The 288,358-nt window shown below is 41.7% G+C and overlaps 2 protein-coding genes across 3 annotated transcripts; one reads left to right on the top strand and one right to left on the bottom strand.

Moving 5' to 3' along the window:
* The first annotated feature begins 78,137 nt into the window (after positions 1–78,137).
* Positions 78,138–232,070, top strand: tnksa (tankyrase, TRF1-interacting ankyrin-related ADP-ribose polymerase a). 2 transcript variants are annotated; one of them, XM_072589213.1, is made up of 28 exons: positions 78,138–78,534; positions 105,468–105,692; positions 128,110–128,205; positions 136,868–136,904; positions 143,067–143,142; positions 146,424–146,471; positions 164,681–164,775; positions 170,246–170,312; positions 171,089–171,275; positions 171,794–171,915; positions 175,271–175,362; positions 176,758–176,836; positions 179,957–180,128; positions 182,446–182,525; positions 185,485–185,630; positions 187,698–187,863; positions 189,841–190,060; positions 194,638–194,747; positions 207,716–207,904; positions 208,076–208,313; positions 209,980–210,062; positions 211,090–211,210; positions 215,067–215,164; positions 217,381–217,455; positions 220,993–221,098; positions 222,153–222,339; positions 226,055–226,211; positions 227,381–232,070. In XM_072589213.1, the coding sequence occupies exons 1-28, from the start codon at positions 78,165–78,167 to the stop codon at positions 227,465–227,467; spliced, it is 3,729 nt and encodes a 1,242-aa protein (XP_072445314.1). In that variant the 5' UTR covers positions 78,138–78,164; the 3' UTR covers positions 227,468–232,070. The 2 variants fall into 2 exon arrangements, with proteins under 2 accessions (XP_072445314.1, XP_072445321.1); XM_072589220.1 differs by lacking the exon at positions 146,424–146,471.
* Positions 232,071–247,788: 15,718 nt separating this feature from the next.
* dusp4 (dual specificity phosphatase 4) lies at positions 247,789–274,766 on the bottom strand. The gene is made up of 4 exons (XM_072589209.1): positions 274,230–274,766; positions 260,821–260,957; positions 256,707–256,926; positions 247,789–251,175 (listed from the first exon to the last, which is right to left on the bottom strand). The coding sequence occupies exons 1-4, from the start codon at positions 274,588–274,590 to the stop codon at positions 250,790–250,792; spliced, it is 1,104 nt and encodes a 367-aa protein (XP_072445310.1). The 5' UTR covers positions 274,591–274,766; the 3' UTR covers positions 247,789–250,789.
* Positions 274,767–288,358: the final 13,592 nt, after the last annotated feature.

Genomic DNA, 288,358 nt, shown 5'->3' with positions numbered 1-288,358 from the left:
GCAACTTGGGTTTCAAATCAGCATCCTCAACTTAAACAAGAGCAATTACAGAGGGTCTGAAGAAAGAGTTGTCCAAAGCAGGCTGGGAAAACACACTGAGCGGAAAGTCAGTGGATGGACAATGGCAGACGATTGAGCAGATAGTTCATAACTTCCAACAAAATTATATTCCTGTCAGGTAGAAAGACTCAGTGAGAAGGTTGAGGCATCTGTGCTTCACAAAGACAGTCAAGGACAGTATCCAAACAAACACTGAGGCTTACTAAATGTGAAAACAGGTGGTAGGCCAGAGTATTGGGAGCAGATGACTAAAGGAGAAAATTGATTATGGAAGTAAATTGGTAAGAAATCTAAAATCAAACAGCAGCAGCTTCTAAAGAGATTAGCTTACGTAAGCATGGGACCCTTGGAGAATGAGACTTGGGAACTGATAACATGGAAATGGCAGATAATTAGAACATCCTTCACAGTGACGTACACTGTAAACATCTCAAAGATAACAGATAAGGAAGGAGTTAATGGGAGGAAGGATCTTTTTTATCATCTCTTTCATGCGAGACAAAGTATTTGACAAACCAATGGGATTGAGAGCTGATGCTCTATAAAGAATGTGGCTGCAGAAGTAATGGAAGAAAGTGAGGACTGCAGATGCTGGAGATCAGAGGCGAGAGTGTGATGCTGGAAAAGCACAGCAGGTCAGGCAGCATGTGAGGAGCAGAAGAATCAATGTTTTGGGCATAAACCCTTCATCAGGAATCAATGCTGCCTGACCTGCTGTGCCTTTCCAGCATCACACGCTCGACTGCAGAAATAATGGCGGCATTGGTCAAAATATTCCAAAATTCACTGGATTTTGGGAGGATTCCAGCTGATTGGAAAACTGCTAATATGAACCCCCTGTTCAAGAAGGGAGAGGGACAGAAAGCAGGAAACTAAATGCCAGTTAGGGTAACATATATTGTTGGGAAAATGCCAGTGTCCATTATTAAGGAAGAAATGGCAGGGCACATAAAAAGCATACACAATTGAACTGAATCAGCATGCTTTTGTGAAAGGAAAACCATGTTGTACAAATTCACTAGAATTTTTTATTAGAATATGACAAATTGGTGATAAAGGGGAACAGATAAAACTTGGATTTCCAGAAGGCATTCAATAAAGTGCCACATAAAAGGTTAGTGCACAATTGCGTCCATTTCCAAAGTGAGGCTCCTCGATTTATATACAATTCACAGCAGAGATCTGCAAAGGTTTAGCATGACATCCCCTTTTTTATAGCCTTTTCTGAAATTAATAAAATCTCATATACGTTCTTAATTGCTTCTACAACTTCCCCTGTTACTTTTGAAGATTATTGAAAATGGAGACGTGTCTCTCTGCAACCCTATTTCAAAGCATCATTGAAATTACATTCCATCATCTGTACGTTATTGCAGCAAACACTTGTACACATTAAATTGCATTTGCCCCGTGTCTGCTTGTTTCACTGACTATCTTGCTCACTATTTACTACAAGGGTAATTTACATAATCTCTGCCACCTCACAGTAACAGAGTCATTACTCACTCCAACTCTGCATTAGGATTAGGGTTAGGGTTAAGGTTAGGGTTAGGGTTAGGTATAAGGTTAGGGTTAAGGTTTGGGTTAGAATTAGGGATAAGGTTAGGGTTAGGGTTAAGATTAAGGTTGGTGTTAGGGTTAAGGTTAGGCTTAGTGTGAGGGTTAAGTAAATGTGCACCTCACCAAGTGGGCTGGACTAAAGCTCTCAGGTTTGTAAGCATCATGTCCATTCAAAGGGCTCAACACCTGTGATAGGGTTAGGGTGAGGGTTAGGACTACAGTTAGGGTTAGGATTAGAGTTAAGGTAGGGCTTGATGTCAAGGTTAAGTAAATGTGCACATCACCAAGAGGGCTTGATTAGAACTCTCAGCTTTATAAACATCATGTCCACTCAAAGGGCTCAACGCCTACCTCATTCTCTTCAACTGCTAATCCTTTCTGCTCTCTGCACTTCCTACCTACATATGGGAACACCTCGCCATCTCAATAGATTTTGAGCTTGGCATGATTCTGGATTCTTCTTTTGACATCTCTGCCTCTGTGCCCTCTTCTTTGACCAAGACTCTATGCTGACACCATGTAAAAAAACTGTTAATGTTTTGACTCTTCTTCAGAACTGAAAGATGATGGAAATTAGGTTTTTTTTATCCTTTTGACAGAGGTAGATGAGAAGCGAGTAGGCAGATGGTATAGACACCCAATGCAAAAGGTAAAAGGATTGTGAACAGTGGAGGAAGAGGAAAAGAGATGTGACAAGGGACTAAATTAAGGTGTGAAAAGAAGAAAATTAGTCCTTGCAATGGAGGAGTGTAACTAAGACACAAACCCAACAAAGTTGTGGGGGAAGGGAGGGGAGAGACTGTGAAAATAAATGGAGAACAGAAATAAAGTGGTCAGTTTCTGGATTTTATGTTGAGACCTCAAGTTTGGAAAGTGCCTAAGTGGAAAATGAGGTGTTGTTCCTCGAGCCGGCAGTGTGCTTCATTGGACAGAAATGTCAGTGTCAGAACAAGGTGGTTTCTTAAAACTGGGAGGTCAGGCTCATTCCTAGACTGCTGTTGGTCTCGGAAATTGAAAGCAGATTACAATGTCATAGTGAAGTCAGTCGATTAGACTGAAAGATGCCCAAGTAAAACACTGTTTTACCTTGACTGACTGTACAACAACCCCCCTGTTTGACTGAGGCAGGCTCTCCTTGACCTGACTGAGGACTGCTCCCCTTTGATGTTGAGACATGGCCATTTGATTGATACAAACGCAGTGAATTCCTTAAGTAGGCTGCTGCCTCATGCTATGTAGCAATTTGTCCACCTCTTGACTGATGACTGCTCACAAAATGCCTGACCTTTTTAATTCAATCATGGGAAGTTGGCATTGCTGGCATTTCTTGCCCATTCTTCCTTGCTCTTGTGAAGGTGGTGACGAACTGCCTTCTAGAGCTGTTGCTCTCCATTCGTTGTAGATAGACCCTCATATCCCCGCCCAACATCTTGAATTACGACTCCCACTCTCATTCTTACAGCCCCAAGCCCTATCATAACAGTTTAGTCAACTACATTACTATGGGTCTAGAGTCCCCTTTGTAGGCCAGACCAATGCCATCTATGATTTCTTGATTCCTAATGTGGCCTAAGAATGGGAATTACATCAGTAAACTGAAAATGTTTGGGATAATTGTTTCATGGTCATCATTTGAATTTCAATTTAATATTTTTACTGAATTCAAATTATACTGTGTGCTGTGGTTGGTTTCGAACCTGGATCCTCAGATCATTACCTGGGTATTTAGAGCAACAGTCCAGTGACAATACTATCACCAGCACCTCCCTTTTGTGGCTGTGCTAAACAGCAAGTTACAAAAGATGCATTGTAGTCCTTTAAAGAGGCACTGAGAGGACAAAACATAAAAAGGCAAGGCAAGGCAAGAGAATGTGGGTAGGTGCAAAGTGAGTGTGTGCTCAGCAGTTCCATGATAAAGCCTGGTTCAGTCTATGGGCTGGTGCTTGTACAAGCACACACAGTGCCCTCCCAGCAGTATTGCAAGGAGAGGTCGCAGTGCACTCCAAAGCGCAGCATTGAAGTGCAGAGGCGTACTGTAAGTGGATCAGAGATGTACCATAATGAAATGGTGAGTGAGGCTGTTATGTGTTGGATGCCAAAGGTACGGAGATAGGCAGTGCGCTATGGCTGTCAATGGAGTGTGTCCTAAGATGCTGGTGGCCAAGTGTCAAAGGCAGAGTTGCAGAGAAGCAAAGGGCAAAACAGAGCATCCAGGTCCCCACTTGGTCTTTCTTGTCAGGAATTCTCAGCATCTCCCACCTGGGAAATGTTCACCTACAGCCTCTTCTACCAGGCAGAAGATACAGAAGCTTGAACACATTCACCAGTAGGCTCAAGAACAGCTTCTTCCCTGCTGTTACTCAACGGATGAATGGACTGTCTAACTTCAAATAATGTTGATCTTGCATAGTGCACCTACTGTGCAGTGTAACTTGTATGCCTCACTCTGTCTAAGCACCCTTTGATCCATATATCCTTGCTTGCTATGATCTCCCTATATTGCTCGCAAAACAAAGCTTTTCACTGTACTTAGGTACACCTGTCTACAAAAAAATCAAATCAAGTCTAGCTTCTTACCGTTGGGTGGGAGAAAAAGCAGATGCATATTAATGACTTGAGTTTAAGGAACAATGAACAATAATCTCTGTTACAAGTTCTCTCACCACCCACTAGTGAGAATCCAGTCTTCACATTTTAGTCTTAGTTGGAAAGCATGACATCTTAGTCTTGATGTTGAGAAAGGCCTCTCTCCATATCTCATCCAATTTTCTCAAATTTTGTGTCATAGCTTATATTATTCAGGACGTAGGAAGATTCTGCCCAATTTTTCGAGAGCAGTATAATTCTTCATCAGAACTTCTTTGTGCCAAATTCACTGAAGTTTTCAAGTATTTTCTTATTTTGTTTCCAATCCTAAGCATTCCCAATACTTTGCTTGAATTGTTCCAAAGTTCCTTGAACTTTTAATTTGGAGGCTTAGAGCAAAATAGAGTTCTCACTTACAAAATGGAACCCTCGATTAAACTATCAGGGAGGAGGTGGTGTAGTAGGAATGTTGATTGTTGGAAAAAGCCATCTGATTCACCAATGTTCTTAAAGGAAGCAAACCTGTCATCCTTACCTAGTCCGGCCTATTTGTGACTCCAGATCCACAGCAATGTGGCTGACTTTTAACTGCCAAATGCACAATTAGGGAAGGGCCTAGCCAGTGACTCTGACATCGAATGAACAACTGGAACAAAATATATGAACAGAGTTTTGCTTTGGTTGGAAATATCCCAGCTAGTTTTACAAGTAAGAAAATCAATTCCTTTTCATTCATTCGTGGGATGTGGGTGTCGTTGGCTGGGCCAGCACATATTGCCTGTCCCTAGTTGCCCTCAAGAAGGTGGTGGTGAGCTGCCTCCTTGAACTGCTGCATCCCACCTGCTGTGGGTTGACCCACAATGCTGTTAGGAAGGGAATTCCAGGATTTTGACTCAGCGACAATATGTTTCCAAGTCAGGATAGTGAGTGGCTTAGAGAGGAACTTGCAGGTGTTGGCATTCCCACATGTCTGCTCACCTTGCCCTTCTAGGTGGAAATGGTCGTGGGTTTGGAAGGAGCTGTTTAAGGATCTTTGGTGAATTTCTGCAGTGCATCTTGTAGTTAGTACACACTGCAGCGATTGAGTGCTGGTGGTTCCTGACCAGCTGCCTCCATCTCCCTCAACTTCAATGTGAACTGAGATGAAAGGTGGCTGGTTGACTAGTCCAATCCACAGAACTAGGATGTAACTTTAAACACGAAACACTCGGCAAGCTGTATTGTTATTCTGATTCTTAATATTTCAGGCCGGCTGGGGTCCCTGAGTGTTAAACAATCCAGTAACTTCACCAAGTTTTGAGCTTGGTAGATCCAGGAGGTGAAAGTCTTTACTGCAGATCTAGATATCTTCCTGAAGTGACTCCATGATGAATCACAGAATCATTGAATCCCTACAGTGTGGAAACAGGCCTTTTGGCCCAACAAGTCCACATGGACCCTCAGAAGAATAATCCACCCAGACCCATTCCCCTTACGCGATATTTACCCTTGACAAATGCATCTAGCCTACATATCCCTGAACACTATGGGCATTTAGCACAGCCAATTTACCTAGCCTGCACAGCTTTGGATTGTGGGGGGAAACCGGTGCACCCGGAGGTAACCCATGCAGACACATGGAGAATGTGTAAATTCCATGCAGACTGAGGCTGGAATCGAACCTGGGTCCCTGGCACTGTGAGCCACCATGCTGAGAGGTCATGGCCTTTCACCTAGGGCCACTGATCTCTCTACCAAGCCTTTGACCCTCCCCACCACTAGTATTTGAAGATTTTCACGTCCATCAAGTATCCACTGCCCCTTCCCCAGTGATCAATAGTGTACCCAATTAATCCTCCCCAATTCAGCCCCAACACCATCCTGCTAACCCCTGCAGATGACTCCCTTTCCAGCATGGGAAACTCCCCTTGCTCCCTCAGCCCATCACCCCTCTCCTCTTGCCTACTGTGGGACAAAAAAAATAATTTTCTGATGTCTCGATCTGTGGATTTGGTTGAACTTAGTTTTACCTCCACTGCTTGTTTAAATTATAGTCAAACTGAAGGGGACAGAAAAGGGATTCACAGAGTTCATTATTGTCTAAAAATTGGAATAGAGCTCCTTTCCCAGTTTATGTGGCTCAGCTATTAATGGGAATGTCTCACTGGGTGGCCAGGGAAGTAGAGGAAAATATTTTCCTATGGTTTAGGGCTTGACACAATTTAAACCATCTCCTCCTATCTGAGGGAGTAGTTTGCTTCTACTGCCCTTCCATCACCAGTGTTTTAAAAATACTTTATTTGAAGAGTTTTTAAATGGCACCACGCACTTTCAATTTTAGGTTACAACAGAATCAATTATGTAAAACATGGAACTGCACAATTACGTTGCATGCTCCAATGTTTGGGAAAGCCCAAGAAATGAGATTAAATGGCATGGTGGAGTGAAACAGTGAGGATTAAACCCGCTCCATGCAATTTGTGGCTTCTGATCTGCTGCAAAAAGATTCAAGAGTTGAAATTCTCCCTTGCTACTCAATTGCAAGGATCAGTTTAATCCCCATCATCGATATTTTCAAATTGAATGCAATTCAATTCACAGGAAATGAAAAGAATACAGAGGAACCTGGCATTCGTTATCCGAACATTGGATTTTCCAGCAAGATCGCAAGGTCCTAATGCTAGGCTAAACTATGTTATCCAGCATTTGATTATCGAATTAATCGATTATTCGATTAATACTCCCCACCCGTGTCCCTCAAATAATCAAGGTTCCTCTGTACATTTTTTCCCAAAAATCCCTGTTGTATTTGATTCCCTAGAGTGTGGAAACAGGCCCTTCGGCCCAACAAGCCCACACCGACCCTCTGAAGAGTAACCCACCCAGACCCATTTCCCTCTGACATGCACCTAACACTATGGGCAATTTATCATGGCCAATTCACTGCACATCTTTGGACTGAGGAAAGAAACCAGAGCACCTGGAGAAAAACCCGCACAGACACGGGGAGAATGTGCAAACTCCACACAGTCAGTCACCCAAGGTTAGAATCAAACCTGGGCCCTGATGCTATGAGGCAGCAGTGCTAACCACTGAGCCACTATGCCACCCCCATGTTGCCCAGCTGCAGAGCGCAAAAGATTAACAATTAATTCCTGGAGATTTCCAGGCAATTCAGGAAGTCTGTCTTGATGCAATAATCCGGTTGAGGCAATCATAATATGGAGTAAGCCGACATTCTCTTCATATTAAAAACTGTAATATGACGAAAGCATAAAGTAAGACAAGGTACGTGCAATTTATTTTGTCCTTGGCTTTGCTGATGTAAAACTGCTGTGGAACTGGTTATTATTAGTCACAGAGTTCATTCAGGTTGCTGGCTGGGGGATGATCAGCTCGTCATGGAATGTTTTGGAAAGTTTCCACTCAGTTTGGATCATGTGATGAGAACACGGGAAGCCTGTTAAGGTCACAGTCACTTTGGCTGTAAACAGGATTTGGTGATGTGGGACAAGGAGAGGTTTAGAAGGGGAGCAGTAATTTTTATCAGTCGACAAGGCTGACAGGGACAAAGCAATATATTTTATTTCCAAAAGGATTAACACAGGCTGACTGAGGGTAACGAAGTTTGATTTTTCACTCCAATATATCAATTGTTACTATCTGACATTACAACGAGCAGGAAAAACGATCGTTTCTAAATTTTGTACAAGTTTCTGGAGTGATGCAACAATGGCCCTGATGTTTATAGGGAGGAGACAGAAAAAGCCAAGTAAGGCTGGGTTAATGAAGAGTTATAGAGAAATTACAGCACAGAAGGAGGCCATTTTAATCCATTCCAGTTTACTGCAGAACAATCCGTATTGCTTCCCATTTTTTTCCCTGCAGTCCAGCAAGGTTTCCCTCCAGTCCCTCAAACTTGTCAAATGTTCATAGAACTTTATCAAAAGTGTCCGTGTCTCTGTCATAACTTGATGAATTACAACATCATCGGCCCAATTGAACATATTGTGTATACACGTGTGCATATTTATTCAGATTCAATTTATTGTGCAATTTGGAGCGATTCTATATCTTAAGAACCCTTTTCTTCAAGTTGCCCAATCCTACATTCTATTTAACCTATCTCCGCTATTGATTCTTCCTGGCAGTATTATTTCTTCTGCTATTGTTTCCGAATGTGATTATTCATTCTATTTCAAAGCTTTTAAAAATATACCTCATTGCTGCCTTGCTTTGTTTCCCAAGTAGGTTTTTATTTCTTTTTAAATACAGCAATTAAAATAGCAATTAAAATTTCTTTGTCTCAAAAGCTCATGAACTCTGATCTAGCAACGCTGTATCCCTATTAAATTAATATTTTTCCGTAGCTTTACTGTCGAAACGGGGGTTTCCTGACTTCTATGGGCATAATGATGATGGCTTGCCTTTCACAGTCGAATAGCTAATGCCCATCCTTTTCCAAAAATTTGCCAAATAAACTTTGACATCTAAATAAATTCTTTCTTCCTGCACTACTATTGAAGCTCCAAAACTTGTTTGATTCCTGGCTGAGTCTCTAATCAGCACTGTTCCTGCAAATTTACATTTCCTGATGGAATCTACCTTCCAGCCGTGACTAGTTTCTAGCTCACAGTTGCTTCTACAATTCTCTTACCAGGTCTGAATTAAAACATTTTACTATTAACTATTATTTCTATTAATCTTTCCACTTGTTGCCCTGCAAGCTGTCTGTGAGTAGTTCTTAATGCTATAAAGTCTTTTAGCCATGAATTTCCAACATGACTCCTGGGCCAGAATTCTCACCATTGTTACCACAAGGCATAGAACATAAAGGCAGAAGAAGGTCATTCAGCCCAATGAGTTTGCTCTGCCATTCAATAAGACCATGGTTAGAGATTTAAAAAGTCTGCAGATGCTGGAATCCAAGGTAGACAAGCAGGAGGATGGAAGAACACAGCAAACCAGGCAGCATCCGGAGATGGAGAAGTCGACATTTCGGGTGTAACTCTTCTTCAGGACGGGGGTGGGTGTGGTGGGGGGGCGCTGCAGAAAAGGGGGGGGGGGTAGCGAGGTAGGGATAGGTGAAGACAGGTAGAGGGTATGCACAGGTTGGTCATTGGGAGGGATGGATCCAGTAGGTGGCTGGAAGTAAGGGTCGATGAGAGGAATACAGAGGAACCTCGATTATCTGAATACCAATTATCTGAAAATTCGATTATCCAAAGGAGATCTCGAGGTCCCTACAGAAATATTACATCAAAGACATGTGTCCAACACTGGTTGCATCTTTTGTTTACGATGATTAAAAGTGCTTCAGAGAACAGTCCTGGACTGATGGGAGAGCAGGCACCATCTCCAAATGACTGACCTCCACCCGCGCTCTCTCTTTCCACACTTTCCCTGGAGTTCTACAATGGTGAGTACCCGAAACCCCCCTTCCCCAGATAATCTCTCTGACATTGTCCTGTACCTGTCAAAAAGTTGCAGTAAAAAGTTGTGGGTGTGTGTGTATTTTGGAGACTCACCCTACAAAAGGCAGTAGCAGCAGCTGTCTTGTTGGTGCCCAGTTCTGCTGACCCGGAGGGGGGTGGGGTGGAAGGAGGTGGGGGTAGCACGGGTGGTGGGGGTGGGGGCGGGAGTGGGTGGTGTTGGGGCGGGCAGGGGCAGTGTTAGGGGTGGGCGTTGGGGGTGAGCAGGGGGCGGTATTGGGGCAGACAGGCAGGGGGTGGTGTTGGGGATGGTGTTGAGGGCGGGCGGGTGGGCGGGGGTATGTGTTGGATGGGGGCAGGGGGGCAGTATTGGGGTGGGCAGGTAGGGGTGATGTTGGGGGCAGGGGAAATATTGGAGGTAGGCGGGGGTGATGTTGGGGGCAGGTGGGGAGCAGGGGAAGTATTGGAGGTAGGCGGGGGCAGTGTTGGGGGTGAGCGGGGGTATGTGTTGGACGGGGTTGGGGTGGACAGGGTTGAGGGTGGGCGGGGGCAGGGCCTCACATGCGGTGTGCTGCAATCTCCTGAAATGGGGAGCAGACTTAATAGGAAACTCCAAGTCCCAGAGAAGAGGAGTTGAATTGATTAACCGAATAATCAATTATCCGAACAAAATAGTGCTGCCCATCTCAGTTGGGTAATCAGTAATTGGGGCTGTGAGGGGACTCAGTAATGGGAAGGAAGATTATTTGAAATTGGAGAACTCAATGTTGGATCCTCCAGGCTGTAGGCTGCCCAGGCAGAAGATGAGGTGTTGTGCCTCCAGTTTGCAGTTTGGTTCATTGTGGCAATGAAGGCGGCCGAGGATGGTCATGTCGGAAAGGGAGTGGGAAGGGGAATTATATGGGCGGTGACTGGGAGGTCAAGTCGGCCACTGTGGTCTGCAATGCTTGGTGAAATGTTCTGGGTGGGAGGAGGTATGGTCCAGTTAGTTATGGGAGTCTATGAGTTTGTAATAAACATCCGCCTGAAGATTGTCACCCGAAATGGAAATTGATAAGTCAAGAACGGGGAGCGAGGTGTCTGAGATGGAACAAGTGAATTTGAGGGTGGGGTAGAAGTTGTGGGCAGTTGATGAACTGCTCCAGTTCGGCCTGGGTGCTGGATGTTGCGACGATGTAGTCATCGATGTAACGGCAGAAGAGTTAGGGCACAGTGCCTGTGTAGGTACTGAAGAGGGACTGTTCGATATAGCCAACAAAGAGGCAGGCGTAGCTGGGGCCCATCTGGGTGCTCATGGCCACCCTCAGGATTTGTCCTCAAGAGTCCCCCCGGTCTTCACCTACCACTCCACCAGTCTCCACATCCAACGCATCATCCTTAAACACTTCCGCCAACTCCAACTAGACCCCACCATCAAGAACATCTTCCTTTCTACACCCCTCCCAGCCTACCGCAAGGACCATTCCCTTTGCCAATCCTTCGCTCGCACCACTCTCCCCTCCAATCCCTCCGAACCCCCAGGTACCTTCCCCTGCAACTGGAAAAGATGCAAACCTTGCTGGTACACCCCCCCAACCTCCCCCTCACCTCCATCCAGGGCCCCAATCAGTCTTTCCAGATGAGACAGAGGTTCACCTGCCTCTTCTCCAACCTAGTTTACTGCATCAGGTGCTCTCGATGTAGTCTTCTCTACATCGGGAATACCAAACGTAAACTTAGGGAATGGTTCACCAAGCATCTCAGCCAGACCTGCAGGGGCCGACCTGACCTCCCAGTCACCGCCCATTTTTAATCACCCTTTCCACTCCCTTTCCGATGACCATCCTTGGCCTCCTCCATTGCCACAGTGAATCAAACCGCAAATTGGAGGAACAACACCTCATCTTCTGCCTGGGCAGCCTACAGCCCGGAGGACTCTACATTGGGTTCTCCAATTTCAAATACCATCCTTCCCAGCTCCTCTCCTCCCTTCCATTCCTCCCCATCGACCCTTCCTTCCAGCCCCCTACTGGATTCATCCCTCCTATCGACCAGTCAGGTCGTACCCTCTACCTGTCTTCACCTATCCCCACTTCACCACCCTTCCCCAGCTCCCCCTTTATCCGCCGCTCCCCCTACACCCACTCCCCAGTCCTGAAGAAGTGTTACACCTGAAATGTTGACTTCTCCACCTCCTGATGCTGCCTGGCTTGCTGTGTTCTTCCAGCCTCCTGCCAGTCTACATTCACTAAGACCATGGCTGATCTGATAATCCTGAATTCCTCTTTCTTGCCTTTCCCTCATAATGGGCGGCACGGTGGCACAGTGGTTAGCACTGCTGCCTCACAGCGCCAGAGACCCGGGTTCAATTCCCGCCTCAGGCGACTGACTGTGTGGAGTTTGCACATTCTCCCCGTGTCTGCGTGGGTTTCCTCCGGGTGCTCCGGTTTCCTCCCACACTCCAAAAGATGTGCAGGTCAGGTGAATTGGCCATGCTAAATTGCCCGTAGTGTAGGTAAGGGGTAGATGTAGGGGTATGGGTGGGTTGCGCTTCGGCGGGGCGGTGTGGACTTGTTGGGCCGAAGGGCCTGTTTCCACACTGTAAGTAATCTAATCTAATCTAATCTAATCTAATCCTTGATTCCCTTACTGCTTAAATATCTATCTCAGCCCTGAACATACTTGATGAGCCCACCTCTACAGCCCTCCGTGCTAAAGAATTCCATAGATTCACTACCACTAAGAGAAGAAATTCTTCGTTATCACTGCCTTAAGTGTGCAATCCCTAATGTTGAGGTGATATCCTTGGCTCTTCCACAAGAAGAAACAACCTTTCTTGCCTCCCCACACATTTTTGTCTCATCTGCAAAATTGGTTAAAGTATATTCACTTTCTTCATCCAAATTATTCATATGCTTTGGAAATAATTGTGTCCCCAGCACTGATCTCTGTGTCATTTCACTAAATGACATCCTAAAAATCTACCTCCTTATCCCAACTCTCTTTTATTAGTTAGCCAATCCTCTATCCCAGCTAATGTATTACCTCCGGCACCATAAATGCTTATTAAGTAGCCTACTGTGCGGTACTTTATCAAAGATCTTTTGAAAATTCAAATATATTAGATCCACTGCTTCCCCATTATCTATCCTATGTGTTACCTCCTCAAGGAATTCTAGTAAATTTGTCCGGCATGATTTCCACTTCATGAAGCCATGCTGACTCTGGTCGATTTACATAAAGTAATTCTAAATGCCTGCTATTAATAATGGACTCTAATGTTTTCCAAATAACAAATGTTAAAAAAACCTGGCCCAACAGAAATCCATTTTTATCTCCTTCCATTTGTAAATAAAGGTGTCACATTGACAGTTTTCCAATCCTTTCCAACTTTTTCAGAATCAAAGGATTCTTGGCGTGAAGTAATGATTGCCACATTTCTGTACGTCCTGCAGTGCCAACCAGTACAGTTTGTGTTTGGGATAGTTTCTGTATGCCCTGCAGTGCCAACCAGTACAGTTTGTGTTTGGGATAGTTTCTGTACGTCCTGCAGTGCCAACCAGTACAGTTTGTATTTGGGATAGTTTCTGTACGCCCTGCAGTGCCAACCAGTACAGTTTGTGTTTGGGATAGTTTCTGTACGCCCTGCAGTGCCAACCAGTACAGTTTGTGTTTGGGATAGTTTCTGTACGTCCTGCAGTGCCAACCAGTACAGTTTGTGTTTGGGATAGTTTCTGTACGTCCTGCAGTGCCAACCAGTACAGTTTGTGTTTGGGATAGTTTCTGTACGTCCTGCAGTGCCAACCAGTACAGTTTGTGTTTGGGATAGTTTCTGTACGTCCTGCAGTGCCAACCAGTACAGTTTGTGTTTGGGATAGTTTCTGTACGTCCTGCAGTGCCAACCAGTACAGTTTGTGTTTGGGATAGTTTCTGTACGTCCTGCAGTGCCAACCAGTACAGTTTGTGTTTGGGATAGTTTCTGTACGCCCTGCAGTGCCAACCAGTACAGTTTGTGTTTGGGATAGTTTCTGTACGTCCTGCAGTGCCAACCAGTACAGTTTGTGTTTGGGATAGTTTCTGTACGTCCTGCAGTGCCAACCAGTACTATGTGGTTGGGATAGTTTCCTGTCATCTGTTTCCTGAGTATGGTCTAAGGGCCTGCTTGGTTTATAGTGATAGAGGAAAACCACTCAGGATATGTCAGGAGAAGAGGCTCCAGTCTTAATCAAAACATAATCTATTACATGATTACAATCAGGTACAAGGTACATCAATGTGTCTGACATTGTTAAGACTACTCGGAGCCCCAGGATATAGATTCACTCTAAACAGTCTTGAACCGTTCTGTCTGATGTGTGGTTTGTCATTGGCAGGGTATTCGTAATGTCTATCTGATTCTTGTAACTTAAGAACTAGATGTGGGTAACATGGTATTGAAAGATCCAAGAGAATCGACATTTCGGGCATAAGATTAGATTCCCTACAGTATGGAAACAGGCCCTTCGGCCCAACAAGTCCACACTGACCCTCCGAAGAGGAACTCACGCAGACCCATTCCCCTTCCCTATGTTTACCCCTGATTAATGTTCCTAACACAATGGGCAATTTAGCATGGCCAGTTCACCTGACCTGCACAACTTTTGGATTGTGGGAGGAAACCAGAGCACCCAGAGGAAACCCATGCAGACACTGGGAGAATGTAACAGTGCTAACCATTGAGCCACTATGCTGCCTCTTTGGCTTACGCCCGAAATGTCGACTCTCCTGCTTCTCGATGCTGCCTGACCTGCAGTGTCACACTCTAAGACTCTGATCTCCAGCATCTGCAGTCCTCACTTTCTCCTGTTGAAAGATCCAACAAACATTCATTCCACCACACTAATAAATACAAATATTATACTCACAATCACTGCATATTTGGGCTAACATTCATTGGCAGTCCCTCACAGACAAGGATGACTCTCTCCCACTCTCAGAGTGAGTCTGTAGGAGGCTGGACAGACCGATGTGGCTACCACAGGCTCTGTTACATTTGGTGGGTGGGGCTCCTTTCCCTGTTTTTGCCTGGCTTCTACTTTTTGGCATGACATTAAGCTATTCATAGAGCAGCATGCTAACGTCAGCCTGCCACGCTTTGGGTGACCCAAGTTAAGATTGTTTGAGACTTTTATACTCTCAAGTGATGATATCATGAATTCATAAGCACATCTCTTAAAGATATATTGACAAATTGTGTCTTTTGAAGGTATATTGATATATTTACCTATTTTGACTTGCCCACTACTTGATAAAGCTATCCAATTAGTTCCACTTGCCTGCTCTTCCCCCATACTATTTTACTTTTTGAGGGCACTGTTTAAGAAGGGTGGTAAAACAAGCCAGGGAACTATAGACCAGTGAGCCTGACGTCGGTGGTGGGCAAGTTGTTGGAGGGAATCCTGAGGGACAGCATGTACATGTATTTGGAAAGGCAAGGACTGATTAGGGATAGTCAGCATGGCTTTGTGCATGGGAAATCATGTCTCACAAACAATTGAGTTTTTTGAAGAAGTGACAAAGAGGATTGATGAGGGCAGAGTGGTAGATGTGATCCAGATAGACTTCAGTAACGCGTGCAATAAGGTTCCCCATAGGAGACTGGTTAGCAAGGTTAGATCTCACGGAATACAGGGAGAACTAGCCATTTGGATACAGAACTGGCTCAAAGGTAGAGGACAGAGGGTGGTGGTGGAGGGTTGTTTTTCAGACTGGAGGCCTGTGACCAGTGGAGTGCCAAAAGGATCAGTGCTGGGTCCACTACTTTTCCTCATTCATATAAATGATTTGGATGGGAGCATAAGAGGTACAGTTAGTAAGTTTGCAGATGACACCAAAATTGGAGGTGTAGTGGACAGCGAAGGGCTAATGGGCTGAGAAGTGGCAGATGGAGTTTAATTCAGATAAATGCGAAGTGCTGCATTTTGGGAAATCAAATCTTAGCAGGACTTATACATTTAATGATAAGGTCCTAGGGAGTGTTGCTGAACAAAGAGAGCTTGGAGTGCAGGTTCATAGCTCCTTGAAAGTGGAGTCACAGGTAGTTAGGATATTGAAGAAGGCGTTTGGTAGGCTTTCCTTTATTGGTCAGAGTATTGAGTACAGGAGTTGGGAGGTCATGTTGCGGCTGTACAGGACATTGGTTAGGCCACTGTTGGAATATTGTGTGCAGTTCTGGTCTCCTTCCTATTGGAAAGATGTTGTGAAACTTGAAAGGGTTCAGAAATGATTTACAAGGATGTTGCCAGAGTTGGAGGACTTGAGCTATAGGGAGAGGTTGAACAGGCTGGGGCTGTTTTCCCTGAGCATTGGATGCTGAGGGGTGACCTTATAAAGGTTTATAAAATCATGAGGGGCATGAATAGGATAAATAGACAAAGTCTTTTCCCTGGGGTCGGGGGATCCAGTACTGGAGGGCATAGATTTAGGATGAGAGGGGAAAGATATAAAAGAGACCTAAGGGGCAACTTTTTCATGCAGAGGGTGGTACGTGTATGGAATAAGCTGCCAGAGGAAGTGGTGGAGGCTAGTATAATTACAACATTTAAGAGGCATTTGGATGGGTATGTGAATAGGAAAGGTTTGGAGGGATATGGGCCGGGTGCTGGCAGGTGGGACTAGATGGGTTGGGATATCTGGTCGGCATGGGCGGGTTGGACCGAAGGGTCTGTTTTCATGCTGTACGTCTCTATGAATCTATGATATAGGTTATTAGTTTTGAATGCATCTTGCACTTTTTTTTGTTGTATAATTGAAATGCCAGATTTCTTTCTGTGGAACTGGTGGTTATTTAAAACAGTCGCTCAGTGCCTGGAGTCATGTCCAACTACTCAAATGGGCCAGATGTTTTTACTGTCGACAATTAAGCAATTCAGATCAATACTTAACTGGTCAACCCTCACTTATTTTTAGTACAAATTTGCAATTTCCCCAGGCCTGAGAGATTGGACGCAGCCAAAAAAGATATTGACAGATACGTTTCAACATGGTTTATTAAATGTGCAAACATAAGAGAGATCAGAACAAATAAAAACAAAGCTAACTGTTCGAATAGCTTGAGTCAAGGTTATATACTTTTGCAACAAGAGTTATATGTCACGTTTGGAATTTTATGTCTCAGTTGTCATATAACTAGAGGCTGGCTTAAAATCAGGACTACTGTCAAAAATAAAACCCATCACTCCTTGCATCATGGCCAACAATTTGACCATAAGTAATTCTATGGTTTATTCATCTTCATTTCTCAATCGGAAATTCATCCCATTTATTCAATTCAGTTGGAGGAAGAGTTTCACCTCCAGGCAGCTGCTTGAGAAAGTGCACTAGTTGGTCACACATTCCTGCAGCAATGTGCCCCCCTCCTATCGCTGTCCGATTGATTGGTTTGGAGGCAATTGCCTAATCTATAATCACCAGGCAAGTTGTGGTGTGCCAAACACTGGCATCAGTGCAGTTCCACAGATTCACCACTAGGACAGCAGGCCAGAAGCTCAAGAAGACAAATTTTGAAGACAGAAGTCACAGATTAGATTAGGTTCCCTACAATGTGGAAACAGGACCTTCGGTCCAACCAGTCCACACCAACCCTCTGAAGAGTAACCCACCCGTACCCATTTCCGTCTGATTAATGCACCTAATACTATGAGCAATTTAGCCTGGCCAATCCACCCTAACCTGCACATCTTTAGACTGTGGGAGGAAACCAAAGCACCCAGAGAAAACCCACGCATACATAGGGAGAATGTGCAAATTCCACGTGGACAGTTGCCCAAGGCTGGAATCGAACCTGGCACCGTAGTTCTGTGAGGCAGCAGTGCTAACCACCATGCCGCCCACACAAGTGCCTTTTCAAAGAACAATACAGCATGGGAACAGGCCCTTCGATCCCCAAGACTATATTTTTATAGTCTCCCAAGGGGTGTGTTTGTGCTTCTCCAGGATCCACTAAATTACCTCAAGACTTATCTTTACTGGGCCTTTTCTATATCATCATCCATGGCACTGTTTGATTATATTTAATCTCTAAAATGTACATCAGAAGGCCTCAAATTCCATGTAAGAAAACCATTGGCATAACTGCCAAGTAATGTGGAAACCTGGTGCTGTACACATGGCATTTGTCACTGGCCATATCACTGGGGCTAATAGGGTACTGAGGAGGAGAGTGTGAGGACTGAGATGCTGGAGATCAGTCAAAACGTGTCCTGATGAAGAGCTTATGCTCAAAACGTCAACTCTCCAATTTCTCAGATGCCGCTTGACTGGCTGTGCTTTTCTAGAACCACATGTTTTGACAGGGTATTGAGGGAAGCAATCTCATTTTGTTGCCATTACCACCTCAGTGAGGCCAGATGAATGCGTCCAAAATGAACTTCATTTCAGTGTGCGGAAGCATTTGCTGATTTGACTATGTTTTTCTTTTATGCCAGTCTGAACATGTAACCAGTTACACAGCTGTCAGTGTACAGAATTTACAGAAGAATCACAGCAGTGTAATGGCACAGAAGGGAGGACAATCAGCCATCTCTGAGTTCCTCTCTCTCCATCTCCTTAAGTTTGAATAGTCCAAATATCTCTCTGTATCATTTCTCCAGTGGCAGAGATCAGTATCATTACAATTTTCTAAACCACCTCCTGTATTTTAAATGTTGCTCTTCTTCATCAAGGGCAGCACGGTGGCTCAGTGGTTAGCACTGATGCCTCACAGCACCAGGGTCACAGGTTCGATTCCAGCCTCTGGTGACTGTCTGTGTGGAGTTTGCACATTCTCCCCGTGTCTGCGAGGGTTTCCTCCGGGTGCTCCTGTTTCCTCCCACAGTCCAAAGATGTGCAGGTTAGGTGAATCGGCCATGCTAAATAGCCCGTAGTGTTAGGTGAAGGGGTAAATGTAGGGGAATGGATCTGGGTGAGTTATTCTTCGGAGGATTGGTGTGGACTTGTTGGGCCGAAGGGCCTGTTTCACCACTAAAGGGAGTCTATTCAAAAGATCTGAATGACAGATACATTGAAACCAGAGTGGAGACTAATCGCAGAATGACATAATTCTGGTGCTCAACCAGTTAGAATGTATTCTTTTTTCTATGGTGACTAATGCATCTGAATCTTTTCCAATTTCATGTTTAGATATTTCAATATAATTCATGGCATACGAGTGTTCCTTTTCTTTCTGAGGGATGGAATGATGACTGTACTTGTGGGTTCATTTCCCACCACTCCACTTCTTTACATTTTCAATCAAATTCACTTATTAGGGAATGAACAATCAGACAGGATTGTGGAAATCATTGTTGCTATTCCCAAATTGCTAAGTAAATTGGATGAGAAAGATCAATTTTTAAGGGGTTCTTTCCAATCAATGTTCAAGGATTTGTGTTTATACCATCTATGCCACTCATAGATAGACATGTTAGTGGAGATCTGCCTTTGTGGTCTACATAAACCTTCAACTCTATGAAGCTTCCTGCAACAGGAGCCTACTAGATCTCCAAATCTGCCAGTTGCTGAGATGGGATGACATGGTGGCTCAGTGGTTAGCACTGCTGCCTCACAGTGCCAGGGACCCGGTTCAATTCCAACCTTGAGTGATGTCTGTGTGGAGTTTTGCTGTGTGGCTGTGTGAGTTTCCACTCACAGTCTAAAACGTATGCAGCGTAGGTGGTTTGACCATGTTAAAATGCCCACAGTACTCAGTGATGTGCAGGCTAGGTGATTTAGCCATGCGAAATGCTAATTGGGATACCTCTTCAGAGGATCAGTTTGAACTTGATGGGCTGAATGGCCTAAATCCACACTGTAGGGATTCTATGAAATGTTGCTGGCAAAGTTAGCATTTATTGACCATCACAAACTGAGGAGCTTACTAGGTAGGTTCATTGGGTGGGTAAAAGTCAGCTATCTCAGTGCAGAACTAGACTTTCATATGGTTACATCGGAGTAAGGATGGCAGTGGTCCTTCCTGAAAAGTTGGACTTTATGTTGGTCACATGGTCACGGTCTTCTATTTCCAGATTTTAATAAATTGACTTCAAATCTGTGATGTGCTAAATTGGTATTTGAACCCACCTACAGTAAAGGCTGTTTAAGGCTACAACACTTTAATTTCTGTCATCACCAGAATAAACCACGGAAGACCGTCTCCACCGACAGCCCAATAGGCACACAATAAATTGGCTTGCTGCGCTGAGAAGTTGAGTGAAGTTTATTAATATTAGAAAGTATCAGAGAAAGTGTCATAACATCTCAAGGCTCACTTGACTCATTCTATCTGACTTTATGCGTTGGGAAGTGATTCTATCCATTAGCAGGTCAATCTGCTCTCAGGCTGTCGCAAATAGGAAAGGCCTCTGCCCACATGCTTTATTTTGGGCTGGGTTTTGCTCTGTACAGCAAACATATTTCCTTTTTGCTTACTGGGATGACCTGCAAGTGTTGTGCAATGTATTTAAGCAATTAAACAAACACGTTCTCAATATGTGGAAACAATTTGTGATCATTGATTTTCTCTGGCCTGCATGTGGAAGTATGGCACATTTCTCGTATGACCCTCTTGTCAATTCAGAAGAATTGTATCCAATTGGAAGAAACTGCCATGTAAACAGGTGATACGTCAGGCCCAATGAACACAGTTGTTCATTTGTGTGCACATTTTTGGGGCAAATTGTGCTGGATGTTGGCATTGCATTAGTGCATGTGCAATGAGTGACCAGGGGATACTGCATGTACAAAGCAGGCAGATCATGATGTCAGTCAAGACATAATGTTCATTGAATCATAGAATCCCTACAGTGCAGAAGCAGGCCATTTAGCCCATCAAATCCTTACCGACCCATTGAAGAGCATCCCACCCAGACTCAACGCCTACCCTATCCCTGTAACCCTGCATTCCCCATGGCCAATCTACCTAACCTGCACATCTTTGGACTGTGTGAGGAAAGCGGAGTTCCTGGTGGAAACCCACACAGACACGGGGAGAATGTGCAAACTCAAAATAATTCCCCAAGGGCTGGAAGTGAACCCGGATCCCTGGCGCTGTGTTTTAATCCCACAAATTTGGAGCACAACTCTCCCCTCTCTCAATCCTACATCATTAAAACAGAGAGAGAAAGTGAGGATTTCAGATGCTGAATATCAGAGTCAAAAAATGTGGTGCTAGAAAAGCACAACTGGTCAGGCAGCATCCGAAGAGCAGGAGAGTTGACGTTTTGAGCATAAGCCCTTTATCAGGAATGTGGCTTGTGGGACAAGGGGGCTAATGGATAAATGGGAAGGGGGAAGGGACTGGGGGAAGGTAGCTGGGAACGTGATAGGTAGATGAAGGTGGGGGATGATGGTGATAGGTTGGAGCGGATAGGTGGGAAGGAAGATGGACAGGTAGGACAGTTCAAGAGGGTGGTGCCGAGTTGGAGGGTTGGATCTGGGATGAGGGAGGATTAGGGGAGATGAGGAAACTGGTGAAATCAACATTGATCCCGAGTGGTTGGTGGGTCCCAAGGCGGAAGACGAGGTGTTCATCCTCCAGGAGTCGGATGGCTAGGATTTGGCGGTGGAGGAGGCACAGGACTTGCATGTCCTTGGTGGAGTGGGAGCGGGAGATGAAGTATTTGGCCTCAGGATGGTGGGGTTATTTAGTGTGTGAGTCCTGGAGATGTTCCTGGAAACATTCTGCAAGTTGGCTCCCCGATGTAGAGGTGCAACGGACACAGTAGATGACGGGTATGGAGTGCAGGAACTTCAAATCCCCCTCTCACTCTGCCAAGGACATGCAAGTTCTAGGCCTCCTCCATTGCCCAATTCTAGCCACCCAATGCCTGGAGGAAGAATGCCTCATCTTCTGCCTTGGGACCCTCCAACCACACAGCATCAATGTAGATTTCACCAGTTTCCTCATCTCCCCTCCCCCCACCTCATCCCAGATCCAACCCTCCAACTTGGCACTGCCCTCTTGAACTGTCCTGTCTGTCCATCTCCCTTCCCACCTATCCACCCCACCCTCCGCTCTGACCAATCACCATCATTCCCCACCTTCATCTACCTATCACATTCCCAACTACCATTCCCCCCCAATTCCAATTCCTTCCAATTTTCTCTCAGTCCCCTTTGGCCTGTCCCACATTCCTGACGAAGAGCTTATGCTTGAAATGTTGACTCTCCTGCTCCTCGGATGCTGCCTGACTGGCTGCGCTTTTCCAGCACCAAACATGGGAGCTGTAGCAAGCCTTCCCTTGAATTTGGATGAAGGAATAAACCCCTCGCAGAGCAGAACAAGCTGCTGGAAGAGGGAAGAGGAGGAGAAAGGCTCCTCATTGGTGGCCATATCTCCTGGGAGTGTTCATGGAACAATTCCTCTCCATGAGCCACGGCCAGAAACAGCACTGCATGGAACACCTGTGTCTCTGTAAGGATTTCCTCGCCTGCCCAGCTGCAGCCCCAACCCCAGAGGAGTGCATAGAAAAACACATGGCCAGAGGCTGTGAGGATGAGCATGTCCTGCAGGCTGGAGTTGGAAATATTTGCTGCCCTTTGTTGTCTAAGGGAGGTAACAGCATTCTCTTTGGCCAGAGAGAAGTCAGTGGAGTAAGCACATAAAGAATAGAATAGAATCCCTACAGTGTGGAAACAGGCCCTTCGACCCAACAACGACTCTCTGAAGAATAACCCACCCATACCCTATTGCTCTATATTTACCCCTGACTAATGGACCTACCATACACATCCCTGAAGACTATGGGCAATTTAGCATGACCAATTCTTTGGATTGTGGGAGGAAACCCACGCAGACAAAGGGAGAATGTGCAAACTCCACACAGTCACCAGAGGCTGGAACCGAATCCAGGTCCCTGGCGCTGTGAGGCAGCAGTGCTAACCACTGAGCCACCGTGCCACCCTTTTGTTAAATCGTGGCCCCAGAAACCCCATGTTTGGGGCTGGAGCCCTACACTGACCAACTATGAATAGATGGTTTGTCACCCTTTAACAAATGAAATTTAAGATTAGATTAGATTACTTACAGTGTGGAAACTGGTTCTTCGTCCCAACAAGTTCACATCGACTCTCCAAAGAGCAACCCACCCAGACCCATTCCCCTACATTTACCCCTTCACCTAACACTATGGGCAATTTTTCATCTGTCATAAATGGAAGATACCTTATTTTTCAAACTGTGCACCCCTCATTCCATCTTCCCCCATCCCTGACAAGTAGTATCTTTTCAGCAGCTCCTTTTTGGGCAAGTATTCTTTTAGAAAGTAACTTCGCCTTGTTTAGGAAGTGAACCTGGCTTACTTATTCTGTTACTGGAAAATTTATATGTTCTTTACTGTTCACAATTGTCTCATGTTGACACAAAAAAAATATGTGAAACTAATCACACAATTTGCAAGCTTCTTCTTGTTGCAGTGTTTCACTAATTGGATGCACATTGCTTTGTCACCAAATCTAAGCGACCAAGGCAAACAGATATGTGAGGACTGGGTGATAGGAGCTATCTGCTGTCAGGGATATCAGAAGAGGGAAGATAAGAAGGGGGTGCAGCATGGGGATGAAGAGACAAGGATGCAGACACATAGACAGCTTTTTTCCAGCTTGCTCAACTATGAAGAACCAAATTACCCATTTGGGAGATTCAAAACAATGAAGGAGATTGTAGATGGCCTTAGAGGATGAACTCAAGCAATTCTGAACCTAATGCAGATTCCAGCTGAGCTCACTCTCTCAGCCTGCATGGGAGTTATTTGGGATGGCTGGGTTGCTGAGGAGGAATATGGTTAATCGGTAGAACTCATTGCTGCAGAAGGCAAGTCACTGAGTGTCTTTAACAAAGTGACAGATAGTTCAAGGGGATCAAGAGTTACAGGGAGAAGGGAGGAGAATGAGGCTAAGAAACAGATCAAATGGCAGAGCAGACTGGAAGTGCTGAACGGCGTAATTCCACTCCTATATCTGATGGTTTTATGGCTCACTAATAGGCAGCAGCAAGCACAGGATTGGGAAGAGTAGGAGAACAAATGCTGTCTCCCTGACAGAGGTCAGCAGGCTCCTGTTCCTTGGAGTTCACTGCCACTCTCTCAGTTCTAGCAATTGTTTTGAAGACAGATTTGCCAAGAGTATTACACTTTACCTTGCCTCTGTTAATCATTTGCACACTCAGAGCTCAGGAATAACAAATACTAGACCATCAGTGTTGTGGTATGGGAGGAGTGATATTGATTGCTTTTCAATCAAAGAAGATAGTTCCAAGATTGAGGGTTATTCATGACTACTGCATGAACAATCGAATAATTTATATCCTTAATACCCAACATGCAAATTATTACTTTCTGGAGATTTGTCTGTCTTTTATTTCATTAGTCTCTCCATAACCATGTTTTTCATTTGTAATAAATCTAATTAGCCTGTCACTGTGTGCATTTACCCTTGGGCTTTTACCTCTGGTACCTTATCCTCATCTTCCTTTTGTGAAGATTGATACAAAGTAGACATTTAATGTCTGTCATTTCCAATAATTCTTATAGCTTGTTGGAGAGACCCCTACATTACACTTAGTGAAAGGGGTTGGTGAAGAGTATTTATAAAAGGTTTGATATCTCTTGTATAAATTTCTGTTCTTTCTATCTGTTTCCGTGTTTGGGTCTTTAGATTTTTTCGATATCGCACATTGTTCACTGAATTACTGTTTAAATTATATATAGTTTTGTTTTACAAAATACTTCTTTAAACAATTATTATTCTTCTGTAGTTTGGCTGTTAATAGTTTTGCCCACTCTATTGCAGCCAATTAGTATCTCATCCCTTATTGTCAGATTTGCCTGAGTTTAACACCTTGTTTCCTGATTGTCCATCTCAAAACATGCATTGAATTATATAATATTGTTAATTAGAGTTTCCATTTCTAGCAGATTTAAACTATGCAATTAAATATAAGATGGTCTGATATAAGATGGATTCTAAACCAGTTAACCATTTATATTCCACATCAGGATGAAAATCCACCATGTTTATCAATTTGCTACAGTTTTTAATGATTCTAGAAATTATTGTAAGGTCTTTATCGTCCCAGTTCTACAGTTTTGACAGATAGGTGTTGATTGAGCTTATGCGGGTTGAATTATTATCCATGATGTTCTACAACCTTTCTCCACTGTAACGTAATATGTCAAGCAACTGGATTATCATTGTTTGAACCCTATTCCATCGTAAACCTCAGCCACAATGCCTTTGTCATTATTATTATCTGCTGTATTCCCCAACATTTTTTCACAGACAAGAAATACTTCGGTAACCACACTCCCTGAACATCTCACCTCTCAGTAGATTTCACAGGCATCACTTGTGCCTCTGCCCTCTAAGCACTTGTTGTGCCCCCAGATTGACACTGTCCTGCATAGTTCTTCAGATTTCCTCTGGATATGGCACACAGAGGTGGGCTTGGCACCCCGCTTTCTGCTCTGGGACCTGGAGGTCCTGCCGAACGGGCTGTTGCACAAGCCAGCCTGGCATTAGAGGCTACAGTACTGGACCATGCCAGTCTGGTCTGAGGTTACCAAGCAGGTTAAATCAGACTCAGCCATCTGGAAAAATGCCCAGCACTATAGGATGAAAGCCAATTGTCCTTCTCCAATCCGTGATCGTAAGTGTCACCATCTTCTCTCTAATACCTCCCATGTATTCCATCCCTACTTTAGTACTTCCACCCACCAAGATTAATGCTCAGTCACTCTCACTATTACCTGCATTCACTCGCTGTCAACCACTCCAACCCTCAACGCTGCCCACTCACTCGCTCGGGACACCTCCCCACCTGCACCAACACTAACCCACTTTCCTCTCCCTGAGTACCAACCATGCTGTCATCCCAGGAGGAAAACAGCCCACATTAACGGAGGAAGAGTCAAAACCAGGGTGGTGAGCTGCCCAACATTTGGCTCCTCACCCCTCATCTGTGGAAAGCATCCTGAATCTGACCACTCCGAGTGTCTGATTGACTATGTCCAAGCCCCTGGATTGGTATCAGAGGCTGCCCTTGCCATGCTGTGCCAGGGCCTCCTGAGTGAAGTCTATCCCCTTGACTAGACTCAGACATGCTGACAACATGACCAGCTGCCTGCCTTTGTGCCTCAACTAAATGGTACAGTAAGACAGAGTTTATAAGAGCCTGGTATCTCTAACTGAGGGGACAATGTGCAAAAAGGCAAGGAAGGCAACTCAGGGGATGGTACATGAATCCAAGTAGGTTCAGAGTGAATGAACGCTATGACAATAAGCTAAGAACCTAAAATACAGCCTGGTCCAGTCCAGGAGTGTCCCTGATTATACAGCATCTTTGTGGCAGTGTCACAATGAGATTTACCAGGGCAGCCTGAATGGAACACTGAAATGTAGAAGTGACCTGTAAGTGGATCAATATATTGCCATGAGGGTCCTTAAAGGCTGCCATGTATCAGTGGACATGGGGCCTGTGTGGGCTGATGCCCAGGAATCATGCCCTGAGATGTTGGTGCCAATGCAGTGTCCAACATGGAGGTTGTTCAGAGCAAGCAGCAAATTGAACTAGTCAGGTACATGCTTTGGTTTCCATGTTGGATTTTCTCAGCATCTAGCACATTCGGCACATTTGCTCAGACAGGAAGCTACATAGTAATGCAGCGAACTAGGCCATCAACAACATATTTAACAAGGAACAATCCCCGTTCAATTGCCATCGCTGCTCGTCAAAAGAATTAAAGATGATGCAAGTTGCTCCTGACATTGAGATGGGGCTCACTGAACCTCCCATCTGATACTGCCACACCTCTGTCATAGCCCACATTGCTCAGACCCTGTAAACTTCTGCCTGATATGTTTGACCCCCCACTCCAAAAACTGAACCTGAGACTTCCATTCAGAAGTGTGGCACTATTAAAAGTACCTTTTCTTGTATCAGATATTAAACTGAGTTCTGCTTGTTCTGGCAAGTGTATCTAATGAATTTCATTGCATTAATTGAAGATGACCAGGGGTGTTCTTATGGTATTCTGGCTAATATTAATATATCAATCAATACCTAAAGCAGATTATTTGGCCATTTATTTCATATATCGAACTAAGTGGTTACTGTTTCCTACATTACAATCAGTGACTTCACATCAAAAGATATTCCGAATTTTATAATGGTGCTAGAGAAATGTAAATCTTTCACCATTCCTTCCTTATGGATTTTGAGTCCAGCTTCAGGGGCTCAGTCCTTAGATTCTCCCCTCTGCAGCACTTACTATTCAAAGATTTTTGTGCAGATTGAACAATGTGAAAATGTTGAGCAATTCCTTCATATTGACTCAGTCGAGTTTGAACACACCTTTTAAATTGCAAACTGAAAAGATAGTGTAAAATTGGCAGGAGTTCAATTAGTTGTGTGATCGAACCCAGAAAAGCAGGTTTGTCCACCACAGAATTGACATTTACTTTCAGATCAATTTTTAATTGATATTTTGACGAGACCAAGCTGTCTGAGGATAGTGAGAGGATTGGACACCATAGGTTAGTGAGACAATGGAGCTGATGGTATAACTGATGGCTTTTACAGAATTGGTACGATTGTTATAGCACAGAAGGAGGCCATTCAGCCATTGTGCCTCCACCAGTTCTTCGAATGAGCATCATTATCTCGTCTCAATCTTCTGCTTTATCAGCATACACTTGCACACTAGTTCTATGCCCCTTGACATTCAGTGGTGTTACGATCACTGAATTCCCCACTTTCAACATCCCTGGAGGGTTACCACTGACCAAAAACTCAACTGGCCTCACTGTACAAATACAGCGGCTACAACAGCAGGTCAGAGGCCTAGAATACTGTGGGGAGTAATTCACCTCTTGACTTCCCAAAGCCTGTCCACCATCTATCTACAAGGCACAAGTCAGGAGTGTGAAGGAGTAGGCTTCACTTGCCTGGATGGGTGCAGCTCCAACAACACTCAAGAAGCTTGACACCATCCAGGACAATGTAGCCCACTTGATTGGCATCACATCCATTCACCCAACCACCAATGTTCAGTGCCGCTGTTCTCATTATCTACAAGATGTACTGCAGAAATTTACCAAAGATCCTCAGATAGCACCTTCCAAACCCATGACGACTTCCATCTAGAAGGACAAGGGCAGCAGATACATGGGAATTCCACCAACTGAAAGTTTAACTTCAAGCCACCCACCATCCTGATTTGGAACTTTATCACTGTTCCTTCACTGTTGCTGAGTCAAAATCCTGGAATTCCCTCCCTAATGCCCTTGTGGGTCAACCCCAGCAGTTCAAGGAGGCAGTTCACTACCACCTACTCAAGAAGCATCAATGAATTGAATTGAATTAGTTTTATTGTCACAAGAGGCAGACAATAAATGCTGGCCCATCCAGCAATGCACAAATGTCATGAATGAATGAAAAGAAATTCTTGTAAGTTGATGCACATTAAAGGAACAATGTGGTGCCCATTACTGTACACAATATACCATGATGTGGAGGTGCTGGTGTTGGACTGGGGTGGACTAGGTCTATCCCTACTTTAGAAATAGAACCAGTCTGACTCAAGATTACTGGTAGACTCTAACCTCACACTTTTAATGCATTGTCTGAGCTGACATGTCACTTTTTTAAAAATATAAAACCTTAAGTTATTTCAAGAATGTGATTTGAAAGAGGTCCTGGGATTTATATATAAATGAATTAAAACCTGCAACCCATTCTATAAGATGAAAGACTGAACAGCAATCTAGGTTTGTTCAGTGTATCGTATCAGTTGCATGCATGACCCTGATCTTTCGCTATAAATTCTGTGTCTTATGGTCCTGCTCTACAACCACCTGATAAAGAAAGCTAGTGCTTTCAAATAAACCCATTGGACTATAACCTGATGCTGTGTGATTTTTAATAATATTCCAACTGAGATTTAACAAATGTCTTGTACAAGTTAAGCATCACCTCCTTGCTCTCCCATACTCTACACCCCTATTAATAAAGCCAAGGACACTGTATTACCCTGTATATCTGTTTTACTCAATTAATCAGGGCTAATTCAAGAGGAATGTACTCTTGACATTATGAGCTTCAGCAATGTCACATGTAGCATGAAGCAGTTCAAAAAGAATCAGCAGCGTTGACATCAGGCAGTCTCTATAAATGTCAGTACAGACAGGATTAGTGCAGCTAGGTGATCGCAACTAAAAGCTCTGAGGCAAGATATTCCCCACCACCCAAAAAGTCATATCACAGACAGCATCCCCAGAGCCAGTTAATACTGCTTTGAGCATGAATTAGCCAGAGATAGAATTTCTGACACTCTGACTGGTCTGTAATCCCAGCAGCATCCATGGGAGCAGGGGTCCGGATTGGTCCTACATGCAGTCCCTAGATTCTAAGTTCAGGAACAGCTAAGTACAGGAGGTCTCAGGGAGGGGAGGAGAGGCCTGGAAAGGAGGTGGGTGATGGTCTTGATGGAAGGGTTATCAGGGGGATGTGGGAGCACTGCAGGCATGTATGTTATATGGAGGGGCAATAGAAAGTGCCTCTGTTGGGCCCCGCACTTCCTGTCTGAGTCTTGAATACCTCCTGCCAGGCTCAGAAATAAGATAAGGAGGGAAGCAGCCTTTAAGAAGCCACCACAGAGGCACTGCTGGGTCCCTAGCCCTCGCTTGTTCTGTGTTAATTTACAGATAAGTAGACAGAAAATGCTTGGGATGGCCGCCCTGGGCAATTTTATGGGCTTCCCTCCACACCTGTAAAGCTGCCAGCAGGGAACTGTAACATTCTGTCCCATCCTGAAAGAGGCTCGCTGTTTCCCTGTCACCGATGGTGCCGCGGCTAGAACTCTCAGCTGTGCCAGACCCAGTTAATACTCTTGATGGCCAGTGCAGGCACCCAATGCTCTGGGATATCTGCCCTCATTGAGTTCTGGCCTTTAGAGTATTCCTGGTTTTAATCTTTTCACCACTGATGTGTTAGCTGTCTTGACCCCTTTCTGGAATTCCCTCCCTAAACAGCTCCATTCCTGTAACCACCTTTCCTCCTTTTAGATATTTCTTAAAACCTACTCCTTAATCCAAGCATGTGTCATCTGACCGAAAATCTCCTTATATAGCTCAGTGTCATATTTTGTTAAGAAAGTATTCTGAGTGGTATAGTGTTGAAGGTGGTACATCAATACAAGTGAAGCGGTTGTTGTTGGATGGAGACTTCAGCTGTAATAATGACCCAAGGTGATAGGGTAGCTGACACCAACAACAGCTGCCCATTGGGTCTGGCTTCAACTCCTCCCAATTTTCAACTGATCATTTGATTTGCTGAAGGACATCCAATCAGAACAGAAGATCAACCATAGTCATCACTATTTAACTGGCCAGTTCTGGTAAAGGAATAAAGTCCTTGCATTAATATAGCACTTTCCAAGACCCTAAGCTGACCCTAGTGCCTCACAGTCAGTCAATTACATACTTTTCAAAAAGTGATTATTCTTCTAACATCAGAAAGGCAGCAGCCAATTTGCTCACAGAAATACCCGTTCGTTAGGTGACAAACATTAGTTAGAATACTGGGGAGAGTTCCCTGCTCTTTTTGAAAGGAATGCCAAGATTTGTTTACACCCAATTGAGAGTACATGCAGCCTTAGTTTTATACCTCATCTAAAAGATGCCTTCTCCTCCGGTGCTGTACAAGCTTAAAGATTGTTCATAGCTGATGCAAGAATGTTAACAGGATGACTCAGCTTGCTACTTTGTAACTATCTCAGTCTAAATTACATCAGCACATACTGTAGTAATGGCAGAAATGTTGACTTCATCAGTAGTACATCAAAGAAGGCTTGCAGTTTGAGCTGCCACTGCAGCGTTTCTGCTTTGTGATGCTTTGATTAACGTGCTTTCATACAGGACAGCTTGCAGAATAATTGCAGCACAAAAACATTGAGTAGTGGTGAAGGCCGTGGTATATCAAACCATGAAGGGATTTCTCGTTTCCTCAGCCATGCCAGTCTAAATTTGCTGCTTGGATGCTTTCTCCTCTCATTGAGCATTTTTCGTTCAGGTAGGCTAGCAATTTGCTTGTGTGTTGCCTGTGTAAGAGGCTACTTTTCTCAGTACTGGGGATTGTCTGCAGACCAATGGAGAGATTTCAGATGATGTTATGCACCCAGTTGGAAATCCGTCCGCGTGCAGATTAGTATTTATATATGAGAGTTCCTTTTCTGGCTCTAGGACCTCAGAGTCGCACACCAAGTCTACAGTATATATGTTCCATCACTCAGCCCTTATGTGTCCACACTGAGGGAATACCTACACCACTACAACAATTTAAGGCAAAGACTCAGACCACATTCTCTCGGGGGCCAGGGATGGACATCATCTTAGTATGGTCAGTGACACCCTGCAGCTTGACAATTGCATTAATCTTCTGTGAGAGATTGGGAAGATCACTATGTATCCTTTATCCGGATGTTGATCACAGACTAATTCTTGGATTAAGGAACAGAATACATGGATTTTGATACAAGATTCTGAATTCAATGAACAATTGAAAGGTTGGAATTTAATTACTTTTCCAGTGGGACATGGAGTCTTGCACAACTTCAGGTTATAGTGATCATTCTCTCTCTGCAAATTTGAATTAACAACAGCCTCCAATATTGATGTAAAATCATCATAGTTTTGTAATAAAACAAATTGCATAAAGAAATTCACAAGGTTGGATCAATGTCTGGTGTGATTAACAAATGCTATTTTCTGTTATCAGCATAGACTCTTAAAACATTATGCAACTCAAAGATTTTCCCAATCAGCCTACACACATGGCCTTTGCACCATATTTTAAGCCAAAATGTGAAATAATTAACTACGGACATTTATGTGTTTTGTATTCCATTGAGCTACTTTTCAGAATCTGCGCGTGAAACTTCTTGTACATTAAACATGCCCCAATATGCAAAATTAAACACATTGGACGTTTAATCTGGAAAAAGGAACAGAAAAGAATGCTGAAATGGGTAAAGAGGGGAGGAAGTAGTAATTACTGGTGTAGATCATTTGGGATGAGTGGCCTGTTTCTGAACCATACATTCTATGTAATTCTATTTTATTTAAAGAAGCCACCAGAAGGGACATCCACCCTTTTTTGTCTCAGCTAATAAGAAACCTCTCTTAGGGTCTACCAACTGCTGAAATTCCATTTTTCTATTGCTTTCAATGCCAGCCTGTATTTGCCACGTTCAGCATCCAGGGAGCTTATGCTTCTGATATAATAATCAATGTAGTAAACTATTTATGCACCCCAAAAAAAAATCACCTAGGGTGCAAGGACAAATCTACAAAAGAACCTATTGTCTCATCTTTAAACAAACTATCGCAAAGGAGAATTATGTATCTTATCTGTTCACTGTTTCACTGGAGATTAAGCACTACCTGAAATCTTACATGTGATACATTTCATCATCAGCTGGAAAGCTACCTGAGGATTTCCCATGAACTATTTTTATGTCCAGTGGAGATGAGGTTAATGTATGTCCTCTTATTAAAGAAATTAGTTATTCTTGGCTTTTTTTCCCCCAAGCCGTATAGCCCTTATGTTTGGGATTGTCCATGTTGTATGAGGTCCTGAGGGTTGGTGGTCCAGCTCTTTAGTCTCAGACAACTCAGTTCTTGTATTTTATTATTATTGGGTTTTGGTTCTCGATCAGCTTATGACAACTTTAATTCTATAGGTGTTTGATTAACCCATCTATGTCGACACAGAATACACATTACCTGTCTTGTGTGCCAAATCCATGTCAAAGTACAGATCAGGTAATCTTTGTCTCAATGAGCTGTGATAAGGCCCACAGTTCACCCATTTCAAAACCATTAAATGTCAATACTGAGGCTGCAAGAAAGAGTCTGACTGTTTTTCCCATCAGTAGGAGTCCTGCTTACTAGATGCTAACTTTATTCTGAAAGTGAATGAGGGACCGGAGACAGTCTCTGTGATATGTCTGATAATGAGTTACCATGACAACTTTATTTAATTGTGAAAACTACCCCTTTGATCTTGCTTTGTTGCAACTCAGACTTCAAAGCAGCAAAGGTGTTCGGTTGCCTTTGTCAATATCTGCTTTGCTGGACGTCTAGGATTTGGGCTTGTTGCAACACTTATGAATATCTAATCTGAGTAAAATACTGTGCCTGGTGGATCTTTAGCCAAACAATGAATCCAAGATCAATGAATTTCAAAACAATATTTTGAAATCTATTTCTTTTGTGTGATATGTCCCTGCTTGTACAGGCTGAATCATAGAAATTTACAACATGGAAGTCCATCCATCCAATGTCAGTTCTTTACTTGAAAAACGCAAAACAAATCCAACTGATTTCCACCAACTTCCTTCACTAGAAATATTTATCCAATGCCTCTTTAAAAGTTCTAAAATCATCTTTATCTCAATTGCTCATAAGTGGCAAATGATTTTTTGCTTCAACAATGTTACAAAAAACTTCCCCGAACGTCTCTCCTCACTAACTTGGTGGTAATTTTGACTCTCATTACTCTCTCTCACTTAAAGAAAATAACCAGTCCCTATTCAGTAATAAACTTAAATAGTCACAATATCTGAAGTTAGCATGGTTCCTCATCTTTGAGAATCTATGCAATGCATTCTCTAAGGCTTGAACATCCATTCTGTTATTATTCCTTTGAATTCCTGTGGTTCTGCACAACAGTGATGATGGAACCAAATGACTGTAAACCAAATGACTGTAATTCACTCCATTGTTGTTTGAGGGGCATCGGTGATCACAGCACAGTCGGGGAAACCTGGAGGTGGAGTGTTGAATTACAAGAGTTGCCTTGTCAATTCTGGTAGCAATTCTGTTCCTCCTCTTGACCTACAGCAGTGCTATGAAAACAGTCGCCTTAAGGAGGCAGCCTTTGTATCCTCCTCTGATTTGTGCAGCCATTTCCAAAAAGAGAGTGTCTAACCACCAAACCTTTTGATTTCTGCCATTGAGTAGCCATATAAATACTGTGACTACAAGAGCAGGTTATAGAATGGGAGTTCTGCAGCAGTAAATTTGCTCCCTGTCTTCTCTTCACCAATAAGGCAGAAGTTGGGTGTGTGATGAAATGCTCTCCGCTTGCCTGGAAGAGTGCAGCTCCAAAAACACTCAAGATGCTCATCACCAATCAGAATAATGCAGCCTGTCTGTTTGACAGGCCACCCCCCACCTTAAACACACACTCCCTCTACCCATTGTGCACGGTGACAGCCATGTGTAGTATTTAGAAGACCTACAGCTGTAATTCACCATGTCTCCATCCACTCGAAGGCAGCCTTCCTGCTTTGTAATACGATGGCTTGTGCCATTGGGGTCAACTCAGTGTTAAAAATTCTTTGATGTACCTCAGAAGTCTCACTCTGTCTCATTTGCTGCAAAGTAAGTCATGGACTGAGAAGATGCACAATTTATTTGCCTCTGGGTCTTCTTCTTGGTCAATGAGCCTTCTGTTTTTGCTCATCTCTTCCAATGTCCTTCCAAACATTCAGTCCCAGCCATCAGTGTCTCACTTCCAGTTGCCTGTATCAATGTCATAATCTTCACATCAGTTGCAACTGTAGATAGGAGGTCACTTTGCAGCCAGTTCAGCAGATAAGGTTATTGGGCATATGGCCATCATCCATCTGATGAACATGGCCAAGTCAGTCGAGACATTGTTGACTTAGCAATGAGTGGATGGTAATGGGATTAACACAATCCAGGATCGCTGAGTTAGGGACTTTATCTTGTGGAAAGGTGCCGAGAATATGTTTGATACAGTGAAAGGACAACTGTTCAGCCTTTTCCCCTGCTTGCCATATGTTGCCCAATGGACTAATTCATACGTGATGCTACAGGCCCCATGATCCTGATAAAAGGTCAGAGAGAATCTGTCCAGGTGATGAATGGCTGGATTTCTGCCCCTCAGGAACACAAGGGTCTGGGCTGACTCTTACATTTCTTGGCCAAGCCCAAGTTGTGCTGAGTTTTTTTTGGTGGATTTATCACCATAGGGCCTAGCAAGTCCTCTCATTATCTCTTACCAAACTTGCTTCATTAATTCCTGATAAGGGCTTATGCCCGAAACATTGATTCTCCTGCTCCTTGGATGCTGCTGCCTGACCTGCTGTGCTTTTCCAGCACCACACTCTTGACTCCTGCCTCATTAATTGCCTACCACGCACCTATGATATCTCTCATGCCCAATTTCCAAGCCATTTTACCACACACTACTCCCAAAATAGTTTGCTACTCAGTGAAAATGCAGGAATTCACCAGCACTCCTTGCGTCCATGCCAAATGGAAAAACCTTCTGTTCACCCAGACAAATACTGTCAATCTTGAGCCCTACCTGCATGGTTCCTGGCATTTGCCCCAGACATGGCAGATGGAGGAAGTCGACTTGGCACTTTGCAGGCAGGGTCTTGGAGATCCTGCTGGATGTGATGCCAATGCAGGGCCTCCTCTTCCCCAGGACAAAGAGTGAAAGCCACAACACCAGACCGTGCCAGCCTAATCAGAGGTTGATACCTAGGATAAAGGGAATCATATTTGGTGATAAGACATTGTCTTCCCTGATCCAAGTCATTAATGTATATTGTAAACAATTCTGGTCCCAGCACTAATCCCTGTGGCATTCCATTAGTTACAGGTTGCTATCCTGAAAATGCCTCATTTATCCCAACCCTTACCAGAAATTGAACTGCACTAGCCATTAAATACAGCAGCTACAAGAGCAGGACAGAGGGTGGAAATCCTGTCGCAAGTAACTTACCTCCTGACTCTCTAAAGTTTGGTCACAAGTCAGGAGTGTGATGGAATACTCCCCAGTTGCCTGATTTAGTGCAGCTCCAACAACATTTAAGTAGTTGACACCATCCAGGACAAAGCAGCTCATGTTTGGCACCACATCCAAAAACATCCACTCCCTCTACTGTGGATGCTCAGTAGCAGGGGTGTGCACTCTTTACAAGATGCCCTGCAGAAATTCACCAATGATCCTTAGATAGCACCTTCCAAACCCACAACCACCTCCGTGGAGAAGGACAAGGGCAGCAGATACATGGGAACAGCCACAAACTGCAAGTTCCACTCTAAGCCACTCACCCAGCCTGACTTAGAAATTTATCAACATTCCTTCAGTGTCGTTGAGAAAAAAATCTTGGAACTCCCTGCCTCACAAAATTGTGACTCTACCTACAGTAAAAGGCCGGTAGTGGTTCAAGAATTTCCAAGCCATTGGAAACCAGCTCACCACTAACTTCTGAAGGGAAACTAGGAACAATGAGAAATAAATGCTGCCCCAGCCAGCAATGCCCACGTCCCACAAATTAAAATAAAAACCTCAGCCTCTATCACTTTGGTCTCTCTCTTTTATCTCGCCCCTACTTTCCATTTTTATATGACATACCAGTTTGTCTTTATTTTCTCCCTCTATTATCTTTTGGTCATACTTAATTTACTTTCAAAACTTTCCCAGTCCTCTTTGCTACATTGTATGTTTTTTTCTTTCAATTGGGTGCTAACTTTAACCACTATCAGTTCATCTCCCTCCTAAGATCCTTCCTTTTTACTGGGGTAGACCTTTACTGTGAGGCAGGAATTATTTTCTTAAAAGTTTGCCATTGTTTCTCAGCTGTTTCTTTTTGATTAAATATATTTCTCAATTCACTCCAGCCAACTCTGCATCCCTATAATTCCTGTGCAAATACCCTTACTTAAATTTTGTACAGTTGTTTCCAACCCAAGTTTCTCCCTCCCAGACTGAATGCCATTTTCTACCATGTTATGGTCACTGTTCACAAGGGGATTTTTAAACGGAGATCATTTATTAAACCAGTTTTTTTTAATTACCATTTGCCTGATACCTGGGAGCATCTAAAACATATTATTCAAGGAAACTGTCCTGTTTATGCTCTATCAATTTTCATCGTCGCTATCGTTTCCAATTTTCCCAATCTAAGTGAAGGTTAAACTCACCCATGATAACATGCTGTCTTTTTTTACATGCCCTCATTATCTCCTAATTTATTCCCTGGCTTACTGAACAGTTTCTGTTAGGAAGGATATAGAACACTCCCTCTAGTGGCCTCCTCCCTTTCTTATTTCTTACCTCCACCCATATAGATTCTATAGAATCCAATCTTTGATCATTTCTTGTTATTGTTCTGATGCCATCTTGTACTGCCAAAGTTATCCCATCAAACATTTCTTCTATTTCTGCACAGCTTGTGATGCTCACTATTCAAAAGAAGTACCGTCAAGAAAGGAGGGAGACAGAAGGCAGGAAATTCTGGACCATCTTGCGAAGGAAATGTCAAAATCCATTATTAAAGAAACAATATCAGGATTTTAAAAAATAATCAAAATACAATCATTCAGAGGCTGTGCGAATGGGAAAGTGTGTTTAACCAATTTACTAAAGGTCTTTGAGGATGTAAAGAATAAGGTGAGTAAAGGAGATTCACTTGATCTGGTGTATCTGGTTATCCAAAACACTTTTCATACAGTACCTCTTAAAAGGTTACCCAACAAGTGAAGAGATTATGGTGCTGGGGATTGTTAGAGGATTGACTAACTGTCATTAAATAGCATTAGATTTAATGGACAAACTGTAACAATGCAGTCATGACAGGGATCAGCCTTAAGTATTTGGGATACTATTTCTCACTGAACACAAAAGAGAAAACTAAGGGGTATGAGCGGCACAGTGGCTAGCACTGCTGCCTCACAGCACCAGGGAACCAGGTTCGATTCCAGCCTTGGCAACTGTGTGGAGTTTGCACATTCTCCCTGTGTCTGCATGGGTTTCCTCTGGGTGCTCTGGTTTCTTCCCACAGTCCAAAGATGTGCAGTTCAGGTGAATTGGCCATGCTAAATTGCCCACAGTATAGGTGCATTAGTCAGAGGGAAATGGGTTTGGGTGGGTTACTCTTCAGAGGGTGGGTGTGGACTGGTTGGGCCTAAGGGCCTGTTTCCACACCGTAGGCTGCTTGAAACAGTTTAAACGTCCTTCCACCTCTGATTGCCTGGACACTGGCATCAACTCAACTTCCCTTCTCCTGGTGAGGATTTTTTTTCCGAACTCAACCTGCTTTCCCTTTCTTTGGTTGTAAAAGATCAAGTCAATAATAAGCAGGAATGATCTCAACAGGTAGCTGGAGAAGTCAGTTAGCCAAAATCATTCCATTTCTTGGAACAGCTGTCTTTAGCCCACTGCTCCATTTCTTTAAAAAAAACACTTCTTCACAGTCCTGAAAACCAGAAACCCATTTAGAATCGAAGTGCGCCAAAATATAAAGCTTTCATCACAAAGAGAAAAGCAGAATATTACTTAAATGGAGAGAGAGCACAGAATATTACGGCACTGAAGGATTTTACTGTCCTTGTAAGTTAATCACAAAAATTTAGCATGTAATTTGGAAGAGAAATGGAATGTTGGCTTTTATTTGTATAAATGCACAGAATTCTGAGAGGCACACCCAGATTGTTGCGTATAGTTTTGGTCTCTTTACTTAGGGAGGGATATACTTATATTGCAAGCTGTTCAGAGAAGGATCACCACACTGATTCCTAGGACAAAGATGTTACCTGAGGATGAAATATTGACCAGGTTCAGTCTGTATGTTGTGGAGTTTAAAAGAATGAAACGTGACTTTATTGAAACATATATACAATTCTGAAGGGGGTATAAATGCTGAGAGGATGGCTCACTCCCCACAACCCAAGGGAGAAGCTAAATAGGCTTGGGCTATTTTCCCTGGATTGGCGGAGGCTGTGGTGTGTCCATATAGGGCTTTATAAAATCATGAGGAGTAAGGATAGGGTGAATAAAAAAGGTCTTTTTCTCAGTTTTGGGGAGCCAAAACTAAAGGACATAGGTTTAGAGTGAGAGGGGAAAGATTTGAAAGGGACCTGAGGGGCAGCTTTTTCAGGCAGAGGGTGGTGCATGTATGGAGTGAGCTGCTAGAGGAAGTGATGGAGGCTGGTACAATTACAACATTTGAAACGCATCTGGATGGGTACATGAACAGGAAGGGATATGGGCCAAATGCTGGAAAATGGGACACGATTAATTTAGGATATCTGGTTGGCATGGACGAGTTGGACTGAAGGGTTCTGCTTCCATGACTGTGACTATAACCTTTAATGTTTCATCCAGGCTAACGTGCATCTCCTTTTCACTCCCCAATCCCATAATACCCCTCCAATCTAACCCATTCTCCTGTTAAGTTTCCACATCCTTTAATATCCCAGCAAATTCCATTCTCTTCTTCACTCTCCACGCCCTTTGATACCAACTCAGCCAGAAGAACATAGGAGAATCAAAGAACAGCAGTGGGGTGAGGGTGTGGAATCCTGAAAGCCTACTCCTCCATTCCCTACATTAGTCATTGATTTTATAATTGAACGCTACCTTCTTGCCCCGTCCCATCATCCTTCACTCTCTTTGTGGCCAAAGACTTATCAATCTAAATATCCTCAATGATACAGCCCTCGGGTTTGGAACTGTACTAAATGGCTGACACTGTTTTTACATTTGTTCATGGGATGGGGGTATTACTGTCCAGGCTAGTATTTATTATCCATCCCTAGTTGTCCAGAGGGCAGTTAAACATCAACCATGTTGCTGTAGGCCTGGAATCACATGTAGATCAGACTAGGTAAGGATGGCAGTTTCCTTTGCTAAAAGACATTAGTGAACTAATGGGATTTTTTCCAAGCAAGTGACAATGGCTTCATGGTCATCATTAATTCCAGGTGGTTATTGAATTCAAATTCAACTATCTGCCACGGTGGGATTCAAACCATGGTCCCCAAGACATTACCAGGGTCTCTAGATTAATATTGGATTAGTGGTGCTGGAAGAGCACAGCAGTTCAGGCAGCATCCAACGAGCATCTCTAGATTAATAGTCCAGTAATAAAACCGCTAGGCAGTTGTCTCCAGGAACTATAGTATCAAATTTTAAACTTGTCAATCATGGGAAACAATGGAGTGAATTCTACCCACTGGGGGAGTTGGGCTTCAATGTCAGGGTCAAAAGCAAGTCCTGAGCCTCTGCCAACGGCAGCAGGACCTGGCTGTTCATCGATTTTGGAATTGGCATATTCTGGTTGACTGCTGGTGGACCCAGTGCCCACCTGAAGAAGTCAAATGAGAGGAACAATAGTTCACTGGACCCAACAGCCCATCAGGAGGGGGGAGGGACACTGCTACGGAGTGGGGAAGACCTCAAACCTACGAGAGGTAGGTTGAATGGTAAGTATTTTAAGTCATAGAGCCAGCCCTCTGCAGCTGGAGCTGCCCTTGGCCCCATCTTTGAGCTGCAGAACCTTATTAAACTAATTATTTACTTATCTGTGCTATTTAACTCTGTGATCTGCCTGTATTGCTCGCAAGACAAAGCTTTTCACTGTGCCTCGGCACACGTGACAATAAATTCAATTCAATTCAATTCAGAAACTGAACCCTAGCCTACTGCTGGGAAGATCTAAAATGGGGGGGGGGGGGTGGAAGGGAGACAGCATTCCTCCTGTTTCTCTTTGTCTTTCCACTTCCTCTTTTTTCTCTTTCGCTTTCTATCACCCTTTCCCCTTTTTCTCTTCATTTATTCTCTGCATCCATTTCTTGCCTTGGTCTTTCTGTCTCCCCTCAGCTCTTCCATCACCTCCTCTCAGTCTCACTGGCTCTCTGTCTCAGTACCACTTCCTCTGAGTTAATGTCAATGATACTGGTAGAACAAGCAGTTCACTGCAGTATCACAATCTTTTCACAAAGTCCAAGTTGCAGTGATTTTCAATCAATTAAAGGAGAGAGCAGTAATTGAGTGTTAGATAGTAATCTACCACCAGAGGGAGCAAACAACTGCCTTCCCAGTCAAATCCCACCCTCCCTCCACAAAATGTGGTAGCTTAAGATGGGATGCAAGGGTGATCACATGTTTGATCATTTACAGCACAATTACAAAAGAACATTTATAACTGACCACATTATACAACTGATCACATTGATTATTTTCCTTTTTTTGTTGCCAATAACCACAACTTGTATTGACAGAGACACTACTCGGTCATGTGTTCATAATCCCACCCTAATGTTTTAAATTGGAGGTGTAGGGGACAGCGAAGAGGGTTACCTCAGATTACAACAGGATCTGCACCAGATGGGCCAATGGGCTGAGAAGTGGCAGATGGAGTTTAATTCAGATAAATGCGAGGTGCTGCATTTTGGGAAAGCAAATCTTAGCAGGATTTATACACTTAATGGTAAGGTCCTAGGGAGTGTTACTGAACAAAGACACCTTGGAGTGCAGGTTCCTAGCTCCTTGAAAGTGGAGTCGCAGGTAGATAGGATAGTGAAGAAGGTGTTTGGTATGCTTTCCTTTATTGGTCAGCGTATTGAGTACAGGATTGGGAGGCCATGTTGCAGCTGTACAGGACATCGGTTACGCCAGTGTTGGAATATTGTGTGCAATTCTGGCCTCCTTCCTATTGGAAAGAGGTTGTGAAAGTTGAAAGGGTTCAGAAAAGATTTACAAGGATGTTGCCAGGGTTGGAGGATCTGAGCGACAGGGAGAGGCTGAACAGGCTGGGGCTGTTTTCCCTGGAGCGTTGGAGGCTGAGGGGTGACCTTATAGAGGTTTACAAAATTATGAGGGGCATGGATAGGATAAATAGGCAAAGTCTTTTCCCTGGGGTTGGGGAGTCCAGAACTAGAGGGCATAGGTTTAGGGTGAGAGGGGAAAGATATAAAAGAGACCTAAGGGGCAATGTTTTCACGCAGAGGATAGTATGTGTATGGAATGAGCTGCCAGAGGATGTGGTGGAGGCCGGTACAATTGCAACATTTAAAAGGCATCTGGATGGGTATGTGAATAGGAAGGGTTTGCAGGGATATAGGCCGGGTGCTGGCAGGTGGGACTAGATTGGATTGGGATATCTGGTCAGCGTGGACAGGTTGGACCGAAGGGTCTGTTTCCATGCTGTACATCTCTATGACTCTAAGTCCATTATTCTTAGTGATACTGGAGGAAGAGTAAGACTTGTTCAGATCAATGTTACAGCTGATCCACTATTGCAAAAAAGCAATTGTGTACTGGCCAACATTTAAAGTAATATCATCATAATTCCAGAGGACTGCTTTCCTGCTAGAGGGAGGCAACTAGTAGTGAGTTTAACCTGAGGGTCACCACATCTCAGGCAAGGGGAAATATATGTCCTTTATAGTGAGTTCAGCTGGTGTGGGAATTGAACCTGTGATTATTGGCGTTATTGAGCCATAGAATCGGACAGCAAGGGAACAGACCCTTCAGTCCAACTAATCCATGCCCAACCATGTTCCCAAACTAAACTCGTCCCACTTGCCTGTGTTTGGCCCATATTTCTCCAAACCATTCCTTTTCATGAAGTTAACCAAATGTCTTTTGAATGTTGTAACTGTACCCACATCCAGCACTCTGTCTGGCAGTTCACTCCACACACAAACCACTGTCTGTGTGAAAATGTTTCACCTCATGTCCTTTTTAAATCTTTCTCCTCTCACTTTAAAGTATGCCCCCAATTTTTGAACCACTACAACCTTAGGGAAAAGACCTTTGCTATGCCCATGATGATTTTATAAACCTCTTTAAGGTCACCCCTCAACCTCCTACGCTCAATTGAAAGAAGTCCCAGAGTCAAGATTAGAGTGGTGCTGGAAAAGCACAGCAGGTCAGGCAGCATCCGAGGAGCAGGAAAATTGACATTTTGGGCAAAAGCTCTTCAGCATTTGTCGGCATGGACGGATTGGACCGAAGGGTCCCAGCATTTGCTTAGTGTGGAAACAGGACACAGTGTGAAGCATCTCCAGCATTTGCAGTACCCACTTCTGCTCTGAAAAAAGTCCCAGCCTAACCAACCTATTTTTGTAACTCCGATCCCCCGTTCCTGGCAACATCCTGGTGAACTTCTTCAGAACCCTCTCCGGTTTAATTACTTTACATCGCATGCCAGGCAGCCAGCTAACTGAGCGAACCCACCTCCCAAGCAATGACCTCTGAACAAACTTTACTAGTTATTTTTCTTCTTTCTGATACACAAACTGGCTGACTGTTTCCCCCCCACATCACAGCAGGAACTACAATTCATAAGTACTTAATTGTTTGGGAAATGCTTTGGTACCTCTTGGGGCTATATGAAAGGTGCAATATGAATGCAGATTCTTATTTTTCTCTGAGAATGAGAAACAAAACAGATGTTGGAAAGTACAACAAGCCAGTTAACCTCTTAAAGAAATCAAATCCAAGTTAGTGTTGGGTGGATGCTGCATCACTCATGAGAAGGTGAAACCATTGTAGTCTACCAGCTGAGACAGTAACCACTCTGTTCCTTCTCGAAACGCTAAATGTCTTGCTCTGCATTGATATAGCGACCTGAAACTGCCCTAGGGCGTTACAAAAGAAAAAGACCAAATTATTTGGAGAATACGCTGAACCTATGGAAAGAGGATGTAAAAAGACCGGGGCAAAGAGCAGGGCCAAAGGGGAAGTCTGGGGAGGGAAGCAGACAAATCAGAGGGATTTATGTGGACAATTCTGTTGAGTAACAGCTTCAACACGAACAGTGGAGTGACCTGATTTGAGATGAGTGTAGGAGGCTAGAGTGAAAATCCCCACTATTGGCTAATTGGAAGGATTCTGCTATCAAAACATTTTGAAACATATCGATTGTGCCCTAGTGGGACTCATAGGATCTGCCCCAGTTCAGTGTGGTATTTTGCTGAGTGACCATGGTTCCTTGTGGTATTTGCCACTTTTACTAATGTGTGGCATTTGGTAAGAGTTGTTCGAGGTAAAACGGTGCTATCAATTCTCCTTTGTCTTTGCTTTGCCTTGGGTCTATCTAGTGATTAGTTGTAGAAGATACACCACTGCGTATCTATGAATCAGTCACTGTTCTTAGATAACAGGAAGGTTTATTGCATGATAGCAATAAGTATAGCTACATTTGATTTTTTTTAGACATGAACACTAGGACCCTTAGGGAGCAGGTACATTGACATCTGCTCTCTCTGAAAGACTATATAGAACCCCTCGTCTCCAACTGTGTGTGACATCAATAGAATGGCTGGACCAATGTAACATGATCATTAACCCCAAAAGAATCATTATCTTTGATGATATCTCCCTCCTCCTCCTCCCCCCCCCCCCTCCGCCCCTCCCATGATTTTCTCACCATGGTCAATCCATTTATAGAAGGGTTGTATCACGTATATAACCATATTTATCTCAACCCCATCTTGTCCTGAGTCTCTGACCTTTCAAATTCAGATGATCTGAAGATTGCACACTTTTTGCAGGTTCACTGTCTTCCATTTTGGATGAATGTTAGCTCTTTGAATGAGGACTGTTGACCTGGTTCTGATCCTTGTCGTATCTTGGATTTCTAGAAAATCTTATTGAGGAAAATTACCTCCAATGTCCACAATGACATTTCAACTTCTCTCTTAAAGAAACCACTCATTTCCACAATGCTTAAAAGAAATTCATTTCTCAATAATCATTTAAAACTTAAGAAACATTAAATATAAATTGTCTTCAAAACAATCATCTGCATTTTCATAAAGTGGTAATGCTCCCAAAGTGGTCACTGTACTTGCTTGAAAAGTTTTCCTGTTTCCTGGGTGACTTTCCTCTGGGTGCTCTAGTTTCCTCCCACAGTCCAAAGATATGCAGGTTTGGCAGATTGGCTATGTTAAATTCCTCTGTAGTGTCCAGGGATATGCAGGCTAGGTGGATTAGTGTTGGGAAGTACTGGGTTATAGGGAAGGGGAGTGGGTCTGGATGGAATGTTTTTCAGAGGATCAGTGTGGACTCGATGGGCCAAATGGCCTGTTTCCATACTGTAGGTCCAAAGTGACCACTCCTGGTACTTCATGATTATCTGGCCACCATTATCAATATATGGTTGTACTGTTTTATGTGGATCATTGTCACCAATCCCCTTTTCTTTTTTGTTACGACTAGATCCAGGCAAAGTTCCCCAATTCACTCCGATTCCAAACAGGATACCCCAAACTGTTAAAGGTCCTGCTAGACGAGGGATGAACCAGTTCCCCTTTATTCACCCACTCTCTGCATTGGTCACAACAAGGTTAATGTCAAAAGGATCCCTTCCCTTATTATCATTTTTCCAGACCCAAACAAGTGTATGCTTTAAAAGGTTAACCAGGTTTTCTTCAGTTAACAAAAATACTGATTTTTAAAAATTCCCACATGACCATAAGACATTAAGAAATCAGAACAGGCAGGCTATTCAACCCCTTGAGTTCCCTCTGCCATTCCGTAGGATCGTGGCTATACAACGATCGTGGCTAACACCTTTCCTGCCCTTTCACCATAACTCTTGGTTCCCTAACTGATCAAAAATTTATTTCAGATAGACAAATGCACACAAGGATTCTACCCTGCCCCCACAGCTCTCTTTGGAGTTCCTAAGACTCATAACATCCTGAGAAATGAAATTCCTTCTCATCTCAGTGTTAAATTGATGCCCCTTTATTCTGAGAACTTGTCCTCTGATCCTGGATTCTCCCATGAGGGGAAACATCCTCTCAGCATTTACCCTGTCAAGCCCCTTAAGAATTCTGTACCTTTCAATGAAAACACCTTTAATTCTTTTAAATTCCAGTGTGTAGAGTTCCAACTTTTTTAACCTTTGCTCCTAAATCAATCCCTCCATACCAAAATTCTATTGGTGCATCTTCTCTGAACTGCCTCCAACGAAATGATATTTCCTGAAATAAGAGAACCAAATCTGCTCACAGTACTCCAGATAGGATCTCACCAGCATCTTGTTAGAAGAATTAGTAACACAAAACACCTCCACACAGATTAGAAATAAGAGGTGGTTCAAAAAGATAAACTTTTAATGAGAGGTATATGGATTACTCTCGGAACTGTTCGTGAAGTGCACATATTTGAATGTTGTGGCCATTGCAGTGGATATTACCAGTAACATTAATGTTGGGAAGCTTGGTTTTGTAGGCGGATTGACAATCCTTTGTCCTGATTTCTTTATTTAAAATGATTTGGAGTGCTCAGTGTGAGAGGCGGTCTCTCTTTTGTTGTCCTGCTACACAGGGGTAACTAGAGGATAGTTCTTCAACTGTGATCTGCACAGAACACAATGCTCAAACAAGAAGGCTCAGTCCCACTAGTCCACTCCAGTAGAGTGGAGACTTTTTAACCACTGCTGATGTGTATTTCTCAAAGGGGAAAACATAAAATGTGTCTGAATTTTGGGGAATAATCTACAGGAGGTGTCTTGTTGTTGAGTAAGGAGCTGTCAGACTCTTGTTGTCCTTGTAGTCATGACAGATCTCAGTCCAGTCTGTTTGAAGTCTCTCTTGCACCTTTTGGTGTTAGATGTGCTACATGTGATTCACACAAAACTTTACCAGACATTTTTTCCATAGCTTTTAAAAACAACAAATTTCAGAGTTAAAAGTAAAAGTCTCTTTAACCACATTGGGATCTGATCCATTATCATAACACTTTGCTCAGTATTGGGGATATCTAGTAATTAGTGGATACTCTATCATAGTGTATCTACAGAAGAGGCACTGTTTTTAGACAACAAGGAGTTGCATTGCACAATAGAAATAAGTACAAGGACATATGGTCAGGGATAGAAACTAGCCAATGAAAGCTAGAGTGGAAATCATGCACGAGTACTCCTTGTCTCCATTCACAGAGTGTATGTGATGTAGCAAAATGGCTGGAGCTAATGTACCACAAACATTAACCCCTTCAGGTCTGTTACTTTATGCAATATTCAGTGCCCTTATTTTAACAATGAAAACAATAGCAGTTTCATCGTACCAAATAATGAATTGTTCAAAAGAATAGTGTGTCGTTGTAGTGACTTTCCAACAGCAGTGACGTTAATAAAGTCTAAATTCGGAGGATGTGCAGCAGTGGATTGGTTATAGATCTGCTGCTCAGATCAAAAATGAGACACTATTTAAACATTTCCATAGTGTCAAATAAAATGAGAAAAGACACTACAATAGCTAGAAATAAAGGTCAAACATATACCATGACTAGGAGGAAGTGACAGCTTTGTGATATTTTCTCTGGACCTAGCAAGCCAAAGAGACAGGGGTCATAAGATTTGCTCACTGCCACGGCAGGTGAACAAACTTAATTTTAAAAAAAATTCTGGAATTAGAATTGTGAATGGCAACAATGTTAATTGTAGTAAAAATCCATCTGGCTTGCTAATGTCCTTTAGGGAAGGAAATTTGCTGGTCTGGCTAGCATATGATTCCAGAGCCACAGTAATGTGATTGAGTTCTCTATGCTCTCTGAAATGGTCTAACGAGCCACTCGCTTGAATCAAAAATGCTCAAAAAAATCACAAAGGAATGAAACCAAATGGAACACGTATTGACATGGCATCAGTCTAGGAACCAGGAACACCAATGGCAAACTCAGTCCTGGAGACCCTGCCACATCCTCCTTACTAACATGTGGGAGCTAGTGCCTAAGTTGGGGGAGTTGTCTCAAAAACTACTCAAGCAACAGCCTGACATAGTTATACTTATAAACTCATACCTTACACGCAGTACCCCAAACAACGCCATTACCATCCCTGGGTATATCCCGTATTCAGCAAAGGTAATGGACATGGATTGACAGTCAGGAGGGAATTGCCTTGGGAATCCTCAATATTGAATCCAGACAGTGAAGTTTTACAGCAAACGACTAAACACAAGCGAGGAAACATCTTGCTGGTTACTGTCCTCCCTCAGCTGATGAATCAGTGCTCCTCCACCTTGAACACTTCTTGGAGGAAGCACTGAGTAAGGGTGTGAACATACCCTGGGTGGGGGACTTCAGTGTCCACCACCAAGAGGGGCTTGGCAGCAGCACTACTGAACTAGTCCTAAAGGACATTGCTGTTAGACTGGGTCTGTGGCAGGAGGTGAGAAAACCAACAAGCCCAACCTCACTAATCTGTCGGCTGCAGATGTGTCTGTCCATGATGGTATCGGTAAGAGAGATTACCGCACAGCTCCTGGTGGAGACAAAGTCTCGTCTTCACATGAGCCTACTCTCTATTGTTTTACAATATTAAATAGGTTTCAAATAATCTAACCACTCACGTCTGGGCATCCATGAAGCGCAATGTGCCATCAGCAGCAGAATTGTACTCCAGCATAATCTGCAGACTCAGAGCCTGGCATACTTCCCACTCAACCATTATCATCAAGCCAGGGGATCAACCCTGGCTCAACGGAGAGTGCAGGAGGGCATGCCAGGAGCAGCACCAGGTATACCTAAAAATGAGGTGTCAATCTGGTGAAGTCATAACACTTGTGTGGCAAAAAAACCCCACATCAGATGCAAGTGATAGAGTTAAACAATTCCACAAACTGGAGAGAAGGTCTAAGGTAGAATGAGAGCAAATGGTGCTTTAAATACTTTAAAGAATGGAATTTGGCAGAAAACAGTTTATCCAGAACATAGCCAGTTGTTTACATTCTTTACACAGCTCAGTTTACCACTAGGCTTCAGTCAATGACGACGCCTGTCTGATTCTAAATTGTGGGTTGTGGTACTTATACAGTTGGTGAACTAATTCTAATTAGTGTTTAACTAATGTCAGCGATAACAAACTTTCTGCAGAGTGAAATAATTTCCAAATGGCTGAAGATTGTTGTTTTCCTCATTGGGTTGGAGATATTCTGACACTTGTCTGGTTACTGGAGCCAGTTATTGTTGGGAGTTGGGATGGATTAATCATGAAAGTGAATAGGATTTGAATTGGAATCAAAGGGTGGATGGTGAGTGTGGAGTGTGGTTAAAGCATCATTCTCTGCTGTAGGCCATGCTCTGAATTCTAACCGGTCTAGTTCCAGGTTTTACTGTCTGAGGAGCAAGTATTCCTCAAGCCAAATACAGGTTGTATAAATCCCAAATTTCCCATGTGCATGTTAATCGTCCCCTTGGAGTGCTGCCATGTGAATTTCAAAGTTTCTTTCATTATGAATACAACGAGTGGTCAGGTTCAGTTAATTAAAGAGAAGTCTTTCAGTTTTATTGTACTTTTTATGTCTCCTGAGTATCCTAAAGCACTTCATAGTTTATAAGGTACTTCTGTTAGTCAGCTTGACTGCAGTTTCCGGTTTGACATCAAATGCATGAGCAGATAACCAGGCTGACCTTACAGTGTTGTACAGGGAATGTTGGTGTCAGAGGTGACATCCTTCAGATTATATAGCATAGTGTCATACAGTCATAGAGTCACAGAGATGTACAGCACAGAAACAAACCCTTCAGTCCACTTGTCCATGCTAACCAGATACCCTGACATAACCTAGTCCCATTTGCCAGCATTTGACCAATATCCCTCTAAACTCTTCCTATTCATATACCCATGCAGATGCCTTTTGAATGTTGTAATTGTACCAACCTCCACTACTTCCTCTGGCAGTTCATTCCATACATGCACCACCTTTGCATGAAACAATTGCCCCTTAGATCCCTTTTAAATCTTTCCCCTCTCACCCTAAACCTATGCCCTCTAGTTCTGGACTCCCCCATCCCAGGGAAAAGACCTTGTCTATTTATCCTATCCATGCCCCTCATGATTTTATAAATCTCTCTAAGGCCCTCCCCCCTCAGCCTCCGACGTACCAGGGAAATCAGCCCCAGCCTATTCAGCCTCTCCATACAGCTCAAACTCTCCAACCCTGGCAATATCCTTGTAAATTTTTTCTGAACCCTTTCAAGTTTCACAACCATAGAGTTGTACAATATGAAAACAGGCCCTTCAGTTCAACTCATCCATGCTGACCAGATATCCAAAATTAATCTAGTCCCATTTGCCAGCATTTGGCCCACATCCCTCTAAACCCTCCAGATTTGCGTAAAGATTTGTTGGTTGTTGTAGTTGTGGATATGTTCACTGAACTGAGAAGTTGATTTACACCCCACTGCAGCACTCCCAACTTGTGAATAAAAGAAGAACACCTTTACAGAGTCTTCACCAAGGACGATATCCCTGCAACTTCATCTGTAGATGCCTAGCAGACAAACAATGCGACAAGGATACTATGACCAACATAGTAGCCACCCATCTTATCTTAGAACCGACAGCCAGACTTCTCCGCCCATTGGGATTCACAACAGCCCATAAACCGACAGGCATGCTCTGACAACAACTCACTAGGACAAAAGACCCTATACCCATCACGTGCAAGACAAATGTAATTTAAAGATTCCATGTAAAGACTGCACAAAACACTATAGGGCAAACAGGCAGACAATTAGCAATCCACACCCATGAACACCTACTAGCCACTAAACCCCATGACCCAGCTGTCCCTAGTAGCCATATACTCAGATGACAAGGACCACAAATTCACCTGGGACAACAATACAATCACAGGGAAAGCTAAACAGAGGACAGCCAGAGAATTTCCATGGACTCCATCAACAAACACACAGACTGAGACCCAATACGCTGGCCACTACAACAAACAACCGGAACCAGCAACCGGAAGCAGTAAATATGGAACCAAATAAATTCCAGAAGAAACAGTACAGCAGCACTTCACAGGAGACTCCAACAGTGAGGGTGTCACCTAGACAGGGGATGAAAAGTCTTCAAATCAACTTCCCAGCTCGGTGAACATACCCACAATTATGGCCTCTAAAACCTTCCTATTCATGTACCCTTCCAGATGCTTTTTAAATGCTGTTATTGTACCAGCCTCCACCACCACCTCTGGCACCTCATTTCATATAGGCACCACCCTCTGCATGGAAAAGTTGCCCCTTAGGTCCCTTTTAAATCTTTCTACTCTCACCCTAAATCTATGCCCTCTAGTTTTGGATAAACCAAGGCCCTATTTGCCCTCGCAGATGAACCTAAAAGATCCCATGATACAATTTCAAAAAACACACGGGACTCTGTCTGGCTTACTGGCCAATATTTATCTGTCGACTATTATCACGAATGCAAATGATGTGGTCTTTGTCACATAGCTCCTTTTGGGAAGTGACTGTGCACCAGTTGGGTATTCTGTTTCCAATAAAACAACAAGGTCTACTCTTTAAAAATAGGGAATTTAGCTGAAGTGGTTTCAGATGCATGGCTCCATCCCAACAACAGTCTTTGCTGATCCTAATCTCAGTCTTTGCAAGTGTACAAATTGATGAAGCATTTGGAAGTCTCACCATTGGGCCAAAGGACTGTTACCTGCTTAAATGTTGTGTTAATCTTTGTGGGGAAACTAACAATACTGTCCCATTCTAATATTATACATTCTCACAAAAAAAAAATTCCAAAATCAAAACGTTTCGCCATAGAGTATGCGCTAATGAGTACACAGATAATATTTTCAAGGAATTGAAATCAACTTGGTCCCATTAACTTGCTGCCCTGTTTCTGGTGATACATCAGCTGATCACAAAGTTGTCAGCTCAGACTTTTTCTGCTAATGCTGCCCAAAACAAGCGCAAAAGGAGCCAAAAGTTATTTTTATCATTCCAGACAGACACAAGAATTTGAAGCAGCTGCCTTCCAGTGAGTAGGTTTTCATCAGAACAAGCCTGACTTCAGCAACTTGGGCAAATAGTTAAAAGAAGTTGGATACTTTGTATAAAAGCCAAGGGTCAGATTATACACCATTAACTGGTACTCAAGAAAATATGGTAACTCTCTTCTGCACACTCTCTGAGGTCTTAACATTCTTTCTAGAAAGTGATGCCTTGAACTGGCCAAAATAATCTAGCTGCAGCCTCACCAGCATTTTAAACTTTAATGCTTCTTTTGATCATTTTCTTAACTCACTTAACTTTAAGTGATTTATTTATTCATATTCCAAATCACATTGTTTATGTACTCAACTTAAGTTGGCATTATCTAAGTAATATGTAATCCCCTTATGTTTTTTTTCTTGCCAGAATGTAAGACCTGACATTTACCTATGTTCAAATTATTTGGCCAATTATATACCCATTTGCAAATTTATTAATATCCTTGCATAACTTATTGTAATCCCACTCAGAATCGACTATCACTCCTCCCACTCTTTGGTATCATCTGCAAATGTAGAAAGTGGGTTTTTGATTGAAAAATCCAAATGATTAATATAAGTAATGAGTAGTGGTTTCAACACTGATTTATGTGGAACATCACTTCCCACTTTCTGCCTCGTTGAACAGTTAACTCACTCTCTGGTTTGTGTAGTGAAGCCAGGTTACAATCTATTCTGCCATTTGCCCCCAGACTCTGTATTCTCTGACCTTATTCGTTAGTCTATTCTATATTATTTTATCAAAGGCTTTTTGAAAATCTAGATAAATTACATCTACCTCTATTACATTACCCAATTCTGCTCTCTCAATTACCTCGTCAAATAGTTCAAAGAAGTTGGTCAGTATAGATTTCTCCTATTGAAATTCATGTTGTTTATTGATTGCAATATTTATGTTCTTTATATGGTCTTCTGCTAGGATTTAGAAGGAATTCAGATTTTACCAACCCCTGATTTTAAGCCGATTAGTTCATTGTGTCCTGAAGCTGTTGATTCTCTGCTTTAATAATCACAGAATAGTTACAGGACAGATGAAGTCCATTTGGCTTATTGTGTGTACACTAGCTCTCTGAATGAGCATTTCACTCAGTGCCATGCTCCCATCTTATCCATATAACTCTGCCTTTCTTCTTAATTAACTCATGGTGTTATTATAATGCTAGCTGTCTGCCAGGCTTATAGCAATAAAGCTTTTATCCCCAATGTAAGATTGAAATACCTCTGCCACTTCTCCCCTAGATTCTTTTTAAATGTTCAGATATAATCTGTTGCAACCATGGATGTTTTAATTTTAGGTTTGATCAGTACATTTAATAGCTCATCCCTTTTAACTTGTAATCTTATTTTGAAGCTCACTTTCTGATGCCACGTTCCCACTCCTGTTTCCCTGTTAAATACTGGAGCAAGGTCATCATTTGATTTTTCTGGCTGTTCTCTCTTATCAATCGTGTTATTAAGTGGCCATATTCCCATTGTGACTAACTTTTTAAAAAAAACTTATGGGACTGCAAAATGCTGTTGCATATCAATACTTATCAATATTGGAGCCCACTTCAGCATTCAGCATACTGTCACACTGGGAAGAGTGCACTCTATCCTCTTCACATATTGAATTCAATACCTTCTCATTACCTTCTCCGACAGGATAGTCCCATCTCTTCATCACCCACCTCTTCAAGAGTCAAATGTTGAGTCCTCTATTGCAAGAAAGATGGTAAACCGAGGCACTTTTCTTGACTAATTCTCTCCTTCACATTGTGGGCCATCTTCATGCAAGGACAGTGAGTAGGCTAAGGTAACACTGCCCTCCAGAAGGTGATTTTAAAAAGATGCTTCGTTCATCAATGTTGCCAAATAGTGAATACCACAAAAACATTGAGAGCCTTGCTGACAAGTCAGTGATTCCTCAGGGTATATAGCTCTCCCATGTTCAGGAGCACCAGGCACTTTTGGGATGCTTAATGCTTTGTCTGCTGTTGGCTATCGAACTGTGCCCTGGGTGTTGAGATAGTCTCACCTTGTCAGAAGATAATTAAACCTCATCCAGCATTGGTCCCCTTCCAGATCCTTCCTGACAGAACTGCAGGCTGTGTACACTATCAGGTCTATTAATTGAACAATGTGCTTTACCTTTTGTGAACAGTCTCCATTATCTGCCTCAGGTGTCTGGCCTTTGTCTCTTCCCCTATTGACTGCTGCCTTCTATTACGTTACTAGGCAGCTGTCACAGTAAGGTTGCTATCAGGCCTTTAAATTGGTCCTACACGCGCCTCCTTCCTGTACCTTCTATCACCAATTGGCCATCAAACTTACCCTCCAATTAAATCAGGGCAAAATCAGAACCTGTGACTGCTCCCCTCAGAATGAAAAAAAAACAGCCTGACATTGAGGCCCTGGCCTTAAATGGAACATCCTGCTATTTGGGTCCTTGCAAACTGCTCGTCAATTATTAACAGCACAGGAACAAGTGAACTCAAATCCCCTGACGGAGGAGAACGTACAGCTATATTTACAAATTAAAATGCTCAACAAGGAACCCTAACAAACCCCAGAGTTCAGCAAAGATTATACTGAACTAGGAAACAAAAATCAGTAGAATGGGAAAGCCTTTTGATGGTAAATGCAGATATTTACTCAATAGCTTCCCCTCTGTGAGCTGGCTCTCAGTCACCTTGTTTTTAATATAGTTCGGCTTTCAAGATGCAATCAGAGGTGCACAAAAATCTGGGACATGTTAATTTAATGGCGGTGTGCACCAAATCATCTTGGCACAATTATCTTTGACATCAGCGGTTTCCTTTGTCACAGAGCAAGGGGAGCAGAAGTATTGAGGGAGGGCCAGGGTTAACCAAGAGTGAGTGAGTGGGATGAGGAGTTTGAGGGTATGGAGGAGTTGAAAAGATTCACGGAAAGGACAGATGGGAGGGTTAGGACACAAAGGAATGAAATAGGAATAGGAAGGGCTTAGTCATTGGGGTGAGGTGAAGGATGTTGGCAACAAATTAAGAAAATGAGGGGCCTATAGGACATTGTTAAAAATCACATGACACCAGGTTATAGTCCAACAGGTTTATTTGGAAGCACTAGCTTTCGGAGCACTGCTCCTTCATCAGGTGGTTGTCAGCGCTCCGAAAGCTAGTGCTTCCAAATAAATCTGTTGGACTATAACCTGGTGTTGTGTGATTTTTAAACTTTGTACATCCCAGTCCAACACCGGCATCTCCACATCGTAACTATAAGACATTGGCAGTGCTGTCTTAAATGTGTTAAGTGGCTTTACAGGGCTTTGAATTCACCCTACTCCCTCTCTGCTGAGGGTGATCTTTGATAACCTCCACTACAATGCACAGAAGGAAAGAACAGTTCATTCAGTCTGGACCCACACAGAGGCAAAAATGGCAAGTGTGAACATTCAAAACAGGATGCACAAAAACAATTATTTTTCCACAATAGAGAAATATCCAGAACTCTCCAGTAACCATCAAAAAATGCCAGCCATGAGGTGTGTGACTGCATTTTGATCTCTGACTAAGCTAGTCCCAACAAATCATGACACACCTTTGAAGAAAGTGAAACTAACGGAAGGTAATTTATTAAGCGAAATGTAAATTTGAAAGAAACATCTTTGGGTTCACGATCATTTTTCTGCTAGTGGCTATGGAGTTGGGCAGGACAGTTTGGATGGTGATGCAGAGTCTCCCTGTTTGACCACATGAGCTCTGGCATAACCACCCCTGTGGCTGCAGCATTGTCAGCTGATGGTGAGTGTGACGACAGGAAACCTATGCCTGCAGCCGATTTAGGCCTGTTTCATGAGTATGCCAACTGTATTTTAAGTTTTAATTGTAATTGTGTGAGAAACAAGGAAAATCGATAGAGTGGAAGAGGTGCACACTTCTGGTCCTGCCCTTAAGAACAATATGCCAGCAACAAAACACCACCCACAGGTTTTAATGTGTTCATTCATGTGGGCTGCTTTACTACTGTAGCGGTTCTCATACTATTTTGACTGAAGGACATTTTTCAAGTGAATTAGGAACGATCAACACCCATTTAAATTATAGCACTATACAATACCCATAATAGGGAAGTGCTGTGTATAAACAGTGTTTTAAAAGTGCTTTTAAGGAAACAGGTATTTACTTAAAGTAGCAATTTGTGGGTTATTCACCAATGTAGACAATGATGAGACAGACCAGATACATCAGAGATAAATAATCACTGACACTCTGCTTTCATTACGGTTAGAATTTTGCTGTTATTTCACCTACTCTCTCTCTCTGTCTTTCTCTCTCTCTCTCTCTCTCTCACACACTCTCTCTCACACACACACACACACAAACACTCAATAAAAACAGCTTATTTCCAAGTTAATGTTAACCACAGTCTCATTCCATCTGGGTGCTTAATGGTCTCAAAGCTGGCTATTATTTTATCGAGATGTAACTCCCCATAAACACACAAGTTTCCTTTCCACCTATTCAATTACAGGGTCTTTATTTGAACATGGCATTCTCAGAATATTTTACAGACCTGTGCAAACACATTCAGTTTCTTTTCATTACTTAATTAACAATTTTCACAACTTGTATTTATGTAGCACCTTTAATGTAATAAAACACTTCAAGGTTCTTCAAAGGTGCTTTATGAAGGAAAACTGAACAGCAAGTCACATAAAGTGATATTTGGTAGATGGTGGAAAGGTTTGGTCAAAGAAATAAGTGTTTTAAAAAGGGAAAGAAAGGTAGATGCTATTCCAGAGTACAGGATCTTGGCAACTAAATCACAACAGTGAAACAATTACAATCAGAGCTGCTCAAAAAATCAGAATTAGAGGAGCATAGCTATCTCATAGGGTTATGGGATGAGATTATAGAATGAGGGTAGATTGAGGCCATGTAGGAATTTGAAAACAAGGACAGAAGTTTTTAAATCAAAGCACTGCTTTCCGGTTGCTAATGTCAACCAGTGAGCACAAGGAGTGATGTGTCATTGGGACTGGCTGCAAAGATGACCAGAGGCAGCAGAGTTTTAGATAAGCTTGGGCTTACAGATAGTAGAATGTGCAAGGTCAGTCAGGAGTGCAGTGGAAATACAGGTGACAAATACATAGATGACAATTTCAGAAATAGCTAAAACAGAATCAAGGATGGGCAATGAAACAGAACTGGACATCAGTTGATGGTCTTCTTACTGATGGTGCGAATGTGCCATTGTACACATTTCTTGGGATCAATTCTGACACCAACCATTCAAGGAATTTACATTATTTCAGTATAGTGGAGGATTTGAGCGAGTCAAAGTGACAGTTTTTCCACAATCACAACAATGAAACCAACAATAGAGAAGAACAGGGAAATGGAACCTGGAAGAACACAGCAAGTCAGGCAGCATCAGGAGATGGAGTTTCAGGTGTAACCCTTCTTTAGGACTGGGGTGGGTGTAGGGACAGCTGCAGATAAAGAGGGTGGTGGGGGCAGGATGGTGAAGTGGGGATAGCTGAAGACAAGTAGAGGGTTTGACCTGGTTGGTCAATGGGAGAAGGTTATTTGAAATTGGAGAACTCAATGTTGGATCCTCCAGGCTGTAGGCTGCCCAGGTGGAAGATGAGGTGTCGTTCCTCCAATTTGCAGTTTGGTTCACTGTGGCAATGGAGGAGGCCAAGGATGGTCATGTCGGAAAGGGGGTGGAAAGGGGAACTGAAATGGGCGGTGACAGGGAGTTCGGTTGGCCCCTGCGGGCCCAGCTGAGATGCTCGGTGAACCATGCCCTACATTTACATTTGGTCGCCCCGATGTAGAGAAGACCACATCAGGAGCATCTGATACAATAAACTAGGTTGGAGGAGAGGCAGGTGAACCTCTTTCTCATCTGGATGGAGGTGAGGGGGTGGTGTACCAGCAGATTTTGCACTTTTTCTGGTTGCAGGGGAAGGTACCTGGGGACTCATTGCCTCCAATGATTCCCTCTCCACTGCCTCCAATCTCATCATCCCCCAGCCCAGTTCCACCTGCTCCCCAAGATCCACAAGCCCAACTACCCTACCCTGGCCGACCCATCATCTCTGCATGTTCCTGCTCCCCGCGCCCCCACCACCGAGTACGAGATGAGCTATCTCGACTCTATCCTCACCCTCTTGGTTCAGACAGTCCCCACCTACATCCGTGACACCAAATATGCCCTCCATCTCTTCAGTAATTTGCAGTTGCCCAGCCCCCAGTGCTTTATCTTCACTATGGATGTGCAGTCCTTATACACGTCCATACCCCACAAGGATGGCCTGCAGGCCCTCTGCTGCTTCCTCTCCAACAGACCCATCCAGTCCCCGTCCTCCTATACCCTCCTACGCCTCGCTGAACAAGTCCTCACCCTTAATAACTTTTCTTTTAACTCCTCCCATTTCCTCCAAATCCAGAGAGTGGCCATGGACACCTGTTGGGCCCCAGCTACACCTGCTTCTTTATCGGCTATGTCGAACAGTTCCTCTTCAGTCCCTACACAGGCGCTGCACCCCAACACTTCCATCGTTACATTGATGACTGCACCCAGGCTGAACTGGAGCAGTTCATCGACCACCCACAACTTCTACCCCACCCTCAATTCACTTGGTCCACATTGGACACCTCTGCCCCTTTCTTGACTTCTCCATTTCCATCTTCAGTGACAGTCTCCAGACGGATGTTTACTACAAACCCACAGACTCCCATAGCTACTTGGACTACATCTCCTCCCACCCAGTATCCTGCAAGAACTCCCAGTTCCCATTCTCCCAGTTCCTCTGCCTCTGCCGCATCTGCTCGGACGAGGAGACATTCCACTCCCAAGCATCCCAGATGTCCACCTATTTCGAACAATGTGCGTATCCTCCCTCTATCATCCATACAGGCCTCCATTGCACTCCCTCCATTCCCAGTTCCACTGCTCTAAAGACGCCCCCTCCAAACGAAATAAAGACAGAGTACTCCTTCTCCTCACCTACCACCCCGCCAGTCTCCACATACAATGAATCATCCTTAAGCACTTCCGCCGACTCCAACTAGACCCCACCACCAAGAACATGTTCCCCTCCAAACCCCTCTTTGCCTTCCACAAGGACCGTTCCCTTCGCCAATCCTTGGTTCACGCCACTCTCCCCACCAACCCCCCTGAACCCCCAGTTACCTTCCCCTGCAACTGGAAAAGATGCAAAACCTGCCAGTACCTCAGCCCCCCAAACAGTCCTTCCAGGTGAGAGAGAGGTTCACCTGCCTCTCTTTCAACCTAGTTTACTGTATCAGGTGCTCCCAATGTGGTCCTCTCTACAGCAGGGAGACCAAATGTAAACATAGGGAATGTTTCGCTGAGCATGTCAGCCAGGCCCATAGGGGCTGACTTGACCTCCCCGTCACCGCTCATTTTAATTCCCTTTGCAACATGGCCTTCTCCAGTGCCAGAACAAACCAAACCGCAAATTGGAGGAACACCTCGTCTTCCACCTCATCTTCTGCCTACAGCCCAGAGGACTCAACATAAGCTTTCCAATTTCAAATAACCTCCCTTCTCATCGCCTCCCCAGCCTGATTCCTTTCGCTGCCCCTCCTCCACCCTTACACTCCTCCCTGCCACCAACCGGATCTATTCTGCTCACTGACCAACCAGGTCATACCCTCTAGGTGTTTTCACCTATACCCACTTCATCTCCTTGTCCCCATGTCCCCCTTTACCTGCAGCTCCCCTTATATTCACCCCTAGTCCTGAAGAAGGGTTACACCCAAAAACGTCGACTTCTCCACCTCCTGGTGCTGCCTAGCTTGCTGTGCTCTTCCAGCCTCCTGCCAGTCTACTTTGGATTCCAGCATCTGCAGGATTTTTTTGTCTCTTAGGGAAATGGAAGCAGCAAACTCATGTTCTCTCGCTTGATAGTATCTGGTGCCCCCTCCTGTTCAAACTAATTAATGCAATAAATTCATTTCTGATCCAATCTGATATATCACTGGCAAAAGTCCAGTAAATCACAGTAAATCTTTCTACCCTTTCCTTTCAATCTCGACAGACATTCATTTGGAAGAATTTTCCTTTTCACAAGTTTTAATATCTTTTAATATTACAAAAGATTTATGAATGATGTATGTTCTTATCACATTTGCATCTCAGTTATATCTCCTAATATTCCAATATCATAAACATCTCAGCAATGTATTGTGAATTCAGGACTGCAAACAAGGCATAGCTGATGTGTGAAGAGCTCTGTATTCATTTTTCAAAAGCACAATCATAGAAGCATGGATGGAGGCCATTTGGCCCATTCTGCCTGTGCCACTCCTGGTTCTCCAATGGAAGCACTCCATTTCCCTACCCAGTCCCCATATTCTTTCACTATACTTCCTCATCTGTCACTTATCCAAGTCTGTTTTAAATTATGTTATAGACTCTGCCTCATTAGTTCCCTGAGATAAAGTATTCCCTCTCTGGTAATCATGCATTCAGAACAGATTTTTGCAAGTTAGAGCAAATTTTCACTAAAAGTAGACCATTAGAGAGTTACAATATTTACCTGTTTTTATCCAACAATAACCAATTAGAGGCGAATTATCAATTTCAGATATTCTGAATCAGCAAACAACTTTCTGTACATCACTAAGAACGGTTCATTCACACGACGAAGTGGAACCCAAAAAGAAACAGAAAATGAAAAGGGAGACTGAATAGGGATGGAGGGAGAGTTGGGAGGGATATGGTGTAGGATGTCAGTGGGTGCAGTCATTAATCCACCCTGATGAGCAGGAGAGTGTTTGATTAAATCAGTAAAAATGTGAAAACTGACCCTAACCCACTTTGGATGTAAGTAATTTAGGTTTGACAGCGTCTATTTGGGGAGACCCATAACTGATCTGGAGAGGCGAGTGAGTGAGGCCACTTTGCTCCAGCATTAAAATGAACAGTTTAGATCTAATGGCTGTACTCCAGATTTCCCTGAGAGTGAGTGGGCAGATGCATGACAGGTGAATTGCAATGTGGAGAAATGTAAGGCTATGCATTTGGGAGCAAAAGACGGAGGGAAGATTATTTTCTGAAATGGTGATAGATTGGGAAAGGGGGAGGTGCAATGAGACCTGGGTGTCCTCATATATCAGTTACTGAAAATAAGCAAACAGGTGCACCAGGCAGTGAAGAAGGCAATTAGTATGTTGTCTTTCAGCGTGAAAGGATTTGGGTACAGGAGCAGGGATATCTTACTGCAATTGTACAGTCAAGATTAGAGTGGTGCTGAAAAAGCACAGGCTAGGCAGCATTTGAGGAGCAGGAAAATCGACGTTTCGGGCAAAAGCCCTTCATCAGGAATTGTACAGTGCCTTGGTGACACCATTCGAGGAATACGGTGAGCAGTTTTGTTCTCCTCATTTGAGGAAGGATGTTGTGGCTATTGAGGGAGTGCAACGAAGATTTATTAGACTGATTCTTGGCATGGCAGGACTGATGCACAAAGAGAAATTGGATCCATCAAGACTCTATTCATTGACATTTGGAAAATTGGGTTTTCAGCTGTACCAGTGGATTATTAAAAAAAACCTTGTGTCCACTGAATGGAGGAAACCACACTTGAATACGGGTTTTTTCAATTCACAAGTTTCCTCCCAGTACATGATCACTTTTAAAAAGTTTTATAAGAAAACCATTGTTGTGGCCAATGATGCTTATGTTAGACTAAAATGCAGGATAGTGCTCATTTCCTGTTTATAATTTGACTGAAATGCTTACATTTATGTGTTAAGTGGATAATACAAATGTCCTATTATGTTGACATTTTCATGGCATTAAGTAAACAGATTTATTTGAAGACTCTAGCCCTATACTTGTACAAAATTATGGTTACGTCCAAATCTAGAAAACACGAGCAGCAGAAACCATTCACCCCTTAAGCTTGCTCTGCTTTTTAATAATTTCATGTTTGATATATTTGTGTTTTGAATTCCACATTCCCATTTACCCTCAGTAACCATTAATTCCTCTACAAAATAAAATATATCCACTTCGGTCTTAAAAATATTCAATCATCCTGTTTCTATTGCCTTCTGAAGCAGAGAGTTCCAAAATCGTACAACCTTCGAAAAAAAAATAATCTAATGAACTTTCTCTGAACAAACTTCAACACATTTACATACTTCCTTAAATAAGGTACAGCAGCACACAATATTGGAGATGTGGCCTCACCAATGCCTGGTATAACTTGAAATAACTGCACAGACGCCAGTATCCTGTCACCAAGTTATCTCGTTTTTACACGTGCACAGTACACAAACTCTGACCAATGAGCCTAGATTTGGTCCCTAGAGTAAATAGACTCTGAGACTCCTTTTATAACTGTCAGCTAGGGCTCCCTGATTGGCTCAGGGTAACCACCACAGTCAGGGATCTCATATTCATTGAGATCCACCTGGCCTTCAATCCAATCATTACAAATTGAAGATTGATGTACTTGTTTCAAATGTGGTGGAAAATGAAGATGCACTATGAAATGCTGTTCAACTACAGGTTATAATTCATCAGTTTGAGTTACATAAGCCTAATGCTGTCCTTCTTGAAATAATTGCTGCCAATGAGGCAATTTAAACCCTTGAAGTGCATAGCACAAAGGAGCCGAATGTGGGACCTGGTGGATGGAACACAGTGTATTTGTTTTCCCAGAACTTTCCCAAGACAACTGTCTAGGCTGCAGCTATAATGGTTTCATTGCTGCGAAACAGGCATGCTGCTTTTGGGTGCCTGGTGAGATGTTGCTGGGACTGAAGAGTTTGAGCTATAGATTGAATAGGATGGAACTTTTTTTCCCTGGAGCATTGGAGACTGAAGGGTGACATTACAGAGGTTTATAAAATTATGAGGGGCATAGATAGGGTGAATAGACAAGTTTTGTTTTACTCAGGAGAGGTGAGTCCAAAACTAGAGGGCAGAGGTTTAGTGAGAGAGGGGAAAGATTTAAAAGAGCCCTGAGGAGCAACTTTTTCACACCGAGGGTGGTGTTTGCATGGAATGAGCTCCCAGAGGAAGTGTTGGAGATGGGTACAAAAATGACAACATTTAGTGGTTAGCACTGCTGCCTCACAGGACTAGGGTCCCAGGTTCGATTCCAGCCTCGGGTGACTGTGTGGAGTTTGCACATTCTCCCCGTGTCTGCATGGGTTTCCTCCGGGTGCTCCAGATTCCTCCCACAGTCCAAAGATGTGCAGAGCAGGTGAACTGGCCATGCTAAATTGCCCATAGTGTTAGGTGCATTAGTCAGAAGGAAATAGGTCTGGGTGGTTTACTATTCGGTGTGGACTGGTTGGGCCGAAGGGCCTGTTTCCACATTGTAGGGAATCTAATCTAATCTAAGAGGCATTTAGGTGGGTACATCAATTGGAAAGATTTAGAGGGATTACGGCCAAATGCTGGCAAATGAGACTAGTTCACTTCAGGATAACTGGTCAGCACGAATGAATTGGACTGAGGATCTGTTTCTGTGCTGTATGACTCTATGATAAGACCTGAGGTCCAGTTTCCATTGTTGCAGTTTTAATTAAAAATCTGACCCCGCACAGGAGCTTGCATCAAAAGTCTTACTGTCATATTCATCTTTTCATAACGCGTTCAAGATTTTCTCATTCAGAGGACATAAGGTATTTATCGGTTGCTGGACATTTATTAGCGATCTACAGGATGATATAATTAACATTAGCTCATCAGTAACTTAACTACCAGCCACCTTGCCTTATTAAAAAAATAAATCTATGAATTAAAATCATTTCTACGGAAACGTTATAAGGTTCTGAGTTGTGACAGCCAGATTAAACAACAGAGCACTCATTTAGTGTTGTTATTGTAGTGCATTGTTTGAAACAAAGGTGACCATGCTAATCTTAGGCACAGTTTGGTCGGGTTTCAATGGTGTAGGTGACTGCTGAGGATGTCCTGTGCCTGGAAGATTTTGCTGAAAACAAGGCAGGATACCCCTTCCAACAAGCACTTCAGCTGTGGTCCTCATTTGTTTACTGCAGCCTGTGAGTTTCTTCTGAACTTTCCCTAGAATTACAGAATGTTGCAGCACATAATTGAATCTGTACTAATGTTTATCTCCAAGGGAACCACTGTATCTCATCCAAGTACAGCTTCCCATGCCCTTTAACATTCTTCTTCTTTCAAACAACAATTTAATTCCTTGCTTTAAAAAAAAAGTGGATTTGATTTCAAGAATAATTTATAGAAGAGAATTCCAACCTCTAATTACCCACTATTTAAAGAAATATTTTCTATCATTCCTTTAATTACTTTACTAATTAGCTTAAACTTGTTCCTTTTCATTACTGTCTAAGAGAACAGCTGAAACCATCGCAAATCCCTCTATAAAATTTTGAAGATGACAATCAGATCATCCTTTGATTCTCAGTTTGAGTGTGAAAGCCCTGACTTTTCAAGTTTCTCTTCACAACTGTAACTTCATGTAAATAAATGGATCAAAATTGTATTAACCTATCTGGGAAAAGTGTGCCACATTTCCAGATGTGACTCCAAAATGTGTAAAATGCCATCTAAAACAACAGTGTCCAATTTGCCTGAGTGACTGCTATTCAGGACTAAAGCAATTCATACCAGGTTTTGCCACAAACAGAAAATAATACCTTAAAAGACAGCCAATATTTAAAACTCAAATTGACAGCTGTTAGAAATTGACTAAAGCAGCTTCCCAGCATTCACAGAACTTTGGACATTTTAAACAAAACCTTGAGAAGAAACACAGACAGAATGAGATAAGTATACCAGTAAAGAGATGGTGGAGGTAATCAGAACACAAATGATTGCTGTCCATTCATGTCCAAGTTTCAAACGATTTGCCGTGACCATTGAAATCCTGTGTCTAAATTGTGGAACTGTAAATAGTGCTGAGTTGTTGTTGAGTCGCATGGTCTGTATGTTTGGGTATGCGCCACACTCCTTGGAAATGCTCAGCCCAAAAACTGTTTGACTGGAGCAAACTTCAGCCGGCAATCTGGCGATGCTGATGAACCACAATTTAAACCATTAAAAAACCTCCATATGTTAATGGACTATTATGGGCTTGTTGCAAGATGTAAGAAAGTACAATAAAGAACAGAAGGTGTTTATGACATTCACTGCTGCAGGTGTAATTTTTGAACTAAAAGAAGCCTCTGTTTAGGGAAAAGGCCAAGTCTTCCAAAGTAACCACAGGCCGGGATCAATTATCCACATGTATGGGATTGTACTCCTCAGTTATGGGTAACTTGAGTACAATCAAGAGAACAATGATCATGAGTATTGATTAAAGTTGAAAGGAGCAGAATACTGATGGTTATAATTGATGGTAGGGTACTGCTGTTTATAAGCTGTTGGTGTAGGTACAAGGAAACACAGCAGGTCACAGGCAGCACCTACACAGGGAGACAGAATCAACATTTCAGGTCAGTGATTTTTCATCAGGTTCTGAACTTCCAATGACAGGACATTGACCCGAAACATTAACTCAGTTTCTCTCCACAAATATTGCCTGTAGAGTTTTCCCAGCCTTTTTATTCTAAAAATGAAGTCAGTCTGGTGATACCACAACACAGGGTTTTATCCATGCCAAGCAGCAGAAACAGCATGCCATAGACAGAACAAAGCAATCCCATAAACAATGGATTAGTTTGAAGGCTTTGCATTCCTATCACATTCATTGATCTGAAAAATAAAAACAAATTGCGAAATTTCTACAAATATCCACATCCTCAATGATGGGGAAGCCAAAATAACAGGCTTTGAAAACTGCAGCCATCTTCAGTCAGGAGTGCCGAACAGATCTTGTCCTCCTCCTGAGGTCCATAGCTTCACAAATTCCTTTCAATTAATTCTGTATAATAGCAAGAAATGGTTGATGACACTGAATAACAGAAAAGGGAATAGGTCTTGACACACCCGGGCAATAATACTGAAGACTTGTACTTCAGAACTAGCTGCATCCCTACCCAAGTTGTTACAGTACAACTATAAACCAGCATTACCAATAAATGAGATAATTGCCCGGGTTTGTCCTATTCATAAAATATAGGTCAAATCTAAGCCAGTCAATTGCCATCTGATCAGTCAACTCTAGATCATCAGCAAAATGACGAAAGGTGTGATCAACAGTGCGATCAAGCAGCACATTGCTAGTACTTGTGAGATGTTTATTGCTCAATGACCATTCTAACAACAAAATATAACCATTTCCCTTAAAATTGCAAGTCAATACCATTACTGAATCCTTCAGAATCACATCCTGAGGGACTACCATTGACCAGTGTCATGGACCAGACCAGACTGGACCCCCGCAAAATATTCTAAGTAGAGAGCCTATACCTGGAAATTTTCTTATTTTAAAAGTAGATGTGAAGTGTCATGTTGTAGAAGCAATGAGACTGGTCAAACTACTTGATGTTGAGCAAAACTCAATTTATTTAAAGAATATAGTTAAAATACAACAAAAGAAAGAGGAATTTAGAATAACTTAACTGTTCAAAATCTTAACTGAATAATAGATACAGTAACCATTACTAATTAACTGTGCCAATATAGTAACATCCCATAAATATAGTCTTTGACAAAAAGGCAAATTGAAGCATGGATTCTCACATGCAGTTCTCCAATCCAGGAGGGGGAAAAAAAGAGAAAATTCAGAGAAAGTAGCAGCTAGGAGACAATTCATTGAAGCATCCAACTCTTTTGAGACCCCAAAGGCTTATGCTACAGAAAGAATCAAAACCCAGAAATCTGGATCTGAGAGATCTAGCTATTCCCATCCAGGTGTGTTAAAAAAATCCCAAGGCCTCCCAAGCTGTATATTCTCGTGGTTCTGGTAGAATACTTGATGCCTCTGCCTTACAACCTCCCTTAAAAAATAAACTAGGACAAAATAACATTTTAAAATGACAGCATCTTCACACCAGAAACCGAAGTGTATCAGCCATGTAAATACTGTAGCCACATGGGCAGGTTAGAGGCTGGCTGGGAATTCTGTGTTGAGTAACTCAACTTCTTTCTCCTCAAAACCAGTTCACTATCTAGAAGAAAATCAACCCACTTGGTCAGCACCATTGACCATGTTAAGCATTCATTCCCTTTGCCATTGTCATACAATGGTAGAAATGTAGACCACCTTGAAGTTACACTATCACACCTCATCAAGGCTCCTTCAACAGCACCTCAAAAACCCATGTCCTTTACTACCTGGAAAGATAAGGATAACAGCCATTTACACATTCTGCCCCAAGCCATACACCACCTTGACTATCACTGTTCCTTCACTGTCAGTGCATCAAAAACCTACAACTCCCTCCTCAATAGCATGGTGGGTGAGGCTACATCATATTGATTGCAGCAGGTCAAGGAGATTACAACCAACTTCTCAAGGATAATTAGAATATGTACTAATGGGGGTGCTCATATCCTAGAAACAAACAGTAAAAAATGCTTCAGTATACTTTCCAAGGTCTAGTTTGGCCAAAACAAATAGCTTTTATTTATCCTTTTTGTACATTTCTATTAAAAGAAGAAATGGGGAGTTCTCCTGATGTGTGAGTTAACCTTCAGTCAGTATCACCAATCTGGTCACAATTTCTCTGAAGTTCATGGGACCTTGTATGCATTACCTTCATTGCAAATAACTACATTTCAAAAGTACTTCATGGATTGAAATTATCTTTGGACATCCTGGGATCATGAAAAGTGCAATTTAAACACTTACTCCCCATCTTGCCTTTTATATTCACAACTCTTGTTCACAACATCATAGATTCTTTGAATCATTTTTGTCCTGTATATTCTATTTAAGTATACATTGAGCATTTTAGGTAGAACGGGGCGAAGGTTAATTTAATTGGCTAATATGTAGTTCAGAATAATGTCAACAGTATGGATTTGATTCTCAGTCCAACCATGGTTGGCTTGGCCTCGTCAGCCGACCCTGCATGTAGAAGACAATGGCAAACCGTCAAGACATAATGATCAAGAAAAATGGTTCTGGATGAAATATCAGCAGACAATGAGCTGAGAACCCAACTTTAGGTAGGTGGAATTCTAGTTGGAAGACAACCTTTTAAATATATATGGGGGTTAGGTTATCATTTGTGCAGGCACACACATTAAGTTGAGCAAATATTTTTGCATTAGCTTGCTCAGAAATGCTATTACATGCTTCTGGAGCAGGCAGGATTTGAACCAAGAATATCAGCACCTTTTCTGGCTCAAAACGCAACTAAAATTTTGTGCAAATTATAAATCTACAGTCAGTACTAAATTAAGGAGGAAGATTGAAAGTCAAAGTTTGCTAATTTCTACTCAACTCCATGAAAAATAGCTGAAAAATGACTGAGTACATGTAGAGCAGAGAATCTTTGCCAGCTATGTAAAGGGTAGCATGGTGGTTAGCACTACTGCCTCACAATACGAAGGACCCAGGTTCAATTCCACCCTTGGGTGACTGTGTGGAATTTGTACATTCCCACTTCTTCTGTATGGGTTTCCTTCCCCCAGTCCAAAGATGTACAGGTTAAGTGGATTGATGTGCTCAATTGCCCACAGTGTCTAGGGATGTGTACACTAGGTGGGTGCTCTTCAGTGGGTCATTGTGGACTAAATGGCTTGCTTCCACACTGTAAGGATTCTATGATTCTCACTAACAACTGACATTTGTATGGTGCCTCCACACAGTGAAACTAACAGAGCAAAACATTGACGAATGTTTCATAATTTGACTCAACAGGAAGGACTTTAGAAAGGCTGCAATTTGATGAGGTTTCGATTCCTTTATATTTGTTTGCAGTCTTTAGAAAATGCTACCATTATAATATGGATATTATAGTAAAATGGCGTTTTTTTTTAAATTGTGAAAGTTGGATGTACTAGAGCAAGAGTTAAGATTCTTCAAGGATGTTAGAGATTAGGAAACTTAGATCTGTCAGAAAAATTAATTTGCCAGATGTTGTACAAATATATGTGAAAGTGAACTGAATAATATTTCATACATAGATTAGCAGATGGACAAAATGAACTTGCTAATAATTCCAAGGTTTATTCAGCAGTGTGTTGTGGGTATATGATGTCTAGTGCAAAACCTGGAATCAGTGCATCTGTGAAATATGAACAGTGCAACCTCATTATAGCATTACTTCTGAGTCTGGTGTTGAACCCGGTGCACTGGGAGCTGTGCAGACTCACATGATCCAATCTCAACTGAAATATTTACAAAGCCAATCCATTGATGGAATCTGGTGAAGTTCAAAGTTCGAACAAGTGAAAAAATTCATCATATATTCAGAAATCTCAAAGGCTGTGCCTTACACGGATCAATCACTTTATGCACTGCTTGATGCAGCCAGGAATCAGAGAGAGGGAGAGAGAGGAAAAGGGGTGAGAGAGAGAGGGGGGGAGAGAGAGACAGAGGGGGAGAGAGAGAGAGAGGGGGGGGGGGGGGAGAGAGAGAGAGAGAGAGAGGGGGAGAGAAAGAGACTCTTTCTCCATCATGGGAGAACAAAAGGTGGTGCTAAACAAAGAAAACATGGATGGAGGTGGTTGAGATGGTCAGTAGCAGTGGCCATACTCCTGAACTCAGTGCAGGAAATGTTTTAATTACCTCACTATGTAAGGAAAGATGAATGCAGTAGCACATTCACTGACAGCATTTTGTCCATCTCATCCAACACATCCCATGCTGCCTTGTCAGCTCTACTCCACCATATTATTTCTCATGCCCATTCACCTTTGAAATACATCTTCAATTTTTGTCCATGCTATCCTCAAGAATTTAAGTCGAACTCCCGCTCACCCTGATTCCAGTGACTGTTTTTCCTGGCAATGACTTGTACCGCAGCCATCAGGTGAAAACATTTTTCACGCAGAGAGTAGTACGTGTATGGAATGAGCTGCCAGAGGAAGTGGCTGAGGCTAGTACAATTGAAACATTTAAAGGGTATCTGGATGGGTAGATGAATAGGAAGGGTTTGGAGGGATGTGGGCCGGGTGCTGGCAGGTGGAACTAGATTGGGTTGGGATATCCGGTCGACATGGACGAGTTGGACCGAAAGGTCTGTTTCCTTGCTGTACATCTCTATGACTACAGCATTCCTTATCATTCACAGATGTGTTCTTGCCCCATTACAAGGGAACAGAAAACAAAACCCTGGGAAAGGATGAGAACAGGATGGCTCACTTTTCACAATAGAAGAGGGGTAATCCCTGGTGTTGTGTTCATTAGCATTGGGGATGCAGCTATTGGAACCTCACAGCTACCTCCTGACAGAATTAAAAATTGGCAATGTATATGTCATACAACATTCAATTGTATGAATTTGTTTTCAACAAACTTGCGAAATAAGATCATCTTCAAAAACCTGGATTGTTGTTAAGTCTTTCATCTTTTTGAATGGGTTGTAGGTTTCAGTTCATTAATATGTAAATCCCAGGACTTCTTTTTATACACCTTCTTGAGATAACTTAATGTTTTATAACAAAAGGTGACATCTCAGCTCAGACAACATATTAAAAGTGTGAGGTTGAGTGTGGATTTACACTCAAACGGCTGCCCTCAATCCACATTTCACAGTTCCTGTTTAATATTGTCATAGTTAGCCATTCCCAATTTAGTACTTTCACCCAAGGACTACTCTTATCCTTATCCATAAAGGAACTTAAAACGTACTGAATTATGATCACGGTTGCCAAAATGCTTTCCCACTGAAACTCCAATCACTCTGACTGGGCTCATTCCCTAATACCAGGTCGAGTATGATTCCTTCCTTCCTGGACACATCTGACAAACTGCATCCCCTCCCCACCCCCGCCACCACAATCAAAACCCTGGCACTAATGGAGTCATATAAGGGCAGTCAAAACAACAGAGTTGTTATGGTGGGTGATTTTATATTTTTCTATTATCTGTCCACATATCTGTTCTTCTATCACCTGCTGATTGTACTACAATCTCATTAAAGTGATTGGACCCTTCCTACTCCTGAGCTCTACCCATATTACGTAACGGTTGAACCCACCAAGGTGACCTCCTCTAGTGCAACTTTAGTGCTCTCCTTAATACCCTGCCCAGTCAGAAATCTGTCTGGTCACAGAATTAAGATTGACAGTTAACTGTTCTTATTGCATCTCCATGTCCATGATGGCCCATCTAATCAGCGCCCACTTCTCAAAATTGTGTCTCTTTCTGCAAGTCTGTTTCTTGTCTCCTAGCTCTGATGAGATCAATGTGAAACTTTCAACTTTTAGTCTTGTTTAGGTTTGATTGAATGAGGGCACAGTTAAAATAATTGGCAAAAGAATCAAAAGTAATTCAACAAAAAAAAACTTTTTGTGCAGTGAAATATTAAGGTCTGAAATACGTTGCTTGACAGTGTGGTCGAGGAGAGTTCCATCAAGACATTTAATAGGGAATTGGACCATTATTTGAAAAGGACCAAATCTGTAGGATACAGTGAGAAGATATTAAAGGGAAGGTACGAGATAAAATGCTCAAAGAGATGGTACAGACATGGGTCAAATGGATTCCTTCTGCTTTTTAATAATTCTGCAACTTGCAATTTGCACATGCAGAATCTACAGTGCAAATGGACTTCCTAGAACTGAGTGCATGCAGTTTTATTTCTTCTGTACTCTTTGTAGTACTGATAGTAATTTTGGTGTTTATATGTTTCTGTAATTTGTCAAACTATATTTTTAAAATATTACCCCTGGACATACACTAAGATTCTTCTTTTAAGCATGAAACCTAAAACTAATTGAAAAAAGAACATAAAAGGAATTCAATCTTCAGATTCATTGACTTTTATAACACAAAGAAAACATTCAGCCTATTATACTTCTTTGACCCACAGAGAATTGATGCCCTTTCTGAATAAATCCACAAGCCATTTTCTCACTAACAGGATGTTGCATACTTCTGTTACCAATACTTACCCAATTTATTCTATTTTCATTCCTGACTTCTGACAAAGTAGATCTGAAGAATATATAAGATTTTCAACCCTACTTAAGATAAACACTGATCTCATAATTTTGAGGCTAGGTTTTGTCAGAAGCTTTATGCACAAAGGTTAGTTAACATTTCAGCCTTTTGAGCTTGTACTGTCACTAAATTACATAACGGATGATTTGCACTTCAGTTACATTCTCCTACCGTTTCTCCTTATCCCTTGATCCTGTTACCTGACATAAGTCTACTTCCATCTTAAAAGCTCCAATTGCCAAATATCCTCAGTCTTTCAGGGGAGTGTGTGTCAGGATCGGTGCTGGGTCCATTGCTTTTTGTCATTTATATAAATGATTTGGATGTGAATATAGGAGATATGGTTGGTAAATTGCAGATGATACCAAAATTGGTGGTGTAGTAGAAGTGAAGAAGGTACAATGGGACCTTGATCAGATGGACTAATGGGTTGAGGAGTGGCAGATGGAGTTTAATTTAGATAAATGTGGGGTGTTGCATTTTGGTAAGGTAAATCAGAACTGGACTTATACACTTAATGGTAGGGTCCTAGGGAGTGTTGCCGAACAAAGATTCAATGGGGTATAGGTTCATATTTCTTGAAAGTAGAGTCACAAGTGCACAGGGTGGTGAAAACAATGTTTGGTACACTTGCCTTTATTGGTCAATGCATTGAATATAGGAGTTGGGATGCCATGATGAAGCTGAACAGGAAACTGTTTAGGCCACTTTTCGAGTACGACATTCAATTTTGGTCTCCCTGCTATAGGAAAGATGTTGTGAAATTTGAACGGGTTCAGAAAAGATTTACAAGGATGTTGCCAAGGTTGGAGGGTTTGAGCCACAGGGAAAGGCTCAATAGATTGGGGTTATGTTTTCTGGAATGTTGGAGGCTGAGGGGTGACCTCATAGAAGTTTATAAACTCATGAGGGGCATGGATAGGATGAATAGACAACGTGGTTTTTCCCAGGCTAGGGTAGTCCAAAAGTAAAGGGCATAGATTTAGGGTGAGAGGGGAAATATATAAAAGGGTTCTAAGGGACAACTTTTTCATGCAGTGTGCTGCCAGAAGAAGTGGAGGAGGCCAGTACAATGACAACATTCAAAAGGCATCTGGATGGGTACATGATTAGGAAGGGTTTAGAGGGATATTGGTCAAAGGCTGGAAAATGGGACTAGATTAATTTAGGATATCTAGTTGGCATGGGCAAGTTGGACCAAAGGCTCTATTTCCATGCTGTACTCCTCTGTGATTCTAACTCTTTTTTGCCCACCCTGGGATAAAAACCTTGTCTATTTAAGAGAAAATGAGGACTGCAGATGCTGGAGATCAGAGTCAAAAGTGTGGTGCAGGAAAAGTATCCATGCCCCTCATGATTTTATAAACCTCTATGAAGGTCACCCCTCAGTCTCCGATGCCCCAGGGAAAACAGCGCCAGCCTAATGAACCTCTCCTTATAGCTCAAATCCTCCAATCCTGGCAACATCCTTGTAAGTCTTTTCTGAACTCTTTCAAGTTTCACAACATCCTTCCAATAGGAAGGAGACGAGAATTGCATGCAACATCTCAAAAGTGGCCTAACCAATGTCCTTTACAGCCGCAACATGACCTCCCAACTCCTGTACTCAATAGATTAGATTCCCTACAGTGTGGAAACAGGCCCTTCGGCCCAACAAGTCCACACCGACCCCCCGAAGAGCAACCCACCCAGACCCATTCCCCTACATTTACCCCTTCGCCTAACACTACGGGCAATTTAGCATGGCCAATTCACCTAACCTGCACATTTTTAGACTGTGGGAGGAAACTGGAGCACCCGGAGGAAACCCACGCAGACACGGGAGAACATGCAAACTCCACACAGATAGTTGCCTGAGGCAGGAATTGAACCTGGATCTCTGGCACTGTGAGGCAGCAGTGACCAATAAAGGAAAATATACCAAACGCCTTCCTCATTACCCTATCTACCTGCGACTCCGCTTTCAAGGAGCTATGAACCTACACTCCAAGGTCTCTTTGCTCAGCAACACTCCCTAGGACCTTACCATTAAGTGTACAAGTTCTGCTAAGATTCGCTTTCCCAAAATGCAGCACCTTGCATTTATCTAAATTAATTTCCATCTGCCACTTCTCAGCCCACTGGCCCATCTGATTAAGATCCTGTTGTAATCAGAGGTAACCTTCTTCACTGTCCACTACACCTCTAATTTTGGTGTCATCTGCAAACTTAATAACTATACCTCTTAAGCTCACATCCAAATCATTAATAGTGTGAAGAACTAAGCATTTTCCAAATTTCCACAATATATAATCTCTATCTTGCTCTATCCAACTGAGAAAAGAGAAAGCAATGATCCACATGTTTGAGTTGGAATCTCCTTTCTCTCTGACATTGGGCTGGCTCTCTTTCACAAAGATGGGTCTCGAGGGGTCAGTGTAGTTCTTCTCCTGGCCCTTCTTGAGTTTCTGCACAGTGTTTTGCCATGAGTCGTGCTGCGAGTCTTCACTAAGAGAATGGCTTCTTGGTGTGTGTTTTTAACCTTCGTGATCCTGGACCTTCTCGTTATCTGTGCCCTTTGGCCAATGGCATCAAGAATCAGATTCAATACATCCAGCTGTGGGTCAATTTAGATTTTGGGCCAATGGTTGCTTGACCACAGTTTGTAGACTCGTCACAGTTAATGTATTCTTTGAGAGGTATGGTGTCCAAAACTAAATGCAACTTGCTTCTGAAACTTGACAACTTTATTTTCCTCATTAAAAAAAACTTCAAGATCCAACTTTTTGCTGCCTTGTGTCTATTTTCATACTTTCCTTATGAAATCCCTTGTTTTTCGATGTTAGACAATCTCCTCATTAAAAAATAACAGTAGTTTATAGAGGGGTTATTTCTTTAAAACAGACATGTTTCTTCAAATATCCAGCCAGGAAATATATTGAAATAGAGAGTTTGATCACATTTCACTCATTGGGCATGCTTTTGTAAAGCTGAAGCCATTGTATACAATTCCTCTCCTTTGGTATGGTATTGATTGCTGTCAATCTTCACTGCTGTTGCCTCATGTTGATCCAGCAGCTGTTATCTTCTACTTGGCCACGAACTCGACTTCCTCTCACATAACTTGTCTGCATTGACGATGTCCAGCAAGGGTGTTGGTAGAAGTGAGACAGCGCCAAAGAGTGGCGACTTTCATTTCAGCGACATCGCAGGGAAGGGGACCCATGCTCAGCCACCCAGCCCATGACGGAGCACTGAACAACCACTGTAAAGTTGAACACTATTTATTTTTGTTTTAAACTCTTTTGTGCTTATATTCTATGTTTTGGTTTATTTTTCTGTGTTTTAAGATGGAGCCAGAGAGTGGCATCACTATACTTTTCACTGTATTTTGTAACAAAATGTGACAATAAATAAAAACATCAAATAAATCAAATGTTTTGTTTGAGTTTTACCTTTATCTTCTCACCATCAAAACTGTAGTCCAAGACACCCCTAGACAATCACAATCCTCCTTTCGACCACCAGTTTTCTGGATTTCTACTAGACAATAGTGATTCAATCTTAAAGAGTGAGCTTCTTTCTCTGATCTACTGCTTTATTTTAAAGTAACGTTCTTAAATTTTCAGCCCTTCCCCCAAACTGCTGTGAGCAAAAGACTTCAGTTCCTGCTATGCCTGTGACAGGAGACCGGTTACACTGGTTTTCAGCTTCAGCTATAGTTTGTTCCTGGTCATTCAGCTGAATCAAGGTACAAGCCTTGGCTGCTTCTGTGGACTTAATGATCATTTTCAACTTGATCACCCTCTACCTTCAGGAATTTTGTACAATTCCTGAATCGTCATTCAGGAATGGTTTACAAAGTTTCTTATATTAAAATGTTCTTATGTTTTGACAAAGCTTTTCACTGTACCTCGGTACACATGACAATAAATTCAATTCAATTCAACTTGTGTGAGCATTACTTTACCCTCAGTTTCTGGATTTTACTAGTTTCACCCCTGTTCAAACATAGACAACTCATCATTGGTTCACCATTTTGCCTCCAATCTACTTCTAATTGTTTCAGTTTTGACTTTAAGTCCCTTCTTTTGCCTGCCATCTAATTCGTGTGGAGGACACTGAAACGACAGACAGTAAACATCTTCTTCTTCGACCTTCAGGATCGAAGGTTGACTTGCTTCCATTCTGATTTGATGTCACAGAGAAGGCGAGACCTGTACAAGTCTGGACCGGACCAACATCCTTACAGGGATGGAGTGGGAGTACGCTGGTGCTGTTGGTGGAGATTGAAACTAGTTTGCCAAGGGAATGGAATACAAAATGAAGGTACAACACAGAGTGACCCATAATATAGAAGACAAAGTCAGTTTGGAAAGCAGTGTTTCATGGTAAAGTTAAGGCACTGAAAGCACAATAAGGTTAGATGACATTTAATTTAATACAAAGAGTAAGGCAGATGATTAGAGGATGCTGCTTAATAAATGGGGCTATAATTACTATCTGGGGTATAGAATATTTAGGCGAAGGGCTCTAAAAGAGGTTCTGTCACAGCACTGATTGAGGAGTCAATTCTTGTAATAAATGGGGACAATATCTTAGAAAGATCCTGAACGGAGGTCATATGATAGAAGTTAAAAACAAAAAGGGGCAATCCCATTGTTAGGAGTGTAGTATAGGCTCCCAAATAAACAGTTTGGAAGAGACAGAAAGGCAGATATGGAGGCACACCTCAGATGTGTACATTAATAAGGTGATAATAGCAGGGGATTTCAATTTTCCAACTCTTAAGTGGGATAGAAGAAGTGTGACAGGTTTAGAGAGGTGGAATTCTTAGAATGTATCCAGGAGAATATTTTAGCCAACATGTAGAAAGTCCCAGAAGAAGTGATGTTGAACTGAATTTTAGGGGATAAAGCTAGCAAGAGGTAGAAGTATCAATTGGGATGCATTTTGCTGACAGTGACCATAACTGTAAGATTTTAGGTAGTTATGGAAAATGACAAACATGGACCATAAATAAAAGGTTCTTAATTGGAAAAGACCAATTTTAATTTGGCTAAAGTAGAATGGAGCAGATACTTTTAGAAAATCTACAGAGTAGTGTGAGTCATTTGAAATGGACATAGTCAAATTGCGGGAGCATAACCTGGTATTGTGAGATTTTTTTAACTTTATCCAACCCAGTCCAACACCAACATCTCCAAATCATGTCTGTCAATGAGACCAGACTCTAGAACTGGATCTAAATAACCATGCTGGTTAATTTGTCTGACTTTGATTGATAGCTAGGTTAGGAAGTCCCACCAGGATTCATCAACAAACAAAAAAAAGTAATTTTCCTTTAACAATGAGCAAAACACATTAATAGCTGCTACTAAGCAATTTTAAACTATGAGAAAGTGAGGACTTAAATTATGTCCCTTTAAACCCAAACTTGCATACATTCATTCACAAACAGGACAGACAGCTCTGTAGAAAGATCATTGGTGGAAATTATTGGCAAAATAACAGGTTCTGTGCTTTGTGTCAGTCACAAGGGTGGGAATGAGATGTCTTTATAGTTTGTTTGAGTTTTGGCAACTGTATTACGTTATCATCAACTGCAGAATAACAGAAGATCCTCGCTTTGGCAGGTGGTCAATACACATAGGATTTTGCTTGAGTTATCTGTCAGAGTGTTACAGTGTAGAGTTTTTACTTTGACTCTCAGAGAGGAGTCTTCTTCACTTGCAGGCTTTTTCGGGGGCCTGGGTTGGACTTCCCCAGATCTTTGGCCTGTATCAAGTTACAAGTTAAATACTCAGAGGTTGTTAAAACTGACAGAACTAGGGATGCTGTAAATCAGAGGCAAAAATAGAAAGGAAAACAACAAATACTGGAGATCACAGCAGGTCAGACAGCATCCATGGAGAGAGAACAAGCTAACATTTCGAGTCTAGATGACTTTACTTCAAAACTAACGTCAGAGAGGCACTGGTGACTAGCATTCAGAACTGAAGAATGGTCACTCAGCCCTAAACATTAACTCTGATTTCTCTCCAAAAGAGACCTAAGGGGCAACCTTTTCACAAAGAGGGTGGTACATGTATGGAATGAGCTGCCAGAGGAAGTGGTGGACGTTGGTACAATTGTAACATTTAAGAGGCATTTGGATGGGTATATGAATAGGAAGGGTTTGGAGGGATATGGGCTGGGCGCTGGCAGGTGGGACAAGATCGGGTTGGGATATCTGGTCGGCATGGACGGGTTGGACCGAAGGGTCTGTTGCCAGACCTGCTGAGCTTTTCCAGCAAATTGAATTTTTGACTCAAAGGCTGTTGCGGGGCCAGCTTCTCAACCCAACACCCTTGGACAAACATATTGCTTCTTTTACACCAAGTTGTTGGCCTTTTTACATGTATATATTACTCCTCTGGCACCAAGATGTTGGCCCTCTCATACATATCACTCCTCTAACACCTCACCCTCTCACAGACACATCATTCCTATGGTATCAACATGTTGGCTCTCTCACATGTACATGTCACTCCTACGGCACCAAGCTGTTTGTCTTCTAACGGACACATATCACTCCTGTGACACCAAGCTATCAGGCCTCTCATACACACAAGCCACTCTTATGGCACCAAACTGTTTGGCCCTCTCACGCGCTCGCGAGCGCGCGCGCGCGCGCACGAAAAATCCTCGATCGGGCCAATCAGAGTTCAGGTCTGAACGGCCAATCAAAACGCCCTTCGGAATGACCAATCAGGGTAGCGAAAAACTGTCCATTGGCGAGAGGAGGCGTCTCTCCGCCTCAATCCCACGCGCCTCCGTCGGGCTGGAGCTGGGCAAAGTGCACAGTGCGCGCGCATCACCCTGAACCCGCTCCCGCTCGGTGTCGGCGTGCGCGCTCCGTGCCTCAGTGACGTCAGTCGGCGTTGCTGCAGTGACGGTCGAAGATGGCGGCGCGGCGGAGCCAGCTCTCCCCCAGCGCCTCGGACCCCGGCCCGAGCTCCACCCCAACTCCGACCCCGGTCCCGGCCCCGGCTCCGGCTTCTGACAGGCCTGACTCACCAGGGTTCACCGGCGGCAACGCCACCTCCTCGGCTCCCGGGGCAGCGGTGCCGCCGCCACCAGCAACAGGAGGAGGTGCAGCAGCAGCAGCAGGAGGAGGTGGAGGAGGGGTGGGGGTGAGTGACTCGGGCAGAGAGCTGTTCGAGGCCTGCAGAAACGGCGACGTTTTGCGGGTGAAGCGACTGGTCGATTCGGGCAATGTGAACGCCAAGGACATGGCCGGCCGGAAATCCACGCCGCTGCACTTCGCCGCAGGTGTGTAAACCCGCCGGGAGTTTAGAGTGGGGCCTGTGGGAGGCGGTGCGGTCACCGATCTCCCTGTGTGTGTGTGTGAGAGATGGGAGTCCAGGGGATGAGATCGAGAGCCTCATCCTCAGAGGCCCTGGACTCATCGCCGTCAAAACAACGCAACAACTTTGGACTGGGGCGGGGCGAGGGTTAGATGAAGATGTTGCCGTGGTTTTGGAGAAGAGTAGGATCTAGGATGGCTGGAATAAACTCTGTTGAATGCATTAAAAACTGATAGTCTGGTGCGATCGTTCGCCGTATGGTGGTATTATTGTTATGTAAATAGAATTCACCGAGATCTGGAGCTGGAAGAAGTGTTAGGGAGAATGGTACGGGGAGGACAGATTTCCCTTCGACGCTGACGATGTAAACAATAGCTTCATTATTGGGTCATTTGTAAAAGGAGAGGCGGCTGGACTGGAATTTTGTTGCACACAACTCTCTTCCCAAGTAAAAGCTCCTTGTCCATTTTGTAACGTTCGGAAATGATGGTAGTGACAAGGCCAACTAACCTGTTCCATAATCATAATGACTAGGATCCAAGGAACTTGGAGGTGATATTCCCAAGAAGGGGAGGTTTACTCTTGGTAATTTGGTTTCTTCCTGTCTCCTACTGAACTGTTCCTATTAGTTTATAAAGTACATATCTAATTGGGAAAGGGTTTGAAAATGATCAAGAAGAGGCAGTGGTGTCGTGATAATGTCACTGGACTAGAAAACCAGAGCCACAGGCTAATAGTGGGGGCATAAGATGAAATCCAACCATGGCAGGAGAATTTTAATTCAGTTAAAAAATCTGGTATTAATTAAAGCTAGCCTAATGACAACCATGTAACCATTGTTAACGTTATGTCATCCTTACTTGGTCTTGCCTCTTTGTGACTCCTGATCAATGCCACTGTAAAAGTAATAATAATAAGTGCTGGTCTAGCCAGTGATGCCCACATCACAAGTCAAATTAATAAATGTGCTTCATGATGCATAAAGAATCATAGAATCCATACAGTGTGGAATGTGTCATTTGGCCATCAGGTTTGAATTGAACCACCCTATCCTTGTATTTTGCAAGGTTAATCCACCTAGCCTGTGCATCCCTGGACACTGCAGGACAATTTACTGGCCAGTCCAACTAACTTGCACATCTTTGGGCTGAGAGAGGAAACCAGAGCACCCAGTGGAAACCCATGCAGATACAGGTAGAATGTCCAAACTTCACACAGTCACCCAAGGCTAGAATTGAACCTTGGAGGCAGCGTGCTGCCCACCACAATGGATTAAGTGGTTGCGAAGGATTTCCTTGCAATGATTGGAGAATACATAGGAGAGCTTATCATTGTTTAAGAGAGTGCATAGACTGAATAAATATTATTATTTTGCTTGTCTTTTTTCCTGGATTGGGGAGTGCAAGGAATCCAGAAGTATTGTTGGAACTCTCACTGACTTTTATCATTTTATTAGTTTTGGTTTGTTGATGAGAACTGTGAACTGAAGCTGTTAAAAACAAAAACAAGCTGTTGTTTGTGAGGCCAGGTATGGAAGTTAATTGCAGCTTGATTCTTGATCAAAAGAATTCCATAAACTCTTTGACATTGGGTAAAGCTGTATGTCTAACCAGACAGCAGATGTTTAGCCATTAACTATGTCAGTACTTGGGAAGTCTTGCCAGCAAGTCGGGAAGGGAACATGATGGTCAAACAGAGTTGGGGGAGGGGGGTGGATGGGCAGAGTTTGAACTGGGTTTTGGATTGGTTTATGAGAGAATGAGTTTGGTTATTGAGAATGCTTGAGGTGCATGCTCAATTTTCAATGTCCTCAGGTTTTATTGAAACACATTTTGATTCTATTGTATAAATTTTCATTTAGGTCTAGGTCAACTGAAGTTAAAATAATTTGGACAGCTTTGGACATGTTTTTAAACAATTGACCATTTCTTCACTTAAGTAGTAGATCAGTCATTATCCTAGAGAACGAAAGGAGAGGTACAAGTGCTGAAGAGGCTTTTCTGTCCCTGACAGTTGAGCAGCTGAGACCTGTATCTGATGTGAATTACATGGTTTGCTTTGGGATAGGAAATGACAGATTGTGTTGATATCCTGTATATTTCAAAGTCAACAAGACCTTCATGTTGCTGGGAGAACTATCCAACTCAAATCTCCAGTTCTAAAATGGCATTTTAAAGGCTAATGAGAATTAGATGAATTAAAGAGGCTGTTACTTGGTTTCAGGATTTGTATTTACTATTTTTTAAAAACGGAAATACGAAGGCAAGAGGTGATTGGGGACTGAATGTTCCCGCTCAGCCAGGTGGGGACTATGTTAACAGCTGTTCTCAAACACCTCATCACATCTAGACAAATGTTCATGACCTCATCTTGTTCTGTGAAAAGAGCTGTTCACACTTTGGAGACATCATATGGACTTAGTTTCTTTTATTCCCCTTAAGAAAAAGAGGGTGCTAGAATGTTCAACAGTTTTCTATTGTTATGACACGTGGTAAATCCTCCTGCTTAATTTAAAACAAGCAAAAGATTTATCTCGTGCAGTAATCTGTAAAATTCAAATGGCCAAGAAGTATGTAAAGTAAAAATTAATTTCTTAAAGTATAACTAAGAATAATTAACTAACAACTATTTACAATTCCTTTTCTAACTTATCTTTTACCTTCCCTTCTATAATATTAGTCCAATAAAACTCCCAATTAGGATTTATAGAAAAATCCAAATTTCAAAAGCAGCCAGCGGTCGAATTTTCTCTTTCTGTAGTTTGCGTCTCCAGGTCAGTGTTGAGGTTTTCCTCTGTGCAAACTCCTTCTCTAGACAGGTACCTCTGAGTGTTCTGACTAGCAGTCTACAGCTGTTGGTTTGGTGGCAGTTCTCCCAATTATTCAATTTCCCCTATCTTTTACCCCAAAATCGGATTGTGTCATTGGCTTTAAAGATTGTCAATATACTCAATTTGAATTTGATTGGAATTTGGTATTTTTTGGGGATCTAATTTAAACTGGCCGAATTCAAATCTGTTTTGTCGTTTCCAGGCAACTAGATACCCCAGTAGTTGGAGCACATGTTCCATTGTGTCTTATTGAGAACACTTGGTGCTGTCACTGCTAGCTTTTACTCTCTTAAAGGTATAGTATACCCACATCTTCATAACACTAAAGACATCTCAAACTCTGCAAGTTCTCAGCATATAGAAGGATGTAGCACAGAGGGATCCCAGCACTTTGAAAGAATATTCAGATACTCCCATTCCTTCGCTCTATGAAAATTTCTCCTTCAAATTATTTTTTACCAGTGGACTAATTGGTCAAAAGTTTCTGTTTTGAGTTCAGCTAATGAATATGACTGGCAAATATTGCTAAAATCTTAGTACTAGAATAGATTATGCAGTATGTAGTCTATAAAATTAGGAATTTCCTCTTTTATATTTGTTAATAATTGTTGTGGTTCTGTTTGTCGAGCTGGGAATCTGTCTTGCAAACGTTTCGTCCCCTGTCTACGTGACATCCTCAGAGTTTGGGAGCCTCCTGTGAAGCGCTTCTGTGCTGTTTCCTCCGGCATTTATTGTGGCCTGTCTCTGCCGCTTCCGGTTGTCAGTTTGAGCTGTCCACTGTAGTGGCCAGTATTTTGGGTCCAGGTCGATGTATTTGTTGATAGAGTCTATGGATGAGTGCCATGCCTCTAGGAATTCCCTGGCTGTTCTCTGTTTGGCTTGCCCTATAATGGTAGTGTTGTCCCAGTCGAATTCATGTTGCTTGTCCAAAACCCAGTTCAAAACATGACAAGCAACATGAATTCGACTGGGACAACACTACCATTATAGGGCAAGCCAACCAGAGAACAGCCAGGGAATTCCTAGAGGCATGGCACTCATCCACAGATTCAATCAACAAACACATCGACCTGGACCCAATACACCGGCCACTACAGCGGACAGCTGGAACTGACAACCGGAAGCGGCAGAGACAGGCCACTATAAATGCCGGAGGAAACAGCACAGAAGCGCTTCACAGGAGGCTCCCAAGCACTGAGGATGTCACCTAGACAGGGGACGAAACGTCTGCAACACAAATTCCCAGCTCGGCGAACAGAACCACAACAACGAGCACCCGAGCTACAAATCTTCTACCAAACTTTGTTAATGATTATTTGAGATATTAAAAGATATTTATTGAATGATGAAATCATGATCCTTCATTTTAAGGATGAAGTGTGTAACTTCTTTGTGAATTAATAGAGCTAGTTCTTAATTTATCCTAAGCTGAGTGTTCTGTTCTGATGTTTTTGGCATGTTGTTCCATTGGAATGTTGCAAAATTGTCCAATGAGGCATTTGGTTTGAAAAAAAAAATGTATTTTATCAGCAATGTTCGAGCGTCAGACTTGTTTTTTCTGCCATGCATAAGACCAGTACCTTACTTTATATCCTCATTTTCAAATGCCAATCCATGCTCTCCATTACTGAGACATAGCAGTGGAGTCATGGTCATAGAGCTGTATAGCGTGGAAACAGACCCTTTGGTCCAACTAGTCTATGCTGATCAAACATCCTAAATACGTTCAATTCTGGTCTCCTTCTTATCAGAAGTATGTTGTGAAACTTGAAAGGGTTCAGAAAAGATTTTCAAGGTTGTTGCTAGGGTTGGAGGGTTTGAACTGTAGAAAGAGGTTGATTTGGCTGGGGCTGCTTTCCCTGGCGTGTCAGAGGCTGAGGGGATGACCTTAGAGGTTTAAAATCATGAGGGGCATGGATAGGATAAATAGACAAGGCTTTTTCCTGGAGTGGGAGAGTCCAGAACATAGGTTTAGGGTGAGAGGGGACAGACATAAGAGATCTAAGGGCACCCTTTTCATGTGGAGGTGGTACGTGGATGGGAATGAGCTGCCAAAGGAGGTGGTGGAGGCTAGTACAATTGCAACATTTAAAAGGCATCTGAACGGGTATATGAATAGGAAGGGTTTGGAGGGATATGGGTCAGGTGCTGGCAGGTGGGACTAGATTGGTTTGGGATAACTGGTTGGCCTGGATGAGTTGGACCGAAGGGTCTTTTTCCGTGCTGTACATCTCTCTGACTCAATGGCTCTAGTCCCATTTGCCAGGATTTGGCCCATATTTCTGTAAACCCTTCCTATTCATATACCCGTCCAGATGTCTTTTAAATGTTGTAATTGTACCAGTCTCCATCACTTCCTCTGACAGCTTATTTCATGCACCCTCTGTGTGAAAAAGTTGCCTCTTGGGTCCCTTATAAATCTTTCCTCTCTCACCTTAAACCTATGCCAGACGTGTCTATTTAGGAAAAAGTGAGGACTGCAGATGCTGGAGATCAGAGTCAAAACTGTGGTGCAGGAAAAGTTTATCCCGTCCATGCCCCTCATTTTATAAACCTCAATAAGGTCACCTCTCAGCTTCCGATGCTTCAGGGAAAATAGCCCCAGCCTGTTCAGTGCCTCCTTATAGCTCAAAAACCTCCAACCCTGGCAACATCCTTGTAAATTTTTTCTGTATTCTTTCAAGTTTCACAACATCATTCCGATTGCAGGCAGACCAGAATTGAATGCAGTTTTCCAATAGTCCATGTAGTAAGCTGTCTTGCATTTGTTAGAGCAAAGCTATTGCTAGAATTCCTCCTGTTTTTAAGCTATATTGCAAAGTTTAACTTTACCATTTACATCTATGGTAGTTGTGCCTGCAATTGTGCATCCACCTGCCTCTACAAAGGATTGTCAATGGAGGTAATCAAAACAATACCCAGCTGATGAGAAATTTGAAGCAAACAGAGAATCCTGGAGAAACCCAGCAGGTCTGGCAGCATCTGTGCAGTGAAGCAGAGTGAATATTTTAAGTTAGAGTCGAAATGTTAACCCTGTTTCTCTCTCTCCGCAAATGCTGCTCAGCCTGATGAGTTATTCTAGCAGTCCCTGTGTTTGTTTCAGATTTCCAGCATCCACAGTATTTTAACTTTATTTGATGGGAGATCTGACAGGGTCAAATGACACTAGTTTGTACTGTCTTTGTTACTTTCCATTAAACTGTTGCAATTAGAGCAATCACAAAAGTTTATATCTGCCATCTATTAGGTTTGTAATATTCTGTCAGCTGTTTGAAATGGTGATACTTCCACATTACTCTGATTGTAACAAAAGTAAGTAACATTAATTTTGTTTGAATAAATAGATTGAAGTAAAATCAGAACTTTGAAGAGATTCTCCATTAATTTGATACTTACGTTACCTGGAATAGGTCAAATCCTGTAAACTGGAGACCTTAAATTTGTCAAGTGAATTTGGAGTGAATCACTGTCAGTAATTATGTCCATTAAATTACCAGATTGTTGGAAAAACCTACCTGCTTCTTCAGTGTCTTTGAGAGAAGAGTTCCTGGTGTCCTTATTCAGTCTGCCCTAAATTTATTTCAGACCTACAGCAATGTGTTTACATTTAATTATCATCTTAAGTAATCTAGCGAGCTGTTCAGGTGGCTCACACCACCTTCTCAGGTGGTCAGGGATGGTCAATAAATGCTGGTGTTGCAGCAACACCCACACCCTAGAATATCTTTTTAAAAAGATTTAAAAATAACCTGGAATTTGAGTAAGGATAGATGTTACATGATATAAACCTGTAGAATTAATTGTTGGTACAAATTTTGGAACTGTATTTAAATGTGCATTTGTTTTTCTCTACATATGGTGTTTATGTAGAATGTTTGAGCAGTATTCTCCATTGTGTTGTTCATATTGCTAAAAAATGTAAAGATTTCCAAGTACGTTACTAAAATCCAGAGGTGGAATTGTTGGGGACAATTGAATGGGTTTGCTTTTTTCTAGATAAAATAAATCTGGGAGATGATCAGAGAGAGAGATCTTAAAATAATGAAAGAGTTTGATTAGGTGGAAGAAGAGAAATTACTTTGACTGTTGGGTTGTCCACAAATAAAGGCAACTAATGTGAGTTGGTTACCGACAAATCGAAAAGGAGTGCAGGAGAGCTTTCTTTTCTATGGGAATGGTTAGAATACAGAACTCGCCACTCGAATGTGGTTGAGGTAATTAGTATAAATATTTAAAGGGGAATCTTTGTAAGTATGTGGGGAATAATTGTATGGAAGGATTTGCTGACCAGATGATATGAAGTAAGGTGCGAGGAAGTTTTTATTGCAACTGAACACTGGTTTTGATCTGTTGGGTTGATCGGCGTGTTTTGATGTTGTAAGTGCTTTGTGAAATCATATTTTTCCTAACTCCTGGAGCTATCAAAAATTATCCCATTCGTTTTGCAGCTGTTTCAAGTTTGTTTACATCCTGTGATGTAAAGTACAATAATGCGTTCATTTTCTATTTGTCAGCCAATTAACTTTTATGGCTTGTAGCTTTGCAGCAAATGGCAGTTTAATTTTTAGTTGATGCTTTTAAATTGTATCTGACACTGCTGTTTGACAGCTTCAAAGTTCTATTATTAAGAGTTGATGTCTTCAGGTATTGTAGTTTAGCTCTGCACTTTATTGGTATTTGGTTATGAATATTGAGATATTTCACCCATTTCATACCAAGGCACTGTATGTATTCAAGTGGTTGATTTTTGAATGTTTTTAAACTAGATAGTGTTCTTATCAAATAGTCTTATCAGAATTTCCTGATGTTCTTGATAGCCTGACGATGGCTAGTACTGTAGTCCAGTTACAGTTCAGGGAATTGAATTACCGGAATAGGCCAACTAAAGTCTTTGTGCATAAACTATAAGATGCGGCATGTTTTGTCACTAGCAGCTGTAACCAATTAAAGTGTTTAGCTCATCGCAAATATGTTTTGCTGAGGTAAAGTCGCTGCTGGGATGCAGTTGGCTACTTAGAATCATAGCGAGAACTTTGGCCTTACACCATTGAACCAAATTGTTCATGATTAAACCTGCTATTTTCTCCATTTGTCCCATACCCTCACATTGTCCATAGATTACACTTAATGCCTTTTTGGATCAACATACTATCTAGTCAAATTATTCTAATATTTGTCAAAATTCAAAAGTGAGATTTTTGTTAATACTTGGCAGGTTGAAATAGAACATAGAACATAGAACAATACAGCACAGAACAGGCCCTTCGGCCCACGATGTTGTGCCGAACTTCTAACCTAATGTTGAGGAAATTATAATTCAGCAACAATTTTAATTGCCTTTATTGGTATTTTTAATCAACCTATTCAGAGATTGCACATTTTTTTGGAGCACGTGGTTCAGAGGGAGGGACACTATCACTGAGCCACAAGAACCCTTTCCTCTCAGTAACATCTTGCCAAGGTTCCATAGGTATTTTCAGTCAACTTTGAGACATATAACAACAAAGTAAATCTTAGCAGGACTTACGATGGTAAGATCCTAGGCAGTGTTGCTGAACAAAGAGACCTTGGAGGGCAGGTTCATAGCTCCTTGAAAGTGGAGTTGTAGGTAGATAGGATAGTGAAGAAGGCGTTTGGTATGCTTTCCTTTATTGGTCAGCATTATTGTGTACAGGAGTTGGTCCATCATGTTGCGGCTGTACAGGACATTGGTTAGGCCACTTTTGAAATATTGCGTGCAATTCTGGTCTCCTTCCTATTGGAAGGATGTTGTGAAAATTGAAAGGGTTCAGAAAAGATTTACATGGATGTTGCTAGGGTTTGAGGATTTGAGCTATAGGGAGAGGTTTAATAGGCTGGGGCTGTTTTCCCCGGAGCATCTGAGGCTGAGGGGTGACCTTATAGAGGTTTATAAAATAATGAGGGGCATGGATAGGATAAATAGGCAAAGTCTTTTCTCTGGGGTGGGGGTGTCCAGACCTAGAGGGCATAGGTTTAGGGTGAGAGGGGAAAGATATAAAAGTGATCTAAGGGGCAACTTTTTCATGCAGAGGGTGGTACGTGTATAGAATGAGCTGCCAGAGGAAGTGGTGGAGGCTAGTACAATTACAACATTTAAAAGGCATCTGGATGGGTTTATTGAATAGGTAGGGTTTGGAGGGATATGGGCTGGGTGTTGGGAGGTGGGGCTAGATTGAGTTGGGTTATCTGACTGGCATGGATGAGTTGGACCGAAGGCTCTGTTTCCGTGCTGTACCTCTGTATGAGTCTATGACTCTCTGTGCCTAGAGCAGGTGGGACTTGAACCTGGATCTTCTGGCTTTATATACTATATCTTATGACTGTACCCACAGTCTATTTTATCGATAATGTGCAGTTATTTATATTTAGCCTACATCCTGTGATTAAATTTAAAAATTGTTTTTAGTACTTGGGAGACAGATAATTTCACAACACCTGTTTTTCCTAGGTCTCATTTTCCTTTACCTATTCTTAACGCACTGATACTAGAGAAAGCGTTTACTGAAATTAGCTAATTGAATGTGGGTCCTGGTCGTATGCTTGGTCACTATGCTTTCAGGCCCTTTGTGAAATGTGATTTTAGATAAAAAAAAGCTGATATTGGCATTAACACTATGTTGCAGCATATTAAAATAAAGCTGGATTTTGATGTTTCTCTCTATTTCATTGGATTTAATTATACTTGTTTGATTTGCTTATCCTCTTTGAAATATAGAGTTACAGCAGAATGTTCATTCATTTTTGCTTGCATTATGTCAATGTTCATGTGACATTACAATTTGATTTGATTTATTGTCACATGTGCCTTGATACAAAAGTGAAAAGTTTTGTACTGCATTGCCAGTCACCAGCACCATCTCAAAACACAGAAAATAAACCAAAGCATAGAACATAAAGGCAGAAAAATGAAGAAATAATGAAAATATACAACCTACAGGGCCATGGGCCTGGTGGCCAGGCATGAGTCCCCTTCTCTACACTACCACTGCGGGAACAAATTTGCCATTCTTCAGCACCATCTTGCCTCCACCTCGTTGGACCTTACTAATGCAGATGCCACTGATGTTGCTTGGTTCCTCATTGGTCCAAGCTCAACTCCTCCACTGCCATGGGCCCTCTTTTTGGGTCCACCTTGTCAACGCAGCTGAAGCTGCCTGGCATGTAGTGGGCCCAAACCTACTTCCGTTGCGCCCTCCATGAATCTGTGCTGGATGAAGACGCCTTCAGGAACCCAAACTGGCCTCTGCAGCAGCAGCCACGAATCGGTGCTAGGACTACCTTGACAATGCAGAAGCCGCTAGGAACCGAACTTCATCTCTAAAGCCACTGCCACAAGTCTGTGATACTGGATCTATTGAATCCAACACTACTGGTCCCACTCACCATCACCAATGCTGTTGCCACAGTTGAGCTCTCCACCAAGAAGTAAGTAAAATAGAAGAGGAAAAAAAACAAAGAAGAAAGGAAAAAAAGAAAAGCAGATGGAGCAGATGAGCCTGGGTTCAGAAGCCCTGCTCCACTGCCATCTGAGCAGGAGGAGTAATTACAGAGTTCAATTATCTAAGTATATTTCATGACCAATGTTCCCTGTAAGCTGTAGTTCAAAAAAATACACATTTCTTCAGCTTTCACCATCTGATTTCCACTCTGGTTCAAATATACCACTTGTACAATTCAAAAGTTTATGGAGGTGTAACAATGATTAGAAAAATGAGAGCAAAGTACTACAGATACTAGAAATCTGAAATCAAAACAAAAAGTACTAAAGAAACATGGCATCTCTAGCAGCATCTGTTGACAAAGAAAGAGTTAATGTTTCAAGTCCAGCATAGTTGTTCTTCTGAACTTAGTGGGACTGTTGTTCATAACCTATTGTTGGTTTGCTGAACACTGGGAATTCTATTTGAATCTAGGCAGGGAAAATTAAATCAAAAAAAGCTACAAAGATGGAGCAGCAGATAGTTGTAATGACTTATTCATGCTACTTTCCTCATTGTGATCTGTTGCTTATTACTACAAGAAATCTGCTAAGTCAACATTTTAAAGTTTGTTCTATCTGAACTATTTTAAATTGTATAAGATTTTGTTATTGAAACAAATCCTGAGATTGCCTGTGGTATTGTTTCCGGAAAATATCATATCTTTGTATGTCTCATTATTAGGCTGTTTTTCCTCATTCTCTGTATCCCCATTATGTCTCTTTACCAGTTAGAAACACTGGTCTCGTTTCATTTGTGACCTTAAAGTTTTGTGGATTGGGACAGTTTATCTCTTTAAACCATTTTATCACTGCTTAATCTTAATTCTTATTATTTCTTCTTGGAAGTTCTCATTTGTAATGGAATGGGGATAAAGGGTGTTGCATTATAGTTTGGACATGTATATTCTTGCCCTGAATAATAAGCACAGCTGAATTTGTTTACAGTAGGTGACTCTCACCTATAACAGCCAAAGCATGTGTAGAGACAAAGAAAATCGCAGATGCTTGAATCCAAGGTAGACCAGGAGGAGGTTGGAAGGACACAGCAAGGCAGGTAGCATCAGGTGGTGGAGAAGCCAACATTTTGGATGTAACCCTCCTTCAATACTGGGGGTGGGTGAAGGAGGGTTTTGAATGGGGAAAGGGACTGGGTATGAGGCAGGGATAGGTGAGCACCTGTATAACAAAATCTGTAATGGAGGTGGATCTCAAGGTGATCTTGGCTTATGTGATCCTGACACTTGAGATCTAATAGTCCTCTGATTTTTGTTTAAGCTTATAGAAATGTGTTCTTGTAATTGTTGATATATAAGATGGTGCTGGTTCCTGGGGAGCCTGAATACCCCATTAAATGCTATAAAAACTGAATTTTGGCTAGTATGATGCTGCTGTCATGATGTAACATTGTTTAAAGGGCAATTGTGAATAAGGATACCTTGTCATGATTGAATAATAGAATAGAATTGAGGACATTTGTGATGTGAAAAGCTGTTGAATGTTGCTCTGTACCCTGAAGGTAATATGAATGTTTTGGATTCATATTTTTTTTAAAAAGTGGTTTCGTTAATTTTCCAACCGAGCAACATTTATTTGCTCCGTGACTGTTCAGTGTTCCTATGGAAATGCAGGCATTTATTGGACTTTTCAGAAAAATAGATTTAGCCCAAAGCCTATTGCAATGACAAAATTTTAAGGCAGTATAGAGGCTATGTGTTGCCTAAAAGCAAGAATGTTATTGATTGGTATTTGAATGGACAGTCTACATTTTTAAGAGTGAAGATAGCAAAAACCGCCAGTAAATGTGCAATGCAAATCTGTCTTTAGGTTATCAGTGCTTATGGAAAGAATTTTCTGATCTGTTTCCACACATGACTAAGAATGGAATGCTATGAAGCTTTGATAAAAATCTGATGGAAGGCTTCAGGTGATGGGAGGGGCTTTTTGGTAGAAAACGTTTTAATGGCATAATAAGAGGAGGACTTGATAAATGTCAGCAAAAAGGGAATATTGGCCAATTGTAATTTGGCCACAGTGCCAGTATGACAGTTTGGGACAGTTCATGTAAATGGTAGTCAAGCGAGTAGGATTCACTAAGAGTATTGTCACTTGTGTTTCAGTCAATGCTAGGAATATAGGAGCAATGACCTTTGATTCTGGATTGCCACACGAGAGGAAATATTCTCTGTGTCTATTTTGTCAATCCCCTTTAGCATCTTATATACGTCAATTAGATCTCCTTTAATTCTTCTTAACTGATCACCTAGAGAACTGCCAGCTGACACTCCTTGGGCCTCCTACTCCTTATTTGTGGACTGTCTGCTCACACTGAGGGGCAAATTGTTTACATACAATCTGGTTTGTGTGTGGGGAACATTTCTCCTGAGGAAGTGGTGGATGTGGGTACTGTCGCAATGTTTGAAAGATATTTGGATACAAACATGAATAGGAAAGGTTTGGAGAGATATGAGCCTGGCAGGTGGGACAAGTTTAGTTTGGAATTGCATTGGCATGAATTGGTTGGGGGGATGCTTTTCACACCCTCTTCTCCTTTAGTAATGTCTCTTTGAAAACTGTGCATTTCATTAAAGGGGCAGCAGGAGTTGAGAAAATTCCTGGCTTATTGTGTTTGCCTTGAGAAATGCTGACTCCAGAGATGACTTTTTTTGGTTAGAGGGCATGTATCTGCTAAAGTCAGGCTAGTTGGTCTGCAGAAGAATCCAGACACAGGCATAGGTGTTATTAGCTGCAATGGCAAGCTTTTTTAAAAGACCCCTCGGGTGCGTACTGCCCCAGCTGCAAAATAAAAGAAGGGATTCTTTGTCCTGTCCCATCCAGCTACCTGGTGTCCCCTGAACACTTGATATGCGAAGCTATGCTGCTCCGCCCACCTGCATGGCTAAGGTATGACATTTCTATATCCATTCACTCACTCTGTACTGTATGGAAGTAGTGAACACCCTGGTGACAGTTGTGTGTTTAAAAGAAAAACTTGTCTTCCGTTTGTTTTCACAATGTTAATTCCACTTTGCTTAAAAAAAAGCTTTTACACTAGTCCACAAAGCTTTGAAATCATATAGACTCTCAAGTTTTACTAGCTGCATAGCAAAGATGCATGAAACCTGAAAATATTCTGAAATTGAAAGCAGAGCCCAGAAACTCCAAACCATCAGTTAATGTGGGGTACAGGTGTTTCACAAAAGTAAGTTACCTTGGCTCTCAACCAGGGAGGAGTGAGACCTTGGAGGGTTATGAAAATGTTAAAATTCAGGCTGAGAAATTTCAGTCATTTGTGTGCTTTCTTCATACCTGGTGAGTAAGTAAATGGGTTTGAATGAACGGTTTTATTCCACCAATGAACTGGAGAATGTCTCAGCAATGGCAGCATTCCATAGTCCCAAACCTTGTATTGGCCAAACATGTGTCTGTTCATTTTGGCTATTGAATAGTTTGGTTACTTTCATATTCTGTTCCTTTATAGTGAGGTAACAGGAATCTCCGCACCCTAACTAGTTTGATTTTGGGGAAAATATACAGTTACCTGGAGTGTGATTTGTGATTCTGAGATTTATTTTGATAGTATGACTGGGACGGACAGCAGTAGGAGGGATTTGGGTATAAATTTCTTAGTGGGAGGGAAAGAATGTAGATTTGGAAGATGAGAATCTCTTAGGAAAGGTAAATTGGGGATGTAGTTGATGTTATAGGGATGACAGTTTGAAGTATCTGAGGAGTGAGGACCATCAATAACATGCTAATGTGAGGTTTAGAAAGGAAAGTTCACTGACCCATATTTTGATGAAAATTGGGTCGATAGAGAAAGATGGATCATCCATCTTGGCTGCTTCCAGTGGTCCCCAACATTAGAGTTATCAATCTTCAGCTAATTCAGTTTGTATCACATGATACCAAGAAAAGGTTGAAGATGCTGGATACTGCAAAGGTTATAAGACATAGGATAAGAAATTTAAGCCATTCAATATGGCTGATAAGTTTCTCAACCCTATTCTCCCGCTTTCTTCCTGTAACCCTTGATTCCCTTGATACTCAAGAACCTATCTATCTCATTCTTAAATGTGCTCAATGATCTGGTCTGTATAACCTTCTGTGACAATGAATTCTTTAAATTCACTACAGTCTGGCTGAAGTTTCCCCTAATCTCCATTCTGAAAGGTCTTCCCTTTACACTAAGTCGATGCCCTCTGATTCTCGTCACTCCTACCAATGGAAACATCTTCCAAACATCCACTCTGTCCAGGCCATTCAGAATTCTGGTATGTTTCAATTAGATCCCCTCCATATCCTTCTAATCTCCATTTGAATGTAGACCCACAGTCCTTAAATGTTCCTCTATATTAAGCTTTTCATTCTAGGGACCATTCTTGTGAACCTCCTCTGAACATGCTCCAGGGTTGGCCCATTCTTCCTGAGATATGGGGCCCAAAACTGCGCACAGTACTCCAAATGTGGTCTGACCAGAGCCTTTTAAAGCCTCAGAAGTACATGACTGCTTTTATATTCACATCCTCTCAAAATAAATGCTATGATTGCATTTGCCTTCATAACTACTGGCTCAACCTGCAAGTTTTCCTTGAGATAATCCTGGACTAGAACTCCCAAATCTCTTTGCACTTCAGACTTCTGAATTTTCTCCCTATTTAGGAAATTGTCCATACCTGTACTCTTCCTACCATTGTGAATGACCTCACACTTTCCCACATTTGTATTCGATCTGCCATTTCTTTGCCCATTCTCCTAACTTGTCTGAATCCCTCTGCAGCCTCTTCACCTCCCCAGTGCTATCTGTCCCTCTACCTACTTTTGTATTGTCTGCAAACTTAGCCAGAATGCACTCAGTTCCTTCATCTAGATCATTAATGTATGAAGTGAAAAGTTGCAGTCCCAACACTGAGCCTTGCGGAGCAACCCTTATCACAGGCTGTCATCCTGAGAAGGACCCTTTTATCCCCACTCTCTGATTTCTACCATGCTAGCTCCTTGCCTCTCATACTATGGTCCCTTATCTTACTAAGAGCAGCCTCCTGTGCAGCAACTTGTCAAAGGCCTTCTTGAAGTGCAGATAGATGACATTCACTGGCACTCCTTGGTCTAACCTGCTCATTACTTCCTCAAAGAATTCTAACAGAATTGTCAGGCATGACCTTCCCTTGATGAAACCATGTTGACTTTGCCCTAATTTACCATACACTTCCAAGTATTCAGAAATCTCATCCTTCACGATGGATTCCAGGATCTTAACCAGGACCAAGGTTAAGCTTCCAGGATCCTACCCATGACCAAGGTTAAGCTAATGGGTTTGTAACTTTCTGACTTTTGCCGTACTCCCTTTTTAAACAACAGTGTAACGTTAGTGATTTTCCAGTCCTCTAGGACCTTCCCTGATTCTAGCAATTCTTGAAAGATCACCACTAATACCTCCACTAACTCTTCAGCTATCTCCCTTGAACTCTAAGGTGTAGTCCATCTGGTCCAGGTGATTTATCCACCTTCAGGCCATTCAAATTTCCTAGCACCTTCTCCTTGATAAAGACCACCATACTCAGCTCTGCGCTCTCACTCATGTCTTCCACCGTGAACACTGACGCAAAGTAATTTTTCAGTTCCTCCGCCATTTCCTTGTTCCCCACTATTTCTCCAGCAATATTTTCCAGCGGCCCAATGTTCACTTTTGCCTCTCTTTTGCTCTTTGCATAGCTAAAGGAAACTCTTCCAGTCTTCCTTTTATATTACTGGCTAGCTTACCTTCATACATAATCTTATCCCTCCTTTTTGTTTGTTGCCTTCTGTTGGTCTTTGTAAGCTTCCCAATCCTCTGGTTTCCCACGGCTGTTGGTCACATTGTATGCTTTCTATTTGCTTTTATGCTATCCCTGACTTCCCTTGTCAGCTATGGTTGCCTCATCCTCCCTGCACCATGCTTCTTTTTCCTTAGGATGAATCTTTGTGTCTCCTGAATTACTTGCAAAAACACCTGCCATTGCTGTTCCACTGTCTTTTTTGCTAGCCTCCTCTCCCAATCCGTCCCTCCAGCAACTTCCTCATGCCTTTGTAGTTGTCTTTATTCAGCTGTAATTCCATGACCTCTGCTATCTCCTCCCTCTCAAATTGCAGAATAAATTCATATTATGATCTCTGCTTCTAAGGGTTCCTTCACCATAAGCCCCTTTTATCAAACCTGTCTCACTGCACAGCATTAAATCCAGTATTACCTGTTTGCTATTGGGCTCCATCTCAAGCTGCTCTTGTAGAAGCCATATTTTAGACATTGCAAAAATTATTTTTCCTGCAATCCACTACCAACCTGATTTTCCCAATCCATCAACATAGTGAAATCCCCCGTGATCACTTTAACTTTATCTTTCCTACACATCTTTTCTATCTCCTAATGTATCTTGCACCCCAGCTCCTGACTACTGTTGGGAGGCCTGTATGTTACTCTAACTAGGTTTTTTTTTAACCTTTTGCTGTTCCTCAATTCTACCCACACAGGTTCTACACCATTCCGTCCATCATAAGGTCAGAAGTGGGCATGTTCGCTAATGATTGCAGTGTTCAGTACCATTGTGACTTCTCAGATACTGAAACAACCAGTGTTCAAATGCAATAAGTTTTGGACGGTATCCAGGCTTAGGCTGACAAGTGACAAGTCACGTTCGCACCACACAAATGCCAGGCTATGACCATCAGGAATAAGAGGTAATATGACCTCTGCCCCTTCTCAATGGTAACTAGGGAGGGGAATAACTGCTGGCCTGATGAAGGGCTTTTGCCTGAAACGTCGATTTCGAAGCTACTTGGATGCTGCCTGAACTGCTGTGCTCTTCCAGCACCACTAATCCAGAATCTGGTTTCCAGCATCTGCAGTCATTGTGTTTACCGAATAACTGCTGGCCAACCAGTGACGCCCGCATTCTACAAATGAATAAAAATAACCTATCAGCGGGCTTAAACTTTGAAAAATACAGGTGTTTTGATTTTTATCCGTAATCCAAGTTTTACTCATTGAGCAAATTAGCAGAATCAGCTTCTCAATTTAATGCTTATCCAGCAAAGGGAATGTAGCAGCTGACTCTGCCTCTGGTACACCCACAGGAGTCAATGATTCACTTGCCAGTGACTTAGAAGTTGTTGTGTTACTAAAAATATGTCTGTTTGGAGGCACAAACAACTAGCTGTTGTTGCTCAGGAACATGTCAAAACTGGATAATTTGTTCCCATGGGAACAAATTTTCCCTCTTTCCTCTGATTCCCAAGCTACTTTTAAAGGGAGGCGAGCCTAACCAAGACCCATTAGATTTTTGACTGACTTAGAAAAGTGAATTGTGAACTTAGTACCCTTGCGTTACTCATCAGTTATAGGCAATAGTGCTCAATTTGCATTTCATGTTAAAGCTCCTTACTGGCTTTATTGAAGAATCTGACAGAATTCCCAATGTTGACAAATACCTTGTAAATATGGAATATTTAAGTTCTTCAGTCTCAGAAATCCAGTGACTATTTTGTTGCATTTAAATTCCCTTGTTGAATTAAATGTTGACCATGTGAACTTGCTATTGTGCAGGAGGGCCATCTCCCAGTATTTCAGCATATTTGACCAGATGTTCTGACCCTGTTTGCGTTTTTAAAAAGTACCCACTTGTTTTTAGATGTTTTTTGCACTGGAGATTACTGGCAACGTGCCAGGTGAGTGAAGTTTGTGTGTAGTGTGATAGATGAGTGAAGTGTTTGGATGATGTGTCCGATGTGTGGAAAAAGTATTGCTAGTGTGCCAGTTGGATGATCGGGATTGAGTAGTGTGCTGGGTTAGTGCTTAGGATAGGCCAGGAAGGATTCAGATATGTATTGGGACTGATGGGAATGATAGGCTGGAATGTCAGGTTGGCAGGAGGGGAGTGTTAGTTCATTTTGGTGGATTATCTCGTTTAGTGGCATTAGGAAATGTCAGGTCAAGATGAGGTTGGGGGGATTACTAACATACAAATTAGGAGCAGAAGTATTCAATTCTACCTGTTGATCTTGCTCTGCTATTCAATAAGATGGTGGCTGATCTGTTTGTGTTTTGAATTCCATATTCCTATTCACTGCCACCTAACAGAAAGTATTCATTGACCCCACTTTGACTGCCTTCTGAGGCAACATCCCCAAGTTGTGTAAGAAGTTCTCACCATCTGTCCTAAAAGGCCAACTTGATTCTAAGTGTCCTTCAGTTTTGGATACACCTGCAAGTACTTTAACACAAGAAGTAATATCCTTTACTTGTCCACCCTGTCAAGACTGTTTAGAATCTTATAACTTTAATTAAGTCACTCTTTAATCTTCAAAACTCAAGTGGAAGCAAATCTAGCCTATCTAACTTCTGCTCTGAAAGCAACCCCCACTCGTTCCAAGTATAACTGCAGCAAACCTTCTCTAAACCACCTCCAATGCACTTGCATTCTCCTTTAAATAAGGAGACCGAAGCTACACAGTATTCGAAACATGGTCTCACCAATTCCCTGGATAACTCAAGCATGACTTTTATGTTCATTACCCCTTGAAATGAAAGATAGCACCCCATTAGCTTTTCTTGATTGTGTGTTGGACCTGCATGCTAGCTTTTTGTGAATCCTGCACTTGAATGTCTAGATCGCTCTGCATCTCCGAATTCTTCAGTCTTTCTCCATTTAAGTTTTACTTCTACCCTTCCTGCCAAAGTGAACATTTCACATTTTCCCATATTAGACAGAGGAACTTCGATTGTCTGAACGAGATGGGCGGGCACTATTTCTTTCAGATAATTGATTATTTGGTTAATTGATTTCCTCTGGGACTCAGAGTTTTCTGTTAAGTCTGCTCCTTGTTCAGGAGACTAAGCAGCAGGACACTGCATGCGAACCCTGCCCATCCCCAACCCTGTCTGCCAGGTAATTTGTTGGGCCTTGTAGCTGGTTGTGTTTAGTTTGAATTCTGCAGGATTCACTTATCATGTAATCTTTGAGATAAAATATGCTCTTTTTAGGATGTTAAGTGGGAACAGAATTTTATGGGGTTGCGAAACTTGTTTTGTCTGTCTAATTGGTTAGAGGGATTTGGTCAAATGCTAGCAAATAGGACTAGATTAATTTCGGATATCTGATCAGCATGGACAAATTGGACCGAAGGGTCTTTTTCCATGATGTACAATTCTATAACTCTAATACAAATATAAACCAACAGTGCCCCCAAGTGGGGAAATCCAATGAAGGGATTAATCTCCTTTCGAGGTCTTGCTAATGTAAATGCGTTGCACAAGCAGAAGATTTTACTACTGATAAAAGAAAACAAAAATTACTTGAGGCTGTAAGAACAAGGGCATGCTCAAGAGCTGTGTTGTAGAAATCTTGAAAAGTACTGTTCAAGTAAAAATGAGAAATTCCAAATGCACTAAGTCATTAAAGGAAATGCTGGGAGCCAGCAGGTCAGTCTGTAACTTGGAAAAAAAAAGACAGTGAAGTTATAATGCTTGTGTGTGCATGGGAAGACAGAAGTAAGTAGTTTGGTAAGATTGGAAGAATAGAGCAAAAGGACAAAGAGAATAAATTATCTGATTAGACCGGTTTCTAGCAGGGCACTAGTGTTAGTGATTTATCAGAAGCTACTAATGAGATCCTATATATAACTATCAAAGTAAACACAAGTTGTGTAGAAATTGGTAAAAAGATAATAAGATTTTTGTACCAAGGTGAGATGGAAAAAAAAACTGCAGATACACACCAAATAAAAAATGAGAACACGTAGGTGATTTGGTGGATCAGCGTACCAGTGGGAGAGCTGGATTCTAAGGTTTAGGATATTGATGCTCAGAATGGGCTTATGAAATAAACTAATAGGGTGAAGTCTGGCAAAGCAGGACTATTCTGCCCATCGAGTCCATCTCTGCAAAAAATCCAATCAGCCCTTTTCCCTGGTGTTATCCGTAGAAAACATTTAAGTTGACTTCCCTTGTGTCGAAGCATTGTATCTGTGATGGTCTTTGCTTTCACTACATTTGTAGGTAGTCAGTTCAGATCATGGAGTACTTGTTACGCAAAACCTTCTTTCTCACATATTCGCTGCACAACTTGTCTCTGACCCGAGATCATTCTCTTCTAGATCTTTTACCATCAGCTTATGGGAACAGTTTCTTTTTCTAACTATTATCTAGCTGATCTGTCCGATATTTCAAAGAGGACAACACCAGCTTTTCCAACATAACCTTGTAGCTAATTTCCTTCATTCCTGAAACCATTCTGGAAATCTTCTCTGCATCTTCTCAATTTTTTTTTTGCATAACACTTAAGATGACAGGTACTCTTACATTTATAATCACTTTGTGGACTCTCCTTAGCAATCATTTTTCATGCCATGCAATATAGCTGTTTATTTGGATAAACACACCAAGCATTTTTATAATCTTCCTCAGATTGGTCAGCAATTTGTCAGCTCCATTCATCTGCAGGTGTGCAAGCTAGTCTAAGTTGGCCTTCCTTGAACCTTGGCCCACATGGAGGGCAGTCCTTGTTCTCAAATGATAATATCCTCCAATTATTAATGTCGCACAGATCAACTTCTTCCGGAGAAATAACATGACTTTCTTGGTTTCATATTAGTGTCCTGTCTTGTTGAATTGTCAACTAAGGTGGTGGACAGGACAATTTTTGTTTTCCTTTTATATTGCTGATCTTATCTTGCCCCTGGGAGTATTCAGGAGTACTTCCAGTGTAAGGTAAATTGCATTCCACGTATTGTGACATAAATTGCAGTTCTAAGAAGTTGTTTTATTGAAAGTGGACAATACCTGAGTGGAACCATAAATCTGTGCCTAGAATTGATGAGAATTTTTGCCTTTTGATAACAGCAATTAGAACATCCATGTCTTCTGGATCTTACTGAGATAGTCACAGGTGAGATGCCGGAAGACTGGAGGTTGGCTAACGTGGTGCCACTGTTTAAGAAATGTGGTAAGGACAAGCCAGGGAACTATAGATCAGTGAGCCTGACATCAGTGGTGGGAACATTGTTGAAGGGAATCCTGAGGGACAGGATGTGCATGTGTTTGGAAAGGCAAGGACTGATGAGGGAGCGTCATGTGTCTCAAACTTGATTGAGTTTTTTGAAGAAATAACAAAGAGGATTGAGGGCAGAGTGGTAGATGTGATCTGTATGGACTTTGGTAAGGCGTTCAACAAGGTTCTCCATGGGAGACTGGTGAGCAAGGTTAGATCGCATGGAATACAGGGAGAACTAGCCATTTAGATACAGAACTGGCTCAAAGGTAGAAGACCGAAGGTGGCGGTGGAGGGTTGTTTTTCAGACTGGAGGCCTGTGACCAGTGGAGTGCCACAAGGATTGGTGCTGGGTCCACTACTTTTCATCATTTATATAAATGATTTGGATGTGAGCATAAGAGGTACAGTAAGTAAGTTTGCAGATGACCCCAAAATTGGAGGTGTAGTGGACAGCGAAGAAGGTCACCTTAGATTACAATGGGATCTGGTCAGGTGGGCCAGAGGGCTGAGAAGTAGCAGATGGAGTTTAATCTTGATCTTAGCAGGACTTGTGCACTTAATGGTAAGGCCCTAGGAAGTGTTACTGAACCAAGAGACCTTGGAGTGCAGGTTCATAGCCCCTTGAAAGTGGAGTCGCAGGTAGATAGGATAGTGAAGAAGACGTTTGGTATGCTTTCCTTTTATTGGTCAGCGTATGGATTACAGGAGTTGGGGGGTCATGTTGTAGGTGTACAGGACATTTGTTAGGCCACTGATAGAATATTGTGTGCCATTCTGGTCTCCTTCCTTTTGGAGAGATGCTGTGAAATTTGAAAGGGTTCAAAAACGATTTACAAGAATGGTGCCCGGGTTGGAGGATTTGAGCTACAGGAAGAGGCTGAATAGGCTAGGGCTGTTTTCCTTGGAGCATCTGAGGCTGAAGGGGTGATCTTCTAGAGGTTTATAAAATCATGAAGGGCATGGATAGGATAAATAGACAAAGTCTTTTCCCTGGGATGGGGGATTCCAGAACTAGAGGGCATAGGTTTAGGTGGGGGGAAGACACGAGACCTAAGGGGCAACTTCACTCAGGGTGGTATGTGTATGGAATGAGCTGCCTGAGGAAGTGGTGGAGGCTAGTACAATTGCAACATTTAAAAGGCATCTGGATGGGTATATGAACAGGAAGAGTTTGGAGGAATATGGGCCAGGTGCTGGCAGGTGGGGCTAGATTGGATTGGGATATCTGGTTGGCATGGATGAGTTGGACCAAAGGGTCTGTTTCCGTGCTGTACATCTCTGATTCATTGACTCTGTAATAAAATAACCTGGTGTCGTGTGGTTTTTAACTTTGTCCACCCCAGTCCAACACCGGCTACTCCATGTCATAATAAAGTTTGCATGCTTTCATTGAAATGTAACTGCGTTATTTGTATAGGATGTGAAAAATGCAGCAGTTTGCTCCAGTGTGATTTGTTTTGATAAATTGCATAAATTATTTTGTTTAAAAAAATCAGTTTATAAATCTCATCTACAGTATAATGTTGTCAAAATGTTGATTTCATAAAGAATAGTTTGCATTATGTAAAGATCATGTCTTTTTATTGTTTGTAAAAACTGTGGGCTGAAATGGGAAAGACTGCTGTATGTCTTGAAATGCAAGTAACCTGACAGCCATAGCAAGCATAATATAAACAGCTATTTGAACCATTAATAATTGAATTTTGAAAGTTTGACGACAGTTATATTATTTCTGATAAATAGTAATACAGGTTTAGGGTGTAGGTTTGCTCGCTGAGCTGTAGGTTTGATATCCAGACGTTTCATTACCTGGCTAGGTAACATCATCAGTGGCGACCTCCAAGTGAAGTGAAGCTGTTGTCTCCTGCTTTCTATTTTATATCTTTCTCCTGGATGGAGTTCCTGGGGTTTATGGTGACGTCATTTCCTGTTTGTTTTCTGAGGGTTTGATAGATGGCATCTAGATCTATGTGTTTGTTTATGGCGTTGTGGTTGGAGTGCCAGACCTCTAGGAATTCTCTGGCATGTCTTTGCTTAGCCTGTCCCAGGATAGATGTGTTGTCCCAGTCAAAATGGTGGTTTTTTTCATCCGTGTGTAGGGCTACGAGGGAGAGAGGGTTGTCTTTTTGTGGCTAGCTGGTGTTCGTGTATCCTGGTGGCTAACTTTCTTCCTGTTTGTCCTACGTAGTGTTTGTGGCAGTCCTTACATGGAATTTTGTAGATGATGTTGGTTTTGTCCATGGGTTGTACTGGGTCTTTTAAGTTTTAGTTTTTGTTTGAGAGTGTTGGTTGGTTTGTGTGCTACTAGGATTCCGAGGGGTCTTAGTAGTCAGGCTGTCATTTCTGAAACTTCTTTGATGTATGGTAAGGTGGTTAGGGTTTCTGGCTGAGTTTGGTCTGCTTGTCGTGGTTTGTTCTTGAGGAATCTGCGCACTGTATCTTTTGAGTATCCGTTCTTCATGAACATGTTGTATAGGTGGTTCTCTGTTTTCCGAAGTTTGTCTGTGCTGCAGTGTGTGGTGGCTCGTTGGAATAGTGTTCTGATACAGCTTTGTTTGTGTGTGTTGGGATGGTTGCTGGTGTAGTTAAGTATTTGGTCAATGTTTGTCAGTTTTCTGTATACGCAGGTTTATAGTTCTCCGTTGTCCTTTCTTTCGACTGTGACGTCCAGGAATGCGAGTTTGTAGTCGGTTTCTTCCTCCTTGGTGAACTTTATGTCTAGGAGGTTGTTGTTGATGATGTTAAATGTCTCTTCTATCTTGTTTCATTTTGTGATGACACCTTTGTCATCTACATAGCGGACCCAGATTTTTGGTTTGATGGTTGGTAGGGCTGTTTGTTCTAGTCTTTGCATTACTGCTTCTGCTATGAATCCTGATAGCGGAGATCCCATGGGTGTGCCGTTGGTTTGTGTGTAGACTATGTTGTTGAAAGTGAAGTGGGTGGTGAGGTCCATTAGCTTCATGATGATTTCATTGGTAATGTGATTGGTGGTTGGTGTGTTTTGTGATGGTCTCTTCTAAAAGTGTGGTAAGTGTTTCCTTTGCCAGGTCGATGTTGATGGAGGTAAAACACCCTGTTTTAAAAAGACATGCTCTGTAAAATGTCATGAAAATATTTATAGTCATATGCTAAGGCAGCTGTGCATACCAAATAGATTAAGTCTTCACACTTGTTCTCCCAATTATTGTATTTGCTGTCGGTCAGTGGGATTAGAGGCTGACCTCTTCAGAAAAGCCATGATGTGGAGGTGCCGGTGTTGGACTGGGGTGGGCAAAGTTAAAAATCACACATCACCAGGTTATAGGCCAACAGGTTTATTTGGAAGCACTAGCTTTTGGAGTTCTGCTTCTTCAGGTGGTTGTGGAGTATAAGATCATATGAGACAGAATTTAGAGCAAAAGATTACGGTGTCATATAGTGATATATTGAACAAACCTGGATTGTTAAGTCTTCCATTTTTTGGAATGGGTTGCAGGTTTTGGTTCATTAATGTGTAAATTCCAGTATTTCTTTCAAGTCACCTTCTCAAGGTAACTTATGGCCTTATACCTCAGCTTAGACAATGGATTGAAGGTGTGAGGTCAGAGTCTGTCTGTATCCAACTACTTCTATTTCCAGAGTGGAATTTACAAACTTTGCAACAAAATCCACAACCACCTGATGAAGGAGCAGTGCTGCAAAAGCTAGTGCTTCCAAGTAAACCTGTTGGACAGTAACCTGGTGTTGTGATTTTTAACCTTCTTCCAAAAAGGTGATTCACTAAGTTTTTAGCAAATACCAAGCAGTGCTTTAAGGCTAACTTGATCCAAAGTGGAAAACTTGGAAAGCAAACCGTTGCATGTTACAGTTTAGTTTGTTTCAAGCTCGGTAGGTTTGAATCTTGAACAACAAAAGTTATTTATTTGGGACACTGTTGATTTGTGTAATTAATGTGTTTTGTCATAGGTGGTGCTGCAACATTACCTAAAGGCAGAAATTGAAATCATGACTGTTTACTTGCAGCCATTTGTGGAAGAGAGTGAGAGTTTAGAGAGGTTAATCAAACTGGATGAAACAGCGTTTAAAGCGAGGGAAGTTGCTTAAAGGTAGTGAAAAGGGCAATTAGTTCTGTCATAAGCCTACTTTTTAAAAAAGTTACTCTAAAGGCACTACCTGTGCGCCTGAATATTTCCTAATGTGTGTTCAAAAATACACACTTCCTACTTTAAACTTGCCATGTTTCCCTTGTGAAACTACATTTTTTTTTTCAACTAATGGCACTAAATGGATATGGTCTTGTGGATTGAGATTTGTTGATGCTCTGTTTTGCAATAATTGTGCCACACAAATTGTTAGAGTGATGAGTGTTTAAATGTGAAGCATGATTGTTTTTGATATAAAGTAAACTTTTGCCTCGAATTTGCAGTGATTTTAGTGAGGAGAGGGAGCGAAGATGATTACAGATGATCCTGCTGCATTATATTTTGATTTAAAAAAAAATTCAAACATAGGGTTGTGGGCTTTGGGCCAACATTTATTGCCTATTCCTAGTTATCCTTGAGATCTTGAATATTTGGGTGTCACAGTAGCTCAGTGCCTCACAGCGCCTGGGACCCCGGTTCAATTCCAACCTCTGGCATCTGTCTGTGTGGAGTTTTTATGTTCTCTCTGTGAATGGGTAGGTTTCTTCCGGGTGCTCCAGTCTCCTCCCACAATCCAAAGATGTGCCGGTTAGGTGAATTGGCCATCCTAAATTGCCACGAGTGTTCAGAGATGTGTAGGTTAAGTGCATTAGTTAGGGTATTTGTAGAATAATAGGGTAAAGGAATGGGTCTGGGTGGTTATTCTTTGGAGGGTCGGTGTGGATATGTTGGGCCAAATGGCCTGTTTCCACACTGTAGGAATTCTATGATTTGTCAGACATTTGTTTTTGTGACAATTGCTATTATTTCAAATGCGCTGTATTTTATATTGGATCACACTCCTCCCAGTGCCCTGTGGCAGATCTTTTTCCAAAGTGACAGGGCAGGAACCTAACTGGTATCAGGAATTGAAATATTTGGGTTACAAGCTCAGACAGCAGCGGGCCCACCTCTCCTTCCCCTATTCAAAGATGTCCTCTTCCCCAAACTTCGACTTTCGGAGGTGTTCCCCACCAACCTTTCAGTTTTCACTGAGGAGTTATGACAGCACTTCAAACTTGGAATGGGGTCACCGAGGGAAGCACTACCTTCCAAATATTGATTGAAGCTTTAGGGAAATGTAATGCAAAACATTCTTGTTGTTCAAAATTCAGAGTAGCTGTCAAATTTGAAAGAATTTCTTTTTTTATAAATGAAATCTAATATTTTAGAAAAGATGTATATATTTATGTATATATAATTTGCATGTAATTTTCTGAAAGTTTGTCCTGCATGGAAAATAGTTTTCCCATGCAAGCTTAGAAATCCAAAGGTGAAATGCTATAACATTAACATTTGAATTCTTTTTGACTTGATATTTCTGAAATATTTGGCAGTTACAGTTTTGATTCAGTCTCTAAATTTTGTATCTTATTGCAGGATTTGGCAGGAAAGATGTTGTAGAACATCTCTTACAAAATGGTGCAAATGTTCACGCACGGGATGATGGTGGTCTGATTCCACTTCATAACGCCTGTTCGTTTGGGCACGCAGAAGTGGTCAGTTTGCTGCTGTGCCATGGGGCAGATTCAAATGCTCGAGACAACTGGAATTATACTCCCTTACATGAAGCAGCAATCAAAGGAAAGATTGATGTCTGTATTGGTAAGTAGTTTGAAATTTTGGAATTTTTAAAAATATCATTGGCAAGATGTAGGATGTTCATTTACTGCCCATCCCTAATTGCTCAGAGGGTACTTAAGAGTCACTCTGGGTTTGGAATCACATACAGGCCAGAGTAGGTAAGGTTGGCAGATTTGCTTCCTTATAAGATATTAATGACCTAGCTGGGTTTTTACAGCAATCGACAGTGATTGCATGGTACTCTTTATTTCAAATTTCTCCATCTGGCATCGACAGATTTGGACCCATGTCCCTAGAACATTGATCTGGGGTTTTGGAAAGCTAGTCCAATGACGTTGCCACTGTGCCACTGCCTCCCCAAATGATCAAAGCTGAAGAGTGCATAGAGCTAGAAAACGTTCTCAATGCGATGTTTTGAAAGTGGCAGATCTTCACAAAAATGAAGGGGATTTTGATTAACGTGCCAATGATAAATTTGGTAAAGGGAATAGAAACTTAATGAATAGAATAGTTTCAGTTTGAAATATTTAGTCCTGTTTTGAAAATTCAGCAGTAGCTGACCAGAAACTTAAAAAAGGGCTAAATATTCCAAATCAATGTTAGTTATAGATACATAACATGTAAAACATGCACAAACTTGGCATTAATGAAAGTGCTAACATAGAAGACACTCATAACTTTTATTACAAAGGAGAGAAACATTAAAGCTCTTTTTATGCAAGCTCAAATCTCTGGAGAAAGATAGAAGTACTGTTTATTCACTAAAGGAGCGGGAAGAACATGCAACCAGGATGTTTAGATTTTTGCCATTTTTGATATTGTTTCCATCTTTTTGGAGAACACACTAATTTTGCCCTTGAAACTAGAATTAATTATCTTGTAATAAACATTGTTTTAAACATTGAATTATTTGCAAATCTTGATGCAGCTTGACAGCGTCTACTTCCTTTTATTGAAAATGTGACCGTTGCAAGGCAATTGTTCATGTTACATATCATCAGTTTACATTTCAGCTCCGATGCTTGCTTTTATACTTCCAGAAAATATTAACATTAATTTAAGTGCTTTTGCTCCACTGTAGTCAGGGAGTCACTGGCTTGATTTTTCTTCCCATTGAATCATTCAACTCATGATTTGAGGGCAGGTTACTTAATGGTCCTTTGGTAAAGAGCTGGGTTAGGAATTTAGTTGGTCACTGGCTGAACTGATTTCCTATAGTGAGGCAAGCTTTTATTTGAGGTTGTTTTGCTTTTATTGCATTAAACAATTCACGCTGCAGTTCTTAATTGATTTTAGCCCTGTCAGAGTTAATGTTCAGCCTACAGCGTTTTTATAACTTAATTAAGATAGTAATTACCATTATTTCAGCACAGAAGGAGACCATTCAGCCCAGTTGTCTATACCAGTTTCTGAGCATTCTCTAGGGCTATTCTCTACCTTAATCCCTGTAACCTTGCGCATTGTTCCTTTTCCTACAATAGAATTAATCTCTTTTGACTCCATTGATTGGACCTGCCTCTGCCATACTTTCAGACGGTCCATTCTGGATCCCACCTATATGCTGTGTGGGGAAAAAAAAATTCTCATTCTGCTTTTGCTTCTTTTGCCAATTATTTTAAATCCGTGCCCTTTTGACCCTTGTATGAAAGGAAATAGCTTCTCTCTAATTTGTCCAGAACCCTCATGATTTTCAACAGCTCCATCAGGTCTCTTCTCAGTCTTCTCCAACGAAAGGAGTCTTAATTTCTCCAGCCTATCTTCATAACTGAAGTTCCTTATCCCTGAAACAATTCTGGAGTTTTTTTTCTGTACCTTTCTAATACCTTCACTGCCTTCCTGAAGTGTGGCACCCAGAACTGGATGCAATACCTCACTTGAGGCCAAACTAGTGTCTTATATAAGTTAAAATGACTTTGGTTCTTTTGAATTTTATGCTCCTTTTAATAAAGTTAAAGATGCTGTATACTTTCTTAATTTCACTCTAATCTTGTCATGTCATCCACGATCGCATATGGATATAAAAGCCCAGGTTCTTAAAGATTCTTGTGGTAGTGTACTGTTCCTGCCTCTGGATCAGAAGGTCTAGGTTCAAGCCCTATTTGCTCTGAAGGTGTATCCTAACCTGTTCAAGCAAGTTGATTTTAAAAATTAGTTTACACCCAATTCCCTCTGCTCCTGCACCCCTTATTATTGTCATACTGTAAATGGTTGATTTTAACCACTTTGCAATCAACACTTCCTCTAAGCTCTGCATGTGCACAGTCACTTCGAGTGGTCAATATGCCCTTTCTATTTGCAGCATTGCTTTCCAGTTCCAGAAGTTGCTGCCACACACACATCTTGTATGGAAGGAAAAAAGGCTAGCAGGAATGTTGATTGCAATCACTAGGCATCTGATAGGAATTGACATGTTCAGTCTGTTTGACTCACTACTAGTTTTGACCTGAATCACAAGACAGTGGGTTCAGATATAACTTCTGGATTTTCACCTGGTATTTCAAAGCAGTGTTGAGAGAGTGTTAGGTGTTGGTGATGTTCCTTTTGTGTGGTAACAATTTCATATTATTTCAAGAGAAGGGAATTCTGAACAACTGTTCTCCATTACCAGAAAGATTAGTCATTAATTCATTTGTTTGTGGACTCGACAGGACTGGGTTTGCTGCTGTTTTTTCCATGGACGGTACATCACAAAAACTCAACTTATTAAATCACATTTGCCTTTGGCAAAAGCATGGAGTTGTCATGAGCACAACAAAGTCAGCAAAGGGATATAGATCAGTGAAATGAAGGAGTAAAATTTCCACATATGGAGTAAAATGTGGGAAAATATAAGTTTGACTACAGTGGGAAGGACAGAAAAGCAGAAAATTATTTAGCTGGAAAAAAACTGCATAATATGATACAGTAATCTAATTGTCACATTATGTGAATCACATTCAGTTAGCATGTGGGTACAGCAAATAATTAGAAAGATGTATGAAATGTATTGTAGTGATTCTTGAGATAATGAACAAATTAGACAAAGGGAAACCAGTACATGAGATCCGTTTGAATTTCAAGAAGGCCTTTGACAAGGTGCTACACAGGAGGATAACATAAGAGCCCATGGTGTTAGGGGCAAGGTACTGACATGGAGAGATGATTGGCTGACTATTAGAAGGCAGAGATGGGGATAAAGAGGTCTTTATCAGGATGACAGATGGTGACCAGTGGCATTCCACAGGGGTCAGTGTTGGGACCACAAATATTCATGTTCAACATTAATAATCTGGACAGAGTAACTGAGGGCATTAAGTTTGTATATGATATAAACATATCATTTCAAAGGGGCAGATAGTGTTAAGGAAATGGGCAAGCTGCAGATGTATTTGGATAGGCTAAGAGAGTGGCAAAGAAGTGGTGGATGGAATAGTATGTGGGAAAGTGTGATGTTACGCACTTTGGTAGGAAGAATAGAGGCATGCACTGTTTTCAAAACTGTACCAGGCTTTGGGAATCTTAAGCACGAAGGGATTTGGGAGTCTTTGTTCAGGATTTTCTTAAGGTTAGCATGCAGGATTAGTTAGGAAGGTAAATGCAATGTTAGCATTCATTTCAAGATTACTAGCATGCAAGAGCAGAGATGTGCTGAGGCTGTATAAGGCTCTGGTCAGACTACATTTATAATATTGAGTTGTTTGGACATTGTACCCAAGGAAGAATGTGCTCGTGATGGGGGAGGTCCAGAGGAGGTTTATAAGAATGGTCCTGGGAATCAAATCTTGTATGTGGAGCAGTTGAGAACTATGGGTCTGTCTGTAATGGAATTTAGAAGGGTGAGAGGGGAGTTGATTGAAACTTACAGAATACTGTGAGGCTCAGATAGAGTGGATATGGAGAAGGTGTTTCCATTAGTGATTCATAGAGATGTACAACACAGAAACAGACCTTTCAGAAACCTGGCTCAAACCATCCATTCCTGACTTTGCACTTCAGGCTAATGGTTTTTCTATCCATTGTATGGACTGCATCGCGTCCTTTGGTAAGACGAAGGGTTGGAGGGGTTTGCTTTTTAATCAACAACTTGTGGTGCATGGGCATTGCAACCCTGGGCAGCCATTGTTCCCCAAACCTTAAAGTCCTCACCATCAAATGCTGTCCCTTCTATCTACTGCAAGAATTTACTGCTGCTGTAGTAACTGTTGTGTACATCCCACCACAAGCAAAGGTTAAGGAAGCTCTGGATGTGCTGTACTCCACCACTTGCACCCTGGAGACTGAACACCCCAAGGCCCTATTTATTGTGACTGGCGACTTCAGTCAAGGCAACTTAAGGAAGGTGTTGCCCAAGTACCACCAGAACATTACCTGCCCCATGACGGGCCTGAACATTTTAGATGACTGCTACACCACTGTGAAGGGTGCCTACAACTCCATCCCCCGGCCTCATTTCGGGAAGTCCAATCATAATGCTGTGCTGCTTCTCCTGGCTTACAGGCAAAAGCTCAAACAGTAGACCCCCTCACAGACACCGTCCAAGAGGAGGCAAAGGATCAACTCCGGTGCTGTCTAGAATCGGATGATTAGGACATGTTCAAACAGTCCACAGGTACCTTGGACGAGTACGCCATCGCCTTCACAGACTACTTCAACAAGTGTGTGGAGGACTATATATGGAGGATGTCAATCTGGGTGTTCCCCAACAGGAAGCCCTGGATGATTCAGGACGTACAAAACTTGCTAAAAACCAGACATGAGGCCTTCAGATCAGGAGATCCAATCAAATATAAGGAATCCCAAGTATGACCTTTGCAGAGCCATTAAGACAGGACCAATACTGATCTAAACTAGAGATCCAGACAGACCACGCGGTGACTATGGCAAGGGCGGAATGATATCACCGGTTTTAAAATGAGACCGTGTAAGATAGCATCAATGACATATCCCTCCCAGATAGTCTCAACGCCTTCTATGCTCACTTTGAGCAGAATTTCGGCGGAGAGGTTACACCTATTCCGACAAGTCCTGATGAACCTATCTCAACAATCACTGCATCAGAGGTCAGATCAGTTTTCCTTTATGTGAATCCAAGGAAAGTGATGGTACCAAACAGCGTACCAGGCCCTGCACTCAGAGGTTGCGCAGATCAACTGGCAGAGGTCTTCTTGGATATTTTCAACCACTCCTTGCAGCAGGCCACTGTCCCTGCCTGTTTCAAAAGGGCCAACTTCATCCCTGTGCCTCAGGCTCATGCTGCATGTCTCTGACTACCGCCCAGTGGCCCTAACTTCGGTGGTCATGAAGTGCCCATCAACTCCAGCCTCTCCACTACTCCTCTTGACCTACTCCAATTTGCCTGTCAGACCATCAGATCCATGTCAGATGCCATATCACTTACCATTCACTCCTCCCTAGAACATCTTGACACCAAGAACCGCTATATAAGAATCCTACTCATTGACTACAGTTCAATATTTCATCGTCACTAACACAATGCTATAGCCCCACCCCCATGTGTGCATAATCAGCCCCCTATTGTACTCAACTCGCCAAATAACAGACTAATGCCATTTACAAATTCGCTGATGACACCACAGCAGTCAATTGAATCTCAGATGGTGACAAAACAGAGTACAGACGGAAGACTTGGAAAAATGCTGCACTGAGGACAGCATGGCTCTCAATATTAGCAAAACCTAGGGACTCATTGTTGACTTTTGGCAGGATGGTAAATCAGACACGCATTCTTCCCCCCCACCCACCACGAGAGACACAGAAGGTGGAACGAATGGAGAGTCTCAAGCTCCTGGGAGTAGTTATCTACAACAAGCTTTTTTGGGCTATTTATGTGGGCGCGCTGACAAATGATGGAGAATACTTTTGCCAATTTTTATAGCTGTGCCATTGAGAGCATTCTGTCCAGATGTATCACTGCCTGGTATGGCAACTGTACCATTCAAGATCGGAGATGGTTACAGAGAGTGGTAAACTCAGCCCGGAGGCCAACCTCCATCTATAGAATTCCATCTACCAGGTCCGCGGTCAAGGAAAGGCCGACAGCACTCTTAAAGATCCATCCCACCCTGGCAATGCTTTTCTACAACCTCTACCATCTGGGAGAAGGTACAGAAGCTTGAACACACGCATCAGCCAGTTTCATAACAGTTTCTACCCTACTGTTGTTAAAATACTGAATGGGCTCTCAAACTCTTAACATTTGCCTGTTGTTTTTGTTTTTGCAGCTGTTTATCTCTTATTTATTATCTATGCTACTGCCTCTATTGCTCACAAGACAGAGCTTTTTACTGTGCCTCAGTGCATGTGATAATACATTTAATTCAATACTTATACACCTATCCAGATGCCTTTTAAATGTTGTAATTGTACCAGCCTCCACCACTTCCTCTGGCAGCTCATTCCATGCATACACCACCCTCTGTGCGAAAGTGTTGCCCCTTAGTTCTCTTTTATATCTTTTTCCCTTTCACCCTAAACCTATGCCTTCTAGTTCTGGACTCCCCCACCCCAGGGGAAAGAATTTGTCTATTTACCCTATCCATGCCCCTCATGACCTTATAAACTTTTTTATAAGGTCATCCATCAGCCATTGACGCTCGAGGGAAACAGTCCCAGCCTATGCAGCCTCTCACTATTGTTCATTCCTCCAATCCTAGCAACATCCTTGTAAACATTTTCTGAGCACTTACAAGTTTCACAAAATTCTTCTGATAGCAGGGAGACCAGAATTGTGCACACTATTCCAAAAGTGGCCTAACCGATGTCCTGCACAGCCACGTGATCTCCCGGCTCCTATACTCAGTGTTCTGACCAGCAAAGGAAAACATACTAAATATCATCTTCACTATCCTATCTACCTGAGACTCCACTTTCAAGGAATTATGAACCTGCACTCCAAAGTCTCCTTGATCAGCAACACTCCACAGGAACTTACCATTAAGTGTATAAGTCCTGTTCTGATTTGCCTTTCCAAAATGGAGCATCTTGCATTTAGCTAAATTAAACTCCATCTGCCACTCCTCAGTCCTTTAGTCCATTTGGTCAAGATTCTGTTGTACTCTGAGGTAGCCTTCTTTGCTGTCCACTACACCTCCAATTTTGATGTCATCAGCAAACTTACTAACTATACCTCCAATAATCACATCCAAATCATGTGTATAAATGACAAAATGTAGTGGACCCACCACCGATCCTTGTGGCACACCACTGGTCACGGGCCTCCAGTCTGAAAAGCAACCCTCTGTCTTCTACCTTTGAGCCTGCTCTGTATCGAAATGGCTAGCTCTCCCTGTATTCCATGAGAAGGAGAGGCCAGCACCTGAGCAAATAGCTTCAGATTCAAGGTGTGATCCTTTAAAACTGAGATGAGCAGGAATGTCTTCAGCCAAAAGGCGGTGAATCTGTGCAACTCATTGCCATAGAAGGCTGTAGAGGCCAAGTCATTAAGTGTATTTAAGGCAGTGGTAGGTAGATTCTTGATTAGTATGGAGATGAAGGGCAATGGGGAGAAGGCAGAAGAATGAGGTTGGGAAACATATCAGCCGTGATTGAATGGCAGAGCAGACTCTGGGCCAAATGGTTTAATTCTGCTCCTATATCTTATGGTCTTACGGAACCAGTCTTATTTGCATGGGAACATTGGTATCTCATTCTTAGATTTGAAAAGATTACAGAATAATTTACTCAAGTGATTTAGACCTATAGCACAGAAGAATCACCCGTTGACCTGTTGCATCCATGCTGGTCAGATGCTGCTGCTCAACTATTATAATCCAGTCTCTCCAATCTCTCTTCACAATTGAAACTCTCCAACCCAGGCAACAGCCTGGTAAATCTCCTCTGCATCTTCTTCAGTACAATCACATCCCTCATATAATGTGGATTCCAAAACTGCCTACACTACTCTTGCTGTGGCCTAACTAATGTGTTATGTATTTCCAGCATAATCTTCCTGCTCTTAAACTCCATGATGCATTTAAAAAAGGCATGTATATCAAATACCTACTTAGCCACTTTTTATTCACCTGTCCTGCTAAGATAAAGCACTGGTGTACATACACACCACGGTTCCTCTGATCCCTGGTGCCTCTAAGGGTCTATTGTTTATCATATGGACAAGTGCATCATCTCATTAATCTGGATTGAAGATTACCTTTAGTTTCAATCAATGTGATAATTTTAATGTTGATAAAATGTTTCCATTGATGGACAAAATATTTTTTAAAGGGCAAAAAGTTAAGATTAGCAGAGTGAGTTGAAGATGACGTTGCATAAACATTGTTCATGGAGAGGTTTGTTCTGTTCCATTTTGATTTACAAGAAGTATTGTTGAAGCAGAGACTATTAAATTATTGTCATCAAGAGTGACTGCTTTTGAAGAAGAGTAATTAAATTTTTGGGACAAGTGGAATGTAGAATTAGTCTAAGTGGTCTATGATGAAAAGGATGCAATTCTAGTATCTGTTCATGCATTTGGGTCTTTACATTATATGATTGTAAAACTCTTCTTTTGTGCTAGGCCTAGTTTATTAATTACAACTGAAATTTCTGACTCTATCTCTTTGGAGTGGCATGATGGCGCAATGGTTAGCACTGGTACCTCTCAGTGCTGGGGACCTGGGTTCAATTTCAGCATTGGTTGACTGTTTGTGTGGAGTTTCCATCAGGTGCTCTGTTTTCTTCTCACAGTCCAAAGATGTTCAAGTTAGGCAGATTGGCTATGGTAAATTGCCTTTGCCTTTGGTGTTGAGGGATGTGCAGGCTAGGTTGATTACCCATGGTTAATGTAGGATTACAGGGATAGGATGAGATGCTCTTCGGAGGGTCTGTGCAAACTAGCTAGGCCAATGACCTCTTTCTACACTTAAGAGATTCTGAGTCTGAGTTCCCCGTTGAATTGTCTATAGCATTTAGTGATGCAAGTCAATTTAAATTAGTTTCTCAGATTTGTCTCACATTGTGTAGTTTGTTTGAATTCCTATGATATGACCAGCATCTGTCAGTACCTTCGAATATTGATTACTGGTTCTAGATATTAAAGATGTTCAGCACTAAACTCTTCCAAGACGATTCCTTTGACTGAGTATTCCCACTTATTTGGAGGCATGCAGATCTGTATATGTTCTCCTCCTTCTGTCCTATCCTGTCCAATTTGTATGTGTAGGCTGAATTATCTTCTAAGGATACTACAGAATACTAAAGATGCATAAATACTCTGCACGTGTGTGGCCTAAGTGTGACTCCAGACCTTTAACTTCCCTCAGAGCAATCAGGGATGGGCAATAAATGCTGGACTGGTCAGTGACTTCCCACATTCTGTGAATGAATTTAAGAAAAAAGTACATTTGAGTAAAACGTTCAAGCTGCCATCCCACTAACTGTTTTGTATCAGCTGAACATTGGATCCCATGAAGTCACTGCACCATTACAATTTCCTAACCTACAATTATAGCACAAATATGCTACAAGGTTGCTTTTGTCTATACTGTAAGTTATAGAAGAGACAGTACATCTGCTGGATGCAATGGTGTTTGCACGGAGGGATTGTGGAGATCGTTTTTAATAGCAGTGCGCAGTCTCCTGTAATGATCTGGCATTAGTTAAAACCATTTGAAAACAGGATTTATGTTTTTTAAGAAAAACTCTGCTAGTTCCCTAGAGACTAAGCAATGTTAGAATGTCTGAAGGAAACAAGATATTGAATGATTTTGCCATGTTTTTGCTTCAAGGCCCTCAAGGGTTGAATGCAGTCCTTAACAGAAATATATAGAGAAACTCAGCAGGTCTGCGGACATAGAAACCAAGTTAATGTGTTAAGTCTCTATGACTCTTGCCTTAAAAGGAATATTCAGGACTGGGTTCATTTCCCACTTGCTTCAGAAATATGTCCCATCTGAGCAAGCTCATTAGAGAATTTTAAAAAAAATGCATGTTGATTTAAACAATGGAGTAATTTAGGGGAGGCTACAACCTACAGTTATTATAGCTGGACTGTTAATCTAGAGACCCACGTTCAAATTCTGCCATAGCAGCTGGTGGAATTTGAATTCAATTCTTAAAAATCTGCAGTTGGAGTCTAATGAAGACCATGAATCCATTGTTGATTGAACCAGATAGACTTTTGTGACATTAATGTTTTGAGGGAAGGAAACTGCCATCCTTGCCTCGTCTGGCCACATGTGACTCCAGACCTATAGCAATGTGGTTGCCTCTTCCCTTGAGGCAAATCTGCATGAGATTGCCACTCCCTGGAAAATCTGGTCCAACGTATCCTTAAAAAAAAAAGTATGATTCACAAAACTACTTTTCCAAACAGGAAATATTTAGAAAGGTGAATTACATTCTTGGGCTGCTGATGTTATGTGGGAAAAAAACCTATTAGCTGCCTTTTAACTGTACTGGCCCAACAATCCTCTTATAATTCTTAATTTACTAACTGTCAATAGCATCTGGCTATCTGACTGTCCTGACCCACTGCTCCACTGCTGACCCTCCTTTTACGAATGCTTCAGGTTACTGACCCAAGCCTTATTCATGGATTAGTGGTGCTGGAAGAGCACAGCAGTTCAGGCAGCATCCAAGTAGCTTTGAAATCGACGTTTCAGGCATAAGCCCTTATTCATCCTGACTGAGCCTTATAATCACCACACTGATCACCGTGCTACTTGCCTTCCGCTCATCATATCATACCCCTTTCTGCTTGGTGTCTGACCCTTGCAGCATGCTTTTAGGAGCAGCAAAATGTTTGTGCTCAAAAGGAAACTAGAAGGGACCGAGCAAAAAAAGTAAGAGAAGCTGCAAGTTGAAGTGACTGAAATAATCATCGATGGAGGCAAGCAACAGCAGGGTTAACAAGGAGGCAGGAAGCAGGAGGTAGTGGTGGTTGATGGCAAAGTGCTTATTTGTTTTTAAATGGCACATTAATGAACCTAAAGCAAAAATGGTAACATACCACAAGAAAGTTCCCTGAATTATGAATCGCACTAAAACAAAAACAGACTTCAGTTGAGAACCCACATACATCTGTAAAGCTGTTTGGAAATGGAGCTTTTATTCAGTGACAGTGAACAAGTCAGTATCATGAGAATTTTCTCAAGTGGTGATGTTTCCATTATCTATTGTTGTCACTAGTTTGAATGAAGCTGCTAAGTGGGTTGCTGCAATGCTTTCTGCAGATGGTGCATTGCACTGGAATGAATCTTTTAGGTGGCAGATGGGATGTCATTCAAGTCACCTGCTTTGTTCTGGATAGTCTTGAGCTTCTGCTGTCAGAGCGGCACTCATCCAGGCAAATGGAGAATGGTTAGTTAGACTTCTGACTTGTGGCTTGGTACTTAATAGACAGATTTTGGATAGTCTGGAGGTGAATTGCTCACCACTGAATTTCTATCCACTGACCTGCTCATGTAGCCACTATTTGTTTGGCTGATGCAGATCAGTTTCTGGATGTTGATTGTGGGTGATTCAGCACTGGTAATGTTATTAAATGTAAAGGAGATGGGGTTGGTTTTACCTTGTCAGAGATGATAATTACCTGCACTTGTGTGATGTAGTTGTTACTTGGAGAAAGTGAGGATTGCAGATGCTGGAGAATTAGAGTCAAAAAGTATGGCACTGGAAAAAGCACAGGTCAGGCACCATCCAAGGAGCAGAAGAGTTGACGTTTCAGGCATAAGCCCTTCATCAGGAATGTCACTTGCCATTTAACAGCCTAGTCCTGTCTTTCATATCTCCGGTGATGTCAGTGAACACCTGTTCTTGTGACCTCACAGAGGTAAGGTTATTAAAGCAGCTAAGATGAATGGACTTGGGACAGTCTTAGAGTGCTGTCCTGAGAAGTTGATTGGCCTTCAACAATTGCGGTCACCTTTCATTGTGCTAGATATAAATAAGAGAGTTCCAGCCTCTAAACATAGACGCACACGTATATACAGACACACATTCCCTTTGTCCTGTATTTTTCTGAGAACTTTGTGAAGACATAATTTGGTCAAATGCTGCCTTTAACTGATGTAATCTTCAGCCCATTTGTCTGTTTTTGAACCAAGACTGTAATGAGGTCTTGGAGCCAAAACAATATGGCAGAAATCAAACTGTTAGTGTGCAGGCTGTGATAGTTAAAGTTCCGCTTGTAGGAGTGTTGGTGACAAGTTCCATTGTTTTGTCAAAGATCTGTTGGCTTTATCGGGCAGTAATTGTCCAAATTGTATTAGTCTTGCTTTTTTTTCCAACAATTCATACCTGGGTCACTTTCCACTTTATGTAGATGTCAGTATTGTAGCTATAATGGCATGGATTGGGTGGGGGAAAGATTGTTCGTCACCATGGGTATCTGGGACTACAACCAGTAACCAGTAGCTATTGCCTTTGTATGTCCTTGATATCATATGGAGTGAGTAAAAATTATTTATCATGCTTGGTCCTCAGAAATTGGCTAAGATAGATCATTATGCTGTGCTACTTGCTGAAAATGGATTCAAATGCTTCAGCCTTGCCTTTGCACTCAACTGCTCGGATGTTCTATCATTCAAAGTTAGGATGTTTATTTGTTCCATCATTTAATCATAACTGGATTCAGAGCTTTGATCTGATTGTTGGTTGGTTGTGTGAACTCTTGACATTTACCTTGTAATTCTTCAGAGCTGGGAGCAACAATTCGACAGTGACAATTTCAGCACTGAACACATTCCAAGATTTCACTTATTTCTTTAAAGTGAGTTGCAACTCGTGTGGTAAAGTGATTAGGTAAAATAAACTGTTAGGAAATCAGTTGTACTAATATACAAACAATTTATGTCCCACTTGACTCCTTTTAATTTGATTTGTTTTTGCTTGTGTAGACTAAGATAACACTCTCTGGCTTTAAAGTTTGCTGTTTGAAAATAACAAGTCCCTGTTTACACTTCATATCTGCTTTAAGATCATTTTTTTTGAATGTTCAGCAGACTAAGTCCATTTAGGCTACTGTGTTAATGGAGAAAGCAGAAGTTTGCTTCGCCTTACTGTGAGAAAGTGAGGACTGCAGATGCTGGAGATCAGAGCTGAAAATGTGTTGCTGGAAAAGCGCAGCAGGTCAGGCAGCATCCAAGGAGCAGGAGAATCGACGTTTCGGGCATCAGCCCTTCTTCAGGAATGAGGAAAATGTGCCAAGCAGGCTAAGAGAAAGCATAGGGAGGAGGGACTTGGGGGAGGGGCGTTGGAAATGAGACAGGTGGAAGGAGGTCAAGGTGAGGGTGATAGGCTGGAGTGGGGTGGGGGCGGAGAGGTCAGGAAGAAGATTGCAGGAAGAAGGTGCTGAGTTTGAGGGTTGCGACTGAGACAAGGTGGGGTGAGGGGAAGTGAGGAAACTGGAGAAATCTGAGTTCATCCCTTGTGGTTGGAGGGTTCCTTGGCCGAAGATGAGGCGCTCTTCCTCCAGGCGTCATGTTGCCATGGTCTGGCGATGGCAACATGACGCCTGGAGGAACCACCACCAGGGATATATTTCCCTCCCCTCCCCTATCAATGTTCCAAAAAGACCACTCCCTCCGTGACTTCCTCGTCAGGTCCACACCCCCCACCAACCCAACCTCCACTCCCGGCACCTTCCCCTGCAGCCGTAAGAAATGCAAAACTTGCGCCCACACCTCCCCCCTCACTTCCCTCCAAGGCCCCAAGGGATCCTTCCATATTCACCACAAATTCACCTGCACCTCCACACACATCATTTGCTGCACCCAGTGTGGCCTCCTCTATATTGGGGAGACAGGCGGCCTACTTGCGGAATGCTTCAGAAAACACCTCTGGGACGCTCAGGCCAACGAACCCAACCAACCTGTGGCTCAACACTTCCAACTCCCCGTCCCACTCCACCAAGGACATGCAGGTCCTTGGACTCCTCCATCGCCAGACCATAGCAACACCACGGCTGGAGGAAGAGCACCTCATCTTCCACCTAGGAACCTTCCAATCTCAAGGGGTGAACTCCGATTTCTCCAGTTTCCTCATTTTTCTCCTCCTCCCTCCCCCCCCCCTCCCCCCACCTTGTCTCAGTCCCAACCTTCGAACTTAGCACCACCTTCCTACACTGCAATCTTCTTCCTGACCTCTCCGCCCCCACCCCCACCCCTACTCCGGCCTATCACCCTCACCTTAACCTCCTTCCACCAGTCGCATTTCCAACGCCCCTCCCCCAAGTCCCTCCTCCCTACGTTTTCTCTTAGCCTGCTTGGCACACTTTCCTGATTCCTGAAGAAGGGCTCATGCCCGAAACGTCTATTCGCCTTACTGTCCCTAGTGCAGGTCCGTAGAAATGCAATGATATTTTCTACTTATGATTGTTATCTGGTTGTTGTTCAGTACTTTAAAACAATAGATCTTGGCCATTTAAAGTATCACCGGAGACCAAAGTTAATGATACAAATGTTACTGCCAGTCACACTTAATGCTTCTTTCTGATTGCGAGTGGATTGTTAATCTATCCCCAGCTCTTCCACTGCCATTTCATTACCTGGCATAATGCAGAAATGCTGTGATCTAGCTTTTAGCTTCAAAATGTCTTTTGTATTCAGACTAATGTTATTCAGACAGGTTATTTCAACCAACTGATAATTCATAATAGCAGTTTACTCCACAGGATTTAAGTAAAAGCAAAATAACTCTGGATGTTGAAGATCTGAAATAAAAACAGAATCCTGGAGAAGCCTAGCAGGTCTTGCAGCAAGTGTGGAAAGAGAAAAGCAGAGTTAACATTTTGAGTCCCAATATGATAGAAACAGCATTTCTGGAAACAGTTCCCTCCAGAGGTGCTACGCATCTTTGAGTATTTCCACTATTTTGTGTTTTTATTTTAGTATCTGCAGTTTGTTTTTAAGTAATTGAAACTGCTTTTACACTTGGGTTGGATTACAGGAGATTGGTTTTAGTACATTAGTCTGAACAGCAGTCAAGACTTTGACTGGCAGGGAGAGATGGTTAGATTCGGTCTTGTCAGAGATGATCATTGTGCAGAAGGAATTCAGTACTGGTTGCAAAATTTATAACTTCATCTATGACAGCATGATTGTTTTCCAGAGACCTGCAGTCTTTATTGTAGCAAGTTGAATTTTTTTTTTCTTAAAAGGGGGTAGAAATTCCCTGTCAGACTATCCCCAGCTCATGAGCTGCGGATGGCCTCACTGTGGAGCATCCGCGATGCTGAGGAGGTTGTGGATAGCATGTTTGGTGAATTGGTGCCACCGCAGATTAGAGGGAGACAGTGAATGGGTGACCGGAAGGTAGTGCAGGTGTCCCCTGCGGTCATCTCCCTCAAACAGTTATATTGTTTTGGATACTGTTTGGGGGAGATGACTCACCAGGGGAGGGCAGCAGTTGCCAGGATCATGGGAAAAAGTCTCGTAGAGCCATAGTCATAGGGGATTCAATTGTAAGGGGAGTAGATAGGCGTTTCTATGGCTGAAAACGAGACTCCCGAATGGTATGTTGCCTCCCCAGGTGCTTGGGTCAGGGATGTCACTGATCGGCTGCAGAGCATCCTGAAAGGGGAGGGTGAGCAGCCAGTTGTCGTGGTGCATACAGGCATCAATGATAGAAGTAAAAAATGAGATGAGGTCCTGAAAGCAGAATTCAGGGAGCTAGGGGAGAAGTTAGAGGAGGACCTTAAAGATAGTGATCTCAGAATTGCTACCAGTGTCATGTGCTAGCCAAGTTAGAAATGAAAGAATAAGCAGGATGAACACATGGCTTGAGGGATGGTGGAGGAGGGAGGGGTTCAGATTTGTAGGACATTGGGACTGGTTTTGGGGAAGGTGTGACTGTTACAAATTGGATGGTCGACACCTGAACCAGACTGAAACTAAAGTCCATGGAGGAGTTTTTGTGACTGCTGTTGGGGAGGTTTTAAACTAATGTGGCAGGGGACTGGGAACCAGAAGAGAAGACAAGTAGACAGTGAGGTGGCAACTAGAGATTGTAAGGATCATGAAGTTAGCATTACCAGGGGGAAGAGTAGGCAGAGAGCAGGTGAAAGCAAAAGAACTGGCAGCCTGAAGTGCATATACTTTAATGTAAGGAGTATAGTGGGTAAGGCAACTTGGTTGAAGGAAGGGTGTAATTGGCAACTAAATGTTCCAGGATATAGATGCTTCAGACAGGACAGGGAGGAAAGTAAAAGATGGTGGTGGAATAACAAGGCTGCAGTTACATAATTGGGGCTGTACTACAGGCCTCCCAATAGTGAGCATGAGGTAGAAGAAACAATAGGTAAACAGATTATGGAAAGGTGTTGAGGCAACAGGGTGGTGGTGATGGGAGATTTTAATTTTCCCAACATTGACTGGGATACACTTAGTGTCAGAGGTCTGGATGGGCAGAATTTGTAAGGAGCATCTAGGAAAGCTTTATGGAGCAGTATGTCAAGAGTCTGATGAGGGAAGGGCTGTATTGGACCTGTTGGGGAATGAGCCAGGCCAGGTGGTAGAAGTTGCAATGGGGGGTTTCTTTGGGAATAGTGACCCCAATTCTCTAAGTTTTAGAATGCTCGTAGGTAAAGATGAGTGGTTGTAAGGAAAGAGTACTAAACTGGACCAAGGCCAATTATATCAAAATTTGGCAGGAGCTGGGAAATGGGTGGCACGGTGGCTCAGTGGTTAGCACTGCTGCCTCAGCGCCAGCGACCTGGGTTCGATTCCCGCCTTGGGCGACTGTCTGTGGAGTTTGCACGTTCTCCCGGTGTCTGCGTGGGTTTCCTCCCACAATCCAAGAGATGTGCAGGCCAGGTGAATTGACCATGCTGAATTGCCCATAGTATTAGGTGCATTAGTCAGGGGTAAATATTGAGTAGGGGAATGGCTCTGGGTGGGTTACTTTTTGGAGGGTTGATGTGGACTTGTTGGGCCGAAGGGATTATTTCCACACTGTAGAGAATCTAATCTAATCTAATATGGATTGGAGGGCAGCTATTTGAAGGGAAGTCCACACTTGATATGTGGGAGGTTTTCAAAGATAGTGCAGGATAGGCAGGTCCCTTTGGAAACAAGGGATAGAAAAGGCAAGATTCGTGAACTGTGGACGACCAAAGAAATCGTGCGACTAGCCAAGAGGAAAAGGGAAGCGTGCATAAAGTCTAGGCAGCTAAAAACAATGCACCTTGGAAGAATATCAGGAGAGTAGGACCAATCTTAAACGAGGAATCAATTGTGCTAAAAGGGGTCATGAAATAACTTTAGCAAACAGAATTAAAGAGAATCCCAAGGCCTTTTATTCATAAATAAGAAGCAATAGAGTAACTAGAGAAAGGGTTGTTCACTAAAGGATAAGGAAGGTGTGTCGAACCTGAGAAAATGGGTGACATTCTTAATGATTACTTTGCATCAGTGCTCACTGAGGAGAGGGTCATGATGAATGTTGAGATTGGAGATAGAAGTTTGTTTACTTTGGAACATGTTGACATAAGGAGGGAATATGTGTTGGGTATGCTAAAGGATATTAATGTGGACAAATCCCCAGAACTGGATGGGATCTATCCTTGGTTGCTAAGGGAGGCAAGAGAGGAAATAGCTGGGGCCCTGACAGATATCTTTGTAGCATCGTTAAACACAGATGAAGTGCTGGAGGATTGCTAATGTCTCCTGTACAAGGGTTGTAGAGATATTCTAGGTAACTACAGACCAGTGAGCCTGATGTCAGTGGTGGGAAAGTTGCTGGAGAAGGTACTGAGGGAAAAAATCTATTTATATTTGGAAAAGAATGTCCTCATCAGTGATAGGCAATATAGTTTTGTGTGGGGGAGATCGTGCCTTACTAACTTAGAGTTCTTTGAGGAAGTGACCAAGTTGATAGATGAAGGAAGGACTGTTAATGTCATGTGCATGGACTTTAGTAAGGCGTTTGATAAGGTTCCTTATGGTAAACTAATGGAGAAGGTGAAGTCACATGGTGTGCAGGGTGCTGTAGCTAGGTGGATAAAGAACTGGCTGAGCAACAGGAGGCAGTAGTAGTTGAAGTGAGTTTCTCGACATGGAGAAAGGTGACCAGTGGTGTTCCACAGGCATCAGTGCTGGGACCACTGTTGTTTGTGATATACATAAGTGATCTGGAAGAAGGCACTGTTGGTCTGATCAGTGTTTGCAGATGACACGGAGATTGATGGAGTGGCAGAAAGCATAGGGGACTGTCAAAGAATACAGAAGAGTTATAGATAGACTGAAGAGTTGGGTGGAGAAGTGGCAGATCATGTTCAATCTGGGCAAATGTGAAGTGATGCATTTTGGGAAGTCTAATTCTAGAGTGAACTATACCGTAAGCAGAAGAGCCTTAGGAAAAATTGATGAGCAGAGAGATCTGGGAGTTCAGATTAGATTCCCTACAGTGTGGAAACAGGCCTTTCAGCCCAACCAGTCCACCCAGACCCATTTCCCTCTGACTAATGTATCTAACACTATGGGCAATTTAACATGGCCAATTCACCTGACCTGCATATCTTTGGACTGTGGGAGGAAACCGGAGCACCCGGAGGAAACCCACGCAGACACGAGAATGTGCAAACTCCACACAGTCGCCCAAGGCTGGAATTGAACCTGGGACCCTGGCACTGTGAGGCAGCAGTGCTAACCACTGTGCCATCATGCCGCTCCATTGTAGGTCCATTATACCCTGAAGGTGGCTGCACAGATGGATAGAGTGGTCAAGAAGACACTTGGTCTGCTTGCATTTATCGGACGGGGTATTGAGTATAAGAGCTGGCAGATCGTGTTAAAATTGTACAAGATTTTGGTTTGGCCGCATTTAGAATACTGTGTACAGTTTTGGTTGCCACATTACCAAAAGGATGTGGACACTTTGGAGAGGATGCAGAGTAGGTTTACGAGGATGCCTAGTATGGAAGGTGCCAGCTATGAAGAGGTTGAGTAGGTTAGGATCCTTTTAATGAGAAAAAAGGAGTTTAAGGGGGCGTGCCTGATTTGAGGTCTACAAAATCATGAAGGGTATAGACATGGTGGATAGAGATCAGCTTTTTCCAAGGGTGAGGGATTCAATAACGAGAGGTCAGTCGTTCAAGGTGAGAGGTAAAAAGTTTAAGGGGGATACATGTGAAAAGTGCTTTATATCAGATTCCCTACAATGTAGAAACAGGCCCTTCACAGAGGGTGGTAGATGCAAAAGTAGTAGAGGTAGGCATGGTAGATTCATTTTAAGGTGTGTCTGGACAGATGCATGAGTAGGTGGGGAGCAGAGGGGTACAGATCCTTAGGAATTGGGCAATGGGTTTAGAAACTGGATTTGGATCGGTACAGGCTTGAAGGGCCAGTTCCTGGGCTGTAAATTTTTTTTTGTTCTATTATGGTGATTCCGTGATGAGCCCACAAAAAAATCTATGCAGTCTGTTCCACTATAATGTGGTAGTTCTGTTCTCATGCAATCTTATATCATAAGAAAATTGCATAATAGCAGCCCCATTTAAACTAATAGGGCTGGAATCGCATTAAATGAATACACGCTTTAAAAGTTTGCGCTTTAGAAGCAGTGTCCCCAATTCGTCAATTGAATTAACGAAACAGGTATTATAGCAGAATGACCTGTATTGAGAAAGGTTCCACTGTGATTGCTTGGTACAGCTATGAATTTTGGAAAAACCTTCTGTAGGATGTTTTGCCGATTGCTAATGATAGTGTGAGAGCAAAACAAAAACTACAAATTTAGCATTGAGCCATAGTTGTAAGGATGCATTAAAAAGGTAACTATAAAGTTATGCGTGCAATGGTTAGAAGGTAATCCAGTGCTTGAGATTTTTGATATAAATAAAAATTAAGTATTTCTACAGGTTAGCAAGTGGAACTTGACATTTGGAGAGTTCATGCAGTCTATCTGCAAAGTTGACTTAACATATCAGCCGAATGAATTTTAAAAAGTGCTCACCTCTTTGAAAGTGTATCTGATATACATTATTGACTATATTGAATTTGTTTGTTTAGGAAGTCCTTGAAGGCTGACTTTATTTTGTTTTTTGTATCTTGGTGTTTAGCTACAGGCTTCTTTAAATGTCAATTAAGGTAGTGAATTGCACTAGTAGGAATATGTGCAGTATAAAACAAGATGTTCTATTGCTACATAAGCTGTTTGTCAGCTTCCAGTTGAAATGTTGAGTATGAATAATGTAGAGGGTGTTCCCCTTGAAAGATACAAATGATGAAAGCTAGATTTAGTCTTTATTTAGACAAAAGGAAACTTCTACATGATTTCAGAGACAATTTCAAGATTGTAAACGATATTGAGCCTGAGTTAGTACTAATTTTTGTGTCATCAATAACCATAGGTAATGTGCCAAAAAAACTGGAGGTGTGCTAATGGTGCCATTATTTAAGAAAGCTGGTTAAAGAAAAGCCAGGGAACTAGAGACCAGTGAGCTTGAAGTCAGTGGTGGGTAGCTTGGTGGAGGGAATTCTAAAGGACTGGATTTACATGCATTTGAAAAGGCAAGGATTGATTAAGAAGAGTAAATATGGTTTTGTGCATGGGAAATTTTCTCACTAACTTGATTGAGTTTTTTTAAGAAATGACAAAGATTGATTAAGGCAGAGCCTTATGAACTTCAAATTGGTTAGTAAGGTCAGATTACATGATATCCGGGGGGCCAAGCCAATTAGATGCAAAATTTGCTTGAAGTTCGGAGATAGAGGGTTGGTGGGGGGTTGTTTTTCAGACTGGAGGACTGACCAGCCATGTGCTGCAAGGATCAGTGCTGGGTCCACTGCTTTTCATCATTTTTATAAATGATGTGATTATAAGAGGTATGGTTAGTAAGCTTGTAGATGACATCAAAATAGGTGTGTAGTGGAAAGTGAAGAAGGTTTTCTGAGTATAGCAGAACCTTGATCAGAGAGGTCACTGGGCTAAGGAGTGGCAGGTAGAGTTTAATTCAGATAAATGAGGTGTTGCGTTTTGCAAAGTAAATCAGGGCAGAACTTGTACTTAATGGGAGGGCCCTGGGGAGTGTTGCTGAACAAAGGGACCGAAGGGTGCAGGTGCATAGTTTCTTGAAAGTGGAGTCGCAGGATGGTGAAGAAAGCACTCTTTCCTTCATTGTCAGTGCATTTAGTAAAGGAATTAGAAGGTCATGTAGCAATTATACAGGTCATTGGATGGGCAACTTTTAGAATACTGCATTCAGTTCTGGTCTCTCTGCTATAGGAAAGATGGTGTTAAACTTGAAGGGGTTCAGAAAAGATCTGGATGTTGACTGGATTGGAGGGTTTGAGCTGTAGGGAGAGGCTGAATAGACTGGGGCTGTTTTCCCGGAGTGTCAAAGTCTGAGGGGTGACCTTATCAAAGTTTATAAAATCAGAAGGGGCATGGATAGAGTGAATAGTCAAGGTCTTTTCCCCAAGGTAGGGGAGTCTTAAACTAGAAGGCATAGATTTAAGGTGAGAGAAAAAAAGATTTAAAAGGGATCTGAGGGGTAATTTTTATACTTGGGGAGTATTGTGTGTGTGGAACGAATTCCCAGAGGAAATGGTGGAGGCTGTTCCAATTACAGCATTTTAAAAGGTAGCGTCTGGATGGGTACATGAATAGGAAGGGTTTTGAGGAATACAGTATAGGCCAAATGCTGGCAATTGGGACTAGATCAGTTTAGGATATTTGGTCAGCATGGACGAGTTGGACTGAAGGTCTGTTTCCATGCTGTATAATTTTGACTCCATGTCCTGTTGACATCTAGTCATGCATTCACATTATTCCAGCTAGTCAGTTATTTATCTATCTAATTTTTATCGGTGTTGAATGCAATTTTGGATCAGAAATTAACTTTTATAAAGGCATTTATAAAATGGAAGCAAATCATCACCAATTTGTAGGATTTGTAATAATATTTCCAGAATTGAATATAAAATTATGAACATTTTGTATTGATGAAAGCGAACTGCATTCCAAAAACAGCAACCAGTGTGATAATAGGCCTACATTGAGTGAGATTGATTGATTGTCAAATTGATGTTTTTGAACAGAAATTTGTGTTCAGAAGCCTGTTCATTGCATTACTGTAATAATATGGTTTATGCCAGTTAACATTTTAACTAGATGACTGCAGGCTTTAAGGGTATTACATTGAGGCAATATTTGATTACAATGCTAATTTTATTTTAATGTAAGTTATCAATTATGGAAGGATTTTAGTCAAGTTATATTCTTGCATAAACCTATGACACCATAGTAAAACTGAGATGTTTCTCATATGTTGGCAGTTGATTCTCTAAACTTGGACAATACTGTGTGTCCATGAATGTTTCATACTATGATGGTCATATCTCATACAATCATTCTTTTGATTTGTTTCTCTGAATACATATGCTGCAGTGCAAGTTCGATGCAATGTGTTGCTTTACATTTGCAATGCTTAGATGAATCTTGCTGGTTAGCAGTGTTTCTGTTCTTGATATGAGATATTGCTTCTGTTTTCCTTGTACAGTTCTTCTGCAGCATGGAGCTGATTCCAACATCCGGAACACCGATGGAAAGACAGCTCAAGACTTGGCAGATCCATCAGCAAAAGCTGTACTGACAGGTAAGATGAATACAATATTGCCAGTGTGTTTTTTTTTCAATGTATTCATGTACCATCCTTTCTCCATCACATGACTTTCCCTAAAGAGAGCTTACTGTTTCAATTATATCATCATCAACAACTAGTAAGCTATTACTCTATTTTTAGTAATATACACAGTCAAGAACAGATATGAATCAAAACCCCATGACCACTCTTGACCCTGCCTCGTAGCCTTACTCCTGCCCCGCAACTCCTGGTTTCTGCCCCGGCCCCACCTTGTAGCCCCATCCCTACCTTGTGGGACTTGGTTCCTGCCCCGGCCCCACCTTCACAGACCTTGATTCCTGCCGTGTCCTCGCCTCACTGCCCCTCGCCACCCTGCGGTCTGTTGACATTCTCCAATGTTCCTCTGAGTTGTATGTCTGTGTGACACAGAATTCTGTCAGCAGCCACATTACTTGTTGTTATTGATGAACACATTCTGACACTTGCATGAGATTTACTGCTACTTCAGCCCATGAGCAAAAAATTACTGGATTTCCCCAGAGTGGAAATTAGAGCCAAGACTAATCAAATGTATGTGGTGGAAACAATTTACAAGTGGGAGTGTTAGCCACTCACTGCAGTCCCACCTAGCTTCTGGTCTGCTCTTATAACCACAGTAAGCATCGACTTAACCCACTTAAATTTCTGATCATTGGTGAATCTCAATATATTGATGGTTGAAATTCAACAATATTCATATAATTGACTGTTAAAGACATGATTTAGACATTTGATGGAAATAATCATTACATGGCAAATTTGTGTTTTGCGTGTTGCTTTCCAGTTCCCAACTGAAGCCTGAATGTTCAGCATACTGCAGCGTTTTGATATGGAGCTCCTCATTAGTTTGAATATATAGGTGAAATAATTGAAGGTGTTTGAATCAAGGACCAATTCCAATGTCCTTGAGCAGAGATGTTTGGCTTTCAGCACCCTACACAGAGCTCTGTATCTACTGCTAAATACACGCTATATGTAATTCAGTATCTCTGTTAGCTTACATTAGCCTTTTATGAAGCTTTCGTTCCTATAGCAACCTTAGTCTGTGTTAAACTTCTCAGGGCTGATATCATAGCTAAGAATGCAATTATTATTCTTTTGAGAATTCTTTTTGGATTAACTTCAGATTTAAAGAAACACTTCACATACAAGCCCTATGCTATCAAGCTTGGACAAAGTGAGGACTGCAGGTGCTGGAGATCAGAGTGGAGAGTGTGGTACTGGAAAAGCACAGCAGCTCAGGCAGCATCTGAGGAGCAGGAGAATCGACATTTCTGACATCCGCTCTTTATCAGGAAGGGCTTATGCCCGAAACATCGATTCTCCTGCTCCTCAGATGTGCCTGACCTGCTTTGCTTTTCCAGCACTGCACTATCGACCCCAAGTGTCAAGCTTATCACACTAGGAATCACTCCAGACAACAGAGAGCTTTCCCCCTTGATTTTAATTTTGCTGGGGCACCTTGATGTCAGGGACAGTCATTCGCATCTTACCTCTGGAAATCAGCTCTTCTAGTCATGTTTAGACCAAGGCACATGGTTCAAATGAAATGTGCATCAGTTATCACATTATTAATGAGCAACCGCTGCTTGATCACACTGATAACCCCTTCCATCACTTTGTTGATGATTTGGGAGTAGACCAATGGAACAGTAATTGTTTGGATTGGATTTGTATTGCTTTTAGTGAGACATACGTATCCGGGCAATTTTCCACATTGCCATGCGTTGCAACTGTACAGAAGCAGTTTAGTTACAGAGACAGGTTTTCTTTTTATATGGGGGGGTAAGATACTTAAAGGCTAGGGTCTCCCAGCAGTCTTTTTCAAGATGTAGAGCCTATTCTTAAATCTAGTATATAGTTGCAGATAAGCAATTAATTAATCTTGCTTAATTTACAAGATTGTATTTATTATACCAAAAGATATACCTTCACCGACATTAAACAGCATATAACCCTAAAGAGCACTCTCAATTAGGTTCAAATATCAATGCACACAACAGATCTTCCTCCTTCTGGTCAGGCAGGGAATACACTGTATTAATGATGGAAAACTGTGGGACATTAGTTGAATGATTTGATGCTACATAATTTTAATGAACACAGCACAGTGCAACTTCTTAAAACATAAAGTACTTTTAAAAAAATTTGTTTTTGTTTTTCGCACCATTCAGCTGACTGGCTAAGACCCTTGAACAATATTCTGTTCTGAGATTTTTTGCTTTAGATTTAGTGGTACAGTTTTGTCCATCATTCTGTGAAAACCATGTGATTTTTATTCATTTGTTTTAAAACAGTAATACAACAAGATGCTATTCAGAGTGTAGAATTAATGTGCCAAAGATGATGATTTATGCTGTGGTCAGTACTATATTAAGCATTTTGGTGAGGTTCCGGAGTCCTCATCTGGCATGGCAGTTTCTGCTGAACTTGTTGTAGAGAATAATGATGGGCTGAAAAGGTGCATAATTTGCTGGCCTCAGTTTTCTCTGAGCCTTGTTCTCAATTGCTTGAGCCTTTTGTTATTATTCATCCCTTCCATGCCCTTACAAAGATGCAGACCCCAGAAGTCAGGGCCAGCAGCAATCTGCTCCTATTTGCTAATGTGGATGTCTGCCAGCACCATAGCTCAATTGCAGGTTTCCTTGTTGTGAGGGTATAATTACCAAGAGTTGTGACCTTGTGGCCATTTCACATGCAGAGGATCTTTGGGTATACACCATCATCCAATTGATGAATGTGGCCAATCCTGAATCTACATCATTGGCTAGAATTAGGTATATGATATTTTAGCATATCTAGACATTGACAGAATTGGGATCAAAAGTCAAGTTTTGAGAACATTTCAATGGGATTGCAGGTATTTGTTAAACTAGGGAGATCCTTCAATCTGGCTGAACTGTGGAAGTACCTTGGTTTCCAGAAATGTGAAGTGGAATCATGGTCTGGCAAAACAATAGGAACTTGAGGTATGACTTTGGTTGATTTCTAGTATGTCATCTAGTCAGTGAGCAGTGTGGGTGGACAGAAGACAGACACTGGGGAATGTCCCTGACCTGGCAGTCCTGCTATGGAGCTTTCTAATACAAAGAATGCAATTTATTGTTCAATTCTGATGACTCTTGAATTTTCGGTCTGACTTCCTCTCTCCTTCCTTCCATCCTCCCTCTTATACTCTATAATCTACGTGCAGATGGCTTTAATAAGAACGTTATTTTAAGAAAACAAATGTTAATGGTCTGTTTACTGTACAAACTGAATTTTTAAGAAAATATAAATTGAAATATTGAGGATGCTGTTGACAACTAGTACACTCTTGTATTGTAGAATATTCAAAAGCCAATTAAACTTTGAACAGATATAATTAACAAAGTCTGCAATGTTTTTTCTTTCTTTGGTTCAAATAACCATTTATCATTTTAAATGTACAAGCTTTTGAAATTTGGTTTTCTTGAAACAATTGAGAAATAACTAAATACTTTTTCATACACTGAAGCATTCCATCATTTAGTGGCTTAAATGTGAATGATAAATATTGGAAATTGTGCATCCTGCAGATGTGAAAATAGCAGTGTTTGCTTTCAGGTAACAGGCACCATTCTGGAGAAAATTTTCAAATCTTAACTTTTGAGAGAGGCTGAGTCCTTCAGGTGAAGAAATGAATAGTGGCATTAGAAGACAAGACAATTCAGTCAATGATCTAAATTATCAGTCATTTGAAAAATTTCCTTTGAAGACAATCTTGAAATTTTTAGCTGAAGCAAAAATATTCTGAATAACTTTAAGAAGCACGTTAAGGGATTTGATTTTCCAATACAATTAAATAAGAAAATGATGTCAGATCACTGGAGAACTCACAATCTCTTTCAAAATAAAAAGATGCAAGAAGCAGCACAGTAGTTACAGGCCAGTCAGTTTATCCTTTGTGGTAAGAAAGCTTTTAGAAAACCATAATTAGCACAGAATTAATAGCCACTTAGAAAGAAAAAGTGAGATTTAATTAAGTAAAATTAGCTTAGGTTTAAGGTAAAAGCTATGACTTTTTTGATGAGGTAATGGAGACTAATGATAGTAATGCAGTTAATATGGCGCACCTGGACTTCCAAAGGTGTTGCATTTTGGGAAAGCAAATCTTAGCAGGACTTATACCCTCAATGGTAAGGTCCTGGAGAGTGTTGGAGTACAGGATCCTAGTTCCTTGAAAGTCGAGTCGCAGGTAGATATGATAGTGGAGAGAAGGCATTTGGTATGCTTTTCTTTATTGGTCAGAACATTGAGTCTCGGGTTTGGGAGGTCATGTTGAAGCTGTAAAGAACATTGGTTCAGTCGCTTTTGGAATTTTGTGTGCAATTCTGGTCTCCTTCCTATCAGAAGGATGTTGTGAAACTTGTAAGGGTTCAGAAAAGATTTACAAGGATGTTGCCAGGGATGAAGGGTTTGAGTTATGGGGAGAAGCTGAATAGACTAGGACCTTTTCCTTGGAGTGTTGGAGGCTGAGGGATGACCTTATAGAGATTTATAAAATTGAGGGGCATGGATAGGGTAAAGAGACAAAGGTCTTCTCCATGGGGTGGGGGAATCCAGAACTAGAGGGCAGAGGAAGTGGTACAACTAAAAGGCATCTGGGTGGGTATATGAATAGGAAGAGTTTAGACGGCTATGGGCCGAGCGCTGGCAAATGGGACAAGATTGGTTTAGGATATCTGTTTGACATGGACGAGTTGGACTGAAAGGTCTGTTTCCATGCTGTACATCTCCATGTATCTCTGTTTTGGAGAAAAGGATTGTGGCAGTATAGATAGGAAACTGGTTAATAGTGCATGTTAACTGAAAGCAAGTCTTCACATCTGATGAGAAATAACCTGACCACAATAAATGAGAATGAATGGTTAATAAATGAACTGAGTGTATTTGGAATGCCTAATGTACACAGCTGTAGAATCACAAAATGGTACAACACAGAAGGAGGCTGTTAAGTTTGTCATGACCATGCTGGATTTTAAGAAAAGCAATGGAGTTACTCAACTCCACCGGCTTTTGCATTTTTCCTGTAGCTCTAAAAATATCCCTGTTCAAATAATTACCAAATTTTCCTTTGTAAGCGATTTGAATCCATCTCCACCATACTCTCATCAGAACATTCCAGACCCTAACAACTCATTGTCTAAAAGTCATGATGTCGTGACAGTTCTACAGTAGAAAACAGGTTCTCCCTATCTACTCTGTAAAACCACTCATGAGTTGGAACACTTACATCTAAAGTCATGTCAACCTTATTTTTCCCAAGGAGAAAAAACCCAGTTTCTCCAATTTATGTCATAACTAAAATCACTCATTCCTGGAACCACTCTCGTAAGTATTTTCTGCAGTCTCTAACATCCTTATCACTTTCATTAAATGTTGTGCCAAAATTGGGCACACTGCTCCAAATGGGGCCAATATTTTCCATAACTTGCTTAGTTTTGTACTCTACCTCTGATTTATAAGGGTTAAGATCCCATATGCTTTATTAACCACTTTCTCAATCTTCTTAGCACCTTCAGCAGTTTGTGCACACGTTCACACAAACCCTTTTTTCCTTGTGCCATCTTTAGAATGGCATTGTTTATTTTATATTGTTTCTCCTCATTCATGTTACTAAAATATACACTTTACACTTCTGTGTTACATTTCATCTGTCACTTGCCTGCACATTTCACCACCCTGATTATTTCCACACCTTGAAGCCATTGAAACAGAGTCATTGAGATCTATAGCAGGGTAATAGGCTCTTTGATCCATTAAGTCTATGCCAGTCAAAAATAAGCACCTAACCATTCTAATCCCATTTTCCAGCATTTGGCCCACTGCCTTGTATACCTTGGCATTGCAAGTGCACATCTAATTAGTTTTTTAAATGTTAAGGGTTCCTACGTCTACCATCTTTTGGGCAATACCTTCCAGATTCCCACTACATTGTAGGAGGAAAAAAAAATCTCCTCATATCTAGATTAAATTCTGTTTATCACTGATCAGCCCAACTATATCTTCCTGTAATCTGTCAATTCTGCTCGCTATTTATCACCTTACCAAATTTTGTATCATCTGCAAAATTACTGATTAATTCTCCTACATTCAAGACTAAATCATTGAAGCGATTGCATATATATATATATAAAAATTGATTGATAGATTTCAAAATTATTGCTGTGCAGAAAGCTAGGAAAGGAGTGCATCATTTGCTTCTCCCAATTGAGGGCTCTTTTCAAACAACATTTGAAGAAAAGGGAGCATGCTTGAAGTCCCTTTAATATGCCCCATGGAGAAAGATTAAGAAAATGGAGGAATATCTGTGACAACAATCTGGTACTTTACACAACAGCTGCAGTTTCTGCTTCTGCTGCAACAGCCTGAGCTTCCTGACATTTATCTGAATGATATTGCTAATACCTCTTATTCAGTGTAAAAGTCAACACCACACTATAGGTCCAATAAGCCACTTAGTATATCAAATTATTCAAACAGTTCACAAATTATTTCATTGCATTCAATTGTGCTAACTTTGGTATGATTGATATTCTCTTCGATTTGTAATTAGCCCTGCTTGAGTTAAGAGATCCCACTCTAGAGTCTAGATTTTCTGGTTTTTCTTTTCTTGAACACAGATTTAGACCGATACTCCAGGGAAATCCTGAAGAAATGCTGCCCTTTCGGAGTTGTCATCTTTCTATTGGAAAATTTGATTAAGGCCCCATCTGGTGTCTCAGGAGGCTATAAAAGATTTGTAATGGGAATTATCCTTGCTGTGCTGGCTAATATTTATAGCAATATTTATTAACATCACAAAAACAGATTATATAGTCATTATCACATTGCTGTTTTGGACACTTTTGCACAAGTTATCTGCCATTGTTCCTATAGTGCTATGATGTAAAATATTTTGGAACATAGGTTATGAAAGATGCTATATAAATGGAAGTCTTTCTTTAATTATATTTGAGGTCACAGGTACAAAAATAGTTAATATTGTTTAATGCTGCTATTTATTTTAGTGCATCTTTTGCATTTGAGCCATAGCAATATTAATATTTCTATGTGAGTGTGACTGTTGACTGTTGGGTTGACTATCTGGGTTAAGTTGAAAAGGACCTCTGTTCATTGTTTTGTTTTAATATGATGTTATTTTGAAAAGCTCTTAATATAATAAATTGTGTGACAAATTGTTTACTTGTTTTATGATTGCAAATTTTATGAATTTGGCATTAAATCAAATGCAATTATATTAAAAATAAAGATTATTCAACATTCAGTTCAGAATGTGAATGATACTAAATGTAAAATTTATGGCGTTACTGGAGATAGAAAATGAATTGAAATGTAATTGAAATATAAAATAAGAAATCTGCTATTGTAGTTTAAACAATCCAATTTTTAAAATGTTCTATATTCAGTCAAACTTAAGCATGGGAATATATAACCAACTACATATGTTACAGTAGTAACATTGACATTATGAATTCAGTTTAAAAGCATATCTAGTTTTTTTTTCTTGAACAAGCTCACAAATCTATCTTCAAAATATATTTTCTACATCTGAGGTAGTTTCTGTGATGGTGTTTGACAAAGCCAATGCTTTGAATCAAACCAGTGTCACCATGGTTACCATCTTAATTCTGGTACTTGTGTAAAGAAAGTAGCACCATGTCTGCTAGCAAATCAGCCTCTGCAGAAGTATCTGGAAACGTGGCAGCCCACGTGCTATGCAGCAATAAATAAATCCCCGTTTTTAGCCGTTTACTGCACTCTGCATAAACTCAGTGATGTTACTTAAGTTGAACATGAAATCATGTCCACTTTTCCTATTCTAGTGAATTCATCACATTTGCTTCCATTAGTATTCTGATAGAGGATTTCTGATCCCTAAAATAAACCCGGTTGAATTTTGGAGGAATTATTGACCTAAGTAGCTCTATTGCCATTAAAGCATTTGTTTTAATTTCAGCCTGAACTTATACCTCTATTTAATAGCCTGGTGATATATTTGGCTGAGCTCTCGGGGAGCAGAGGGGTTAGAGAGAGAAAATGACCAAAGGCTGCCTGTTTGTCCCAAGAATATTTAGAAATCTCATTGCCATTATCATGTCTTATGACCAAAAATTAGTCATTGACAGTTTTGCCAATGTTATGAATATTTATATTTTCAACTATGATTAAAGAATACGTTTGTAGCACAATGTCTTATTAAATAGCAGCATTGTTTTCTCCACTTAATTTAACAGACATGTTTTGAGTCAGTAGCTTTAGCAAATTTGAGAGCAGGCCATGCAGTGAGCAGTTTTTTTTCAGTGCACAGTGAAAAATCATTGTCATTATGAATGTGTCTCTGCATTCACAGCTGCTTGTACTCAAAGGCCAGTGGTGCTGATGAAAGGGGGAAACCTAGCCCGTGACATCATCAGAGTAATATATTTAAAAACATTAAGTGTGGGCAGTGATTGGTTGTTTGACCGCATAGGATTCGTATACAATCTCCACGGCAGTAGTGATGCTCTATCTTCAGTTGTTAGTGTCATTGCTTCATTACACAATAGGGTGTGGATTTTCAGTATTTTCTTTGTGTTTACACCACTAACAATGTTTTTTTGCAATCACATAGGTGAATACAAGAAAGACGAACTTCTTGAAGCAGCGAGGTAAGTGATATCTGCACAAAATGCCAGTAAAAACTCTTAGAATGTGAATTACTTTGCTTGATGTATAAATTATAATGGATAAAATGTGATTTTTGTGTTGGACTGCTGGAGGAAGTATTTCACTTCTTCTCTCCCACCCCCCCCAATTTTTAAACACCTCACCAAAAACTGTAATGTTTCTAATGTGCTGCATGGTTTTGGTGAAGAATCGTATCAGTCAAATTGTCCTCATCCTTTTCAATTTATTAATTCTGCATTGGACAGCTGAAGCTTGATTTAGAGCCGTTTTCTTGGAGAAGTATCACTCTGAAAATTTCTTGCTATCATTTCTGTTCCCTCTTCAGTCTCCTCTCAGCTGTTGTACAGGTGTGGCCCTCATTTGCAGCTTCCCTGTCAGCATGTCTCCCCTATATGCAAGTGCCGACATTGGCAGCTGTGCAACTGTGCGTGTGTGCCATGGAGGGAGGGGGAGGAGGAGGGGGGGGGGAGGAGGGAGGAGGGAGAGGTCGGTCCTCCCTCAACTGTCACTGATTTTGTAATTAGATATCAAACACGTGACTGGTTTATTTTCTTTGTAATATTGAAAGTATTGAGTCCCATGTGAAGCTTTCTCCAAATATAGCTCATCATCCAGATATGCTTTTTCTAGAACTTTCTCCGGGATGAGAAAATGCATTTAGCTTACTGTGGATCTTGACATTCTGTCAATTGTAGAAGAAATGATCAGAACTGTGGATGGATGTTTGAAGTGTCATGGAAGTTTGTGTTTGAGCTAATCAATTTGTCACAGTAGACAATTGTTTTCAATTAGCTTGCATTTTTAGCCTTTAAGTTATAATGTTTAAATGGTGTCATCATTGTATAAGGGGCACTTCTCAGAACTTATTTTGCGACAGATGCCTTTCTGGATCACCTGAAACAGAAACTGTGATGGGCTGGCCAAAGTGACCAGATATGACTGAGGAGACAGCAACGACTCATTGGTCAACTTAAGCTTGAAGTTCACTGTTGTCTCCAGTCATGATTTGGAGATGCCAGTGTTGGACTGGGGTGTACAAAGTTAAAAATCGCAACACCAGGTTATAGTCCAGCAGGTTTAATTAGAAGCACACTAGCTTTCGGAGCGGAGTGGGCTCCCTCCACTACCACCTGATGAAGGAGCGTCGCTCTGAAAGCTAGTGTGCTTCCGATTAAACTGTTGGACTATAACATGGTGTTGCGATTTTTAACTGTCTCCAGTCCAAGTATTGTTTCCTAATTAATTTATTGTAACACAGGAGTCATTAAATCATACAAATCCTACAGTGTGGAATCAACCATTCAACCCATTGAGTTGTCCATTCCAGCCCAGATTTGAGAGAGAAACCTATAGAAACACAGAAAATTGGTGCAGGAGTAGGTCATTCAGCCCTTCAAGCTTGCGCCATCATTCAATATGATCATGGCTGATCATGCAATTTTAGTATCCCATTCCCACTTTCTCTACATATGCTTTGATCCCTAAAGCCACAAGGTCCATATCCAGTTCCTTTTTGAATATATCTAACAAACTGGCCTCAGCAGCATTCTGTGGGAGAAAATTCCACAGGTTCACAACTGAGTGAAGCAATTCTTCCTCATCTCAGTCCTGAATGACTTGCGCCTTATTATTCTTAAACTGTGACCCCCTAGTTCTGGACTTCCCCAATACAGTGGAACCTCGATTATCCGAATACCAATTATTCGAAAATTGGATTATCTGAAGGCGAGCTCTTGGTCCCGAAATAAACACTCCATTAAAGTGTTTCCAACTGTGATCGCGTCTTTTGTTTACAGTGATTATACAGGCACCGTCTCCAAATAACTGACCTCCTGCCCTCTCTCTCTCTAACCCCACACACCTTCCCTGGAGTTCTACACAGGGGTGCACCCTAAAACTCATCTTCCCCAGATAATCTCTCCAACACTGTCCTGAACAGGGCAAAGGTGGAACCTGTCAAAAAGGTGTGTGTGTGTGTGTGTGTGTGTGTGTGTGTGTTAGTTGGAGACTTGCCTCACAAAGGCAGCAGCAGCAGTCTTGTTGGTGTACAGTCCAGCTGATCCAGAGAGGTTGGGAAGACTGGGAGGAGCGGTGTGGGTCAGGGGTGGGAGGGAGGTGGTAGGGGCAGGGGGCGGTGTTGGACGGGGCTGGGGTGATGGTGTGGTCGGATGGGGTTGGGGGTGGGGCTGGGCGGGGGTGGTGTTGGACAGGGTTGGTGGTGGGGGAGGTGGTGCTGGGGGCAGGGGGATGGTGTTTGGGGGGGGGGGGGGGTGGATGGGGTTGGGGGCGAGATAACGGTGTTGCCCATCCATAGTACTCGCCCATCACGTTCAGATAATCGAGGTTCCCCTGTATTGGTAACATTCTTCCTGCATATAGCTTGTCTAGTCCCATCAGGATTTTATGTTTCTACGAGATGCCCCTCACAATTCTTCTAAATTTTAAAGAGAACAGTCCCAGTCTATCCAGTCTTTATTCATATGCCACCCTGGAAATCAGTCCGCTGAACTCCCTCACTAGAAAAAAAATGTCCTTCCTCAGACCAGGAGACCAAAACTGCACACAGTACTCTAGGCCCCAGGTAAGGGAAGACCTTTATAACTGGAGCAGGATGTCCCTACTCCGATACTCAAATCCTTTGCCCTGCATTGAGATGCTTTTGAATTATGTTATGTAATACTTTTGATGTTTAGTGGTTATTAAGAAAGGAAATGTAGCAACCACTTTGAAGCATCAGTATGCTACACACGCCAATGTGATTCATGACATTTGTTTATTGTGCATTGGCTGAAAGGAGAATGTTGGTCAATACTACTTGCACTGAACTGAAATTCTTGAACAACAGAACATGGTGACATGATCTCCGGGTGTAATCCCATTCAAAAGTTGACACTTAACATGAAGCAACATTTTCTTAATACTGTAGTGGAATTGATGTCTAGATTATGCATTCAAGTGCTGGCTGCAGTCATCTGAGCACAGTTCCAAATTTGACAGTGAAGCTTTTCTGCAAAATAGTTTGACAAAATATACAAATCGTAATAAATTACTTCTAGCACCGCGGCAGAATTATTTTAGGACATGTGACGGTGTTGATCTTTCTTTGCTTCAAATTTGGGCTTGTACATACAGGTTCCTACATTGAGGCAGCTTTCCCTTCTCAACTCACAACTATAGAAATATTGTTTTCTTGAGGATTGTTCATATTGTACCTCTTATTACACCAGATCACTATTTGCAGTTGCCATTTTGTTTGTAAATATTGAGTTAAACTACTCATTGAATAGTTTTGGACTGTAAACTGGCTAGAGTTTGCATTGTTTCATATGAACATACTTCATATCAGACTTTATATTTCCTAATTGTTTGATTAATCCCTTCACTTGTACCTAGACCTCAGCTGACGAATGTCCTAAAACACTCCATTCTTTTTTCTGTACCTTCCTGTCCTTTTATTTTAGTGAAAAATGGTTATTGAATATGAAAACAAGCATGCGAATTTCAGTGTAAAGGAATTGCTAGATTTGCTACCATTGTAAGACAGCAACAACAGGAATGTTGGGTGAATGGGATTTCATGCAAATTAGAATACAGGCAGAATGAGTTTAGGTTGTGGAGACTAGAAAGTGGGAAAGTATAGTTGAGCCTGGAAATTGGGCGAATCTCTCAGCACCGGATGACAAGCATGGAGACAGGTGATACAGAGGTGAAGGTAGGTGATCTAGATGAAGGACAGGATGTGTGTCAAACTCACCCAGGGACTGAAATGGAGCCAGTGGCTGAGTAAGTGTATCTGTGACAGGATGTGAAAGCTTTGGCTTTGATCTTTCCAATAGCTAATTGGGGAAAATTTTTGTTCATCCCCAATTAATCTTGGACAAGCAGTGTGATCGATTTTAGAATATTGGTGGGAGTGAGGGGTTTGGAGTGGAGAAAGATGTGTTAGTCAGCTGTTATGTTCAGAAATCCCCTCCAATTTGGCGTGAACAGGCTGTGATGGGTCATTGTATCAACTGATCTTGCTCCATGCTGTCCACAATTTATTATTCAGTCTACAACACCTTCTATTCCTGTTCCATTTATAATTTTGTTAAACTTCGGTATACCTGTTAGCAACCATCGTCCTAGATTGGCCGACCACTTCAACTTCCCCTCCGACTCTACCAAATTCAAGCCACCCAAGGACTGGAGGAAGAATGCCTCATCTTCCACCTTAGAACCTTTCAAGCACACTGCATCAACGTCGACTTCACTAGTTTCCAAATCTCCCCTCTGCCCATCTCATCCCAGAGCTAATCCTCCAATTTGGCACCACCCTCCTGACCTGTCCCACCTTTCCACCTTCCTTCCCACTTCTCTGCTCCACCGACTTATCACAATCACCCCCTATCTGCATCCACCTATTGCCTCCCCCTCCTCCTCCTGTTTATCTGAAGGGCTTATGCAACAAAAGTCAACTCTCCTCCTCGGATGTTGCCTGACCTGCTGTACTTTTCCAGCACCACCATTTTCCACTGACTGTCCAGTATCTGCAGTCTTCACTTTCTCCTCTTCCTAGATCGGTTGGCTTCAATTTCCAGCTTCCCTACTCATGACAGGTTTTTAAAAAATCTTTAGTCCTAATTGGTCAAGGATTTTTATTGCTGAACGTAACTTAAAACTACAAAAATAAAATTTGAAATAAAATTACATTTTACTTAGCAAATTTAAAAACAAAATATATGAAATCTTAAGCATGAGGTCACTGCTTGTATTTTGGTTTCTAATTTTAAGGTACATTAAATCAGAATTCATTTCTGGAACTGTAGTACTTATTTTTACCTTAATCATTCTGACAAGCAGCAAGTGTCCTGTGGACCAAGTTTCTAAATTAACAAACTCTAAATTAGTTTTTTTTTTAAGGATTACCTTTGTTTCATCATCCTAAAGATTAGGTAGATAATGGAATGTGGTTCAAGCATTGCCCCTTTCAGTCTGGGAATATGGATTTGAATTCCAGTAAAAATTTACATGAAAGCAGTTTGGGGAATCTCAGTCCAGTTGAAATTTTCCAAAATCAACTTGCAATAGTTTTGCACTCAATTGCCCATCCTGCCCTAAGCAATAAATATAGTTGGAATATTGCAGTAAAAGCTTCTCACTGGTGTTAGCAGGGTCTGCTGCTTTGCACTTGGGAGTGGAAACAGTAATTGGTGTGAAATAGCAGAAGTTTTAATATGTATCGAAAATATCCCATCCAAAATTCTGGTGTACCAAAATGTAAAAAAATATTTTGTATCACAACGTTAGTATCTTTTTGCTTAATAGCTGCTTAAAATGCTTAGTTAAATGAGTCTATACTTTGAAAAACTCCCAGTTAAGACTCTGGTCTTCAGTGTGACTAGTCATTCTTTTTATGGTGGTTAGAATTTTAGCAATCTTGGATCAGTGGTATTCTCTTTTTTTTACCCCTGATCTCCAGATCGCTTCCCTGATCTCCAGAGCTCTTCCCATGCTTGCTTCTGATAACTCCTCTCCATATGATCCATTTTAATTGTATGTTGTGTTCTACATTCAATCGCAAATAAACTTCTTTCAGATTACGAGGCATTGCGGTCTTTTGCTGATGGTTGCCAAAAGGATGCTGTCAGACAGTGGCTGACATGGCCATAAATGAATGACTGCTTTTGCAAGTAGTCTCGGACTTGGTGTTTAAAGGCTCCCTGATGGAGACCTTTTGCTCCGATCTTGTAGAAGAAGCTGAAGGTCAGAGTTGAGGTGAAGGTACATTGGAAGGTTGGACACAGGAGTGACATCAAATTGGACAGTCAGAGAACAGGATAGACTGCCCCAAATTGGGTGCAATCATGTCGCAAAAAACGTTAGAACTAATCTAGCAGCACTCAGCAAGATTACAGGCCCTGTTAACTTACGTTTGTTAAAGTAAAACAATGTTAAATGGGGCAATGTTTTAAAATTGAGTCACAGCTTGGAACAAGAAAATATATGCAACTATAGCTCTGAGGATCAGGTTCACAGACTAAATTTAATTCCTTTTTCACTGCCTTTATTTGTTTGTAAGGTTTTGCATTGTTCAAAATGTAATACCTTTCTTTACTGAAGCATCCATTTTTCTTCACTAACTAAGTGTTTTCTTTTTTTAGAAGCGGTAATGAAGAAAAACTCATGGCATTGCTTACTCCATTAAATGTAAACTGTCATGCAAGTGATGGAAGAAAGGTAAGAATGTGTGCATGGTTGTGCATCTTAATTATCTAAAGCATAGGTGTAGAGGAGCAAAATGAAGAGTCAGCTCCTAGTTGATTAAGAAGCAGACCTAATATCTTTTCAGTGTTCAGACCTATAACAGCATGTACCAGTAAATTGTCAGTTAACTTGAGATCATTCTCGCTGCCACACTGTCCTCCACTAACAGCCCATATACAAATATTTAAGCTATAGGTTTAAACTAACCTTTGTCTTGTCTTTAGGATTTTACCTAAAGTACAAATATTTTCGTTTGAACTGTGGGTGGAAAAACTATGCAGTTTGCTTGGAGAGAGCATCTTCTGATGCGTAGATGCAAGTGAATTATTGTTGCTTGAAGGTCTGTTGCAAACTGTGGCAATAATTAAGCAGAACTTGAGGTATTGAATTAAGAAAATCTGAAGGCATTTATTGTGCAGTATTTGAAACGTATGGTTAAAACATGCTCGTATTTGCTAGGGGGGGGTGGCAGTGTCAAATGTATTGAATGGTCTGGTGATATCAAGAGTGATATTTTTGTTTGTCAGCTACGCTCTTGGTATCAAACTCAATTTCATGGGCCTGCTCTGCCCTCCTGGTATTTGGCATGAGTCACTTTCATCAAGGGACACAGTGGAGTAAACCTTGTGTCCATTTTACATCCACTGATGCATAGAACAATCCTGCAACTGTTTTGCAACCCTTTTGTAAAATCTGTGAATGACTTGATGGAGCATGTGTCTCTGGTCTTTCACAGTCTACAACATTTCTCAACTGATAGTCTGGGCCACTGAAGAAATTGTAGGGGGGAAAACATGTTTGCTTTTACTTCCATGGAATATAAAGGAGCAAGAATCAGCAAATGCCAGGCATGCTCACTCCTCTTGTACCCCACTCCTCCATGAGATGAAAAATCGGAGCTCCAACTTTGTGTGGTAGTAAACTTCAGCGCTGATCCCCTGGTTCCCATTTTAGTACCAATGGAAATGGTCTTTCAACCTTTACTTAGTGTGAGATCCTGAGGTTTCAATCACCTCAGTACTATCTGATCTCACATCTCTGTGATACATAGAGTCCTAGAGATGTCCAGCATGGAAACAGACCCTTCGGTCCAACATGTCTGTGCCGACCAGATATCCCAACCCAATCTAGTCCCACCTGCCAGCACCAGACCTATATCCCTCCAAACCCTTTCTATTCATATACCCATCCAGATGCCTTTTTAAATGTTGCAATTGTACCAGCCTCCACCACTTCCTCTGGCAGCTCATTCCATACATGTACCACCCTCTGTGTGAAAACATTGCCCCTTAGGTCTCTTTTATATCTTTCCCTCTCACCCTAAACCTATGCGCTCTCGTTCTGGACTCCTGCACCCCAGGGGGAAGACTTTGTCTATTTATCCTATCCATGCCCTTCATAATTTTGTAAACCTCTGTAAGGTCATCCCTCAGCCTCTGACGCTCCTCTACTAACTGTTTCTGTTATTCTCAGCACTGCAGTAAATGTTGAGTTCCATTACCACCCATTTGACTCCCCAGTCTCTCTAGTTCCCCCAACTCCTCAGTGTCCACACTTCCAAATCTCTTTCTCTCTGATGACCAATCCATGATTATAGGGACATTCCCCAACCTGAATTTTTTATCTCCTCAGTCTTGTGTTAGCCTTACCCCATCTCAATTCTTTCTCTCTGATCCAATCTTATTACAGCCCCTGAGAGTTCCCACCTTATTGCTCCACGAAACTTGGTCTCCTGCCACCCTACTCTCTCAGTCCTCACCTTACCTAAAACCAGCTCTGCACTGCTCCCTCTCCATCACTCTACACCTTGACATGTTGTTTTGTTTCTGATCAGATGCTGGCTCTCTGTACCAGAGGAGAAACATAATGTGAAAAGGGACTGGGGACTTGCTGTAATCCAGAATTCCCACACAGTGGGAAAGAAGCATTGGGAGATTTGACAACCCAAATTAGAGCATTCTGTGGGCCAGATTAAATTGCTGTGCAGGCAATACTTCTGACACACCTGCATTAAATGAATATTGAGCTTGGTATAATAGGTAAACCACTTAACTTTTGAAAACTATAGTGCTCTAGTAACACGCATGGTCTATTCTTGACTTTATTACTGTCAGTTGAGAGAGCTTGGCTTGATTTGAATCTGTTTCATTTGCTTTGTAAATGGTCACATCTCTTGATAATATGTAAAGCCTGATTTGATTGAGTGCATTTCAGTAGAGTGGCCTCCATATGTTGGAGCAGGAGTTGATGAAGAGCAATCTTCAAAGCAACTTATCCTGTCTTTTTCAGTTTCCTGTTTTCTATAAAATGGCATTCACATTAGCTATGAAATCCATGGTCCAATGTTGTTGCCTTTCGAAATGCGCGTGGGCTAGGAGGTCTGGAGAATAAAATCAAATACAGTTGGGGGATGCTTTTTGAAAATCCAGTGGCATCCCTCAAGTGGAGATGGTAGCATGCACTAAAGTTATTAAGCAAGTTGATGTTTCCAACCTGACCAAATGCAAGTAACACACTTTTAATATAAAGATTTCAAGAATTTATATTAAAATCTTTACTGTAACAAAGCCTGCAATTTTTTCACATTTAATGTGAGTTTTTAAACGATAAATCTTCAGAATTTTAATAGTGTATTTGTCACTGATATTTGAAGGTCTTGAATATCCCATGCTAATTTTGTTAGAAAATCAAGATTGACTACTTGTAGAAAATTTACGGTGCCATTGAATCCATTTTTTTCCCATTGGTCAACTGGTAGTTTACTGCTTTACTTGATTTATGTTTCACATGTCTGCCTCGTTTACCATACAATTCATGGATGACAGTATTTTTCACCTGTATGTTATAGATTTATCTAAAATTGCATTGTCCAAGATTTTGATCAAGATGGGAGAAATAGTTCATAAATTAAATATTCAAAATGAATAAAGTAAGCAGTAGAAAACCATATCAGTGGCTTTTGCACTATTCCATATCATTAGAAGGATAGTATTTGGGTTTCTGTAGATTAAATCCGATATTAAGCAAATATGTTCAGTTTTGCACCAATTTGTGGTCACAAAGTACTTGCATGAGTTATGGAGGATAGCCACCGCAATGATTCGAATAACAATGTTTTCTTAATGAACTACTTGAGTGTTAAGAATGTTATACATAGTTTACTATCACTAATGTTTGGGAAAAACCCAAGCTCAGAGTGGTATACAGTGATCACTTTTACTAAATAAGAATTTTTTTCATTTTTGACATTGCAGACTGCAGAACCACACCCCATCAGTCTACGATGTAGAAATGGAAATATGGTACACTTCTTATGCACTATGGTTATTTACTGGTACTGCAGTGTCAAATCTACGGTCTGTGACTTGTTCAAAAATTTTATATCCAAAATTTAATGGATGTGGGATATATAAATAAATGATTGATTAAATGTAGAGTTTAAGTATTGCAGCTTGCAGTGTTGCCAGTCCATGTATTATTTCCTTTTTGTTCCCCTCCCTTTGTTTTAATTTCACCTCCATGATTTCTGACAAAAATGCTCGATGTAAAGTGCATTTTGGAAATGAGTGCCACTTGTGTCTGGATCAGGTTGCTACCTGTTTGCATTTATGTTGCTGATATTTCACTGAAGTAGCATGGTTTGCTCGCAAAAATCTTTGGAGTATGAAACAGACTAAGTATTAGTTTCGAGACTGTGTCCAAAGCTGAGATAAGTATAATTCTTAATAAGTTCATACATTTTGAGTCCTGGTCCTTGATGACCCTACATCATAAAATAGCGCTGATGATGTTTTAGTTCATTGCAGTAAATAGGAAACGATTGGCAGTGCAATCTCTTTTTTTTTTGGTCTGTGGTTATGGTAGGTTAGATATTTCACCACTGGAAATAGCTTAGAAATTCTTGCAAAAAAAAAATTCAGAATGATGAAAATGCTCAATAATTTGATCAAATTTCGTGTAGGTTTTTCCAAGATTTTGGGGGGGGAAGAAACTGTAATTGCGTATTAAAATCGCACTTCGTAACTGAATACTTGAAAGGAGATATAAAACAGACCTGTCATAGAACAGTTAAATGATATACTTTATTTTCAACATGTCTTCTTCACAATTATCTTTAGGATGGTCAAGCTTATTGACTGTAATCAATTGGTGTGGTGCTGGAATGTCAAACATCTTGGTTTGAAGCTCTTACCATGACTGCAGTTTCATTGTTGGCTGACATGGCAAAATTTGTTAGTTCCTCTTAAATCATTCAATGGATTTCAAGTCAAAATTAGAACGGAGACAAAAATTGATATTTGTAGTGCATCCTGTTGGAAACTTGAATTTGTAGTGCACTCATATTACTGGATAAAAGTCAACATGATGGTATAAATTTGGGGCGTAGATGTACAGTTATTAAAAAAAATCATTTTTCTGATTTTTGTCACAAATCTGGAGACTGAATAAGTTGGACCTTTGTGAAATAGTTTCCTGGCTGCAGCAGTAGGGGTTAATGCTTTAATAGATTAATGTTGTGTGTAAAATTTCACAAACAGCTATACAATAGAATCATGCAAGTTTTGAGAATTCGAGTAGGTTAGCTCCAAACTGGGTTTCTTTCAAGGTGGTAACAGCAGTGAAATGAAATAAGAAGATATCTAACCTTACATTTGAATAGATTTTTAGAAGAAATTCCCACATCAAAACCATGGCTGTATTCAGCCCAATCATAGGAATGTTGTTAAGGATTCTTTGTATGATTTGTGGGTGATGTGTTAACTTATGAACTTCAATGCAAATGCCCATGCAGCGATCATGCTGCAAGTTGTAAATACAGATCATTTCCTTCCTTAACTTTTATCTCCTTATGGACTTATTTCAAATGTGTACAGGAATATTGCATCTAGCAAGTTAATCACCACAAACACTGAAAAATACATTAGTGCTTCAGTCCAGAATTTCAGACTTTGCAGAGGCCAAAGCTTTTACTACTTACTTTTGTGACTTGATTGTTTCTTCAGCATGCATTTGATTGAACATTTTCCATTTTACTCTTTGGCCTCACTGGGCAATCCTTATTCAATTTTTCACTTTTTTTGCTGGTGTCTTTGAAGGTCATAGTATGAGTTTCTACTGTTTCCATCAGTTCTTCTATCTGGCCTTCATCTCCCCTCTATGAATGGAGCAATTTGTATTTAGCACTTTGCTGAAGTGAGGTGGTAAATATAAATTCACCTTTTTTCCCCTCAGGACTTTGGCCTTTAATTAAAACTGCATCATTACACCTGATTTGCAGGTGTGTTCATTCAGCAGGTTTTGCAGCTTTCATTCCTTGTGGATGGTAAATAATATCATTAACTAAATGATATGATGGGTGTAGCTGTGATTGAGACTTGGTTGAAACATGAAAAAGATTTCCAGCTGAACATTCCTGGTCTTGGAGTATTCAGATGAGATGGAGATGGGAATGACAGAGGAGACGAATCAGAGCATTCATTGAATATTCAGTTAAATTAGTGAGGAGGGATGGTCGCTTAGAAAGATCATCAAATGAAGCCATGTAGGTGGAAGTTTCTTTAAAAAAAAGAGGGCAAGTGCACTGTTGAGTGTGTACCATAGGACCCCAAAGGAATCCAAGAGAGATAACAGATCAGATGTGGAATCAGATTTCAGAGCAGTATCAGAATAAGAAGTCAGTAATAGGGGATTTAAACTTCCCAAATATTAATAGGGATATTTAATAGAAATAATTCTGAGGGATAGACTATATCTGTACTTGGAGCGATATAGATTAATCTGTGATAACATGGATTTATTACAAAATAGTGTCTGACAATTTGATTGAATATTTTGAAGAGGTGACCAGGAATGTTGTTGAGTTCATATGTTAACACATCACCCACAAGTCTATACAAAGAATCCTCAACAATTTGATATGGTCTCCTTGGGCTTGAGCAAGGCTTTTGATAAAATCCTTCCTGGAGACTGGTCAAGAAAGTAAGAGCCTGTGCGATCCAAGGCAAAATGGCACATTGGATCCCAAATTTGCTGAGGAAGCAGAGAGATGTTTTTGCGACTTGAACTCTATATTTCCAGTGGGGTTATGCTGGGCCTGCTGTTGGAGCCCTTGCTGTTTGCGGTGTACAATAATGATTTGGACTTGTATCTTAAGAATATGATTAAGTAGTGCATAGATGGCAGAAAAGTTGACAGGGTGGTAAACAGTGAGGAAGATCTCTATAAACTGCAGGATATCAAAGCACTGGCCAAGTGGGTAGAGCAGTGGCAAATAGAATTCAACCTGGTATGGTGTGAGTTAATATACTTAAGGGCTAACAAGATAAGAGGATTAAATTATTAATGGTAGAAATGGTAGTCCCTGTGATCTTCAGTATTTTATGTGCATATTCATGCGTCTTGGAAGGTAGAAGGACAAGTAGATAAAGTGATTTATAAAGCATATTATACTCAGCAAAAAGTTTATGCTGGAGCTATATCAGAGGCTGAATAGACCACAGCTAGAATACTGTGGCACAGTGGCTCAGTGGCTAGTACTGCTGCCTCACAGTGCCAGGGACCTGAGTTCGATTCCACCCACGGGCGACTGTCTTTGTGGAGTTTGCACATTCTCCTAGTGTCTTCGTTGGTTTCCTCCCTCAGTCAAAAAATGTGCATGGTAGGTGAATTGGCCACGTAAATTGCCCCTTGGTTGTCAGGGATAGATAGAGTCCTAGAGATGTACAGCATGGAAACAGACCCTTTGGTCCAACCCCTCCATGCCGACCAGATATCCCAACTCAATCTAGTCCCATCTGCCAGCACCCGGCCCATATCCCTCCAAATCCTTCCTATTCATATACCCATCCAAATGCCTCTTAAATGTTGCAATTGTACTGACCTCCACCACATCCTTTGGCAGCTCATTCCATACACACATACTACCCTCTGCGTGAAAAAGTTGCCCCTTAGGTCTCTTTTATATTTTCCCCTCTCACCCTAAACCTATGCCCTCTAGTTCTGGACTCCCCGACCCCAGGGAAAAGACTTTGCCTATTTATCCTATCCATGCCCCTCATAATTTTGTAAACCTCTGAGGTTACCCCTCAGCCTCCAAAGCTCTAGGGAAAACAGCCCCAACCTGTTCAGCCTCTCCCTGTAGCTCAGATCCTCCAACCCTCGCAACATCCTTGTAAATCTTTTCTGACCCCTTTCAAGTTTCACAACATCTTTCTGATAGGATGTGTGGGTTGGGTGCACTAGTTAGAGGTAAATGCAGAGTAACAGGGTAGGGGAATGGGTCACTCTTTGGAGGGTCGGTGTGAACTTGTTGGGCCAAAATGGCCTGTTTCCACACTGTAGGGATTCTATGAAGCTGTGCAAGATTTTAGTCACCACAAAAGAAGGATGTGATTGCTGTAGAGAGGGTGGGAAGTAGATTTACCAGGATGGTCCAGTCCTGGACGGTCTAGGCTATAATGGAAGAATGGATACACTGGCGTTGTTGAGGACCAACAAAGGTTGCGTGGGATAGGGTGGATAATCTTCTGGGGGGAATCGATAGATTGGATATGGAGGCACTTTTTCCATGAGTAAGGTGATCAATAACCAGAGGCGTAGATTTAAAGTAAGAATTAGAAGGCTAAGAAGAGAATCGAGAAATGTTTTCATTCAAGGTAGTGAGACATTTCATAGCATTTAAGCACTATTTAGACTTTCACATAAGTTGCAGTACACCCTCTAAGGCTTTAGTTCAAAAACTGGAAAATAAAATTATTGTAATCTAGTCTTTTGTTGACTGGCATTGGCATGATGCTCCTGTGCTGTAAGGGTCTATAAGAGAACCCATTGGTGAATAATCAAATGTTACTGAGGTCCAAATTGGGCAAACCAGTCAGTCCCATTTCCTGTGCTATCCTCAGAGCCCTGCACATTTGTTTCCTTCAAGTACCTATCAATTCCTTTTGAAATCATTATTCATATTTTCCATTACTGTAATGGATAGTGAATTCCAGGTAATTAGCATTCAATGTTCTTCTCATCCCCACCAAACCTGACACCTGTGCCTTCTAGGCCATGTGGTATCAGCCAGTGACAGCCATTTCTCTGTGACTATTTTATCCAAACCCATTATAATTTTGTACCCTGCTTATTAAATCTTCCTTAGATCTCCTTTCCTCTAACCTGGTAACTACAAATTTCTGAGCCATTCTGGAAATTCTCCTCCTGCATTACCCTTCCCTTTGCTGCCTCTTTTGAAAGTATGTATTCCTGAGCTGCCTTTGCTTGTTGTGGAGTTCTAGACTTCTGGAGTCTATCCACAGTGGTCATTATCTCTGTCCGTGAACATTTGACATAGACGATAGATGTGCAATTTGAATGGGAGCCATTTGAGATGAGCCAGATTCTAGTGACATTTGAAGTTCATAATTTATTAGATGTGGGATTTATATGTAAATAACTTTTTTATACATTGCAGTGGTTCTCTTCCTTTTGTTGTCCTTCCCTCTAATTTCATTTCCGTGGTTTCTGACAAAGTGCTTGACCTCCAGTTTGTTTTGAAAATGTCAACTTGTTTGTGACCCAAGTTACTATTCTGTTTGTGATCTGTTCTGTTTTCTCATGGGATGTGGGTAGGGCCAGTATTTATTGCCCAACCTTAATTGCCCTTGAACAGACTGTCTTGCATGGACATTTCAGAAGCAGTTAAAAAATTGATTCCTGTGTCATTGCAAAGTGCTGCTCCATTTTCAATGTCCACTTCTTATATCTTTTCTTGACGATACTGTGACCTTTCTAAATCTATACCCACATTTCCTGTAACTTTATAATTTATGATCCGGGTTTTCATCCTCTGATTGTTACTGTGGTGTCTTTTCATTTTTCACCCACTTTGACATATATCTGCACCCTTTGATATGTTGGTCATAAAGCCAGTTCTGCCTGTTCTTTAGATCAGTGGGACTGCATTCATTAATTCCAGTTTCCTATCTGATCATAACCAGAATATCTCCAGTATTGATTTATCTTCCTGCCATCACACCATTGTCTATGGGTTCACCAAACTATTACTCTTTGCATCCCTCTTTTGCATCTATATGCAGGTCTTGAGTGATATTGCCCATGGAGCCAGCTTCTGTGCTGTCAAATTATTGGTACAATGTTCACTCCTGGATAGTGCTGTATTTCAGCATTTCTGAAATTAAAACAGAAAATGTTAGAGAAGCATTTAAAATTTCAAGTCCAATGTGACTTTTTTTGGAACTCCTGAAGATGAGACAAATTGGCTTCAAAATGTTAACTTTGTTTCTCTCAGACACTAGACTTGCTGAATTGCTCTAAATCTTTTGTGCATTATTTCAGGTCCTCAGAATCTGCAGTATTTTGCTTTTATTTTAGCATTCATGTAATTGTACATTCAAAATTTAAAAATTTTGATAATCTCTTTTGTGATTTTCTCCATGGTCATACCAGTCTGTCTGGAAGTATGTGTCGTGTAAATATTGCAAATATGAAGCTCATGTTGTGGGCATCCTTTTAAAAGAAAGTTCAGTTGCTTTGCTTGTTTGTCCCAATGTGCAAAAAAGTGATACTTCCCTTCTACATTTAACTCATCTTTGCAATTTTTGAGGGAGCAAGGATTTATTCAAGATAATTTCCAGATAAGTTGTTGTGAACTGTGTTTTTACTGTTTACAGTACTATTGGGTAAAACAACCTTTCCAATCAAAAAGATGTTTTCAATAAGTCATGCAGTGCCATTTTATCATTTAACTACTTGCCATGAACTGTGGGAAACCAACTTGGTTTCAGAACAGGTATAAAAATTCCCTGGTGCCTGTGGACATAGCCTATGTCCTTCTGATTCATATTTAAAAGGATGTTCTGGTTATGCACCACTAAAGCACTTCATTAAATGGTTGCAATCCCTGCTTTCATAATTTTTGTATGAAGCTTTCAAGCTAGGTTTTATTCCCAAGGGTGCATTGACAATGCATAGTTCCTTTTAAGGCAGCTGGTTTTTCCAGAACCTAGAAATCTTCAGTGTAGGTTTTTTTAAGACAGCTATATATCAAATTCAGATCAGGCATTTCAACAGCTTGCAATAAGGAATATTTGCACCAAATCAGTAGTGTCTTTGTTCACATTTCTTAAATGGATATGAAACCTGTTCTGAAGAATTGTAGAAAATTGTCATCCCAGTTGAACTCTTTGGGAAGTGCGGACCTCTTGTTGCCAGTGATATGGAAGTGTGTCAGTATTATGTGACAGTATGTAACAGTTTATAATTAGAGGAGGATTCAAACATCTTGTAAAAGAAAGGATATTTATAAACCAAACATAAAATTAAGGAAAAAGTCAAATGTTCATGAATTTCTCACCTAACGTTGTGGTTGCATTTTTCAAAATTGCAACTTGAAATGTAATGCCATTAAGTGAATCATAATTTCCCATGGGAATCAATATCAAAGTTAGCTAGGTTCCTTTGCTTTCTTTTGCCCAAGTACCCAAGTTAAAATAAACTACACTTGCAATGTCATGCATTACTACCTTATATTAGTTGCAAAATAATACACATCATTAAGTATGAAAGTAATCAAATGCAGGATATATTTTAAAGACCACCTGATGAAGGAGCAGCGCTACGAAAGCTAGTGCTTCCAACTAAACTGGTGTTGTATGATTTCTAACTTTGTACTTTCACCACCATTCCAACACTGGCGTCTCCAAATCATTTTAAAGATTATACTTGCCTGTGCCGTACTTGGATTGATCAGCCTCCGTCTACTGGCAGAGACTAGTCAATTCCGATAGCAGTTTAAAGCCCAAGACTACTTGCACTGACAATCATCTGCCACTAGATAGAGCCTAAGACCCCCAGTGACAGTTCAGAACCAAAGCCAGAAGAACAGAGCAGCAGAAGCACAGAACCTTAGAACAGATCTAAGATCAGAGGGTGAGAAGCAAAGTGGGATTGGTGACAGACATGCCAGAAGGGAACTGAGCTTATTTGAGGAGGTAGGAGAGCAAGACCAGGGAATACCACGATTGTCTCAAGATTACCTTTGATTTTTTTTTCTTTCTGCCTTGCACAGAAACCGAATGCAGTTTTCGGTTTGTTGCATACCTCATTTTCTCTGTTAAAGCAGCTTTATCGGTGACATCAGTGATGGGCAAGTTGTTGGAGAGAATCCTGAGAGACAGGATTTACATGTATTTGGAATGGCAAAGACTGATTAGGGAAAGTCAGCATGGCTTAGTGCATGAGAAATCATGTCTCACGAACTTGATTGAGTTTTTTTGAAGAGGTAACAGAGGATTAATGAGGGCAGAGTGGTCGATGTGATCTGTATGGACTTCAGTAAGTCATTCTGCAAGTTTCCTCATGGTGCACTGGTTAGCAAGGTTAGATCTCATGGAATACAGGGAGAACTAGACAATTGGATACAGAACTGGCTCAAACGTAGAAGACAGAAGGGAGGTGGAGGGTTGCTTTTCAGACTGGAGGCCTGTGACCAGTGCTGTGCTACAAGGATCGATGCTGGGTCCTCTGCTTTTTGTCAATTATATAAATGATTTGGATGTGAACATAGGAGGTATAGTTAGTAAGTTTGCAGATGACACCAAAATTGGAGGTATAGTGGACAGTGAAGAAGGTTACCTCAGAGTACAATGGGATCTCGATCAGATAGGCCAATCAGCTGAGGGGTGACAAATGGAATTTAATTTTGACAAATGTGAGGTGCTGCATTTTGGAAAAGCAAATCAGAGCTGGACTTATACACTTAATGTAAGGTGCTGGGGAGTGTTGCTGAAGTAAGACCTTGGAGTGCAGGTTCATTGTTCATAGAGTCATAGATGTACAGCATGGAAACAGACCCTTTGGTCCAACCCGTCCATGCCAACCAGATATCCCAACCCAGTCTAGTCCCACCTGCCAGCACCCGGCCCATATCACTCCAAACCCTTCCTATTCATATACCCATCCAAATGCCTCTTAAATGTTGTAATTGTACCAGCCTCCACCACATCCTCTGGCAGCTCATTCCATACACGTACCACCCTCTGTGTGAAAAAGTTGCCCCGTAGGTCTCTTTTATATCTTTCCCCTCTCACCCTAAGCTTTTGCCCTCTAGTTAATAAAGGAAAGCATACCAAACACCACCTTCACTATCCTATCTACCTGCCACTCCACTTCCAAGAAGCTATGAACCTGCACTCCAAGGTCTCTTTGTTCAGCAACACTCCCTAGGACTTTACCATTAAGTGTATAAGTCCTGCTAAGATTTGCTTTCCCAAAATGCAACAACTCTAATTTATCCTTGAAAGTAGATTCACAGGTAGATAGGATAGTAAAGAAAGCATTTGGTATACTTTCCTTTATTAGTCAGAGCATTGAATATAGGAGTTGGGAGGTCATGTTGTGGCCGTACAGGACATTGGATAGCCCACTTTTGGAATATTGTGTGCAGTTTTGCTCTCCTTCCCATCGGAAGCATGCTGTAAAACTTGAAAGGGTTCAGAAAAGATTTAGAAGGATGTAGCCAGGGTTGGAGGATTTGAGCTATAGGGAGAAGCTGAATAGGCTGGAGCTGTTTTCCCTGGAGCATCGAAGGTTGAGAGGTGTTTTGTTTTTAAGAGGTTTATAAAACCTTAGGGGCAGAGATAGGATAAATAGACAAGGTCTTTTTCCCTGGGGTGGGGGCGTCCAGAACTAGAGCGAATAGGTTTAGGGTGAGAAGTGAATAGTTTAAAAGGGACCTAAGGGGCACTTTATTCACACACAGGATGGTTTGTGTATGGAACGAACTGCGAGGGGAAGTGGTGGAGGCTGGTACAATTACAACATTTAAAAGGCATCTGGATGGTTATTTGAATAGGAAGGGTTTGGAGGGATATGGGTGAAGTGCTGGCAAGTTGACTAGATTATGTTAGGGTATCTGGGCTGGACTGAAGGGTCTATCTCCGTGCTATACATCTCTATGACTCCATTATGACACATTGGACGTAAATTTAACCATCCTGATTCTAGACTGACAACTGAGTTGTGGTTTGGCAAATGGAAATCATTGTGCAATGTTAGAAGTCATTGTAGAGCTTCCTTAGAATGATCTTGAAGTTCAGTATCTTCAAATCTAGTATTTGACTATCCCTGAATTTCAGTTTAGTATCAGAAAGAAAAGCCCTTCTTGAAGGGTTGAGTTATTGTCTGCCTCGAACAACAGTTAACATTTCATATTGAAACATCTTCCAGAGGCAGGCTATTTGGTCACTGATGTGGAAGCTCTCTTCATAGTTGAATTCTCATTGTTCTGAGAAGTTAATATATTAGTTTGTTGGGGCAAGTATAATCTAGGAAAGCAGAATTATTTCTTTCATCCATGTAGATGGTGAACAAGCTCTGGAAAGTTATATCTTTCTGACATTGTCAGACATGTTGAATGGACAAGACCCTCATTCTGTTAATATCATCTTGAATCAGTTAAAGTTTACAAACAATTACGAATTGCCAAGCAATGATCATATCAAGAAGCTACCCATCTCCCCTTAGAATTCACTGGTATTACTTACAAAGGCTGAATGTCCCACTATAAACATCCTGATGATTAACATTGATCAGGAGCTGATCTGGACCAGCTGTATAAATAAATTGATGGCATGGTGGCTTACTGGTTAGCACAGCTGCTTCACAGCGCCAGGTACACTGGTTTGACTCCACTGTCAGACAACTGTCTGTGCGGTGTTTGCACATTCTCCCCATGTCTGTGTGTGTTTCCTCCGGGTGCTCCACTTTCCTCCACAGTCTGAAGATGTGCAAGTTAGATGGATTGGCCAATGCTAAATTCCCCGTAGTGTCTGCAAGGATGTACAGGCTAGGTGGATTAGCCATGGAAGATGGTAAGGTATGGAGATCAGTCTGGTTGGGATGCTGTGCAGAGATGAAGGGCTTTTGCCCGAAATGTTGATTTTCCTGCTCCTCAGATGCTGCCTGACCTGCTGTGCTTTTCCAGCACCACTCTAATGTAGATTCTGATTTTCAGCATCTGCAGTCCTCACTTTTGCCTATGCTGTACATAGAGTCAGCATGGATGTGATGGGCTGAATAGCCTGCTTCCACACTGGGCATTCTATGATTCTACAAGAGCAGATTCTACAAGGAGGCTTGGAATTCTGTCTGAATTCATCCCCTAAATTCCCAGAGCTTGTTCATCATTTACAAGGATGACGTCAGGAGTGTAATGGAATACTTTTCACTTTCCTAGATTAGTGCTGCTCTTAAAAACAGCAGATACCACTCATAATGCCAACACCATCCAGGTCAATAGACAATAGGTGCAGGAGTAGACCATTCTGCTCTTCAAACCTGCACCACCATTCAATATGATCATGGCTGATCATCCTTAATCAGTATCCTGTTCCTGCCTTATCTCCATAACCCTTGATTCCACTATCCTTGAGAGCTCTATCCAACTCTTCCTTAAATGAATCCAGAAACTGGGCCTGCACTGCCTTCTGGGGCAGAGCATTCCACACAGCCACCACACTCTGGGTGAAGAAGTTTCTCCTCATCTCTGTCCTAAATGGTCTACCCAGTATTTTTAAGCTGTGTCCTCTGGTTCGGCACTCACCCATCAGCGGAAACATGTTTCCTGCCTCCAGAGTGTCCAATCCTTTAATAATCTTATGTCTCAATCAGATCCCCTCTCAGTCTTCTAAACTCAAGGGTATACAAGCCCAGTCGCTCCAGTCTTTCAGTGTAAGGTAGTCCTGCCATTCCAGGAATTGACCTTGTGAACCTATGCTGCACTCCCTCAATAGCCAGAATGTCTTTCCTCAAATTTGGGGACCAGAACTGCGCACAATACTCCAGGTGTGGTCTCACCAGGGCCCTGTACAGCTGCAGAAGAACCTCTTTGCTTCTATACTCAATCCCTCTTGTTATGAAGGCCAGCATGCTATGAGCCTTCTTCACTACCTGCTGTACCTGCATGCTTACCTTCATTGACTGGTGTACAAGAACACCCAGATCTCCCTATATCGCCCCTTTACCTGAATTGATTCCATTTAGGTAGTAATCTGCCTTCCTGTTCTTGCCAACAAAGTGGATAACCATACATTTATCCACATTAAACTGCATCTGCCATGCATCTGACCACTCACCTAACCTGTAATCTCCTAACATCTTCCTCACATTTCACCCTGTCACTCAGCTTAGTATCATCAGCAAATTTGCTAATGTTATTACTAGTATTGTAAAAAGCTGTGGTCCCAGCACTGATCCCTGTGGTACCCCACTGGTCACTGCCTGTCATTCCGAAATGGAGCTGTTTATCACTACTGTTGGTTTCCTATCAGCCAACCAACTTTCAGTCCAAGTTATTACTTTGCCCCCAATACCATGCACCCTAATTTTGCTCAGTTCGGATGTTTGGCACCCCATTCGTCACCTTCAACAATATCTGTCTCCACCCCTAGCATACAGTGTCAGCTATATTTGCCATCTGTAAGATGTATCGAAATTGCTCACTGTCCTTTACAGCACTTTACAAACCTGTGACCTCCACTAACAGGAAGGACAATGACAGCAGCGCCACTATCACCTGCACTTCTCTAAGTTGCTCACCACTCTGCCTTCGATCTGTATCACTGTTCTTTCATCTGGTCGGTATCCTAGAACTCTCTTCCTAACAGTACTGTTGGTTTACCTAACCTATATGGATGGCAGTGGTTCAAGAAGACAGCTCTCAGCTGCCTTTTAGGGCGGTTAGGGATGTGCAACAAATAATTGCTGATTAGTTAGCGGCAACTGTATCCTGTGAGCAAATACATTTTTAATAACCTTATCTCATAAAGCAGAAAATAGAGGTGTTAGTGCCTTCCAATAAATGTTCAATTCATCTATTCTTTAGTCACTTAACCTTGTAACGCTAAATTAAATGTCCTCCAAAATCGTGGACATTCATGTACTTTCAGGTTACTGTTGAAATTTGATTTTTATGGAAAAACATATGGATCTGTAAACTTTGTTTTGCTTTTGTATGGTTTATATCAAATATTGTTAGTGAACTGGGCGTTTTGAAAAAAACAATGATGCAGTGAAACTTTTGTGTAAAAATAATAGAGGGCTACTTGAGAACAAAATTCTCTCATTTTCTAAGTGACATGAAGCTTGGCTTTCTTATTTACACATTGGTAGATCATGTACACTTCCTGTTATCAGCAACGGGACATAAAATCATACTGCATCAAGCCAGTTCTTGCATCATTGTGGATCATTTAATTGGCATGACTTCTCAAAAAATGTCAGTCTTTGCTGAACTACATTTTTCAGGCCAGAAATTTGCATGATTGTATGTATTCGCACACTTCAAATTGCTTCGTTTGCTTGAATTTGTGTTCTGCAATTCTGACATGGTACCAGATGGATTTGTTTACTATTTATTTTGAGGAAATTATAAATATATTGTGCACTATGAACATTCTGTTGCTTTATTAAGTAGTTTGTAAATGTAAGCAGGATAGTTTTTGTGACATCTTATTTCTTAACTCTGGCAAATTGTCCAAAATTCCCAGCTTATGTCAAATTCTTGAAGGTTCCTGGGATCAAATTTCATCTTTTCATTAGTTTATACTGTTTGTTTAGAGCTCTATTTGAATTTGGTTCCGTTTACTTTTGCATAGGATCTGTTCTGATACATGTTATTGTACTTTTCACTGGGCAATCTAGTCTTAACTAGGTAGCCGTTCAGTCTTTGAGAAGTCTCCAGTAAACACCTCAAATAGCTAGATGTAGTGGGGAGATTTGTTAGTTCTATTTCGGGAGCCTGTAAAGTAGTGGGGGGGGGGGGGGGTGGTGGAGGCAGGGGTTCCTAAGTAACAGTAAAAATAGAATGACAGGATCGTTCTGCATCAGAAAAGAGCAATTTGGTTAGAAACAGCAGGCAAGGGCTTAGCAGAGGATGAGGTGAGACTGAAGAATTAAACTGCATTTGTTTCAATGCAAGGGATCTTATGGGTCGGACTGATGAACTCCGAGCATGTATGGGAACGTGGGACTTGGATGTCATAGCTATTACAGAAACTTGGCTGAGGGAAGGACAGGACTGGAAGCTCAATGTTCCATGTTTTAGATCTTATGGGAAGAATAGAGAGAGAGGCAAGAGAAGAGGGGGAGTGGTATTTTTGATTAAGGAAAACATCATTACTGTCACTAGAGAGGATATTTCTGAGGTATCATCCAGTGAAACTACATTAGTAGAAATAAGAAAGGTATGATCACCTTGATGAGATTGTATTGCAGCCTTCCCGATAGTTGGAGGGAAGTTAAAGAATAAATATGTAGAGAGCTCTCAAATATCTATAAGAATATAATTGGGGATTTTAACTTTCCAGACATTGACTGGGACTGCAATAGTGTTAAGGCGAAGCCTGACATCTGTGGTGGGTAAGTTGTTGGTGGGGATTCTGAGAGGATTTACATGCATTTGATGAAGCAAGGACTGATTATGGATAGTCAACATGGTTTTGTGTGAGGAAATAGTGTCTTGTCAACTTAGTCATTGAGTCATAGTTTGAGGAATTAACCAGAAAGATTGAGGGCAGAGTGGTAGATATATGGACTTCACTAAAGTCTTTGATCAGGTTCCGCATGGTAGACTAATTAGTAATGTTAGATCACATGGGATTCAAGGAGAACTTGCTAATTGAGTATAAAATTGGCTTTGTGGAAGGAGACAAGATGGTGGTAAAGGGCTGTTTTTTGGACTGGAGGACTATGACCAACAGTGTTCCACAGCGATCAGTACAGGGTCCACTTTTGTTTGTTGTTTATGTTAACTATTTCAGATGAGAATATAGGAGGCAATGCTAGTACGTCACCGATGACCCCAAAATTGGTGGTATAGCAGACAATGAAGAAGGCTATCTAAGATTACAAAGAGATTTTTATCATTTGAGTCAATAGGCTGAGGAGTGGTAGATGGAATTTAATTTGGATAAATAAATGCAAGGTATCGCAATTTGGTAAAACAAACAAGGGCAGGGCTTGTACAATTGATGGTGGGGCCTGGGGTAGTTTTGTAGAACAGAGATGTAGGGGTTCAAGGTACATATAATGCTTTGAAATTTGCATCATGAGTATTTAGTACATTTGCCTTCACTGCTCAGATCTTGGAGTTGAGACACTTGAGGTTTTACAGGGTGTTGGTGAGGCCTCTTCTGGAGTACTGTGTGCAGTCCTAGTTGCCGTGCCATAGGAAGCATATTATTAAATTTGAGAGGGTTCAGAAAAGATTTACCAGGATGTTGCCAGGAATGGAGGGTTTGAGTTATTAAAAATAGGCTGGAACTCTTTTTTTTGTTTTTGCCCCCTCTGGAGTGTAGGAGGTTGAGGGGTGGTCTTATTGAGGTTTATAAAATAATGAATGGCATTGATAAGGTGAATACCCAGGTTCTTTTCCCTAAGGTGAGGGAGTTGAAGACTAGGACCATATTTTTAAGGTGAAAAGGAGGAGAAAGTTTTAAAAAGGACACAAAGGGCAACTGTCTTTTTGTACAGAGTGGTTCATGCGTGGAATGAAATGCCAGTGGATGTAGATGCAGTTACAGCATTTAAAAGACATTTGGATGAGTACATGAACGGGAAAGGTTTGGAGGAATATTGTCCAAAACCAGGCTTGTGGGATTAGTTTAATTTGGGGACATGGTCAGGGTGGACTAGTTGTTCCGAAAGGTCTGTTTCCATGCTGTGTGACCCAAATGAAGCTGTTGCTATGTTTTGGATATAGGCATGGCAGAAATGGATAGTAATTATAGAGAAATATTAAGACTCTTGAAATTTTACTGCAAAACAAAATTATTCAGCTATTAACAGTTTTAAGATATTCTGTACTTTTATAATCTCAATTAGTCTGAGCTTTAAATTCTCTCAAACATGTTCTACACTGGAATTCTTGATTTCCCCTGCATTAGCAACATTTAAATCTGGAAACAAGTGCAGTCTTTTTTGTTTGTTTTAATTCTCAGTGTTTGGCATTTATTGGCAAAGTACATAACTTGTCTGTTGAAAGGAAGCCTTAGTTTCTAAGGCCATGGCCAACTAGTAAAGATTGCAAGACCAAGCCAGTCAGTTGATGTACTGTATGATGCTGACTGCTGCAGGTGTGCTGTGCAGTAGGTAGCTATTCCTGTTTTCATCGAAATGTAGGCAGTTTATAATACTCTTCATAACCACATCACCACTACATCAAATTCTTGGATCATTTTTGCTTCAGATTCAGTCATTTTTCAAAACCTATTTACACAAAATTTTTTTCTTGACACTAAGTATGTTGGACACTTGCCATTTGCTTAAATCATCACTAGATTTGTCTTGTTTTTCTAAAAGTATTGTTAATTCTTACAGAAAAAAATGAAATTGTATTGGAAAGAATAATATTTAAGTGATTTTTAAAATTAGTTCTACAGACTTGAATCTGCGTGGTGCTACAGATTTTAGTTTGTGAAACAGAATCCAACTGAAAAAGGCTGTTTTCCTCTGTCGTAGTTTAGGTCCCTCAATATCTCTCTTTCTCAAAGATTGAGTTTGCAGATGAGTAACAGCTACTCTGCAATTGTTAATTTGTTGACCTAGTTAAGTTAGCATTAGTAATTTCTAACTGTACTGGCATGTGTGTGCACCCATGCTTGGTTTGAAAAGAGGATTGTATTAGTGGACTGTATTAAGTGTTTCTGATTAAATCATGACATCTGATATAAAACATTGTGGAATATGTTGCTCATTAGAGAATGTAATTGTGGCTGATGTTATCTTAAGTACAAAGCAGAAAATATCAATCTCAGGTTTTTTTAACTGCAGTGGTACCAATGACAGATGATATCAATATAAATAGTTACTTGGCAGACCTGTTTAATTATCAAAATTACTTAACACCTTAGGCTATTTATCACATTTTTAAAAAAAACGTTTTCTAATAAGATCAGAATATCTGAACTTAAATGCAATTAACAACGTGTCTTACACATGTATTAAGCTATATGGTAAATGTTTCCCTTCTGTCTGGTGTTAATTTGCCACTGTGGATCTCCTAACTATTGTAGAACCTGCCTGATTTTCAATAGAAAGCAAGTTAAGTAGGTATAGTATCAGACTATTTGCTCCACTAGATTATCAACCAGTAAGCAAAATCGAGCATTTCCCTCTATCAAGCACAGAATTGTTCTAGTGTGGAAAGAGAACATTCAGCCCATCATGTCTTCACCAGCTTTTAAGAATTTCAACTTCGCGACAATCTCCTGCCTTCTCCATGTAAACCTGCAGTTTGTTTCTATTTAAATAATCATCCAATTCCCTCTTGAATGCTTCAGTTGAAACTACCTCCATCACACCTCCAAGCAGTGCATTGGTTTTGGAGGGGGAAAAGTTTTTATCTCCTCACATTTGCTTCCTTCACAAAATATTTCAAAACTGTGTCCTCTGTTTCCTGATCTGTTAAATAATGGGAATAGTATCTTCCCATGCAGTCTGTTGAGACTTCTCATGATACTCAAAATTTTCAAATCCCCTGTTGCCTTCTTCTCTGAAGATAACTGTTTCTGCTTCTTCAATCTTCCCTCATCCTTGGAATCATTCTCATAAGCCTCTTCTGCCCTCTCTCCAGTGCATTTGCATCCCTGCTATGACGTGGCACCCAGAACTGTACATCGTATGTTAGCTGTCATAGGAATGTGAATACAAAACTATTAATTTTAATATCTTATGTAAGTTCTTCATAACCTCCCTGCTGTTGTACTCTATGCCCCTGTTTATGAAGCCTAGTATACTATGTATATTAACAGCTGTCATTTTCTGTCCAACTTCTCTTGGTGATTTATGTACATATGTCTCTCAGGTCTCTGCTCCTCTGCACCTTTTAGAATAGTATATTTTATTTTATAGTGTCTCATTCTTCTTTGTTGCCAAAGTGTATCATCTCAGACTTCTCCACATTGAACTTCATCTGCCACCTATCAGTTTGCTCCAACTTGTTGAAGTTCTGCACTGTCCTTGCAGTTTACATTTCTCCCAAATTTTGTGCTGTCCACTAACTTTAAAATTGTCCCTTTTAGATCAGGCAATTTATATTTTTTAATATATATCTGAAAAAAGTAAGGGTCCCAGTACTGATGCCTTGGGAATCCTACTGTAAACCTTTCAGGATGATAATTACCCGTTAACCATTTCCGTTTTCTTCCTTCAGCCAGTTTTGAATCCTTATCCCTTTTATTGTATAATTTTGTACAGTCAATGTAAGATTTATAGAATTTCTCATTTTGTAGTGTTATGGTAAATGTCCACAATCAATACTTGTTGCATTGGAAGGGAACTTACAAAATTGAAGACTGAAATTCTGTTAGGCTATTAATGCAAGCTATTAATGCCTATTGCAAACAGTATGTAGAAATTAATTATTTTAGTCGCATTCAAGGTTTTTTTGTCAAAAATGTTACCATTTATGCTAATTATTTTCTTAATTGTTGGTTATTGCTTCCAGTCTACTCCTCTGCACCTGGCTGCTGGTTACAATCGTGTTCGAATTGTTCAACTCCTTCTCCAGCACGGGGCTGACGTACATGCAAAAGATAAAGGGTCAGTTGAAGGCTGAATTTAATGTGGTGTGGTATAGTATGCTTTCATGACATTGGCCTTTGGGTCTGAATAATTAAATGCCATTTGAACTGTTTGGGATGTTAACTGTTAATTTAAGGTCAGGTACAATGAAAACCATGCTCTTATATTCATTCTTAGTCTTGTAGAAGATATTTTCTCTCAAGCTCAACATTTTTAAAAAAATACATTTTGCTGTCTGCATTTTTCTGCAGACAATAACAGCAGTGTGTTAAATGGAATGATACTGCAATGCAGCCTTAAAGTGTAAGCACTTAGTCCACTGACTTGTCATAAAGAGCTTTATCTCTACAATCTTTCCATAAATCCAGCACAATTTTGAATCCAATTCTCTATTGCAGTTCACTTGAAATTTACTTTTGATGTTTAAGAAAACTTGCCAATAATGTCTCTCTCCTGTATGAGACAGGCTTCATTGTGCAGTTTTATGGAGGTGTAGCATTGAAATGTTTGAAATAATCCCCTCTCCAATCTCTATTGCTGTGCTGAAAAGTAAAATAGAGGTATTGTCTGAACAGAAGTTACCACTTTTTATTAAGACGAACATCCATGTCTGTCTGATATATTGAGGGAGAAATGGACATTTTTGAAGTTTAATTAGTACTATCTAACATAAAGAATATTAAAACAGATGTTCTACTGGTGCAGCATTGCTGTTCTGAAATAGATTGATGTATATAATTGGGTGCTTAGCTACCTAATTTAAATAAGGTTTAAATATGATTGAGGAGAAAGTGTTTTAGTTTGTGTACGGTCTGCATTGACTGTGGCCTAAAAGCAAAAATTTAAATGTTTCTGATAGAATATGGAACACAGCAGATTAGCCTAATTTTTCATAACTGTTGAGGTTCCTTTTTTAGACCCCAAACCAGAGTGAGAGACAGGCGGTAACATGGCCTTCAGTTGTCTTTATTAAGAGAACTTGCTGTTAGTTTCTGAGCTGAAGCTACAGCATTGAGTAGAAGTGGCTTTTTTATATCTTATCTTAACAGACAGCTCATTAATATGATTAACATTTTCAGTTCACTAATGTGCCTAACATTTACAGAATGCACTTATCAGTTCATTGAAAAGTACTTGAAACTGACCAATTCAGACAGGTATTTGAGTGTTGTCTGTTCAGTTAAGTGTCAAGACTGTGGTGCTGGAAAAGCACAGCAGGTCAGGCAGCATTCAAGGAGCAGGAGAATCAATGTTTCAGGCAAAAACCCTTCACCAGGACTGAGGCTTGAAAGCCTTGTGAGCCAAGGGGGTGGAGAGATAAATGGGAGCAGTGTGGGGCTGGGGTTAAGGTAGCTGAGAGTGCAATAGGTAGATGAAAGTGGGGATAATGGTGATAGATCGGAGAGGAGGGTGAAGTGGGTAGGTGGGAAAGAAGGTGGACATTTAGGACAAGTCAAGAGGGTGGTGCTGATTTGGAAGGTTGGATCTGGGATACGGTGGAGGGAAGGGAAATGAGGAAACTGGTGAAATCTGTATTGATCCCGTCAGCTGGAGGGTCCCAAGGTGGAAGATGAGGTGATCTTATCCAGGTGGTTAATGTGTGGCGATGGGTTAAGTGGTTTAGACCAAATGTAAACATTCTGCAGTTGCCTCTTGCTTTGCATTGAAGGGCTTTTACTATGTTAAACGGTCACGTCTTCCTGCTCTCTTTAGTTCCCTTTTTATCTCTATTGTTGCCACTGGAAACTTTGATTCTGATCTAACGAAGTTTCCCTGATTCAATTCATTCTCCCCTTTTATTCTTTCCTACCCTGTGAAATTCTGCTGAGCCCCACAGAAAGGCTGATCAGACTTACCATTCATAAATTATTGTGGCCAAATCTGATGCTTCCAAGAATGCTAAGTGATTTGAGGATGGAAATTGCAGAGGCACTGTCAATGATCTTCCAATGTGTGATTTTTAACTTTGTCCATCCCAGTCCGTCACCAGCTCCTCCACAATAATGATCTTTCAGTTCTCTTTAGATATAAATGTAAGTTTGAGATTATAGAATTACTAATGTGTTACCCTTTAGTTAAAAAGATGAGGATAAACGCAAATCAGTTAACATAATACTTGGGAAGTCTTTCAAAAATGATACTTAAGGACAAAATTAATATAGTTGTCTTTTAATTTTAGACTAATTAGAACAATCAGATTTATTGGATTTATTAAAGGCAAGTCAAGCCCAAATGCAAGAACATGAAATAGAAGTAGACCATTCGGCGATTCGAGTTTGTTCTGCTGGAGGGTTGTTTTTCAGACTGGAGGCCTGTGACCTGTGGAGTGTCACAAGGATCAGTGCTGGGCCCTCTACTTTTTGTCATTTACATAAATGATTTGGATGTGAACAGAAGAGGTACAGTTAGTAAGTTTGCAGATGACCCCAAAATTGGAGGTGTCGTGGACAGCAAAGAGGCTTACCTCAGATTACAACAGGATCTTAACCAGATGGGCCAATGAGCTGAGAAGTGGCAGATGAAGTTTAATTTAGATAAATGCGAGCTGCTGCATTTTGGGAAAGCAAATCTTAGCAGGACTGATACATTTAATAGTAAGGTCCTTGCGAGTGTTGCTGGACAAAGAGACCTTGGAGTGCAGGTTCATAGCTCCTTGAAAGTGGAGTTGCAGGTAGATAGGATAGTGAAGAAGGCGTTTGGTATGCTTTCCTTTATTGGTCAGAATATTGAGTACAGGAGTTGGGACGTCATGTTGCAGCTGTACAGTTTGGCCACTGTTGAAATATTGTGTGCAGTTCTGGTCTCCTTCCTATCGGAAAGATGTTGTGAAACTTGAAAGGGTTCAGAAAAGATTTACAAGGATGCTGCCAGGGTTGGAGCATTTGAGCTATCGGGAGAGGCTGAATAGGCTGGGGCTGTTTTCCCTGGAGCGTCGGAGGCTGAGGCGTGACCTTAGAGGTTTACAAAATTAAGTGGCATGGATAGGATAAATAGGCAAAGTCTTTTCCCTGGGGTCAGGGAGTCCAGAACGAGAGGGGCTGGTTCCCTGCTGTACATCTCTATGACTCTATTCAATAAGAGTATGCTGATCCATGTGTTCCAAATGCCATAATTCCATATGTCCCCAGTAGCCTTCATTGCCCTGCTAACCACTGGCTATCCATCTGTCTTAAAAATACCCATTTACCCCAATTCCACTGCCTTCTGAGGCAGTGTGTTCCAAAGCCATACAACCCTCAGGAAAAAAAGGTTCTCTGCATTCCTGTCCTGAAAGGGCAACCCCTGATTTTAAAGCACTGCTCTCCCCCTGTCCCTCTGAGTCTGGACTGACTCAGAAGCAGAAACATCCTTTCCATGGCCACCTTGTCAAGGCTGTTCAGGATCTTCTAAGCTGTAGGAGCTCCACCTGACCAACCTATCCTTGCAAGTCAGCTTGTTCATTCTACATATCAATCTAATAAACCACCTTTGTGCCGTCTTCAATGCATTTACATCCTCCTTTGGTTAAGGAGCTAGAACTGTACACAGTATTTGACATGTGTTCTCACCCATGCCAAGTACAACTAAAACATAACATACTTAATTTTATGTTCAATTTGTCTTGTAACAAAGGAAAGCATCCCATTAGTACAGTTGAAACTCGATTATCCGATCGTGATGGGCGGGCACTATTTCGTTCAGATCATCGATTATTCAGTAAATTGATTTAAATGCCTTTCCACTGGGGCTCGGAGTTTTAAAGTCTGCTACCTGTTCTGTGTGCTCGAGACCCCCCCAGCACAAAGTGCGCAAGCCCCCACAACCCCCACACACACCCCACCCACCCCCCGGCCTCTCTCTGGGTCATCCGGACTGCACACCAACAACAAAACTGCTGCTGCCTATGTGGGGTAAGTCTCCCAAGAGTGCACAGACACACACGAAGCGCCACACACAACTTTTTACTGCAACGTTTTGACAGGTTCCATGTTTGCCATGCACAGGACAACGTTAGAGAGATTATTCCTGGGAAGTGGTGTTTGGGGAGGTGTATGAGGTTAGGTTAGAGTACACCCCTTTGTAGAACTCCAGGGAAAGTGTGGGGAGAGAGGAGAGGGCGGGACGTCAATCATTTGGAGACAGTGCCTGTTTAATCACTGTAAACAAAAGATGAGATCACTGTTGGAAACATGTCTTTGATGTAATGTTTCCTTCGGGACTTCGAGATCTCCTTCTTCGGATAATCTGATTTTCAGGTAATTGGTATTCGGATAGTCGAGTTTCCTCTGATTCCTGATTACGTGCTCAACCTGCATATTGGTCATTTTGTGACTTGTGTATCAGAACACCTAAATCCTTTTGCAACTCAGAACCACCTTAATTAAATATCTTGATGAGGTAACAGAGCACATTCAGTGGTGGAGTTTCAAAAGGCCTTTGCTGGAGTGTGACTTAACAGTCTTGTCAGCAAAGTTGAAACCTATGGAATAAAAGAGATAGTGGGAGATGGTTACAAAATTGGCTGAATGACAAGAAGCAGAGTATAGTAATGAACATCTTGTTAGAAGAAGATTACAGTAGGTCTCCTCAGAGGCCAGTACTAGTAACACTGCTTTATCTTGAACTATATTAATGACCTGCTCTTGGGAGTGCAGAGTACAGTTTCAGATTTTGGAAATGATCTAAAACTTGGAAGCATTATTAATTCTGGGAAGGATACTGATAGATTTAAAGTGGAAATAGTCAGATTGTTGCAAAGTATGAACATATGCCAGGTGAGACTTATTGCAGAGGATTGTAGTATGATTCATTTAGATTGGAGAAATAAGGAAAATAAAAAGTAAGGGATCCACTTATGAAGTGGAGCAGAGGGACATGGTTGTAACTGTGAATGAATCATTGAAGGCAGCATAGCAGGTGGGAAAGTGGCAAATAAGGCATTTGAAATTCTGGGTTTTATTCTAAATAGTCAGAATACAGAAGTGAGGAAGTTATAGTCAACATTTTTATAACACTGATTTATCTGGAGTTGTCCAGCTATGGGTGCCATACTTTAGAAAGGATGTGAAATCACCAGGGAAGATATAGAAAAGATTTACAAGTATGGTTCCAGGGATGAAGATCTTCAGTTAAACGGATTGATTGAAGAATAGAACTTTCAGACTAGACATTATAGAGGTGCTCAAAACCATTACAATTATAAACTAATTAGATTGGGAGAGCCTCCCTTGTTGGAAGAGACAAGAAGCTCAGATTACTATAACTTCTGTCTCTTGGTCAATCACTTGAGCTGCAATCTCTTTGAGATATCTGAAGCCCATTAATATCCATAGAATTGCTGCCTTTGAAGAAGAGGGTAAGGAGAAAATTGTGTGTGAAATTCCATGAAAGTACTGCAATGGAATTTGAAATCCATAAGATTCCTTTTAAAAAAAAATGGTTTAAGAGCATTCGTTTATATATTTTAATACATAAAGTCCTTTCGCTGACCTCTGCTTTCTCCCCTTAGTGGCCTTGTTCCCCTTCATAATGCTTGTTCATATGGCCATTACGAAGTCACTGAACTTCTGCTTAAGGTAAGATCAGCCACCATTCATTTAAGGTTTGAAATCATGAGTATTAATTACATGGGAATTGACATGTTTAAAACATCATATTAGGTCTTGTTTAACTTACTAAGTGTGAAATAAGTACATCTGTTTTCTTGTCCACTACATACAATTCTGAGACTTCGTTGCGAGAAGGAAGTCATAGAATTCTTAGTGAGGAAGCAGGCTATTTGGCTCATTGCATCCACACCGAACCCTCCGAAGAGCATCCTATCCAGACCCACCCCTCTACCCTGTCTCTGTAACCCTGCATTTCCCATGGTTAATCTACCTAGCCTACACATCCCTGGACACTACAAGACAATTTAGCATGGCCAGTTCACCTAACCTGCACATCTTTGGACTGTGGGAGGCAACTGGAGCACGTTGAGGAAACCTAGGAGAATGTGCAAACGCCACACAGGCAGTCGCCTGAGGGTGGATTCGAACCTGGGTCCCTGGCTCTACATGAGACTTATCTATTTGAATATAAGCATAGATCTGAATTTGCTGTTGTTTTAATGGAAAACTTGATTACAATAATTTGCACTTTCTTTACATATCAGAAGTTGCACAATAAACTGAATCAGCCAATCAGTGTTACATTGCTAAGATGTGTAAATTATAAAAACTTAATAAGAAATGCGGTCAATTTATTATTCTGGCTTTTCAGATAAAACAAAAGGAAAAAGAACTCTGGGAGATATTATGTTAGTTACGATAATGGAAGTTTGTAATTGTAATTAGATTTTTTTGTCTTTTAGCATGGAGCCTGTGTAAATGCCATGGATCTCTGGCAGTTCACACCACTACATGAAGCTGCATCCAAGAACAGAGTGGAAGTATGTTCACTTCTATTAAGCCATGGTGCAGATCCCACTCTAGTTAACTGCCATGGTAAGAGTGCCATGGATATGGCTCCCACTCCAGAGTTAAAAGAGAGGCTTGCTTGTAAGTATCAGAACTGTACAAAAATCTTAATGCAGTGACTGTTTTGTTGTATGTTAAATTAGCTATGGCATTTAACATTCTTGTTTTTTTCAATTCAGTCATTGGATGCAAGTATTAATTGTTAGACCAGTGTTTGTTACAGCTGCCTAGTTTCCTTTGAGAAAATTGTGGTGAGCCACCTCCTTGAACCACAGTAGTATGTATGGTTTAGATATAGGCACAGTATTGTCAGGAAGTAAGTTTTGGGGTTTTGAACCAAAAAAGGAATGATGATAATTTCCAAACCTGGATACTGTTGCTTGTAGGGATACCTACAAGTGGTGTTCCCATGACCCTTCTACGCTTTCAGTGGTAGATGTTGACAAAGACTAGATGAACTGTTGTGGTAGGAGCTCTGAGCTATGTTGCATATACATGCACCCTACAATTTGGAAAAAAAAATTATTAATTAAGTTAATAGTTGTCAGCTAGGGAACAAAAAGTGGAAAATTAATACTGCAAACATTTTTTTTAAACAGATGAATTTAAAGGTCATTCGTTACTACAAGCTGCGAAAGAAGCAGATTTGACAAAAGTGAAAAAGAGTCTTGCTTTAGAGATCATAAACTTCAAGCATCCACAGACACATGAAACTCCATTGGTAAGCATATTTCTTAAGTATTGGGAAATCTTCATTTTAGTGTTTATCATAGAATCCCTATAGTGTGGAAACAGGTCCTTCGGCCCAGCAAGTCCACACTGAGCCTCTGAAGAGTAACACACCCAGACCCATTCCCCTACATTTAGGTTAGGTGAATTGGCCATGCTAAATTGCCCATAGTGTTAGGTGAAGGGGTAAATGTAGGGGAATGAGTCTGGGTGGGTTGCTCTTCAGAAGGTCGATGTGGACATGTTTGGCAGAAGGGTCTGTTTCCACACTGTAGGGAATCTTTTTTTTAAAAAAACCTAGTAATCTAATCTAATCTAATAATCACCCTATTATTCTTACAGGTAGTTGAGATCTCCTTACAAATTTATTTCTCAATTTCCCTCTGACTATTAGGAGGTCTATAATACAATCCCAATAACGTGATCATCCCTTTCTTATTTCTCAGTTCCACCCAAATAACTTTCCTACCTTGTCCCTGCCTGCACATCTTTGGACTGTGGGAGGAAACTGGAGCGCCCGGAGGAAACCCACGCAGACACTGGGAGAATGTGCAAACTCCACACAGACAGTTGCCTGAGGGGAGAATTGAACCCGGGTCTCTGGCACTGAGAGGCAGTAGTGCTAACCACTGTGCCACCTTGCCACTCACAGTAGGGGATGGTAGAGCATTCCTGGATGTATTTCCAGGAATATCCTCCCTCAGCACAGCTGTAATGCTATCCCTTTTCAAAAACGCCACTCCCCCTCTTTTGCCTCCCTTTCTATCCTTCCTGTAGCATTTGTATCAGGGAACATTTAGCTGCCAGTCCTATCCATTCCTGACCCATGTTTCTGTAATTGCTATAATATCCCAGTCCCATGTTCCTAAACATGCCCTGAGTTCATCTGCCTTCCCTGTTAGGCCCCTTGCATTGAAATAAAAGCAGTTTATTTTATTAGTCCTACCTTGTCCCTGCCTGCCCTGACTGTTTGACTCATTTCTGTTCTCAACTGTATCCGTCTCGGGGATTGACCTATTTTTCCTCACTATCTCCCTGGGCTCCACCCCCCATCTTACTCGTTTAAATCCTCCCAAGCAATTTTCCCTGCCAGTTTATTAGTCCCCTTCCAATTTAGGTGCAATTCGTCCTTCTAGGTCACTTCTACCCCAAAAGAAATTCTAATGTCCAAAAATATGAATCCTTCCCCCAATCACCAGCTCCTCAGCCATGCATTCATCTGCTCTATCCTCCTATTCCTGCCCTCACTAGCTCGTAGCACCAGGAGTAATCCAGATATTACTACTCTCGAGGACCTCCTTTTTAAATTCCTGCCTAACTCTCTGTAATCTCCTTTCAGACTCTCAACCTTTTCCCTTCCTATGTCATTGGTTCCAATGTGGACAATGCCCTCTTGCTGGAATTCAGCCCATTCTGTTAATGTTCTCAAAGAACTAACATTTTAGGCCAACCTTGTATCTTTCCACCATGTACTATTTGAAATTTCATTTCTCAAATATTAAACTAATTCTCTTTAAAGGTTTTTACACATTCTATATCAGGTGATGCCAAATATGTGAATTAAAGGCATGTGTTTAAAAAATAAAACTTCAATATTCAAATGATCTTTAACTTATGTTCTGTAGTTACTTGCTCCTGATTTCTCTAATCAACAATCTAGAAATTTTCAAACTCAATCTCTTCTGAGGCTACTCTGTTCTAACGGAAAGGGCCCAGTTTCTCTGGTCTCACCTTATTCCTAAAGTGTGATGCATCACTAACGCATTATGCCAGCAGTGTGTGCTGCCTACAAAAATGGATTGTGACGTCAACCATAGAAGCATCCTGCCATGCAGTACAGACCATACCTGTTCACTTGTACTCATCCATGCAAACCAGGCATCCCAATGTGACCTAGTACCTTTTTTGGGCTGGGGTGATGTATATGAAACAGAGGTTTTCCTCTAAGAGTGTATTCAGTCTTCCCCCACGCATGTCTCTCCTCTTCTCCTCGCGCCCCCCACCCCCCAAAAAAAGGAAAAGGACTGTACCAGTTCATCAGCTGCTCTAAAGCATTTTGGATTAGGTGATAAGTTCTGACCTAGCCAGTGACACTCCCATCCATGAGCAGTGTACATGTTTTTAGGTTACAATGAATGAATGTGATTATTCTTCCATTAATTTTCCCCTGTTAGTAAGATGAAACAACTCCCTAAGTGGTGTCTAACATCCAAAAAATTTTATATCAGCAACAGGAACAAGAATTCATTGATGACCTTTACTTTATCATAAGATTAGAACTGGGGATGTTTGCTGATGATTGGGTAATGCTCAGCATCATTTTGTAACTCCTCAGATACTGAGAGCAGATAATGGTTCTAATGCAACAAAGTCTGGGCATTGTCCAGGTTTGGGCTGACAAATGGCAAGTAACGTTTGTGTCACGCAAATGCCAGACAATGGCCTTCTTCAATAAAAGATTATCTAACCACTGCTCCTTGACATTCAATGGTGCTGCCATCATTGAATTACCCACTAGCAACATCCTTGACCAGAAACTCAACTGGACTTGCCACATAAACACAGTGGATACATGAACAGATCAGAGGCTAGGTATACTGCAGTAAGCAACTAGCTCCTGATTCCCAAGTTCACCACCTACAAGGCACAAGTCAGGACTATAATGGAATACCCCGCACTTGGCTGGATGGGTGCAACTCCAGCAATACTCAAGAAGCTTGACATCATCCACAGCCGCAAGTATCCATTCCCTCAACCACTGACACTTAGTTGCAGCAGTATGTACTATCTACAAGATGCACTGCAGAAATTCATCAAAGATTCTTTCGCAACACCTTCCAAGCCCATGACCATTTCCATCTAGAAAGACAAGGGCAGCAGATATATGGGAATAAAGCCATCTGCAAGTTACCCTCCAACTCGCTCACCATCCTACCATTCCCTGAGTGTTGCTGGGTCAAAATCCTGGAATTCCCTTCTGAAGGCATTGTGGGTCACCCTAATCTACAGGATATGGACTGCAGCAGTTCAAGAAGACTGTTCATCACCACTACCTCAAGGTCAACTAGATTGGCAGTTAATGCTGGCCTGTCAGTGATGTCCAAGTCCCACAATTGAATTTAAAACAAATTATTCAGTTTTCGTTCTTCATGTATCTCATTCCCCTTTGAGGAATTGCTCAGACTTTGCTGTGTATACATTGGCAGTTAAATAGTAGAGAGTAGAAATGCCTTTGTCTCAACATACAATAAATTGGTTTACCTATTATGATGACAAAAGTACTTTGTTTTCTACAGATAGTTTAACTCACTAGTATCTGGAGATTAGTGTTTGATTTCCTTTTTCAGCATTGTGCTGTGGCTTCACAACATCCCAAACGCAAGCAAGTAACAGAACTGCTGCTAAGAAAGGGAGCAAATGTCAATGAAAAAAATAAAGAGTAAGTTTGTTTTTACTGTTCAAAGATTGTTATTTTCAAGTTAGGCTGCTAAACATTTATTAGATACTTGCAACTTTATCAAATTTCATAGCTTGAAAATATTGAAGGTTTTGCATTGTAGAAAACAAAACCTGTTTGAGTGTGGCTATGTAAAAGAATTGATGATAACCTAGCAGTTCTTCAGAGATGTTGTGGAAAGTATTGATTATAAGCTGATTCTTGAATTCAATCTGTGCAGTGAGGTACTAGGAGAAAGTGAGGACTGCAGATGCTGGAGATCAGAGATCAAAGTGTGGTGCTGGAAAAGCACAGCAGGTCAGGCAGCATTTGAGGAGCAGGAGAATCGACGTTTTGAGAATATGGCCTTCATCTTTCCTAATGAAGGGCTTATGCATCAATTCTCCTGTTCCTCTGATGCTATCTGACCTGCTGTGCTTTTCCAGCACTATACTCCTGACGACTGGTGAGGTAATCTGTAGATATTTATGTTGCGGTTCTGTTCGCCGAGCTGGGAATTTGTCTTGCAAACGTTTCGTCCCCTGTCTAGGTGACATCCTCAGTGCTTGGGAGCCTCCTGTGAAGCGCTTGTGTGCTGTTTCTTCTGGCATTTATAGTGGCCTGTCTCTGCCGCTTCCGGTTGTCAGTCCCCCTAGACAGGGGACGAAACGTTTGCAAGACAAATTCCCAGCTCAGCGAACAGAACCACAACAACGAGCACCCGAGCTAAAAATCTTCTCCCAAACTTTGTAGATATTTATCCTAACTATTGTGCCATAAGAGGTCTATAACAATCATTAGATTTAGATTTAGATTACATTAGATTAGATTTAGATTACATTACACTTGAAACAGGCCCTTCGGCCCAACAAGTCCACACCGACCCGCTGAAGCACAACCCACTCATACCCCTACATTTATCCCTTACCTAACACTACGGGCAATTTAGCATGGGCAATTCACCTGACCTGCACATCTTTGGACTGTGGGAGGAAACCGGAGCACCCGGAGGAAACCCACGCAGACACGGGGAGAACGTGCAAACTCCACACAGTCAGTCGCATGAGCCGGGGAGTGAACCCGGGTCTCCGGCGCTGTGAGGCAGCAGTGCTAACCACTGTGCCACCGTGCCGCCCACTATAAGAGATATAGCATAGTAAATTTCCATTTAAGGAACAGCAAGCTCTTTTTAACTTATTAGTACCTACTATGTAGTTACATTTTTCAGGACATAGTTCTGTAACTTGAGATATTAAGTAATGCTGTTGAACCTAAAATGCTTCAGGAAATGTATATTTTAATATTGTTTGACTTCCTTTGTAATAGAAGTAGACATCTCCTAAATTGCAATAGATGCATTAACGTTGGAAATTTTGTAACTTGTTACATCTCTTGCAGTTTTCTTACACCACTGCATGTGGCTGCAGAAAGAGCACACAATGATGTGGTGGAGGTCCTTCACAAGCATGGAGCTAAGGTATGTGATTTTCCTCAAAATAGAACAGTAAAACCAAATGCCCCTCCTGCCTCTAACTTGTATTTAGGTAGTGCCATTAACACAGTAAAATATTTCAAATATTTACAGGAGCATTATCAAACTAAGTTTGACATTTGAGCCACATAAGATATTAGGGTAGTTGGATGGCCCCAGGTGTATCTTTATAGAGGAGGCAATGTAGACTGGGCGAGGTTTAGACGAACAAATGTGTTCAAGTGATTAAAGTCAGGGATGTGCAAGAGATCTGAATTGAAGGAGTAAATTGTTGTGTTAGAAGAGATTGCAGAGCTAGGGATGGGAGAGGACATAGTAGAGGTTAGAAAACTAGGATTAGAATTTGAAACTTGAGGCATTACTGGAGCAAAGTTGCATGTAAAACAGAGAACACAGGTGATGGTTGAGTATTTCTTAACGTGAGATGGAATACGGGCAATCTAATTTTGGATGAGAAATTTATGGTGGATGAAGGGCAGATTTGGAGTTGATCAAGGTGGAACACTATTTGTGTAGGAGACTGTGCCAATACTCCCTCGTGTTTGGTTGCAAAGGTTTATACTGTTCACCTAAGATCTCTGAAACATTACATAGTGGCATCATTGAGCAAGGTACCAGCAAAGTCGGACTGGATGCTGTTTGTGGACCTGATATCGTGGTTTCTGACGATGATGCTGAGGGGCCACTTGTGAATTAGAATCTCATGACATCAACCAGGAGCAGCCTTTAGTTTGATACTGCAACTGCAAGAAACCATAGAAATGCTAGGGAAAGTGCAACAAAAAAATGTTCAAGAATTATACCAGAACCAAGAGCTTATAACTAGAAAATCTGGAAAACATTCTAGCACTCTGTTTTACAGAAGAGAGCACAGATGCATGATCTAAAAGGGGCATTCAGAATTATGGAGGGAGATATAGCAAACAAAGGATTCAGTTTCACCTGGACTTGGATGCAGAACCTGACCTGTGTCTCAAGTGGTGCACTCCCAATTTGTGTTACTTCACAGAATCCTGGATCTGTTATGGTGCAGAAGGAGGCCGTTGTGTCTGCGCTGGCTCTCTGACCATTTTGACTTTGACAAACTCTAGCCTTTTCCCCATAATCTCTCATGTTTTTATTTAAATAATCTTTCAATGCCCCCTTAAACGCATCAATTGAACAGGCCTTCAACACACTTCCAGTCAGTATTTCCAAATTCAAACCACTTGTTCCCAACTTCTCCGATTTAATTTATAACTGAAGTTTTTCATCCCTGCAACCATTTGAGTGACCCTCCCTTACACTTCAATGCATTCACATTCTTCTGAAATTGTGGTGCGCACAACTGTACACAATACTCTAGCTGAGGTCCTAAAGAGCTTTAGCATAATCTTCCTGCTGTTGTACACTATGTTTTTATTCATGAAACCCAGAATACTGCATTCTTTATTAACAGCTCCCTCCACTTGTCCTGTCACATTCTGTAACTTATATACACATAGAATCCCCAAAGTTTAGAAACAGGCCATTTGGCCCAACAAGTCCACACCAACCCTCTGAAGATCGTACCACCCAGACCCATCCGCCAACCCTGCTTTTCCCATGACTAGCGCACCTAACCTACACATTCCTGAACGCTATGGGTAATTTAGAATGGCAGATCCATCTAACTTGCTCATCTTTGGGGGGAGTCTTGAGCACCTGGCAGAAACCCACGCAGATGCAGACACTGGCAAAATGTGCAAACTCCACGCAGGCTGTCACCCAAGCCTGGAATCAAACCAAGTCTCCTTCACTGTGAGGCAGCAGTGCTAGCCACTGAGCTGCCCAGGTGTCTCTGCTCCTGGCCACCCTTTCTGATCGTATCCTTTAATTCGTATTATCTGTTCATGTTCTTTCTACTAAGTGTATCACCTCTCACATCGCCAAATTGAACTTTATCTGCCACCCATTGGGTTGGGATATCTGGTCGGCATGGACGGGTTGGGTCAAAGGGTCTGTTTCCAGCAGTTTCTGCTTTTGCTTCTGATATCCAGCATCCATAGTTCTTTTGGATTCTGGAGTGCAGGTGCAGAGGTTGGGCAGTTAAAAAGGTGACCTCAGTTCTCCAACACAGCTGCTTAGCCCCTGAAGTTCTCTCTTCACACACACTCCCCCACCCCCCCATGCTATCTCTGTTACTCTTTAGAATCATGTATCCACCAGTCATCCAGTATGCAACATGTACAGTTTACAGGAACCATGCAATAGCAATAGAAATTTTTTTGAAAGTTGCTAGAAAAGGTATTAAACCTCTTGTTGTCAGAAAACCTTCAGTGCAAGTTCTTTATCAGTGACACGAGACCAAAAGAAGCCAAGGGGGTTTTAACAAAGACTGTAATCTTTAAGTGCCCATCTGTTTTGTAAACGAACAAGACACCAAGTCAAAGACAGGTCCTGTTTCAGTTTTGTGAAAGTTTTTAAAGTATTTGGATCAGTAAGACAGTCTGCATAACTGGGGCTTTTGAAATCCAATCAAACATACTCCATTCATGTTGGAATAACTACCATTAACAACAGCATACAGGTCCATTGAAACAGAGAATCAGATAATGCAGGTCATTTTCTCTACTTTCATAAACAGGATTTCCCTTAAAAGAGCCAGCTAGTTAAACAGTTGCAATGGATATTGTTTGTGACTTCGATAAAGTAAATGGCAACATCTGATAGGAGCGGTTCACCAAGCTACTAATGGCACCCAAGAGATCTCCATCAGGACTGGGAGTGAAAACAGTCTGACGTGCCATGTCTCCACTGTTCTCCACATTTTTTATTGAAACTTCAGAAAGTGTCCTGTGGTTTAAATAAATTAAAATACCTTATTGAAAATAAAAGCAAAGCGCTGGAGCAACTCAGCAGGTCTGGCTGCATGTAGAAAGTGAAACACAATTAACGTTTTGCGTTCAGTGACCCTTTGTCAGAACTGAAATGTTTTGTCCAGTTTGCTAATGTAATTTTATTACTACTTTATTCCTTTTAATTGTAAAATGATGAACAACTATGTTATTTGCTGAACCTTCAAACATGCTATTAAAGATATAAACAAGAAATCTTACACCATGATGAAAATCATTTTCTTCACAGATCAATGCTTTGGACACTCTTGGTCAAGCGGCTTTACACAGAGCAGCTCATGGTGGTCACCTACAGACATGTCGTCTCTTGCTAAGTTATGGCAGTGATCCTTCCATCTTGTCCCTTCAAGGCTTTACAGCTGCGCAAATGGGGAATGAATCTGTGCAGCAGATACTTAACGGTAAGTTTAATACAGTGTGCAGATGGTGTTGGCTTATACTTCTATGTTTGTAGTTTGAATAAAGAAATATTCTTTGGCTCAATAAATTTGCGAGGAGAAAGTGAGGACTGATGCTGAGATCAGAGCTGAAAAAGTGTTGCTAGAAAAGCGCAGCAGGTCAGGCAGCATCCAAGGAGCAGGAGAATCGACGTTTCGGGCATGAGCCTTTTCCTGAAAAAGGTAACTTGGTTGGATTTTAATGTGGTACATGGGCTAAAATGGATCATCACACCTCTAACTTGAGAACGAGCCTGAATTTTACATCTCTGGTTCAAGGCAGAAGTTATGTCCTTCAGTAATCTACGTCATTATGAGGAAGAGGAAACCAAATTAATCTGTATTTTCTCCCAACCCCCACAGCTACCTGGATTACACCTTCTCCCACCCTGCCTCCTGCAAAAATGTTATTCCCAATTCCTCCCCCTCCACCGTATCTGCTCCCAGGAGGACCAATTCCACCACAGAACACACCAGATGGCCTCTTTCTTTACAGACTGCAATTTGCTCTCCCACGTGGTTGAAGATGCCCTCCAATGCATCTCATCCACGTCCTGCACCTCTGCCCTCGAACCCCTCCCCTCCAACCACAACAAGGACAGAACCCCCTGGTCCTCACCTTCCACCCCACCAACCTCCGTATGCATCGCATCATCCGCCGACATTTCTGCCACCTACAAACAGATCCCACCACCAGAGGTATATTTCCCTCCCCACTCTTAACGACTTTCCGTAAAGACCATTCCTTCTGTGACTACTTTTTGTAGTCATTCCTTCTGTCAGGTCCATTTCCCCCTAACAGCACGCCCTCTCCTCCCAGCACCTTCCCCTGCCACTGCAGGAATTGCAAAACCTGTACCCACACCTTCGCCTCACCTCTGTCCAAGGCTCCAAAGGAGTCTTTCACATTCATCAAAGCTTCACCTGCACTTCCACACATCATTTATTGTATCCGTTGCCCCCTCTACATTGCAAGTAGGCATCCTGTTTCCCCAGAGTGCTTCAGAGAACATCTCCAGGACGTCTGCACCAATCAACCCCACCGTCCCATGGCCGAACATTTCAACTCCCCCACCCACTCTCTAGAGGACATTCAGATCCTGGGCCTCCTCCTTTGCCACTCCCTTACCACCTGACGCCTGGAGAAAGAACACCTCATCTTCCACTTCGGAACCCTTCAACCCCATGGCATCAATGTGGATTTCACCAGTTTCCATATTTCCCTTCACCCTACTTGACCCCAGTTCCAACCTTCCAGCTCAGCACCATCCTCATGACCTGTCCCACCAGTTAATCTTCCTTCCCACCTGTCTGCTCCACCCTCCTCTCTGACCTATCACCTTTACCCCCACCTCCATCCACCTATTGCCCTCTCAACTATTTTCTCCCCAGCCCCAGCCCTTCCCATTTATCTCTCCACCCAGAGGCTCCCAGCCTCGTTCCTGATGAAAGGTTTTTGCCCGAAACGTTGATTTTCCTGCTCCTCAGATGCTGTGCGTTTCCAGCGCTACTCTAATTGTGTTTTCTTCTATGTCCAGTGTTCTCAGACAGTACAGACAGATACTTGCAGATAATATTGGGAAAGGTTCCATTGAGGAAATAAGTAGACCGTAATGTTTCAAACCATGAATTGTTAAATTGACAAACACTGTCCAGCTGAATTATATGGCTTTGAGAGTTTGGTGTTAGCAGAGAGGCTGTTCTCATCTACAAAAGTAGATCACCTTACTGTGTTCAGAGAAAGGTGGTGCAATGTTTAAGCCATTATTCTCTGAATTGATACTACCACAACATGGATTGAGGTGAATGGTATAGTTTAATTTTCTGGTTTGGAAGATGCACAGGATGGCCTCCATGTGCCTTCATAATAATAATGATTGCACTTTATACCTTGAGCATATGATAAGGGCATAAAAACAAAGAGCTGGAAAACTCCGCATGTCTGGAAGCATTTATTTTGAGTTTAATGACCCTTCATCAGAATGGACTTGAAAAATTAACTTTATTTTTCTCTCAACAGATAATGCCAGATGTGCTGAGTTTCTCCAGCACTTTGTTTTGATACAGACTTCTGGCATCTGTAGTTCATTGTTTTGTGATATGAGCACACTAGATAAATTTTATATTTGTGTACAATACGTTCTTAAATATCTTTCCAATCTGAGAAAGCAAATTAATGGAGGGAAAACAAGCAAGGTGCTCAGAGCAAGGTTTTGTTTTGGTACTTTACGTGTAATAGTGATCACAAGGATTCTAACCTTTTATTTGAATTTTTTTTTAGAGAACGTCCCCTTACACAACTCTGACGTTGATTATCGACTTTTGGAGGCAGCAAAGGCTGGCGACTTGGAAACTGTGAAGGTGTTTTGTTTTGATATTTTTAGCATGAAAAGATTCTTCCTCTTCCATTTGTCATTGAAGAATGGTTTGTTAAAGAAAAGCATCTGCCCCTTGGCAGGTTTTTACTCAACTCTAACTAGGGTCAAATGGTTCCTTTCTGCTCCTGGTCCAAAGTAAACATGTTGATTGAAGTCACTTTATAAGAACATGAACGGAGGCACTAATTACCAGCTGCATTCCTTATTCATGAGATTGTTGGTGCTTCATAGCCTTACATGGAAATATTCAAAAAAAAATTGCAGGCTCTCCTCAATCATCTGCTCTAATTCAGAGTAACCAAGTCAGCTAGCTACTGATCAGTCTCCTACTTCATATTTAGGATTATTTCAGCAGATTATTAGGATTATTTCTCCTTTTAATATTAGCTAATACCCACCAGCACCTTGTCCCAGACCTCAACAAACCCTGCAATTGTGGTATTTGGACTATGTAAAAAATACTTTAGCATTATAATATTTAAAATTAATGTTCACAGATTATGACGTTGGAAGTCAGTATATTTAGTTTAGTTTAACTCATTTTTAGCCATGCTGGCATATTTTGGAAATGTTGATAATTAAATACAATGGACGTTGTTTGATTGCTGTGATAACCTCTGGGATAAAGAAAATTCCTTGAGATAGGTTGAGTTGATGAGAATTTTATAGGGTTAAATGATTGTATCCTATATCCAACTTGTGCTAAGGGGCCATTATCAACAATGAGTTTATTAATAGTCTGCCAGAACCTAGGTAGTGAAGTGAACATGTTGATTTAATGAGTATAACGTGCTACATGTAATATATGACTTGTAATGTACTCCAACTGCCCAACAGATTATAGATTACCTACAGTGTGGAAACAGGCCCTTCAGCCCCACAAGTCCACACTGATCCTCTGAGGAGTAACCCACCCAGACCCAATAGCCTCTGACTTATGCACCTAACCCTATGGGCAATTTAGCATGGCCAGTTCACCTGATCTGCACGTCTTTGGACTGTGGGAGGAAACCGGAGCACCCGGAGGAAACCCACGTAGACACTGGGAGAATGTGCAAACTCTACACAGACAGTCGCCCCAGGCTGGAATTGAACCTGGATCCCTGGTGCTGTGAGGCAGCAGTGCTAACCATTGAGCCACCGTGCTGCCCCAATGTGGGTGATACCATAATGAAGATTAATGCCAATAAGTAAGATATTTGCAAGATTTCGGAGTAACAGGCCTCATAAAGGGAGACATATATGGAAATAAAACTAAAAAAGGTAAATTGAAAATTCTTGTGATAAAGTAGTATTGTGCAAAAATGAGCATTTTAAAGCATTTGGCGTCAGTAATTGTTCAGAAGTCCTTATGGCTAAACTAAATCTCTAGCTTTTAGTCACATTACCCAATATTTCCTTATATAACTGAATATCCAACTTTATTTAATTATGTTCTAATGAAGTACCTTTGAGCCTTTTACCACTTTAGATGTTCTATGGTTATGGTGGGAATAAAAGATCATTGTGTTAAAGTAAGGGTGTGCCTCCTGAGAAACAGTAGCTATATTCTATTGGCAATAGCTAAAGTACACTGGCAACAGAAAAGGAAACTATTTAAAGTAACAAAGTTTTTAAAATAAATCTTCAAATCACAAATACATTATAGCTATAAAGTGGATAAAAGTGGAATAGGAGAGACGTGAAATAAGGGAACAGATCTTCCATCAATGGCGATGCCAGGATGATTGCAGCTGAGCCTGAAGGTTATGAAAGTGTTACCCTTTTCTGTCCTTGCTGAGTTGTCTTATCCTGGCCAATCCCATACACAGCTATTCTGGACCATACTGGCCCATTTTCAAAACCAGTTGCCATATTCAGGCAAGTTTTTAATAGGCTTAAGGGATTTAGTGATTGGAAGAGTGAGAGTGAAGTAGTCAGAGTAGATGGGGTGGTAGAGTGAACAAGTGAGAGCAGGAGGTGGATGGGCGAGTGAGTGAGAGTGGGAGATGGACGGGTGGGCAGCGAGTGAGTAAGAATGTTTGTGCTCCTATTTCTTAGATACAGAGCCAAATCCTAAATCTGACAAAATTTCAAAATTGGGTTGCATATGAATTAAAATGCTTCCAGGAAAATTCTAATTCAGTTCTCTTGTGTGTGTATATATGAATTTTTTCTCCCCATCGTTCGTCTTCAGCACCTTAGGAAGCTTCTCTCTTTTTTTTTCTTTTTCTTGATCTTAAAATCTGTCTCTGATCAAGATTTCATGTTTCCTCATTTGACTGATAGCTTTTGTCTAATTACTGTCCTGTGAAGCGTCTTCAAACATTTTACTGTGTTAAAGATGCTGTATTCATGCAAGTTGTTGAATGAGAATGTAACACTTCATGGACAAACTGAATGAATGGACAAATGCGTTTGGTTGATCTTGATCATTTTTTCCATATACCTAACATACAATTCTTATTCTCACAGAGACTTCTTGTGAGAATTCTCAGTGTGAATATCAATATTTAATCAGGTTTTAAGAGTGCTATATTTGCGACCCTGAATCCTTGTACATTAAGACCTTGCATCAAGCCAGTAGTTTGAGAACCTGAATTTTAGGTTAATCAAAATAATGTTCTCTTTGCAATGTTCTCTTTACAAGTCATTCTCTTCTCATTATAATTGAAGCATCAAATATTAACACAAAAAGCAGGTCTCTTTCTCAATTAATCTGGATTATTTTTGGTTGGGATTTATAACTGGAGTGTGTGAAAAAGCAAGCAACAGCATGGTCCTTCAATTGATTGAAACACTGGAATTTAGCGAGTAGCTTTCACTTTGTTCTGTCCAGTTTAGTGAAAGTAAAGTTACTCATTAAAGTCAAAATGGTTTCACATAATGGGATTTTTTTTAAACAAGTAATTAATCAAAAATCAAATCATGTTTACTGATAAAGCTGTAATTTTATTTTAAAGCAATTGTGCACAACCCAGAATGTGAACTGCAGGGATCTGGAAGGACGGCACTCCACTCCATTACATTTTGCGGCAGGTTACAATCGGGTGGCTGTTGTGGAGTATCTCCTTCATCATGGAGCTGATGTACATGCCAAAGACAAAGGGTATGTGGGTGTACAGATTAGGATTTGGTTTGTTTCTCCTGACATTACCTTTTTATTTACCCTGCCACAGTTATTGGTTGCCACTACCCCACTACCTGTTGTCATTCCTAGCTCCTGCTTTCTGCCCCCTGCTCCTCACAACCCCACCCCACTTAACATTATTCCCCCTTCCCCTCTCCAGCTGTTTGCAGATGCTCCCTGCTGCTGACATGCCTCCAGCCTCTTCTGCTAACTAATGTCTGCTTGCTGATGCTTCCTGCTGCCACTGCACACCTGGCTGCAGTTGCTGACAGCCCTGGCTGCCTTTGTTATTGTTGTAGTTGAACTATCAATTAATGTCAGTCTTATATGGATCAAGTCTTGTAATAAGTGCCCCATTGAAATGTAGCAAGGTATGTTAATTGTGTATGTTTGAAATTAAATGGACTTTTTTAGTTTTTGGGTAAAAATTCGAGATTTGTTGCAAACTCTTTAAACATCACCCTAGGAAAATCACTGCACGGAAGGTGACTGCTTTAAAGAAGCTTGGACTCTTGTCAAAGTAAAATGAATGTGTATAATGGAGGGAAATATATCATTTGTGGGAACTCAATTGAAGCTGGGCTCAAGTTGGAGTTTCATAATTGCAAAATAATTGAGCAGCTGGGGGTAATCTTTTTAATTGAGAGATAGAGATATATATATGCATTGCTGAAATAAGATCAAAGGGCTCAATAAGTTTTAAGCTGCACATAATTTAATTCACAGTGAATGAATTGGCACAAGTATTGAGTCACACAGAACTAAACCATTTTCATGATCCTTGGATAGAGTTTATGAAGTAAGCTAAATAAACTAACCTGAAACTAGCTTTTCCCAAAAAGTTTCAGGTGAACTGTACAGTCATAATTGAAATTCCTTACCTCCTTCAATGACTAAGTTAACTAGTTTGAGTCTAGATGTTGGCAAATGTAACGCCCTTGACTCCAACATCTGTGGATAGGGAAAGAGAAAATCAGTGATCCTTTTTGCATCCCTTCAGAAATATCTGTCATAAGGATGTAGTCTGTCAGATGCTCCCCATGATCATTGTCTGAAAGGGGTCTCATTTGTTTCATGCCCACTTAAGTAGGTTCTTAATGCAACCCGTGTACTAAAAAGTAATCATGTTTTAAAGGCGAGGAAAGGGAAGATGGCACCGAAGTGTTTTCTTTTATTTTGTTGCATAAAGGCCACATCACTTCATTTTTCTGCGGTTTTGACTATTGTCTAAAATGGGGAAATTTGTTTTTTTTTAGAAACTAAGGGCTTTGGAACGAGTTGCTGTACTCCTAAACACAGGTTACTAGAACTTATTGTGAGCTGTGTTTACATTGCTGCTTTAAGCAGTTGAGGGTGGGGAGCTGAGAGATGATGTCATGGCAGCAGAGGTTGTGTGAAGTGAGATTTGGCCAGTAATAGGTAGCTGATTGACTTGTGCAGTTATCGATTCCATAGTTCATCAGCCTGATGACAACAGTCTGATTGGTTCATCAGCAGATGACAGTGGCAGAAACTGGAGATGTGGGATCTGTCTCCATATCTCTCTAGCAAAGTAATGCAAGTCTGGAAACAGTCAGTTACTGTCTCCTGCTATTGGCTGTAAGATATTGCGAAACTGAACAATTAATATGTAAACTGTCTGTACCTTCAGCAAAATGCTGAAAATCTGGAAGGACAAAGAGAAACAAAGTGAATGTTACAAGTCCTTTATGACTCTTCTGAACTGCCAGATTTCCAGAGTCTGCAGTATTTTGCTTTTATGCCAACATTATTTTGTTTGTCTCTGCCTGTGTATGTGTGGGTGTTTTAAAAGGGCGTTAGAGTTTTAACTAGTAGAGCCATATGTTGGTGGTTCATAGCTGTTAATTTACAATTACAATTTAGCTTTGATACTAAATAGTAGCTCTTGTTAAATAGAGGAATCTCGTCAGTGTCGTTATTATTGAGTTCAACAAAGCCTTGGTAGAAATTTCCATATTCAGCTTTTAATTGAGTTTCATTTGTACAATTGTAGTGTTGTTTAAGTTTGAACTTTTCATCCTCCAGGGGTTTAGTGCCCTTGCACAATGCTTGTTCTTATGGACATTATGAAGTTGCAGAACTGCTGGTGAGGCACGGTGCATCAGTGAATGTTGCTGACCTATGGAAGTTCACACCTTTGCATGAAGCAGCAGCCAAAGGCAAATATGAGATTTGTAAACTGCTGTTAAAGGTATGTAGTTTTCTGTCTGCAAGATTTTGTAAAGGCTTGATCATTTTTATCAGAAGCACATGAAGATGTTTGATGCTCTTTAACAGAATCCTACACCCCTCAATCTAATTATGATCATAACTTGAAACCGAGCAGAAAACAGAAATTGATGGAGAAACTCAGATTTGGCAGCATCTGTAGAGAGAAAACCGAATTAATATTGAGTCCAGCAACAATTCTTCAGAACTATTTTATTTTGCAATCATAGTTATTCTGTTTATCCATGTCAAGAATTTAATATAGGTTTTTTAATCACTGAAGTTTTGAATTTAAGGTTAAAATAATAAAGGGAGCTCCTGTGGAAGGATTCCTTCAAATCACATGATCATATATGCTTAATGCAAAGAATGGATTTTAAATTAAAATTGAGCTTTACGTTGTCAGTATTTGAAATTTGATAATGAAATTTTAATGTGCTTTATCAGACTTTAGGATTTGGTTGGCTGTGCTTTGTTTACTGTACTGATTATTGTAAGAGGGTTGAATACAGAGGTTTAAAAAGAAAATGTACAGCTGTTGAAGGTTCTGGTTAGATTTCATCTAGGTTATTGCATTCAGTTCTAGACACTAAGCCTTTACCAGAGTATTAGTCTTGGATGCGGTGCATTGAATATTCACTAGAATGGTACCAAGCTGAGAAGAATTAAACTATGTAGACCCATTTTGTAGTTGATTCTCTTATTCACGTGTAAAATTTGAGTTTTATGTCAAGAATATGAAGGTTATAGAATCAAGGAGGGTAAATGGAATTAAAATATGCATCAGTTGTAATCAATTTGAATCTTGGAATGGACTTGAGGGTTGAGCAGCTGAACAAGCTGCTGTTCCTTAAGTTATCAAAATTCATTAAGAAGATGTCTTTATATATGTCTTTATTATTCAGGTTTCTATCTGAGGTGCCTGAGGTTATCCAAGACGTTGAGAGGGTGGATAAGACTAACCTTTTCTTGTGGGGAAATCAAGACAATGAGCATAACCTCAAAAGATTTTGTTACCTTTTTTCATAGGTGTGGATGTCGCTGGCTAGGCCAGCATTTATTTCTCATTCCTAATTACCCTTGAAATTGTGGGCAGTTTTTTGAACCACTGCAGGGTGGTGCAAATGCTCCCGCAGTACTGTTCGGAAAGGAGTTTCAGGATTTTGATCCAACAACAGTGAAAGAACAGCAATATAGTTCCAAGTCAGGATGGTGTATGACTTAAAGAGGAACTTGTAGGTGGTGTACTCCTGTGCCTGCTGCCCTTGACCTTCTAAGTGGAGAAGTCAGCCAAAGCATCGCTGATATCCTGAACGGTGTAGCATTTGTGTGTTGACTAGGCCATGTGCACCCAATCAAGTGGAGAATATTCCATCACACTGCAGCCTTGTGTAATATAGGTGGTGAGCATGTTTTGTGGAATCACCTCAGAATTCCCAGTCTGACTATATCTTGCAACCATTGTGTTTATGTGGGCGGTCTAATTCATTTTTTGTTCAAAAGTAACCCCCAGGCTGTTGGTGATTGGAGACGCCATGACATTAATGCCATTGAATGTTGAGGAGAGATGACTAGATTCATGCTTGTTAGCATAGCTTATAGCGAAGCACTCGTATGTGCAAATGTTATTGGAGCTAGTCTTCTAGGGTAATATCAGAAAGTGCTGCTTCACACAGTAGTGAATAACTCCCCTTGAAATCTGTAGAGGTTGGTTTAACACTATCAATTTCAATTTTGAAACTTTGAGTTTTACATTGACTGGATGAAGGTTGTAGAATCAAGGAGGGTAAATGGAATTAAAATATACATCAGTCATAATCTGTTTGAATCTTGGAATGGATTTGAAGGTTGAGCAATCTACTGCTGTTTCTAAGTGTCATCAAAATTCATTAAGAATACGTCTATTTATAAAAAGAAGCTGATCAAAGTCTATTATTGAGATTGCCTTAATTTTATTTAGCATGGAGCGGATCCAACAAAGAAGAATAGAGATGGGAACACACCTCTGGATCTTGTGAAAGAAGGAGACACAGATATTCAGGATTTACTTCGAGGCGATGCTGCTCTGCTTGATGCTGCTAAGAAAGGCTGCCTAGCCAGAGTTCAGAAACTGTGTACCCCAGAGAACATAAATTGCAGAGATACTCAAGGAAGGAACTCAACACCACTTCACCTTGCAGGTAAAACTTGGCCCAGATTTTGTCCTGTTATCGATCAGTGTTTTTATTAATCTTCTGTCCAGTTAATTGTATCTAAATTTCCTCCTCTTCTCACTGAAATTTGCACTGTTCAAATCCAGCAGAGTTTTCAACTGTTATCGTAGTCTGGTTTACTCTTCCCATTTTCCGATTGTTCTCCAAAGTTCACTGCAGTTATTTCTCCCACTTCATTTATCGGCACTAAATCAATTTTGATGCTCTTTGAAGTTGCTCAGTTGTTTACTGTTCAGGGATGATTATCTGAGGAAAATAAAAAAGCTGCCATGAAACATTTTTTATGCAGCAGGTTGATTTAGAATATGTTCACGAAAGTTGATGCAAAGTAGACTTCAAAAGAAAATATCTAAATATTTAAGAGGGAACAATTCCGATCTATTGCAAAAGAGCAAGTGAGTGGGATTAATTGGACAACTTTCCTAAAAAAAAACTGATGTGCCAAATAGCCTCAGTTTTGATCTGTACAATTCTATGACATCAAACTAATGCCACAATTATGGGATATCGTAGAATTGTAATCTAAGCCTGGTGACTGGAAGAAAGTGGAAGGGAAATTAGATTACTTAGTGTGGAAACAGGCCCTTTGGCCCAACAAGTCCACACCGCCCCGCCAAAGCGCAACCCACCCATACCCCTACATCTACCCCTTACCTAACACTACGGGCAATTTAGCATAGCCAGTTCACCTAACCTGCATATCTTTGGACTGTGGGAGGAAACCGGAGCACCCGGAGGAAACCCACGCAGACACGGGGAGAATGTGCAAACTCCACACAGTCAGTCGCCTGAGGCGGGAATTGAACCCAGGTCTCTGGCGCTGTGAGGCAGCAGTGCTAACCACTGTGCCACCGTGCCGCCCTTGACTGTGCCACCGTGCCGCCCTGGTTATAGAGACTTGGTGCAGCAAGACCTGGTTATAGAGACTTGGTGCCTTGCATTGAAGCTAACACTGTCTGACAGGGGAGGAATCTTCTAATTGAGCAGATTCCCTCTGAAAATAGCAAAATTCCAAGCTTGCTTTATAGAGAACAATCTAACATATTTTTTAGAAATCACCTGCAATTTTAAGAGTGGACCTGCTCTTCTGGCATCAGCGTCCTGTTATGTCCAAGAATGTGTCTTTCAGGATGTGTTATAAAGGATCAAGCACTGAAAGTAAATACAGTAGAAATCTGTGCAAATGCAAATAAACAGAGCGCATATTTGTTTTTGGCATAGGGATCTCATGGCTCCCAAACTTAGCTGCAACCTGCACTGACCTCCCAAACATCCCGTGGCAATCAGCTTTTCTCCCTTTACAGCCAGAAGTAAACATGCCCATAACCTGCATTGTCTGCATCAACCACGTGCAGTACAGGTGCAGTCCAACATGGCTTTGAGAATATGGCTGAGCTTAAAAACTTGAAATATTCCCAGAGAATGCAAGTACTCTCAACCTTGACTCATGGCTTTGCATTTGTTTGGCTGTGTCTTGTCTAGAGGCCACAGGGTTCAATTCAACCTAAAATCAATCAGGTTTAAAAAGGAACCACAATTACATGTAATGTCTGTTGATATGGAAAACCAATAACCAACAGAATGAAAAAAGGTTCTCTACAATCTAAAGGGGATAAAGGTGAACCACTTAAAGAAGGATATGGGCTAAATGCTGGCAAATGGGACCAGATTTATTTAAACTATTTCGTTGGCATGGACGATTTGGACTGAAGAGTCTGTTTCCATGCTGTACATCTCTATGACTCTAAAAAGCAAGCTAACAACCTAAATTCATATAAATGGTTACAGCATGGAGACGATTCACAATAACTGAGAACTTCAGCTCTACTGTAGTCCAGCTCTAAAACAGGTTCACTTTTTGGACTCTAACCTCTGCGCTGTATTGGATTTATGATATACCCAAATAGTTGTTGCGTTAGTTAATTCTGTGATTTTATTTTAATTTCCAAAGGTTGATATTGGGTACGACAGATTAAACTGCTGAAGTATTTCAGTTTGTGCAAAACGCTATATGAGTTGTATTTAATTTGTACATCATTTGAATTACAAGTCTGCCATTTGCCTAATCTATTTCAGGTGGTTTAGTTGAAGCAATCTCAGATTGCCATAAAACTAAATCAAAATTGAAGCCTTCAGTCGAAACGGATTCTAGATTAGAGTGGTGCTGGAAAAGCACAGCAGTTCAGGCAGCATCCGAGGGGCAGGAAAATCAACGTTTCAGGCAAAAAAGCCCTTCAGGAATAGAGGCAGAGTGCCTGCAGGGTGGAGAGATAATGAGAGGAGGGTGGGGAGAAAGTAGCATAGAGTACAATAGGTGAATGGGGGTGGGGATGGAGGTGATAAGTCAGGGTGGAGTGGATAGGTAGAAAGATAGATAGGCAGGTAGGACAAGTCATGGGGACAGTGCTGAGCTGGACGTTTGGAGCTGGGGGAAGGGTGAATGAGGAAACTGGTGAAGTCAACAGTGATGCCCTGGGGTTGAAGTGGGGTTGGGGTTGAAGGACATCAATGTGGGCTTCACCAGTTTCCTCATTTCCCCTTCCCCCACCTCAGCCCCAGCTCCAAACTTCCAGCTCAGCACTGTCCCCATGACTTGTCCTACCTGCCTATCTTCCTTTCTGTCTATCTTCCTTTCCATCTATCCACTCCACCCTCCTCCCTGACCTATCACCTCCATCCCCACCCCCATTCACCTATTGTACTCTATGCTACTTTCTCCCCACCCCTACCCTCCTCTCATTTATATCTCCACCCTGCAGGCACTCTGCCTCAATTCCTGATGAAGGGCTTTTGCTCAAAACATCGATTTTCCTGCTCCTCGGATGCTGCCTGAACTGCTGTGCTTTTCCAGCACCACTCTAATCTAGAGTCTAGTTTCCAGCATCTGCAGTCCTTGTTTTTACCTAGCCTTCAGTAGAAAGCAAACCTGGTTAAACTTAAAAGTGCCATGATTCAGTGGTAGCACTCATGCTTCTGTGTCATAAAGATCATAAAGTCAAGTTCCACTACAGACATTTGAGCACATAATCAAAACTGACACTCCAGTGCTGAACTGAGTGACTGCTGGAAGTGATATCTTTCAGATGAAAAACATAACTGAACTTTATCTCTTTTCCCCCTCAGGTGAACGTAAAATATCCCATGATGTTATTCAACAATGAGTTAGGATATTGTTACTTCATTGGTGTATGTGGGATGTTATTGCTTGAGCATTGATGTTTCCTATTACGATAGTGGTTACACTTGATTGCTTATCACGTCTCTTTGGGTACACTAATGCCAAGAAAGAATGGAATTGAATTGAATTTATTGTCACATGTGCCGAGGCACAGTAAAAAGCTTTGTCTTGCGAGCAACACAAGCAGAACACATAGTTAAGTAGCATAGATAGGTAAATAATAAGTAATAACGGCAAAAACAAAAACACAGGTACAGGCAAATACTAAGAGTTTGAGAGTCTATTCAGTATTCTAACAACAGTAGGGTAGAAACTGTTTCAAAACCAGCTGGTGCGTGTGTTCAGGCTTCTGTACCTTCTCCCCAATTGTAGAGGTTGTAGAAAAACATTGCCAGAGTGGGATGGATCTTTAAGAATGCTGGTGGCCTTTCCTTGACAGCGGGCCTGGTAGATGGATTCTATAGATTGGTCTTTGTGATTGTCCGGGCCGAGTTCACCACTCTCTGTAACAGTCTCTGATATTGAATGGTACAGTTACCATACCAGGTAGTGATACATCCAGACAGAATGCTCTCAATGGCACACCTATAAAAGTTGAGAAGGGTATTCGCTGTCATGCCACATTTCCTCAGCTGCCTGAGGAAGAAGAGACATTGTCGGGCCTTTGTAACCAGTGCATCCACATGAAGAGTCCAAGAAAGCTTGTTGTGGATGACCACTCCCAGGAACTTGACACTCTCCACTCGTTCCACCACTGTGCTGTTAATGAGTAAGGGGGCATGAGTAACATCCTGCCGAAAGTCAACAAGTTCCTTGGTTTTGCCGACATTGAGAGCTAGGTTGTTCTCAGTGCACCATTTTCCCAGGTCTCCCTCCTCCCGTCTGTAGTCTGTTTCGTCGCCATCTGAGATTCACCTGACATCAGCGAACTTGTAAATGCCATTAGTCTGGTATTTGGTGATGCAGTCATGAGTATACATGAAAGACACTATAAATTCAAATCAATTTCTTTATAAAATATGTATTGGCAACAGATGATTAAACAAATAATTCCTTTTCAATGATTTGAAGTGGAGCTTCTGGTGATGTTGAAAGAGTCTTATGTGGCAATCACCTGACGCTAAATCACAATTCAACTATTGTGGCCACCTCTCATTTTCACAGTCCCAAAGCACCATGAAAGAATAGACCGTTCATGATTTTGCATCTTATGTTGATGTATTAATATATTGTCCATAGGTGTTCTTCTGATCAGGAAGTTCCTAAAATAGCTAATTCTGTAAAATGTAGCATAAGGACTAGCTCATAATTGGCTGATAAAATATGTATACTGTACCATTTTTAATTATTCTGTTTTATTTCACAGCTGGCTACAATAACCTTGAAGTTGCTGATTATCTTCTCGAGCATGGTGCAGATGTTAACGCACAAGATAAAGGAGGCTTGATTCCTCTTCATAATGCAGCATCCTATGGGGTAAGAAAATGCTGAATTATCACTTGCCACTAAACTCCATGAGCTCCTTTTTCCAGTGTTATGAGTTCTCCAGAGAAGCCAGTACCTATACCACAGGTAGTTGATACTCAGTCTCACTGGCTCTTGGAGCTCAATGATTATCTGGGAGTGTAGAGAGATTTCTAACTTTTTTAAATTGGCCCACAACTGTTTCTTTCTCCCTTCTTCCCTAATTAGAAAATTGCCTGACTGGCCTTGCCATCTTCTCGCCTCCCCTGCTCAGCCTTGCCTCCTTCCCCTCTCCTGTCTGGCCTTTATCCCCCTCCCACTGTCATGGTTGACCATGCCTTTTAAGAATGACCAGGAAACGCAGAGGAATCCTCAAGATGAGAAACCTTTATTTGCAAACAAAAGCTCTGACCATCAGAGAAGTCACCCTGATTGTCCACAAGTGGCGAGACTACTCTATTGTTTTTCTAAAAGCCACGCCCTATCCCTATTTACGTTAGTATAATCAATTGCACTAAGCCTATATTATATCCCCTTAACCAATCAGACTCTGCCACAGTTGTCTTCTGGATTGCTGCATTCCATCATGGTCATCTTCCTTCACCTTTTATTACCTGATGGGCTGCAGTCATGCAAGACTGACCCAAGCACACAAACCAGACCTTACACTTATGCAACATCCCAGCATGTAGGGGAGATTTCGTACAATATACTCACCCTTACTTTTTGTAGTTATATACTCATGTTTACCATATATTCCCCCCTTTGAGACCCATTGTGTTCTTTCTCCGAAACCCAAAACCAATGAGGCCAGACCTTCACAAACCAATTCATGTAGTTGCAGTCCCGAAAGTGGGCAGAAAAAGTTTAGAAGTTCAATTCTCAGAGGGTTCTTCCTTTATCCCTGGAGTAACCAGGCCAAAGACCCATCCCTCAATGTCAGAACAGGAAAAAAGACCGAGAAACCTTCACAAACTAAATTTAAGGACAAAATGAGACAGGGAAAAAAATAGTTAGCCATATCCCCACAAGCCGTGTGCACTTCAGTGGACAGCAGATCATAATAATAGAGCGTTGGAACCTTTTCTGTAATGGGAGATGGCTCAGAACAGATCGGCACAATGAGTTGTTTTGCAGCAATGCGTACTAAAAAAGACTTAGCGAGAGGTAAAGCACAGCATAGCACAATGGCAAGGACCAGTAACATAATAGCCGCAATGATTCCAATCTTGGCAAACCAAGCTCCCCATCCTCCCAAAACACTGTCTTACCAGTCAAAAGAACTGATGACCAGACCCCTGCATTTGCCTTAAGATGTCTTCTCAGATTTCTCAGCTTGTCCGTTGCCTTAGTAAACGACCCCTCCGGACTAGTATTATTAGGTATGAAGGTACAGCAATGTTCCCCAAACATTACACAGATACTGCCTTTCTCAGTTAACAACTAGTCCAAGGCCTTCCTATTTTGCCATGTCATTTAGCTGGTTGCATCCACTTGCTCTCAAATGCTGAGGGGGCATCATCAGTATAATTAGTAAATCTCTCCTGGTTATAGTAAATATAATTAATCCATTCAGCATTCCTGCTAACACCAATGGCAGGGATAAGTGCTTCCCAGCTCGCAGCAATCTCGTTTCTGGCCTTGAACTCATTAGCGATGCCTCTTTGCTGCCCCATACTGTCAATGCGGATCACCGGGTCAGGGACATAATCTCTCCTATGGTGACGCAGTGTCCGTTGAAGTGCTGTGTCAAACTGAGCCTTTGGGGAGGTAACAATTTCCTGTAGTAGCATCACTCGGGTGCAGGTGTCTCCTCATTCCAGGGGAAGTGTTGGCCTCAATCCTCCTTCCATGCCACACAACCATCAAGCGTCTGCCAACAGGATAAACTGGGCATCCAGTGCACAATCTGGGGATGGGACACCTGCAACAGGCACTACGCTGGGTATGACGTGTCCGGGTGCATCTTCCCACAGAGTGAACAACCAGGATGTCACCACGCCGTGTGAAACACTCAAAGCCCAAATGGTGACAGAGGGCAAGGACCTCTATTGATAACATATGATTGTCTTTGAAAGTAGACCAAGGAGAACTATAATTAGAATTTCGGATGAGTTCACTTTGATCATTTTGGGGAGATACCTGGTACAATATACATCAATAGGGCGTATTGCTAGTACCGTTGAGGTAACACGTGCTGTTTACATTGCAGCGTTTTCCTCTGCAAGGTGTAATCGCATTAGGGCATTGCCTATCACATTGACTGCTGTAAACCTCTCGCCATTGTAAACACGTAGAGGAATTATAGGGGACAGAAACAACATGACGTATTGGCTTGTCCTTAGCACACAGGTAGCAGTCCCTTCTTGCTGCCAAGGCAGCCATGTAATTTGCCCATTTATGCCCAGTAGCCATGAGAGGGAAGTGAGATGCACACTCTTGACTTGTTTAGGATGATCTTTTTCGTGCTGAGAGGCCTTGGCACTGCCAAGTCAGATCTGCCAAGTCTACACAGGGATAGACAGGTGTGGTACCAGAAGAAGGAGCGTCAATGGGCGCCTTCAAGTCAGCACTAGCCACACCGTCAGGAGAAAGGCCGCCTCCCACAACCTCATTGTCTGCAGCTCCTAAGATATCCGCGTCACTGCAGATCCCACCTACGAACTGAGCTGTCCCCTCACTCCCACTTACCTCCAATCCAGCATCAACATGTGCCTGCGGAACAGCTCTGGTGCAGTGATTACAATGATATCATGTGGATCGCTCCTGCACGTACTGCTGTAGGTGACGCCTTGGTGACCATGAAGGGTCCGTCCTTCCTTGGTTCGTTCCATTTTGTCAGAACATTCGTATGTATACCTGATCGCCAGGCTGGATGGGTCCCTCCTCCCAATCCGCCACCAGCTACTTCTGTTTTTCCCATGTGTGGATAGACTTGTGCATCATAGTTAGTTGTTGCACAGATTACCTAGGTTCTACCGTTAATTGTTCTAAACTAGGTCCTTCATAAGGATTCCTCCACCTGGGTGCTGGCATGGGCCTGCTGGTGAGCATTTCATGTTGGATCAAACTTGTTATGTGATTACCTTGCATACAGTAACTCATTAAAGCCAACAGCAGTGCATCAATCCACTTTAACTGAGTGCTTACGTAAATTTTATTCAGTTTGGCTTTCAAAGTCTCGTTAATCCTTTCCACCATGTGTTGTGATTGGGGGTGATACGTGCATCCAAATCTCTGTTTGATTCTCAAAGCTTGCAGTACCAATTTAACAACTTTTTCAATACAAGCTGACCCGTTATCCGAGTTGATTTCTGACAGTATGCCAAATCGTGGAATGACTTCATTTGTTAAAAATTTCACAACCATTCCAGCACCTGAGTCTTTAGAGTGTGTTGCATCTGCCCATCTACTGAATCTATCAATCACCACCAACAGAAATCTTTTCCCTCTCACCGTCTTTATCATGTCCACACAGTCAATCAGCAAATGTTTAAACGATCCTTTGAGTACTGGTATGTGACCTGTAGAGGTCAATATTCCCTTTCTAACATTATTCTGAGTCCATACCCCTCATTGTGACAGGATGTAATCCATTGAAGCTTATAGGTAAGGTGACCAGAACCTGTCGTTTATATCTTCCTTATGACTTCCCCCGTCTTGCACGATGATCCAAACCATGTACCTCTGAATGAGAACAGTTAACAGAGGGATAGGCGCAACCCAGAAATCTTCATCCATGCTCCACAGGCCGCTCTGGTCTCGTCTGGCTTCTCTTTGTCTGTGGTCAGTGTCATAATCTGTTGGCAATGCTGTATGGGGTCACCATTGCTTTTCTTGAAGCTTCTTTGCTTCCAAACGGCTCCAAAGAGGTGGCGCATTCCATGGGCATAGCCCGAATCCATATAGATATCTGCTTTCTCGCCTTTCATCAACTCACGCTGCCGTCGGGGCTTTAATCTCTGCTAATTGGACTGAATAGGGTTGTGGACAAGCCTCCAGTTTAATTGTCTTAAACTGAGACTGTTTCTGTTGCACAACCAAGAATCCTGCATGATTTCCATCATAATCCCTGTAGCATTAGCCATCTACGAATAAAATCTTTTTATTGCCATGGGCTTGCAGGTCAGATTGTAAATCCAACCTCAGTTTAGCAAACCTCTTAACCTCCCTTACACAAACATGGGGATCGTCATCATCCTTCAGTGGGACACATCTCTGTATAGCTATGTCCAGAAAAGTCAGTAACAGCCGATGTCCTAGTCGGTGTTAAAACAAATTGGCCTTTATCCAACAGCTCTGCTACCTTGTGGTATGTATACAGAACTACAGGATAACCCATTGTTATGGAGGATGCTTTCTCATACTCATAATGTGCTGCTGCCACTCCCTGGTAGCACGGAGGATATCCCTGAGCCACGTCGTCCAGCTTGGAACTCTAATATGCAAGCAGCTGCTTTGCCTTTCCCACGTCTGTCTCCTGCATGGCTCTTGGACAGAGGTGAAAAACCTTTGGTAATTGGGTAGTGCTAAAGCTGGAACCGACTACAGTGCCTGCTTAAGGGTGTTGAAAGCCATCTCAGCTTCCTCATCTCACCGCAGAACACTCTTTGAAGTTTGTATGTCCAGCCTCCTCCTTCATTTTCCGTAGGGGTGCCGTAATTTCAGCATATTCCCCAATCCAGTTCGAACAGAATCCTGCTATTCCCAAAAATGCCATCTGCCCTACTGTCACTGGTTTGGGGGCTTTAGCTAACCCCTTGATCTGATCTGGCGCTATCAACTTAGTGCCTTTTGATATCGCCCTGCCCAAATACTCAACCTGCTGTTTGCAGAATTGCAGCTTTCTCCTCGAGACCATGTGATAACGTTTCTAGCAGAAAAATAGTATCCGCTCGCATTGCTCCTGACTGTCAAGCAGACCAGCAGATCGTCAACATACTTGATTAAGGTACTGTCCAATGAGACCCCTTCAAAGTCTGTCTTCAACACTTGAGTTAAACACCTGCAGTGAGTGCTTAAATCCCATGGCATTCTAGTGTAAGTGTATTGAGTACCTCTATAAGTAAATGCAAACAAATAGCGGCAGTGATCCATCAGTGGAATACTGAAAAAAGCAGAACATAGATCATACACTGAAAACCAAGTAGCTTCAGGTGGTACATTGGTCAACAGCATATACAGGTTTGGAACTACTGTTGGCCAGTTTTCCACAACCTCATTCACTGCTCTCAGATCATGCACAAGTCTCCAAATAGATCTATCTGCTTTTAGCACAGGCAACAGCAAAGTATTGCAGGGGCTGGTCATTTCCCAGAGTGTCCTTGCGTCAAGCAGGCCCTGTATTGTTGACGCTATTCCTTCCTCTGTTTCTGGTTTTCGGGGATACTGTGGTCATCTAGGTGGAATCGCCCCCTACTTCAACCGTATTTCTACTAGACTTGCTGATTTAACTTTTCCCAAATCTGTGTCATGTTGTGACCATAATGCATCCAACCTTTGATCCGAATGGTGACTACCTTCACTAAGTATCATCGGCATATCTCATTGAGGAGTCACCTTGACTTCCTTTGGGTTCCCCACCGTCTCTGTACGTGCTGCAATCCTAACATTGTCACTATTGCCAGATATCCTTACCCCTGGAATCACCACCTGGCAATCACTAGCTGTTTCTGCTTGTTTTACCATGGGTCCCAAGTCCTAAGACTGGTGTCCCCTCATTTACTAACATAGTCATATGGGGCACGGCACCTGGTACACTATACCATTTATCCAAAAAATGAGTTTTTTTGTGCAAGGCTGCTCCCTGACTGCCTATTATTATAGCTTTGCTCATTAAGTGTTGCTGGGTGGCAACCTCACAGTGCCATTGCCTTTCCAGCGCTTCATTCTGAGTTTCGTCAGATATTGCTATGCAATACAGTTCAGATTTGGGTGGTCTAGCCTTAGGTAGTGCAACCAGAATGTCTTCCTTCCATTTTCCCCAAATGTACCAATCTATGTCTCCTATCCAATACACATTAGCACGTCTAGCTTCATACATTCTCAACTAGGTACTTGCTCTTTCAACACTTAAGCCTTTTTGGGTACATTCCAATTTCAAGTTTTAGCAAAGCATCCCTGCCCAGCAAATTAATCGACGTACCCTTGAACGCTAGCACTGGCAAGACGATTTCTTTGCTTCCCGTTTTTAAACTGACTGGAACTGTAAATCGTGCTAACTGCAGTTTTACCGAGAACCCTATAGTTTTAATAAATTTTCCTGACGTGGGAAAGTGGGAGTCATGTTGCGGTTGAATGCCGATGTGTATAGCTCCAATTTCAATTAGTGGCACCAACCGTCCCTGTAGGCTAACCTGTACAATAGGTTCCTGCTCAGCTTCCTGTATCACCTGTGGGTACAGTCCCGTCCCACTTGGCACCCCTAGCACGACCCACAAGGGTTCGCAGGCCCTTTGGGACCTTGAGCCATAAAAGGTAGATTTTCTTCGTGCATTTGTCCTTGCTGGAACGAACAGACCAGGACCTGTTCAGGACAGTCCCATCTCAAGTAGCCTGGTTGGTTGCACCCCAACATCCTGCTTCCAGCCCTTTCTGTGCCTGATTCCTCATTAAACCCCTTTGACCCTTACCTCTTTAACCCCTTCCCTGCGGGCCCTAGTTCTGTTTTGGCTGTTGCCTCATTTTATTTTGCCCTTGATACTTTGGCATGGGGTTTTCTGGCCTTTGCCGGGCAGCATAATGGGGTCCTCCCTAGGTTGGCATTTTGTTCATTTCAGTGATGACTATTGAATCAGTTGACATTGGCAACATTGTTTTGCCTTTTTCTCTCTCTCTGTGTTCCTTGAGCTACATTTGTGCCGGCTTTCTCTGCGCAGCCTCCTGTTGGTTGGCCAGTTTCTTTTTGTCTCTCTGGTATTTTTTCGACAGCATGACAGCATGGTCTCTGAATTCTTGGCGGGTAATTGACGTCAGACCTATCACTACCTCCAGTCCCGACTTGACTTGAGGGGGCATAGCAACAACAATGGCCATCCGGAGCATTGTGGTCAGCAGCTGGTTACCTTCCACGTCCTGTTCCATTTTGAACTTCCACTTTTTTTTAGGTGGTTTTCTAAATAGGCAGCTGGGTTTTCAGTGTCTCTCAGTGGATCCCCTATCAGAGCCTTGGGATCAGTTTTAGGTGGTAACAGTCTCTGAGAGCCTGCCAGACCCTCTGTCTCATTCGGTCAAACCCAGCACCACCAATCCTTGGATTGTCCACTACATTCTTCAAACCAGCTCGGTCCATTATCGCTCTCAACTTTGGGAGTCCTGTCACCTTTACCAGCAGTGCCTTCAGATCACCTGTGGCCAACAATCGTTCTGTGGTTTCATCTTCAAAGGCTCTAATCCACTTACCTGCACCCTCATGTATACTAGGCAATGAATTTCTCAGCCCCTCCATATCCTGGGTTCCCCGGGGGAACATATTGTGACTGCTCCTCCTCCCCCCACCCCCCTTTTTATGAGCAAAGACAGCATTCTTTTTGCATGTGGGTGCTCTTTCTCCCTGCTATCATCCTCATCCAGAGAATCCCCTTTGGATCCTGACCCGGATTCCAATAGACAATAGACAATAGATGCAGGAGTAGGCCATTCTGCCCTTCGAGCCTGCACCGCCATACAATATGATCATGGCTGATCATTCCTAATTAGTATCCTGTTCCAGCCTTATCTCCATACCCCTTGACTCCACTATCTTTAAGAGCTCTATCCAATTCTTTCTTAAAAGAATCCAGAGACTGGGCCTCCACTGCCCTCTGGGGCAGAGCATTCCACACAGCCACCACTCTCTGTGTGAAGTAGTTTCTCCTCATCTCTGTCCTAAATGGTCTACCCCGTATTTTTAAGTTGTGTCCTCTGGTTCGGCACTCCCCCATCAACGGAAATATGTTCCCTCCTGCCAGAGTGTCCAGTCCTTTCATAAGCCTATACGTTTCAATCAGATCCCCTCTCAGTCTTCTAAACTCAAGGGTATACAAGCCCAGTCGCTTCAGTCTTTCCGTGTAAGGCAATCCTGCCATTCCAGGAATTGACCTCGTGAACCTACGCTGCACTCCCTCAATAGCCAGAATGTCTTTCCTCAAATTTGGAGACCAGAACTGTACACAGTACTCCAGGTGTGGTCTCACCAGGGCCCTGTACAGCTGCAGAAGCACCTCTTTGCTTCTATACTCAATCCCTCTTGTTATGAAGGCCAGCATGCTATTAGCCTTCTTCACGACCTGCTGTACCTGCATGCTTGCCTTCATTGACTGGTGGACAAGAACACCCAGATCTCTCTGAACAGCCCCTTTACCTAATTTGATACCATTGAGGTAGTAATCTGCCTTCCTGTTCTTGCCACCAAAGTGGATAACCAGACATTTATCCACATTAAACTGCATCTGCCATGCATCTGCCCACTCACCTAACTTGTCCAGGTCACCCTGTAATCCCCTAACATCCTCATCACATTTCACCCTACCACCTAGCTTTGTGTCATCAGCAAATTTGCTAATGTTATTGCTGATACCATCTTCTATATCATTTACATATATTGTAAAAAGCTGCGGTCCCAGCACGGATCCCTGCGGTACCCCACTGGTCACTGCCTGCCATTTCGAAATGGAGCCGTTAATCACTACCCTTTGTTTCCTGTTAGCCAACCAATTCTCTATCCAATCTAGTACTTTGCCCCCAATCCCATGCGCCCTAATTTTACTCACTAACCTCTTGTGTGGGACTTTATCAAAAGCTTTCTGAAAGTCCAGGTACACTACATCCACTGGATCTCCCTCGTCCATCTTCCGAGTTACATCCTCAAAAAATTCAAGAAGATTAGTCAAGCATGATTTCCCCTTCATAAATCCATGCTGACTCTGTCCTATCCTGTTACTATTATCCAGATGTGCCGTAATTTCATCCTTTATAATAGACTCCAGCATCTTTCCCACCACTGAGGTCAGACTAACTGGTCTATAATTTCCTGCTTTCTCCCGCCCACCCTTCTTAAAAAGTGGCACAACATTAGCCGCCCTCCAATCCTCAGGAACCAACCCCGATTCTATTGAACTCTGGAAAATAATCACCAGCGCATCCACGATTTCCCGAGCCACCTCCTTCAGTACCCTGGGATGCAGGCCATCAGGTCCCGGAGACTTATCAACCTTCAGACCTAACAGTCTCTCCAACACCAAATCCTGGCAAATAGAAATTCCCTTAAGTTCAGGTCCTTCAGCCACTGTTACCTCAGGGAGATTGCTTGTGTCTTCCCCAGTGAACACAGATCTGAAGTACCCATTTAATTCCTCTGCCATTTCTTCGTTCCCAGTAATATATTCCCCTGCTTCTGTCTTCAAGGGCCCAATTTTTGTCCTAACCATTTTTTTGCCTTGGACATACCTAAAAAAGCTTTTACTATCCTCCTTTATATTCTTGGCCAGTTTACCTTCGTACCTCATTTTTTCTCTGCGTATTTCCTTCTTACTAATCCTCTGTTGTTCTTTAAAAGCTTCCCAGTCCTCCGTTTTCCCGCTTATCTTCGCTAAGTTATACTTTTTCTCTTTTAACCTTATATGTTTCTTTACTTCCCTTGTCAGCCACGGCCGCCCATGTCTCCTCCTGGGATCTTTCTTCCTTTTAGGAATGAACTGATCCTGCATCTTCTGCATTATACACAGAAATATCTGCCATTGTTCCTCCACGGTCTTCCCTGTTAAGGTATTAAACCATTGAACTTTGGCCAGTTGCTCCCTCATAGCTCCATATTTCCCTTTATTCAACTGAAATATTGTCACTTCAGATTGTACCCACTCCCTCTCAAATTGCAGATTGAAGCTTATTGTATTATGGTCACTACTTCCCAATGGCTCCTTCACTTCGAGGTCACTGACCAATTCTGGTTCGTTACACAATACCAGATCCAGAATCGCCTTATCCCTGGTCGGCTCCAGCACCAGCTGCACTAAAAATCCATCTCTGAGGCACTCCACAAAGTCTCTTTCTTGAGGCCCGATACCATCCTGATTCTCCCAGTCTACCTGCATGTTAAAATCCCCCATAACAACTGTAGTAACATCTTTGCGACAAGCCAATTTCAGCTCCTGATTCAACTTACCTCCAACATCCAGACTACTGTTTGGGGGCCTGTAGATGACTCCCATGAGGGTCTTTTTACCCTTAGTGTTTCGAAGCTCTATCCACACTGACTCTACATCCCCTGACTCTAGGTCCGCCCGCGCAAGGGACTGAATATCCTCCCTTCCATCTCCAACTCATCCCATCCGTCCCCTGCTGGTCCCAGTAGGGCCCTCTGTACACACTATTCTACTCCCTTTCACCCCTTCCATTGGTCACTTTCCCTCTGACCCCATTCAATACTCCTTTTACAGTTTAGAAACTCTTCGTGCTATTTTTGTTCTTGTACTGTCCGCAGTACAACCCCTTCATTTCATCCCTTCTCTGGTTCAGTGTGTCTTTCTCATCGTCGTCCTCAACCCGTTCAATTTCTCCTTGTATTTCTGTGGTTCTCTTTATCAAAGGACATTGCTTTGTGTTTTCTGTATTTGAGTAGGGATGGGTATGTCCAGCTTCTGCAAGTTCGGGTACAAAGGAAGTTTGTCTTCCTGACCTTCAGTTTTCACAGGCTGCTTTTGTTGTTTTTTGGCAGCCTACCTGGTCACTACAGGTGCCTGGTATGTTTTTCAGTTTTTCTCCCTTTTGTCTGAAAAGTTTTAATATTTCTGCCTCCTGTTCCCTTTTCAGATTCCTCTTTTTAGAATTATCTTTTGATTTGTGATTTTTAATTAATCCCTCCATCTCATGTCTCATTTATATCAAAGGTATCTTCTTTTGGTCATTTGGTTGATAAGGTCTTAGTTCTTTTTTCACATTTCTTGGAGATTCTCACAGTCATTTTTTTTGATACTGGGAATTTTTTACTCAATATTCAACTGCAGTTCCTTTACACATCCTGACGTATATTTCAGTCCAACTACACATTGTCTCTGTTCTCACAGCTCTCTCTCTCTCCGTTGTCTTACAAGTCTGGTCGTGCCTTGTCAATAATTATTCCTATTCCCCAACTCTACAACTTGTATTCATCTCTTATCAAACTTTCAGTCCCTAAGCTTCCTTGATTTCAACTAATTAATAAAGACAATCTATCTTCATTCATTCTGCCTATGCAGACCCCTATTTAGGGCAGTATCCGCAGAACTCCCTATCCTGCCCAAGCAGACCCCTACTATTCTAGGGCGATATCCGCAGGAGCTTCTATTTTACCTCCGTCGTTCCTGAGACAGTATTTACGAGGACTTTTTCCTGCCCTTTCCATTCAGCCCCTTGTTACCTTCCAGGTGATATCCACGGCGACTTACCAACACCATGTAGAATTTTATTTCAGACAATTTCTAATTTCTGTTCCCACTTACCCCACTGTGCAGTTACCTTGACCAATCCTCTGAGTCTCCCCACATTTCAATTTATCATCAGAATTCTTGGATCTTGGATCGGAGAGACCCTCCTTCAGCTTTCCTGCACTTCTGCGTCCCCGAGCACCTCCCTACTCAACAAAATCTAGACCGAGTTGACAGCAAAATGCTTACCTCTTTTAGTGGGTGGGCCACTCTTATTCTGTCAGGCCTGGGATAATCCCCAATGGATCGGGAAGCACTCACGGGCTGCCGCCCCTTTTGGGTAGGTCTTTTTCCAATCCTGCCGACTCGGCCAATTTTGTCATGGTTGACCACGCCTTTTACGCGTGACCAGGAGCCGCAGAGGATTTCTCGAGATGAGAAACCTTTATTTGCAAACAAAAACTCCGACTATCAGAGAGGTCATCTCTGATTGATTGCCCCCAAGTGGCAAGAGTACTCTATTGTTTGTTTTTCTAAAAGCCATGCCCTAACTCCATTACATTAGCATAACCAATTGCACTAAACCTACATTATATCCCCTTAACCAATCAGACTCTGCCACAATTTTCTTCTGGATTGCTGCAGTCCATCACGTTGTGCTGTGGTCATCTTTCTTCACCTTTTTTGTCACCTGATAGGCCGCAGTCATGCGAGGCTGATTCAAGCATGCAAACCAGACCTTACACTTACACAACATGCCAGCATGTAGGGGAGATTTCATACAATACACTCACTCTTACTTTGTAGTTATATACTCATATTTACCATACCCACCTCCCCATCCCACCTGGCCTCCCCTCACTCTCCAGCCTTGGCGGTCTTCTCTTCCCCCCCACCCCCCACCCCCACCCCAATGCGTTCCTGGCTTCACCTGACTCTTCTCTTTGCTATTGCCTGTACGCCAGAAATCAGTCTGTGCAAGTGGTTCTGATGGATGCAGAACTAATCACAGTATCAAAGGCAAACAATTTAGGTTTGAGATGAGGTGAAATTCTTCAATCAGATTTTTGAATCTTTGGAATGCTCTGTCTCAGAGGGTTCGGAAAGCTCAGTCATTAAGTACTTTTAAGACAGAAGTTGCAAGGATTTCTAGTTATTGATAACATTAAGGGTTATGGGTTTAGTGCAGGAATATGGCGTTGAAATAGATAGATGATCAGCCTTGATTTGAGAATGGTGAAACAGCCTGTGCAGCTGAATGGCTTCCTCCTGCTCCTGGGTTCTATGTCCAGCTGCTATCTGCGCTAACCAACCTCAGCCACCAGATGGAGTCTTGAGATAAGTTTTTGTTGAAGCGTATGATGCATTTTGTTTTGTAAATTATTTCAGCTAAGAACGCACTGCTCTATATATACAGTACGGTATCTCAATTTTGACTTTGCCTTTTCAGGGTGACAAATGTCAAAAGGAGCCCATTGACTCTTGTGGAAGTCATGCTTCACTTAAAATTGCTTCACTTAAGATTGCAATTTTCATGAATGCAGTCACAACTTGTAAGTGCAGAGTTACATTTGAGTCCTTGCTTTGCTTTCCTTTCAGCATGTGGATATTGCAGCCCTTCTGATCAAATACAACACCTGTGTCAATGCAACTGACAAGTGGGCCTTCACTCCATTGCATGAAGCAGCACAGAAAGGAAGGACACAACTCTGTGCTCTGCTACTGGCTCATGGGGCAGATCCTACCATGAAGAACCAGGAAGGCCAGACTCCTTTGGATTTGGCTACAGTATGTTCAAAATTCAAAGCAGTGACAAGTATTTAATTTACATTTTGCTAGTGTGTGTTTATGATGCATAATGAGCTGTGAGAGTTAGCAGTTAATATTTTTAAGTTTTTAGTGTATTTAAAATTTCTCAGGGTGAAAAACGTATAAATGTTCTTGTTTTTCTTATTTCAGGCTGATGATATCAGGGCCTTGCTTATTGATGCTATGCCACCCGAAGCCCTTCCTAGTTGTTATAAACCTCAGGCAACTGTTGTTAGTGCAGCAGTGATCTCTCCAGCCTCGACTCCCTCTTGTTTGTCTGCTGCTAGTAGTGTAGATAACCTGACTGGCCCACTCGCAGAGCTAGCTGTTAATGGTGCCTCCAGTGCAGCTGATGGAGCTACAGGCAATGAAAGAAAAGAAGGGGAAGGTAGGTTGACTGAAAATTGATGACCATTAAAAACAAAGTTCTGCAGCTGCTAGAGATGTGAAATCTAAACAAATGTGCTGGAGAAACACCTGGTCAGGCAGCATATGTGGAGTGAGGAACAGAGTTAACATGTTATGTTCACATTGACTCTTCAAAAGTTGAAGAAGGCTGGAAAATTGATAGTATAATGCCTTTGATAAAAGTGCAATGCAGATCGATTTGAACAGAAGGTAAGGTAGCCCAGGTGAAAAGCAGGTGTCAATAGCAGAAAATAGGTTTGTTGTCAGCAGAGCTGACCTGTGTAAATAAGGATCTTGGGGGGTGTGGGTGTAATCAAAGTGGAAGAACATTGTTCACAGCTTGAAGTTGTTGAACCCCAGTCATACTCCGGACACTAAAGAACCTAAATGGAAAATGTAGTGCTGTTCATCAAACTTGTTAGTCTTCACTGGAGCACTGCAGCAAGCCTAGGGCAAAAATGTTAGTACGAGTCATTCTTATGGCCAGAAGAGGTATTTCACAAAGCAGTCAGCAAGTCTGCCAGTGAAGAGGCAACTGCATTCTGAGCAGCAATTACAAAAGAGCAGCAATTACAAAAGAAAGAAGGAAAAGTAAATTGCCACTTTACCTGGAAGATGTGTTTACAGCCTTGGGGAGGGAGCTGCTAAAAGGATAAGTGTTACATTTTTAAAAATTGTATGAGGAATACGGTGTGTTTGGGGGACAGAGGAAGGTGGCTGAAGAAGTGTTAGAAATGATAGAGGAGTTGACTAGGCTGTCATGGAGAGAACAGTGCTGCAGAATGCTTGTAGGGCAAGGGAACACATGTGATTTGATTTATTGTCACGTGTACCTGAGTACAGTGAAAAGCTTTGTTTGCAAGCAGCACAGGCAGATCATGGTAAGCAAGGACGTACAGATCATAGGGTTAAAAAAAACTTTGACAGAATGAGAACTTGTGTTTAAAAGTGTAGAGCGGTTATAAGAAATGTTAGAGTTAAATCTGCTGTAGGGAGCGCATAAGGAGTCGCCCTGTGTCCGACCATCTTGAATCAGAGATATGTTTGGGAGAGGGATCCTGGTTTGAGATCACAGTCAATCTTGAATGCAGAGATTAGAGGGGTAAAGGTTAGGAAAAGGGGAGCCCAGGAGGAAAAGTAGCAGGTAAGGGCAGAAATGGTGGGAATGTTTCTGATATGGCTGAGGGCCATCAGCCACAGTGGTGAGGAACCCTGGTTGAGGAATCTGTTCCAATGATGCCCCCTTCCACAGGGGAGATTCCGACATAGACACGTGCAGTCCATGTGTAGACGTAACCTAGAGTGTTGTAAAAAAGACAGTTCTAGGATTTTGATCTAGCAAAAGTGAAGAACCATCTGTATAGTTCCTCATCAGCTTGGCTTGAAGGGGACTTTCACGTCCTGGTGCTTGTTGAGATGTTTGTAAAAGGATTCCATAGCACAAGTGGGAAGCAAATAATGGGAATTCTGATGCCCTGACTAATGTTATCATATTGCTGTTTTGCTGTTTGTTCTATTACATGTGTAGTGCATTAGTGTAGTTGAAGCTTTGATAACATGTTATAATAATGTGGATCGTTTTTTTCTTGTGCATTTAATATTCAATCATTTAATCTGATATTGAAACATATAAATATTTTTTGCAGTTACTGTGCTTGACATGAACATAAATCAGTTCCTTAAAAGTCTAGGCTTGGAACACTTGCGGGATATATTTGAAAGGGAACAGGTAAGTGAAAATAAAACAGAAATTTTGGGAATGCTTTGGTCAGGCAGCATCTGGGGAGAAAAAAAAACTAATGGTCAGCTCAGTGATCTTTCAGCAAAATGGGAAAAGTTAGATTTAACCAGTTTTAAGCAAGTACAGAGCCAGAAAAACAAAGGGTTGGAATATGGAGAACAAGGGAATGGTATTTAATGTGTTGAAAGGCAGGAGAGATTGAATGACAAAAGGCATGATGGTGAAAGGCAAAGGGGGTAATCGTGGGTCAAGTTTGAAAAAACAATATTTGGATCTCAGGGAGGTTTTCATGTTGTAGAATGGTCACCAGATCGCCTTTAAAAAAATGGGAGCAGAGGTTAAGATCTGAACTTGTTTCTGTATTGAGTTCGTAAGATGATGAGCTTAAATTCAGTTTTATTAGAAGAATGTAGGAGATTGAACAAGAACGAAGAACAATACAGCACAGAAACAGGCCCTTTGGCCCACCAAGACTTGGGCCTTATTCCTAGTCCTTCTTTAGACCTGTGAATTATTGCCCATACGCAGTTTCTGTCTGTCTGTTTGTCTCTGTTCATGTGTTTATCAAGATAGATCTTCAACATTGGAGGAGTTAGTGGTGCAGAGATTTCAGAAGAGAAGGGATAGGATACCTGGGGTCATCTATACTAAACAGAGGTGTTCCTCAAAGTGAATATTCAATCTGTATTTGGTCCGTTTCCCCCAGGAGCAATGCATCTCCTGCATTTATTCAAGAAAGTGTAGTGGGAAGAGGGACAGTTATTGAGTAAATAAGGAGTGAACTATGATGTTGCAGAAGTATTTACTGAGAGAGGAAGATGTGAAAATCTGCCTTTTCAAGAGTAGTTTTATTTGTCATTTCTACCATATACAACTGACAGAGTAAAAACAAAACTGCATTCCTCCAGGACCAAGGTGCTACATGGACAATACAAACTACACAGTCAACTTGTTTAAAACTTGGAAAAGCCATTTTTTCAGCTCCAGGATTTGACAATTTGCTGAAATTTTTCAGATCACGTTGGATGTGCTTGCAGACATGGGACATGAAGAGCTGAAAGAAATTGGGATTAATGCCTATGGGCACCGTCACAAATTAATCAAGGGTGTTGAACGGCTGCTTGGGGGACAGCAAGGTGAATTGATTTACTTTGTTGGCTTATTCTAAGTTGGAAGCTACAGTATTTTCATGTGACTGCTGATCATAAATTCAAAATTGCCTAAGCTTTAATTCAAGAATCCTAAGTCTATTAACCTGAAAGTATTCTGACTAATTGTGTAATACCTTCTCGCATAAGAATTATTTAACTCTTCTGAAATTTCAAGTCTTCCAAAATTTAAGTTCATTGGTTTAGCCTGTTTCTATCAGGTTTTTTTTCAGTCGTCTCTTGCAAGTTGGCTATATTTTAGTGTTAATCACATAAAACAAAATCAGCAGGTCACAATGCTGCCACATTGTACAATGTTATCTTCGTAGCATGAAGAATTGGTGAAACCACGATGAGTGTACTGTGTAACTTTTGTCATTTTATTTGAGGAGCATATTTGCATAGGAAGCAATTCAGAGAGCGTCCACTAGCTTTACTCCTGGGATAACAGGGTAGTCTTCTGACAAAAAGTTGTGGTAGTTAGACCTACATTGATTTGGTTTTAGAAGAATGAGAGATCATCTCATTGAAACATGAGGTTCTGAGGGAGGTTTGCAGGGTGGATGCTGAGTAGATGTTTCCCTTAATGAGACAATACAAAAGTTTAAGACTCTAAGTTTCAAAGTAAGAAACTCTTTTATTTGAAAGTGGGTTGCAGAATGATGTCTTCCTGAGGGTTGCTGGTGTCTGGGACTCTTCTCCAAAGAGCTCTGGATGATGGGTCATTGTCGAACTCAACTTTGACTGTTTTCAGATTTTTGTTAATGAGGGTAAGAAATCAGATTTGAACAGATAAAGAGAACAGTCAACAAGAAAGAATCATGTATTACTATGGGAAATGAAGCACACACCATGACAGAAAGAGATAGAAAATACATATGTAACAGTTAATTAACATGAGGCTAAAAGTTACAAAAATAATGAAAAGACAAAACTGAAGGCTGTGTATCTGAATGACAACATATAGAACAAAACAGATGAACTGATAGTGCCACTAGAAATTAATAAATATGGTCTGATAGCCATTACAGAGAAATGATTGCAGGATGACATAGCTTGAGACCTGAAAATTGAAGGGATTACCAGAAATAATTGAGAGGGACGACCTGGGTTTACAAATCCAGGAAGAAGTGGCGGTTTGAGTTGAGATGAGAAATGACAGACATGAAGTCACTTGTGGAAGTTTATGTCCAGGCTCTCTAACTGTAATCACACATTAGGTTGAAATATAAAGGAATGGGAGCACGTCCAAAACATTCAGAATAATCTTGGGGGATGTTAATTTACATATTAACTAGAAAAATCAAAGTGAAAAAGTAGCCCGGGAGTACAGTTCATAAACTGTTCTGAAAATATTTTATTGGAACAGCATGTTCTGATGTTGACCAGGGCAAACTACTAGACAGGTGGTGCAACAAGATAAGATTAATTAATAACCTCATTGTGAAGATGCCTTTAGATCACAACAATCATAATGTGATTGAAATTGGTATTCTGTTTGAGGGAGAGTGTAGGTCCCGGTCTTGTATTTTAAATTTACATGGGGCAATTATGAGGATATTAAAGCAGAGCCAGCTAAAGTGAGCAGGCAAATTAAGTAAGGAGAGAGGTCTATAAAAATGCATTGGCCGATATCTAAGGAGATATTTCAGAGCATAGAATAGAACCAGTCCAACAAGGAAAAAAAAACTTATAATGGAAGAATCCACACTCCTGGTTAATTTTGAAACATTAAAGAGAGTATCCAACGTAAAGAGTTGCTTAAAGATGGATGACAGGTCAGATTGGACAATACTGAACAAGTTATTTTTTTAAAAAGCAATGAATGACTTAAAAGATTAATAAGGACGGAAAGCTGGCTAGAAATTTTAAATCTCGGTAAATGTTTGATAAAAGACATTTGGAAAGGAAAAGAGAATCCAAGAAATAGCTGTGGTTGAAGAAAGGAGGGGAGGGAGGAACTAAATAAAATTACAATCATGAAGGAAGTGATTCTAAGCAAATTCTTGGAACTGTATACTGACAAGTCCCTGGATGCTGCTGGATTTTAATCCTAGCATTTTAAAGAGATAAATGTTTCCAACATTCCCTAGATTCAGGAAAAGTTCAGTTGGTTCAGACAATATCAAATATAGCCTTGTAATTCAGGAAGTGAGGAAGTCAAATGTTGAAAATTATGGATGAGTGAGCTTAAACCCAGTTATAGAGAAAATGTTAGAAGCTATTATTAACATTACAGTTGGGCACTTGGAAATGTTCAAGGTAATCAGACTGATTCAGTAACTTTCTGTGATAAAGGAAATCATGTTTAACCACCACATCAGACTTCTTGAAAGAAGTAACCTTTGTTTTGGCTAAAAAGGAACCGATGAATGTATTGAACTTAGATACCAGAAGGCATTTTATAATGGCCATGCCAAAGACCGTGGTGAACAATAAAGGCTCATGGTATAAGGGGTATATTGACATGAATGAAAGATCAGAGGGCCAACAGGAGCCTTTGGCATAAATGTGGTGTGCCACAGGCATCAATGCTAGAACCTCATCTTTTTACAATTTATATAAATGATGCAGAGAAAGACTCTGAAAGTAAATTTGCTGATTAAACGAAATAGGTAGGAAAGTAAGTTCTGAGTAGAGCATGAGATTAAAAAGGATTCGAGATGGGCTAGTGAATAGTCAAAGATCAGGCGATGGAGTATAATATGGGAAAATATGAAATTGTCCAGTTTAGCTAAAACAGTAAAAATGCATTATTTTAGATGGTGAGAGATTGCAGAACTGCATTCCTAGTGCATTAATCACAAAGCTTTAGTATGCAGGTACAGAAAGTAATTTGGATAAGTAATAAAATGTTATTGTTTATTGCAAAGGGAATTGAATATAAAAGTAAAGAGGTTATGCTTTGCCAGTACCGAGTATTGCTGAGAACATATCTAGGGTACTATGTCCAGTATTGGTCTCCTTATTTAAGGAAGTATGTAATTAAGCTTGAAGCTATTCAGAGGTTTACTGGTGTAATATCAAGAATGGGCAAGTTGTCTTTAGGGGAATGTTTTGACAGGCTAGTCTTGTATCTGTAGAATTTATAAGATTAAGTGGTGACTCGACTGGAAAAAATGAGATCCTGAAGGGTGTTAATAGGTAGATGTTGAAAGGGTGTTTCTTTTCAAGGAGAATCTAGGATTGGCGTTCATCATTTAAAAATAAGGGATGTGTCCTTTAAGACACATGGTTTTCTTTTCTCACAGAGGTTCATAAGTCTTTGGAACTTTCTTCCTTAGAAATGATGGAAGCAGAGTCTTTTAATAATTTTTTACGGCCAATGTGTATGGATTCTTGTGAAAAATCACATGATTTTTAACTTTGTTTACCACTGTCCGACACCAGCACCTCGACATTATGGATTCTTGGTAAGCAAAAGGGTGATGGTTATCAAGGATTGGTGGGAATGTGGAATTGAGATTACAATGAGATCAGCCATGATCTTTTTAAATGGCATAGCAAGGTCAAGGGATGAAATAGTCTATATTCCTGCTCCTAATTCATGTGTTTGTGTGTATAAATCCAGGATTTTGTGATATTAAATTGGTTTCTTCCCTTTTGATTGTTAAATAAGCTCCGTATTCAAGAACTTTGTCTTTCGGATACTCCTTGCAAAAAAGCTTGTCTAGTCTTAATTGGCTGTAGGCTATGCCACATTTTATCTGTACTGATATAATTGTAATCACTTCCTTGACATGTCTGCTCAGTATTATTTCAACTGTGCCTGATGCCTGTTTCTGTGCTCAGTTAGATTGTTAGTTGAATTTTAATAAGTTAACATCCATTCCTGTCTTCTCAGGTGCAAATCCTTATCTGACTTTCCATTGTGCTAGCCAAGGAACCATTCTTATTGATCTTGCACCAGATGACAAAGAGTACCAGTCTGTGGAAGAGGAGGTACTGTCAACTTCTTACTCTGGAATTATTCCTATAAATCTCATTTGCATGTCTTTCATTATCTTCAAGCCCCTGGTTAAAAGCCATCTCTTAAGTTATTCTTCTCAATATTTCTGGTGGCTTAGTCTACATTTTCAATGTTTAATCGTTTTAGGTCTTTTCCTAAATAGTCTTATTTAATTTCAAATTTTTTTACTATAGTTATTTTCACTATTTCTGTCCCTTCACACAATAATTAAACACAGCTCATTCAGGTTCAGATATAATATTCACCACTGTGTGCATTGTGACCCATATATCCAGGTGTGCATCTGCAAGTAACAAATAACCTTATGAGTAATTAACAACAAAATTAGATCAAAACCAAAACAAGCACTGTCACTGTTAAAGTTCTCAATTTCATTGAGCTGGAGAATTGCACTTGATGGCTATTTTCAGCCAAGCACATGTAATTTTTTCTGATGAACCCAACTCTAACATTAATGCTGAGTTCAGTAAAGACCAGAAGAGGAATTTATACAGGAAAAAATGGAAGTGGAAATAGGAGTAAAGGAGTATGCAAATATGTTAATTTATCTAAATGCTGCTTTTATTTGAGCAAATTAATTCTGCCCTGGGTCTATTTGTTCCTCAATAAACAACTGCAGTCAAAGGATTGAACGATTATTAACAACTCAAGGATAATGCCAAATGGAAAATGCAAACCTCCAAGTTAATTTGACATGGTAATTCTCTACACACTAATTATTTGCTCCAGTGTTTCTATTGAGTGATCTTGTACTGACCACTTTGAGTGAAGGAAAGGTTTTTTGCTGTAAAGGTAGTATTATGAAAAATTATCAATGCAGGGCACTATTCAAACTTGCCTGCTATTTGCCACTTACCAGTCTCCTCATTAAGGAGACAGTACCTGATGTGGATTTAAACTGACATGTCTCGTGGTGAGGAGGAGGGAAGTTAATAGAAAACAATGCACTAGGTTAATTACATTTGCAAGTTTTCACTTCCTGAAATTGAGAAAAATATGTCTTCAACTTTGACGTGTATTGTTCTTTGAGCTGTAGGTAACTTATAAGTTTAGGTAACTTATAAGTTGAGGCAACAGCTGCAAATACAAAGGGTCCTTATGGTGCAGTGGGCTCGAGTCCCACCTGCTGCAGGGGTGTGTAATAACATCTTTGTTCGGGTTGATTTAAAAAAAACGCTGTAAATAATTTGAGAATAAGGATACAAAATAGACCATTTAGGACTGAGATGAGAATTGTTTTGACCTAGGGAGTGGTGACCCTGTGGAATTTTCTGCCACAGCAAGTGTTTATGGCCAAAATGTTGAATATTTTCAAGAGGAGTTAGATAGTTCTTAGAAAAAGGGGAAAGTTGGAACAGGGCACTGAGTTGGATGGTCAACCATGATCATATTGAATGGCAGTGCAGACTCTTAGGGCCAAACAGTCCACTCTTGCTTGTATTTTCTATGTTTCCAAGAAGTTTTGGATATTGCCATTTATGATCAATATTTGCAAGAATGACTAGATTAGGCTAAATTAGATTCCCTACAGTATGGAAACAGGCCCTTCAGCCCAACAAGTCCACACTTGCCCTCTGAAGAGTAACCCACCCAGACCCATTCCCCTACCTAATGCACATATGACTATGGCCAATTCACCCAACCTGCACATCTCTGGATTGTGGGAGGAAACCGGAGCAGCTGGAGGAAACCCACGCAGACGCTAGGAGAATGTGCAACCTCCACACCGAGGCAGGAATTGAACCTGGGTCCCTGGCGCTGAGAGGCAGCTGTGTTAACCAGTGAGCCGACCTGCTACCCTTTGAAAAGCAAATCCGTTTTAAGCAGCAGTAAATGTAATTTCCCTCTTTGCCTCCACAACCTATCACAAGCATTGGTGTATAGGTCTGTTTTATTTATTCAGACTCCAGCATCTCCTTCAGGTGACGTAAGGACGTAAGTGGAACCATAACTTTAATTGCATGATTCGTAATCAAAATGTAAAATTATGTAGCTGTGTATACTTAATTGTAGATGAGTTGTCTTATATGCATACTTTTTAAAAATATATTTGTGGAGTTGATGCCATTGTTCAGATCAGCCATGATCATCATATATGGTGGAGCAGGATTGTATGGCCAGATGGCCTTTTCCTGTTTCTCGTTATTCATGAGAAAGAATGGACATTGACTCTGATGTTGTTCTTTAGATGCAAAGCACAATCCGTGAACACAGAGATGGTGGGACAGCAGGTGGAGTTTTTAATAGATATAATATCATTAAGGTAAGTTACTGCATTTTCATACTTTAATGCTTAAGATTTTGCAATGGTTGTTTCTGTTTTCATTTAAATAGAATTTATATGTTCAGAAAAAATGTTTCAACTTCTAGCTTCAGGGCTTCTATGAGCGATGAAGGCAATTGCTATCTTTAAACAAATCACTGACAGGAAGTTGAATGCATTAGTGCGCCATGTTAGTGGCAGTGGGTGTTGCTGTAGTGCTCAAAATCTCACGCCTGCTGACTATTTTTTTTCCCCCAATTATAGATCAGACTGATATTGCTGACATTTTAGCATAAGCGAGGCACTTTATTTCTATTTCCTGTAACGCTGTTTAATGTTTAACAGTTTTGAAATAGTCTCTTGAAGCAGAATTCATTCTGAGTTCAGTGTTAACATTCATCTCTGTTGACACCTGCTGTTCCTTATTTGCTCAGATTTTATAACTAAAAGTGTGCTTCCACTCTGAGGAATATAACTGGAGATGCTGTCTACTTAAAACTTCACAACATTCTCTCCTACTTTTTAGTTTCAACTCACCCTTTTATTCTCAACAGCATCTCAATTTCACAGTGTCAGTCAAAGATAAGATCATCTGTAATTACTTCCTTGAATTTCACTTCACCACATTCCACTTCCCCCTCTAAACCCTGCTTCCATCAATATCCCTAGAAGTAACTGTCTCCAAATCCCAATCATCTAATCTTTGTATTTCCTTCATCACTGCATTTCTGCAGCTACCAATCTGTTCAGCCAAAGCCTTATCTCCATTCTCAGTGCCTTTCTCCACATTAAAATTGTTTATTTCTCCCTTGTTGTTGCCCTCATTTTATTGCCTTAAGTTCAAGGGATGCAGAGTTAAATAGATATGGGGACAGCTGGTTTAGCCATTCACTGTCTGGAGCATACACAAACCATTTATCATGCCCTTCTATGAAAACTGTTCACCATCCCAGGATCATTCTGGAATGCTTCATTTTCCCTTTGAGAAATATGCTCTTAAACACCCCTTCCCCTGTTTCTCTCTGTCTGTCACTGTCTTATGCCCACCCCTCTTCTCCTGACTTCCTTTGTCACAAAAATTGAGACTATCCAACAACCATTTACTTCTACCACCTCCTTTCCTTTCCCTAATACTGAACATTTGTCTTTCACTAGTTTCTTTCCAACTTATCCTTATGCCCTTGCTGAGTTCATCATGTTCAAAAGACCGACTTTGTTTTCTTGCACATGATCCCTAAACAGCTGATCAGCAAACGTCCCCTCCTGGCTTCCCTGTTGGCTGGTATTGTTGATAATTAGTTTTCCTTGGGTACTGACTCTGTACCTTTTCAATTTTGCCATCACCAGCCTTGATCATCAAAACAACTAATGCTTAACACCTCTGCTGTCATTCACTCCCTCTCTGTTTATGTCTCTCTTATTTGTGTTCCTCATTCCCAGATACTCTTGTGTGGAACCCTATCACAGTCCTGAAACGACTGTTATCAAAGTCACAAACACATCCTTTGTGACAAAGGAAAATTTTTCCTCCTTGCCCTGTCTAATCTTTGAAGTAGTAATTGAACCATTATTCAGCAAGTAGGAAAATCTTTACTTGATTCCATTCTTATCTATCCAATCATAATTAAAGAATCACATGCAGTGGGTTTGTTCTCCCACCCATGCAGTTACCTTCCATGAATACCCCCCCTCCCCCAGCCTTGCAGCCTACTCCCTTAGGCCATCACGACTTCCAGTATTCCCCCTTCCTTAACTGCCTGCGGTGTCCTCCCCCTACCTCTCATGGTCTGCCTCTTCCCCCCCCCCAATGGAGTTCTTGCATGAAAGCTTCCAGAGGACCAGGATATGCTGTCTGGATTCCTCCATGGCATCTTCTAACACTGTAATGCACCTTGCAGTTTTTGACTTGGACCAGATGCCTTGAAGCTGCTGGAAAATTCTGTGTATGGAATTTTTGTTTGTTAATTGCAGGAGTAGGACTGGGTTTGGAAATAATTTACAGCAAAAGGACCAAAATGTATTTTAAAGGCTAACTTACAGAAAGATTTCTCTCTCTCTCTCTCTCTCTATCTCCCCCACCACCCCAACTCCATTCATTAATTTGAGCAGCATAAACACGTTTAAAACTTGGAATTAATCCAGAAGCTCATAAACCACTGTATAAACACTTAAATAAACATGAAACCACTTAAACGACATGTAAACAGTTAAAGCAAACACACAAAAGCCATTGAAGTGCCTTAGCAATGAAATTTGTTACTTAGTTCACTAGACTATACTTGCAGTGCTATAAAATGCACTTTATCATTTATTTAATTTTAAATACTGTTAAAATTCATGTGAAGATGTTTCCACTTTTGCATTTGTTACATTAAAGTTATACAAGCTATAATAACAATCAAAATTCTGTGTAAGATGTAAAATTGTTTAGAAACTCCATTCACAAACTCTTAAAAGCACTCACTCAATTCCACAAGGTTGCGAGAGCTTGGTGCTGCTTCCATTGCTGACACCAAAGCATCTGTGCCTTGTTGCTGGACCTTTGGTTCTCTCTAACAAGCTGCAGCCAGTACAGGATGTTTCAGTTACTTCAGCAAGAAAAGTTAAGGCTGCAGTTTAAACCTGGTTCAGTAGCATGCTTACATAATAAAACAAAGAACTATGGATGCTGGAGATCGGTAACAAAAACCAAAATTGCTGACAAAACTTTAGCAGGTCAGTCGGCATCTATGGGGAGAAAGCAGAGTTTATAGTTTAGAGTCTGGTGACTCTTCATCAGAACACCGATGAAGTGTTTTGATGAAGGGTCACCAGACGTGAAATATTTACTCTGCTTTCTTCCCATAGATGCTGCCAGACCTGCTGATTTCACCAGCAATTTCTGTTTTTGTTTCAATAACGTGCTCCACTGCTTCAGAAGATTTGGGGCCAATATGTGATTTAATCTTCTTACTTGAAGTTCAAGCTGCATAAGGAAAGCCCCTTCTCAAAAGGGCTTACTTGCCTTCAAATCACAACTGAGAATTCAAATTCAAATTAAAGCTAGCAGCTGGAAATAGAGCTGGTCCTGGTAAAAGTGACTGCAGCAGTTGGATCATCATTAAGATCCTGTTGATTCAGCATGTTCTTTAGGGAAAGAAACCTACTGATCTAACCGATATGTGACTCCTTCCACATCAGTGTTATCACTTAGCTTCCCTGTGAAGGTGCCTACCCAGCTGAATTGTTGAACAAAGTTTGGTTCATAACTTTAGAAAAACCATCTCTGAGCAATTTCAGTTTTCAGCAAATGCAGGCCTTGTCATCAACACCCACATCATGTGAATACATAAGTTAAAAGAACTATGTTGGAGCAAGGAGCTTGCTTTATCCTAATTTCTTGAACTCTTCCTGTCTTTGGGTCTGCATGCTGTATGCCAGGAACAAAACTGAAAGTGTGGCTTAGAGTGAGGCTGTCTTTGATGAATAGAGAAGTTCACCTCAGCATTGGCATATTCAAATCCCTTTTGGCCAAAATATGCATGATATTCATTTTAGATTCAAAAAGTTGTGAACAAGAAACTACGGGAGCGATTCGTTCACCGACAGAAGGAGGTTGCAGAAGAAAATCATAATCATCACAATGAACGAATGCTCTTTCATGGTGAGTCAATGATGTTTTCGAAATGAAATATAACTTGCATGTTTGTTATAAACCGAAGTCACCTCACTGTATCCACAATGATCTGTTACTGACATTCAGTATTTTATGTTTAGACTTGCCTACTCTTGTCACTTTTTCTCCTTTCAAGAATATTAAGCTGGGTTTCAGAACAAGGTTTTGCTTTTGTGAAAAATGTACAAGGGCAGAGCCCTATTTCATTTAACCCTTTCCCTTCTCAAAATAAATTAATGGCTGCTTATTAGTTTGCTATGGTTGAATTGCAGCTGTGAAGTCAAGCATTCAAGAGAAAGATCAGAAGATATAAAAAGGAATGCTATGCATTCCAACACCAGTCAGATTGTAAACTTTATATTTTTAAGCTTTAATAAATATAAATAGAATTCTGTTTATTCAATTGACTTAGCAGGCAACGCCAGCTAATCTATTTATTCTATAAATAGAATAAGCTAGTGTCTCCTGCGAAGTCAATCAGCCTGTTGCCCTTCTTAGATATGTTTGCTGCTAGATCTTTTTCTCATTGCCTTTTGTTAATATGCTAAGAAAATCCTTTCCTCTTTCGAGGCCTGTTTTTCACCTCTTACCTTGCTAACAAGTGCATGATTTAATTTGGTGGCAGGTTATTCTCTCTTTACAAGTGTTAGCTAGCCTCCATAAGCTTGGCATTTTTAGAATGAGATTGCTGCTTATTGCATTGGAACCAGTGACAATAAGACACTGTTGACACTTGTTACTTCAATAACAAAAAGACAAAATGAGGTATGATTTGATTCTCCTTCCTCCTGCTCAGTAAAAGATTTTTCACTCTGTTTCGCATGCTGCTGAAATGCTTGGATTCATCAGGTTTCTGTGACCAGCTTCCCAGTTTGTATTTCCAGCACAACTTCTGCCACTTATGGTGACAAGCAACAAATGATTTATCTTTGCAGCTTAATTCTTCATGTATATTTATGTTTTCTAGTGACTGAAACAATATTTGTGAGAAGGGTTGTACATATGTAAATGTAAGTATGTAAATTGCCTACTTCCATTCCAGGTTCTCCATTCATCAATGCAATAATTTACAAAGGGTTTGATGAAAGACATGCTTACATTGGTGGGATGTTCGGTGCAGGAATTTATTTTGCTGAAAATTCCTCTAAAAGTAATCAATACGTCTATGGCATAGGTGGAGGTACTGGATGCCCAACCCATAAAGACAGGTCATGCTACATATGTCACAGGTAAGGCTGATAGTCCATGTAATACATTTCAAATGTATTTTACAGTGAAATGGGGAGGTATGACTGATAGTTCGGTACAGCATTGGATGCTGATTGTAGTCAATTTGTGCACAAATTATGGTTCAAACAGCTTTTCCCCAACAATATAACAGTACACGAAATTTGTAAAGGCCATAATCAATCAAAGAGCTGTGGATGCTGAAAATCTGAACTAAAAATAGATACTGCTGGAGAAACTCAGCAGTTTTGTGGAGGGCAACAATTTAATGTGTCCAGTCTGGCAACCCTTATTCATAACTCAAGTTCACAGATTTTTTGAAGTGACTGACATAATTCTACACGCACAAAATAATTGCTATAAATGCTTCATTTACAAACCTAATATGCTTGCATCTCAGTCTCAAAGATAGAACATTTTAATCAGGCAGTTACAACTTTATTTACTGCATTTCAGCACTCAGTCTCAAATATAAATTGAGCTGTTGACAGTGTTCATTGCAATAGGATTCAGTACAGTTTTTCCAAGTATAGTAGCTTCTGAGCTTACATAACCATTAACTAGAGATTCCACATAATTTACAAGGAATTAGTTACCTCCATAATTTGAAGTTTTCCTGGATCCCTTTGTTGGCAAGTTTAATATTATTTTCTTTTGAGCCCTTTTTTTTCCCTCTTTGCAATCTCTCTTCCAGCCCAGCCCAGCCCACCCCACCCTCACCCTGCCCCAACCCCGCAACATCAGCCTCTGTATTTGCAGCTTCCTCCTCTCTACTCACTTGCTTCTTGCAGTTGCTTCCTCACCCCAGATTCGCAGAATCAGCTCTTGGATTCAAAAAACAATTTCTTCCAACTAATGGCAGCAGGCAACAGTCTCCCCACCAATGCCAGCACTGAGTTTCAAAACTGCTCTCTGATATGCCTTTTCTTTCCTATGTTAACTGCTGAACCTGTCACCAGCAAGTTTGGGAAAGCATCAGCCTGTCATTGGAGGAGTTTCTCCTCACCAATTCCTTTTATTCATATTCTAAGTCAACTTTTTTCTGATTGCCAGTTAGAATGAATTGTCCCGATGGGTTGAGGACCTTCGGGTGCAGATCCACTACTATCCCGTGTTTTGTCATTTTTAACTCTCCAGAGCTTCATGCCTGAGAAAGACATTGTGAAACTCAAGTTCAACCTTTTTTATCATGTGTGTAGTTAATGAATGCTTTCTTGATTTGTATTAAAATAAGAAGAGTGAAGTGTTTTTTTGTGGACCTTTAATTATGTACCAAGAGCATGGGTATGTGATATTAATCCACAGAAGAATTCTGTAGTAAGTATTCTGTCTATAAGCTCATTCTGAATTAGTTGAGCCATTCTGTTCATTCATGCCTCCTTCTACTGTAATAGCTTTCTCTCTGTGAAACAGATTTGAATAGTGCAGTTGCATGCTGATCGACATTTCAAATTCTTGTTGAGCTGTCAATCTACTTTGCTGATGATTCCATGAGTTTACCTAGTGAAAAACTGAGCAAGCTCCTCCTATTGTGAAATCACTTTGAGGAACCATGCTAATGAGCAAGTCACTGGGATGTAGAATAGATGATTAGCAGCTATTTAGTCTAACTTGTGGAATGTTCAGTGAAAAGGGATTGAGTGTTTTCCTGTAACTAGTTACTGAACAAATAATTGGCTTATTGAGCAATCCTCTAACCGATCTTGGTCAAGACAGTTAATCACTGCTGAATCCCCATGACAACACCCTGACCAAGCAGAATCTACCTGATCTGAAAATTAAGATTGATAATTAACTGTTCTTCTGCATCTCCATGCCAGTGATGGATCAACCAGTCAGCACCCTTTTCCCATGCTGTACAAAATGGTGTGTCTTTTCTCAAGTCTGTTTCTTGTTTTGTAGTTTTGACAAGTGCAAGTTGAAACGATTCAAATTATTGTCTCCTTTTAGAAATGATCAGAATAAATCATAAATTTACTGTGTGTTTTTGTGATTGGTGGGAATACATGAGCATGAATTGAGGATTGGTTTACAGGCAGAAAGCAGATAGTAAGAATAAATGTATAATTCTCCAGCTATGACCAGTGGAGCACTGCAAAGATCAGCACTTTAGCCCCAGCTGTTCACTGTTTCCAGATGATACAAAACATTGTGAGTTTGATGTAAAGAGGCTTCAAGGGAATTTAAATATGCTGAATGAGTGAATGAGAACATGGCAGATGGAATATAATGGAGATAAATGAGAGGCTATCCTCTTTGGTAAAAAGGACAAAGGTACAAAGTATTTCTTAGGTGGAGAGAGATTGTAAAATGTTAATGTCCAAAGGGATTTGGGTATCCTTGTTCATAAGTCACTGAAAGTTAGCATTCAGATGCAGCAAGCAGTTCAGACAGTAAGTGGTATATTTGCTTCTATTGCAAGAGGATTTGAGTACAGGAGTAAAGGTATCTTGCTTCAACTTGTTGAAGCCACACCTGGACTTTCATGTGCAGTTCTGGTCCCTTTACCTAAGGATAATTACACATGCCATTAAGCTAAGGCAGCAGAGATTCACCAGACTGATTTCTGGGATGATGGGACAAGGCTATGAGGGAAGAGCCTGTATTCTCTAGAGTTTAGAAGGAATGAGGGTCAATCTCATCGGAGCTTATAAAATTATTAAAAGGGTTAGATGAGAGTAGATGTAAAAAGTATGTTTTCCCCTGATTGTGGGTGCACTGTCTCAAAATAAAAGACAAACCGTTTAGGACTGAGATGAGGAGGAGCTTCATGCAGTGGATGGTGAATCTTTGGAACTCTCTACCCAGAGGAATGTGGAAGCTCAGTTGTTGAGTAAGCTCAAGATAAAAATTGAAAGATTTCAGCTACTGATGGCAACAAGGGACTTTTGATGATGAGAATATTGCACTGAGGGAGAAGATCATTTGTGATCGAGAATGACAGAGCAGGCTTGAGGAGCAGCATGGCCAACTGTTACACCTACGTTCCTGGCTTGTTACCTAATTGAAGTTCTTCATCCCTGTTACATCAATATATCACCTGCACAGCCTCTCCAAGACCTGAAGAGCAACTTTGGTCCCCACCTTTAGATGTCTATCTGTCTGATCTGTACCAGAGATCTTGATCCATCCTTTCATTTTTCAGATGCTAAACTACCTGTTATGTACTTCCAAAAATGCTTGTGCTTGTATGCTAAGTTTGGGTTGCTTACAGGCCTAATTTATTTGATGGAGTTTTCCACTGACATCATGCTTATCAGCATTGATAAGCCAATGAGGTGAAGGGTTCAAATCTCTGATCTGCACTGTATTATTTTAGGAATAAAGGAAATGTCAGTTTAAGTTCCTATTCCGAACTAAAACCTGTATTGACATGCAAATATTAGCTTCAACTCTGCAAACTGCAGTGAGATTCTGTTCATGATCTCCACATGCACAAGATACTCTTGGAGGAAGTATTTCAATATATGCCCTTATTACCAGGAAGGAGGAGTTTCCTGACTGTTCTTTCCATCCAGCCTTGCAAAATAAATTCTGGATTAAGATCACCTGCATCAAACCCTCGCCATGTGTTTTGATTTAAATTGCAATTATGTACTATAATTTCTGAATTCTATCATGACTGCCCAAGTGATGTAGTAAGTAAGCATGTTCTGATATGTGTGTTCCTATGTTTAAAGGATATTGTAAAATTTAGATAATTTATTTTGATTACAGACAAATGCTCTTCTGTAGAGTTACACTCGGGAAGTCATTCCTACAGTTCAGTGCAATGAAGATGGCTCATGCCCCTCCAGGACATCATTCTGTGATTGGGAGGCCCAGTGTCAATGGACTTGCCTATGCAGAGTATGTCATCTATAGAGGAGAACAGGTAATGATCTACCTAGAGATTATGTAACCTTCAACTCTAGAAACTAATGCAAATCTAGCATGTTGAGGTTCAGTTGCTAGAACATATTGACATTGGCCAGAAGTTTTCCATGTTAAACTTTATAATAATTGTTTATCTCAGCCATTGGCCATCTTGTGAAAGAACTTGATAAATTTTAACCTTAATTTTGAGAGTTTTTTTTGTGACTTATCTTAAGTGCATGACTTTGTGTTTCTTATGCTTTAATTGCAATCCAACCGGGTTGAACTGAACTAATCAGAAAATATTCTGTAACATTCTACTAATTTTACTATAAACATACTGCATGTCCGAAGACCCAAGTTTAATTCCAACTTCATTGTCACTGTACAACAATACGTGGTGTTCCATAAGAGGCAACTAATTTGTCAATTGAGATGCAACTTGAAGTGTGATTCATCTCACTATTTCAGCCTCCACTTACTTGAAATTGTCTTCCAGTCAAAGGCAAAATTCTTGCAGGATGTTTTCTCTTAAAGAGGTAGCTATTTTACGGTTACCATCTTGGCTAGATATTCAATTAAACAAAGTAAATGTTCAAATGGGATCCTATTTTGAAACACCAGACAAATCATTGTACAGCATTGTTTTTAAAGAGACATTCATTTCCTCAACAAGTACTAAATGTCAGCTTGGTCCCATTGGAATATGAAATTCTTTAATTGGTGTTAAAGATTTCATGGCAATAATTAAAGGAAAGCTGGAAATTCTCCTGATTTCCAGGCCAGCATTTCCTCCTCAATTACTAGAAATCAGACCAAGTACTGAGCAAACTTTTTCCTGTCAGTGGGACTTCGCTGTATGAAAAACAGTGTCATCTTTGTCAGTTCCTGAGAACCAGAAGTCAGTAACTCAGGTAATTGTACCTGCACACTTTTTTGTTGTGATAGATAGGTTCCTGGGCAGAAGTAGAGTAATGCAACTTTTGGGGATGTAACCCAGCCTCAGGAAAGAGTTCCTTATTCTAGCAGGTAGGTGTTTATTATAGTGGTGGTTTCTGGCAGATTTGACAGGACTCTTTGAGAAATGCACTAATCAAATGTCGGGTTTTAAGTTGCTGTTGGAATAATATCCTGTCTAATTGTCCTTTTGTAATTTAGCCATTTTAACTATTGCACATCTTCATGCAGGCATATCCAGAATACCTCATTACGTACCAGATCTTGAAGCCAGAAAGTCCGTCACAGCAGATAACAACAAGTGAACAGAAGTCATAGTTCAAGTCAAACCTTGGCACCAAAGTGAACTTGGACCTAAGGCTTGTGAGAAGAATGCCTTTCTATGTGACTGTTACAATATTTATTTGAGAGAAACTTTTACAATAAAACTGGTGTTTCAGTTTATGATTCTTCCCCTCAAAAACAATGTTGATTTCACCACCAGATCCCATAGCTGTGTGTTGTAAATTGTCCTTTCCTCTGAAAGAATGCTTCTTATTAGCTTTGGTCTACATTGGATTACTTTTTGCACCTTTTCTCCCTCGCAGCTCATTTTACAAATGTACTGGAGTTGCTAAAGTGCTGTTGGATGGGAACTTTGTTGAATGGCTAAACAACCTTGATCGCTGGAGTTACCTCCGGTGATAATTCCAATCTTGGAAGAGTTTGTCATAACCAACATTGGCATTGAACTGTCTCTTTTAAGCTAATCCGTGTATCTAACAAAAACTGCAGTGGTTGTATACCCCAACAAAAAAGGCCAAAAAGTGGTCTGTACAATAGACTCAAGTTGCTTAAAGTGGGGCAATTATTAAAAATTCTGTAAACTGGCGATACTGCAGTTTCAGTTAAGATCAGTGATGCAAAACTCAATAGCTCACAACGATGTGTAATCAACATGCAAATGAGCATCTACATCATACGTTCTTACAAGGCAGGTAATTTGCATGGACGTAGCATCTTACAATATCAGTTAGGTTTTCCCACCTTATTCCATTAGTTCTGATGGTTTTCATTATCCACTGAAGTTTTACACTTTCACATGACCGGAATTTAATTTTTGACATTTGTGTATAGTTTACACAAGAATATAAATATGAATGTTTTGTAGCTTTTTAAAGATGTGGTTAATGGTTGTGTGTTGGGTATGAAGTAAAGTTCTTGGCAGCTAACTGGTATTATCCAGACACTGCGAGAAGTAGTCCTAACATTGGCTGTCCTGTGTAGACAAAATGAAATAAATTTCAAACAGATATGGATTGATGCTTTTCGTTATGGTTGCTAGTGCTCATTGATATGGTGATGTGGACGAAAGCTAGCTTGAAGTTTTCTTATGCAACCTAGTTGAGGAGTGTTGGATACTTAGAAATGGCAAATGTAACTCCCTTTACAAAGCTTGCTGAACCATGCAACTCTGGCTTACAAATATGGTTATGAATCATTGTGTGGAACGAACCTATAATTTACACTGGGATTTTGATTCAGATGACAATACCCACAAGTATGAAATCAGAGAGAGTTTATGGATGGCCTTGGGGTCCAGTCATTAAATTGAAATTTTGAACTACAACGTTCTAGCATTTTTCAGAATATTCATCCAAAATCGAATTCATGTTTAAGAACTATGCTGAAATTTGTCTAGTTCTAAAGCTACTATAAAGTCATAGCAGAATAATTGTGACACTTTGGCATAATGGAACTTATTCAGTTCTAAAGTCAAGCTAAAAGTTGTATAATTATATAATTTTTATTTAAATGATTACTGTTTTCTTGAGTGTGCAAATTATCCCTGACATGAAACATGCATGAGCAGATCCAGTCATAGTATCCACATTTGGATTCTGACTGACAGCTTACCTGTGTACTCAATTAGATTTAATATCCCACTACATTATGGACCTGTTCAGAAGGAACTGATCAGATATTGGGTGTTTTTTTAATAGGGCGGTGGGGGGGGGAGAATGAGAACCGTAGAGAAGAATTTCAGATTGATGTATCCATCCCTAGCTGACCAATTTCAGGATAGAGTCCATTTACACTTCTAACGCACTGTTAACTATTTGTAGTACATAGTAATTCTTGTTGTTTTGGTTCACTTGAAAGTTGTTACTGTGTTTTGTTACTTAGACTCTTGGTCTTTGCTCCCTTTAGTGTGTTGCTTTACAGACCCTCACCAGCTGCTGTCTATTTTGCTGTTCATATTCAGTGTCTAATCCAAGTAGTGTGATTTTGTTAATCAGTTTGAATTACTTGCATCTGATGTGATGTGAAGTGACATCATATTGCAGAAGAAATGGATTTTATTTGCCATGTGTTACCAGTAAGTAATTGTCTTAATCACATTCTGTTGACAGTTCTTTGTAAATGGCATCACTTTTTTTCTTTTGTGTTTAATTGTGTGCTGGTGACATACATTCCACATCTTGGTAGCAGTTGTATAATTGATGATCTGTAGCTCTGTCCAGTTGCAATGTTGTGTAAAGTTGATTGTTTCAGTTTCTATAGTTGGCCTTGGTGGAGAGGCATAGAGTGACTTGACCTGATGCAAAATGCATTTGAAAAATATTACTACAAGAATCCTTCATATTTATTGTTCAACATAAACTTGTAGCAAATCCATCTTTGAGTCACCTGAATTTTAGAGTGATGATCTGCAAAACCAATAGTTTAGTAGCTTATTTTTAAAAATCAACATTCTAATGACATATACTGATAGATCAATTCTAATGTGTTAGCACATCACGAATGTTAGTTTGGAACATTCACACTAAACTGAAATGATTGATCTGCACTTGCTTAAGGAATTAGGATTCGTGTTAATGTACCATCACACTGCAAGGTAATGTCTGTGTTCTGGAATGATTCATCTTTGAAAATGTGGTCAAGTTACAGTTTCATTGTACTTGGCTATTGCAAGAATGTGTGCTTATTTGTGAACAAAATGTTGCAGCTACGCGATCCTGAAAGGGGTTCTTGTTTTTTTATTTGTACTTATGGGAGCCTTCACTCCTTGATCCATGCTTTTTTAAAATATACTTTGCAATAAAGTGAATATAACAGTTAGCATAATACTGTTAGGTGCATCTTTGCCCATTTCATAACCGAGTATCTATTGTTCAGTAATCAGTTTTTGAATATACAAGTAGATTGGAGTTGGAAACTGAAAGTATTTTGAAAATGACATTAGCTTGCAAGTGCAAAGTTCCATACAAATGCTGCCCTTGAATTTTTTCCAGCAGTCTCCTCCAATTTTATTTTCTCAGAATGTGTGCCTAACTTTGGTTCCACAATTTGGCCTGCTTATTGGACAACAACCGTTTTGGGATTGAACCTACATTAATTGTTTCAAAATCTCATTGCTAAACTGCATCAAAAGGTGTAATCATTTTGAAAAGCTTGCCTGCAGCATGACTGAAGGTGTGTTAGAGCTTTATTTTTTAAACAGAGTCTGCTTACATTCCCCAGAGAATGATAATTGCCTTGTGGTAGTTTTTATCATCAACATCACTGCAGTAAAGCTTTGATAAGATGACCTTGTTTGCACATTAGTTTTACTAGTATATTTAACAATTCACATTAATGCTACATTCGTGTATCAATTAATTTTATATTTTGCACAGATAATCATGTTTTAGAGCAATTTGAGTTATATTAGCATGTTTTATTTAGTGGTTTGGCATATTGAGATTGCAAATCTAGCAACTTTTTTGCTTGCCTTTAAGGAATAAGTGATGAATGGACAGCAGATGGTGTTATATACAAGACAGTTGCACAGATCATTACTCATAATGCAGTTTTACCATCTGCTGGCTGAGAAACAGGGCTGCATCAATAGAAACCCCTGTTTAGAAGTAAAACATTTTTGAAGGAGAAAAGCAGTGTGTTTCACCTTACAAATCCTCCTTAAAACAGACACTTTAAGCTTTTTTGGTAGTTTATTCCTGATACTGTTGAATATGACAGCCTCCTATCAAATGCATCCACACTTCCAAATTGTTAGCATGAGGTATTTGTGAATTTTAAACAGATGTGTTTCTGTACAGCCTGTAAAATGTTGCTGACTGTTCCATGCGTAGACTGTCAATGATATCTAGATAGGATTCTCCCAAACACATACTACTGAATTCTTAATGAATCAGTTCATTTGGTAAATTACTATCTTTGTCATTTAAATAACATATGAAGTAGAATTCGAGAAATAAAGACCAATTTCAATCCATAACAGAATTCACCAGGTTAACTGCCTTCCTTATTAAAGAATCAATGCATTAGTTGGTTTAGATTATTCAAGCTTCCTCCTCCTTCTGAGTGAGCTGTATTTTGTCTTACAATTTGCCCTAGATTACCATTTGCAGTATATGTTATGGAATGTATTATGTATTGTACTTGATGAATCAAGTGACCTTCTGTTTTGTATTTTACTTTGTAATTATGGTATTTTTAATATGCACATTTTGTCAATACAAGGTGCTAATGTTTTTGCAGGAGAACACTTGAAATGGGTGTTAAGTAATTTAATATAGATGCCATTTACTTTTCCAGTGGCTTGAAATTGTACGTATAAACAATGGAGACTGTACATATGTATTTTAGTTTGTAAATGTATTGGTAGTAATATCAATGAAAATAATGTTGGGAATGTGAATATGTTTACACCAACAAGAAGGAAGGGAGAGATATAAACTGTTCTGATATAAATAACTTTTATTTTAATTAGAAATTTTGTTTTTCTTCCCCCCCTATCCTTTCATTTAAGTCTCTGATTATTCTTAGATTTCAGAATGTACAGCTGTGTGGAAGATTTGACTTGTAAAGATGTGCTGGATTGTGATGTGTGTGGTACTGAAGTAACTGTTAATAAACTGCAGTGATGCCAACTTAATGACATTTGTTACTGTCTGAGATTTGTTTCCTACTATTTGTGCTGACATCCAGTACCTTATACTCTGTTCTGAATGCCTGTGAAAGTTTTAAACATGAAACTAAACCTTCTTTCCACAGAATATATGCACATGATTTCTGTATATTTCAGGAGCTGAATTTTCTGGAGGGAGTTATGTTTGGCTTCAAAAAGATATGATTTTAAATAAAACTAGTTTGAACAATTACCTTGTATATGTTTTACACTGATTAGCTGGGTCAAAAACAAGCCAGTGAGAACAAACAAAATGTTACCATATAGGAAACTGTGCTTCAATTGTACTGAAAGTTCTACGATTCTAGACTAAATTTCCATACATTATTAAATTGTGAATATTTTATTTCTACTACTCTGCTGTTCCCAGAATTATGATGTTTTTCTGAGCTGTGGGAGCCTGAACACCTTAATTTTGATGAATCGGTTCACTGCAACATATACAAATTAGGATGAGTTATTCAGCCGTAGGGATGTACAGCACAGAACTAGACCCTTTGGTCCAACTCGTCCATGTGACGAGGTATCCTAACTTAGTGGGAGCAGATTTAGGACAGAATTGAGAAGGAACTTCTTCACCCAGAGAATTGTGAATCTGTGGAATTCCCTGCCCAGTGAAGCAGTTGACATTATTTCATAAATGTGTTTAAAGCGAAGATAGATATCTTTTTGAACAATGAAGAAATTAAGGGTTATGGTGAGGGGAGGGGGGGGCGGGGAGTGGAGGTGAGGCTACAAAAAGATCAGCCATGATCGTATTGAATGGCGAAGCAGGCTCGAGGGGCAGACAGCCTACTCCTGCTCCTCGTTCTTATAAACATGTTGAAATAGTATCATTGCAGGGAAGGGTACAAGGAGGAGCAAGTGTATCAGGAGATAAGAGTAGTGGAGGATATCTGAGACAATGACTGAGCTAAAAGAAAAGGTAGACACTCCTCGAAATAAACTACCTACAATTTGATTGCCCAACAGAGGTATTGGGAGTGTTAGACACCCTATTGAGGAAGGACAACAGGAGGGGCTTGTAAGTCTCAAGTCATAGAGATGCACAATGTAGAAACAGCCCCTTCAGTCCAACTCACCCATGCTGACAAGATATCGTAAACCAATCTAGTTCCATTTGCTAGCACTTGGCCCATATCCCTCTAAACCCTTCCTATTCATGTAACCATCCAGATGTCTTTTAAATGTTGTAATTGTACCATCCTCCTCCTCCTCCACCTCTGGCAGTTCATTCATACATACACCATCCTCTGCATGAATAAGTTGCCCCTTTGGTCCCTTTCAATTCTTTACCCTCTTACCTTAAACTGTTTAGTTTTTGACTCCCCTACCTTTGGAAAAAGACCTTGACTATTCCCTCTCTGCAGGCTATTTTGAGAGTTTATAAACTCCAGGGAAAATAACCCCAGCCTATTCAGCCTGTTCCTATAGGTCAAACCCTACAACCTCAAAGCTTTTCTGGACCACATCCTCAAAGCTTTTCTGGACCCTTTCAAGATTCACAACATCTTTCCTATAGCGGGGAGACCAGAATTGAATGCAGTATTCCAAAATTGGCCTAACCAATATACAGCTGCAATGTGACCTTCCAACATCTATACTCAATGCACTGGCCACAAAAGGTAAGTGTACCAAATGCCCTCCTTCACCACCCTATCTACCTGTAACTCCACTTTTGAGGAACTATGAACCTGTACCCCTGAAGTCTCTTTGTGCAGCAACACTCCCCAGGACCTTAACATTAAGTGTATAAGTCAATAGACAATAGGTGCAATATTCTGCCCTTTGAGCCTGCACCACCATTCAATATGATCATGGCTGATCATCCTTAATTAGTATCCTGTTCCTGCCTTATCTCATAACCCTTGATTCCACTATCCTTGAGAGCTCTATCCAACTCTTCCTTAAATGAATCCAGAGACTGGGCCTCCACTGCCCTCTGGGGCAGAGCATTCCCCACAGCCACCACTCTCTGGGTGAAGAAGTTTCTCCTCATCTCTGTCCTAAATGGTTTACCCAGTATTTTTAAGCTGTGTCCTCTGGTTTGGCACTCACCCATCAGCGGAAACATGTTTCCTGCCTCCAGAGTGTCCAATCCTTTAATAATCTAATGTCTCAATCAGATCCCCACTCAGTCTTCTAAACTAAAGGGTATACAAGCCCAGTCGCTCCAGTCTTTGTGTAAGGTAGTCCCACCATTCCAGGAATTGACCTTGTGAACCTACGCTGCATTCCCTCAATAGCCAGAATGTCTTTCCTTAAATTTGGAGACCAGAACTGCACGCAGTATTCCAGGTGTGGTCTCACCAGGGCCCTGTACAGCTGCAGAAAAACCTCTTTGCTTCTATACTCAATCCCTCTTGTTATGAAGGCCAGCATGCTATGAGCCTTCTTCACTACCTGCTGTACCTGCATGCTTACCTTCATTGACTGGTGTACAAGAACACCCAGATCTCCCTGTATTGCCCCTTTACTATCTAAATGGAATCAATTTAGGTAATCTGCCTTCCTGTTCTTGCCACCAAAGTGGATAACCGTACATTTATCCACATTAAACTGCATCTGACCATTCACCTAACCTGTCCAGGTCAGCCTGTAATCTCCTAACATCCTCCTCACATTTCACCCTGCCACCCAGCTTAGTATCATCAGCAAATTTGCTAATGTTATTGCTAATATCAGTCCTGCTCTAATTTGCCTTACCAAACACCATCTGCCACTCCTCACCCATTGGCCCATCTGACGAAGGACCTGCTGTACTCTGAGAAAACCCTCGCTGTCCACAACATCATCAGCTTTGGTCTCATCTACAAACTTACGAACCATACCTCCCGGTGTTTACATACAAATCATTTACAAAAAGGCAGTGGACCCAGCACTGATCCAGGAAATCGAGCATGATCTATAGATATGCCCCTGGATGTGCCATCTTAGGCATAATATGGATGTAGACAATAGACAATAGATGCAGGAGTAGGCCATTCAGCCCTTCGAGCCTGCACCGCCATTCAATATGATCATGGCTGATCATTCCCAATCAGTATCCTGTTCCAGCCTTATCTCCATAACCCTTGACTCCACTATCTTTATGAAAGATGTAGGAAAGATTAGTACAAATAAAACAACACCCTTATCAATTGAACCTATAATAAAAAAATGGTGAAACAGAGTTTCAGTACAGTCTATAGGAATTGCTATAGAAAAGATGTGAAACTTGCAAGGGTTCGGAAAAGATTTTCAAGGATGTTGGAGGGATTGATTGTTATGGAGATGCTGAACAGGCTGGGGCTATTTTGTTGGAGCTGAGGGGTGACCTTTTTAGAGGTTTATAATATCATGAGGGGCATGTTTACGGTAAATAGACAAGGTCATTTTCCCTGAATAGGGGAGTCCAAAACCTGAGAGCATAGGTTTAAGGTACGAGGGGAAAGATTTAAAACTTAATATAAGGGACATCTTTTTCATGCAGAGGGTGGTTTGTGTATGGAATGGGCTGCCAGAGATGGAGGAGAAGGCTGGTACAATTACAACATTCAAGAGTCATCTGGATAGATATGTGATTAGGAAGAGCTTCGAGGGGGATATGTACCAAATGCTGGCAAGTGGGACTAGATTAATTTAGGATATCTGATGCAAACAGCCAAATTGGATGGAAGGGTCTGTTTCTGTGTCGTACGATTCTATGAATTGATGGGAAAGGCCAATGAGCTTCTGAAGTCTCAGGTGCTGTGTGTAAAGCCTAAGGAAAGCCAGTTGTTTTCTCTCTTGAGTTATTGCAAGCTGCTGCCTGTAACCCATAACCCCCTCAGACCTTACAGTCAGTGTCCCAGTCATCCTGTGCCTACTGCCAAGAACCAGAAATTATCACAGCATTGTATTCCCACGCCAACATCTCTGTCGCAGGCCTGACCTCAGCACAAGGTCAAGAACAATGTTTCATTTTCCACTTGGGGTCTCTGCAGCCTCTAGGACTCAATATCAAGTGCAATAAGTTTGAGTCTGATTCCCTCCTTCCATGTTTCTTTTACCCACCCCACACTCTCACCTGTTAATGATATGGGTTGCTTTAAGCACAGTCACCCAACCAACTCTGAGGCGTTATCACATTATATGGAGTGTCCACCTGTTCTCTCTCTATGGGCTCTATCCCCATCTATCGTTTGCTCCTTACCCTCCTCCCCCACCCTATCTTCTGCATAAAAATCTACTTTTTCCTTGCTACCATCAGTTCTGAAGAAGGATCACTGGACCTGAAATGTTAACTCTGATTTCCCTCCACAGATGCTGCCAGACCTGCTGAGATTCTCCAGCAATTTCTGGTTTTGTTTTTGGTTTTTAACATCCGCAGTCCTTTCGGCCCTTATCAAATTATAAGGATAGCATTGAATACAGCTTAGCAGAAGTGGGTACTGCAGATGCAGGAGATGAGTGTCAAGATTAGAGTGGTGCTGGAAAAGCACAGCAGGTCAGTCAGCATCCGGGGAGCAGGAAAATTGATGTTTCAGGCAAAAGCCCTTCATCAGAAATGGGTACAGCTTATCCATCCTCTCCTCCTCGTGGTTCTTATTGTCACTTACTCAGCTTTCCTTCTGTCCTGGCTCCTATCTGTAATCCTGTTTACCAACACCTTTCATGTATACCTCTCTGGGCTCCATCTCCAACTATCTACTCATCCACTCTATTCCCACTCCCCAATTTCAATTTGAGTGTAAATACACTTTCCAAGCTGCTAACAGGTCTGATGAAGAAGTGCCAGACTCGAAACATCAACTCTGCTTTCTGCCCACAGATTTGCTGAATTTCTCCAGCAATTTCTGTTTTTTTTTAAAACAGGAATTGAGATTTATCCCAGCAGCAGCAGCAAAAAGTCATACCCTTCAGTCACAGGGATGTTGCAACTTGTCAAAACTCACTAATGTTCTGATTTTTTTTTGAAATTGTATTTGTTAATTCTTTTCTGCAAGTGGCATGATTAAGACAAATGGCTACTGTTTTAAAAAATGTATTGTTTGATTTGTATATTTCTTGCTGTTAAATTCTGAGTAATGTAACCAACAGGAAAATATAGAATCAAGAGTGTGTTGCTGGGAAAGCACAGCAGGTCAGGCAGCATCCGAGGAGCAAGAGAGTCGACGTTCCAGGAATGAGGCTTGTGGGTCGGGGTCTGAGAGGTAAAAGGGAGTGGGGATGGGGTTGGGGGAAAAAGGTAGCGAAGAGGTGCTGCGTTGTAGGCTTGGGATAATGTGGTGAGAGAGGAAATGAGGAAACTATTGAAATCCTCCCACTGCCTCCAAATCAAAGGGATAGCCATGGGTATCCACATGGGACCCAGCTATACCTCGAGGAGAAAGTGAGGACTGCAGATGCTGGAGATCAGAGCTGAAAATGTGTTGCTGGAAAAGCGCAGCAGGTCAGGAAACATCCAAGGAGCAGGAGAATCGACGTTTCTGGCATGAGCCTGAAGAAGGGCTCATGCCCAAAACATCGATTCTCCTGCTCCTTGGATGCTGCCTGACCTCCTGCGCTTTTCCAGCAACACATTTTCAACCCAGCTATACCTGCCTGTTTGTCAGGTACGTGGAGCAGTCCATCTTTTGCAGTTACACTGGCACTAACTCCAACCTGTTCCTCCGCTACATTGATGACTGTATCGGCGTCACCTCGTACTCCCACGAGGAGGTTGAACAGTTCATCAACTTTACCAACACCTTCCACCCCCACCTCAAATTCACCTGGACCATCTCAGACACCTCCCTCCCCTTCCTGGACACCTCCATCACTGTCTCTGGCGCTGGGCTAACCGCATTCATCTCCTACAAGCCCACAGACCTCCACAGCTACCTAGACTACACCTCCTCCCAACCTATATATTGTAAAACCACCATCCCTTATTCCCAATTCTTCCGCTTCTGCCACATCTGTTCCCAGGATGACCAATTTCACCTCAAAGTCCCAGATGACCGCCTCCTTCCCACGTGGTTGTCGATGCCCTCCACTGTATCTCCTCCACTTTCTGCACCTCTGCCCTTGAACCCCACCCCTCCCAATGCAATGAGGACAGAACCCCCCGGTCCTCACCTTTCACCCCACCAACCTTCGCACACATTACATCATTCTCTGCCACTTCTGCCACCTCCAAATGGACCCCACCACCAGAGATATATTTCCCTCCCCACCCCTATCAGCGATCCGGAGAGACCTCTGCAACTCCTTCGTCAGGTCCATACCCCCACCAGCCCACACCCCACTCCTGGCACCTTCCACTGCCACCGCAGGAAGTGCAAAACCTGTGCCCACACCATTCCCCTCACTTCTGTCGAAGGATCCTTCCACATTCGACAGAAATTTACCTGTACCTCTACCAAGTCCTTTATTGCATCCATTGCACCTGATGCAGTCTCCTTTACATCAAGGAGACAGGATGCTGCCTTGCAGATCGTTTCAGAAAACATCTCTGGGACACGCACACCCACCAACCCCACTGCCCCATGGCTGAACACTTCAACTCCCCCTGCCACTCCATCAACGACATGCAGGTCCTGGGCTGCCTCCACCGCCAAACCATTACCCCACAATGCTTGGAGGAAGAACACTTCATATTCTGCCTTAGGACCCTGCAAACACGTGAGATAACTGTGGACTTCAACAGCTTCCTCAGTTCCCCTCCACCACATTATCCCCACTGCCCTCCAGACCTGTCCATCACTCCCCCTTCTGACCTATCGCTTTCTCCCTCACCTTCATCCACCTATCGCTTTCTCCCTCAGCTTCATCCACCTATCGCTTTCTCAGCTACCTTCCCCCACCCCAACCCCAACCCCAGCCCCGTGCCTTTTATCTCTCAGCCCCTGGCCCACAAATCTCATACCTGATGATGGGCTTATGCCCGAAATGTTGATTCTTCTGCTCCTCGGACACTGCCTGACTTGCTGTGCTTTTCCAGCACCACTCTCTTGACTCTGATCTCCAGCATCTGCAGTCCCACTTTCTCCTGGAAAATATAGAATCCCTACAGTATGGAAACAGGCCATTTGGCCGAACAGTTACACCGACTCTCCAAAGAGTATCCCACCCAGACCCATTCCCATACTACTCTACATTTCCTCTGATTAACTGCACCTAGCCTACACATCCCTGAACACTATGGGCAATGTAGCTTTGGCAATTCACCCTAATCTGCACACCCTTGGACTGTGGAAGGAAATCGGAGCATGGAGAGAATGTGCAAACTCCACACATGCAGTCACCCAGACTAGAATTGAACCTGGGTCCCTAGCAGCAGTGCGAGCCACTGAGCTACTGTGCTATCCATAGTACATGTATTAATTTAAATCGATCTGTAAAGATGAAAAAATCCTTGGAACTCTTATGCTAATAACACCAAATTCAATTTTAGAACAAAACATTGTATATAGCAAGAAGCTATTGTTTATTCAGGAAAATAATAACAAGTGGTTAGGGCTATCATTAGCTTATTCTGTTTCTTAATGGTATCATGGTAAAGCTCTGAATCATAAGTCATTATTATCATTCTAATTTTGCACTTCTCCACTTACTACATTTAACACCTTTGTAAATATATCTCTCTTCCACTTCACAACGCTGAAAGGATACTGCCTCTGAAAGGGTATTCTAGAATTGAAGATATCTGTATAGATTTGAAAAGCTTTGAAGCTATTTTTTTTTGTATTCATAAGATGAGTACGTCACTATCTGGGCTATTCTTTTGCACCATTGCTAAGTGCCCTAGAATTGAGTGGCTTGCTAGCACATTTTGGAAATTGCTTGATGTTTTGGGTCCAGTGACCCTTCCTTTGGTCACTCGACCCCGAAACATTAACTCTGATTTTTCTCCACTGATGCTGTCAGACCTGCTGAACCTTTCCAGCAATTTCTAATTTTGTCTCTGATTTACAGCATCTGCAGTTCTCTCCGTTTTATTTAAGAGACAACCACATTGCTGTGGGTCTGGAGTCACATTTAGGTCAGATATGAATGACTGATTTTGTTCACTGAAGAGCATTTATGACAATAGTTACTCAGTCTCCATTAGATTAGATTTTAATTTCAGATTTTGATTTAACTCAAACGTCACCGTCTGCCATGCTGAGGTTTGAACACATTTTCCCAGATTATTAGTCTGTAACACTGGTTTATTAGGGTCTGATGAAATTATTGCAACATCACACCACCTCTTAATTGAACCTTTCAGTATAATGAAGAAAATTGACCAGTCCAATCAATACAAGTTGTCAACTGTGAGGTGCTCAAATCCCAGTGGAAATTTAGGGAAAGATGAGTCAATGATCAATCAGGACTCCAAGGCTAATGGAGCAGAGACTATTGAATGTGATTTGGAGGTTCAATTGACAATTAGGTTCTTTGAAAACAAAGTGATTTAAGAGTATAGACAATACATATAAACTCACATAGTACTACAAAACACTGCACAGTCAGAATAGAGATGCTGAATACGAAAATAAACAGACAACTTGCAGCCTGCACAATTTTCAAGCCTTTGAAATGTCTTGCTCCCAAAATAAGCACCTGCTCCGATCACAAGCTTCCAATCCCATAACGAGCTCCAAATTGTCTAAAGCTCAGACGAACACAAATTCATAAAATATTTTTAACAGGTGAGAAGGTTACACTGAATTCCAAACCCTACGACCTTTCACTGTTTCCTAAAAATAACACATTTTGTATCCACACATCGTTAAGTATGTATATTCCTCACAGATTACCTCTTTCAAAACCAGTTTTAAGTGAAACAACTTCAGAGGTTCCCATAGAAATCAAAACATAATTTGTAGTTAGGTTCTTTTGGATGTACCTCATCTAGAAAAATTAATCATAAGTCAGAATACTGTACTAAGCATTTACATTACTGTACATTCCTAAATTAATTAACTTGTGAAATAAAACAAATTCATTAGGAAATAAATATGGTATAAATTTAAATGAGATAATATGCCCCAATCTTGTTTCATTCTCATGGAGAATGACTTGTTTCCATTCTGTTTGATGGATTTTGAGATGGCTGCTGAAAAATCCAATACATAACCTCCAGATGCTGCCAGGTAAGTGCTACCTGGGGAGTTGAGTTGTTTCTGCACTTTCTTGGATGCCTTGACTTCACTGTCACATCTGCCCTGGGAAGTTTCTCTGTGTTCAGCGCCTTCCCGAATGAACCTTCTTCATTTTTGTCAGTCTCAAGCCAAGGACCTCCATGTGTTGATGGGGATGTTTGACTAATAAGAAATGGTTTGGGGACATCCTTAAAGTGTTTCAGTGGATCTGCCTTTGAGCCTTAATGCTGGACATAGCAACTGGGAAGAGGACACTGCTGCTGGAGGAGCACATCTCTTGCCACCAGATTAGAAAGATGTTGCAAAGGCACTACTGGTGGAGTTTCTCCAAGGCTTTGAGGTGCTTACTCCATGTTGTCCAAGACTCCAAAACATATAGGAGAGTAGGGATCACTGTTCACTGATAAGCCATGACATTCCTCTTGAGTTTTGATATTGGTCTTCCAATGTTCTTACCTTTGATCAATTGAATTGGTACAATGAAGGCAATGGTGAATTTTGTCCTTCTATGTATGGCTTTGCCAGGAGGAGGGGCTACCAAGATTTTCCAGGATCTCACCATTGATCTTAATCAATGAGGGAACTGATTAGAAGTGGCTCTTTGATTTCTGAGTATTTAATGAAGGGGTGTGCACTCATGAACCTTCAGAGAATCTCAATGGGTGAAGTTGGAATGATTTTGTTTTGAATTGATGATGATGTAGGTGGAGCAGCCAGGTCTTGGTGGAGTTGTTGGGAAGACTGAGCAGAATTGACAAAGTCCTTGAAAAATGTCCCCCAAGATTGCTGGTCAGATTTATTTTAGATTCTGGATTAGTGGTGCTGGAAGAGCACAGCAGTTCAGGCAGCATCCAAGGAGCAGCAAAATCGACGTTTCGGGCAAAAGCCCTTCATCAGGAATAAAGGCAATGAGCCTGAAGCGTGGAGAGATAAGCTCAAGGAGGGTGGGGGTGGGGAGAAAGTAGCATAGTGGGTGAGTGGGGGAGGGTGGAGTGGATAGGTGGAAAAGGAGATAGGCAGGTAGGACAAGTCATGGGGACTACCTCTGTGGCTACCTGGTCAGGTCCACGCCCCCCTACAACCCACCCTCCCATCCTGGCACTTTCCCCTGCCACCGCAGGAACTGTAAAACCTGTGCCCACACCTCCTCCCTCACCTCTATTCAAGGCCCTAAAGGAGCCTTCCACATCCATCAAAGTTTTGCTTGCACATCCACTAATATCATTTATTGTATCCATTGCTCCCGATGCGGTCTCCTCTACATTGGGGAGACTGGGCGCCTCCTAGTAGAGCACTTTAGGGAACATCCCCGGGATACCCGCACCAATCAACCACACCGCCCTGTGGCCCAACATTTCAACTCCCCCTCCCACTCTGCTGAGCACAAGGAGGTCCTGGGCCTCCTTCACCGCCGCTCCCTCACCACCAGATGCCTGGAGGAAGAACGCCTCATCTTCCGCCTCGGAACACTTCAACCCCAGGGCATCAATGTGGACTTCAACAGTTTCCTAATTTCCCCTTCCCCCACCTCACCCTAGTTCTAAACTTCCAGCTCAGTAACTGTCCCCATGACTTCTCTGGGCTTGTCCTACCTGCCTATCTCCTTTTCCACCTATCCACTCCACCCTCTCCTCCCTGACCTATCACCTTCATCCCCTCCCCCACTCACCCATTGTACTGTATGCTACTTTCTCCCCACCCTCACCCTCCTCTAGCTTATCTCTCCACGCTTCAGGCTCTCTGCCTTTATTCCTGATGAAGGGATTTTGCCTGAAACATCGATTTCGAAGCTCCTTGGATGCTGCCTGAACTGCTGTGCTCTTCCAGCACCATTAATCCAGAAACTGGTTTCCAGCATCTGCAGTCATTGTGTTTACCTTATTTTAGATTCTGCTAGTGCATCTCCTTGATGGTGGAGAACAGCTTCTGAGGCAGGGGCTCATCTGCTTCATCTGCTTTTCTATTTGTTTCCTTTTTTTTTGTCTTTGTTTTCTAATTTCTTTTTCTCTTTTGTTTTACTCACTCCTTGTTAAAGAGCTCAGACGTGGTGGCAGCATCTGCAGCGGCGAGTGAGCCCAGTGCAGACTGTGACAGAGGATTCAGAGGTGAGTTTGGGTTCCTGTATAGGCAAGGTGGTCCTGGTGTCGGCTAATGGCTGTGACAGTGGGGTATGAGACCCGGCTGTATTGGTAAGGTGGACCTGAAGCAGACTCCTGATGGTGGCAGAGTTGAGTTTGAGCCAGTGCGGTAGTCGGCAGCATCGGTATGTGTCTGCTTTGGCAAGGTTCAGCGAGGACTTATAATGGTGAGGGCATCAGTGGAGACGGGATGACTGCGAAGAGTGGGCAACTTCTGTTCCAGTAGCGGTGGCTCAGTGAAGGGGACTCATGCTTGGCTACCATGGCCCATGGCAGAGCACTGAACAAGAAGAACTGTAAAGTTGAACACTTTAATCTTTATCCCTTCATTTTCCTGCCTTCATATTCAATGTTTTGGCTTGTGTTTTAAGATGGTGCTGGAGAGTGGTGAGGTGATGTAACACTTTTCACTCTATTTTGTAACAAAATACACGTGACAATAAATAAATGATCAAATCAAGTTGACGTGCCATCATCGATTGCCCTGTTCGATTTGTAGCTCAAGTGGACGGTGTTCCAATAATGGGATTTTCGTCTCCAGCTTGTTGTTTCTCTAGCTGCATTAACTCCCTGTTCACCAATTGTTCTGTATGAAAATTAAACAATTCCACCACATTATCCTCCTCCTCTTCTTCAAAACCAACACGGCAAGTTGCTATCTCCCACTGAATGTCTGGGAAATGCTATCAAATCCTCCAGTGACCCTGGTACATTTGGGCCATGTTTTTTCATCCCCTGCCATTCGTGCACAACAATTAAACTTTATTCCATGAATTTGCACTATCGTCAACACACTTGAGGCTTTTGACTTTAGCAGCATTCCCTGATTGTCAGCTTATCCTCGCCACATTTTATGAACTGGGAGAAAGGTACAATTAAAGTAATAGGCCGTGAATGGTTGCGACTGCTCCTGCTCTGTGGGCTGTACCACTAAATTGAGATGGGTGGCAGAGAAACCAGCTTAACATTCCCAATTAGTCTAAAAGATTGGCAGACCCTGAGGCATTATCTAGGAAAAACAATACCCTGAAGTCAATGTTTTCTCTGCACAATATTTTTTCAAGCAGGGATGACATAGAGAGAAAACCACTCTTGAAGGAGGAGACCTGTCTGTCAGGCTTTCTTTTTGAAGTCAAACAACGTGCAGATGTTCTCTGAAATAGCTTCTCAAGACACTGCACTGTGCAAAAAAAATTGCCCCTCGTATCATTTTTAAACTTTTCCCTCTCACCTTAAAAATATGCCCACCCCCATCTTGAAATTTCCCACATTCGGAAAAACAAAACACCGCCATTCACCTTATCTATGCCCCTCATGATTTTGTAAACCTCTATAAGTCACCCTTCACCCTCCTGTGCTCGAGTGGAAAAATATCCCAGTCCATCCAGCCTCTCCTTATAACTCAAACGTTCCTTTCCTGGCAACATCCTGGAAAATCTCTTCTGAACCCTCTCCACCTTAATAATGTCCTTCCTATAGCAGGGTGACCAGAACTGTATAAGGTCCTGCAGAAGAGGCCTCACCATTGTCCTGTACAACCTCACCATGACATCCCAACTCATATTCAAAGGTCTGAGCAATGAAGGCAAGTGTGTTAACCACCCTGTCTATGTGTAATGCAAACCTCAAAGAATTATGCACCTGAACCCCTAGGTCCCTTTGTTCTTCAACACGAGGTGATCATTGGCGGGTTTAACCCTGAGGTAGACTTCTCCTCCTTCAAAGCTGATGACCTTGGTAGGAGTAGGGTACAACAAGCTGGAGTTTACAAGGGTAGAGGCTGGGAGAGAAGCAATAGAGTAATTGAGCCTTGAGGTGAATAGGGGTATCAGCAGCCTGATTTCCTGGGGTCACTAATGCTACAAAAGTTGGAGTGAGCAGGAAACAGTATTTCAATACATGAGACATTGCCTTTAATATCAGTGCCCCTCTGAGTAGGACACAGAGACTGTGAATAGTCGTCTTCTTGTGACAACATTGCCCCCCAAGGATTGGTGCTGAAAAATGTGTTGCTGGAAAAACGCAGCAGGTCAGGCAGCATCCAAGGAGCAGGAGAATCGACGTTTCAGGCATAAGCCCTTCTTCAGGAATTCCTGAAGGGCTTATGCCCGAAACGTCGATTCTCCTGCTCCTTGGATGCTGCCTGACCTGCTGCGCTTTTCCAGCAACACATTTTTCAGCTCTGATCTCCAGCATCTGCAGTCCTCACTTTCCCCATGGATTGGTTGCAGCCAGAGGCAAGGAAACAGAGTTTATGAAGGAGCCAAAGACAATGGATTAACTTTCTGACGTTGACCTGGAGATGGTTGTTCCTTATCTAAGATTTGGTATCAGGCAAGAACTCTAACTACGGAGACAGTCATGGGAATGGGAAATGATGGAGTTTGAGCAGGGTATCAACAGTGCACATGTTGAGGCTTAAATAAAACACCTGTAGGTGCTGGAAATCTGAAACTGGGAACAGAAAGTGCTGGAGAAACTCAGCAGGTCTGGCAAAACAGGAAGGGTCACTGGAACTCTGTTTCTCTCTCCATAGATGCTAGCAGACCTGCTGAGTTTCTCCAGCACTTCCTGTTTTTATGTCACATGAAGAGGCTTAAGTTGTGTCTTTGGATAATGTCACAAGGCCACTTCGTGGGATTTAAGATGGAACGTGGGACTTAAGGAGTGGAGAAAGGTATAAAGACCACATCCTTATGGAGCCTAAACTGTCTGTGTGTATGTAGAGACAGCTAAGGAGATGAAGAGGAACCATTAGAAGAGTTTACATCTATTTTAGGGATTGGAACTCATGTAAGGCAATACCATGGAAGTGAATTATGGAGGAGACATATTGAAGAGGATGACATTTTCATTCACACCAGAGAAACGAGGGGGGATAATCTCCCATTTTTACAATTATGTTCCTCTTTTTTTTCCCTCATTGACTCTTACCTACAGGGGAAGTGATGACCTTGTGGTATTATCACTGGACTGTTAATGTAGAGACCCAGCATATGTTTGAATCCTGCCAGAGCAGATTGTGGAATTTAAAGTCACTAAAAAACTGGAATTTAGAGTCTAATAGTGACTACGATCCATTGTTGATTATCGGGAAAAACCTATCTAGTGCACTAACATATCTTAGGGAAAGAAACTGTTGTCCTTACCTGGTCTGGTCTATGTGATTCCAGACCCACAACAATGTGGTTGACTCTTAACTTCCTCATGGGTAATTAGGGGTGGGCAGTAATGCTGACCTAGACAGCAATGCCCACATCCCATGAAAGAATTTAGCAAAACATATAATTACCTTCATCCAGGAAGGTAACTAAGACAATGATATATTATGCATTGATTAGATTCCCTACAGTGTGGAAACAGGCCCTTCGGCCCAACAGGTCCACACTGACCCTAGCCCACCCAGTTACCGTATATTTACCCCTGACTAATGCACCTAACACTATGGGCAATTTAGCATGGCCAATTCACCTGGCCTGCACATCCTTGGACTGTGGGAGGAAACCGGAGCACCCAGCAGAAACCCACGCAGACAAGGGGAGAATGTGCAAACTCCACACATACAGTTGCCCAAGGCAGGAATTGAACCCAGGTCCCTGGCACTATGAGGCAGCAGTGCTAACCACTGAGCCACTGTGCCTTTTTTTTGGCATGATGCATGGATGGATGGATGGATGGCAGATTTCCCTCCTCAGAGAATAATAGTGAACAGATGTAATTTTACAGCAACTGATGATAGTTGCATGGTCACTGAGGTGAGCTTTAAATTCTAAATGAATTTTATTGAATAAAAATTTCACTGGCTCTCATGGTGGGATTCATCCCTAGATCATTAACCATGAACGCCTGGATTACATTACCACTGCCCAGCCACAAACTGACATTTCCTACACTACAACAGTGACCATACTTCCTACAATCTTGGTTGACTGTCAAGTACTTTGAGACATTCAAATGTCATGTAAAACTCTGTATAAACGCAAGTCAAAGCTACACCACTGTGACCAACAAAAACTGCATTTCAGATCCACGCGCACCAAGTATAGGGGATTGGTTTGCTCAGTTGGCTGGATGGCAGAGTGATGCCAACAGCATGGATTCCAATTCCTGGACTGGCTGGACTACTGAGAGACCTTCCCACCCTTACCCTTTGCCTGACGTGTAGTGACCCTCAGGTTAAACCACCATCAGTCGTCTCTATTGAGAGAGCAATCCTATGTGCTATATAGCACAAAAGAGGCCCTTCAGCCCATCAAGTCTGCTCCCACCTTTCGACACGGATCTACTGAGGCTATAGTGACTCTTCCTTTAACTTTTACACTAAATGAAGAATCCCTACAGAATATGACAGTGTAATTGTCAGTATTTTTAATTGACAGTATTATTGGAAGATAGTTTTGTAAAAAAGTACCAACACAATGCATGGCAACCAATTAAAGTTGAAAAGGTGTCATTTTATTTTTTAAATTTTACAAACATGGGCAATAAATAAATCAGAACGAGGTTCTGACCTTCAGAGTGACAAATGAAATGAAATATATATATGAGAGAGAGAGAGAGAGAGAGAGAGAGAGAGAGAGAGAGAGAGAGAGAGAGAGAGAGAGAGAGAGAGAGAGAGAAAAAAAGAGAGTATAAAATACCACAACACATTCTTTATACTGCTTGGTGTACATTTTTCTCAAGCAATTTCTGAACTAACATTTACTGCTCCTTATTCATAAATAGGACAAAACATGTGCAAATATCAAAACATTCACTCAGGTATATTGCATTAGGGATATTTTTCTGACACTCTCAATCAGTGTGAAACATTGTTAGGTGGGAGTGTGAATTGCAGTCAGGGCTAAAGTAGTTGGAACATTGACCCTGTGCCCTGATCTCTCTTCCATCCGAGGATCTCAGATCAGGTATCGAAATAATTTTGCCAATGGATCATAAGCTCTGAGTGAAAGATTGTTTACATTGGCTGGCGTGGAGCACCTTGGAAGTGGATTGATAATGGTCATTCAGGCTTCCGAGGCCATGGTGAACTATGGAGATAATATTTAAGGGTAGAGAGGGAAAGGACCAAATGGCAACAGAGAACCAGGTGTGTTAAAGTCTAACACCATGCAGAAAGACAAATAAAGATTTAATTGAGAGTCAGAGAAATAAGAGACTGAAACAGCATTAAGGATAAAACGAAAAATCAAAAACTCTCTAGGGACAATTTACTACCTGTGGGAGTGAGATTCCTTACTTTCAATTATTCCCTTCCTGGCCGTTGAAGGATAAGTAGCCTATTGGGACAATAAATCACAACATTAACAGTACCTTTACACTATGTAACAGCGTTCCTTGCTTTCTGCACTGAGAGTTTCGTTCTTATTTACAGCACAAATCCAACAATTCCTTCACCTCACGATAAGATTGTGGGTGAGGTTTCAGTTTTTAGACACAATGTCGCAAATCATCCAGCATCTTGTGATGATTCTCAGCTCATAGTGTGTCTGTTCCTCACCACAAGATGAACATATTAAATTCACTGTTACTTTCCCAACAAAATCTGGGACCTTATATTGAGAAGTAGAAAAAATACTGAACTTGCATGAACCTGAGGTACACGATTAATTTTCCGAGCATGTGCTTAGCCAGAGAGCCTCAACCTCCAGAAAGCCTGGCCAGTCGCCAAATGTTGCACATACAAAAAATAACCGCGGCACTCTGATGATTTAAATAAAACTTTAAGAGCAAGGCTGTGCTTTTAAAGGATTCTGTACAAGCCGATCTGTCCGACTCGGGAACTAGAGTTACAAATAGCTTTGAAAAGGTGATTTTCTTTGAGATAAATAAAACCATTGAGCATCAAAGACTTTACAGAGTATTATTTACTGAAAATAGATCAGATTCATTTCTGATCTGCAAATCAGCCAACCAGAAATAGTTTCCAAAAAGGTTCAGGGCAAATTTCAGTCAGTGTTGGATTCAAATGAAAGTAAATTACAGCTTAGAAAATGTTTGTGGCCAGTTTAGAGTGAAACAGTAATAGCCAAGCACAGTGTTGGAGATTTAAAGTTGGTCATTCACTGTCCAGCTGTCTTCATTGTGAATTAACAGTGCATTAGGTTCCAGTCATTGTCTTGAATCAGATCATTTTTCTTTTAAATTGTGCTTTCAATTCTATGTTATTTTTGCATTTTTTTTTAAAGGTACAATGTTTCTTTGACACGTACTGTGCTGACCCTTGGCACCTCTCCCTTCCTATGATTGTGCAAAATGTCACAAGTAAACTGGCTCCCCTCTGCTGTGGGCAACGTCTCTCAGCTAATTTGATTTAGTCTTTCATTTGAATGTGATTGTGTGCTGGTATTTTGGATGCGAGAACCAAACAAATGAGCAGGGTGTAGTCTGGCTCCTTGGAAGAGTACAGGATTATTTGGGACTCTGGCAGGTACAGGAGTACTGAAAAGCCCTTTGTGAAATGTTCCAGGCACCCAAGAGACTTCTCCATTCCAATAGACAAGGCTAACCTGGCTTGCAGATGAGGATTTATTTTCTGTGTAAGCGGAAAATCCAAGCTGTTCCTACCCTTTGAGGCTTTCCAGCACGTGTCGGGCTGTTGTGTCTCATCATGGGAGAAGCTGATTCTGTGGTTTGACATGGATTGTGGGGAATTATTTTTCCACAAACAGAACAGATCACCACAGCCAAGTCCCAAACTGTTCCTTAAATAAAGCAACTGAAAGACGCAATGGGAAAGGGGTTTCTTGAATGTCCCATCCAGTGCCAGGCATCTGACAGGAAGATCAGAATGCTTCGTTGATTGGAGGAGCAGGAGAGTTGACGTTTCAAGAAACATTGACTCTCCTGCTCCTCAGATACTGCCTGACCTGCTGTACTTTTCCAGCACCACATTCTCTCGACTCTGATCTTCAGCATCTGCAGTCCTTGCTTTCTCCTCCCAGCTTCGTTGATTGGTCTGGCATCAATGAAATGAACAGTGTTGTGCAGTAGGTCTCGCTTTTGTAATTTTCAGTGTGATCCTTATATTCATTTTGTCCATTTTATATTCTGACACTTATGGAGAGAAAGACATATATGATTCACATGCAGGTGCTGAGATGTTAACTTGGTGCCTCCCAGCGGGTAAAATGGAAGTCCCAGTCTGACATCTTGGTCAACAGAGAAGGAAGCTTGCATTAATCAGTAGTTGGAATATCAATACTGAGGCAAATGCATTTAATTAGTGAGTCAAAGAAAACTTCACGTTTATTCTTATTGCAAAAGTAAGTTTCTAGTCTTGACACGTAGTGTAAACGTAGCCAATATTTTTACAAGAGAATTATCATCAAAACTGAAAGCCAACTTTCTTTTGCCCTTCAAAATAAGTGTTCAGACTGTTTCACAAACTACTTGACTGGATGCTCTATTAGAAATAAGTTATGAATGTTTGGTTGAGTTTATAAGTGAACATCCATTAGTAAGTTGGTGACGTTGTGATGGGTTTGGGTAAATAACTGAGACTACTTGGGGTTGAGTGAACACTGACGGAGACGGGGAAGCTGAACACAAACTGAGATGTTGGGGTTGATGAAGATTTGCTTTGCTCCCTGAGGGCTGCAGAAGGACTGGTCGCTTTGACAGAACGTGAAGGAGCCAGGATCTGGGTTTCAAACTGAAGCAGCTGTCCCATGAAGCTGAAGTTGGGTGAGATTATGCTCCGTTTCTGCTTGACAAACTCGAAGGCCTCCTCAAGTCGCACACGTTTAGTCATCATTAAATAAGCAAGGCAGATTGTGGCGGACCGCGAGATACCAGCTTGGCAATGAACAAGGATTCGGCCATCACCTTTCTTCACAGAATCTAAAATGAGAAAGAACATCAGACATAGGGGAGCATGATCACATTTAAACTGAGAAGTGTAGCAATACTGTGTCTGAATATAATCGAAAAGGGAAAGAAAGAAACACCAATCAAGACTGGACCCAAACGCATACAAATTCTGAATACAAACACAAGTGCTGTAAATCCAGATTACTCCAAAACACATCCCAATTCCAGGAGTCAGCACTCGCAGCACAGACCCACACTCCCAGCACAGGCCCGCCCACACTCACTCCCAGCACAGGCCCGCCCACACTCACTCCCAGCACAGGCCCGCCCACACTCACTCCCAGCACAGGCCCGCCCACACTCACTCCCAGCACAGGCCCGCCCACACTCACTCCCAGCACAGGCCCGCCCACACTCACTCCCAGCACAGGCCCGCCCACACTCACTCCCAGCACAGGCCCGCCCACACTCACTCCCAGCACAGGCCCGCCCACACTCACTCCCAGCACAGGCCCGCCCACACTCACTCCCAGCACAGGCCCGCCCACACTCACTCCCAGCACAGGCCCGCCCACACTCACTCCCAGCACAGGCCCGCCCACACTCACTCCCAGCACAGGCCCGCCCACACTCACTCCCAGCACAGGCCCGCCCACACTCACTCCCAGCACAGGCCCGCCCACACTCACTCCCAGCACAGGCCCGCCCACACTCACTCCCAGCACAGGCCCGCCCACACTCACTCCCAGCACAGGCCCGCACACACTCACTCCCAGCACAGGCCCGCACACACTCACTCCCAGCACAGGCCCGCCCACACTCACTCCCAGCACAGGCCCGCCCACACTCACTCCCAGCACAGGCCCGCCCACACTCACTCCCAGCACAGGCCCGCCCACACTCACTCCCAGCACAGGCCCACACTCACTCTCACACACACACACACACACACATACACACACACATACACACTTGCGAGGCAACCAGTTCCTTAACTATTTAATTTTACCTTTCTTATCTAAAGAAAACTTAAGCAAGCTCTTTTAAAATGTATGTGAGATGTAAAATATCATGCAGTTTGGTACAAGGGTTATTTATTCGCCTATCCTTCACAGTTAGTCGAATCAGGAGTCATGGACCCTTCTAAACCTTGCCTCTTCACACTGTTTCATTTCCTAATTCTACCTGTGACCTTGATCTGTCCAAAGATTGAAGTGAAATGACATCATCTGAAAATTATCTTCAAATATTAACTTTCAGGAAGGACTCCTTCCCACTTAATTCTCACAGTTTGCTGCTGTGTGTCACACAGAAACATGAATGACTAAAGCCCTCACCCCAGCCAGATGGGCTACACAATGCTGTAAGGAAGTTTTGAAAGTGAATTAGTGTGGAAAATATTTTGGGATCTCCATGGTTACAAGAATATCTAACTATTAATTATATTTCGATTCCAATTGTTCAAAAGAGAATATAGAGCAAGTTAATGGTTACTGATTGTTTAGCCAAATGCTTATAGGAATTAAATGAAACGTTAGCAATAAGTATCTATTTATTCACAAAAATTAAAAACTGTAGGTTGCAATTGCAGATACGGGCCCATTCTGATACTTAAAACTTAGACATTGATTAATTTCTCTTTTCGTTGAGACTTGTAGACCTTTGAGATAAGATTTTTGCATATGGGATTTGAAGGATACAGTGCAAATACGGATAACTGAAATTAAAGTAGACATCAGTCATAATCTAATTAAATGGCAGAACAGGCCCAAGCAACTCAATGACCTTCTTCTGCAGTGAGTATTTCTGCTTTGAATCCTTATTTCACAATCTAAACAACATTTTGATTGCCTGGCATTTTAAAAAAAAATCAATAAATTGTTTGTTTAAGAGGAATAGGAAGCAGGTGAATGGTTTAGTTTACAGATGAAAGGTACAGGACAGATATGAAAAGCCAACTCGAAAACCCAGCTGGAATATATAAAAGTGCTGCTGCAAAACATTGCCAGTGACATGTTCAGTCAGTAGCTGTTTGGCTTCAAATTGACTTCACACCAGAATCCTGCCAAGACTGAAGCCCTTGTTTTTGGCCTCTCCAAAAGCGGTCTTCTCTACTCACCTCACCGACTCCATTACCTTCCCTGGCCATTATTTGATGTTATATATAAACACAGCATCCTCTTGGCAAAGCCTGAAAGCTCTCCATAGATGGAGATTGTCCATTTCTGCCTTATCTCATCTGCTACCGAAACTCTCATCCATGCCCTTGTTACATCTTGACTCAACTCTTCCAAACACTCCTGGCTGGTTTCCCACTAAGCATCCTCTACAAGTTTAAAACTATCTAAAGCTCTGTTCCCATTATCCTAACTCACAGCAAGTCCCATTTAATCCTCACTGACCTATGTTGACTCCAAGTCTGGCAATGGCTCAATCTTAAAATTCTTACTCTTGTTTTTAAATACCTCCTTAGCCACAGCACACCCTTCTCTCGCTTTACAATTCAACTAGGCCTCTGTGCTCCTCCAAACTTGGCCTCCCTGCAGTTACACCTCCAGATGCAAAGGTCGTTAATTACACCATCATTTCAATTATGTGGATTACCGTAGTTTGGTCACTGAGCAGGTTTCACTGGAGTCAGTTTAAAGTGTTTATAGCTGGCAGTAATGGCTAGCAGCTTTACCTCCCTTTTTATGTGTTCACTCTTGGGATGTAGGCTTCTCTGGCTGGCCTGCACATAGTGCCCATCCCTAGTTGCCTTTGAACTGAGTGGCTTGCTGGACCATTTCAGAGGGCAGTTGAGATTCGGCCACATTGTTGTGGGTCTGGAGTCACATGTCAGCCAGATAATACCACTGGGCCATCACCTCTCCTAATAAAACCAATAATATGGGCAGGCTCCTTTTCTAAAGTGTCCAAAGCACCTCGGCAATGTGACCAAGAATGTATCTCTTTTTTGACAGACTTGATTTACAACATATATTCTTTGAGGCAGACTATCTGAGGGGATTTCCAGTGTCAGGCCTTACAGTGTATGGTACATTAATTGGAAAGAGTTTGAGGGATATGGGCCAAAAGCAGACAAATGGGACTAGTCATCGACTCATACAGCACAGAAACAGACCCTTTGGCCCAACTCATCTATGCTGATCAGGTATCCTAAACTGAACTTGTCCCATTCACCTATGTTTGGAATTGAAAGTCTGATTTATCTTGTACCAATAAATCACAAATACAATCTTTCAGTGATCATTTTGTAAAAACATTTTCCAAACATAATTACAAAAATGCTGGCAATAATTATAATTGTCTGTGATTCAGTTTAGGAAAGCTAGTCGGCATGGAAGAGTTGGGCCAAAGGGCCTGTTTATGTGCAGTACACCTATACATCAGACACCGAGCTTTCCCCATTGCACCTTGACAACATCCAGCTGAGGCCTGAGTCTGTCCCTCAGCGTATAGTCCTGAGCATCAGATTGTGGCCGTCTGCAACATTTGGTCAAGGAGAATTCCTGCACCGGAAGACCAGCAAATCAGAATGTATCTTTCTCTGAAAGGACAGTCCTTCAAGCACCATGGATGTTTGCACCAGTGGAGATCCCTGGGAATTATCCATACAGCACAGAGTCCAGTGTCACAGAGCTGCTCAGGATGAAGCCCAGCTAAAGGGACCACAGGGTTTCTCTCCAGATCTTCTTTGCAAAGACAGATACATACATACCACAAGGAAGTGGACAACAACCACAATGTGCAGGCATCCTCCAGGCACATAGGAGGCATTTGACAGAAAGTTCCTTTCTCACCACCAACAAGGCCATGTCCTGGTGCTCGTTATAAGCCAATCAGAGTGAAGTATGTTCTACAGAGAATTTCATGTCGATTGCATTATTGTAACTTCTTATCTGTGGGCTGTATAATTGATAAGGGTTTTATCTGTAAACTATGATGATTACAATCGGGCAAGTTGAATTTTCTTGCAAGCGGTGTAATGTTCAAGTCCAAATGTCTTTGTTTGCAACTATTGTGAATAATTTATATTCTTAGGGAGGTGGGGGGTGGTGGGGGAGGGAACAAAGATGGCCATCAGAGGCTAAGTATTGAATTCTTCACCCTCAGAGTACATTGAATTGATCTGGGCTGCTACATTTCATGTCTGAGATCTCTCTCTCCTGCCCCCTTCCCAGTGCCTGACCCAGATCAATGATGATGCCTCAATCCAGTGGTCTGTTTTGCAGGCAGCAGCTTCCCCACCTGAGATAACTGGAGCCAGGGGCTCAGAATCCTCACAATTCTCTCTGCCACCGCTGGCAAACAAACAGCGTTCTGTGCAGTAAGTTTAGCCCATTCCCTCCTAGCCCCCATATAATGCTGTTCACATTCATTCTTTCTTTCTTAACATGTACACGCTCAAAGATATGAATATGTCACAGAATGATAATTGTGGTCAATAACACACACAATCAGTGGAATATAATACATTCAAAATACACAACCTCCTCAATTCTGAGGGAGCCTCAGTCACTTAACCTTCTATGTCCTTGTAGAAACTAGACTAACAGGGGATTGATTCTGGATTGGGATGCACACCAGGAGAGTGGTGGGCAGTGTGTCACTCCCAAAGGAAGTAGGCAACACGATAGAGCGGTGGCTGATTGGGAGAGGAGGATTTGTGTAAATCTCAGTTAGAGAGGAACACGCATTTAGAGTTGCAGCCAGAATAATTGGAGCGCATTAAATGTGAAATATTTTTGCCTTAAAACCCACATCTGGCCAGCCTTTAAAAAATGCCAAATTCTCATTAAGCAACATGTGGCTGAGAATCGCTTGCAATGTTTCCTAAAACCACTACCTGAACTGGTCAACATTCAGGCACAATGTTGTGATGAAAATGGCACCCTCAGTCAGAACTGCATAACTCAGAACTACATCAGTCAGTCCACAATTAACATGTTCCATATCCTTTATGATTTTAGTCCCACTACAGTTCCGTTTTGAAACGTAAATTAAACATTAAGGACAGGAAGGCTTCCAGCTCTATACAACAATGAGTCACAATCGATATGTTTTATAAATTAGTGCTTGTTCCCTGCAATTCATATACTGAGAGGATTTGATCACAATTTGGAAGCAGAGGAGTGAGAACACCATTTGATTTTCATTCTGTTTTCGAAACGGACCCAGTTGTGTGCTGAGGTCTGCTTTGGGGATATTTAAAGTAACACCTTCTTTTTATGTTGAAACGAGAAACTAGTCCAGAAACAGTCCCCCAACATGTAAACACTGACCGAAACAAAACCAGAAGTTGCTGGAAAAGCTCAGCAGGTCTGCCAGTACCTGTGAAAAGACGTCAGAGTTAACGTTTTGGATCGAGTGACCCTTCCTCAGACCTGCTGAGCTTTTCCAGCAATTTCTGTTTTTGTTTCTGATTCACAGCATCCGCTGTGCTTTTGGTTTTTACTTAGTGTAACCACTGACTATTAAGTAAAAGCAAGTGAGTAAAGGATACTGAGATACCAAGCAGTAAACATTGAGGAACATTAAGTTAGAAATCTGTATCTTACCGATGTACTCTATTGCTTCCATGAACCAGAAGCTGATGTCTGTCTTCTGGTTGTCCTCAACTGGAATGCATTTATATTGATAATGATCCTCGAAATGGTTTGGACAATTAGAGGAGACATTCAAGAGAGCTGTAATCCCCATAGCATCGAGTGTGTCCTTTTTAGATGCATGATACGCACTTCCAAGGTAGAGAAAAGGAAGAATTTCCACTGGGCCTCCCTATATTTAAATACACAAATCAATTTATACAAGTCATTTTCAAAGTAGTGACAACTGTGGCGACAAACACAATCTATACAGCTCACTTTCTGCGGTGGCCCTTAATTCTTCATTACATACAGCTCACAAGCAAGGCCTATGGCGCAATAGGACCTGAGGTGTAACAATGTCATATTACAACAGAAGCACTAACACACAACCATGGAATATCAGAGAATAGACAGGAGCAGTTCCAACATCTAATAAAGGAAGATCCAGGTTGACCTGACTTCATAATCCCTGGGTCTCAGGCAGGCCTAGGTTACAATACGATGAGCAGTATCTTTTCAGTTTGTAACGTCTCGTTACCAAATGTTGGTCAGGCACAGGTCCAATCAGCTTTGGCAATTTTTATCGTGAGCTCTCATTTCTCAAAACATTGGTTGCTGAATCCATTGAAACTTTCAAGATTGAGATTGACAGATTTTAGTTGGATAAGACTTGTAAAGGTATTAGGTAAAGCTGCATAAATGGAATTAAAGCACAAATTAGCCAAAATCTAAGTCGTGAAACATGCTCTTGGGCTGAATGGTCTATTTTCCTTTTTATGTTTTTAAACGCTTATTCCTGAATCCAGCAGACTCTTCAAAAACCTGCTCAGTCCCTTTACCTGTATTTTTGTGCAATTGGGAATGGCTTTGCCTCATCCTTGAGTCTCTCTCCTTCACCTCAGCTTGCCTGACCCTCCAGAAGGAGAATGCGATCAGATCACACAAAGATGGGGGTGATTGCACCAAATCCCCTAATCGTATAACATAAAACTGAAAAGTGCTGGACACTCTTTAAAGAAAAATTTAAGAACTTTTGCATTATTGATCACATCCGGTTAGATGTACCGAGATCACCGCTTTACATTTGGTAAGAATTGGCAAGATAGTGGCTAGGGGTTGCTGTGAGACCTTTCAGTGTTAACCACTCAGTCTCAGCCTTATGCTGTGGGGTACACTGTGGGATATGTACAGCCTGCTTGGTTTCTCTACATCCTGCAGACAAATGGTAAGTGGGGAGATGGTGACAGTGGGACTGCCTTTTGGATTTTAAAATCTGCCTTCTCCCTGTTGCTTTGCCCTGCCAGATACCTGCTGAAATGTAGAGGCAACTGTCCAACAACTGGACAGTGATGTCACTAACCCCTGTAAAGAGTATTTGATGGTGCCAGAATTGTGTCACTACTTTATGACACCACGCAATCTGACACCTTGGGAATGTTCTCTCTCCAGACCCAGTTGGCTTCTTCAGTCGAGCAGAAGGTTTGAGGGAAAAGAGTAAAAAGCAATAAACTGGAAAGAGCGCTGGACAAGCACAACAGGTCAGGCAGCATCCGAGGAGCAGGAGAATCGACGTTCTGGGCAAAAGCCCTTCATCACATCAACCCCTGGTGATAACTGTTATGTTGCATAATGTTAATTGAAAATTCTGGTCACATTCCCTGAGACAGGAATCTGTTCAGCACCTTCTAGTTTCCTGCTGGCTGCTTGTGCATTTCTACTTCATGTTGGCTTCTCAGTATTTAATTCAAAAAAAAGGAACAAATGTAAACACTTACAATGCTGAAACCACCACTATAAAGGATTGAGGGAGACCAGGGCATTATCATTTAGTGAGAATCTCTTTTCATTTCCTATTTCTACAACATACATTTCAAAATCGGTAAAGGAGAACAGCTTTAGTTATCTTGTGGACTCAGTGGAGTGGAATGCATTTACGCCAAGATTAAAACTGTCAGTGTTATTTCGCCTCTCCCTCCACCCCAGTTTATGAGTCAGGCATCATCTTTAGTTCAGTAACAGCACTCTCAGCTCTGAGTCATAAGGACTGTGCATCTGAGTCCCACTCCATTAGCATATGATCTGCCCTGACAATCAATAAAAAATGCTACCCTGTTCTTAGTGATGAGCTGTCAAACCAAGGTTGGCTGTTCCCTCCCTCTGTGTGGTATTAAAGTCCCCAAGTCAGGAAAAGAATGGGGGTGGGGTGGGGTGGGGTGGGGTGGGGGGGGTGGGGGGGAAGGGGGGGTGTTGTTCTCTGTGAGTCTGGATGTCAGATACTAGCTGACAGAGTTAGGAGAAGCCATCTGTTGACAGTGGCGCTAAATGAGCAGACAGCTAGATAGACCAAGGATGCCCTACCCTTGAGGAGACAGGCAGAGGAGGCTGGAAGAGCACAGCAAGCCAGGCAGCATCAGGAGGTGGAGAAGTCGATGTTTTGGGTGTAACCCTTCTTCAGGACTGGGGTTGGGTGTGGGGGGAGCTGCAGATAAAGGGGGAGTTGGGGGAAGGGTGGTGAAGTGGGGATAGGTGAAGACAGGTAGAGGGTACGACCTGACTGGTCGATAGGAGGAACAAATCCAGTTGGTGGCAGGGAGCAGTGGATGGAGGGAAGGAGAGGGGCAAGGGCAGGGAAGAGATTCAGAGGATGGAAAGGGTGGTTATTTGAAACTGGAGAACCTGATGTAGAGTCCTCTGGGCTGTAGGCTGCCCAGGCAGATGATGAGGTGTTGTTCCTTCAATTTGCAGTTTGTTTCATTGTGGCAATGGAGGAGGCCAAGGAGGCTCATGTTGGAAAGGGAGTGGTTGGGGGAATTGAAATAGGCGGTGATTGGGAGGTCCGGATGGCTCCTGTGGGCCTGGCTGTGATGCTCGGCGAACCGTTCCTTAAGTTTACGTTTGGTTTCCTCGAGAGCTGCCCTTGAGAGCTGTCAACCGATCAGCCCTTACAATTTGAGTAAATCCAGAACTCAGTGGTGGGCCCTGCTTTAACTCGACACCCAGGATGAAACTAGCCAAAAGAGCTGGAGGATTGGACGGGGAGGTTTCGGTGAACCTGGGAAGGAGTTTAAAGGTGATGGGAAGGACAGGTTTTGGCAGCCAGGGGAGGGTGGCAAGAACAAAGAGTAGGGTCTTGGGCACAATGGGGTTTGCTTCAATGATGTGCCTTCCTTCACCTTTTCCATAAATTTCTTTTAGTAACAGCCTTCCCCCTCTGTCCGCACACCCACATTAGGGTGTAGGCAGTATGATACTGGAGCACTTGACTTGGAAACGAGGTTCAATTGGCCATTCAATGTTTATGTAAAAGTGACGGGGGGGGGGTCATCCTATTTTATGGTATAGGAGTTGGGGTGGGTGTGAAAGCTAGTCACCCATTATACCTTCTATTCCCACTCCTGCTGAAACCATGGTGAGCAGAATACTGCAGTCATCTGGCCAAAATCTATCCATCAACCAACACCACCAGAACAGATTCTGTCATTATTACATGCCGCCACTTGCTGTGTGTGCAGTTTTGACTGCTGTGTTTCTTGCATTGGTGCAAAGATCTTTGGGATTGCTGAGGTTGGGAAAAGTGCTAAAAAATGAAATTTCTCCTTTTAGCTTTGGGAAGCGTGGTCATTTAAAAATACTGATGGATGTTCAATGACCTTGATCATTAACGTTCTCTGCACAGATGCTGCTGGACCTGTTCGATATTTCCACCAATCTGTGTTTGGATTTTAAATTCCTACAACTGCAGCAGCTTGCATCTGGATAGACAGCCATCACTATTAACACGTGTGTGAGTAACCACAAGCTGCAAATAAGGACAGACTATTGATAGAAAAGTAAAATTCTGGGGAGGCTGGAAATCTAATGTTTCAAATGTCAACGCTGTCTCTCCCTCTCTCCAAAGATGCTTAACCTAAGAAACATTTCCAGCAATCTCTGATTTCATCGAAAGTTATTAATGAACTGGTCAAAAGATAGGAATATTCATAGCAAATTAGATATTGTAAGGGTTCCCCACCCCCATGTTATCATTGCAAAAAAAAGAGAGCAATGAAGTAAAAGAGAATGAGTACAGAGAAGCTGATTTTACCTGGTCATGGAGGGGAGTCCCACAGGCACTTAAACTTGTTCCCGGTGTCTCAACGTTGGGTGGTGACAAGATTCCAGATGGACTTTTCGCTTTAACACAAAACTCTGGATACTCGGAAGAAAATCTCTCATATCCTCCTGTAAAGAAGCATAGTGTCACTGCACACAGTTCATTTTATATGGTTTCCTGAGGCCATTGTACTTCATGGAGTGAGGGACTGATAACTCATTACATAATGTCAAATACTTAAAGGACATGAGAAAAATTTTGGGTATGAGTATGTAGCTGGGGGAGCAGTATCCCTTTTACATGTTGTTTTATTGCCTTGATTACAATGAAAATCAGGAAAAGTGGAAAACAGGCTGCCATTTTCTAATAGAGTTCTGTAGAAGGATCAGTGGACTCAAAACATTCGGTCTGCTTTCTCTCCACAGGTGCTACCAGACCTGTTGAGTTTCTCCAGTAGTTTCTGTTTTGTCATTTTTTTTTGCTTTGGTCCAAGGCCAATATCATCCCTGAAATCGTCAAACAAAGGAGTAAGAAATAGTTATTTGGCCCATGAAGTTCAATTCATCCTTTTGCATCCTGCCTGATCATGTGATCTACCTTCCCCACTTCTGTAAACCATTTTGTTGATATTAATCAGACCACTTCTCCACTTTCTAATCTCTTCCCACTTGCTCTCTGTTCCAGCCACAGAGGAACCCAAGGTGACCTAAACTGCTCTTCAGCAGTAGGATAAAGTAAGCAAAAGAATGAATAATAATTCTTTTTCCTATTGAGTTCAAATGGGCTACCTTAAAAACCAATTTTACACCCATTATGTTTTAAGAAGCATTGGATATATCAACCAATTTAATCCCCAATCCTGTTCTCAGCAGATAACTTAAATTCCTTTGATTCGTCATTCGCTTTTGTTGGGAGTTAGTTTATGTCATTTCCATTTCACCTTAGAGAAAAATATGATATAAGATGCTGAAGGCTAGGAACTGCCCTTCACGTAGTGTACTTAATCAATTTCACTGATGACATCACCCAGAAAGGCAGGTTACCTCGTCTTTTCACCAGCTGGAGATGCTGGTATATGGGGTTGGGTAGTTGTTATGGACCAGACTAGAGCCCCTCAAAATATATTAAGACCCTACCTTTTTCTTGTTTTAAAGGCAAATGTGAGGTGCTGTGTTCAACATGCAAATCGACTGGTCAAACTACGCAATATTAAGTAAAACACAATTTATTTAACACTACAGTTAAAATATAAGGTCACAAAGTGAAATTTAGAATAATTTGACTGTATAACTTAACAGAATAATAGATAAACTATTACTAATTAACTGTTCCAATATAGTACCATCCCACAAACACACCCCTTGCCAAAAAGGCAAATTCAGAAATCCGATTTTTTTCACATGCAATCCAACAGCACAAAGATAGAAAAGAAATCATGAAAATTCAGAGTAGCAGGCAGGAGACCTTTACTGCAGCTTCCAACCATATTGAAACTCCATTAGCAACTGCCACTGAATCCAAAGCTAAAAACCTGAAAACTAGAAAGTCTGGTCTGTGAGAGCTGGCCACACCCATCTAGGCTGCTTTTATTGTTCCAATTTTTAAAAAAAACCAAGGCCTCATAAGCTGTTTACTTTCCTGGCTTTCCACATAGATAGCTCATCATCTCTGACTTAAAACCTCTCTTAAAAAAAGGACAGAATAACCTTTCAAAGCAGGTGAAAGTGAGGCCTGCAGATGCTGGAGATCAGAGTCAAGATTAGTGGTGCTGGGAAAGCACTCCTCGGATGCTGCCTGATCTGCTGTGCTTTTCTAGCACCACTGATCTTGACTCTAACCTCTTAAAGCCACAGCATTGTCACATAGTGAAGGTCAGTGCCATATCTGACTAACCAGCAAAGGATGCTACGCCACCAGACCTAGCCAACCTGGACACCACCAGACCCAGCCAACCTGGAACCAAATAGCAGACCAGATCATTTTTGTGACCCAGTTAAAACACAATATCCTTTGGGGCAGGAAGAAGGTGAATGATTCACAAGGGTAAGAGTGCCACCATGTTCTCTCTCCTCCCTCAAACTTGCAGAGCTGACATTACTGACTCTAATTCTGGTACAGTATATGTCTCTCACCAAGACTCTGAGACTGAATCTCTCGGGATTGCATTCAACATATCCACTCAACATATCTCATCCACCACATCCTTTCAAACTATTGACCCTTCCTGCCCTCTGTCATGATTGTAACGAGGTCAGCAGGTGGACCCCATAGAATTCGAGCTCCTTGATTGGGACTGTTAACCTGGTCCAGTTCGGGATTCCTGACTGACAGATAAGAACAGGAGCACCAACATAGGTGCTGGGGAAAAAAGAAAATAAAAGAACAGGAGCATAGTTGCCACTTCCACAACAATATTTTGGTAACAATAAGCAAATAAATGAGATGGTTATTAAACGATATAATGTTCTCATGGTGACCTGCAAAGTCACCAGGTGATCATGATATTTTGAAAAAAAAGAACAGGAGTGTCAGACATCCTGTTGACTCTGAGAGTTAGCCCTGAGGGAGCTGGATTGGTGTCAAGGCCTCGCCACATGTAAATAAAGGGAGACTTGGTCATTGGATACCAGCCTCTGCGGAGCTATTTCATCTTTACTCACTGGGGACTCACAACCTCCTCTGTTCCTGCATCTCCCATTACCTTCCATCATACTCAATCCCTCCCATCCTCTCAGTGCAGGGAAATTGGCCAGCCCCTACAGTGATGCCTCCAAAACACACACACCTAGTTGTATGTAATCCCCAGACTGCAGGATTGACTGCGACCCAATTCTGAGACTAGAAAGACGCAGAGGCCTGGACTCTGGTAGAATCACGCATCTGACTGAAGGTGGCCTGCCCTCTTGACTGTGGTGGTACCCCTGACTGACCATCGTCCCTCTTGACCTTTCTAAGCACTTCTCCCCTTTGATTTACAGGTGTGACCATTTGGTTGGGCACATGTGCTGGATTTGCCATGTAAGCGGTTGGCACATGCTGAAGGTGTGACATTGACATAGCATGGTGCCCTTCGGAAACATGCTAACCCTGTTGGCTGTTCAGTGCCCTGAGTCATGACCAGTTGCCTTCCTCTCCCTTTGCATTAAACACCAATGCAAGCCACAGAGACTGCAGCCTCCAAGTAAGTGCCAAGTGAGCAAATGCTGAGAAATGAAGCTAAGCACCATAATAAGACATACCCTGTGCAGATGTGTGCATGTCCTTGTGTGCAAACCCACCTAGCAGAAATCAATTGGAGGTGTCTCTAAGCTCCAAAGTGAAGCTGTGAAGGTCTGAAGTGATGAGAGATTGAGCCTGAGAATAGACAATAGACAATAGACAATAGACAATAGATGCAGGAGTAGGCCATTCAGCCCTTCGAGCCTGCACCGCTATTCAATATGATCATGGCTGATCATTCCCAATCAGTATCCTGTTCCAGCCTTATCTCCATAACCCTTGACTCCACTATCTTTAAGAGCTCTATCCAATTCTTTCTTAAATGAATCCAGAGACTGGGCCTCCACTGCCCTCTGGGGCAGAGCATTCCACACAGCCACCACTCTCTGGGTGAAGTAGAACAACCATGATATTGCAGTGAAGCTCTTCGGTGGCTGATATCGCCTTGGATACTTGAAGGGTGAAGGAAGACAATGTCCTTGAAGCATCCAGGGATGTTGGAATGAAGGCAGAGTCTGATAAAGGGTGGGACAGGCAAGGAGCAAGCTACTGCTGCTGGCCACTCCTCAGGCCTTCATGTTAGAAACTGTCTCGGTCTCGTTCTTCCGAGAAGGAGGCGAGAATTGACAATTGATGAGGCATGTTAAGCTGATGATGAGGGACAGATGCATGGCAATAAGGTAGTCAACACTTGATAGTGAGGCTCTGAAACCACCATTTAAATTTTAAGACGAAAAGCAGACAACGTTTTCTCAACGCTGAGATTCCATTTCTTTTCAGTCTCGCTATATTTCCCAACTTTCTCGCCATTGTCCACATTGCTTAAAGGAGCAGAAATTTTTACCTCATCTTTCCATCAGCATAGTCAATGTCTATCAGCCCTTTTGACATTCTAGATCAGGACTTCTCCACTCCTGCACAAACAAGCTGAGTTTTGTGAGTCCCTTCTCACAACGGGAGAGTCTGACAATCATCTCTGTTCTCCACTCAATCAATGCAATTGTTCAGACAAGGTTCCCAAAACTTCACCCATTCTTCACATCTGGCATAATCCATAGAAGATGATAATAAGGGTTTCAAATGGCTCTCAAGATGCATTTTGATCTTTGATTAACATTACTGATAACTGCTTCACATTGCCTGAAGCATACTATGAATCATCTCACTTTATTGATAAAGACCCTTCATTTGACACATCTCTATTGCTTCCTGCATTAATGTGTGTTACCTACACTCAAATCCATCTGTCACTGAGATGACATAAGCTTCAAAACTAATTGAATGAAAACATGAACATAAAACGCTCATCAGACATTGGAAGGTACAAGGTTCACCTTTAATCCTGCACGGTGGAAGTACTTCTCTTGAATTTGGGAAACAGTATGTGTGTTTTACTCAATGTGATGTGGAGTGTCCACACAAGTGCATAGTGTAGATGGGTTGAACAAGTTGGGGGAGGGGGTTGCTTTGTTAGCCTGTGAGAAGCTGACTATTCGTCAGAGGCTAAATATATCCTTAAGAGAGAAACTTTGAGATTCAATATGCATGAACATCAGTGACAGGAAATGTAGGATATTAATATTATGACACTACACCATTTTATTATATCAATGTGAAACTGCTCAAATACATTAAGAGGGCTATTCAGAAAACGAACCCGGTGTAACTGATTATTTTGAAGTAGGCAGAAAAATAGAAAAAGCGAAAAAGGCCGGATTTAAATGCAAGTTAGGAGGTACATGAAACGTAGGAGAAAGAGTGGTCAGATTCATGTGAGGAAACCTCAGGAGCCGTTAGGTAGAAATTAGACCTGATTGCCTCTATTTTAATGATGTAAAACGAGACTTAAAGAGCATAATGTCACAGCCCTACACTGCTCGGGATACAGGCACCATGTGTATTGGTATTGACAATTGCTTAGATAACTATAGTGTCTGTCTAAAGCAGATTAGGCCCCTTGCACATGAAAATAAGGGGCCTAATGCCTGTCATAGAATCCCTAAGGCAATATTTATATCGAGCCTGATTCCTGGCCTCTGTCAAGTTACAATCTCCCATCAAATCAGGCAAATGGGGCTGGTTTATATTGGAATACTGGTCAGCATTGAACAATTTAGCAGCACGGTGGCTCAGTGGTTAGCACTGCAGCCTCACAGCGCTAGGGACCTGGGTTCGACCCCAAAGAGTCTGATTCCATGTCATGTGACTGTGACCTCCCATCCTCCTATCCATTTACCTGAGGCTCATTGCAACTGAGGAAGGTGATCCAAAATGGATGTTGCAATCGATTCTGGAAGAGTTTTCAACTTTCCGCTATGAGTAGAAATGGCCAAAACTAAACTTATGATCAGCCTTAGGTATCCCAATTCGAATGCAGTGCCACACAGGCCATAATGACTTAGTGACCCAGAGTGTCATAGACACACTGGGTAAAGCTGGGTGAAACAGGGAAAAGAGAGAGCAGTGCTGGAAAGTGAGTGGCAAGGAAACAAAAAAAAAATCACAGTTTGATAAAAACCATAACAAGAAAAGCAGCTGCATTTACATAGCAGCTTTACTGCAGTAAAATTAGTAAAATTCCTTTCACAGGAATGTCTGTAAGCAAACTTTGACACTGACCAACTTAAGGGAATTATCAGGAAGAAGGTCAAAGTCTTGGCTAAGGAATACTTTAAAGGAAGGAAGAGAGGCAGACAATTTATGGATGGAGGAAGTAGTTACAAAGTGAGCAATAATCAGGATTGTTACGAATCCATTCCCCTACCCTATACTTACCCCTGATTAATTACCCCTGACACCATAGGCAATTTAGCATGGCCAATTCCACTGACCTGCACATCTTTGGACTGTGGGAGGAAACTCATGCAGACATGGGGAGAACATGCAAACTCCACACAGATAGTCACCCAAGGCTGGGAGCTGAACCTGGGTCCCTAGCACTATGAGGCAGCAGCACTAACCACTGAGCCACCAAGCTGCCAATTTATTAAAACCATAATCTCCGACAGTGCGGTACTCCTTTAGCACTACACTAAAATATCAATCTAGAATATTAGGCTCAAGTACTTGAGTCAAATTTGTACCCACAACCTTCCAACTCACAGAGGTATTCAGGGCTGATGAACTGAACCACAGAGATAAAGAATTTAAACTTGCGATGATACTTGAGAGTCAATGTAGATCAGAGTGCTGCTAAGGTGATGGGTGCATTTAACTTGGTGCAAGTTAAGACATGAGCAGGAGAATTTTGGAGAACCTCAGTTTATGCAGGAGGTCAGATAGGAGGGTATTTGAATAGTCAAAGTCCAGTGGTAGTAAAGTTATGTTTCAACAGCAGATGAGCTGTGGCTGGTGCAGGGTTCAGCAATGTTACAGAGGTGGATTTACAGGAGGCGATCTTAGTATTGGTGTGGGTATGTGGTCAAGGTCAAATATGACCAAGATTGAAAACAGACTGGTTCAGCCGTGGACAGTGGTCAGGAACAGGAAGGGAGTCTGAGGGAAAGAAATGCTGGGATGGGGTACTGAAAATGATTTTAGTCTTCTCAATATTTAGTTGGAGGAAAATTCTGATAATTAAGAACTGAATGCATGACAAGCAGTCTGACATTTTTAAAAGAGTATTTGTTTATGGGTGTCATCGATGCGGGCAGCATTTATTGCCTGTTCCTAGTTGTTTTGTAGAAGGTGATGATGAGTTGCCTTCTTAAACTGCTGCTATCCTTCATTTGTAGAGACATCCACTGTCCTGTTTGGAAGGACACTCCAGGATTTAGAGCAAATTACAATGAAGGAATGGTGACATATTTCGAAGTTCAGGACAGTGTAAAACTTGGAGGAGAATGTGTCAGTAGTGGTGTTTGCATTTGTCTGCTGCCCTGGTCTTTCATGATGGTCAAAGTCATGGGTTTGGAAGCGAGGCCTTCCAGAGTTACTGGAGTGTATCTTGTAGATGGTAGATACTGTTACTACTGTATATCATTGGTCGAGGGTATAAATGTTGAAGGTGGAGAATACTGTGCCAGTTAAGTGAGCTGCTCTGTCCTGGGTAGATTTGAGTTTCTTCAATGTTGTTGGAGTTACACCATTTAGGCAAGAGGTATTGCATCATATTGTAACTTCAGGTGGTGGACAGGCTTCGGGCAGACAGGAAGTGCATTACTTACTACAGAATTCCTAGCATTCAACCTGTTCTTGTAGACACAGTATTTATTTGGTTAGTCCAGTTTTATATGGTCAGACTATTTCAGTCCTGGTCAATAGTAAATGCTTGGATAAACAGTGGGGAATTCAGTACTGGTGATGCCATTGAACATTAAGAGGCAATTATTAGATTCTCCTTGGAGAAGGTCATTGCCTGGCATTTGTAGTGTGGTATGTTACTTGCCATTCATCAGTCCAAGCCTGGATGTTGTCCAGATGATGACAGTAGTGATTTGTGATAAGAGTTGCTGAGCCTTGGGAAGAAACCAGATTGGCATATTTCAAACATTCTGAGAATGCTGAGCTCAGATATTGGAGGCAAAAATATATGCAAGGAGCATGGGGAGGAAAGGGAGATTGGAGATGAGGTTATATTTTCCAGGAATGAGTGGGTTTAATGTTGCCTTTTTGACGTAAGGAGGGTGATGGAGGCAGATTGAAAGAAAAGGGGAAAGTAGCAATGAGAGCAACCTTAATGGTCGGATAACTTAACATGGGACCAAGGAGAGAAGCTGATTTGTCAGCAAATAATGGAAAGATGGTTGAAGGAAAATAAAATGGATCGCATGGACATGATGAAGAGAGAGAGAGAGAGAGAGAGAGCCGACAGAGAGAGACAGACATACACACACACAGACACAGAGAGAGAGAGAGAGAGAGAGAGAGAGAAGAGAGAGAGAGACACAGAGAAAAGAGAGACAAAGAGAGACACAGAGAGAGAGGGGAGAGAGAGAAAGAGAGAGAGAGACAGAGAGAGAGAGACAGAGAGAAGAGAGAGACAGACAGAGAAAAGGAGAGAGAGAGAGAGAAAAGGAGAGAGAGAGAGAGAAAAGGAGAGAGAGAGAGAGAGAGAAGAGAGAGAGACGCATAGGGAGAGAGAGAGAGAGAGAGAGAGAGAGAGAGAGAGAGGCACGGACAGACAGACAGACCCTGTTCAGGGTGAGAGCACAGAGAACTTTAGAGGAAGTTTGGCCCCGGTGAACTAGCAAAAGAGAAGGAAGTAGCGAAGGTAACTGACTGGATGGTCTCAGTCATGTTGAGGATGAAATCCATAAGCTACTCACACTAGTTGTTGGAGGGTGGGGGTAATGAAGACAGGAGAGCAGAGATTACAAAGATAACTTACAGTACAGGAGAGAAACTGAGATTATCTTTGCACTCCAAGTGGCTTGCTAGGCCACTTCTGAATTTAGTACAGAATCAAACAAGGTGCAATACTTTGATTAGCAGTAGTGAATGAATAACAGTATCTGTCCAAGATCAGCTGGAACAGGAATTGGTGGAAAAGTTTGAGATGACAGAGCTCTTCAAGGTCTGAAGGGTATGATTTCAAGTCCAATTCCAAGACATCAACACAAGAATCAAGACCAGTACTTCACTGCAGTACCAAACAGTTGCTGAACTGTTGAAGGTGCCATCATTTAGAGAAGATCTTGAATCAAGGCGCCATCAGCCATCTCATGTGAATGTAAAATAGTCTACTTTGATGAAGAGCAGAGCAGCTATCCTCAATGTTCTGGCTAAGATTTATCCCACAATCAATATCACAAACACAGATTGTTTAGTCGTTATCACATTGCTGTTTGAGAGAGTTTGCTGAAAACAAGCTGACGGCTATGTTTCCACGTTACTCCAGGGGCTGTGTTTGGCTCTTCAGCTGTAAAGCATTTTAGCGTGTCATGGACCCTTCGGTCCAACCAGTCTATGCTGACCATAATCCCAAACTAAACTCGTCTCAACTACCTGGCCCATCTTCCTCCAAACCTTTCCTGTACTTATCCAAATGTCTCCTAACTGTTGTGACTGTACCCACATCCCTGTGATCACAAATGTTAAAATGTAAATGAAAATCATGCTTTTCCACAGCAATACAACAACTCCTGTTCTTCTTGGTAACGGAAGTCACTGGGAGGGAGTGCTGTAGACCTACAGACCATGCAGACTGCAACAGCGTACTTGGTGAATATTGGTTCAGTTCAGGTCACATCTGAAACTTTCTTTGGATATTGCCATGAAAAGGTGATTAGACTGACTTTGTCTGAAGCATGGATACAATGACATTCAGGAGATGACAGATACCCTTTTCTGGAGAGCTGACAGATTTAATGACTCTGGAGTTTCTGAATCATTCATTTCCATCATTGGTTCCTTTCCTACGGCCAGCTCATTGAATCCTGCCTATGCAGATTTCACTTCCAGTAACCATTTTCTGGTCAATTCTGCTGATGCTATGAATGTGAAGATTAGTCTCACCATCCATGCACCTTAAAAATCACGGAATTGCTGAATCATCAAAATCTAGGATCCAGTAGGTGTTTTCTCACTAGTTTACGGATTATTTCTGGTATCACTAATCTCTAGAAGTTGGAAGCAACGACTAACTTCTGGTGGCAGGGTAGGGTGCACTAATCACATTCACTCAATGTCATATTAATAAATAATATGTATGCTTGATTTTTTTTTGTCAGATGACCCATTTCAAAAATACTGAGATGTTTTATTATGAAGTATAAGTGCAAGTTGCTTGCTGTAATGAATATTGTAAATCTGTCAAACTGCCCTTCTGTCCAGGACCTTGGATATCTCTGTCCATACTGGGGTAGGACAAACAAAAGTACAGAAGATGAAAGGTGATTCTACTGTTTAATAATTGAGTGACCTAGAGAAACCCTGACACATTTGTTTACCCGACTACAAAGGTGAACGTAGGACAGTGTGACTAGAGAAGTTGAATATTTAAATTCCTGAAGAAGGGCTCATGCCCGAAACATCGATTCTCCTGTTCCTTGGATGCTGCCTGATCTGCTGCGCTTTTCCAGCCCAATAAGTCCATACCGACCCTCCGGAGAGTAATCCACCCAGAGCCATTCCCCTATCTTTACCCGAAACACTATGGACAATTTAGCATGGCCAATTCACCTGATCTACACATCTTTGGACTGTGGGAGGAAACCCACGCAGACACGGGGAGAATGTGCAAACTCCACCCAGACAGTCCCTGAGGTGGGAATTGAACCTGGGACCCTGGTGCAGTGAGGCAGCAGTGCTAACCACTGAGCCATCGTGCTGCCCTTTTTTGAGTCCACATCAACCCCCCCACAGAGAGCATCCCAACCAACCCATCCCCTATCACTGTAATCCTACATTTCCCACTTCTAATCCACCCAACCTGCATAGCCCTGAACACTATGGGCAATTTAGCATTGCCAATCCACCTAACCTGCACATCTTTGGACTGTGGGAGGAAACCAGAGGAAACCCATGCAGACACGGGGAGAATGTGCAAACTCCACACAGTCGCCCGAAGGATTTTCCATCTCAATCTCTCTCCTCCCCTGAGGTATGGTGGCCGTCAGGTCAATCTCCACCAGCTCTCTCTCTATAATGAGGGAGTAGCGCTGTGGTGTTACAGACCTCATAAAGGTTGACCTTCTCGACCAGTTGCCTGTGAAACAGCTTTTGGGTGGAAAGCAGACGGGAAAATCACTTAGTATTGTAATGGGGTCTGCTATGGAATGAAATGGTGTGGATTCGATCAGGGAGACACAATTTTCCTGCTCTCGTCACTATCACACTGCTATCTGTGGGGACTGGCTGAATAAATCGGCTCCTGGATTGAAGAGTTACAACCGTGTCTTCATTTCCAGAACACTGCCTTGGTTCTGAAATGCTCTGTGAGATCCTAAGATCCTGATGCCCGCAACGTCGATTCTCCTGCTCCTTGGATGCTGCCTGACCTGCTGCGCTTTTCCAGCAACCCATTTTTCAGCTCTGACCTCCAGCATCTGCAGCCCTCACTTTCTCCTGGGTGAAATTAACTCCTACTTCCTACTTGCTTTGCCCCCTGGCAAAATGAGAACGGGGAACACGTGCCCAACAGAAGCAGATAGTTTCAATGTGTTTAAGGAGAGCACACAGACCCAGAAAACAGCGTGGTTGGCAGCGATACTGACAGTTTGGCACAGTGTGGGCACTTAATCATTACATATAAGGTGCAGAGGGGTCCAATGGTGGAGAGGGTGTTCACTCTGACAGGAGAATCTACAAGTAAGAAGTCACTATTTAAAGATCAAGAGATTTAAAACGCAGATGACGCAATTTTCTTTCGTCAGAGCTTTGAGAGTCTCTGAAATCCTCTTCTTGGACAGGCTTTGGAAGCAGTTTCTGAATATTGGCTAAGGCGGAGGTGAATAGAGTATTGTTAGCGGGGTTTAGATTAGAGTGGTGTTGGAAAAGCACAACAGGTCAGGCAGCATCCGAGGAGCAGAAGAATCGACGTTTCGGCCAAAAAACCTATAGTTACCGGGTTTGGGGGGGGGGGGGGGGAGCAGCAATTGGGGATTGGAGATTGCAATCAGATCAGCTAGGTCCTGGTTGGCAGGGTTGACTTTCCTAGTCTTTGGCTGCTCGTTAACGGAGCGTTGAGCTGCCGATCTGTCAGCGTTCAGGAGGAAAATCTGCGAAGGGCAGGTTATTACAGTACCGTGTTGGCTCTGAACTGGAGCTTCTCAGATATATGGCCGGGTGAACAGTGAGTGATACATTCGTGCAAACACTGAGGAAACACACACACAGTGCACACACAAAAGACAAACTCATATACATATATAAACATACAGTACACCATTCTCAATGCCTTCGCTCACCGGGGGGTGGGGGGGAAGAGAGACAGGAGGCGTGAGGAACATTTGACCAGGCAGTAACCAAATTCAAACTAAAAGACGATGGAAGGCAGAGCCCGCTCACCAGTAGGTAGACTCGCACCAAGTAGTTAATGAACAACATCAATGCACTTGCGCCTCTTTTACAGTAACCATTTGGTTACAATTTGCTGTAACTCCTGGTCAGACGGAGAGGAGATGGGACCACAGTAAAGGTACACACACACACACACTGTAACCTGAAACACTCGGGCGATGTGGCTTTCACGAATGAATGAAATGATAGCGAAATAATCGTTTCATTTCACACACGGGATGTGTGTTTTCTGTAAAGATTGTGGGTTTCTTGTTGTTGCATTCCGAGCCTGATGTTGAGATGCCAATGGGGGGTGGGGGGTGGTGAGACTGCAGTGGGACAGCAGTAAACAAGAGGGGGATGGAGAGAGAGGGGGATGGAGGGAGAGGGACAATTCCTTACAAATGAAGGGAATAGGAGGCCAGGGACTGAAATGTCCAACTGGGAGAGCCGCTGTTTGTGCATCTGTTGTTCAGCTCAGTCCCCTGGCTACACCCAGCCTTCACATTACAGCTGCTCAGGGCCGGCTTTGACACCTTCCCGTACGCTCCCCCTTCCCCTAAGCGGCAGTAACTTCGGGGGGGGGGGGGGTTGGGAGAACGGGCTCCCGTGTACGGTGACGGTCCGGCACCGTCGACCGAGCAACCCCCTCACCGCCTTGGTCCTCGCTTTCTGCCGCCAGACGGACAAACCCCAAAACATCGAGTGGCTCATTCCCCAACCGGACTGGCTGAAAGATCGTGCTGGAACATCCACACGGAGAGACCAGGGATTCAGTGAAAACGCAGTGTCAATGTGAACAGTCCCACAGATTGGGCCAAACCTAACCGAGAAAATACAACAGCCAGCATACGAAAGCCGTCCCCATAATTACTAAGAGACATTGAAGAGTAACCAGGAAATGTTTACCGCAATTACCAATAAAAGACTTCTGATATTGACAGTGGGACCCAGTAGTAAGTGTTTTCACTAACATTGCTGGCGCTAGTACACGCTCCTAAACGAACAGAGAGCAATCCAGCACAAACTCGCACGGTATCGCCCCCCAATTTCACAAATCCTGTTAAACATCAGAATAATCCTCTAGAGCCCTGGTGTTGCTTTAACGAGGGATGTGCAGTTTGAGAGCGATAACTCACCCCCACCCCTCAATGCTAACCCAGTGAATGGTGGACCCAGCCTGAGCAGGGGGACAGGGGGTGGGGGGGGGGGGGGGGGGTGAGGTGGTGAGCGCCCCTTACCCTTGAGGAAGTAGATGTGAGGTGGGTGAGAGGATCCCAGCAGCGCCTTGAGCACCGTGTTCACGGTACTGTCGTGCCTGACCAGCTCAAACCGCGGGCTCCTCTCGTCGTACAGGAGCAGAGCCGAGTAGAAGCCGGCCTGGAGCTTGGCCCGGGGCTCCTCGGCCGGGATGATGTGCTGCAGGCTGACCGAGCCCTTGGCCCTGCGTTTGACGATGGTGTTGCAGCGCACGTTGAGCGAGCCGCCGATGTGACCCGCGCTGTAAGCCAGGAACGAGCGGCAATCCAAGCTCAGGCACTGACGGCCGCCCTGCCTCAGCAAGCGTTTCACCTGAGCGCACTCAATATCCGACACCTCCATCCTCCAGCCGCATCTGCCTGCTAGCCCCTGCTTTGGGAAAGGACAACAAGGCAGCAGGCTTCCATCCCCTCCCCCAAACCCCCTGTCTCTCACAGACTCCAGTGTTTCTGTGAATATCTCATGAGAGAGCTACAGGCCACTCCCTCCTTTTTATACACGGATCCTGTGAATGAAGCACCGCTCCACAGCCATGTATGGGCAGTGATGCGCTCACCATCTACTGGAACGGTCAACTATTACTCTAACCTAATCACACACACAGATATAAACACAGAGATACACACAGCCAGGACCTTACACACAGTCAGATATAAACACAGAGATACACACAGCCAGGACCTTACACACAGTCAGATATAAACACAGAGATACACACAGCCAGGACCTTACACACACACAGATATAAACACAGAGATACACACAGCCAGGACCTTACACACAGTCAGGTATAAACACAGAGATACACACAGCCAGGACCTTACACACAGTCAGGTATAAACAAAGAGATACAAACAGCTAGGACCTTACACACAGTCAGGTATAAACACAGAGATACACACAGCCAGGACCTTACACACAGTCAGATATAAACACAGAAATATACACACACAGGACCTCACACACAGTCAGATATAAACACAGAGATACACACACCCAGGACCTTTCACACAGTCAGGTATAAACACAGAGATACACACACCCAGGACCTTACACACAGTCAGGTATAAACACAGAGATACACACACAGGACCTTACACACAGTCAGATATAAATACAGAGATACACACACAGGACCTTACACACAGTCAGATATAAACACAGAGATACACACACCCAATACCTTACACACAGTCAGATATAAACACAGAAATATACACACACAGGACCTTACACACAGTCAGATATAAACACAGATATACACACACCCAATACCTTACACACAGTCAGATATAAACACAGAAATATACACACACAGGACCTTACACACAGTCAGATATAAACACAGAGATACACACACAGGACCTTACACACAGTCAGATATAAACACAGAGATACACACACCCAATACCTTACACACAGTCAGATATAAACACAGAAATATACACACACAGGACCTTACACACAGTCAGATATAAACACAGAGATACACACACCCAGGACCTTACACACAGTCAGATATAAACACAGAGATACACACACCCAGGACCTTTCACACAGTCAGGTATAAACACAGAGATACACACACCCAGGACCTTACACACAGTCAGGTATAAGTACAGAGATGCACACACAGGACCCTACACACAGTCAGATATAAACACAGAGATACACACAGCCAGGAGCTTACACACAGTCAGGTATAAACAGAGATACACACACACATGACCTTACACACAGTTAGATATAAACACAGAAATATACACACACAGGACCTTACACACAGTCAGATATAAACACAGAGATACACACACCCAGGACCTTACACACAGTCAGATATAAACACAGAGATACACACACCCAGGACATTACACACAGTCAGATATAAACACAGAGATACACACACCCAGGACTTTACACACAGTCAGGTATAAGTACAGAGATACACACACAGGACCCTACACACAGTCAGATATAAACACAGAGATACACACAGCCAGGAGCTTACACACAGTCAGGTATAAACACAGATACACACACACATGACCTTACACACAGTTAGATATTAACACAGAAATATACACACACAGGACCTTACACACAGTCAGATATAAATACAGAGATACACACACAGGACCTTACACACAGTCAGATATAAACACAGAGATACACACACCCAGGACCTTACACACAGTCAGATATAAACACAGAGATACACACACCCAGGACCTTTCACACAGTCAGGTATAAACACAGAGATACACACACCCAGGACCTTACACACAGTCAGGTATAAGTACAGAGATACACACACAGGACCCTACACACAGTCAGATATAAACACAGAGATACACACAGCCAGGAGCTTACACACAGTCAGGTATAAACAGAGATACACACACACATGACCTTACACACAGTTAGATATAAACACAGAAATATACACACACAGGACCTTACACACAGTCAGATATAAACACAGAGATACACACACCCAGGACCTTACACAGTCAGATATAAACACAGAGATACACACACCCAGGAACTTTCACACAGTCAGGTATAAACACAGAGATACACACACCCAGGACCTTACACACAGTCAGGTATAAGTACAGAGATACATACACAGGACCCTACACACAGTCAGATATAAACACAGAGATACACACAGCCAGGAGCTTACACACAGTCAGGTATAAACACAGATACACACACACATGACCTTACACACAGTTAGATATAAACACAGAAATATACACACACAGGACCTTACACACAGTCAGATATAAATACAGAGATACACACACAGGACCTTACACACAGTCAGATATAAACACAGAGATACACACACCCAATACCTTACACACAGTCAGATATAAACACAGAAATATACACACACAGGACCTTACACACAGTCAGATATAAACACAGAGATACACACACAAGACCTTACACACAGTCAGATATAAACACAGAGATACACACACCCAATACCTTACACACAGTCAGATATAAACACAGAAATATACACACACAGGACCTTACACACAGTCAGATATAAACGCAGAGATACACACACCCAGGACCTTTCACACAGTCAGGTATAAACACAGAGATACACACACCCAGGACCTTACACACAGTCAGGTATAAGTACAGAGATACACACACAGGACCCTACACACAGTCAGATATAAACACAGAGATACACACAGCCAGGAGCTTACACACAGTCAGGTATAAACACAGAGATACACACACCCAAGACCTTATGCACAGTCAGATATAAACGCAGAGATACACACACATGGCCTTACACACAGTCAGATATAATATAAACACAGAGATACACACACACGGCCTTACACACAGTCAGATATAAACACAGAGATGCACACACACAGGACCCTACACACAGTCAGATATAAACACAGAGGATAAGTACAGAGGTACACACACAGGACCCTACACACAGTCAGGTATAAACACAGAGATACACACACCCAAGACCTTACACAAAGTCAGGTATTAACAAAGAGATACACACACGGCCTTCCACACAGTCAGATATAAGCACAGAGATACACACACCCAGGTCCTTACACACACACAGATATAAACACAGAGAAACACACACTCAAGACCTTACACAGTCAGATATAAACACAAAGATGCACACACATAGGACCTTACACACAGTTAGATATAAACACAGAGATACACACACCCAGGACCTTACACACAGTCAGGTATAAGTACAGAGATACACACACCCAGGACCTTACACACAGTCAGGTATAAGTACAGAGATACACACACAGGACCCTACACACAGTCAGATATAAACACAGAGATACACACAGCCAGGACCTTACACACAGTCAGCTATAAGTACAGAGATACACACACAGGACCCTACACACAGTCAGATATAAACACAGAGATACACACAGCCAGGAGCTTACACACAGTCAGGTATAAACACAGAGATACACACACCCAAGACCTTATGCACAGTCAGATATAAACGCAGAGATACACACACATGGCCTTACACACAGTCAGATATAATATAAACACAGAGATACACACACACGGCCTTACACACAGTCAGATATAAACACAGAGATGCACACACACAGGACCCTACACACAGTCAGATATAAACACAGAGATACACACACCCAAGATCTTACACAAAGTCAGGTATTAACAAAGAGATACACACACGGCCTTCCACACAGTCAGATATAAGCACAGAGATACACACACCCAGGTCCTTACACACACACAGATATAAACACAGAGAAACACACACTCAAGACCTTACACAGTCAGATATAAACACAAAGATGCACACACATAGGACCTTACACACAGTCAGATATAAACACAGAGATACACACACCCAGGACCTTACACACAGTCAGGTATAAGTACAGAGATACACACACCCAGGACCTTACACACAGTCAGATATAAACACAGAGGACCTTACACACAGTCAGATATAAACACAGAGATACACACACAGAGGACCTTACACACAGTCAGATATAAGTACAGAGATACACACACAGGACCCTACACACAGTCATATATAAACACAGAGATACACACACCCAGGTCCTTACACAGAGAGAGATATAAACACAGAGAAACACACACCCAAGACCTTACACAGTCACATATAAACACAAAGATGCACACACATAGGACCTTACACACAGCCAGGTATAAACACAGTGATACACACACACACACAACCTTGTGCACAGTCAGATATAACACAGAGATACATACACTCAGCCACATACAGACCCACAGGACCCCGCTCTGCCTCTTGGTTACATCAATAACTGTTCTAGAGAAGGGAAAAGGTGAGGGGTTTGTGGCAGTATTGCTTAAAGAATGGTGCTGCATTTCCAAGTGGAGAAAATAAATGGTATAGTTCCTGCATTAAATCTGCTTGAGCACCAGTACAAGCTGTTAAATTGTTGCCTGCTTTTGTTAGTGAAGCTTCAAAAGGCAAGAAGCAAAAAGAAGCGAATTTATTGGAAAATGTTCAGAGGTGTGTAACATAAATGGAATTACAATTTGTCCCGAAAGCAACAAATGCTGGAGATCACAGCAGGTCAGGCAGCATTCATGGAGAGAGAGCAAACTAACAGTTTCTAATCTAAGGCTGGTTGAGTTGCCACAGCGCATCTTGTAAAATTGTACTCACTGCTGCGACTGGAAACTGGAGGGACAAAATGTTTCATATGGTAGATGGGCACCAATCGAGCACAAAGCTTTGTCCTGGATGGTTCCATGCTTCTTGAAGGTTGTTGGATTTACACCCGTTAGACAAGTGGATAGCATTCTATCACACTCCTGATGTGTGCCATAGTGGAGTCAGGAAGTATGTTACTTGCCACAAAATTCCTAGCCTGCTTTTGTAGTCATAGTATTTACATAGCTGATTCATGCCAGTATCTGGTCAATGGTAATGCCCAGAATGTAGACAGTTATGAAAAAGGACAAAGACAGTAAAAGAGAGTAAATAAAAATTAAATCCGACAAAACTCAATTTTCTTAAACCAGGGTCTGATTTGGTAAAGATAGACTGAAACAACAAATTGAAGTTAAATCAGGGATAGCCCAATGTAAGGTATTAAAGGATGAAATACAGATGTTTCAACAAACAAAAGTGTGGACCTCCCTGGATAACAAAGATAAAATTGAATAGAATAAGGTGAGAAAATGAATCTCTCAGGTAACGAGAGCTAAATGCGACTGAAAACCTAAATGAGAGTAGACTACAGGGATAAAAGGAAAGGAAATTAGGAAAGCAAAGATAAGACATGAAGAAATATTGACAAGTAAAATGAGGGAAAGCCCAAAATATTTTTGTAAATACATGAAGAACAGAAGAGTAACTAAGGAAAGAATATGGCCAATTAAGGACCATTGGGACCTGTATGTGGAGGCCAAAATGTAAATATAGTTCTCAATAAGTGCTTTATGTCATTCTTCAGAAAACAGAAAAACAATGCAGACATTACAGCTGAGGAGGAGGAGTGTGGAATATTGAATGATATAACATTTAGAAAATACATCTCCTGTCTGGGTGAAATGTTTCAAAGACTCCTAAGAAAGGCACAAAGGAGATGACTGTGATCATCATTTACAATATTTTATGACAACAGATGTTGTCCTAAAGTACAGCGAACATTATATAATTGTTTGAAAGGGAGAAAGAGGTATACTGAGTATTTACAGACAACCTCTATACTGGGAAAACAATTGGCAAATTTTCCAAAGTCCAGTACAAATTATCATGTTGAAAGGCTCACATTAAGCAGTAGCAATGTACTGTCCATGTTGGAAATTCAATATAAAAACAAATGATCAAAATACTCAGAGCAAACAAGATGTTAATGTTTCATGATTTTTCACTAGAACTGATGAAATCGTCCCTCAATCTCCTATGTTATATCAAGTCTTTCCTAGTTTTCCAATCTTGGCAACATGCTATTAAATCCTAACACAGTCTTCCTTTAAGGTATAAATGGGGTGGCACGGTGGCTCAGTGGTTAGTACTGCTGCCTCACAACACCAGGGTCCCAGGTTTGATTCCAGCCTTGGGTGACTATCTGTGTGGAGTTTGCACATTCTCCCTGTGTCTGCATGGGCACCCTCCGGGTGCTCTGGTTTCCTCCCACAGTCCAAAGATGTGCAAGTAAGGTGAATTGGCCATTCTAAATTACCCGTAGTGTTAGGTGTATTAGTCAAAGGGAAATGGGTCTGGCTGGGTTACTCTGCGGAGGACTGGTTGGGGCGAAGGGCCTATTTCTGCACTGTAAGGAATCTAATCTAAAAAAAAGAAATATATTTTTTAGAAGGGTAAAGGGAAAAAAATATTCAAAGTTAATGTGCCCTCAAAAACAAAAAAAAAGCTAAAATAAAACAAAAAAGAAAGCTAATGAAAATCACGAAGAACAAATTTCCGGATAATTATGGGCAGTACAGGAGGGAATTGAAGAAGTTAATATGAGAGGATATTCTGTGCATTCACATATACGTGATATAAACAAACACAAAGAGAGGTTACAGGAGGAAATTGGCAGAGAACATTAAATTGATCACTAACATATTTTATACATTTTTACATATGTTTTATGGCTGGCTTGGGAAAAAAAACTGGTAATTTTAAGGACAAAACATTAAATCTTCAAAGAGAAACAGAAAGACAAAAGTATTAAATCAGTATTTTGCATCTATCTTCTTAAAGAAAGTGAATGATATGAAGATTACATTAAAAGTGAGAGGGAAGTTATGGACAGGATGGAGATAGAGAGGAAGTACAAAAAGGATTTGCTTTGTTGTAAGTTTGTAAATCACTAACTAAAACAATACCTGGTTTGCTGATCGAAGGAAAGTTAGAACCAGCAGAAGCATTGGTCACAATCATTCAATCCTCATTGGATTCAGGAGCTAAAGGATTGCAAAGTTGTTAATATGCCAAGGAAGGCAGAGGGGTAAACCAGGAAAACAATGTCACTCAGCCTAATGTTGATGATGGGAACATTATTGAATACCAATACTGGCAACACAAGAAACTTTAATTTGGAAAGGCATGGAGTGATCAAAGTGAGTTAGCATTAGTCTGTAAAAGGTAAAGTGTGTATCATTAACTTAAGAACATGAGAGACAGGAGCAGGAGAAGACCATATGGCCTGCCTAACTACTCCACCAATCAATATGACCAGGCCTGTATTGGGCTTCAGCTCCTATCTGTTCTACATTTCCCTCAATTTGCTGAGATCAGAATCCTATTTATCTCAGCCCTAAATATATTCAAGTATGGGGCATCCTCAACACTTAGAAATAAGGATTCCAAAGACTCTTTGAGTTAAATTGTCTTCTTCTTCACCTGTAATAATCCAGAGATGATGACCTTTGTGCTTCCGCTTGGTAATTTAGTCTCCAAGCTGGCTCATATTGCCTAGGCAGACCTCTTTCTATTCTATCTATGTCATTGGTATTGACATATAATACAATAATTGAACACCCCTCTTCCAACATCATTCTGGAGGATGTCACAGAGTCATAGAGGTGTACAGCATGGCAACAGACCCTTCAGTCCAACTCAGCATTGCTGAAGAGATATCTTGAATTAATTTAGTCCCATTTGCCAGCATTTGGCCCATATCCCTCTAAAGCCTTCCTATGCATATACTCATCTAGACATCTTTTAAATGTTGTATTTGTACCAACCTCCACCAGTTCCACTGGAAGCTCATTTCCGTACATGCACCACTCTCTGCGTGAAGAAAATGTCCATTATGTCCCTTTTAAATCTTTTCCTCTCACCCTAAACCTATCCTGTCTATTTTTGGACTCCCCCACCCTGGAGAAAAGACCTTGGCTGTTCTCCCTATTCATGACCCTCATGATTATAAACCTCTATAAGATCACCCCTCAGCCTCTGATGTTCCAGGGAAAATAGCTGCACCCTATTCAGCCTCTCTCCATAGCTCAAATCCTCCAATCCTGGCAACATCCTTGTAAATCTTTTCTGAACCCTTTCAAGTTTCACAACATCTTTCCTATAGGAGGGAGACCAGATTGCCTACAGTGTCCCAGAAGTGGCCTCACCAATGTCCTGTACAGCTGCAACGTGATCTCTCAACTCCTCCACACATACCAAATACCTTCTTCACTATCCTGCTTATCTGGGACTCCACTTTCAAGGAACTAAGAAGCTGCACGCCAGCATATTTTTGTTCAGCAACAGGACTTGGGACCTTCCCATTAGGTGTATAAGTCCTGCTCTGTAGAACATAGAACATTACAGTGCAGTACAGGCCATTTGGCTCTCTGATCTGGCTTTCCAAAATGCAAAACCCCTCTTTAATATAATTCAACTCCATCTGCCACTCCTTGGTCAATTGGCCCATCTGATCAAGGTCCTGTTGTACTCTGAGGTAACCTTCTTTGCTGTCCACTGCACCTCCAATTTTGATGTCATCTCCAAACTTAATAACTATACCTTCGATGTTACATCCAAATCTTTTAAGTAAGTGATGAAAAGCATTGGACCCAGTACTGATCCCCGTGGCACACCTTTTGTTACTGGTCTCCAGTCTGAAAAGCAATCCTCCTCCACCTCCTCCGAACCTACCTTTGAGTCTGTTCCGTATCCGAATGGCTGGTTCTCCCTCTATTCCATGTGATCTAACTTTGCTGACCAGTCTGCCTTGTGGAACCTTATTAAACGCCTTACTGAAGTCTTTATAGATCATGTCTATTACTCTGCCTTCATCCATCTTCTTTATACTTCTTCAAAAAACTCAATCAAGTTTGTAAGACACAATTTCCCATGCACAAAACCATGATGACTATCCTTAATCAGTCTTTGTCTTTCCAGGTATCAATAACTCTAGCATGGGCAAGCAACACAAACTGGTTACTCATGTTTTGATGCAAAGCACATTATATCTCCCTAATGATCCTGTCCCCTATGACAGCTACATATATCTTCTCCTAGCTGAATGATTCCCTGCACAGTCAGCTTGTTCATCAACCTCTCATCAATATAGCTGCTAGAACCTCAAACCTACTGGATAATTGCTGAGGCTCTTGTTTTGTTATCGTATCGCTCCCTATACCTGTATCATAGCAGTTATACCCTCCTGTCTCTGACCAAGACAAAATCAATGGTACATAGTCTAAGGGTATGACTTCTCCTGGAACCATGTGTCCATGTAAAACTGACCCTCCCTGATATGTCACAGTACCTGAAGCTCAGGCTCCAATTTATCATCTCTATGCTGCAATTTCTCAAGCTGCAGGCACTTACTGCAAGTATGTTTGTTGTGAGTGACAGTGATATCCATCAATTCCTGCATGTTATAGCTGCAACACCTCACCTACCCCATCATCTTTGTTGCGTTTTATTTAACTAAATTGGTTTTAAGTTTGAAACTGGTACTGAGCAGTTATTGATATGCACAGGCATATAGATGCAAAGGCATATAGAAACATACACAGATTGACATTTAGGAAATGATAAATGATAAAGTGATACAGGGATTAACACTGGGCCTGATCACAATTAGATATACCATGTTTATTATCTTATTTACTGTCAGATATATTCTGGACAAGTGGTCAAACCACAGAGGTGAGTTCAGTGCTGAGTATTGATAGATTGTGTGTTGTTGCCACAGCTACATTCTATGGAATCAGTTAGTAGTTCCTGTGGTATTTGATTTAATGAATAGCTTCTGAATAGTATTTACTCGTTATATTTGTGCAAGTTCTGACAATGGATACCCCAGAATGTTTACACCCCCCTGCTGTTGATGATCATTTTGGTCTTTACAAAATGTGGCTTGAAGCCCAGCCTGAAAATGAAATAGTCTCAGCACCAGTTAGTTGCAGCAAGTCACTCCTGCTGATTTTTAACTCTATCCCTTTGTGGACGTTGACAATGATTGTCCAAATCCTCCTCAGAGAATGACCTGACATGTAAAGAAAGACTTGCATTGCTATAGAGTCTTTGATGACCTTATGGGCACCCAAATGCTTCAGTCAATCATTTGCTTATGATGGGTAATAGTTGTTATAATGTAAGAACTGCACCAGCCACTCTATCGATAGCAAGATTCCATAGACAACTATGTGCTAATGACCAGATAATCTATCTTTGGTAACATTGCTTCAGATATTTAAGGGCTGGGAGCTTCAGGGAGAACTTCCTTACTGTTCTTTAAGTAGTTCCTTGTGAGAGCACAGATGGAGATCTTAGTTTTTCTGGGTACTCCTTTGGCACAGCCAGACTGCATCAGCTCTGATTATAAACTCAAATCTCTGGTATGGGATTTGAACCCACAGCATCTTGATATTTTGAAGTGCAAGCACTACTAAGTAAGGTGACACCTGAGAAGATGGAATGAACAGGAAGCAAAGTAATTTAAGGCGTAAACTGGTCAGAGGAATATCTTTCGGAGGCTATCAAATGCAAGGCATAAGGCAATGAGCTGAAGTAGTTTAAAAAGAAAACTTCAAGGGGCACCTCTGTTTGCCACATTAGATTTTAGATTTTATTGTCATAAGTACTCAAGTACAGAAGTACAGGAGTACAGTGAAAAATGTATAACATCACCACACAGGAGCAGCGCTCTGAAAGCTAGTGCTTCCAAATAAACCTAATTAGATTAGATTAGATTAGATTAGATTACTTACAGTGTGGAAACAGGCCCTTCAGCCCAACAAGTCCACACCGCCTGTTGGATTATAACCTGGTGCTGTGTGAGTTTTAACTTTGTACACCCCAGTCCAACACCAGCACCACCAAATCATGACCACACATGGTGCCATCTTAGATACCAAAGTACTAGGTACAAAAAAGCTTAGGGACAAAGTAGAAAGAGTAACAAGAGTTAAAAAGTTAAGCATTATTTCACAGAATAGTGGAAAAATAAAGAAATAGGTTACAGTTTACAAGGCTCAGTTAGCATGTAAAAAGTGAGAAAAGTCATAATCAAATTTCTAAGTCAATCAAACTTCAAAGTCATGAAGCTTTGTTTTAGAATGTACAAGCAATAAACAAAAGCATTTATGGGAATTTCACATCCCTGCTCTCAGTGTTTTGATTCCACTGTTCTATGATCCATTTTAAAATCCAATTACCCTATCCAGCAAATATGGACTTTGTACAATAAAGCTCCCCTTGTTTTATATAATTACTCCCAGTAATATTCTACCATATGTCAATATCTATATCATTACTGCCAATAATGCCTCCATCCTGTGTCATAACCCCATCCTATACATTAGTCCCAGAAATATCCCCTGTTCTATATCAATATTCCCACATTTATCTTCATCAGATATTGTAATCCCCAACAATACTCCCATCCTAAAATATTGTCACCACTAATAGTCCCTGCCCTATACCATTATCCCCAATAATAATATTTGCCCTATATCATGATTCTCCAGAAATATCCTCTGTTCTATAACAATATTCCTACTTCTATGCTGTCATATATCATTCTCCCAATAATACTCCCATCCTAAAACACTGTCAGTACTATTCGCACCTGTTCTATATCATTATCGTTAGTAATATCCACCATAGTATATCAATATTCCCGCTAATAGGTGCTTATATTATTAGGACACTTTAAAAATGCCAATGATATTTCACAAAGCCAGCATAGATTTATGAAATGAAAATCATGTTTTGGAATTCTATTGAAGTTTTTGGAGGACATAACTAGATGTGGGAGAACCAGTGGATGTGGTATATTTGGACTTTCAGAAAGCTTTTGATAAAGTCCCAATTAATAGGGTATTGGACAAAATCAAAGAAATGGCATTGGTGGGAATATTCTGGCATAAGTTTGGCTAGTGTGCAGGAAGCAAATAATAGGAATAAATGGACCACTTTCAGAGTGAAAGATTGTCACAAGGGGATTACCACAGGGATCAGCGCCCCAGTTACTCAGAACATGTAGCAATAATATGGATAAAGGAGTCAATTATAGTATTTTCAAGTTTGCTGATGACACAAAACTAGTGGGAGTGTGATTGGTGAGGAGGATGCAAAGAGGCTTTGGAGCGATTGAGATATTTTGAATGAGTGGAGAAATATATGGTAGATGCAGTACAATGTAGATAAATGTGACATTGCCCATTTCAGTGGGAAAAGCAGAATGACAGAGCATTAGTGAAATAGATTGGGTAAGGTTTATTTATGAAGGGAATGGATATCTTCGTACACTGGTCATTGAAAGTAAGCAAGCAGCAGCAATATGCAGTTAGAAAGGCGAATGGTTTGTCGATCTTCATTGCAAGAGGGTTTGAATACGAGAGTTAGGAAGGCTTATTTAGCTCTACAGAGCTTTGGTCAGACCACATCTTGAGTGTCTTTACCTAAGAAAATATACATTTGCCATGGAGAGAATGCAGCTAAGGTTCACCAGACTGATTCTTGCAATAGCAGATTGTTGTATGAGGAGAGATTGGGTTAGCTGGGCCTGGCATCACTGGAGGTGAGAAGAATGACCAGGGGATCTCATAGAAACCTATAACATTCTGGAAGGACTATATGGAGTGGTTGTAAGGATAATGTTCCAATGATAAGGAGGTCAAGGACAAGGGGTCACGGTCTCAGGATAAGCCGATTGAACTGAGGTGAGGAGATATTTCTTCAGTTTGGGGATTGTGAACTTGTGGAATTCTATATCATAGACAACCTTAGAGGAGGAGTCATTGAATATACTTAAATATTCCTTTTGTTAAACAAGTGCATTGGTTTCACTTTCCAGTGTATAAATGAACAAATGGGTAATGAAGAAGCAGTTTGCCCTGTTATGTCTCCCTATACCATTTGCTGTTGTTTGATAAACAGGAAGAAAGAAATGGGAAGAGAGTGGGAATATGGTATTCCAATTGAGGATCAATTGTGATGTAGAGGAATTGATGGGTCAGATGGCTTACCCTTGTTCCATGCTTCTATGTTTCAATGTTCCTATCACATTATCCCCAGTAATACCTCGATCCTACATGAATGACCAATTGATAACCCCCTGTTGTAGATCGTAAAGTCTAACAATCCCCAGTATACACTCTGTTCTATATCATTATCTATAGGTTTAGCTACAATTCTATATCATGATGCCTTGTACTACCATCTGTTCTATATCATCATCCCCAGTATTTCCCTCTGTTCTGTATCATTATTCCCAGTATTACACTCAGTTCTACATCACTATCTCAAAGGGTGGCATGGTGGCTCAGTGGTAAGCACTGCAACCTCATAGCATCAGGGGCGTGGGTTCGATTCCAGCCTTGGGTGACAGTCTGTGCAGAGTTCACATATTCTCCCCATGTCTGTATGGGTTTCTTCCCACAATCCAAGATGTGCAGGTCAGTTGGATTGGCCATATTAAACTGTCCATAGTGTTAGACATGTGGGGTGAGTTGCTCTTTGAAGGGTTGATGTGAACTTGTTGGGCCGAAAGGCCTGTTTCCACACTGTAGGGAATCTAATCTCAATGATTACCTTCCATTCTTTGTTACTCATTATATATAGTATTTCTATCTATTC

Source organism: Chiloscyllium punctatum, chromosome 2 (assembly GCF_047496795.1).
Source record: "Chiloscyllium punctatum isolate Juve2018m chromosome 2, sChiPun1.3, whole genome shotgun sequence".
Classification (NCBI taxonomy): Eukaryota; Metazoa; Chordata; class Chondrichthyes; order Orectolobiformes; family Hemiscylliidae; genus Chiloscyllium; species Chiloscyllium punctatum.
Note: the sequence above shows the minus strand (reverse complement) of the source record. Positions and strands in the feature narration are given on the sequence as shown.

Excerpts from the sequence above, each read along its gene's own strand:
- tnksa (XM_072589213.1), top strand. The coding sequence starts at position 78,165 with ATGGCGGCGCGGCGGAGCCAGCTCTCCCCCAGCGCCTCGGACCCCGGC. Across the intron at positions 128,206-136,867 it reads AGCAAAAGCTGTACTGACAG|GTGAATACAAGAAAGACGAA; the intron begins GTAAGATGAATA and ends GCAATCACATAG. Across the intron at positions 164,776-170,245 it reads GTACATGCAAAAGATAAAGG|TGGCCTTGTTCCCCTTCATA; the intron begins GTCAGTTGAAGG and ends TTCTCCCCTTAG.
- dusp4 (XM_072589209.1), bottom strand. The coding sequence starts at position 274,590 with ATGGAGGTGTCGGATATTGAGTGCGCTCAGGTGAAACGCTTGCTGAGG. Across the intron at positions 256,927-260,820 it reads GGACTCCCCTCCATGACCAG|GGAGGCCCAGTGGAAATTCT; the intron begins GTAAAATCAGCT and ends ATTTAAATATAG. Across the intron at positions 251,176-256,706 it reads GGAAGCAATAGAGTACATCG|ATTCTGTGAAGAAAGGTGAT; the intron begins GTAAGATACAGA and ends TTCTCATTTTAG.